We start from the raw sequence: 288,358 nt of genomic DNA on the forward strand, positions 1-288,358 counted from the left end.
TGCAAACAAAATTCAAATTTGGCGCCTAACTCTCTGGTGAACAAATGAACACTGACTGGGCTGGGACGCAACAACAAACCACAATCACACTGTGTTTTGGTGAGGTGAAAAGTATTTTACTACGTTGTTTGTGGAAAATACTTATTATAGTTACGTGTGCATCACAACACCTCAGCATGATGTGGAGAATGGAAGTGCTTGCCACACGAAAATGTAAGTAGAAACGAATATAGGTGCGAAAACATCGCGACAAACTAAATTACATTCTAGAAGATAGGTTAACTCCCAGCAAAAAACTTTCTCATCAACATCCTTTGGTTGCAGATGACAAGCTACCAGTAGTAATTAACACACAATTGATCCAGAAAATTCATGCACGCCAAATGTAAGGATATTTACAAAAAAACGATCTGTTGTTTGAACTAAAGATGCACATAATTTTATAATCATTTAACAAAAATGTTCGCATTGCAGAATAAATGAAAACGAAAAAACCACTGATGAGGGCACAGTGGTGCCGAAACATGTTTGGGTACTGAGGAAAAACGGTGTTTGCATAACTGGCGGACCTCACATCCAACAACGGTCAATACTGTACCGCGCTTTGCATGAGAGATCATAGCAACAACCCTAAAAGGTGCAGCTGCTTCAGGCATTAAAGCCTACAAACAAACCTCAGCGCAAACAGCTGGTGCCAAGGCAAATGTGGTGCACCACGGGCCACAGCTGACAGAGGTGAATGATGGCTGCAGAGATGTGTACGGGCGAGTAGATGTGCAGCTGTTGAGCAATTGACCACCCAGACGAGCCAATAACCTACCAACAGCGTCTCCTCAATGACCATTCAGAGAACGTTGCTGCATATGGGCGTCCACATGGGCACCTGGTTCATACTCCTCGCTAGGCAAGACTGACCGAAACAATGACTTTTTGGGAAAGATTTGTTTCTCCGATGAGGCAATGTTTCATATATCTGGCAAACTCATTCATTACAATGCTCTTATATGTCGTTCACAGCATCCTTATGTTACAAGTGAAGAAAAAAATTGGAAATTTGTGGTAAGGTCTTATGGGATCAAACTACTGAGGTCATCGGTCCCTAAGCTTACACACTACTCAATCTAACTTAGGCTAATTTACGCTAAGGACAACACACACCCATGCCCGAGGCAGGACTCGAACCTCCGACGGGGGGGAGCTGTGCGGACTGTAACACGGCGCCTCAGACCACTCGCCAAACCTCGCGGCCAAGTGAAGACCCGAGGTCAGTATTTGGTGTGGGCTGGTGCACACTTGCGCCACTGATCCATTCTTTTTCATCGAGTCTGCAATCACAGGCGGTGTTTACCTGGAAATATGCAAGAGTTCACTGCGACATAACTGGAACACCTGCAACTTGACGTCATATTCCACCAGAATGGGGCGCCACCCCACTTGTCCCTAAATGTCTGTCAGTTTCTAGCTGAAAAGTTTCCAGATAGATGGATTGGACGAGTCGGTCCAGTTCAATGGCCACCACGATTCTCTGACCTCACGCCACTAGACTTCTACCTGTGTGGTTTTGTGGAGAATCTGGTGTACCAGACCGAGGTTAGAGACCTACAGGAAGATACGCATTTGCAATACATCTGAACAAGTCACCGTGAAGATATTGGATCATTCTTTGAGAGAAATCGAATTGCAAGTAGACATTTAGCGTGCCACTAAGGTTGCACACGTTTTTATGTGTGAATGAGGAAACATAACTTTATGAGTTATCATGTCACATGTTGAAAACCATTTGTTAATACTGAGTATAGTTTTAAAGGTACTGAATTTTGAACTGTAAAGATAATTTATGGACACCCTGTATGTTATTTGTAGCCAGTGATAGTGCTTGGTGGTGGAAGTGCGTGCTACATTGGTTTAGGTAAGGATACGATGAATAAGGATTTTATGTGTGTGGATGATAGTCATGGGATGTAATTCCTATGAAAGCTGTGATGTTGCAGGTGGAGGGGGGATAAATGTAATTAAAAATCACTACAAGGAAAACTAAATGAATGTTGCTAGCAAGATGGAAAGCGTTAACGTTTCTGACCTGGGGGAGGTGAGCGTCAGCGCCGGCGCTCTCGAGGAATAGCGTGAAAAACTTGTGCTGCTCCCTGGCGGAGAAGCCGCGCAGCTGGAAGGCGAGAACGCGCGCAGCCTCCTCGATCGGCCGGCAGGTGGCAGGGCGGGTGCTGGCCCACACCTTGCGCACGCGCGTCTTGTCCAGCAGCGCCCGCAGCGCCGCCGCGCCCTTCTCCAGCTTGTCGAACTGCTCCTCGTAGTGGGAGATCTCGTCGAATCCGTCGAGCACCACGACCGCTTCCCCAGTGACGTCCAGGCAGAAATCGAAAATGGCGCCGTCCAGACCGTCGTTGGCGGCGTCGTCAATTTTGGCTGCCAACTTCAGCAACTTCTTCACACTTCCAGCATCCAGGAAAGGGCTCTCGAGCAGCTCGCGACTGTACCTACCGACAGGAGCAGGCAGAGTCGCCAGCTGTTACCCCCTCATAGGTGTGGGTCCTGCACCCCCCCCCCCTCCCCATCTGCCGCCGTGTCACCTGTATAGTGCTGTTATAAGTGAGTGTTCAGTGCTGTGCATCCCCTGTCAGTGTTGCGAACAGCCGCCATACTGTCTCTAGTTGTGTTTTTTATCTGGTGCGAACAGAAACCAGACTGTTGCCGTGTTTTTTAATTGTGCCTGCCTACTTTCTTCATCCGCATCGTCACCGCTGTGTTTTTATATTTTAAATTACACAACTTATCGCCATTTTAGTTTTTTACAATGACACCATTTTATCACCTGTTTTTCTTGTTTGTTTCTGTTCTCATTATGTTTTTTAACTTTTCTGTAGGCTGTAGAGCAGCATATTACGCTGCTGCCAGCCCGCTCCCCCTCTCTGGCGGGTGGGGGTGGGGGGGGGGGGACTGAAATGCAATAAAGAAGAAAAAAACCTAGCTGTTACTTCCCAGTTGCATGTACCATCTGTAGCAAATGGTTTGATACCAACAGAATATTGCTAAGTCAGTCCCATTCACAGGATATGAGCGATGGGGACAGGCGTGGGAACCCATCATTGTCATGTACATCAACATTAATCATTAATGATCGGCGAGCCACCTTAAGGAGTCTTGTGGAGGGTGATCATGGTACAGCACCACTATCATTTCCCCTCTTCTCTTTTCTACTCGCGAATGGGAATGGTGTATGGAAAGAGAGAGAGAGAGAGAGAGAGAGAGAGAGAGAGAGAGAGAGAGAGAGACAGACAGAGAGAGAGAGATAGAGAGAGAGGGAGAGAGAGAGAGAGAGAGGTGGGAGGAAGCAATATATTGCCGATTCTTCTTCGGATATACATTCTCAGAATTTCAACCTCTCTTGTAGTGACTGCTGTGGAGTTTGCCAAGTATTTCTGTAATGCTCTCACACTTGCTAAATGATACCGCGACATTATGAAGTGCTATATGTTGGATCTTTATGACATGGCAGACTGAAAAAGAGCTCCGAGGTAAGTCGTTTTGGTCAGAGCACACAGCCACTCTGACGTTTGATGGGAACTTGGTGTGTATGGCACATCAGTGTGGTGGCAGTGGCAAGACCCACGTTCTTATGTCAAGTTTCCCAGCATCCAGTTGAAAAATCATGAACATCATTAACAGTTCGCACAAAGATGCACAGCGGTACACATTTACGCGCATCATGTGTAAACCACTATACGCACAGCGAAGGAGAATCTGCCAAATCAAATAGCTCAACCAGATGATTATTTTAATTATATATTGACCATAGAACTGAATCATTTAATTAGTTAATGAGTGGAGAAGGAATCTGCAACGACGTTTTACAACCTCAACCTCCCAGCCTAATACCTCCGAATACTTCTGAGTAGTTGCAAACCTCCCTGTTGAGTCACCGGGGATTTCTTAGCTCATGAGAGAATTCCTGCTCAATCAGAGCCTGTGCATCCACATTCTTACCTTGTCTGAAATGCTGGGCTCCCACCAGTTTCCAGGTATGTTCCTACAGGAAAGTCCAGCTGTTGTATCGTCTTTCTCGAGCACGAGGGAAAAGTAAAGCGGACCGCACGTCTCTGTGCCAAAATTTGCAAGACAACACGGTCTCCATCCTCGAGAGGTTGCACTGTGCATTAACTTTTACAAATAATTGTGGCAAACCAAATTAAGTCAATTTCGAAAACTCGCCATTCCTTTTTATTATAAACAAAAGACAAGAAATTCGACACTGACACATCACACACACTATTTCAGATGGCGAGTGCTACTCACAGTGTGGATTCTAAGACGTCTGGGAGAGTGAATAGCAGTGAACGAGAATTCTTTCGGTGGGCGTGCAACTGTGCTACATTTTTGTTTTGTTCGGTGGTGTTCCGCTGGTTGTCGGTCTTTAAAGGAATTTCTCGTCCCTAGAAGAACAGAATGCTTTCGCCTATTATCTTTTCTAATTCTGCCGTTGTTGACGTGAGTTGCGTGAACGATGGAGAATTCATTATGTGGCTGATAGAAATATATAGATACCATGAGAAAAGAAATAGAAAATTATCAGAGGCTCAACTGGAGGAGTGAGACAGGCGAGATGCTTCCATTTGGTGCTGATAAGAACAAACTTAGTATTAAAGAAGAAAAATCACATCAACTTTCCTACAAAGTACTCAAGTGTGAATATACTCTATATTTGTTATGCTGATTAAAGATAGACAAAAGACTTGATCAGTCTTATATTCTTGATAGTTGTAACTGTGAGGCTAATGCATCACTGGTATGTTAGTGATTTCTTGATGATAAATAAAAATTATCATGCTATCTGCCATATAATAAACTATATGAAAGATTTGCTTATGAAGTAGCGTATGTGACAAGTCCTATGCATATTTCACATTCCATTTTGTCAACATTATCTTCCTTATACATAAAATCCTTAAAGTGCTGCATCAGGGACTATCTGAAATATAACAGCTATTGAAATGAAGTAAGTAAAGCCAGGTAATAACAGAGTGTAGATGCTAGTGCGCTGCTTTTAAATTGTAATGTGAAGTATCAAAAGATATTTGTTCAAGGTATTACACACTATTGCAAAGGGAACCTGGAGACGTAATTCAGTGTTAATGCACTTTATCCACATATTTCACGTCTATGTACAAATCCAGACACCTAAATTCCTCCTTGCTACACCACTTTGCCAAAAGCAGTGCGCAAAATATTCTAGTAAACTTTCGCATCAGGTACTAACTACACTCCTGGAAATTGAAATAAGAACACCGTGAATTCATTGTCCCAGGAAGGGGAAACTTTATTGACACATTCCTGGGGTCAGATACATCACATGATCACACTGACAGAACCACAGGCACATAGACACAGGCAACAGAGCATGCACAATGTCGGCACTAGTACAGTGTATATCCACCTTTCGCAGCAATGCAGGCTGCTATTCTCCCATGGAGACGATCGTAGAGATGCTGGATGTAGTCCTGTGGAAGGGCTTGCCATGCCATTTCCACCTGGCGCCTCAGTTGGACCAGCGTTCGTGCTGGACGTGCAGACCGCGTGAGACGACGCTTCATCCAGTCCCAAACATGCTCAATGGGGGACAGATCCGGAGATCTTGCTGGCCAGGGTAGTTGACTTACACCTTCTAGAGCACGTTGGGTGGCACGGGATACATGCGGACGTGCATTGTCCTGTTGGAACAGCAAGTTCCCTTGCCGGTCTAGGAATGGTAGAACGATGGGTTCGATGACGGTTTGCATGTACCGTGCACTATTCAGTGTCCCCTCGACGATCACCAGTGGTGTACGGCCAGTGTAGGAGATCGCTCCCCACACCATGATGCCGGGTGTTGGCCCTGTGTGCCTCGGTCGTATGCAGTCCTGATTGTGGCGCTCACCTGCACGGCGCCAAACACGCATACGACCATCATTGGCACCAAGGCAGAAGCGACTCTCATCGCTGAAGACGACACGTCTCCATTCGTCCCTCCATTCACGCCTGTCGCGACACCACTGGAGGCGGGCTGCACGATGTTGGGGCGTGAGCGGAAGACGGCCTAACGGTGTGCGGGACCGTAGCTCAGCTTCATGGAGACGGTTGCGAATGGTCCTCGCCGATACCCCAGGAGCAACAGTGTCCCTAATTTGCTGGGAAGTGGCGGTGCGGTCCCCTACGGCACTGCGTAGGATCCTACGGTCTTGGCGTGCATCCGTGCGTCGCTGCGGTCCGGTGCCAGGTCGACGGGCACGTGCACCTTCCGCCGACCACTGGCGACAACATCGATGTACTGTGGAGACCTCATGCCCCACGTGTTGAGCAATTCGGCGGTACGTCCACCCGGCCTCCCGCATGCCCACTATACGCCCTCGCTCAAAGTCCGTCAACTGCACATACGGTTCACGTCCACGCTGTCGCGGCATGCTACCAGTGTTAAAGACTGTGATGGAGCTCCGTATGCCACGGCAAACTGGCTGACACTGACGGCAGCGGTGCACAAATGCTGCGCAGCTAGCGCCATTTGACGGCCAACACCGCGGTTCCTGGTGTGTCCGCTGTGCCGTGCGTGTGATCATTGCTTGTACAGCCCTCTCGCAGTGTCCGGAGCAAGTATGGTGGGTCTGACACACCGGTGTCAATGTGTTCTTTTTTCCATTTCCAGGAGTGTATATAATGTGATGAATATTCATGTCAAAGAAACAGTAACACGGCACACACAAGTAATGCCCGTCTTCTCTTTTGTTCCCTCCAGTACAAAGGCATGTAGAAGAAGTACCAAGTACGGTGGTGAATTAACTGCTCAGTTGCAGAAAATTCCATCAGTTGAAACACACACCACATAACTGCAGCACCTGTGAATTTACCACACGGTGACGTCTTCAGATTGTGTCCAGCTAGGTGCTGTTTTACCGTAGGAGGCCGTGGGTAATTGGTGCCGAACTGCAGTGATGTCTTAAGAGGCATGGTGACTTGCATTATTATGCACTTATTAAAAGAATGAGACATGTTTTTACTGAAAAAATTGTGCCAGAGAGATGGGAAGTTTGGCTTATCTGTTCCCTGTTGCAGAGACTGAACACGCACAACTGAGATCTGGTTTCTTGAATATGTCGGAACTTGAATTCTTTAAATATCTTTCTCCTAGCAAGTGTGGAAGTATAAAATGATGCATGCATCAACAAGGCACGAATTATTGCGCGTTTGCCTGTTTGAACACTTCTTTTCCACGTGAGAAAATAATGAGCATATGCAGGCTCTGATTCAGCAAGAACTCACAAACGAGATACGAAATTTTGGTGAATTCCCTCTCCACAACTTGCTGACTCAGGGGGAAGGCTTGGGTATAAAAGCTGCAAGACTCGCTAACAAGTGATGCCAGAGACATCACCATCATCATCGTAGTCACTGTACAACTTATGCTACATATTGATGTCCGCCCCACTAGCTGAATGGTCAGCTTGACGGACTGCCGTCCTAAGGGGCCCGGGTTCGATTCCCAGCTGGGTCGGGGATTTTCTCCGCTCAGCGACTGGGTGTTTTGTTGTCTTCATCATTTCATCCCCATCCGGCGCGCAGGTCGCTCAATGTGGTGTCGAATGTAATAAGACCTGCACCAAGACGGCCGGACCTTCCCCGTAAGGGGCCTCCCGGCCAGTTACGCCAAACGCTCATTTCCATTTCATTTTCACTACATATTGATAACAGAATCGACATATTTTGCTTAGATTTACTTGTTCTCACTCAGAAAGGAGGGATTCCATGTTACAGAACCTGAAGAATCTGGATGAAGGTGGGAGTGCAATACGTACTATAAGGCCGTCGGCGCTGGTGAACTGGTGGCGTCATCTGATACTGAGTGTGTTATATCCTAGCCAGTAATGCCAACCGAGCCCGCTGCCAAAAAGGTTGGCAGCATCAAGTCCGGACGCCGTCCGCATAAGCAGCGCCAGCGATACAGGAAATCGCCGCAAGTCTGCGCGCGCCACCGCTGGCTTCTGGCTTCTTAAGCGCTGGAGTCGCGAGCGCTAGGACAGTTCTGGATTCGCCGCTCAGTTGTATACTCGCCACCGAATTGTGTACCTGCTAGTCAGTTGTGTGTTCATCGCAGCAGAGTTGTTGTTTGTCGTCAGCCGACGCTGACCAAGCCGCTCCGACTCGAACTAGACAGATTTCTGTAGACCATGTTCACCACTGTGTTCTGTATCGTCGTTAATAAAGATAAGTACCGACTTTCATTTAATCCGAGTGTTTGGGTTTTCATCTTTCTCTTCACTGTTCCAGCGGACCGGTCGGCCCGCTATTAAAAGTGTGTCGGTGACTTCGTAGGCCGTTTCTACAGCGAAGTGTTGTCGCTACGAAGGCCGTCACAAAACTGGCGACGAGGACTTCCGAACTCGTGTGCAGGGCTGGTTCAACTTGTTTCTTGAGATAGAATTTTGGGGGCTGGTTTAATTTGTGTTCACTATGTCTGCCGAATTACAACAGTTGATCTTGTTACAGAGTCAGCAAATACAAAGTCTGGTGGAAGCAATCGCCAAACAAGCGGCTAATCCACCACCACACAAGGAACAAGCACAGGCAGCACCGCCTTTTCGTGCTTTTGAGGCATCACGAGAAGAATGGCAAGAATATTTCGCGCAGTTGCAGGCGCACATGTCAGTCTACAAAATCACAGGTAATGAGCGGCAGCTTTATTTAATTTCCACTGCAGGCGTGGAAGTCTATAGACTACTTTGTAAGTTGTTCCCGGAATCCAAGCCAGAAGCTTTAGACTATGACGTTGTTGTTAACAAGCTTGCTGAGTATTTCGAGTCGCGAGTTCATGTGGCAGCAGCCAGATTCAAGTTCTTCAGATTAAAGAAACTGCCACATCAATCTAATAAACAGTGGTTAACAGATTTACGGGGCCTCACCCGTCAGTGCCGATTTAATTGTGTGTGTGGAGCTTCCTACAGTGATGTCATGTTACGAGACGCTATTACTCAAAACATTGCAGATTCTCGTATTCGTGCTGCTATCTTAAAGTTGCCTGACCCGTCATTAGAGACTGTGATGAACATTATTGAAGCCCAAGATACTTTTGACTATGCTGAGTGTGAGTTAGATCAGCCGTGTATTTCTCAAATTGCCTGTGCTAAGCAAGTTATGTCACGCCCGCGGCCCCACAGGCAGAGTCAGACTGTAAACACTAGCCGGCCGCGTCATGTTAAACACATTCGTCAGCCGCGTGTGCAAAATGATAGACTTAAGTCTTGCCCTAAGTGTGTTCTTGCTCATCCTCGTGAACGTTGCCCGTTAAGAAACGCGGTTTGTCACTTTTGTCAAAGGAAAGGACACATCCAGACTGTTTGTTTGCGTAAACGCAAGACCAATTCTAGTGCTGCCCAGCCCATGGATATTCATGTTCTTCAAAGCCAGCCCGCCCAGAAGGTCGCGTTTAAAGACTCTTCCACGGTTCGTGTGGGTAATAAACTTGTTCGCAATAAGCCACCCACCCGGCCCTCTGCTAGGCGACCCACGCGTAATTCAAACGCTGTAACACATAATGTACAGACTGCAAGTGAAGCGGGAGTTGTTGTTCCACCCGCCCAACCCACGACTTGTCGTAAGCAGCGAACACGCGCTAAACGCGCTGATTTTGTGTCTTCCGCCTCCACTGCACCGATCCAGAGACAGTGTAATAAACTCTTTGTGAAGCTACGCATCCAGGATAAGACCTTCAATTTTCAATTAGACACTGGTGCGTCTGTGACTCTCATAAATAGTGCTACGTATGCGGCTATCGGCCGCCCTAAACTTTCAGCGGCAAAACATTCTTTGGCTACTTATAGTGGCGAACACATTCCTGTGTTAGGTGTATGTAGCGTGCCAGCCACATTCCGGGGCAATACAAAAACAGTTTCATTCACAGTGCTCCGCGCTACAGACAGTGTAAACATTTTCGGATTAGACTGTTTTGACTTGTTTGGCCTGTCTATCCAAGACAATGTGTTGCAACTTAATTCTGTTGTTGTTCCTCAAGACAGCATAACCGATTTGTGTAAACGATACAGTGACATATTTAAAGACGAACTCGGTTGTGCTGCGAACTTTGCCGCTCATATTACGTTAAAAGATAATGCTCAGCCTCGATTTTTTCGTGCTCGTCCAGTGCCTCACGCCCTCCGGGCACCTGTAGAAGATGAAATTCGTCGTTGGCAAAACAACGGTGTTATTCAACCCGTTTCAGCGAGCCAGTGGGCTTCTCTCTTAGTTATTATAAAGAAACCGTCTGGCAAGTTACGTTTGTGTGCTGATTTTAAGTCGACAGTTAATCCTCAGACTGTCATTGATTCTTTTCCTTTATCTAGACCGGACGAGCTGATGGATAAGTTAGGGGAAGCTCGTTTCTTTTCCAAAATTGATCTCCGTGAAGCATATTTGCAATTGCCCCTCGACGAGCAATCACAACAGTATTTTGTCATAAACACGTCGTTGGGGTTGTTCCGTTTTCTGCGTTTGCCTTTTGGTTGTGCGTCAGCTCCAGCTGTTTTTCAGCGTTTTTTGTCACAACTTTTGGCTAATGTGCCATCGTGTTGCAACTATTTAGACGATATTGTTGTGTCCGGTTGGACGCCTGCTGAACATTTCCGTAATTTGGAGTGTTTGTTTACAGTGTTGTCTCAGGCAGGCCTACGTTGCAACATCGATAAATGTTCATTTTTCCTTACGGAGTTGGAGTATCTGGGACACGTTATTAATGCTCAAGGCGTTCATCCCTCCCAGTCACATTTAGCAGCTATTCGTGATTTGCCCGCCCCTCGCAATCTGCATGAATTGCAAGCAGTTCTTGGCAAATTGACATATTATATTAGGTTTATACCTAATGCATCACAGATTGCTGCACCGTTGCATCGTCTCCGCCGTAAGAATGTTCCGTTTGTGTGGTCAGCTGATTGCCAATCAGCCTTTCAGCAGCTTAAAGAGGCTTTATTGAATGATCGTTGTCTGGTCCATTACGACCCTAACAAGCCTCTGGTGTTAGCTTGTGATGCTTCTTCTTTCGGCCTCGGTGCTGTGTTGTCTCACCGAGTCGGTAACACCAAACGTCCTATTGCGTTCGCATCTAAATTGTTAAACAAAGCTCAGTGTAATTATAGCCAATTAGACAAGGAAGCGTTGGCTATTGTCTTCGGTGTCACAAAATTCCATCACTACCTCTATGGTAGACCATTCTATTTAGTAACAGATCACAAGCCCCTGACGTCGCTGTTTCATCCGTCTAAACCAGTTCCTCAGCGGACAGCTCAGAGACTACAACGTTGGGCTCTTTTGTTATCACAATACCAGTATGAGATACTGTATCGCCCTACAGCTCAGCATGCAAACGCTGACGCGCTTTCTAGATTGCCGATTGCCGCGGATGATGTCTTCGATGCCTCTGACGACTCTTGCCATCAGATTGACGCCGATGAGCATCAATCCCTCCGGGATTTTCCGATTGATTATCGTCAGGTGGCACGTGAGACAGCTACGGATCCTCATCTGAGTTTACTATTACGCTTTGTACGCACATTCAAGGATCATGTGGACCGCCTTCGTGCTACGCACTCTCGTCAGCAGGCCCTCATCACGTTCCTGTCGTCGTACCGGACCACGCCACGCGACGGCCCTTCGCCTGCGGAGCTTCTCCACGGCCGTCGTCATCGCACCCTACTACGGTTGTTGCATCCCCCGGATCGACCCGCCGCTTCTGAGAATCGCACGCGTTTTCAGCGCAACGACGCCGTTTTTTTCAGAGTTTATCACGGTCGCCGTCGTTAGGAACGTGGTACCGTGATAAGTGTCCAGGGTCGCGGTTTTTATACTGTTCAAGGTGCTACTGGGGTGCACAGGAGGCATCAGAACCAGTTGCGCCGCGCTGGCCGCCCGGATTCTGCCGCTCGTTCTTTGTCCACAGATTTGGTCCGCGGCGGGTTCCAGCCGCGCCTTCCGACTTCGCTGCCGCCCCCAGGGCAGCAGCAGCAGCCGTCGCCGCTACCACGCCGACAGCCCGTCCCGTTGATGCCTCCCGCGCAGCTTCATGCGGGAGCGCCCCGGGTGGTCGCTCCGGCGCCTGCGGTCCCTCTTCAGTCGCCACCGCCTTCGGAGCTGATGGACGTCGACCCCTCAGCCGGGCCGCCTTCCCAAGCGGTGGCTGTGCAGCCTGTACTGCAGCCGCTTTCCTTGGGCACCCCCAAGGAGTCTGACACCGCAGCGCCTTGTCCGGCGCCCACTCAGCAGCCGTCGACGCAGCGTCAGGTGATGCTGCCTCTCTTCGTGGGTCCTGACGCCCCGTAGCGTCCAGTACCAGAAGCTGCGCCCGTGGTCACAGGCGTGCACCCTGACCTCGGTTTTCAGTCGGTGTTTCCCGAGGCCCCGCGCAGCCAATGCTGGGGTGCGGACCGGGGACTGCCACCGACAACAGTCTCCGCCCCGGTCTCTTCTGCTACGTCTGCGGCCAGACCCCTCCCCCGCCGTCGACGCTCGCCACGTCATTATTCAACGACGGTGCGGCGATTTGGGGGGGAGGAGTGTTATATCCTAGCCAGCAATGCCAACCGAGCTGGAGTCGCGAGCGCTAGGACAGTTCTGGATTCGCCGCTCAGTTGTATACTCGCCACCGAATTGTGTACCTGCTAGTCAGTTGTGTGTTCATCGCAGCAGAGTTGTTGTTTGTCGTCAGCCGACGCTGACCAAGCCGCTCCGACTCGAACTAGACAGATTTCTGTAGACCATGTTCACCACTGTGTTCTGTATCGTCGTTAATAAAGATAAGTACCGACTTTCATTTAATCCGAGTGTTTGGGTTTTCATCTTTCTCTTCACTGTTCCAGCGGACCGGTCGGCCCGCTATTAAAAGTGTGTCGGTGACTTCGTAGGCCGTTTCTACAGCGAAGTGTTGTCGCTACGAAGGCCGTCACAAAAGAGTGCAAGGTGTGTCAACAGCATACCTGGAGCAGCAATGCTGTTTCATGTAAAAGAGTGCAGCATATATCTGCAAGCAATATTCTCTAGCATGAGTCCTGCTGAATTTGAGTTTCCCAACAGAAGGGGTGCGTGCAAGATACATTGCGAAAGAATGAATAATATGTACACAGTTGAGTCGAAGAGATTGGTATGTAATTTTTTGTGCCTACTGTGTATATAAAAGTGGAAGTTTATATTCGCAAGGTATCACATACTGTATCTATAAGAGACATTAATATTTGATCTCTAAAAGAAGACTTTTATGGTGTTTAGTTCCCAAATATAAAGTTACTGGCGATTTATGTGATTTTTCAGAAGTGAATGAGAAAATAATACACCGGCTTCAGATGAAGTGGTTACAGATTATGGACACTGTTGTTTTTGACGTGTAGGTTAGCTATAAACAAAGGAACACTGTTTGAACAGGACTTGAAGGCCCAACGGTACCAACTAGCCGCCGTGTCATCCTCAGCCCTTAGGCGTCACCGGATGTGGATACGGAGGGGCTTGAGGTCAGCACACCGCTCTCCTGGCTGTTGTCGTTTTTCGTGACCGGTGTCACTACTCCTCAGTTGGGTAGCTCCTTTCGCGACAAGGCTGTTGGCGTGCGATAGCTATGGATGTATTCATTGTATTGAATCATTTCTGTATCAGTATAACAAACTGCTTGACTATTACATTAAGGATATATTGTTCAAATTGTGTACTGTTGGCCATAAAATGCGTTTCAGCGCCATTTCGATTTCATGAAGGCAGATACAGCAGACAAGACTAGGTTGTCTATTGGAGTTGTCTCTAATATTTACTCAAATTGTAAACTCCTGATGCTTCAAATAGATGATGTTCTAAAAAGTGCTGAAGATGAAGTGGAATGTGCGTCAAATTCGTATGTTTCCACTGTGTGTGACAGCATAAAAGACAAAATTCACCATAATTACTTTATACTTTCCTCTTATTCCTTCCGTAATAAATTACAATGACCAGATGTGGATATATTTTGTGCCTACACTTACGTGAGATGAAATGTAAATGACAAGAGAGTACGGTATTCACAGAGGTGGTACATTATGCAAAGTGTGTTTGTGTGTGTGTGTACATGCAATTCAGAGACACACATCTTTCACTTCCATTTTTATGCGTCATAGTAATAATATTATGCGAGTTAAATACAACTACGCAGGTGTATGCAAATGTCTTTTATCTTCTCGAACATAATTCAGGATATAGTGCAACCTGAAACCGTTTCTAAGCGTTATAATGATATTATCCTGATGAAATGCAGAGGATTGCATGTGTAAGCAAATATCTTTGACTTTCATGCATATATTGTGTATCTTGGATATTCCGACAAAGCTTCTGTAATTTTATACAGCTTATTTTTGAATTTGGCACCACTTTTATGCATTATTTTAATTTTTCCACTGAGACTAGCTATAGAGGGGGTGGGAGTACAAAGCCAAACTGGGCTTGCTGGATTTTTTAATCCATTTTACTTATTTGCTTATTGAAACTAAATTCTAACTGGCTGCCTCATTCTAATACTAAACTGTCATTGGCTGGAGGGGGGATAGTTTTTTTGGTTCCCATTAGGAAATCTGGGTTTTACCTGCCATCTTGCATTTTGATTGGCTGCTTTATTTTAATATTAGCCTGTGATTAGCTAAAGAGGGGCATAGGGAGAGGGTCTAGATTGTTGTCATCACTGACAAGGATGAACATCACTGATATGGCAGCGCCATCTTGGTGACGTAATTCATTCAAGGTCAATGCCCCTGCCCCTTCGTGTAGGGAACCCATACTGACACTTGCACTGTTCAAGGTCATTTATGTGCAAAGTGGGCTCGGCTCACCATAGGTGTCCTATTATAATTGGGTAGCGTACTATGAACAGCATAATGAACACATTATCATATCCAAGGCAGACATGAAGCCTACACACGTCACTATAGTACAAGATTATATGCCAACTTGTTTGACGGCTCATTCAGAAACTGAAAGAATGTATCACGAGATAAATGGAATTATTTAGGTAGCTACAGGAGATAAAATTTAGTTGTGACAGATGACTTGAATTCGATAGTAGCAAAAGGAAGAGGAGAAGAATTTTAGGAGGACATGGGCCAGAGAAAAGGAAATAAAGAGAAATCTACCTGCAAGAATTTTGTGCAGAACGTAATTTAATCATCACTAACACTTGGTTTAAGAATCATGAAAGAATGTATACGTGGAACAGACCTACGGACATTGGGAGGTTTCAGATTGGTTGTATAGTGGTAAGACAGAGATTTTGACTCTAGGTTATAAACTGAATATATTTTCAGGGGCAGAGGTGGGCTCTGGTCATAATTTATTGGCTACAGACTGCATAACACAATTGAATAAATTGCAAAAAGGTAGGAAATTAAGAAGATATGGCGTCGATTAGTTGAAAGAAACAAAGGTAGTTGAGAGTTTCAAAAGGAGTATATGGCGTCGTTGGACTGAAGCAGGGGAAACGAACGCAACACAAGACCAATGGCCAGATTTAAGAGATCAAATAGTGAAAATGGTAAAGGATCACGTAGGTAGAAAGACAAGATCTAGTAGAAATCTTTGGATTACACATGAGATGCTGAATTCAAAATGGTTCAAATGGCTCTGAGCACTATGGGACTTAACTGCTGAGGTCATCAGTCCCCTGGAACTTAGAACTACTTAAACCTAACTAACCTAAGGGCATCACACACATCCATGCCCGAGGCAGGATTCGAACCTGCGACCGTAGCGGTCGCGCGGTTCCAGACTGTAGCGCCTAGAACCGCTCGGCCACTCCGGCCGGCCATGCTGAATTCATTTGACGGGAGGGGAAAATATAAGATACAACAAATGAAGCAGGCAAAAGGTAATAGGGACTTCTGAAAAATGAGACTGACATAAAATGCAAACTGCCTGAGCAAGATGAAAATTAAAGAGACATTTGGAAAAAAAGTTAAGCGGTTGCATAAATATCAAGGACACATATAGCAACCCAGTAGTAAAACAAGAAAGAAAATCTAAAAAGTCGAAGGAATACATGGAGGGACTTTAAGAGAAACAAACGTGAGAACAATATTATAGAAAGAAAAGAGGAAGTAGGTGAATGTGAGATGCGAGATATAATACAGTGAGAAGAATTCCACAGAGCAATGAAAGATGTAAGTACTAGAAACAAGGCTCCTGGTGTATATGATGTTCCATGGATCTGCTGAGATCCTTGGGCTAGCCAGGCATTACAGAAATATTACACCAGGCATGCAAGAAATATGATGCAAAAAATACCCTCAGAGTTGAGAAAGGAGAGTAATAATTGCAATTGCAAACAAAGTAGGTGCCGGCAGCTATGAATACTTCTGAACCATAGATTAATCAGTTGTTGTTGTAAAATAGTGACATGAATTACACTGTCTGACAAAAAAAAAGTGAATCACTCAGAATATGGATACGGTTTTTGTTGCAGTTCTCTCTCTTAGGCACAATGGCCGCCAGAGTGCATCAGCGTTTTTCTTGTTTAGTGTTGTTACCAGAACTGGTAACGACACTAAATTATAACGAGTGTGCACAGCCCCATATGTTGAGAGATCACTGTAAAGGAAACAGAGAGGCCGTGTACTTGTGTGAGACAGCGTTATTAGCACTTGACAGCGTTTCAAAGGTGCCTCATTGTGGGTCTCCATTTGGCTGGCGGGTCTAATCACGCAATAATCGGATTTGTGGGGCACTCGGATGGGACAGCGCCCTGATGCTGGAATTCATGGCAACGTGAGACGAGCCATAGTCATCATTAAGGTTCCAGTCGACCACACCTGACCAACAAAATGGAGGATCACAGTACTCTGCACCAACCACTTCGTACACCCTCGACACGTTCCTAAGACATTTGAGAACAGGTGATGGACACCCTGTAACATTCTGTCTCACCACACATCACTGAGTAGGGAGTTAGCATCCACAGCGTACGCTGCTGTTAACACCGCAATGCAAATGGCTGCCTCTGGAGTGGTGAGATGACTGGGAAGCGTGAACTGCTGCTGAATGGCGTCGCATTATCTTCGGTGATGAACCTCGGTTCTGCGCTGCCCTGAATGGCTACCATCAGCGACCTTAGGAAAGATCTCTCATTCTTCCAATCTTTTGGAGAGTCAGCTGTGTTACTCCTGGCGTCATGGAGTGAGGCGCCATCGGGTATGACTTCAGATCATGACTCGTAGTGTTGAGGGAACTCTGACAGCACAATGGTATCCCATTCCAAATAGGCAAATATACCTTAATACACTGAAGCGCCAATGAAACTGTGTAGGCATGCATATTCAAATACAGAGATATGCAAACAGGCAGAATATGGCGCTCCGGTCGGCAACGCCTATATAAGACAACAAGAGTCTGGCGCAGTTCTTAAATCAGTTAATGCTGCTACAATGGCAGGTAATCAAGATTTAAGTGAGTTTGAACGTGGTGTTGTAGTCGGCGCACCACCAATGGGACACAGCATCTCTGAGGGAGCGATGAAGTAGGGATTTTCCTACACGATCATATTACGAGTGTACTGTGAATATCAGCAATGTGGTAAGGCATCAACTCTGTGACGTCACTGCGGCTGGAAAAAGATCCTGTAACAACAGGACCAACGACGACTGAAGAGAATCGTTCAACATAACAGAAGTGCAACCCTTCCGCAAATTGCTGCGGATTTCAATGTCAGTGTGCAAACCATTCAACAAAACATCATCGATAATGACTTATGGAGCCAGAGGTCCACTTGTTTACCCCTGATGACTGCATGACACAAAGCTTTACCCTTCGCCTGGGCCCTCAACACCGACGTTGGACTACTGATGACTGGAAACATGTTGCCTGGTCAGACGAGTCTTGTTTCAAATTGCATCAAGCAGATGGACATGCACGGGCATGGAGACAACCTCATGAAGCCATGTGCATGTCAGCAGGAGAGTCTTCAAGCTGGTGGAGGCTCTGTAGATGTGTGGGGCGTGTGCAGTTGGAGTGATATGGAACCTCTGATACGTCTAGATACGACTCTGACAGCTGACATATACATAAGCATCCTGTCCGATCACCTGCCTCCATTAATGTCCACTGTGAATTTCGACGGACTTCAGCAATTCCAAGAGGACAATGCGACACCCCACACGTCCAGAATTGCTAAAGAGTGGCTCCAGGAGCCTCTTCTGAGTTTAAACACTTCCGCTGGCCACCAAACTCTCCAGACATGAACATTATTGAGCATATCTGGGATGCATTGGAACGAGGTGCTCAGAAGAGATCTCCACCCCCTCCTCCTCTTACGGAATTATGGACAGGCCTGCAGGAGTCATAGTGTCAGTTCCCTCCAGCACTACTTGTAACGCCGGAAATGCATATCCTCCTATTTCCATCTGTCGTACTGTAAGTTTTTTCCTTAATTTGTTACCTGAATATATGACATTTCTGTGCCTTTATATATTGTAATTGTTTTACTATTTGTATATATATATATGTATGCATTTATGTCGGTGTATAATTGGTTTGTTTCGTAAATATTATTTGTATTTTTACGCTGGGTCTTGCCTAGGGAAAACTGCTATCGATCGATTACATCGATAGGTCGTGTGAAGAATCAAAGTGTGTAGGATCTTTGGTAGTGTTAACTCTGCCTCGTGGAGCGCGGGCAGGCCAGTTGGAGTCTGGCTGGAGTAGCGAGTGGAGCAGGTGTGTGGTGTGACGCTCCCGCGAGTTGCCGCGCTTTCGGGGTTTAGCAGCATGTAATTGCGCTCGACTTGCAATGATAGTTTCTGACATGGTGTCGCGGACGGGAAGCATTAGCGGGCGCACATCAAGAGCCCGTTTCATCTGGTGACCGTGTTGAGAAGAACGCGCGCCAACATCCAGCTTCTGCAACAGCGACGGCCGACAATGAGTGACCGTCGCCACCTCCTCGATCGACGGCTTCAAACCTTCAATCAACTAACAAGGAAGACTAAAAGCACGTAAAGTTTCAGAACTGTATGGCAGACCTCAGCTTTTCAAATTGTTCCATTTGCCTCGCAAAATTACAGCAACTTAGCATGAACCTTTGTTGCTCATTGTCCCAATTGCATTACCAAGCAGGATCCCTTCCTTTTTCCGAAATGAAACCGAGTGTCGTTGAAATTCAGACGCCAGCATTAAAGTACTATCATTGCATTTCATTACTTTAGTTTCAAAGTGCAGTTAAAGCATAGCTGGCTACAATAGTTAGATTACACAAGCACAAATTAAGAGTGCGAGTTTTGTTAGCATATTTTAGCTTACCTGTGACTGCAGCTCAGCTTGGTACGTACTAAATTTTACTATTGTTAATTATTCAGAATCATTTAATTCAAGTTCAAAGGTAAATCTCTTGTTTCTAAATTGCGTAAAGTCAAGTTGCTTTTGAAATGATTGTTGAGGTAGTCCAAGGCTAACCGTATTCTGCTGGATTTCGATGTGCTTCAGAAAGAAAGCTCACTATTAACTTCAGTCACTAAATTAACTTTCGATTTTCCGGATTTATTAATTCTTTTGCTAAATTAAGTCAGAGTGTAGCGAAATTTATTACTTCTGACAAACTTTCAGTTTTCACACTACACGTGTCAACCTTCAGTTGCCACGCTTCTAGTGCTAATTATATGTGTAATAACCTTTCTTTTCCAGTTACTATAGTAATTGTCCTTAGGACAGGCGACCGTGATTTCCCCCAAATCTCAAATATCTAATTACCGCTAGTTAATTGTTGACGTAACGGCCGCACATTTACTTTCTTTATTAACTTTACCCCTTTTCAAAATTAATTTCCACCAGTTTCATTTGCATTTTTCCTTTCATTTAGATGTAACCCTTTCCTCCCTCTTTACCGACAGATTAACTTCGGTGACGATTGCTTTTCCAAAAATTCCCATTAGGTACACGCGGTTTAATTTTTCACTGTCATTAAGGTCGATAAGTGAGGGGGAGGTTACATACTGCAGACATTAGTCGAGTCCACGCCACGTCGTGTTGCGACACTTCCCTGTGCTCGCAGGGGCCCTGCTTGATATTAGGCAGGTGTGCCAGTTTCTTTGGTTCTTCGATGTAGTATTTGTAGATTTAGAGAAAGCTTTCCTTCAATGTTGACTGGACTACAGCTTTGCATTTTCGAAGTTAGTATAAAATACACTGAGGGAACAAAAGTCGTTGGATACCTCCTAATATCATGTCAGATCTCCTTTTCCCCGGTATACTGCAGCAACTCGACATGGCATGGAAATAACAGGTCGTTGGAAGTCCCCTGCAGAAAAATTGTGCCATGATGCCGCTATAGACGTCCATAATTGTGGAAGCGTCTCTTGTGCAGTATTTTATGCACGAACTGACATCTCGCTTACGTACCATAGATGTTCGATGGGATTCATGTCGGACGCTCTTGATGGCCAAATCATTCACTCACATTGTCCCGAACATTCTACAAACCAATCCCGAGCAACTGTGGCCTGGTGACAAGGTGGACTGTCTCTATAAAAATTCCATCGATGTTTGGGAACATGGAGTCCGTGAGTGACTGCTAATGGTCTCCAAGTAAACGAACATAACCATTTCTGATCAATGGTCGGTTGAGCTGGACAAGAGGACCCAGTCAATAATCCATGTAAACTGAGCCCCCACCATTATGGAGCCACCACCAGCTTGGACAATACCTCGTTGACAGCTTGGGTTAATGGCTTCCTGGGGTCGAACCCTACCATCAGTTCTCACCAACTGAAATCGCCATGCCTCGGTTTTCCAGTCTAGGGTACAACCGATGTGGTCACAAGCACAGAAAAGACGCTGCAGGCGATCTCGAGCCTGTTAGCAAAGGCACTCGCGTCGGTTGTCTGCTGCCGCAGCCCATTAACGCCAAATTTCGCCGCACTATCCTAACGGATTCGTTCGTCGTGCGTCGCACATCGGTTTCTGCGGTTATTTCACGCAGTGTTGCTATCCTAGTAAGTGAAGTGGAACAGGCCATACGTTAAATGAAGGAAGGGAAAGCAGCTGGGCCAGATGGCATACAAGCAGAATTCCTCAGACTACTCAATAAAGAAAAAGTGAAAATGATCGCAGAAATATTCAACATTTACTCAACGGGCAAAATCCCTCCAAAATGGTTTACAACAGAGTTCATTGCTCCACCTAAGAAAACGAATGCGAAAGTATATGAGGACTACCGTACCATCAGCCAATGAGCCAACTGCTAAAACTGTTTCTTAAAATGATCCACAAGCGGATATACAAGATTTGTAAAGACTAAATAGCGCCCAACCAGTTCGGGTTTCTACATGCAGTTGGCACAAGAGAAGCAGTATTTAGTGTACAAGTATTGTTCCAAAGATGTAGGGACATCAATTGTAATGTATTTGCTTGCCTCATTGATTATCAGGAGGCATTTGATCGTGTGAAGCATGAACAAATGATGGAAGTACTAAAGAAAACAGGAACTGGTGGGAAAGATCTAAGAATAATAGCCAATTTATACCGGAACCAGTCTGCAGTCATTAGAATAGATCAAGACCAATTAGAACAAGTGAGAATACGACGTGGCGTCAGGCAGGGCTGTATAATATCACCGATACTCTTTAACCCGTATTCAGAACACACATTCAAAGAAGCCTTACTTGACGTTGTAATGGTTCTTTATTTACGTGACCATTACGGCACTCCAACCATAGTTCTCGATACCAGTAATATCGTACTACTTTTCTGCGAAGTAACAGACATTGTTTGTGACAATATTCACATTTGGTTTTATTAATGTATAGGTACTCCGATGTATCGATATAGTACAGTGATATGGTTCTTGTGTGTATTCATTTCTGTGAGACTGTCATAATCTTTGACTTACTTGTGACCGTTTTGGCGCGAATCCGCACAGAGCAGTCTTTGTTTCACTTTGCAAAAGTTGTTACTTCGCTTTGTAAAAGAACAGTCAAGTCTTGTGTCTGGTTAAAATGGAAATTAAATATATGAAGACTGATACAAAACTGTTTTCTTGATGATGTGACGATTAAGAAGAATTATATGTGAATTTACAAGAAGTTTAATAAAAATGTGGATCGTGAATACCAAGTCAAAAATTATTTCTACCATACCATTGTTCTGATCTGGGATTGTTCGATTATTAAGAATTTCCTGAAAAACGCGTTTGTTAGGTCTTCAAATATTGCTAAAATACAGATCTGGACCTTCTAGCAGTCAAAGTGGAATCATCCTAGAATCAACAAGATGAGCCATAACAACTTCGACGAAATCTGCGTGGGAATCCTTTCAAGATAAGTGCCAAAATTAATGACTTTTTTGCAGTGACTTCATTATTTCCGTTCTGACGATACCGTCCACAGTCAATAACTTTGTTGTTGCCCGATAAAGCGAACATATGCTGCGTGAGCAACATTATTAATCTGATTACTAACCTACTTTGCAAGTGGTGGTATTAGAACGTGGAAGAAGGAATCTCAGTGAATGGGGTCACACTCAACAATTTTGTTATGCAGAAGTCACCGTGGTGTTTGCGGATACAATGGAAGGGCTGCAGAAGCTGATAAACAAAATTTCTGAGACAAGCAAGAAATATGGCTTGGACATCAACACAAACAAAACAAAATTTATGATCATCAGTAGGAAGAACATTCGAGGTGTGAATGTGTACATCAGTGGCACAAGTATAGAGTGAGTTTCACAGTACCCGTATCTGGGCACCATCATTAACGAAGCGTGGGACAACTTGCAGGAGATGAAGTGTCGTATCGGAAAGGCGAGAAGTGTTTTCCAACTCTATGAGCTCAGCGTTCAAGAGTCACGATCTTACCATGAACACAAAAATGCGTCTACTCAGTTGCTATGTGTTCTCAGTTCTCTTACACGGTGTGGAAACATGGACCCTTACAAAGGCAACCATTGTCATACTCCAAGCCTTTGAACTCTGGCTATACAGAAGAATGTTGAGAATATCTTGGACTCAAAAAGTGACAAACGTGAGGTTCTACGTCTAGTTAACAAAAGCCCAGAGTTGATCAACATAATCAAGTGTGGCAAACTACAATACCTTGGTCACTTCATGAGGAATCAAGAAAGATATGAGCTGCTTCAACGTATCCTACAAGGAAAAATCGAGGGAAAGAGAACTCCTGGACGAAGAAGAATTTCCTGGCTCAACAACCTTAGATCTTCAATAAAAATAATACCAATCGCCGTTGTGTAGGTTTATTTCTAGGCAACCAGTTTCTACGTTACTCCAGTAGCCTTCGTGTTACAAATATAGCAGTGCCTTTAACTGGTCTCTTAATAGCTACTGTAGTTGCTAATTGTTGTCCAGCGAGCACGTATGCCCGTAATAGCTATTACGAGACCAATTAAAGGCACTGCTATATTAGTTTGTAACACGAAGGTTAGTGGATTGGAGCAGTTTAGACCTGAAGATTGCGTAGTGTAACGTCGAAACTGGTTGCCTAGAAATTGTTATTACTTTTATTGAACATTGAACAGCCGTAGTCCCATACTCCACTAGAAGATGGAGTTACATACCTTAGATCTTGGTTTAATATTAGCCCTGAAGAACTGTTTCGCATTGCAACTGATAAAGACAGAATAGCCGTGATAATCGCCAACGTCCGAAACGGACAGGCACGCTAAGAAGAAGAAGTTACTTCTCTGTTAGCACTGACAACTCCATGCAAACACCGCTGCTCGCTGTCGTCTAGTGAAGGCTGTCCGCCATTGTGTTGTTCGTGGTGTCAGACAATGCCCAAAGTGTGGTATTCTCGGGACGCTCTTGACGGTGTGGATCTCGGAATATTGAATTCCCCAACGATTTCCGAAATGGACTGTCCCATGCGTCTAGCTCCAACTACCATTCGGCGTTCTAACTCTTTTAATTCCCGTCATGCCGTCATAATAACGTCGGAAACCTTTTCGCATGAATCGCCTGAGTACAAATGACAGCTCCGCCAATGCACTGACCTTTTATACGTCGTGTACGCGATAGCAGCACCATCTGTGTACGTGCATACAGCTATCCCATGACTTTGGCCGTCTCAGTATACAGGGATACGATTATTACTGACAACTTATGCAGAAACCAAACTGCAGTTGTAACGGTTGAAGGACATGAGAGGGAAACAGTAATTGAGGAAGGAGTGATTTAAATTTCACAGAGGATAAATGAAAAGTTTGCGTTTTGCCACTGACATTGTAATTCTGCCAGCGGCGGCAAACGACTTGGAGGATCATTTGAACGAAATGGATTGTGTTCTGAAAATGACTGTAAGATGTCTAGTACCTTCCGCCGAGGAAGTCGGACACGCGCCAGAAAAAATGGACGTGGTCAGCCCATAGAGGGCTCCGCCTCCGCAGTGGCTATTCCGTGCAGCGGCTCTCGCGCAGCGAGGGCGCCACCGCTACGCGACATGCAGACAGCGGCCAATAGCCGCTCCCTCCGGTTTCGTATATAGGGACCCGCTCTGCCCTAGTCCAGTCAGTCTGGTACTCGCTCTGGATTTCGTTTCTATCTCGGCGGCACTGCGTTCTGGTCATTGCTCATTGTTGACATTTGCCTAGCTCTGGTTCCGAGTGGATTTACGTTTGGTGTTTGGTGTTGTGGTTTCCACAAGCCTCCATTGTTTATCTCTTCCTTGTTGTGTCGCTCATAGTCGGTCGTGGTCGGTTGTTGTCAGTTGTCGTTGGTCTGTCGTCCGACTCGTCCTGTGTTTACCTGGTGGCGCGTGCTCCACCGCCGGCGGCTTCCCCGCCTGGCGGCTCCGATCTGCAGCCCAAGGCGTTCCCGCAGTTGGTTTTGGTTACTACAAGATGAACACCAAGAAAAGTAAGACAAGGGTAATGAACTGTAGACGAATTAAGTTAGGCAATGTTGTGAGAATTATATTAGGAAATGAGATACTGAAAGTAGTACTGAAACACGTAGGATAAGTGCTTCAGACAAGAAGGGAAAAGAATCTTTTGAAATGTTGTGCAACAGAAGAGTGCTGAAATTAGGTGGTTGGACCACTACTGTATAGGTACTAAACTAAACTGAGGAAAAAATACATTAATGGTTCAATTTGCCAAAAGATGGGATCGATTAATAGGGCAAACCCTGAGGGATCAAGGAATCGTCAGTTTGGTGCTGGGGTAAAGTGTGTGATAGGAGTTCTTGAGGGAGACCAAACTGTGATTACAGTAAGGGGACCCAGAAAGATGTAAGTTGCAGCTGTTATGCAGAGATGAAGAGTCTTGCACAGAGCAGACTAGCTTAGAGAGCGGCATCAAACCAGTCCTCAGACTGAAGACAACAACAAAAGCATCCTTCCTACACCATAGGTTCGGGGTCCCCGTTAGACAGTAGGTCAATCTACAACAGGCTGGGTAGGGCAGTTGAAAGGTTAGAGGGAAGCAAAGACGTAGCACCTCCGAATCGACCATTCGTACTAAAGCACTGTGGTCACTATTACTGTCGCTTTCAAATCAACTTTGGGGTTGACGAGAACTTTACTTTAACTAATTAACAAAAGTATTCCACAGAAGAAGATGGCAGCTAAAATTTACGAAGGGCCATCCACGCACTGTGTTCGTTCGTGAAATGGAGCTAAGGTTAGTAATAATGAATATCTGCGTCGAGTTGGAGCCAACCAACGACAGGATAGTATGTGGTAACTAATGAATAGCTCTTTAGGAGACACGTCTTTATGTCGATTTTTTCGCACTTTCTGTGTTGAAATACTAGTAATGATTTCCCCTCTAAGGCGGAATCTATGTTGTGGTGACAGACAGTGTAGCCAAAGTTATAAGTTAGGCTGGACTCTGTCAATATGGTCGTGTGTTTTTGCAGCCAACAAACGTGGAAGTGAAATCTATATTGATCTGCAGCACATGCTGGAAGATTTGAGATGACGAAGGAAACAAATTTGAAAATGAAATCTTGTTTGAGGTGACTGTCTGATCTGTAGGTTATCGCCAGGTCTGGGTTAGGCTGAAAGATGACAGTTTGGTTTTGAGTTGGCGAAGTGAAGATTAAGTTGTGGAACAGATTGAGCTGTAGCGTAACCCAAGATCTAGCGTGTGGTAAAAATGAAAATGAGCGTTTGGCGTCATTGGCCGGTAGGCCCCTTACGGGGCAGGTCCGGCCGTCTTAGTACAGGTCTTCTTACATTCGACGCCACACATTGATGATGAAGACAACACAACTCAGTCCCTGAGCGGAGAAAATCCCCGACCCAGCCGGGAATCGAACCTGGGCCCGTAGGACAGCAATCCGTCTCGCTGACCACTCAGTTATAGGGGCGGACTAGGGTATTGTGCAAGGTGTCAAGTGTTGTTTGTTAGTTGACGAAGCCAACCAAGGTAAATGTGAAATCTTCATTGATGTGACTCCTTGATTTGCTGCGCAGAAGGAAGTGTATGTGAACCTAGAAGATGATCGTTTCGTTTTTCGTTACTTTCTGTTTAATTGCGTGTTTAGTTCTGCGGTGTATACATCAGTAACAGAAACTCCAAGGTGCGACAAAATCAGAAAGTGAAAAATTAGTGTTAAATTGTTTATTATTCATTTGTATGTGTATTTTCCTCTGAAAACAAAGTGTTTTTCTCCAAAAATTCAGTTTCACTGTACTATTTCACCTGGTATGTTAAAGTTACTATAACGTTAAATACTGAATACTTCTCCTACGATCAAAAACGAAAACATCTTTACGTCATTGGCTATGCAAATTAGTTGTTTCGCCGTCATAACTTCCCATAATTGCTTTATAAGGATACGTTACCGACATGCAACTCGAGGCTACAGTGCGGACAGTCCCTCGTAAAATTTTGCCGAAGATAACAATCAACCTACATCATATAACACCTCAAATATCGAGAGGTTTCCCTTAAATAGTAGTAACACAAAAACTAAACTCCGCCAGAACAGGCCTAAAGGCCCAAAGGTACCGACCGGCCGTCGTGTCGTCCTCAGCCCACAGGTGTCACTGGATGCAGATATGGAGGTGCATGTGGTCAGCACACCGCTCTCCAGCCGTATGTTGGTTTACGAGACCTGAGCCGCTACTTCTCAATCAAGTAGCTTCTCAGTTTGCCTCACAAAGGCTGAATGCATGCAGTTTGCCAACAGTGCTCGGCAGACTGTTTGGTCACCCATCCAAGTGCTAGCCTAGCTCGACAGTGCTGGACCTTGGTGATCTGACGGGAACCGGTGTTACCACTACGGCAAGGCCGTAATAGTACCATTTAATTAATAATTAAATGGTAATAGTAATACAATTTAAATTTTGATATGCTAAAAAGTTTCGATTCAAGGAAACTTTATGCCTGAAATTCTCATGTTTAATGTTGTTGGAGTGAGCAAGTGGAGCAATCAGCCCCAGGTTCAGAAGTTACTGTGTCCAAAATTACAGCTTGATGGTATTAGCTGTTAATTCATTAATTGAAATCCAAAGATGGCGGCTAGTGATGTGGAGGTTACTTCTTTAAGACTTCCCATCGCCCGCACACAGTGGCTGCCGATCGGATGCAGATCCAATGGTACCTTAGGGGATGTTTGTGGGAGCTAGCGCCAATATTTTGGTGTAGGCGAAACGTCCTGTATGGGACAAACAAGGTGGACTGCTAGCAGAAGAGCGAGTAGACTGGGGCGTTATTCCCTGTCTACCTCACAATACAGACTGACGTGCATGTTTAGCAAGTTTTGGCAAGCACAGACTGTCAAACATTCTGTTGCACATCAAAAGATCGCTAACCACGTCGCGGCGTTATTAGTAACTCACCTCTTCGAATGCAAGATGGCGACTTATACTCTGCCTACTTCATATACAGAACCAGGTAATGGAACGTACATTGGGATTTCTCCATATGAATTATCACTCTTCCTATGTTTATCCACTTATCGGAACCTCCACCTTGGGAATTAGACGTCCTGTGTGTTCACTGGTGTACCTTATGTCAGAGGTAGACTGGCCAAACACGTTTGTTGTTGCGGTAACCATCTTTCTACACAAATCAAAAAAATTTTTGCATCACCATACAGCGAGACCTTCAGTGGTGGTGGTCCAGATTGCTGTGCACACCGGTTCCTCTAATACCCAGTAGCACGTCCTCTTGCGTTGATGCATGCCTGTATTCGTCGTGGCATACTATCCACAAGTTCATCAAGGCACTGTTGGTCCAGATTGTCCCACTCCTCAACAGCGATTCGGCGTAGATCCCTCAGAGTGGTTGGTGGGTCACGTCGTCCATAAACAGTCTTTTTCAATCTATCCTAGGCATGTTCGATAGGGTTCATGACTGGAGAACATGCTGGCCACTCTAGTCCAGCGATATCGTTTTCCTGGAGGAAGTCATTCACAAGATGTGCACGATGGGGGCGCGAATTGTCTTCCATGAAGACGAATGCCTCGCCAATATGCTGCGGATATGGTTGCACTTTCGGTCGGAGGATGGCATTCACGTATCGTACAGCCATTACGGCTGCTTTCTTGACCCCAGCGGCGTACATCGGTCCGCCATTATGCCACCCCAAAACAGGAGGGAACCTCCAGCTTGCTGCACTCGCTGGACAGTGTGTCTAAAGCGTTCAGCCTGACTGGGTTGCATCCTAACACGTCTCCGACGTTTGTCTGGTTGAAAGCATATGCGACACTCATCTGTGAAGAGAATGTGATGCCAATCCTGAGCGTTCCATTTGGCATGTTGCTGGGACCATCTGTACCGCACTGCATAGTTTTGTGGTTGCAAAGGTGGACCTCGCTATGGACGTCGGGCGTGAAATGGCTCAAATGGCTCTGAGCACTATGGGACTCAACTGCTGAGGTCATTAGTCCCCTAGAACTTAGAACTAGTTAAACCTAACTAACCTAAGGACATCACAAACATCCATGCCCGAGGCAGGATTCGAACCTGCGACCGTAGCGGTCTTGCGGTTCCAGACTGCAGCGCCTTTAACCGCACGGTCACTTCAGCCGGCTCGGGCGTGAAGTTGCGCATCATGCTGCCTATTGCACACAGTTTGAATCATAATAAGACGTCCTGTAGCTTCACGAAAAGCACTATTCAACATGGTGGCGTTGCTGTCAGGGTTCCTCCTAGCCATAATCCGTAGGTAGCGGTCATCCACTGCAGTAGTAGCCCTTGGGCGGCCTGAGCGAGGCATGTCATAGGCAGTTCCTGTCTCTCTGTATCGCCTCCATGTCCGAAGAACATTGCTTTGGTTCACTCCGAGATGCCTGGACACTTCCTTTGTTGAGAGCCCTTCCTAGCACAAAGTAACGATGCGGACGCGATCGAACAGCGGTATTGACCGTCTAGGCTGGTTGAACTACAGACAACACGAGCCGTGTACCTCCTTCCTGGTGGAATGACAGGAAGTGATCGGCTGTCAGACCCCCTCCGTCTAACAGGCGCTGCTCATCCATGGTTGTTTATATCTTTAGGCGCGTTTAGTGACATTCTGAACAGTCAAAGGGACTGTGTCTGTGGTAAAATATCCACAGCCAACGTCTATCTTCAGGAGTTCTGAGAGCCGGGGTGATGCAAATTTTTTTTTTTTTCGATGTGTGCAGTAATACCGACAGACCTTACTTTAAATTCACAATTAAAATTTGTGATAAGAATTTGCACGAATTATGATGATACAGTAGCCATACCTGTTTTGAACAGAAAACGGTACAATATTTAGTCTGTGTTTTCATTTCTGGATCGATCTCTTTATTTATTAAGGAACAGAACCGTGTTATTTCCGACATCTCTGGGTACTTATTATGTTAGTTTGTTGGACCAGCTATCCACGCCTCCCTTCTTTTCTAGTAAGAGTTTATGCTAGCCACAGTCATATATTAATTGATTTATGTCTGTGCAACTTCAATAAATTCAGCAAAAAGAGTGTTTATAATCTCAACGTCACTGCATATGATCCCGAATATGTATAGCCGAAGACACATTCGTGAAACATTTTCGAATGACGAAAGCTGACTTGGAGTACTTGTACAGGCGTGATTTGAGCTGCATTAAAAATTTCGACACTGACATAAAAGATGCAGCTCTGGCTCGAGTGAAACTAGAAGTGACGCTGCGATCTTTGGCGTCTGGCTGTCACATCTTGCCGATATTTGGGCCTGTAGCAGTTTCCGAAAAGCAGAATTTCTATGGTTTTGTGTGATATATCGGATGCTATTTACGATGCCCTAAAGACTAATTTAAAAGCTAATATTTTCACTCTCGGACTCCACGAAATATTAAATTTTACACCGAATTTCTGATATATGCTTCGAGCAACTGCGCTGAAAGACATTGTAATGTAGTTGATTTTCTTTACTTACAGTTACTCTCAATCTGAAATAATAGTGCCACAAGAAGCCTGGAATTTCCTTTCTCAAATCGACTGAGCAAGTGTTTAAAGAGTACTGAAGTTTCCAGCATGGGAATCTAATTATCTGAGTATACTGTTGAGTTGAGTGTGCCGCTATGAAACCACAAATGTACTTTTCATTAGTTCAATAGTACTTGCTTATCAAGAAGCAAATTTTATCCATGAGTCATACAATAGAAAAATCATCTATTTTCAGCACAGAAATTAACCATTATGTGCTCATAAGCACATTGGCAAAACCTTGATGTCGCACTTCCTACCTCTGTAGCATAACAAACTGTTGTCGGAACGACGAGTTTTTGGGAGATCCTTAACCCTGTGTATGATTGAAACTACATGTACACAGGTCCAAATATGGAAAACATCAAATACGGCATGTTGGCTTTAGAATTGGCGGTCCCTTCTGACGCTAACTGGCAGTGGCAGAAGAAAAGTGTAGTCACAAAGTTGGAGCGTATTTAGCTTGTATGGCACGGCATGTTTCCTTTCATCTCATGTATTCGTAAAACTTCTCTGGTAATTGCTGTAACTGAAGACAGAGTGTACAGTACTCGCCATGTTCTTTTCGAAACAGATATGTCTCATTCATATGCATTCGGCATCCTTTTAATAGCAAATGCCACACTGCAGCACTCGTGTCCAAGCACAGAGGCGTCGTGGTATCCATCCCGCACTTGGAGGTTAAAATCTAACCTACCTGACACATATAATAGATTAACCTACTTCATATACAGTATACACTGCTTAGAAAAAAATTATTACACCCGAAAGGACGATGTTTTGATCCAATGACGGCCTGTGCCAACTAGGGGACAGTAGACGTGCTGAAAATTGTTTCAGCGTCGTCCGCTACCACAGAGCGTAATGGCACAGCTACGTGTGTCCTCCCTGCAATAGTGAATACACAGAGACAGTAGGCTCATTGCGATGCAAACGTGTGAAGCAAGCAGGCAGCCATGCCACAGAGACGCACTACAGTCAACTGAGCCAGTTTGAAAGGGGACAAACTGTGGTCTTCCAAGTGGCAGGATTGTCGTATCGGAGAACTGCCACACAAGTTGGACGTGCTGCATCAGTCGTGCAATGATGCTGGTATCAGTTGTCATGTGAACATCCTCACACAGGTAGACAAAGCCCTAGACATAGATGCGCGCCAGGATCGTCGTATTGTAAGGGCACCAGCGTGGGATTGTACAGCTACGATACCACGGATATGAGGGCTTCTGAGCCCAGATGTGACAACACGAAGTGTCACGAGCTGGTTATTAGCAGTGGGACTAAGGACACGCACACCTCTAGCCCGTCCTCCACTGACGCCACAGCATCGACGTGCACGGCTCGAATGGTGCCATCAGAGGATCACCTGTAAGATGGAATGGCGCGCGGTGGTCTTCAGCAGAGATTCTGCCTGCGCGCAAGTGACGGTCATTTGTGTGTACGATGTAGATGTGGTGAGCGCTGTCTGGTAGGGTGCTTTCGTCCAAGACACACTGGCCCCACCCCAGCTCTTTTGGTCTGCTGTGTGATAAACTACAACTGTCGTTTCACCAGCATACGGTGCACGCAGACCCATACTTTCCCTGTTCTTGCTACAAGGAGGTGATGTGTTGTTCCAACAGGATAATGCTCGCCCACAGACTACGTGTGAACCTCAATGTGTACTGCAAGATGTGCAGCACCTTCCCCGGCCAGCACAATCTCCGGACTCCAATTGAGCACGTTTGGGATGTGGTGCAACAATAAGTGACTCGTGCAATCCTTCATCTGACAGCTCTTACATGAACACATCGAGCAGGGGTGGCATAACGTATCCCAGAACAGTATTCGCCATCTGTACAGTCGACTACATGCTGGAGTCAGTGCCTACATTGCTGCCCGTGGATGCTACAGGCTGTACTAGTATGGGTATTTCAGCATAGGTCGATACCTGGTACCTCAGAAGCGCTTGTTCTATTGTAAGTGTAATCATTTCATGTACTCCCCATACACTGTTGCAACAATAAATCTTGAGTGGATTAGAAATCTCTAAAAGGGTAAGTAATTTCTTTTACATCAGTTTAGAATAGATTCTAACATTATCTAGCCCAATTAAGCTAACCTATGGTAAGCTAACCTCCTTGACCCCGCCAGAAACTGACAAAGTAGATAGGACGCACTGTAACCAAGCTGTCGGCCGACATTATCAGGCGGTGGTGTCTGACAATCTTTGTCAGTGCTACTGTAAACGCAGTGTAAGGTCATAGCTTCCACAGGTGCCATCTGACCAACCGCATACATTAATTCAATTGTATTTCGACAGTCACTGGATAACGCATATGGACGAAACAAAATCAAAATGCCTGTCGCGGAGCAGTGAATTCGCCTGCCCTCTTGGCTCCTGCTCGTAGGCTACGGTAGGCAGCGGCGGGCTACGGTAGGCTGCTGCGAGCTGCGGTAGGCTGCGGCGATCTACGGTAGGTGGGGTTGCCTACCTGCCCAGCTCGACGACCACCACGAGCGCGTGCGGCAGGCGGCGCTTGGCGGCGGCGGCGAGGTGCGCCAGCAGCGTGCTCTTGCCGATGCCGGGCGGCCCCTCCAGCACGACGGCGCGCTCCCCCGGCGCCGCCCCCAGCGCGTCCCGCGCCCACTCGGCGCGCCAGCCGCCGCCCGCCAGGTGTCCGCGCAGCGCCCACGTGTCGCCCACGCTGCGCTCCCACCGCCACGTGCCGCCGTCCTGCCAGGACAGCCAGTGCAGCGACAGGCCGGCGCTGCCCCACTTCTCGCACAGCTGATCGAACTGGGCGTCCGGTCCGTCCCTCCCCTGTGGGACACAAAATGACGGCGCCGCTTACCGATTTGGTGATGTGTTGTTTTTGATTGTACATCGATGTTTCTGGTAACCAATAAAACCACCCCCCATTCTCTACAGAATCGAACTCCCGTTCTTAAAAAAGCTTGAAGAGTCCAATCAGTTAATGTGTTAAGCACACGACGTTAAGCGTGTAAAACTTTTATGGTTAAAGTTAGTTTATGTTTACAGTTTGTTGGAAGTCCTTAAGTGCTCTTTTTATCAAACAATGGATGAGTGTAGTGTCGGTAATTTTTGCTCCATTTTAACAAAAGATTCCTTTCCCATGTCTGAATGTTTGTGACATCGCATCTCCCAGACAATGTATCGCAAACTATCATTATTCTGTTGGTACATTAGTGTTGCCTCTGGATACTGAATGCAAAATGTGTTGAGAAGAGAGTCAACAGTAAAGACCACTAAACTGAGACGTGCCTGACACTGGAGTTTCACTGTACGAACAGCGAAAATGTAGTAAGCGACAAGCCCTTTTCCCCCCATAATTTTTTGGCGGTGTCACCAAGAAAACATGAAATGATGTGTAAAGATGATTGTATATCTCTAAGCGGTCTGATTGTCAAATACTGGATGGATGTAGTCTGGGTAATATGTGCCACACGAGTCACACTGCCTCCAGACATACAGCATGTTTCAGCTCCCCCTACTGATGTTTTATGCAACCCGCAGTCTAATGTCTGCCCTTAAAAGCTACGCAGGAGAATTTAATATTCTCTCACTCACTACAGGCAAACTATTAGTTCTATGAAAAAATGAACAGCAACCTTTTTGTAGGAAATTTAGTGTACTTAAATCTCGCACAGGAATGAGATTTCGACAGAGGCCTAGTTTTCGAGTTATTCGAGAAAAACGTACAAAAGTGACCTTCAAACGCAACACCATTTCCACACTCAGTACCTACGGGCCAGCATTTCTAGTTTTGTGCATGGCACCCCTACCTACTACTGTACAAATATTTGCAACCGCACGAATTATTTTTCACATGTAATCTTCCTTGGTCTTCAGTGGGTGCTGAAACAGCAGGTCCTGTGGGCTTTCCTGAGCCCATGTGAGGCAAATTGAGGAGCCACTTGACTGAGTGAGAAGTAGCGACTCTGGTCACGAAAACTGGTAATGGCTGGGAGAGGAGTGTGCTGACCACATGCCCCTCCACATCGGCAATCTGTGACACCTATCGGCTGAGGATGACACGGCGGTGGGTCAGTACCATTGGACCTTTCGAGGCCTGTTCAGGCGAAGCTTCGTTTGACTTTTATTATACTGTCTTGGAAAGTAGGTATCATGTGCCACGTGTATGTACAGGTATGAACATAACTGGCAGTAAGGTGGATGCATATCAGAATTATTTTCATTTGACGCTGGAGACAAACAGAAACGTTTGTCCCGACAGAAAACCCAAAGAGATTCTGGTCATACATAAAGCACGCCAGTGGCAAGACGCAGTCAATACCTTCACTGCGCGATAACAACAGTGAAGTCAATGGTGACAGTGCCACTAAAGCAGAGTTATTAAACACGGTTTTCCGAAACTCCTTCACCAAACAAGTCAAAGTAAATATTCCTGAATTCCAATCAAGAACAACTGCCAAGATGAGAAACATAGACGTAGATATCCTCGGTGTAACAAAGCAGCTTGAATCACTTAATAAAGGCAAGGCCTCTGGTCCAGATTGTATACCAGTCAGGTTCCTCTCAGAGTATGCTGATAAAATAGCTCCATATTTAGCATTTAAATACAACCACTCGCTCACAGAAAGATCGTACCTAAAGACTGGAAAATTGCTCAAGTCACATCAATACCCAAAAAGGGAAGTAGGAGTAATCCGCTGAATTACAGGCCTATATCACTAACGTCGATTTGCATTAGGGTTTTAAAACATATACTGTATTCGAACATTATGAAGTACCTCGCAGAAAACGATTTATTGACATACAGTCAGCACAGATTCAGAGAATATCGTTCTTGTGAAACACAAATAGCTGTTTATACTCATGAAGTAGTAAGTGCTATCGACAGGGGATGTCAGATTGATTCCATATTTTTAGATTTCCAGAAGGCTTTCGACACCGTTCCTCATAAGCGTCTTCTAACCAAACTGAGTGCCTACAGAGTATCGCCTCAGTTGTGCGACTGGATTCGTGATTTCCTGTCAGAAAGGTCACAGTTCGTAATACTAGGTGGAAAGTCTTCGAGTAAAACAGAAGTAATATCCGGCGTTCCCCGAGGAAGTGTTATAGGCCCTCTATTGTTCCTGATCTATATTAACGACATAGGAAACAATCTGAGTAGCCGTCTTAGATTGTTTGCAGATGATGCTGTAATTTACCGTCTTGTAAAGTCATCAGATGATCAAAACGACTTGCAAAATGATTTAGATAAGATATCGGCATGGTGCGAAAAGTGGCAATTGACCCTGAATGAAGAAAAATGTGAAGTTATTCACATGAGTACTAAAAGAAATCAGCTAAATTTCGATTACGCGATAAGTCACACAAATCTGAGGGCTGTAAATTCAACTAAATACTTAGGGATTACAATTACAAATAACAGTGTCACAGACATGATACGTGAATTGGAGTGGCAATCATTAAAACGAAGGCGTTTTTCGTTGCAACGGGATCTTCTCATGAAATTTCAATCACCAGTTTTCTCCTCCGATTGCGAAAACATTCTGTTGGCACCGACCTACATAGGGAGAAATGATCATCACGATAAAATAAGAGAAATCAGGGCTCGCACAGAAAAATTTAAGAGCTCGTTAATCCCGCGTGCCGTTCGAGAGTGGAACGGTAGAGAGACAGCATGAACGTGGTTCACTGAACCTTCTGCCAGGCACTTTATTGTGAATAGCAAAGTAATCACGTAGATGTAGTTGTAGATGTAGAGAAGGCCAGCCGCTCCCAATATCAAAAAACGGTCAGAAAGTGTGGGGCACATCCGATCACTGCGAATTGCAGACAGAGGCCCGTCCTATGGCTGGCGGCTTTCTATTTTGATATCGAATCTCACGGGCCAGGGTGATAGACGCCCACTATTTTTACAGGAGGCAGTTTCCCCACGAAAGCTTCATGTTTTGGGCAGGAACGTGACAGCTCGGCACAACAGCTGTGCTATTGTGTGGGACGTTTCGGAGAAATGGTCTACAAGCTCAACGGGATAGCCAACAGAACGCCACCACACATAGCACTCCAGTTATCATTTTCTGTCGGCGTCTGTCGCTGGAAAACTTCCTGGGCAATGCCCTGGTGGAGGAGGCTGTGACTGATTGCTCGTCTGTTACGTCAGCACACGTTTGCAGTCACCGTAGGGAATCGACAGGAAGCAATGGTACTGGAGCTAAGTTGAAAAAGTATGGTAGTGCGAGCCTTGACGAAATTGTTGTAAGTCGAAGCTGGCTAAAGTTTTGTTAATCAGCCACGACTGTCCGATGTCTGGCTCAGTGGAGCGGAAGAGAATTTGAGTTGGCGTTAGTTCTTGACTGTCGCAGGGGTCGCGCAGTTTGCCGCCCTTCACGAATAATAATTTCATTCTGAGTTTAACTTGTCCGGCCACCAGGACAAACAATTAGGAGCATTTTTCGCTCTTCGATCGGTTTCCAGCCATGCAGTGCAGCCGACCACGTGTGGCAGCCGTCATCAGCACGCCATACCGTCTGTCGGTAATACACGCGGCTCCTGCCTGCAGGGTTTCAGTTGACTTTTCAGCCTCCCAAAATTCGAACTGAAGTTTCTCAACGGTTGCGTCCGTAAAACACTTTGCGTCCTTAGGTACTGCATCTGATTACCCACGTGTTTATCGATATTATACATCTCACCTGTTCTCTTTGCTCCCCCTTTTTGAAGCAGAGTAGCACACTAGATCTCCGTCAGTGCTGTTTGTACTAGGTTCTTGCAAACACCACTATCAGGTGAGGACTATGTACAAGTTTGGTTCATGTTCGTATACATGATTGTTCCTTGCATAAGCCGGCCGCGGTGGTCTCGCGGTTCTAGGCGCGCCGTCCGGAACCGTGCGACTGCTACGGTCGCAGGTTCGAATCCTGCCTCGGGCATGGATGTTTGTGATGTCCTTAGGTTAGTTAGGTTTAAGTAGTTCTAAGTTCTAGGGGACTAATGACCACAGCAGTTGAGTCCCATAGTGCTCAGAGCCATTTGAACCATTTGAATCCTTGCATAAATTCATAATCAATTTTGTGTTTCGTTTATAGAAAATAAATGTGATTCTAATTTTTAGGACTGTTTTTAACTTTTAAGCAGTCACCCTCACCAGAATTCTTTCCCAACATCGTTTTTGGAGGGGAATTTTGATCAGTTACCGCAATGAATAAATTATATGAGAGGCTAGATACCCCACGTAGGACTTATACCATGGCCATATAATATTGCATTACACTCTTCAATATAAACCCACTTGGGTGCGATTTGCATAGTATCACGATTCTACCTCCAAGTTGTATATCAGTTAAGGGTTGGACGACAGAAAACTCGTGGTTAGTTCCCAGCTGGCCTCATTATACCACCAGCTCAGTAGAGCAGTTACAGATTGTAAAATTGATTCTTGTGTAAATTTCACCTAACAATTTTATGAATTTCAAGAGCATGAAATATATAATTGCATCATTGTATTCGTGATGCCTTCTGACCCAAATCTACCGTGCTTCTAAGGGTTAAGTTTGGACTGAACTGTCAGAGCAATTAGTTTTAGCGTAAAGTTTACGAAAGTGGGACACGTTAAAATTAATAATGTCAATGAAGTAGCTGGCTATGCTCGGGGTCCAATATCTTGAATAGTTCGTGTAGTCAGACATTCTTGTACAATGATAGGACGGAGTGAAGTTATGACTGTTGAGAGATGATTGTGGGGTTGGAGGAGCGTTTGGTGGTTACTTTTGTACGTTTTTCTTGAATAACTCGGAAACTATGATCTCTAGCGAGAATGTACGCCAGTACAAATTTTATGTACATTAAATTTACTACAAAAAAGTCCTGTTAATTGTTTTTGTAGGGCTAATAGTTTGCGCATGTGGTTTCTAAACTACAGACATGGAATTGCAGGTTGCATAAAACGGCGTCAATAGGGGCAGCGGAACGGCCCTGCGTACACAGTGCGACCTGTGTTTCTCCCGGACTGTAAGATGTTCGGGTACCTTATTGGAATGCACCTGCGAGACATCGTCGAAAGACACCAATATTTCCACAGGTGAAAGGCAAAGCTGCAGCGAGTGAGCGCTGCGCTAGGGAATTTAAAACCTCCGTCTGCCGCGTCGGATTAGCTGAGTGGTCTAGGGCGCTGCAGTCGTGGACTGTGTGGCTGGTCCCGGCGGAGGTTGGAGTCCTCCCTCAGGCATGGGTGTGTGTGTTTGTCCTTAGGATGATTTAGGTTAAGTAGTGTTTAAGCTTAGGGACTGATGAGCTTAGCAGTTGAGTCCCATACGATTTCACACACATTTAATTTAATTTTTAAGAACCTCGGTCTGGAGAGCAATTTCAGAAAGACAACAAACGCACACACTGAAAACACTACAGCCAGCACACAACCAAATGTGTCCAACAGCAAAGGTTATCGATAGTGTGTATTAATAATCAACAGATGAGGTAGCAGTAACTCTGTCCCTCTGTGTTTTGACAACAGAGAGATCAGGGTTGCGAGCAGAGCTTAAAAAAAACCTCCATCTCTATTTATAAGGTCATTCAGTGATTCAGTTTCAACTAGCCCAGTAGCTGGAAGTGCATGTCAGAATCTCCGTGTTGTTATATTCCATGGGACGACAAGTGCTTCAACTCATTACCAGAATTCATCAACCACGGTGTTTGGCACCTGGTGACATGGGAGTATCTTGGAAACCCACAAGAATATGTTTCCAGTGGATGACAGGTCTTGAGAATGTGTTGGTGAGGATAACACTCAAACATGTTCTGTATCTAGGTACGTAAGAACAGTATTGGCAAGATGCAGTCTTGCACTATCTTGTTGAAAGGTAATGTGACCAACACTCAAAGAGAGGGCAGAGCCACCAGACTTAACGCATCAGAAATGTAATGGATACTGTGCAAAGTACCACCTATACGAGCCAGAGGTGATTGTATTGTGTAACCAGCAACAAACAGTACCACCACACTTGGTGCTGGGCCCATATGACGGTGAAGAAAGCAATCTTGAAACGTTACTTCTCTTCAGAGCCTCCACACACGGCCACATCCATTGCTATACTGTACACAAAATGGATTCGTACGAGAAGACTACGAGATACCACTCGTGTGCCCAACACCACTGTCGCTGCACTTTCCTCTACTCCCGTACTCAGGGAAGACGCAGCAATAGTTGCCACGCCCACATTCCTCGCTGCTCCAGAGGTTCTCTCACAGTGTCCACGTAGATACCTACCTTGCTGCAGACAGGCAGTCATGTCGCGTGGGTGTGCAATCCTCTCGGCAGAGGGAACAATTTTTTCGTCCTCTCGGGCGCTAGTAGCATGGGATCGTCCTGTATGGCGCTGAGTACAAACTCCTGAAGACATTGATTCTGTGTCGCCACGACAGTTGCGGGATCCCGACCGACGCGAGATGCAGTACTGTAAAAACTTATATTGCAGTCTTGGCAGGGTACAATCCAGACGCTGTCGAATTCCGACAGGTGCTGATACTTATAGACGTTTGTTCTTCTTGCCCGAGGCATAATGCGCTCGTCTCACAAACAACCAAGATCCAAATGCTATTTAAGAATGACACACCCACGGCATAAGCTTTCCTTGTATATGGAATGTAAACGGCGTTAGTCCCCAGTGCTTCGTGCAGCTACTCTGAAATCGTACCTTAAACCAGGGTGTGTTTGTGCAGCCCAGTTGACTTTGTGCCATCTGCACTTTATTTCGAAGGACTGCGTCCTGGCGGTTTGGAATGTCCCGACCAGAAAGCTCAAGTGCCTGAAACTTTAATGGATAGTGCTGCCACCCCCAGATGTTTCCTTATTTAGGTCCTAATTGCTACTGTGCCACGAAACTATCTGCAGCAATCTGTTTCCCCTGTTTGTCGGAAACTTTCCGTTATGTGCCATGGAAGGAATAGTATTAGCAAACTAGTATAAAGTTTTGCTGCATTATTTATTAGTTTGGTGCTACCGCATGAATGTTAAAAGCTGAAGAATGCGGGGATGACTTTGTGCTACGACTTTGTTAAGGGTCTGGGTGACTTTTCAATTACATACTGTGCCACTATTCGTAATACTAATTTTCTGTAGGCGATACTGTTGTAGAAGATGTCAAGGATGTATTGTCATCCTTTCACCAACTAGACTGACGATCTGTGGGAGAATGCGCTTGAAGAAATTCGTGAGAGGAAATCTCAGTTCGTGCAGCAGCTAAGAAATATGGTATTCACTGGAGTACCCTCATGAAGAAACTGCATGGGACACATCATGCACCAGTGAGTGCACAAACTATATTTAGCAAAGAAGAGGAGGATGTGTTTGCTGCACATGCTGTGAAAATATGTGATTATGGTTTCCCATTTTCATTGCTGGATTTGCTAGCCACTGTAAAAGCGTGTCTTGATTGACGTGGGCACAGAGTGTCATCCTTCTTTTGTATTCCTGAGTTTAAAAATGTGGGACCAGTACGTTTGTAAAGTCCTGAAAATTTTTTAATAATACGTTAAATACTCAGTAAAATACAATTATTTAGAGCTTTTACTTTTTGTTGTTACAAAGTTTCATTGTATGTGGTAGGCATTATGTCAGTAACTGTTTAGGATTGAAGAATTCAATCACAAGACAATGGTACGAAGTCACCCAGTGACTTTGTGCCAAGGTTCTGACAATATGGGTGATAGAAAGGTGTGCTCCGGGAAATAAGTACTAAGCTTATTCGATGAGGCATGTGTTCAACTTATATACACACTGAGAATTTACCATTAACGTTTCTCTAGAAAAGAGTATTGGTGACGTCAAGTTCAGAGAGTGGCGCAAGTGGCTTTCACCTTTTGACTGGCCAGTGCAGAGATACTGCACAGCAGAGTGGTACCACGAGGTGCGAAAGGGAGGCTACGATGAAGCCGTGTTCCCCGTAGTTCTGAGCTCCACCGCCGCGCCTCTGCCCTGAAACGGCGCCGCCAGAGGCCAGCAGGGCAATTCTGTTCGACTTCCAGGAAGCTCCTGTCGCAGTGACGTCGTCGCGCTGCCTACTCTTCGTGACACAGCCCGTGTCAACCGTTGGGGAGTGAAGAGACTTCCGTCTCCAGTGAACCGTGCCCACGTGCCAATGCTGCGAGAACTGTGTCAACAAGTGTCTACCAACTTGTGTTTCCTAGTGACTGTAGTGATGCCACAGTGTGGTCATTCTGAACTCTAAGCAATTTGCCACTCAGTAATCGTGGCTCATATACTGTGTTCTCAACTGCAAGTCCACACCTACAGTTTCATAGCTACTGCCGAGCCTGGCGAGCAAAGATATGTTTTTTGTAATAAATAAAGTATTGCTTATTCAGAGTGGCCAAATTAAGTGGAGTGTTACCAGCCACCTCAGTGTCCAAGAATTCGGAGACAACAGAAGTATTTTGAAGAAAATCTTCAAAAGTGGTATAAAGTCACCACAGTTTGTGGTAATCATTTACATATCCAACCGTATACTACAGCTCGAGCAGGATACGGTGGGGGATGCACACTGGCCAGTTTTCGTCCAAAGCGATGGACGAGTTCATTCGTTTGTTTTTCACCTTTTGTGTGTGAAATCTTATGGGACTTAACTGCTAAGGTCATCAGTCCCTAAGCTTACACACTACTTAACCTAAACTATCCTAAGGACAAACACACACACCCATGCCCGAGGGAGGACTCGAACCTCCGCACGGGATCAGCCGCACAGTCCATTGACTGCAGCGTCTCAGACCGCTCGACTAATCCTGCGCGGCTTTCACCTTTTGACTGGCCAACAATGACAGAATCGAAGCGCGCACCCTGAAATCTTTCTCAATCGATTTTGCAGGAACTATTCGGTAGAGAATTTTCATTTTTGCTTTACTTATAGCTTTATATTTCAGAGTCATGATGGTTTGCCCATTACTTTGTTAATGGTCACAGTTGTTGTGATATTTACGTGAAAGTAAGACACTGCTCGAGAGTCGGAAAATTGTGCATTGAGAAATAGAAGTCGCTACGATTTTGCGTTTGGTGCATAGTACGTAATATGTTGTCGCGTATGAAATTTAGCTGACATATGGATTTTTTCTTTAGACATGGGTAGAGGTGGCAATCTGTCACCAATCTTGAGAAAACTGGCCGATGTAGCACATTCGTTCGCGATCGCACCATGCCAGCGACAAAGTCAGAGTGAAATATCCACATTCCTCATATTTCATAAATGGTGTCAGATATTGAAATGAGATTTTGGCAAATGATAGTACGCAAAGAGGAGAGTATTTTACCATATCGTTATAATTTAAAACTTCATTATTTACTGCGTTATTCCAATAGCTACAGACTTTTGCGGTAAAAGAATGTAATTTTTAAGGGCTATTAATAGCTGGTGAAACGAGGATGTTATGGGTTTTGGAACAACATATGTGAAGATACACTCCTGGAAATTGAAATAAGAACACCGTGAATTCATTGTCCCAGGAAGGGGAAACTTTATTGACACATTCCTGGGGTCAGATACATCACATGATCACACTGACAGAACCACAGGCACATAGACACAGGCAACAGAGCATGCACAATGTCGGCACTAGTACAGTGTATATCCACCTTTCGCAGCAATGCAGGCTGCTATTCTCCCATGGAGACGATCGTAGAGATGCTGGATGTAGTCCTGTGGAACGGCTTGCCATGCCATTTCCACCTGGCGCCTCAGTTGGACCAGCGTTCGTGCTGACGTGCAGACCGCGTGAGACGACGCTTCATCCAGTCCCAAACATGCTCAATGGGGGACAGATCCGGAGATCTTGCTGGCCAGGGTAGTTGACTTACACCTTCTAGAGCACGTTGGGTGGCACGGGATACATGCGGAGGTGCATTGTCCTGTCGGAACAGCAAGTTCCCTTGCCGGTCTAGGAATGGTAGAACGATGGGTTCGATGACGGTTTGGATGTACCGTGCACTATTCAGTGTCCCCTCGACGATCACCAGTGGTGTACAGCCAGTGTAGGAGATCGCTCCCCACACCATGATGCCGGGTGTTGGCCCTGTGTGCCTCGGTCGTATGCAGTCCTGATTGTGGCGCTCACCTGCACGGCGCCAAACACGCATACGACCATCATTGGCACCAAGGCAGAAGCGACTCTCATCGCTGAAGACGACACGTCTCCATTCGTCCCTCCATTCACGCCTGTCGCGACACCACTGGAGGCGGGCTGCACGATGTTGGGGCGTGAGCGGAAGACGGCCTAACGGTGTGCGGGACCATAGCCCAGCTTCATGGAGACGGTTGCGAATGGTCCTCGCCGATACCCCAGGAGCAACAGTGTCCCTAATTTGCTGGGAAGTGGCGGTGTGGTCCCCTACGGCACTGCGTAGGATCCTACGGTCTTGGCGTGCATCCGTGCGTCGCTGCGGTCCGGTCCCAGGTCGACGGGCACGTGCACCTTCCGCCGACCACTGGCGACAACATCGATGTACTGTGGAGACCTCACGCCCCACGTGTTGAGCAATTCGGCGGTACGTCCACCCGGCCTCCCGCATGCCCACTATACGCCCTCGCTCAAAGTCCGTCAACTGCACATACGGTTCACGTCCACGCTGTCGTGGCATGCTACCAGTGTTAAAGACTGCGATGGAGCTCCGTATGCCACGGCAAACTGGCTGACACTGACGGCGGCGGTGCACAAGTGCTGCGCAGCTAGCGCCATTCGACGGCCAACACCGCGGTTCCTGGTGTGTCCGCTGTGCCGTGCGTGTGATCATTGCTTGTACAGCCCTCTCGCAGTGTCCGGAGCAAGTATGGTGGGTCTGACACACCGGTGTCAATGTGTTCTTTTTTCCATTTCCAGGAGTGTATTACACGTTTATTGTACTGAGCATGTGCTTTTTCATAAGTCACTGAGTTTAGGTTTCCTCAGTTCCTCACCCAATAAACATAATAAACCACTGTTTCAGGATTCCTCTAGCAATTGTATCTGCACGAAATGTTAGTGAGGTGAGACAGTGTAAACTCCGGTGTGTTTTGGCAAAAGAAGAAAATTTTGATTTGGCAACCAGAGAAATGTATAGGTTTTAATCAAAATTCGCCACTCGTGACGCTTTTCTGAAAGTTACAAATTGTTAAGAAGCCAGGCGGAAATCAGTCGCTGCCTTTTCGGCGGATTTCTCTTTAGGTACTAATGAAACCATAGCTGACAGTAGATCTTTCTGAATAGTCACCGTGCAAGTGTGGGTGTGGTGCGGCCCCACTTAGTATTTACAGGAAATGAGAGCATAGGCTTCAGCTTAGAACGGCACTCTCCCCACGCTTCCCCAGCGACTGCACATCTAGCGGCCACGGCATTTTGCGCGCTCTATACTTTCGCACCTATTTATAGTTTATATGAAGATAGTAACTGTTCTCGAAAGAACGGATACCATTGATGACCTTGCAGCTTCTCAAGAATAAATGATAACTAACCCTCAGCTGCTGACAGGTGTTGTTGACATACCTTCATTATCATTTATTCTAGAGAAGCTGCACGGTCATCAATGGTATCTGTTCTTTCGAGAACAGTTACTACCTTCATATATAGTTAAATGGCTATCCGGCCATCGACCTTCGTCTGTGCGAGTGCGCATAGGTTGTCCGAAGTCTTAGGGGAATCGTCAACTTAAGAGGGCGCGAGTAACGAGTGGATGGGCAAAGTATCTAGTAGGAACGTTACGTACGTAGAGAGTGGACGGTTGGGAATGTGGGTCTCACGGGAAGCGTCCAAGGGATAAGTCCCTGGAGTCGCGCTATTCATCTGTGTCATCAGTGGCTCAGATGGATAGAGCCCTGCCATGTAAGCAGGAGATCCACGGGTACGTGTCCCGGTCGGGACACACATTTTCAGCTTTCCCCATCGAGGTATGTCAACAACACCTGTCGGCAGCTGAGGGTTACAATTAATTATCATTTATTTATAGTTTGTTGCGTGCTAAATGCGTGACGTAGCACTTGTACAGCGCAGTCTTGTATTGCGATTCGAGTTGTATGCGTTTTGTAGGCTACCTGCAGCAGGACGACGGGCGGCGGGCTGTCGCCGCCGCTCTTCATGGCGTCGCGGAAGAAGCTGGCGCCGGCGGCGAGCGCCTGGCCGCGGCGCTGGGCGGGCAGCCCGCCGAGCACGAGCACGGCGCCTGGGGGCGGCGCCAGCACCGCATCATCCCGCAGCTCGCGGCGCCGCTCTAGCGGCCGCTCCACGAAGTAGCGCGGCGCGTCGCGCAGGGCGGCGCCCACCGCCGGCGGGCCGCCGCTCAGCAGGCGCAGCACCTGCAGCCCGCCCAGCAGCTGCGCCGCGCGCCGCAGCCGCTCCGGCCCGTCGCCCTGGTCACAGAGGCACGCAGTCGGTACGAGCAGGAAGTCCAGGCACAGCAGTGGCCAGGTGCAGATCCACAAGGGAAGGGGGAGGAGGGGGCGGGGGGTGTTCAAATGGTTCAAATGGCTCTGAGCACTATGGGACTTAACATCTGAGGTCATCAGTCCCCTAGAACTTAGAACTACTTAAACCTAACTAACCTAAGGACACCACACAATGCCTGAGGCAGGATTCGAAACTGCGACCGTAGCAGTCGCGCGGTTCCAGACTGAAGCGCCTAGAACCGCTCGGCCACCGCGGCCGGCGCAGAATCCTTCGATTTGTGAGATTGTCTCCATAACCATACATGTGCATCTGCTCCATACAATTTTAAACGAGACTCGTCTGACCAGGCAACATGTTTCCAGTAATCAACAGTCCAAAGTCGGTGTTGGTGGGCCCAGGTTAGGCACAAAGCTTTGTGTTGTCTAGTCATGAAGCCTTTGCTCCAAAGCCCACCCATACGATGATGTTTCATTGAATGGTTCACACGCTGACACTTTTTGATGGCCCAGCACAGAAATCTGCAGCAATTTGCAGAAGGGTTGCACTTCCGTCCAGCTGTACGATTCTCTTCTATCATTGTTGGTGCTGTTCTTGCAGGATCTTCTTCCAGCTGTAGTTATGTTTGAGCTTTGATGTTTTACCAGATTCCTGATATTCATGATGCACTCGTGAAATAGTCGTGTGGGAAAGTCCCCACTTCATCACTACCTTGGAGATGCTGCGTCCCATCACACATGCACTGAGTATAACACCACATTCAAACTCATTTGAAATCTTGATAACCTGCCACTGTTAGCAGTAGCCAATCTAACAAGTGCACCAGACAATTGTTGTCTTATACAGATGTTGCCAACAACAGCAGCATATTCTACCTGTTTACATATCTCTGTATTTTAATATCCATGCCTACTCTCTTTCCATCGGCACTAAAGTATATAGCTTTCAAGCTGTGTTGTCACACAGAATCGTGTTGCCACACTGATGCTGGCAACGCAAATCGATGTGTCAGGCATTAGTGAGGGCTCGCTGCAGTCCACAGCAAAGCATGGGAGCCGCCCCTGAAGACCACACATCCTCTATCAGCTCTGCAGTGCCTTCATACTGAGTTAGTACAGGATGATTTTTTCCACCATACACAAACTAGCGATTGATCGATGAGAGTATACAGAACAAAAAAGGTCTAATGAACTTATGTCTAGAAACGCATGGTTCTCATGCTAGAGGCCATTTAATCAATCATACAGTGTTACACAGACTGCAGTCTAATACACACTGTACCATGCAGCCATAGTTACATGATGTGTTGAAAATAGTTTCGATGTGCCTCAACACATGTTGAGTTTCACACGTTTGCAATGGCCAGGCTGCATCTGAACACTATTAAAGGCAGCATGAATATGCTGTTCCAGTGTCTCCACATCAGGAATGGGCTCTCCATACATAGTATTCGTGAGATGGCTCCATAACCAGAAATCGCACGAGTTGAGATCCAGTGAAGAAGCAGACCAAGCAAATGTACATCCTTGTCCGATCTATTGACCAGGGAAGACACATCTGAGATGTGTCCGAACGTCAACGGCGATGTGGTCCGGAGCACCATCATGTAGCATCCACATAACCCTTCGAATTATTAGTGGTATTTCTTCCAACAGGGGAGGCAAAGTCGCCTGCAAGAAACTCCAATAGTTCTGACCTGTTAGGCGTCGAAGAAGAAAGACTGATCCCAAAATATGGTCGTCAACTATCCCGCTCCATGCATTCTGGTTGCACCAATGCTGATGATTTGCTGTCACCATACCATGGAGGTTCTGCATACTCCCCCACAGATGACTTATGAAATTTGAAGGTACCAATCTGCGTAAAAGTGGCCTCATCTGTGAATAGGATGGATGACACAAATCCCAGAACTGTGGTTGCCTGGTGAAGAAACCAGTGGCAAACCGGTTCCCAATGTGAAAAGTCTGTCACTAGTAACCCTTGCACACGCTGTAAGTGATAAGTGTAGTAACAGTTATCATGGAGAATGTCCTACGTGGTTGTCTGGCTCACCCTCTACTGGTGGGCCAACTGCCTGGTACTGAAACTGTGGTCGAGTCTCGGTCGGGCACACAGTTTTAATCTGCCAGGAAGTTTCATATCAGCGCACACTCCACTGCAGAGTGAAAATCTAATTCTGGAAACATCCCGCAGGCTGTGGCTAAGCCATGTCTCTGCAATACCCTTTCTTTCAGGAGTGCTGGTTCTGCAAGGTTCGCAGGAGAGCTTCTGTAAAGTTTGGAAGGTAGGAGACGAAATACTGGCAGGACTGTGAGGACTGGGCGTGAGTCATGCTTCGGTAGCTCAGATGGTAGAGCACTTGCCCCCGAAAGGCAGAGGTCCCGAGTTCGAGTCTCGGTCGGGCACACAGTTTTAATCTGCCAGGAAGTTTCAACGAGATATGCTTTTTGTTTATGGACTAGCCGATGGTAATGCGCATGAACCTCGACGGTTGTATGAGGAACGGTACCCAGCAAGACACCCCCCCCCCCACCTGAAAACGTTTACAGCAAATCACCTGCGACTTTGCTAAACAGGCTCGTTAGCGGGATGTCATGGTGATGCTGGAAGACCTCAGACACGATGAGATGCTGCATTTGAAGAGACTGTTCTCGAGCGGCTCGAGGAAGCACCTACGACAAGTACTCGAGTGGTTGGCTTGACATGGGGGTCGCTCATCGGTTCGTCTGGGTTGATTTTGAGCGATGACGGCCAGCATCCATTTAGTTTCCTCCTTGTCCAAGACCTAAATCCTGTGGCGGACTATGAACACAGGCCAGAGTTTTGTCAGTGGTTTCTGCGACGTGTTGCACGAGATCCCGAATTCCCCACCATTGTGTTGTTTACCGACGAGTGCACCTTCTATCGGTATGGTCTTTACAACAGTCGAAACGTTCATTACTGGACAAGGGGAAACCCTCTCATCACGTACGTCTACGGGCACCGGGAACGATTTTCGCTCAACATTTGGGCAGGCATTGTGGGAGAGCATCTGACTGAGTCGATCCGTCTACCTCCTTGACTCACCGGGGAAAATTACCTTCACTTTTTGAAAGAAACTCTACCTGACCTGCTGGAAGATGTTCCCCTGGACATACAGCTGCGCATTTGGTTGCAGCATGACGAGGCTCCTGCGCACAACTCATACTGCGAGCGGATATTTAAATGAACTCTATGACGGCGCGTAATTGGCAGAGGTGCTCGAAGGACATGGCCCCACGGTCGCCAGACCTCATGCCACCAGACTTTTTCCTGTGGGCATTCTTCAAGGTTCTACTTCACCCACCTGGAAGCGAACCACCTAGAAACAAAGAGGAATTAATGGATCGCATTCAACATGCCGCCAATCACATGAGGACAATGCAGGAATCTTTGAAAGAGTTCGGCAAAACATCGTCCGACTTTACTAAGCTTGTGTCGCGTTAGAGGGTCGCCAGTTTGAGCACCTGCTTCAAGTAAACAATGTCCTTGCTACAAAAAAAGGCCCGTTTCAGGGCTGACACTATTTGAAAAAAACTTTCTGTACGCGAACTAACAGCTGTTGATGGGTTTGTTCCTGGTACGTCACGAAACTACATTGGATGTGTCGGGACCCCGACGGATTCGCCCCTAGGCCCCAGACTGGAAGGCTGGCTCGCTACCACTGAGAGTGCGGGCCGCCTTGGATACATTGCGATCTCTGACGGGCAACGCATTCGTGGTCGTGGCTTGTCCAGAGCATCTGGCAACAGGGCAATCCCATGGGCAATCTGAGCACATGGGCCGAGTGTCCGTAGTTTAAAAACTGTGCGTTGTTGACCTACACAACATTAGTAATTTATGTTCTACTGGCACCAGCTATCCAGGTTTAAAATTACGAGACAATTTTTCTCCACCCTATATATATATATATATATATATATATATATATATATATATATATATATATATATATATATATACACACACACTGAAGCGCCAAAGAATCTGGTATATGGAAACAGAGATATGTAAAATGGCAGCATACGGCACTGTGGTCGCCAACACCTAAATAAGACGACAAGTGTCTGGCGCAGTTGTTGGTTATCAAGATTTAACTGAGTCTGAATGTGGTGTTACAGTCGGCACACGAGCGATGGGACACAGCATCTCTGAGGTAGTGATGAAGTGGGGATTTTCCTGTACGACCATTTCACGGCTGTATCGTGAATATCAGGAATCCGGTAAAACATCGAATGCCCAACATCTGTGAACCAGAAAAAGTTCCTTCAAGAATGGGACAAACGACGACTGAAGAGAATCGTTGAACGTGACCATAGTGCAACGCTTCCGCAAATTGCAGCACATTTCAGTGTTGGGCCCTCAACAAGTGTCAGAGTGCGAACCATTCAACGAAACATCACCGATATGGGCTTTCGGAGCCACAGGCCCACTCGTATATCCTCAATGACAGCTCAAGACAAAGCTTTACGCCTCACCTGGGCCCATCAACACACAGACATTGGACTGTTGATGACTGGAAACATGTTGCCTGATCGGACGAGTCTCGTTTCAAATTGTATCGAGCGGATGGACGTGTATAAGTGTGGAGACAACCTTATGAATCCAAGGACCCTGCATGTCAGCAGAGGACTGTTCAAGATGGTGGAGGCTCTGTAATGGTGTGGGGCATAATACGTTTAGATACGACTTTGACTGGTGACACATATGAAAGAATCCTGTCTGATCACCTTCATCCATTCATGTTCATCGTGCATTCTGACGGACTTGGGCAATTCCAGCAGAACAATTCGACAGCCCACACGTCCACATTTTCTATAGACTGACTCCAGAAACACTCTTCTAAGTTTAAACACTTGCACCGGCCACCAAACTGCCCAAACATGAACATTATTGAACATATCTTGGATTCCTTGCAACATGCTATTCAAAAGAGATCTCCCCCCCCCCCTCCCCCCGTAGTCTTCCGGACTTATAGACAACCCTGCAGGATTCATGGTGTCAATTCCACCCAGGACTACTACAGACATTAGTCGAGTCCAGGCCACGTGTTGTGGCACGTCTGCATGCTCACAGGGGCCCTATATGAGACTGGCTCTTGTCTGGAATATGAAGTTGTGTTACTCCTGCTTCCATCATGTTCATTTTTAATTGCAGCGATCCATTCTTTTGTTTCAAATTCTACGAGGGCTGTTTGTTTTTCAACCTCCGATAGGCTATAAAAAAAGACAAGTTCATAGAAAACTATTATTTATTACCGAAAGTTTTGTACACTTATGGTTCCTTCTCAACATAATCACCGAAAAGATTGAGACATTTATCGTACCTGTGGACAAGCTTTGCAATACCTTCTTCAAAAAATGTTGTCGCCATTGATTGCAAATGAGCATTGACGCAGTTTTGAAGATCTTCTTTGGTTTGAAAGTGCTCCCCTCACAGCCACGTCTTCAGTTGAGGGAAAAGGTGAAAGTCGCTGGGTGCCAAGTCAGGACTGTACGGCGGATGATCGAAAATGTCCCATTGAAATTGTTCGAGGAGCCGTTGGGTTGTGCCAGCGGTGTGTGGACAAGCATTGTCACGGGTCAACACAATTCCTGAAGACAGTATTCCTCTTCATTTGTTTTGAATGGCTTCCTGTAAACGTCGTGAAGTTTCACAGTAAGCAGCTGCACTGGTGTGGTTGCGGGCTGCCGCCCACTGGGACGGCGATAAGCGAAGTAAGCTGGTGACGACGGTGGTCGGAGTGCAGAGCAGAAGAAGTCTCGCAATAGTCCAGTTGCTGGCAGAGTCGGAGTCCAGTTGAGGACAATGCCAGTGTCGTGACGTCGCGGTAGCGCTATCCAGGGCGGGAGTGCACGAGGGTGGTCCGCGTCATCTTGTTGGGAAGCCATGGAGGAGGTGTAGCCATTGATGGTACTACAAATTTTATCCCGTTTTCTTACATAACCGAATAAATAATCGTAAACTTTCAGTTTCTTATTGTTACTCTGTGTGTTCCTTCTTCAGCATAATTTGGTCCTAAAATTTTCCTGGTTACTTCTAGTTCTCTCTATTGGATTTCTTCAGTATCCCTCTTTCTGTTTAAAATTACTGTTTCACCTCCATAGAAAAACTCTGGTTCGGTGACTGCGTTGCAACGATTCACTTTAGTATATTTTCAGATGCAATTTTTTTTAATTAAAGATGTGTACTGTAAGCTTAAAGTCTGTTTCCATTTTGTGAGAAATAATTTCGCAACAAATCTTTTCCAGGGCCGTTTCCTGAATGGTTTCGCCTAAATATTCGGACTGAGACACTCTTTCGCTTTTCCCGTGTTCAGTTACTGCAATTTTGGCCGACACGTTGTTTCTAGGCACGTATTTAGTTTTTTCAAATGATTTTGGAGTCCGTCTGTTTTTTCTGTTTCTTCACCAATTTCTGTTGAATTTTGCTCTATTTTAGTGTCCTGTCATATTAATACCAGGTCATCTGCAAAGGCTAGGCAATCCATCTTAATAGTGGTTGATGCGTCCGTCAATTTTAAGCTCTGATTTCGTTTTCGTCACTATTGTATTGCTTTTCCCAACATACAGTTGAAAAGTAATACAGAGAGGTTCTTCACCTTGTCTCACTCCTGTTTAAATTTCAAAATTTTCCGTAATTTCTTCCTTGAATTTTATCTTAGATTTTGTACCATTTAGTGTCTGAGTAATAATTAATTGCTGCAGGTCTGACGTTCTCTCAGAATTTGGAACGCCGATTTACAGTCCACTGAATCATAAGCTTTTTTTAAAAAAAATCTTTCGGAACTGAGTTTTTTTTGGGAAAGTTCTATTTGCTCTGAAATCAGCTTGATATCCACCAGTTTATATATAGCAAAACCTACTCAAAATGGCTCATTGAAACAGGAGATGATACTGAAAAAATGGAAATTACGGAAGATAACATAACCAGTCGAGAACAGTCAGAAACGTAATAAATTAACATACACTTGAAGAAAACATATGGAAAAGTTAACAGAAATAAACGTTCGGAAGAATGCAAGGGAGAACACAGGGATTATATGAAGAGAATTTCGGAAGAACGAAAGAACAAGAAAAAGTCATAGCTACTCAAGTTTAAACGGTTTCTGAAAACATGTATCTGTGAGGGTTACCGAATTCTACTGTGATCCAATGAATCGTACTGAAAATCGGCAGTCAGTTTTATTGTGAACTGTACAAATGACATTTGATTCGTAAGACACGTCGTAATTCCGATACCGGATTTTGTTCGTGCCCTAAGAATGACGTCACCAGCAGCCATAATTAAAGAAGCCGTCTCAGCAGCAGACGACCAGCTGCAGCCATTTCCGGAGAGTTGTAGGGAGTTACGCCGTCACTACGTACTAATGGGGGCAACCGTTTAAGATAATTCCATTCTAATGGATTCTGGAATCACTGACTACATGCTGAATTATAGCAATATACTTTTAATTTGTGTTCAATTATAATAAACAAACATTAAGCAGTTTTTTTGTTTGCCTTTCAACCATTTCAAATCAACTGAGTCATAGCCGTGGACTTATACCGGTGGGCGTAACAAGTCAAGATCGGAATAAATATGTCCACGAATATATCCACGAATCTGTTAATGGGGGATTCGCCTGTTGCGGCAAAACAAAGAAAGACAGGTAGATCTCAGGTTGTTTACTATTTCAGATTTTACCTTTTATGATTTAATTACGTTTAATCGCTGGCAACATACTTCAGTGATACGTAACGTGAATGGAAGCGATGAATACACGCACATCGATCCAGCGGACGTAGAAGAGCGACGGGAGGTGCGTAGCGCCACGGCAGTAGATACAGTTGTTCAAACCGAAGGGGCAGTGTGTTACCTGGACAATGTCCCCCACAGTCGTGTCCAGCCCCTGGAAGATGACGGTCTTCTGCAGCAGCCACTCCTGCGACGCGGTGTCCAGCTGGAGCAGCGAGAACTGGTCGTCGTGTCGGATCCACCCCTCTGTCGCATCAGGAGGCACTCCGTCTGCCTCTGGATGAACATCAGACGCTAATATTTACAGCTGAGGCAGAAAGGCTTGATTACACAGAAAAAAATCGGTTAGGTTACTGGAGGGTACAAGGCGGCGAATCAAGTGAAAATTCTGTGAGTACAGTTTGTTACAATGAAATGAATACCCCTGGCTGCATACAGGCGTTGATGTAAGTCAACGGCGACAGTTGAAAATGTGTGCCCCGACCGGGACTCGAACCCAGGATCTCCTGCTTACATGGCAGACGCTCTATCCATTTTTTGTTTGTTTTTTTTGTTTGGTATAGTTCGTTGCGTTAGGTCTGGGCGGACGTCACAAGACATCCGCTCAAGGTGATCGTTGATTCCTTGACTCAGTTTTTTTTTTTTAATTCCAGAGAGCACGCAGCGCTCTGACCGAACACGCTGAGCTACCGTGCCGGCATCCATCTGAGCCACCGAGGACACAGAGGATAGTCGACTGGAGGGACTTGTCTCTGACACGCCTCACATGAGACCCAAATTCTGAACTTACTGTCCCGCACTATATTCATAGTGCCCCTGCCCATTACACTCGTTACTAGCGGCTTTACTGCCGATTGCCGTAAGATTTCGGGCACTGTTTGTGCATCTGCACAGAAGAAGGTGGTCAAATGGCCGGTGAGTCTTAACTATATATATGTGAAGAGGGTATCAGTTCTTTCGGACATGTCGACATGACTCAGATGGATATAGCGTCTGCCATGCAAGCAGGAGAACCGGGGTTAGAGTCCCGGTCGGGGCCACACTTTTTTTTTATGCGACTTAACTTCTGAGGTCATCAGTCGCCTAGAACTAATTAAACTTAACCAACCTAAGGACATCACACACATCCATGCCCGAGGCAGGATTCGAACCTGCGACCGTAGCGGTCGCTCGGTTCCAGACTGTAGCGCCTAGAACCGCACGGCCATACCGGCCGGCGGCACACATTTTCAACTGTCCCCGTTGACTTATATCAACGCCTGTATGCAGCCAGGGGTATTCATTTCATTTTAATTTCATTCTAACGAGCTCCATGGTCACCGATGGTATCTGTTCTTTAGGACATGTCTGAAAGAACAGATACAATCTTCATATATGTACAGTTTGTTAACTAGAATAATATACTTGCTGTTCAGAAACTAACTATGCAGTGCCATGTTGTGGTGTGTTTAGTAATGACTGATATGATTGTCAATTATTAATACTACGTTTTCATTGTTTAGCACATTTAAACCATATTTGACCAGGTATTTGTATTTGTTCGCAGGTCCGGTTTGATTGGAGACCAACGTCTTATATGACATCATTGTGATCCAGGTCATCATGCTGACGACTGAACAAAGAGTGTTTCTTGTGGAGCATGTGTTTCGCAATGGAGACAAGTTTACCTCAGCAGTGGAAGCTGCATATGCAGCAAAGTTTCCAGGAGTGAAGATAGCTAACTGCAATGCTGTACGGAACCTCATCACCAAGTTTCGAAAGACTGGAAGCGTTCATAATGCTCAAAATCAGGCAGGCCATCCACATCCACTTCGGAAGAGAAGATGGCGTCGGTGCAAGACGTGATGCTGCGACCTAACCTAACCTAACCTAACCTAACCTAAAAGTCCAAAGAAATCGGTTGGACGACTAGCTCAGCAGGCCCACGTGTCGGCGTGTTCCACGAACAAGATTCTCTGATTCTCCGCACGTCACTGTCCATGTATCCGTGCGAAATGTCGATCGTGCATGAACTGAGAGACACCGATCGCCCGGCGCGTGTGAACTTCTGAAAATGGTTTCTGTCCTTCAGGCAGGACAATGGTGAGGGGATTCTTGACACGACGTTTTTCAGGGATGAGCCATGGTTTCACCTCTCCGGTTGCGTGAATAGCCAGCAAAGTTGTGTGTGGACTACGGAGAATCCGCATGAATGTAAGGTGTCCCCTCTGCATGATCAAAGGGTTGGTGTTTGGTGCTCCGTGAATCGTAAACGCATCATTGGGCCGATCTCCTTTTAGGACACCATAAATGCAGAACAGTACTGCATCTGCATTGTGGAGCCCTTCCTAGGTGAACTAATAATGTCGTGTGACTAGAACCTCCCGTCGGGTAGACCGTTCGCCGGATGCAAGTCTTTAGAATTGACGCCACTTCGGCGACTTGCGCGTCGATGGGGATGAAATGATGGTGATTAGGACAACACAACACCCAGTCCCTGAGCGGAAAAAATCTCCAACCCAGCCAGGAATCGAAGCCGGGCCCTTAGGATTGACATTCTGTCGCGCGGACCACTTTTTTGTTACACTGGCATGTAGGTAAAGAATGCAAAAGAGTGAGAGACTGGGAGCGGTGGGAAGTTTCAACTACTTCGAGAGTATGACAAAGCAGATAAGTGAATGTGCAAGTGGAGTTGATAGCTCAAGAGACGTGTGAGAGGAATGACATGGAACAAAGAAAATCCCGAGACAAGTAGTGAGGTAATACAGTAAATGTATTATGTACCAACTACACCGTGCTTGCAGAAACGTAGAGTGTGAAGGAATAGGGACATAGTAGTCCAGAAAGTCAACTGTAGTTTCTGATAAGTCTGATAGCTGTAACGAAAAAGGATATGTAAGAAATGAAAGCGTTAGGGAGATAACACGCAAACAACGCCTGCAAGAGAAAGTTGTGAAAAAAAGACTAAAACGGTATGGACATATGAAGCGAATGGATGATAAGATGACGCCTTGGAAGATGCACGAGATGAAGATGGAGGGTAAGAGATGCAGAAGAAGGCCAAGCGAGAAGAGGGTAAAAAGAGTGGAAGAAAGCGTTCGGAAGAGCGACAGAGTTATGGGGGAAACTGGGCGTGTACATCTACTTTTATACATATACACTCTGCAAGCCACTGTGCGGTGATGGTAGGCATGAGAAATGAGGAAGGCTAATTGGATTTTGCAATATATTTCAGCTTTAATAGCAAATACACTGTTCAAAACTCATAAAACGAGAAGACTTGAAAAAAGCCTAGACACACACAAAGATTATAGCTAGATTACATCACGGTCATACAGAGAATTTCAAATAAATATTGGATTGCAGGGTGTACCCAGGAGCCAGACAGGATTAGATCCCAATTTAGTACTGATGAAGAGTAGACCGAAGTTCAAGAGATCTGTCTAGTAGACTCAGTATCGAAAGAAATGGGCCACTGAACTGACGTACAATTCTGAAATGTGTTTGAAGTTCTCTAAGGCTGTAGATACTATGATAATGAATACCACAATTGGCAGTTCAGTTGAAGAGGAACGGAATGTCTAAAAATGGTAATTACAGAAATAGGGCAGACAAATATAGGTACAAAGAAAGCAAGGTCTAAGAAATCTTGGGTAACAGAAGGAATATTTGAACTGATGGGCGAAAGAAGGTAGTACACAAATGAAACTTCCTGGCAGATGAAAACTGTGTGCCGGACCGAGACTCGACCTCGGGACCTTTGCCTTTCGCGGGCAAGTGCTCTACCATCTGAGCTGCCAGGAGGTTTCATATCAGGTGACACTCCGCTGCAGAGTGTAAATCTCATTCTGGAAACATCCCCCGGGCTGTGGCTAAGCCATGTCTCCGCAATATCCTTTCTTTCAGGAGTGCTAGTTCTGCAAGGCTTGCAGGAGAGCTTCTGTAAAGTTTGGAAGGTAGGAGACGAGGTACTGGCAGAAGTAAAGCTGTGAGGACGGGCTGTGAGTCGTGCTTTGGTAGCTCAGGTGGTAGAGCACTTGCCCGCGAAAGGCAAAGGTCCCGAGGTCGAGTCTCGGTCCGGCACACAGTTTTAATCTGACAGGAAGTTTCATATCAGCGCACTCTCCGCTGCAGAGTGAAAATCTCATTCTAGTACACAAATGTTCAGAGAAAGAGAGGAATACAACATTATAACTCACATAGGAAGGAAATACATGGGAAATGCTGGGAAGTTAAGTTGAAATGACCTTATGGAAGGTGTGAGGAAATCGAAAAACAATTGTCCGTCGGAAGAGCAGATTCATCATTTAAAAAAGTCAAAACAACCTTTGGCGAAATTAAAGCAAGAGTGGCAACATTACAGGCGCAGTAGGAAAGAAGATGATCGAAGCATTTGACATGTGGTGCTATACAGGGATGGTGAAAATTAGGTGGCCTGATGAGGTAAAGAAGAAAGGAACATATGGAAAACACTGCAGAAACAAGGGACAGGATGGCAGGACATGGGTTAAAACCTCAGGAAATAATTTTTATTGTACAAGAGGGAGCTACAGAGGATAAAAACTGCAGAGAAAGGCAGAGACTGGAATACATCCAGTAAATACTTGAAAGCGTTGGGTCCAAGTGCTGCTCTGAGATTAAGGGGTTGGCACAGGAGAGGAAGTGGTGGTGGACTGCATCAAAACAGCCAGAAGACTAAGTAGAGAGGGAGGGAGGGAGGGAGGGGAGGAGGAAGACAGAAGAGAGAAGAGAGAGAGAGAGATATGTTGGGAAGGGGAGGACAGATGGACAGGCTCGCATTCCAAGCAGAGCTGGGTAGCGATGGAAAATGTACAAAATGATGATGATGATGATGATGTTTAGGCATCCTCGAAGCGAGAAGGTGAAATCCTTGACTCTTGTAGGAGGCTGATCATGGAGATAGACCGAAAGGCACTAACAAGAGTCATACTCAAGCACCCGACTGTACAGGTCTTTCTAACAACTTGCAGTGCGTAAAAAAGGGGTCAGCTAAGGATGTACCAATATAACAGCTATGAGTCATACCTCACAGTGGTGCATCAGGCCAATCACCTGTAACGTCGAAAGGCCCGAGCTGGCCCCTGCAGCTGCGCTAGCCTACCTGTGACGAGGACGAGCGTCTTGGGGTGGCGCCGCAGCTCGTCCAGCAGGCGGCTCCGGGCGGCGGCGGACAGTGGGTCTGCAGTGTGCGGCTGGAGCAGCAGCAGCCAGCGGCAGGCGCGGCTGGCCAGCGCGGCCGCCACCTCGGGCAGGCGGCGCTCCGCCGCCTCGGCGGTCACGGCCAGCACCCTGTCCGGCTGCAGGGCCTGGAGCGCCTTCCCCGCCGACAGCAGGCCGCAACCTCGCTCGCACACCACCACCACCGGCCGGCCTGTCCACACGTGACACTTAAGCACCCGACTGTACAGGTATTTCTAACAACTTGCAGTGCGTAAAAAAGGGGTCAGCTAAGGACGTACCAATATAACAGCTATGAATAAGTACAGATTAATTTTTTTCGATACTTGTGGTGTCGGCGTCAGCAAGGTAAGTATATGGAAATGCAGACTTTCTCGGCGAATTTCATTGATGAAATATTCTAAGGTTATCAGCCAACCTGTGGCATCGTGCTGTCGCAACGTTTCGACGAGTTTCCTACTCGTCATCTTCAAGCGGAGTGTCGGGTTTATGTTCCATTCGTTCCTTTATAGCCATTGGACTGCAGTTCCTCTGTTGAGGGCCTAATCGATGGACTAGTAGGGTACTTGTGGAACAGACCACTGGGTGCGACACTTCTTTCGGAGACACACGATTGGCTCACTCTTCGAGCCATCGACCGAGGAATCCAGTGACTATAAAGGAACGAAGGGGACGTGAACCTGGGGTAAGACAGTAGGTGAGGTTGGACCCATCATACAAACAGTCACCTCCGTGGTCACTGCATAGACGCTAGAAGCTGTGGAGGTGATCCTGGAAGAGGAGAGGCATGTCACAGCTGCCCGTCCACAGAGGGCCCTGTGGGCATGCAGCAGGCTGCTCCCAAAGCCATCTCCATCCAGGGGTCAGTGACGTCACCGGCGGCCACTCGCAGAGCTGCCCACTCGTTGTCGCTTCCCAGAGATCGAGTTGCAGTGTCACCACCTACCTGCCTCCCTCTTTCAGACGACGCCACTGGATAAGATAGCTAAGTCTCTACAGGACAGAACCTGTCCCCATCTCCTCAATCGTTACCCTTTCACACCTCACTACCAATCTAGACCTCCCCTCCCCCATCAGCCCTGTCCTCTCACCCCTGAACAGCTAGAGCAGCTGCTCAGATTCCTTTCCCTACAGGCTATTACGACAGTCAACACCAGGGCCATCTTCATCCCGATGCAGAGGGAACACATTATCAGTGTGTAAGCGTATTGTCATATCGCTGGCTTAGTTGTGGAGTATCTTTGCGGGCAGCCGCGTCTGTCGAGTCGAGCGCGGGACACGGAACTGTTACGTTGTGTAGTGTGTAGCTCTGCATGTGAGAGGCATTGTTAGCATGGAAGTTGAAGTGTTGCTACAAGTGTTATTACAGTAAACTGATAAAATAAGTAAATGATTCAGAGGAAAGTGCGTCAAGAAATAATTTAAAAATGAGCAGTGCTGCTGATAACGTATTTGTGTGCCCTCTCGTTGCGTGTCGTACCGTACAGTATCAATCACCCGCGCCGTGTTCGGTCTCTCAGAATGAACTAATGCGAATCAGAAAAAATTAGTTACCACAAAAGAGTGCAGTCAAGTGCCAGTGTCTTGTAGCGAGCGTGAGGACGTGCGTTCGATCATCGCGTTTCCGCATTATCAACAATCAGCCGCGCCGCTACGGTTACGCACACGCTCGTACAACTGAGAACTGTGAACTGTAAATTTAACTTCGTGAACAGTGTTAAAATATCATTACTAGTTTCAAGGAGGACTGGTATCAGATATCTGTGTATGCGTGACGAGCGTAAGAACTTTCGTGCGATCATTCGGCTTTCGCATCATCAACGATCACCCGCGTCGTGTCGGTTACGCGTTTGCTCGTCCGAATGATATTGTGGACTGTTAATCATCCATTGGGATAACACTTCTGAATTAGAATATAGACAGTGCAACCCACGACTTTCTTTCATCGCCTCAAAAATATAGTTGTTCATACCAGACATAGGACAGTGTTGTGTTTTAACGTTGAGTGGCTCCCCTAAACCCGCTTGCATAATTCGATAGATAATTTGAGGCAAGCCAGCAGCAGTGTGGAGCAGAACAGTACGACCGCCGCGGGATTACCAGGTACGTGGCGTGGAGAGGGCGCACGGTCAAGAAAAGCAGAAGCACATTCATTTTATAGGGACCCCACCCTTTCGTACTTCCGGGCATGTTACAAGTGTTGTGGATGTGACCTTCTGTGAAGAACAAGATATTCTCCACGATACCAACTCAGAAGATGAAGATGCCATCGCCACAGATGAACCTTCTGAGCAGCCCTTCAGAAGGTCGTCTAAGAAGGACAAGAAGTGGAGAACACAGGACAGGTGCCAAACCACCTCCCTAGCTTCCCCTTCCCGACAGACATCCGTCACATCAACAACCATCATCACATCATCATCGATCCCTAACGTGCCTAGCAAGAAACGAGACTTTTCTATTTCAGAAGTACCACAAGCCAATACTACAAGAGAGGCCAAGAAATCATCAACCCAGAGAGGATTTGCAGGAATGACACTCCAGTGTGTACCCTGCACAGCAACAGGCAGGGATGAGCCTGTAAGATCAAGTGTAAAGCGTCAAGAAGCCGACACTTCGCATTAAGAAACGCTACGACAATACGGCGCCACCAGTCGGCTGACAACCAGAGAAGATTTCATTGTCGATAAAAAGTATTCCATAATTTCATGCTATCGAAAAAAATGTGAAGGCATCCTGTTCGAAAGTACTGAGTGATATTGCTGGACATAAGAAACTTGCACTACTAATCTAAATTAATTAAAATCTACGCAGTATCTGCGTAGCATACAGTGAACACAATTACCGTAGTTAGCAGTATAAAAGCTCACTGGATAATAAACTCCTGGAAATTGAAATAAGAACACCGTGAATTCATTGTCCCAGGAAGGGGAAACTTTATTGACACATTCCTGGGGTCAGATACATCACATGATCACACTGACAGAACCACAGGCACATAGACACAGGCAACAGAGCATGCACAATGTCGGCACTAGTACAGTGTATATCCACCTTTCGCAGCAATGCAGGCTGCTATTCTCCCATGGAGACGATCGTAGAGATGCTGGATGTAGTCCTGTGGAACGGCTTGCCATGCCATTTCCACCTGGCGCCTCAGTTGGACCAGCGTTCGTGCTGGACGTGCAGACCGCGTGAGACGACGCTTCATCCAGTCCCAAACATGCTCAATGGGGGACAGATCCGGAGATCTTGCTGGCCAGGGTAGTTGACTTACACCTTCTAGAGCACGTTGGGTGGCACGGGATACATGCGGACGTGCATTGTCCTGTTGGAACAGCAAGTTCCCTTGCCGGTCTAGGAATGGTAGAACGATGGGTTCGATGACGGTTTGGATGTACCGTGCACTATTCAGTGTCCCCTCGACGATCACCAGTGGTGTACGGCCAGTGTAGGAGATCGCTCCCCACACCATGATGCCGAGTGTTGGCCCTCTGTGCCTCGGTCGTATGCAGTCCTGATTGTGGCGCTCACCTGCACGGCGCCAAACACGCATACGACCATCATTGGCACCAAGGCAGAAGCGACTCTCATCGCTGAAGACGACACGTCTCCATTCGTCCCTCCATTCACGCCTGTCGCGACACCACTGGAGGCGGGCTGCACGATGTTGGGGCGTGAGCGGAAGACGGCCTAACGGTGTGCGGGACCGTAGCCCAGCTTCATGGAGACGGTTGCGAATGGTCCTCGCCGATACCCCAGGAGCAACAGTGTCCCTAATTTGCTGGGAAGTGGCGGTGCGGTCCCCTACGGCACTGCGTAGGATCCTACGGTCTTGGCGTGCATCCGTGCGTCGCTGCGGTCCGGTCCCAGGTCGACGGGCACGTGCACCTTCCGCCGACCACTGGCGACAACATCGATGTACTGTGGAGACCTCACGCCCCACGTGTTGAGCAATTCGGCGGTACGTCCACCCGGCCTCCCGCATGCCCACTATACGCCCTCGCTCAAACTCCGTCAACTGCACATACGGTTCACGTCCACGCTGTCGCGGCATGCTACCAGTGTTAAAGACTGCGATGGAGCTCCGTATGCCACGGCAAACTGGCTGACACTGACGGCGGCGGTGCACAAATGCTGCGCAGCTAGCGCCATTCGACGGCCAACACCGCGGTTCCTGGTGTGTCCGCTGTGCCGTGCGTGTGATCATTGCTTGTACAGCCCTCTCGCAGTGTCCGGAGCAAGTATGGTTGGTCTGACACACCGGTGTCAATGTGTTCTTTTTTCCATTTCCAGGAGTGTATATTAGACGGTCACTTAAAAGAGCTGACTGGTCGCTTTTGAACGCTTGAGACTGAGCACAGTTGGTACCACAGCATATCACCCTCCATCGAAGTGCGACCTTTATCAAGGCTAGGCAGGCCGGCCGGTGTGGCCGAGCGGTTCTAGGCGCTTCAGTCTGGAACCGCGCGACCGCCACGGTCACAGGTTCGAATCCTGCCTCGGGCATCGATGTGTGTGATGTCCTTAGGTTAGTTAGGTTTAAGTAGTTCTAAGTTCTAGGGGACTGATGACCTCAGATGTTTACTCCCATAGTGCTCAGAGCCATTTGAACCAAGACTAGGCATGTTGTCACAAGGCGTTAGACTGCTGTCTCTTCAGAATGACTAACGTTTGTTCAGAGTTCATAAACGCACATTAGTAAAATACAGTACATACCCACAATCCCAGAAAAGTGGTTATAGTATTGATTTTATATTCTAGCGTTTTCTTCCCAACTTAGCGCAGTTTACACTGTATTCTAAAAGAATGCTGTTATATAAAAGAAAAGCTTGTAATAACGGCACATATGGATAAGATGAAAGTTATGTCACGACTCGTATCTTGCTTGAGGGTGGAATATTGTGTTTCTATTACACTCGTCTTACTGCTATTATTTTCCTTACCATTACCTGTGATTACAGCACATTTATATATACACGTGGCTCTTCATCGCTACTTGCTCGAGTGCGAGCCAAAACTGGAGCAATATCTAGTTTAAATTGTTTTATTCAGAATTAAAGTCATGCTATTTACCTGAAATTTTCTCACCGATTGATTACTGTCATCAAAATTCCTCATACGATCTTTCACTGAGGGCTTCACCCTCTCCACTTTATCATCATAATTCAAGAAATCACTAATACTTTCCCTAGAGGCAGGTACAGTCAATTCTCTAACTTTCTGAGGCAACTTAGTTTCTAAACCCATAATTATTGATTCACTACCTAGCACTTTGTCCAGATATTTCAGTTTGTTTATCCAAAGCTCACAGAAATCTTTCACAGTACCCTTCCTACAGTCAAATCTCTCTCCTCCCCAAAATTCATTCAAAATTCTCTGCTGCTTCTCTTTGGACTAATATTCACCTAAAAATGCTTTCTCAAAGCTTTGCCCCAAAGTATAGCTATCAGCTACCTGAGCTGTCCATCCATAAGCATTCCCTTTCAAAAAACCTCTCACAAATGACATTTTCTTTCTGTCATTCCATGTTGCAGGCAAATCATTAAATTCTCTAATGAAATCAGTGGATGCACTTCCCCATATGGTTCAAAATTATTAAATTTCTTACAACTAACAAATGAAGGACTGTTTGGGACACTACATACTCTATGCTTTAGGTTTCGTACCTCTTCCTTCTTTCTCTTCATTTCAGCCAACTTGGAACCTACATTTTTGATTACCTTTAGCAGTTTTTCCTATACCACTACTGCACACTTGGTTTCTATCTCTGTTTCTAAATCATTTTTAATTTGATGGATTTGGTTCTCAAGTTTAACCGTGTTTTCAGCACAAAATTCCCTTGCAGCTTTGACTTCATCTTTACACTGTTTTTCGGAAGCCCCCACCCTCCTACTGTAGTCATCACAAAGCTTCTCTCTTCTACACATTTACTGCTCATTAATATTAATTTCTCATTAGTGTTATACAGTACTTTCTTTATCTTTGCATCACAATCTTTAGCAAACGCCTCAACCTTGTTATTTAATTCTGAAAGATTAGAGCTGACGACCTGAATTTCATTTTTAATTTCTTTCTTCAGTTCATCCTTTAAGCTAACCATGTCAGTTCTAAAGCTATCAGTTTTCTTTTCCATCCTATTAATGTCTTCTCTCACACTATTTTCCACACTACTAATGTCTTCATTCGTGCACATAGTATGCAGACAACTAAAACTACTCATAATTTGCCTTAACATCACTTCCAAATTTTCGTCTGCCATAAACTTTTGCCCTTGCTGACTTTCACTATTAGGTTCCTCCCTCTTGACCTTAATGATTTCCTCCACTTCAGTACTGTTTTCGTCCATTTCCCTCACATCACCATACAATGTATACGATGCTTTTATCATTCCATCTGCAATAGGACTTTCGTCCCATCATTCAAAGTTACATTCATGTTTGATTTATAATCACTATCATCTACAGCACCAGTCCCACTTACATCCTTCTGTTTATTTAACAACTTCACCTCTACAGCTTCGTTCTCAGCCACACTGTCTTGTTCGTTAAAGCCACTCATAATGTATCACTTGTGAGGTAACGGGCGAGTTGTAGCGCACTGAAATTATTCTAAGTTCGGAGTTGGCGTGGCCGCACGGGCCGCTAGGCAAGCCGGGACTCGTCAACAAACGCGTGGTGCCGAACATTAGCTGGAGCAGGAGGGGTAGACCCAGTGCGTGGTCCAGGCTGACCTTGTGGCTGGGAATTCCATGTTGACGCTGTGTTGAGGACTGTGCTTTGTGTCGATGAATGAGATTTGTATGCTGGGAGTGCCAAAGATGGCGGACTTTATGAAACCATAATGGCAGACATTTCACAGTACATGTAGAAATTAATAATAGACGGAGGAATCATGATACCTTAAAAAGAAACATGTACATTACCATTATTTGCATGGCGATTCAGATTTTCAATATCTTTATTAATTTAAAGTTTAGTATCTGACTGTAAATTACACAAGTAACACCCAGCAACGAATTTCCAAAATCTAAACGGTTCATCCGATTTTGTCGATCGATGTGTCATTAGAAAGCTATTAGTGTAAACCTAAATTGGTATGAGTTACAGGCTTGTAACTTGAATAGTACATGAGTTCTTGGAGATAAAAGTGGCCGATTACTATTGATCACGTCAGGCCATAAGTAGTCCACAGCTACATGAAAAAACGGCAGCAGCATTCTTATAAATATATTTATTCATCTATGTCTTTGTTTATATCCGATATATACTGTTGTTGTTGTTGTTGCTGTGGTCTTCAGTCCTGAGACTGGTTTGATGCAGCTCTCCAGTAAAGCTGCATGTCCTCGGGAAAAATTACGGCTGTAGTTTCCCCTTGCTTTCAGCCGTTCGCAGTACCAGCACAGCAAGGCCGTTTTGGTTAATGTTACAAGGCCAGATCAGTCAATCATCCAGACTGTTGCCCCTGCAACTACTGAAAAGGCTGCTGCCCCTCTTCAGGAACCACATGTTTGTCTGGCCTCTCAACAGATACCCCTCCGTTGTGGTTGCACCTACGGTACGGCCATCTGTATCGCTGAGGCACGCAAGCCTCCCCACCAACGGCAAGGTCCATGGTTCATGGGGGAAGCGATATATACTATTCATGAAGAAATCGGTCAAATATTTACTGTGTTTTAGAAACCACGGAGGCATTAGGCTACTGGCCTACTTTTGTTTCTATTCCTTTTGTGTATGTTTATTTGATCTGTTTATGTATTTAAGTATGTGTGTTAGAGCGTGTTTATGGTCCAGCCATAGGAATATTTATTTAATTTCAAGTTATTTAAACGCAAATCCAGTATTTCGTATGTGTTTCAATATGTTTGTGTGCGTTGGCTTGGAGATATGGCGGGAATGCTCTAGCCAATGACAGATCTCGTTACTATGGTAAGCAAATACCGAAGTCAATGGAGAGACTGTATGGAAGAGTCAGAGACGAATCTGGTGGGACAGGACATGGGGGAGTTCTGGACAGGAAGGCATCACAGACAGTCGCGGGAGTACTTGGAGTGTTGCTCAGTTTGTGCGTGGTCGCGGGAGATAGAAATATTTCGTAGTGCCGACTTGTGCACTCGTGAGATTTCCGAGACTTCTGCAGTGAATACGTAGTATACTTTTAGAAGTGAATATCTCTCGAGCTATGTTGTTGTTCATAATTACGTGAAGTATGAATCTATTGTTTCCCTGTTATTCAACTTATATTTCATTTAATTGCTGGACCATCGACACCAATAAGTGTTATGCAGTAATAAACGGCGTTCTTAAAGGTACTTCTGCTATCGTACTTATCATTTAAAGTCGTTAATAATAGTACCTACAGATTTTATGTAATTGGAATCTCTCATTTAAAAATTTTTATGTTACATTTAAGATTCGTAATTGTCGAGTGATAGGAACCTTCGACCATTTGATTCATGTGTATATTCATTTTGTATACTGTACACTTAGCAGTATTGGGCTTGTAATGCGGCAACTACGTAACCCAGCCCCTAGACAATGAAACCAGCCAAAACTTCTGATATTTCAACTCCGAGTCTGAGGGTACGTAGTTGAGGATCACATTTTTATAAGAAAGCCCGCGGACTTTAAACAACTTTTACTGTGAAATTACCTTATTCTCATTCACTCTTTTTCTGCTGTTGTGGGGTTGCCACCTCGATCTTTGTGACTGCGGCAAGTTGCAATTATCTCGGCGAGGCTTCTTATTTAAATCCAGTCAGCTGTGTCCACCTGTGGCGCTGATTGGCTGCTCCTGTACTCAGTGGCTTCTTCCATAGTACCCACTCGCTGATTGGTTGCTGTTATACTGTGGCCATGAAACCCATCGAGTTGATTAGCTGTTGCACCACTGCTATGTAAACCGCTGCTGAGTTCCCTGTTCAAAGTTCGCGAGTTCTATTTTATTGTGGCTACGTACAATATCCCTCACACAGGCTACCAAATGCGGCTGTTTGCCTGCTTTGTTTCGTCGTTGATTGTCCTCGGTGTCGACGTACTGCATTGCTATACTGGCTGAAAAATGGGCTGTGGAAGTTCAGCACTGACTACTTTAAATGACCTAGCCAACAGGTGCACATTTCCGTTTCGCAGTACTTTACTTTCACTGTTCACAACCCCCCCAATAATACACAGTTATATGGCCAGTGCACTATTGTTTAACTTTCCATAAGCATCATTAATAGATTGCACGCGAACATCCACATACTGCTACAATAGTTTCCTGTTGAACATTTACGAGCAGTAAAAGCTTAACCACATAGTTCACATTTGTTGAAGAATAAAAAGGTACATATGGAACTGACACTGTCATTGTTTTAACACATGGCCTAATTGTGTTACACTTATTTGACAGATGTATTGTTGTTGATCTAACCAATACAGGATCCTCGTCTGAAACTCTACTGCGGACTGACTGTCTCAGTTCTTATATATCCTCGCAATAATAGGTACTGAAACTACACATTGTTAGTTAAATTTACAGAAATTACAATGATAACGTAACTCATTAAATAAACTGGAGACATCGAAAAACTGGTTCTTTTTAACAGTTTCTTCTACTACAGGGGTTAAGTCGAATAATTTGTTTAAATCATGACATTAACAAATACCCTTACACAAACAATACTTTTGACAAAGCTGTTAATTACTTTGGAATTAATTAAGTACTGGCTTTGCTAACATGTTTTCGAATAGATCCAAATAGATCCTTTTGAGAAAACCATTAGTTATATATATATGAAAGGAATAGAAACAAAGGTGGGCCAGTAGCCTAATGCCTCTGTGCTGTCTAAAACACAGTAAATATTTGACCAATTTCTTCATGAATAGTATATATCGGATATAAACAAAGACATAGACAAATAAATATATTTGTAAGCATACTGCTACCGTTTTTTCGTGTAACTGTGGACTATTTATGGCCTGACATGATAAATAACAATGGGCCACTTTGACCTCCAATAACTCATGCACCATTCAAGTTACATGCCTGTAATTCACACCAACTTAGGTTTACACTAATAGCTTTCTAAAGACACGTCGATCGATAAAATCGGATGAACCGTTTAGATTTTGGAAATTCGTGGCTGGGTGTTACTTGTATAATTTACAGTCAGATACTAAACTTAAACTAATAAAGATATTGAAAATCTGATTACACCATCAGAATCGCCGTTCAAATAATGGTAACGTACATGTTTCTTTTTGAGGTATCATAATTCCTCTGGCTATTATTAATTTCTACATGAACTGTGAAATGGCTGCCATTATATTTTCACAAAGTCCACCATCTTTGACACTACCGGCTTACATATCTCCTTCATCGACACAAAGCACAGTACTCGTCACAGTGTCAACATGGAATTCCCAGCCACAAGGTCAGCCTGGACCACGCGCTGGGTCTACCCCTCCTGCTCCAGCTAATGTTCGGCACCACGCGTTTGTTGACGAGTCCCGGCTTGCCTAGCGGCCCGTGCGGCCACGCCAACTCCGAACTTAGAATAATTTCAGTGCGCTACAACTCGTCCGTTACCTCACAAGTGATACATAATGAGTGGCTTTAACGAACAAGACAGGGTGACTGAGAACAAAGCTGTAGAGGTGAAGTTGTTAAATGAACACAAGGATGTAAGTGGGACTGGTTCTGTAGGCGATAGCGATTATAAATCAAACATGAATGTAACTTTGAATGGTGTGACGAAATTCCTATTGTAGATGGAATGATAAAAGCGTCATATACATTGTATGGTGATGTGAGGGAAATGGACGAAGACCAGTACTGAAGTGGATGAAATCATTAAGGTTAAGAGGGAGGAACCTAGTAGTGAAAGTCAGCAAGAACAAAAGTTTATGGCAGCCAAAAATTTGGAAGCAATGTTAAGGCAAATTATGAGTAGTTCGAGTTGTCTGCTTAGTATGTGTAGGAACGAAAACATCAGTAGGGTGGAAAATAGTGTGAAAGAAGACATTAATAGGGTGGAAAAGAAAACTGATAGTATTAGAACTGACATGGTTAGCTTAAAGGATGAACTGAAGAAAGAAATTAAAAAAGAGATTCAGGCCCTCAGCTCTAATCTTTCAGAATTAAATAACAACGTTAAGGCAGTAGCTAAAGATTGTGATGAAAAGGTAAAGAAAGTAATATATAACACTAATGAGAAATTAACATTAATGAGTAGTAAATGTGTAGAAGAGAGAAAGAAGCTTTGTGATGACTATAGTATGAGGTAGGAGGCTTCTGAAAAACAGTGTAAAGATGAAGTCAAAGCTGCAAGGTAATTTTGTGCTGAAAACAGGGTTAAACTTGAAAACCAAATCGATCAGAATAAAAATGATTTAGAAACAGAGGCACAAACCAAGTGTGCAGTAGTGGTAGAGGAAAAACTGGTAAAAATGTAGATTCCAAATTGGCTTAAATGGAGAAAAAATGGAAGAGGTACAAAATTTAAAGCATAGAGTATGTAGTGTCCCAAACAGTCCTTCATTTGTTGGTTGTAAGAAATTTAATAATTATGAACTACATGGGGAAGTGCATCCATTGGATTTTAATAAGGAGTGGGTATAGGGTACAACACACACAGTTGGTCCATTTCCACCAAGTTAGAGTTTTAATATGTCACTATGATTGACTGGAGATATGGGGGAGAGGGACTTCTAATTTCCCATTAACACAGTTTTGCTATTTCCATCGTCTTGTAGGTTTCCACACTCTCATTGGCTACAGATAAGGAGTACTGTATTATCTGATTGGTTGGAAATAGGGGAATAGAGTTTTTTTAATTTTCTATTTATAGAGTTGGACTATTTCAACCATCTTGGATTTTAAGTGCTGTGCTATGATTGGCTGGAGAAAAGGAGGGGGCATGACCTCCCATCCATAAGGATGATGATGTTGTTAATATCATCATCAGCTCAAGGTCCTCAATGAGATCGTGTAGAATCTTGAACAAAATGCCAGTGACAAAGTTTAAAGAACGGTAGTGTGTCTGGCGGGATTCTAGGTGGATCAGAGTGGCTATACTTATACTGCTTACAGGGTTGTACCTTTTATCTTGATGGCCACATACAACTTTTGGTCCTGATTCAAAATCAGACAAATGTATCAAAAAAACGATATTTAGGTAACAAGGGGACATTAACCAGGATGTTCACCTTTCTTGTAACTTTCTTCCTTTAAGACATGAACACCAGTAAGTCCTTTCTAGGAAGGACCCTCCATTTTTCTATATCTTGTAATCCACTTCCTCTCCTCAAGATCTACTCTTGAAGGTTTCACAGAGTACAATTTGTAATAGAATAAACACCACCAGTGCCAGGGACAGAGATCAGGGACTCGAGCCTTGACCACCATCGTTCAACACCTCAGCCAGTCCAGAAACTCAGCAGAAGGGATCACTTTTATGTAATCAGGCTTCTACATACCAAGGGCCCCGGACGTCAGGAAGCTTCTGCAGTTCAACACACTTCTGCGTGACAACAAGCAGACGTCGGTCACTGCAAAAGATCTGCAACAGGTTCAGTATGGTGTGTGGAAGCCTCGTAGAAGTGATTGCTTCTGTTGAGTTGTTGGACTGGCTGGAGTGTCGAATGGTGGTCGTCAAGGCTCGAGTTCCAGTACTGTGTCCCTGGCACTGGGGGTGTATATTCGACAAGCAAATGAACACCGTGAAACGTTTCTGAATGGGTCGTGAGGAGAGGAAGTGGAGTATCGAATAACAAACGTAGGGTGCTATTTAAAAGATGTACTGTTGTTCATATCTTCGTAACGAACAGGGTTATAAGAAAGGCTGTCTGGCTGTCGTGATGATTAATGTCCCACTGCTAATTAAGCAACATTTGCATGATACATTCTTCATTTTGCTTAAGGACAAAGAGATACTTGGAATGGCCGAATAGATATATGCACTACATACTGCATCAAAAAACAGACGGATTTTTGAGTACAAAGTGAAACGTCAGAAATGGATGACATGTACGATAGTACGTGACAATTTAGAACGAAAAACTTTTGTGAATACTTCTATGATGCGCTAGATCTCACTCACGCTCAAAGGAAAAACCGAAATACGCGTAAAACGTATAAATGACTAGAGAAATACACTAACTCGCAACCACTTTTCCTGTGACACCATATACGCTTGTTTGTCAGAGACAAATGCTATAAATATAGTGAGAGTGATTTCAGGTGTGCCGCAGGGGAGTGTCGTAGGACCGTTGCTTTCACATTATACATAAATGACCTTATGGCTAACGTCGGAAGTTCACTGAGGCTTTTTGCGGATGAGAGGTTGTAACAATGGAAAATTGTACTGAAATGCAGGAGGATCTGCAACGAATTGACGCGTGGTGCTGGGAATCGCAATTGAATCTCAATGTAGACAAGTGTAATGTGCTACGAATACATAGAAAGAAAGATCCCTTATCATTTAGCTACAATATAGCAGGTCAGCAACTGGAAGCAGTTAATTCCATAAATTATCTAGGAGTAGGCATTAGGAGTGATTTAAAATGGAATGACGATAATAAAGTTGATCGTCGGTAAAGCAGATGCCAGACTGAGATTCATTGGAAGAATCCTAAGGAAATGCAGTCCGAAAACAAAGGAAGTAGGTTACAGTACACTTGTTCACCCACTGCTCGAATATTGCTCACCGGTGTGGGATCCGTACCAGATAGGGTTGATAGAAGAGACAGAGAAGATCCGACGGAGAGCAGCGCACTTCGTTACAGGATCATTTAGTAATCGCGAAAGCGTTACGGAGATGACAGATAAACTCCAGTGAAAGACTCTGCAAGAGAGACGCTCAGTAGCTCGGTACGGGCTTTTGTTGAAGTTTCGAGAACATACCTTCACCGAGGAGTCTAGCAGTACATTTCTCCCTCCTACGTACAGGGTGTTATAAAAAGGTACGGCCAAACTTTCAGGAAACATTCCTCACACACAAAGAAAGAAAATATGTTATGTGGACATGTGTCCGGAAACGCTTACTTTCCATGTTAGAGCTCATTTTATTACTTCTCTTCAAATCACATTAATCATGGAATGAAAACACGCAGCAACAGAGCGTACCAGCGCGACTTCAAACACTTTGTTACAGGAGTTCAAAATGTCGTCCGTTAGCGAGGATACATGCATGCACCCTCCGTCGCATGGAATCCCTGATGCGCTGATGCAGCCCTGGAGAATGGCGTATTGTATCACAGCCGTCCACAATACGAGCACGAAGAGTCTCTACATTTGGCACCGGGGTTGCGTAGACAAGAGCTTTCAAATGCCCCCATAAATGAGAGTCAAGAGGGTTGAGGTCAGGAGAGCGTGGAGACCATGGAATTGGTCCGCCTCTACCAATCCATCGGTCACCGAATCTGTTGTTGAGAAGCGTACGAACACTTCGACTGAAATGTGCAGGAGCTGATGTGCTTGATGCTAGTACTGTAGAGCAATGAGTCGCATGTCAACACAAGCACCGAAGTCAACATTACCTTCCCTCAATTGGGCCATTTGGCGGTGAATCGAGGAAGAACAGTACATACTAACGAAACTAAAATGAGCTCTAACATGGAAATTAAGCGTTTCCGGACACATGTCCACATAACATCTTTTCTTTATTTGTGTGTGAGGAATGTTTCCTGAAAGTTTGGCCGTACCTTTTTGTAACACCCTGTATATCTCGCGAAGAGACCACGAGGATAAAAATCGGAGAAATTAGAGCCGACACAGAGGCATACCGACAATCTTTCTTTCCACGAACAATACGAGACTGGAATAGAAGGGGGAACCGATAGAGGTACTCAAAGTACCCTCCGCCACACACCGTCAGGTGGTTGGTTGTTTCGGGGAAGGAGACCAGACAGCGAGGTCATCGGTCTAATCGGATTAGAGAAGGATGGGGAAGGAAGTCGGCCGTGCCCTTTCAAAGGAACCATCCCGGCATTTGCCTGGAGCGATTTAGGGAAATCACGGAAAACCTAAATCAGGATGGCCGGTCGCGGGATTGAACCGTCGTCCTCCCGAATGCGAGTCCAGTGTCTAACCACTGCGCCACTTCGCTCGGTACCGTCAGGTGGCTTGCGGAGTATGGATGTAGATGTAGAAATATGGTTTATCTCGTTTAAAATAAAAATCCAACAACGAGGGGTACATCTGAAGCATGTTTATCTGGCGAGGCGCTGGCCGCAGCGTAGCTACCTGGCGCTGTGGAGCAGACTCGGCTGAAGGCGTCGGTCGCTTCTGCCGTGAACGTGAGGCCGAGCGCGCGCACGGCGGCGCTGAGCGGGGCCCCGAGGTCCGCCAGCTGGGAGAGGACGATGTCGGTCCAGAGGGCGCTGTCGGCGGTGAGGTAGGGCGCCGCCTTCTTGGCCGTCCACCACGCCTTGACGCCCGCGAGCAGCGCCGCGTAGGCGCCGTCCGTAGACTCCCCGGGACCCGTGCCCAGGGCCGCCATCAGCTCGTCCTTTATCAGCTGCTGCAGCTTCTCCAGGCTCGCCTGCGAACGAGAAAAAGAGAACTACGCTTACATTCTGTGAAAGGAAAAATGGCTCTGAGCACTATGGGACTTAACATCTATGGTCATCAGTCCCCTAGAACTTAGAACTACTTAAACCTAACCAACCTAAGGACATCACACACATCCATGCCCGAGGCAGGATTCGAACCTGCAACCGTAGCGGTCACGCGGTTCCAGACTGTAGCGCCTAGAACCGCACGGCCACACCGGCCGGCTGTGAAAAGAAAAATGCAAAGATCCGAAGTGTCACTACTTTTGTAGCATAGTCTGCAGAAGCCTAAGAGACAACAAAAGGGAAACAAAGCCCAAAATCTGTAGGGGAGAGCGAGGCATGTTGAGCCAAATTTCACATTTTAATTTTTACATTTTTTGTTTTAATTTTGTTTTAATTGGGAAAATTATGATATTATACTACAATTAGTTGTGCACTTTTCTATGGTATTGACGCTTTGATCAACCACATATATCTCCCAAAATTAAAATATTTGTTTAATGCTGCAAAGTGTATCAATGTTCCCCACACGGGGGAAAGTTGATACTAGCGAGAGGCAAGTTGATACAAATGTATAAATAATAAGCTAATTGACATTAAGGTAGCAAATAATCACTCAATAGATAATCGCAAACATTTATTAAGCAGAATATAGTACAAAGGTAACTTAAGACATATTATTAACTTATTTTAAACACACAGATCATGAGATTGTGTCCATAACCTACTCATAATCACTGATTACGAAGTCAGATGTACAATGAATACAAGTGTACATCTTACAGTCTTTACTACATTCTATATGGGCCCATTATTTGCAATAAATGCACTGTATCCAGTCCTGACCTGGCTTGGATTCGGAGAATGGCTCCAAACATATGAGACACAAGGCGTCTTCCTCAGACTCTGATGCAACCTTCATTTTATTCTTTGGAACGCATTTCTTTTTCTTCACCTTGTTCTTCTCCTTAGTCTGACTCTCTACCATTTTAAAAAGCCTTTTTTGGCGTTTTCTGACTTGGCTACCATTTTAGTTTCCTTTTCTTTGGCCTCCTCTTCCAGTATCTCCTTTACTGGTGTGCTAGTAAGGATAGCGGATTTTAACGGTTTCTTCCCTTTTTTGATATTTTTTCGCTCTCCAGCTTTAAGGTAGAGACGGATGTCTTGAGGGCTTACAGTGAATACACCCAGAGAAACATCATTACTTGTAGATGGGACTGCAGTTTCTAACAACCCTACCACAACAAAGGTCAGCATTTAATAACGATTGTGGTGTTGCTCACGCTGCTAAATACTGCATCTTCGGGCAACAACAGTCATATTATGTGGCAGGTGTCATAAGAGCACAGTTAATAAAGTCATTTCATGTAATAATCAAAAAAACTAGGCACTCATCTTTTTGTGTTTCCCACGCTGGTCTCGTCGTAAAATCATGGCTCAATCATTGAAAATCTAGGTGGTTATGATTCCAAGCTCGGATGCAAAGAGGCCTAGGTTTTATCCTGCTATATTCAAAAGTTTTGTAGATGTGCTTCACAAACCATTCTTGGAGATTAAACCTTTCAAAGTTAGCACAATAGTGATGTACAAAAAAATAATCAGCACTCCGAATTCAAGTTACACTTCCTTTTAATTGCTTTTATTGCAATATCACGTAACACACAAAACATCACTTCACAATACAAAACATACTTGAAAACATCTTCCTCACATTTTATAAGCCAACTACAATATGCATCTTTCCAACATGACTTCCAACACTTGACTTTCTCAACGTCCGACTCTCTAACAACTCAACAACTAACTAACTATCGCTTAAGCGCCCAAAAATCAGAGTTACAAGTACGTCAAAGATCACAGTGACAAAAGAAAGAATACACATAAGAATAATATCATTGCAATATAAACATATCGATGTATCACAAATGAAATCAAATCTGAATGTTGTCTCAGAAATATGTTAAGTAGTTAACAGAAAAACAGTAGAATATTACTGGTATCGAGAGGTTCAGGTGAGGTACCATAATGGTAACGTAATTCAAGTACCATTACAAGTTGGAGTCTCAGTTCGGTTCACTTTGAACTGTAGACCACCAGCGTTGCTTGTCCCAGCCTGAGAAGTCTTGACAGTGCTGTCTTGTGAAGTCATCTCTCTATCCGTGACTGCGTTGGACAAGAAGTCATCATCAGTAACCACTTCTCTGTTGTATGGCGCGATTCCTGTTGCTTGAAATACAGATATAATATTTGTAGCATTTATTGCTCTATGTAGTGCCATCTTTACTATGCCAGGAATGTCGTAGATTTTTACAGTTTTCCCTGGATTGTTGACCATCCAGTCGTCGGCTGAAGCGAAGTAAAATTTCTTGAAAGGCCCATAAACTGACCTGTCAAGCGGTTGCAGGCAGTGGGAAGTGTCCGGGGGAAACGACAACATGACGATACCATTTTCTTTGCAGAAGTTGAGCACTTCAATAGATAAATGTGATTCATGGTTATCCAAAACCAACAAGCAGGGATTGGCCTTGGTAGATCTTACGTGGCCGTGAAAATGTTTAATGAACTTCAAAAACAATTCAGATGTGATCCATCCTGATGGGTAGGAAGTTCCAATACACCCTGGTGGTCCGTTAATTATGAAGTGATCCTTGAAGAACACTCTTGGAAATACACTCCTGGAAATGGAAAAAAGAACACATTGACACCGGTGTGTCAGACCCACCATACTTGCTCCGGACACTGCGAGAGGGCTGTACAAGCAATGATCACACGCACGGCACAGCGGACACACCAGGAACCGCGGTGTTGGCCGTCGAATGGCGCTAGCTGCGCAGCATTTGTGCACCGCCGCCGTCAGTGTCAGCCAGTTTGCCGTGGCATACGGAGCTCCATCGCAGTCTTTAACACTGGTAGCATGCCGCGACAGCGTGGACGTGAACCGTATGTGCAGTTGACGGACTTTGAGCGAGGGCGTATAGTGGGCATGCGGGAGGCCGGGTGGACGTACCGCCGAATTGCTCAACACGTGGGGCGTGAGGTCTCCACAGTACATCGATGTTGTCGCCAGTGGTCGGCGGAAGGTGCACGTGCCCGTCGACCTGGGACAGGACCGCAGCGACGCACGGATGCACGCCAAGACCGTAGGATCCTACGCAGTGCCGTAGGGGACCGCACCGCCACTTCCCAGCAAATTAGGGACACTGTTGCTCCTGGGGTATCGGCGAGGACCATTCGTAACCGTCTCCATGAAGCTGGGCTACGGTCCCGCACACCGTTAGGCCGTCTTCCGCTCACGCCCCAACATCGTGCAGCCCGCCTCCAGTGGTATCGCGACAGGCGTGAATGGAGGGACGAATGGAGACGTGTCGTCTTCAGCGATGAGAGTCGCTTCTGCCTTGGTGCCAATGATGGTCGTATGCGTGTTTGGCGCCGTGCAGGTGAGCGCCACAATCAGGACTGCATACGACCGAGGCACACAGGGCCAACACCCGGCATCATGGTGTGGGGAGCGATCTCCTACACTGGCCGTACACCACTGGTGATCGTCGAGGGGACACTGAATAGTGCACGGTACATCCAAACCGTCATCGAACCCATCGTTCTACCATTCCTAGACCGGCAAGGGAACTTGCTGTTCCAACAGGACAATGCACGTCCGCATGTATCCCGTGCCACCCAACGTGCTCTAGAAGGTGTAAGTCAACTACCCTGGCCAGCAAGATCTCCGGATCTGTCCCCCATTGAGCATGTTTGGGACTGGATGAAGCGTCGTCTCACGCGGTCTGCACGTCCATCACGAACGCTGGTCCAACTGAGGCGCCAGGTGGAATTGGCATGGCAAGCCGTTCCACAGGACTACATCCAGCATCTCTACGATCGTCTCCATGGGAGAATAGCAGCCTGCATTGCTGCGAAAGGTGGATATACACTGTACTAGTGCCGACATTGTGCATGCTCTGTTGCCTGTGTCTATGTGCCTGTGGTTCTGTCAGTGTGATCATGTGATGTATCTGACCCCAGGAATGTGTCAATAAAGTTTCCCCTTCCTGGGACAATGAATTCACGGTGTTATTATTTCAATTTCCAGGAGTGTATGAACATCGGAGGAACTGAGTTGCCGATGGTACTGACAGCCAATACCATAGTGACATCTGCCCCCTTTCCGCTGACGTAGCTTTCCCTACCTGGCGTACTCCTTTCTGAGCAACGATTTTGTTTGGTCTCTGAACTGTTTGCACACCGGTCTCGTCGACATTCCAAATATCCTTAGGTTCAAATTTGTATTTATCTAAAGTACTCTTCAAATTGTCAAAAAATAGGTCAACATTGGCTTTATTAAAACTGGTAGCGCGACTAAGGCTCGTAGCCTCAGGCTCCCTGATTGATAGTCGAGGGTGTCTTTTCATAAATAAGCTAAACCAGTCATTTGTAGCCATTTTATGGTTAACCCATGAATCAGGCAATGTAATGATATCCCTATTAGCCACAGCAAGTTCGTAAGCTAAAACTTTGATGTTTTGTGGTGTAAGTAAGTAGTAGATTTTATAAGAGTGTATTATATACTCTTCGAGTTGAGATTCTAATTGGACTGGAAAAATTTGCCTTGGTTTGGCATACCCCATTGTAACCGTTTGACCTTGCGATTCATCTTTTTTCTTATAAATCTAAACAATGTCATTTTGTCGATCTCGAAGGCTACAGCTGCTTCCCGTAAAGACATGGTTTTGGTCTTGACGGCTTCATAGGCTTTTTCAAAGCTCTCATTCGGGACTTTCCCTCGATCTGTCTTCCTGGTATAATTCTGCACCATGTTTCTGTAAGAAAAGACAAAACTCTAATTTTTACAATATTTGGGTACGTTGATACACTGTATCAATTTGCCCCAGCTACGCGTATCAACTTGCCCCATTGAATAAGTGTCTCTTAAGTCAAACTTAAGTCTCTAAAATATAAAGTCTAGAAAGATGAAACTATCATGAAATTCTTACCAAGAAACAGGCGTTTGACTGTGCCAACAGTGGACTTCCTGAAGAATATCCTCTTGCTGGTACGCCAACTCAAACACATCAGTCAACAATTACTTTCTACTCATGAAAACACAATTTCAACAACAAAAGCGCCTAGACTGCTCTGTTGACAGCTGGACGCCGTGTGGCACTGTGTCGCGGCAAACAACAGCCTCTACTCACTCATGTCCACCCTACGCATGCGTGTTAGCTCACAGTCCCATCTGTATCAACTTGCCCACGTATCAACTTGCCCCACTCTCCCCTAAGGTCATTGTATTGCCAACATTCCTTTACGGATGCGTGCATGTGAATGTCGGACACCAACATAGCAGTACTCAGTTGTACAAAATTGTTAAGGCTTTCGTGGCCACTTGTTGACAAACTGCCTGTTGGCTTCCGTCTCGGGTTATTCGGCCGACGTCCGTCTGATGATTTTTCTGACGTTTCGCCGGCACAAGTGGCTGGCATTGTCAAAGTTTCACCCTCCATTGCTGGTGGTGGACTGGAGGCGAGCTCGCGGCCGCAAACTACATTCCTGGAAATTGAAATAAGAACACCGTGAATTCATTGTCCCAGGAAGGGGAAACTTTATTGACACATTCCTGGGGTCAGATACATCACATGATCACACTGACAGAACCACAGGCATATAGACACAGGCAACAGAGCATGCACAATGTCGGCACTAGTACAGTGTATATCCACCTTTCGCAGCAATGCAGGCTGCTATTCTCCCATGGAGACGATCGTAGAGATGCTGGATGTAGTCCTGTGGAACGGCTTGCCATGCCATTTCCACCTGGCGCCTCAGTTGGACCAGCGTTCGTACTGGACGTGCAGACCGCGTGAGACGACGCTTCATCCAGTCCCAAACATGCTCAATGGGGGACAGATCCGGAGATCTTGCTGGTCAGGGTAGTTGACTTACACCTTCTAGAGCACGTTGGGTGGCACGGGATACATGCGGACGTGCATTGTCCTGTTGGAACAGCAAGTTCCCTTGCCAGTCTAGGAATGGTAGAACGATGGGTTCGATGACGGTTTGGATGTACCGTGCAATATTCAGTGTCCCCTCGACGATCACCAGTGGTGTACGGCCAGTGTAGGAGATCGCTCCCCACACCATGATGCCGGGTGTTGGCCCTGTGTGCCTCGGTCGTATGCAGTCCTGATTGTGGCGCTCACCTGCACGGCGCCAAACACGCATACGACCATCATTGGCACCAAGGCAGAAGCGACTCTCATCGCTGAAGACGACACGTCTCCATTCGTCCCTCCATTCACGCCTGTCGCGACACCACTGGAGGCGGGCTGCACGATGTTGGGGCGTGAGTGGAAGACGGCCTAACGGTGTGCGGGACCGTAGCCCAGCTTCATGGAGACGGTTGCGAATGGTCCTCGCCGATACCCCAGGAGCAACAGTGTCCCTAATTTGCTGGGAAGTGGCGGTGCGGTCCCCTACGGCACTGCGTAGGCTCCTACGGTCTTGGCGTGCATCCGTGCGTCGCTGCGGTCCGGTCCCAGGTCGACGGGCACGTGCACCTTCCGCCGACCACTGGCGACAACATCGATGTACTGTGGAGACCTCACGCCCCACGTGTTGAGCAATTCGGCGGTACGTCCACCCGGCCTCCCGCATGCCCACTATACGCCCTCGCTCAAAGTCCGTCAACTGCACATACGGTTCACGTCCACGCTGTCGCGGCATGCTACCAGTGTTAAAGACTGCGATGGAGCTCCGTATGCCACGGCAAACTGGCTGACACTGACGGCGGCGGTGCACAAATGCTGCGCAGCTAGCGCCATTCGACGGCCAACACCGCGGTTCCTGGTGTGTCCGCTGTGCCGTGCGTGTGATCATTGCTTGTACAGCCCTCTCGCAGTGTCCGGAGCAAGTATGGTGGGTCTGACACACCGGTGTCAATGTGTTCTTTTTTCCATTTCCAGGAGTGTATATGTACCTGGCGCGGAAACGTCCGAGGGCTTTTGCGCTGTCATTTCCAGTGCTGCTTCTTGCTACCTGCGACAGTCTTTCGCTGCAGCAGAGGAAGCCAGGATCCGTTTACCTCGAGGCTTTCCTCTTTCTTGTTGAAACTGTTCTCGTGTTTCTCGGGACGATAGCGAAGCCGACTGACGAGGCGAGTCCCGGCCCGTCACGCACAGTGGTCAACCTCACTGAACGACAACTCGTCGAAGAGGAAGAGTCCGTCCTTCAAAAAGGAGGGAATTTCGCTGTCATCCCGAGAACTATGTAGCACCATAGTGGTCGAGCCAGAAAAGTCTGCTGTGGCTGAACACTGTCTTGACACGGGAGACAGCACGAAATACGGAGAGACAAAGATCCTTTCGTCCGCTCCCACGTACTGGGAGTCCATCATTAAAGAAGCAGTCGAAATCCGTATAACTGACGACCTTATCGATAGAGACACGGGATTTCAACTCGGCAAGGCATGGGAACCAGCACTGGTGGCACTAAGGCATCGTCGGCCGCAGGCGAACGAATCCGAGTCAACACAGACAGAGAAAGTCTGCACCTTTAAACTGGGCGCCAACACACTGCTCCCGCGCGCGCTGGACCGCTATTTGCGGCCGCGCCTTTCCCGCGTCGCGAATGAGAAGACCGTGGCCCGTTTGTACAGCAGGTGGCGCTGGATGTCGTCGTGCGCTAATATTCGTCTACGATGACGTTATAGCCTCAATCCTTTGCACTTGCGCTTTTTTAGCGAGTCAGCGTATTACTAGCGAGCCATTGCAGCAACACGTCAGTAATCACCTGAAGATGAGAAACAGCTGCCTCGTCGAACTATTGTGCAGCTTCCACAATATTACCCGACGCCGCGCCCATATGGGTTATAGTCCAATGGGAGAAAGGGCAGCCAGTCAGTGTACAAAACACCGTAACAATTAAGCTAAATGACAATGTTTTGTCCGCAGCTCGTGGTCGTGTGGTAGCGTTCTCGCTTCCCGCGCCCGGGTTCCCGGGTTCGATTCCCGGCGGGGTCAGGGATTTTCTCTGCCTCGTGATGACTGGGTGTTGTGTGATGTCCTTAGGTTAGTTAGGTTTAAGTAGTTCTAAGTTCTAGGGGACTGATGACCATAGATGTTAAGTCCCATAGTGCTCAGAGCCATTTTTGACAATGTTTTGGCTGATAATACAGAAGCTGCAAGCACTTTTAACAGTCACATTCTAAATGAGCAGCAAAAATGGGAATAAATGGTTCAATTGAAGAAGCGAATGAATATATTAAAATTGTCGTCTACAAAACTAAAAGCAAGTGTTGAAATTGTCGTCTACAAAACTTAAAGCAAGTTTTGAAGTACGGGTAACTCCAACATCCTCTACTGAAAATAATTAAAATTAAAAAAGAAGCTCATATGGTATTACAGAATTTTACAAAGAACTCTGAAAAGTTGTTACAACTTGAGCAATGTCCATAATGATATACATACTGTGGCATTGCCACAGGGAATTTTCCCGCTCTGGTTAAAATGTGTAATTGTTAAACCTTTTCATAATAAAGGTGTCAAGAAGAACTTAAACAATTATCATCCAATTCCCTTTCTTCTTTTTTCAAAATATTCAAAAAGTAACGTACTGAAGAGCAGTCTACACTTAAGTGGAAACAGTTTATCTAGCATTTCACAGGTTTGGATTCCAGAAGGATTGCTCAACTGAGAATAGTTGGCTCTGAGCACTATGAGACTTAACTGTTGAGGTCATCAGTCAACTTAGAATAGTATTTATACATTCTATTATCAAATCCATAATGAGTATGAACAGGAATATGAATAATGCTGCAACATGGCAAGTTGGTATTTTTTTTTTTTGTTTTTCCAAGGCATTTAATTGTGTACAGCATGTTATTCTCTTAAAGAAACTAAAGTTTTATGGAATCGGTAGCTTTACACACAGATGGTTTCAATCATACTTAACAAACAGAATGTAAAATATTGTGCTGAATATGTCAACATGTAAGGGTAGAAAATTGTAGTGACTGGAGAGAAATCAAAATGGGTGTCCCATCGGGTTCAATAATTGCTAATCTTGGAAATAAACGAATTAACCTCCAGACGTATTTTCCACATAGCCACTCAAAAATTTCTTATGGAAAAATTTTCTGGGGCAAGTCACAACTGCCGGCCGAAGTGGCCGTGCGGTTAAAGGCGTTGCAGTCTGGAACCGCAAGACCGCTACGGTCGCAGGTTCGAATCCTGCCTCGGGCATGGATGTTTGTGACGTCCTTAGGTTAGTTAGGTTTAACTAGTTCTAAGTTCTAGGGGACTAATGACCTCAGCAGTTGAGTCCCATAGTGCTCAGAGCCATTTGAAGCCAAGTCACAACTTAGAACGTATTGATTGTACAAAAGCGAGCAGTAAGGATAATGTGGGATGTTCGCCCACGGGCATAATGTCGGCACCTCTTCAAGGAGCTGGGCATTTCAACCGTGCCGTCACAATACATATATCTGCTGGTGGAATTCTTCGTAAATAATCCATAAGAACAGTGTGGTCCATCCCTGCAACACTAGACTGAAGAATGTCTTTATTACTCATTATTAAAGCTGTCAGTGGTTCAAACAGGAGTTAAGTACGCAGCAACAAAAATCTTTGTTCACTTGCCCAGTAACATAAAATGCCTGAGAGGTAGCGAAGTAAGTTTTAAATCTAACGTTAAATCATTTCACCTGGACAACTCTTTCTATTCGATTGGAGAAAATCTGGTAACCGTAGAAAAAATTGTTCTTAAGTGTAGATGCACGAGTAAGATTACAAAATAACGTGTTCGTTAATGCTAACACTAACCATGTATACATATCCATAAACTGACTCGTTCCACATCATTCGTTAAAAGGAAACGTTCAAATTATATATGGAACATGTAACTAACCGAGCTAGAAGAGATGGCTGGACCTGAAATTTCAAGGACGTGACAAATCAGAAATTTTTGCTGCTGCTGGGGACGATCACGAAGGAGATTATTTTGTATAGTGCTTCCAGCTAGCATGTGTGTAAATGCACACACTTTAAAATTTCTCTTGCAGCGTATTGGCTTGGTTATTACGCTGAAGAGCCAAAGAAACTGGTACGCCTGGCTAATATCGTGTAGGGCCACAGGGAGCACACAAAATTGCCGCAACACGACGTGCCATGGACTCGACTAATCTTTGAAGTAATGCTGGAGGGAACTGACGCCATGAATCCTACGGGGCTGTCCATAAATCTGTTAAGAGTACGAGTGGCTGAAGATCTCTTCTGAACAGCACGTTACAAGGCATCCAAGATATGCTCACTAACGTTGATGCCGGCGTAAGTGTTTAAACTCAAAAGAGTGTTTCTGGAGCCACTCTGTAGAAATTCTGGACCTGTGGCGTACCGCATTGTCCTGCTGGAATTGCCCAAGACCATTGGAATGTATAATGGACATGAATGCATACAAGTGAACAGACAGGATGCTTACGTACGTGTCGCCTTTCAGAGTCGTATCTACACGTATCAGGGATCCCACATCACTCCATCTGCACACGACCGACACCATTACAGACCCTCCACCAGCTCGAACAGTCCCCTGCTGACATGCAGGGTCCATGGATTCATAAGGTTCTCTCCATACCCGTACACGTCCGTCCGCTCGATATAATTTGAAGCGAGACTCGTCTGACCAGACAAAAAATGGCTCTGAGCACTACGGGACTTAACATCTATGGTCATCAGTCCCCTAGAACTTAGAACTACTTAAACCTAACTGACCTAAGGACATCACACAACACCCAGTCTGACCAGACAACATGTTTCCAGTCATCAAGAATCCAATGTCGGTGTTGACGGGCCCAGGCGAGACGTAAAGCTTTGTGTCGTGCAGTCATCAAGGGTAGACGAGTAGGCCTTCAGCTCCGAAAGCCCCATATCGATGATGTTTCGTTGAATGGTTCACACGCTGGCACTTGTTGATGGTCCAGGACTGAAATCTGCAGCAATTTGCGGAGGGGATGCACTTCTATCACTTGATCAGTCGACGTTGGTACCGTTGTTGCAGGATCCGGCCGCAGCAGTGTCGGAGATTTGATGTTTTATCGGATTCCTGATATTCACGATACACTCGTGAAATGGTCGAACGGGAAAATCCCCACTTCATCGCTGTCTCGGAGATGCTGTGTCCCATCGCTCATGCGGCAACTGTAATACCACGTTCAAACTCACTTAAATCCTGATAACTTGCCATTGTAGCAGCAGTAACCGATCTAACAACTGCGGCAAACACTTGTTGTCTTATATAGGCGTTGCCGACCGCAGCGCCGTATTCTACGTGTTTACGTATCTCCGTATCTGAATACGCGTGCCTATACCAGTTTCTTTGGTGCTTCAATGTACATGTCTGTAGCACTGGTATACATTGAAATCCCCTTGCCATAGTGCTGCAGCACGACTCCAGATGAACTGAAAGAAAATGCGCAGCCCCTTGAAAAAGTGGAGTACCGTGCCGTATTTCGTTTTCCGCATCTGAAGGGAAATGCAGGTGTTATAATCCGCGCTGAGTTGGTGCGGGTGTAAGGCAACTGTGCGCCACCATGTGACAGAGAGTTTATTTGGCGCAGAGTGGCAGTCCATTTGCCTGTGAAGAAACGGCGACATCAAGGGAAGTGGAGGCTGTGGTGCCTGAAGACCGGCTAACCGCAGTCGAAGCGATAATGGTAAAAGTGAAAAACATTCACGGGACAATCTTCATCATCTCGCACGACACACTGAACACGACGAAGAACGCCGCCCGCTGGCTTCCACGACTGCTGGTGCTCATTCAAAAAGCCGTCAAACTAAGCCAGCAGCGGAAGTACACTACTGGCCATTAAAATTGCTACACCACAAAGATGGCGTGCTACAGACGCGAAATTTAACCGTCAGGAATAAGATGCTGTGATATGCAAATGATTAGCTTTTCAGCATTCACTAAAGGTTGGCGCCGGTGGCGACACCTACAACGTGCTGACATGAGGAAAGTTTCCAACCGATTTCTGATACACAAACGGCAGTTGGCCGGCGTTGCCTGGTGAAACGTTGTTGTGATGCCGCGTGTAAGGAGGAGAAATGCGTACCATCACGTTTCCGACTTTGATAAAGGCCGGATTGTAGCGTATCGCGATTGCGGTTTATCGCATCGCGACATTGCTGCTCGCGTCGGTCGACATCCAAAGACTGTTACCAGAATATGGAATCGGTGGGTTCAGGAGGGTAATACGGAACGCCGTGCTGGATCCCAACGGCCTCGTATCACTAGCAGTCGAGATGACAGGCATCTTATCCGCATGGCTGTAACGTAACGGATCGTGCAGCCACGTCTCGATCCCTGAGTCAACAGATGGGGACGTTTGCAAGACAACAACCATCTGCACGAACAGTTCGACGACGTTTGCAGCAGCACGGAATATCAGCTCGGTGACCATGGCTGCGGGTACCCTTGACGCTGCATCACAGACAGGAGCGCCTGCGATGGTGTACTCGACGAAGAACCTGGGTGCACGAATGGCAAAACGTCATTTTTTCGGATGAATCCAGGTTCTGCTTACAGCATCATGATGGTCGCATCCGTGTTTGCCGACATCGCGGTGAACGCACATTGGAAGCGTGTATTCGTGTTCGCCATACTGGCGTATCACCCGGCAGGATGGTATGGGGTGCCATTTGTTACACGTCTCGGTCACCTGTTGTTCGCATTGACGGCACTTTGAACAGTGGACGTTACATTTAAGATTTGTTACGACCCGTGGTTCTACCCTTCATTCGATACCTGCGAAACCCTACTGCATGTTGCAGGAACTGTACGGGCCTTTCTGGATACAGAAAATGTTCGACTGCTGCCCTGGCCAGCATATTCTCCAGATCTGTCACCAATTGAAAACGTCTGGTCAATGGTGGCCGAGCAACTGGCTCGTCGCAATACGCCAGTCACTACTCTTAATGAACTGTGGTATCGTGTTGAAGCTGCATGGGCTGTACCTGTACGCGCCATCCAAGCTCTGTTTGACTCAATGCCCAGGCGTATTTCGGCCAGAGGTGGTCGTTCTGGGTACTGATTTCTCAGGACCTATGCACCCAAATTGCGTGAAAATGTAATCACATGTCAGTTTTAGTATAATATATTTGTCCAATGAATACCCGTTTATCATCTGCGTTTCTTCTTGGTGTAGAAATTTTAATGGCCAATGGTGTATTATGATTGTGTGAACCAGTCCGGATTTACTTGCTGAAAGTAGCAGACCAAGCAGTCCAAATATGTGGACCGACCACAGCGAAAATGGCGAAGACCCAGCCATCAGTGAGCTAGCTGATGATTTGTGATTTTCGGGACTGGTATGGAGCGGCGGTGAAATATTAAACTTGTAGGAAGTAAATCGTCAAAGAAACTTGATCCCGAAATCACCTGAGGTGGTTTCTGGATGCTGGAGGCCGAAGCGTCACGAGAAGCTCCCTAAGTCGACGTGTCGTTACCGTAAGAATTGTACCAGCCGGAAGTGGAACTGGTTCTAACATGTGAAGTATCTGTCTCTTTATGATCTTTGCGTACGCTAAGAAATAAACAGCCAAATGTTTGTAGCAATGAATGATATGAATTTTATTGCACCTCTTTTCACTTGCAGCAATATAAACTGTCGTCTTCGGTTCCTGCCTAGGCACACACTCGGAAATCGCCACATATTTGGAAATAAACAGCCAAATATTTATTTCAGCGTTCGTTGCATGGTTTGACGGAAATGTAAATAACCCCGAATATTGTAGAACATATTTATATTATGTGTAAGAAAGTCCCAGAATGTGTTGAAAACGCTAACATGTAAAATAAAAGATTGGCGTCTGGTGGGACGTGTACATACTTGCTTCGACTCTGTAATCCACTTCCTTATCCTCTACACTACGCAGAAGACACGCGATTTTCATCTTTTGTGTAAGTTATCACAGTATCTCTTGAAGGCTTATATTGCTGATGCGTCATTAAGTGACATATTTGTGCTATATTTTCAATACGCCGTTGTGTTGAAACGGCATACAACAAGTTATAATACAAAACATCTATATACGCCAAAATCAATGTGGCGTCTGCCGCATCGCGTGACGTGTCATTTTGATCTCACTTCCGTTGGTATAATTCTGTCGTTAACGTATATAAGAAGGGGGCATTTTTGCTCCTTGACAGTGCCCCAGCTAACTGCGTGTGGAGTAGTGACACAGGCTGTTTCTTTGGGCTATCAAAGTTCGCCCGACCCCCGTCTTCTCTTGAACTGGCTCTTAGAGACTTCTCCCCCTTAACACAGTTTAGCGACGAGGTGATTTTCAAGAAGTACCGTTTCCTCCTCACTCAAAATTCAGACTTGTACAACCAAGGTTTCGGGCAAGTCATTCATAATTGGGAGAAGGAGTGTCTCGGTGAATGGCTGACACGTAGACAAGCAGGACAACCGTCTCTGATTTTCACCACTGCAGCTGAAAGTTTTCGAGGTAATAATTACAATTTTACGTCCATCTCACGTAGCGGAGGCGTGAAGTGGTGTGGCGAAACAAGCGCTGTATCACTGTGAGGGATACACAGGTAAGCGAGGGTGGCGCGACACACCCCACGTCACAGCTACCAGCGCCGCGCCATCATAACGCGTCTGTGCGTGGCACACACAGTATTGCGTCGTAATCTAACAATGAAATTAAAAACTGAAGTAGCTTTCCAAACTTTGTAAGTATATAGAATAGTTAAAATTATTAAATCTCATAATGATAATCTGAATAAGTTATCCTAACGTTATTTTAAGAAAAAAATAAGTGGCGCTAAATAATGCAGCTAGAAAGCTAAAAGCTGTTCAGAATGGGCAAATGTATGTCACAGTCAAATGTTACAAGTCTCAACTTTATCGGAGCAATATTTTGGTCAAAACTGTCGTTTTTACGAAAATTTGAAGGAGCTAAATATTGGACTCAGAAAGATGAAAATCCATATGTAGCCTCAGTTTGATATAGAAACATTAACTATGTGACTCCATTAAGCTACCTCTAATAGTTTTCAAGTAATTTACTATAAACTTAATTTGGAACAGAGACGTCCTTATTCATAATAGATTAAGTATCATTGTATCATTTGTAATTGTTACAGGAAGTTCTAATTATAGCACTCGATTACATTAAGGAAATAATACATCTGCAGCAAGTTTCAAGACTTTACTGTAAAAACCGATCAATACAATGGTTGAATAAAACGTTCTCGGTTTTCAAGCCGCGTCAATTCGAATAAAATCCTAGCGCTTTCGATGACCATCTCCGCCATCGTCGTCAGGAGTTCACTGACTGCGAGGCCGTCATGTATGCCGTCGCGAAAGACTCCGAGGACAAATACAAGGACTCTTAAAGAGGTAGTTCAGAGGTCACGTCCTACTGTCTGTTCCGTTCTAAAAATTACAGCCAGGGAAGTGTATGCAGTCAAGCTGAAACTTTTTCAGTAAGTAAAGCCTACTTCTATAAAAAATTACGAAGATTGTAAATTGTTTCGCGGCAAACTTATTAAATAATACGAGTCCGAGAAAACAGCCATTTAAATTCTGCTACCTGTGTTACAGCGGTAGATAGCAGATGCTCAGTTTAGCGAATGGCTGCGCCCATTTATAAATATGGCTAGGCCGTGAGTAGGACACATTTCGCACCGAGCCCTCAGTGTGTCCACGTCAGTGAAACGCCAGCTTACGCTGTGCCTCGGATGAAGTCAGATGTAGGCACCTACCAAATCCATGTTTTCGGTAAAAGTAGGAAGTGAACAGGCGAGCACTGTACAGCGTTTTGGGTCGCTTAGATTACACGGAAGTGACTGTTTGTGTGCTGCCGGTAATGTCGACAAAAAGCGCGTGGCAAGTGGTGAGATTATTTTCCACTTTTGCGGCGAGCAATTAACTTTGGTGAATAGAAGTTAGGGCGATAGACCATTTTACTTGGACCTTACCGTCGAGGTCGCCTCTGAACTGATAATAGCACTATTTACAATAGGGGCATTATTCTTATTACTGTCAACAATATTATTATGTTTGTGCGTGTGAAGTTTTACTGAATATATTAGTCAGTTAAAACTCAAAACTTTTATTTACAGTCATAGTTCCTTATCCCGCTGAGTAAATAGCTCGTAGGAACATTTTCTTCCCGTGACCACAAGAAGTTATGTGGACTTTCAGAGTAGAAATTATGGTCAGTATGTCCTCCATCGCCTACTGGCTGACGGCGACCAGGGCGGACGTAGCAAGCACATCGACGCTACGACAGATTCCGACGCCCACGTCTTCGCGACCGCCGGCGCACGGGCGCGGACGGCGAAGAGAACGGCCCGCGGGGGGAGGGGATTTAAATCGGCCGCCCGCCCTCAGGAGCTCAGTTCGTCAGCGCACCTGACGATGGCGACATGTCTGATCGCCGAAATATTGTGCCCGTTGGACACTGTGAACCGGCAGTATACCCGTGGACTGTTCGAGCAACAATAACATTGCTTACTCCAGTATGTTGTAGAGTTATGGAGCAAGTTGTATGGTCACGCATTGTGACATTTCCGGAGAAGAAAATTCTCCTCTATAAGAATTAACATGGTTCCGAAAACAGAGATACTACGAAACTCAACTCGATCTGTTCATCCATGGGATCGAGAGCACCGAAAACAAAGAGGCCTAGGCTGATGCCGCGTTCGTTGAATTCCGCAAAGCATTAGATCATTCCCATACTGTCGTTCAGTGAACGAAATGGCGCTTACCGATTCTCGGGCTAGATTTCATGTTGTATTTAGGACCTTCTTGCAGAAAGAACCTAAGCTGTAGTTCTTAACGGAACGAAGTCCCAGACGGACAGGTAATTTCGGGAGTATCCGAAGGGAGTGTTATAGGACTTTTACTGTTTACAATTTATGTTACTTATATTCGTACGCCGTCCACACGCATTAATGCGAACGCTACCTGTGTTCGACGTCAGCGCGAAATAACCATTCACGGACGGCATATAGCAGCAGTAGCAGTGGAGGGCATATAAAGAGTGTTAGGGGGCGCGAGGAACAATGCAGTCGTTGTCCGAATGCTGTAACGGAGCTACACTCCTGGAAATTGAAATAAGAACACCGTGAATTCCTTGTCCCAGGAAGGGGAAACTTTATTGACACATTCCTGGGGTCAGATACATCACATGATCACACTGACAGAACCACAGGCACATAGACACAGGCAACAGAGCATGCACAATGTCGGCACTAGTACAGTGTATATCCACCTTTCGCAGCAATGCAGGCTGCTATTCTCCCATGGAGACGATCGTAGAGATGCTGGATGTAGTCCTGTGGAACGGCTTGCCATGCCATTTCCACCTGGCGCCTCAGTTGGACCAGCGTTCGTGCTGGACGTGCAGACCGCGTGAGACGACGCTTCAGTGTAGGAGATCGCTCCCCACACCATGATGCCGGGTGTTGGCCCCGTGTGCCTCGGTCGTATGCAGTCCTGATTGTGGCGCTCACCTGCACGGCGCCAAACACGCATACGACCATCATTGGCACCAAGGCAGAAGCGACTCTCATCGCTGAAGACGACACGTCTCCATTCGTCCCTCCATTCACGCCTGTCGCGACACCACTGGAGGCGGGCTGCACGATGTTGGGGCGTGAGCGGAAGACGGCCTAACGGTGTGCGGGACCGTAGCCCAGCTTCATGGAGACGGTTGCGAATGGTCCTCGCCGATACCCCAGGAGCAACAGTGTCCCTAATTTGCTGGGAAGTGGCGGTGCGGTCCCCTACGGCACTGCGTAGGATCCTACGGTCTTGGCGTGCATCCGTGCGTCGCTGCGGTCCGGTCCCAGGTCGACGGGCACGTGCACCTTCCGCCGACCACTGGCGACAACATCGATGTACTGTGGAGACCTCACGCCCCACGTGTTGAGCAATTCGGCGGTACGTCCACCCGGTCTCCCGCATGCCCACTATACGCCCTCGCTCAAAGTCCGTCAACTGCACATACGGTTCACGTCCACGCTGTCGCGGCATGCTACCAGTGTTAAAGACTGCGATGGAGCTCCGTATGCCACGGCAAACTGGCTGACACTGACGGCGGCGGTGCACAAATGCTGCGCAGCTAGCGCCATTCGACGGCCAACACCGCGGTTCCTGGTGTGTCCGCTGTGCCGTGCGTGTGATCATTGCTTGTACAGCCCTCTCGCAGTGTCCGGAGCAAGTGTGGTGGGTCTGACACACCGGTGTGAATGTGTTCTTTTTTCCATTTCCAGGAGTGTAGCTCGTAGGAACATTTTCTTCCCGTGACCACAAGAAGTTATGTGGACTTTCAGAGTAGAAATTATGGTCAGTATGTCCTCCATCGCCTACTGGCTGACGGCGACCAGGGCGGACGTAGCAAGCACATCGACGCTACGACAGATTCCGACGCCCACGTCTTCGCGACCGCCGCCGCGGGCGCGTACGGCGAAGAGAGCGGCCCGCGGGGGGAGGGGATTTAAATCGGCCGCCCGCCCTCAGGAGCTCAGTTCGTCAGCGCACCTGACGATGGCGACATGTCTGACCGCCGAAATATTGTGCCCGTTGGACACTGTGAACCGGCAGTATACCCGTGGACTGTTCGAGCAACAATAACATTGCTTACTCCAGTATGTTGTAGAGTTATGGAGCAAGTTGTATGGTCACGCATTGTGACAATTCCGGAGAAGAAAATTCTCCTCTATAAGAGTTAACACGGTTCCGAAAACAGAAATACTACGAAACTCAACTCGACCTGTTCATCCATGGGATCGAGAGCACCGAAAACATAGAGGCCTAGGCTGATGCCGCGTTCGTTGAATTCCGCAGAGCATTACACCATTCCCACACTGTCGTTCAGTGAACGAAATGGGCGCTTACCGATTCTCGGGCTAGATTTCATGTTGTATTTAGGACCTTCTTGCAGAAAGAACCTAATCTGTAGTTCTTAACGGAACGAAGTCCCAGAGGGACAGGTAATTTCGGGAGTATCCGAAGGGAGTGTTATAGGACTTTTACTGTTTACAATTTATGTTACTTATATTCGTACGTCGTCCACTCACATTAATGCGAACGCTACCTGTGTTCGACGTCAGCGCGAAATAACCATTCACGGACGGCATATAGGTCAGTAGCAGTGGAGGGCATATAAAGAGTGTTAGGGGGCGCGAGGAACAATGCAGTCGTTGTCGTAATGCTGTAACGGAGCTATTTATATGACGTCCAAAAGGGGATGCTCTTTGGCTTTCGTGTCAAGGGTGGAAGCATCTCCGAAAGGACTATAAATAGCTCGCGAGCCGCCGTGGTTAAAGTATACCGCGCATAGCAAAACAGCACTATCGAAAAAGAATGGAAATGTCGTGTGGTTAGGTCGTCCCGTCGGGTAGACCAGTGGCCAGGTGCAAGTCTTTTGAGTTGACGCCACTTCGCCGACGTGCATGTCAATAGGGTGAGATGATGATGATGACAACATCCACTCCCTGAGCAGAGAAAAACCCCCGACCCAACCGGGCATCGAACTCATGCCCCTTGGCATGGCAGTCTGCCGCGCTTACAACTTTTTTTTTCATTTTTGTTCGTTGTTGATCGTTGGGTTGGGTCGTTGGGGACGTCACGTGACATCCGTTAAAGTTCGTTTGTTGATCCTTCCACTCAGTTTTTTATTACAGAGGCCAACCAGCTCTCTGACCGAACACACTGAGCTACCGTGCTGGCTACCACTCAGCTACTAAGGGGCACAGCACTACCGTAAACCGGCGCCGAGCCAACTGTGGTGCCGCAACTGGACGTTCGTTGAGTTCCGGTAGGTGGCCTTTCCACATGCATCACATTTTATGGGGTCGTTGTGGTCTGATGAATGTTTTCGTGCCATTTCCTGTCTGATCCCACCATTCTCGGAGGCACAATGGATCGACACATGTATTAATCTATCCTTGGGGACCATGTCCATCCCTAAATTGCTGTATGGTGTGGCAGGTGGCAGTTGACGCTAAATAGCGAAAAGTGTGAGGTGATCCACATGAGTTCCAAAAGAAATCCGTTGGAATTCGATTACTCGATAAATAGTACAATTCTCAAGGTTGTCAATTCAACTAAGTACCTGGGTGTAAAAATTACGAACAACTCCAGTTGGAAAGACCACATAGACAATATTGTGGGGAAGGCGAGCCAAAGGCTGCGTTTCATTGGCAGGACACTTAGAAGATGCAACAAGTCCACTAAAGAGACAGCTTACACTACACTCGTTCGTCCTCTGTTAGAGTATTGCTGCGCGGTGTGGGATCCTTACCAGGTGGGATTCACGGAGGACATCGAAAGGGTGCAAAAATAGGGCAGCTCGTTTTGTATCATCACGTAATAGGGGAGAGAGTGTGGCAGATATGATACGCGAGTTGGGATGGAAGTCATTAAAGCAAAGACGTATTTCGTCGCGGCGAGATATATTTACGAAATTCCAGTCACCAACTTTCTCTTCCGAATGCGAAAATATTTTGTTGAGCCCAACCTACATAAGTAGGAATGATCATCAAAATAAAATAAGAGAAATCAGAGCTCGAACAGAAAGGTTTAGGTGTTCGTTTTTCCCGCGCGCTGTTCGGGAGTGGAATGGTAGGGAGACAGTATGATTGTGGTTCGATGAACCCTCCGCCAAGCACTTAAATGTGAATTGCAGAGTAGTCATGTAGATGTAGATGTAAATGCTGTTTGTTTTTCCTCGCCACGATGACATCTACCAGCAGGACAACGCAACGTGTCACACAGCTCGGAGTGCGTGTGCGTGGTTCGAAGAGCACCGGGAAGAGCTTACCGAACTCCCCTGGCCACCAAACTCGCCGGACTGAAACTCGGTCGCAAATCAGAGGGACCACCTCGACTGGGCTGTTCGCGCCACGGATCCTCAACAGAGAAACCTGTCGCAGCTGGCCACAGCGCTGGAGTCGGCATGGCTCCACGTGCCTGCCGGCACCTTCCACAACCTCACTGACTCTCTTCCTCCACGTCTTGCAGCGGTCCGCACTGCAAAATCTGGTTATTCTGGCTTTTGACGGGTGGTCACATTATTTTCACTGGACCGCGTATAAGGTTGGAGGCTCCGTGAGGTTCTTCGTGGACAATCACGTTTTCCGTAGGAAGGTTTCAGCACCAGAAGTCTGTAGCGAAATGCTGGTAGACCTTCTGAGGAATGGCGATTAGTGTAGGCACTAGACGTTGACCGTGGGCGTAAGTACATGTAACGTACTGTGCATAATAAGGCGAAGAGCCCCACTACGGTTGGATGACACTATTAGCGGCAAATGGCCGCAAACAGTACCAACCACTAAATACGTAGGAGTAATCATCCAGAGTGACCCTAAGTGCAATAACTAATACTAAGAAAAAAAAAGCAGATGCCAGGCTCCGATTCTTTGAGGAAATCTTAAGGAAACGTAATACATCCGCGAAAGATGTGGCTTACGAAACACTTGTCCGACCGATTCTTGAAAATTATTCATCAGTCTGGGACTCTCACCAAGTAGGATTAATAGAGGAGATGAGAAGATCCAAGCAAGAGCGGCGCTTTTTGTCACGGAATCGTTTAGGCAGCGCCACCTGGATTAACAAGGCCTGTTCGTTGCCTGCTAACAGCATGTTCGGTATGGCAAGAGTAATCATAACAGCAGCAAATAACTTACGTTACATAGCACTGTGCTGAGCTTGGGCAGACGTGTATGCTACACATTGTGACCGTTTTACAATGTTCATGTTATTTATCCGATGCACAGTTCCTATCTGTCTTAGGGACAAACAAAATGCCTTAGCCATGTGTGACTGGATATAAAGGAAATTATATGACAGGATCGCAAGTGCATGTTTTTTTTTTTTCATTTTCAGAGGAAGAACAGCTATCAGAAAAATGGAAATGGGCTATTCGAAGGAAAAATTTTAGTATCAGCAAAACAAAAAATGTATGTCGTTTAACTGCATTTAACTGCAGTATGAAGCTAATAATGTGAAGCATAAACTTAAAATTAAACGTGATTCTGTGGTGTCACCGCCAGACCGCCACACGGCAGGTCTAGTCTAGAGAGACTCCCCTAGCACTCGCCCCAGTTGTACAGCCGACTTTGCTAGCGATGGTTCACTGGCTGCATACGCTCTCATTTGCAGAGACGACAGTTTAGCATAGCCTTCAGCTAAGTCATTTGCTACGACCTAGCAAGGCGCCATATTGAGTTACTGAATGTATTCTGAACAGATAATATTGTGAATCATACCGTCAAGAGCGACTTTCATCATTAATGGATTAAAGTTAAGTATTAAACTAATTACGTCCGCTTTCTGAATTCTAATTCCCTGTCATGTTCCAGACCTCACGTCAGTATAATCCTTCCCTCCTCACGCCAGCCTGCGTGAGCTAAAACGCGTGCATTTCGGCCTCCATTCGTAACACGGTGTTGGCTCTTCAGCCAACACAACATATTCAACACTAGCTTTGTTGCTGTTTTGGCAGTATTATTATTATTATTGTTATTATTATTATTATCCTCATTAAAACGTATCTTAAATTTTGTAATGGGAGATTAAAACTGAGCACCGAGCGCGAAGCGTGTCTACTGCTCTAGATAAACTCCATATAATTATTTAATCCCTGCGGTCGCAATTTTGATTTTCCACGAATATTTTCGCTGAATTCACATGAGATCAGGTAACTGAACGCCAATTCTCTTTGTTACGTTATTCGTGTAACACTTGCCTGCGAATTTTTTCGTGCAGCTTGCTGCTATTTGTGTTACAACTTAGTTGTTTGCTTGCTGTGAAATTGAAGCCTCATGCGGAATAAGGTGGAGCGGAGCAGTGTATCACCTCGAACTTCAGGTAACATGTTCAGCGAGATGCTTTTTTTTACAGGTTTAGAGCAGTACATACCCGGGGTTATTAATTGTCAACCGAGGTACCTACATAAAATCAACAAGCAGCTGCGTTTGGAGGTGCTGGATTAGTGGTTCAGCAGATTAATCATTTGAGGCAAAGGCAGAAAGAGTAGAGGTTCTCGTCTTGTCGCCAAGCGATGATAAAAGGGAACCTATTTTGGTGTTTTATTTTTTGGCCATTTCAGAGCAAAAATGCTGCTTTATGAATAATGTGACTTGGAACACAACTGGTAGTCTAATATCAATGGCCAGACATCAATGTCGATATGATGACTTAACTAATACTTCATAACTACCTACCAGAAATGGTTATGAAATGTAGTATTCAGAATTTACAAATTGAAAGTTTCTAAAAAAAGCTATTTGAGACTCGTCCTCCACTATTATTAGTTCCTCATTATTAAGCTCACGATAATCGATCTTGCGTAGCTGTCATGTGAATTACTGGATGTAAGTGTGTGAACAACAGTTTCACCCTCACGAAATATAAGAACGTATAAGGTTATCAATATGTCACTAAAAATATACGAGGTGTGTTTTTTAAGTAAGGTCCGTTTTGTTGTAGACACTAGTAGTTCGTGGGCATACCGCAACGAGCGCGTGCGTCGTGTACCGGCATGCCTCGGGAACAACTGTGCTCAGTTTCAGCTCTGAAGCTAACATGTACGGTTCTGTTCTGTGCTTTTAAAATGTTTAAGACTATCAGCTCGCCCGCCGCGTGTGAGGTTCGCTCAGTGATACGGTTTTTGTCGGAAAAGAACCTGTCTGCTGCAGAAATTCATCGACAGATTTGCAAAGTGTACAGTGATACTGTTATGAGTGAAAGCAAAGTACGTAAGTGGGTACGAGAACTCAAAGATGGCCGTGGCAACGTCCATGATGAGGACCGCTCCGGTCGCTCTTCTTTGACTACAGACGGTTTGGTGGCTTCAGTTGAAGCGAGGATTCGTGAGAACAGGCGCTTCACAATAACAGGTCTCTCAAACGAAATTACTTGACTTGTCGAGACCAGTGCTTTACAACATTGTTTCTGAACACCTAAAGTTTAGTAAACTGTGCTCCCGCTGGGTCCCAAAACTCCTAACAGAGGACCACAAAAACCAAAGATTTGAGTGTCTTATGAAGTTCTTGACTCGTTATCACGCAGAAGGTGATGGCTTCTTGAGTCAGATCGTAAGTGGAGAGAAAACATGGGTTTCGCATATCACGCCCGAATCGCAGCAACAGAGCATGGAATAGAGACACACACACTCGCCTGTAAAGGTGAAGGCCCCACAGACTCTGTCCCAAAGCAAAATCATGGCGTCGGTGTTTTGGGATAGGCATGGTGTTTTGTTGGTCGACTTCATGCAACGAGGAACCACTATCACTGCAGAAGCATACTGCCAAACCCTTAGAAAGCTACGCAGAGAGATTCAAAATAAAAGACGTGGCATGCTGGGAAAGGGAATTGTTCTTCTCCATGACAATGCAAGACCTCACACTGCAGGTCAGACCCGCCATTTATTGGACAGTTTTGGCTGGGAAGTTTTAGACCACCCACCCTACAGTTCTGATCTTGCGCCGAGCGATTACCATCTGCTCCTCCACCTCAAACAACACCTCAGTGGCAGCTGTTACAATGATGAGGACAAAGTGAAAACGGCAGCGAACCCTTGGTTATCGGAGCAGGCGGCAAGTTTTTATGAAGAGGGTATTTTAAAATTGGTTGAGAGGTATGATACGTGTTTCAACAAACTTGGCAACTACACTCTTGGAAATGGAAAAAAGAACACATTGACACCGGTGTGTCAGACCCACCATACTTGCTCCGGACACTGCGAGAGGGCTGTACAAGCAATGATCACACGCACGGCACAGCGGACACACCAGGAACCGCGGTGTTGGCCGTCGAATGGCGCTAGCTGCGCAGCATTTGTGCACCGCCGCCGTCAGTGTCAGCCAGTTTGCCGTGGCATACGGAGCTCCATCGCAGTCTTTAACACTGGTAGCATGCCGCGACAGCGTGGACGTGAACCGTATGTGCAGTTGACGGACTTTGAGCGAGGGCGTATAGTGGGCATGCGGGAGGCCGGGTGGACGTACCGCCGAATTGCTCAACACGTGGGGCGTGAGGTCTCCACAGTACATCGATGTTGTCACCAGTGGTCGGCGGAAGGTGCACGTGCCCGTCGACCTGGGACCGGACCGCAGCGACGCACGGATGCACGCCAAGACCGTAGGATCCTACGCAGTGCCGTAGGGGACCGCACCGCCACTTCCCAGCAAATTAGGGACACTGTTGCTCCTGGGGTATCGGCGAGGACCATTCGCAACCGTCTCCATGAAGCTGGGCTACGGTCCCGCCACCGTTAGGCCGTCTTCCGCTCACGCCCCAACATCGTGCAGCCCGCCTCCAGTGGTGTCGCGACAGGCGTGAATGGAGGGACGAATGGAGACGTGTCGTCTTCAGCGATGAGAGTCGCTTCTGCCTTGGTGCCAATGATGGTCGTATGCGTGTTTGGCGCCGTGCAGGTGAGCGCCACAATCAGGACTGCATACGACCGAGGCACACAGGGCCAACACCCGGCATCATGGTGTGGGGAGCGATCTCCTACACTGGCCGTACACCACTGGTGATCGTCGAGGGGACACTGAATAGTGCACGGTACATCCAAACCGTCATCGAACCCATCGTTCTACCATTCCTAGACCGGCAAGGGAACTTGCTGTTCCAACAGGACAATGCACGTCCGCATGTATCCCGTGCCACCCAACGTGCTCTAGAAGGTGTAAGTCAACTACCCTGGCCAGCAAGATCTCCGGATCTGTCCCCCATTGAGCATGTTTGGGACTGGATGAAGCGTCGTCTCACGCGGTCTGCACGTCCGGCACGAACGCTGGTCCAACTGAGGCGCCAGGTGGAAATGGCATGGCAAGCCGTTCCACATGAATACATCCAGCATCTCTACGATCGTCTCCATGGGAGAATAGCAGCCTGCATTGCTGCGAAAGGTGGATATACACTGTACTAATGCCGACATTGTGCATGCTCTGTTGCCTGTGTCTATGTGCCTGTGGTTCTGTCAGTGTGATCATGTGATGTATCTGACCCCAGGAATGTGTCAATAAAGTTTCCCCTTCCTGGGCCAATGAATTCACGGTGTTCTTATTTCAATTTCCAGGAGTGTATGTCGAAAAATAGAGTGAAGTATGTACTTTCTGAAAATAATTTTACTTTTTTGAAATAACCTTTCGTTGTGTACCTGTGTTCAAACGGACCTTACTTAAAAAACACGCCTCGTAGTATACAGGATGTTACAAAAAGGTACAGGTGAACTTTCAGGAAACTTTCCTCACACACAAAGAAAGAAAATATGTTATGTGGACTTGTGTCCGGAAACACTTACTTTCCATGTTAGAGCTCATTTTATTACTTCATTTGAAATCACTTTAATCATGGAATGGAAACACACAGCAACAGAACGTACCAGCGTGACTTTGTTACACGAAATGTTCAAAATGTCCTCCGTTAGCGAGGATACGTGCATCCACCCTCCGTCGCACGGAACCCCTGATGCGCTGATGCAGCCCTGGAGAATGGCGTATTGTATCACAGCCGTCCACAATACGAGCACGAAGAGTCTCTACATTTGGTACCGGGGTTGCGTAGACAAGAGCTTTCAAATGCCCCCATAAATGAAAGTCAAGAGAGTTGAGGTCAGGAGAGCGTGGAGGCCATGGAATTGGTCCGCCTCTACCAATCCATCGGTCACCGAATCTGTTGTTGAGAAGCGTACGAACACTTCGACTGAAATGTGCAGGAGCTCCATCGTGCATGAACCACATGTTGTGTCGTACTTGTAAAGGCACATGTTCTAGCAGCACAGGTAGAGTATCCCGTATGAAATCATGATAACGTGCACCATTGAGCGTAGGTGGAAGAACATGGGGCCCAATCAAGACATCACCAACAATGCCTGCCCAAACGTTCACAGAGAATCTGTGTTGATGACGTGATTGCACAATTGCGTGCGGGTTCTCGTCAGCCCACACGTGTTGATTGTGAAAATTTAAAATTTGATCACGTTGGAATGAAGCCTCATCCGTAAAGAGAACATTTGCACTGAAATGAGGATTGACACATTGTTGGATGAACCATTCGCAGAAGTGTACCCGTGGAGGCCAATCAGCTGCTGATAATGCCAGCACACGCTGTACATGGTACAGAAACAACTGGTTCTCCCGTAGCACTCCCCATACAGTGACGTGGTCAACGTTACCTTGTACAGCAGCAACTTCTCTGACGCTGACATTAGGGTTATCGTCAACTGCACGAAGAATTGCCTCGTCCATTGCAGGTGTCCTCGTCGTTCTAGGTCTTCCCCAGTCGCGAGTCATAGGCTGGAATGTTCCGTGCTCCCTAAGACGCCGATAAATTGCTTCGAACGTCATCCTGTCGGGACACCTTCGTTCTGGAAACCTGTCTGGCGTGAGGTCAGTCACTTGACGGCGCGTGTCGGCGCGGGCCTGCCCGTTGCCGGCGCGCCGTAAGGCACGGAAGCTCGCACTGGGGCGTATCGCTTTCCAGTCGGGTGTGCCGTGGCAGTCCTCACAGGGGAAGTGATGCGTCTCTCATAGCCTCTCCTTCCCAAGTGGCTCTTTCCGCCTTCCCGTGGTGCCAGATGTTAAGCTTGGCATTCTGCCTCGCGACAAAAGGGAGAGCTGCGACCCAACCCGATGCGAAAGCGAAGGGTGCGTGGCACAGGGGGAGCTGTGTCGAGGGACCGAACACCAGTCCCTTTCTGTTCGCAGGGCACAGACCAGCAGGTGCTCTGCATGCCGGCGACCTCGTTTGTCGGCGTGGGATCACGGCGCGAGTCGGCAAGGGTGCTTCGCCGCGCCCCTGGGTAACCGGGGCGTGTTCTGCCAAACCCAGGAGGTGGTGACATCGCCTGGGCTAGGTTAGATGGGCCCAGACCGCTGAACGACTGAGGGACCGACCCACCACCTGAGTAGCAGTGGGTCCTTGGCCTTCTGGTGGAAACTCGGGCAAGTAGGCGGCGAAGGGCGAGGGGTGCATCCGCCTCTCCGGAGTGCGGGGTGCAGTTGCCGAGGAGCGTCGTGTGAAATCGTCGACGACGGGGCCATCGATGGGGACCAGTGTGCTGGCGACGGCGCGCTGAACCCGGCAGCTCTGGAGTGCCCTTGACCTAGGGGCGAGGTCGGTGGGCGAGCTGCAGAAGTCCCCCCCCCATGCCAGAGGAGCCGGTCCGGGGCAAGAGACGGGCTCCCACCTTTTTTCTTTCACTCGTCAAATATGGCTGAATCTGAGACGAGTGACTCTAGTGCGACCTCGAGGGCGTCGATAGCGACTGTTCCTGCCTCACAGGAGGAAACGGAACAGAATGTGCAAACCACACTTGAGAGACACACCAAAATTAGTCAAATTCTAGACTCAAGTGTAAAAAATGGTAAAATCAGCCAGGCTGCTGTCCTGGCAATTAAAAACGAGCTCGCCGCTTGGGCCATTGCAAGTGCAAGGCTTGAGGGGAGACTCGAAGAGTTAGAAAAAGAAAATAACAGACTCAGACAGCAACCAACCAAGACATGGGCAGCAGTAGCTGCACAAGCAGCCACAAAAACTCAAACCACCAAAGAAGCAATAGCTAAGGTCACAAAAAGACCGGACACGGCGGTCTTTCTAAGACCCCTGCCCGGACAAACGGTAAAAAAAGTACAAGAAATTTTCACTACAATAATTGACCCTGCCAAAGACAAAATCAAAATAAATAAAGTTAAGGCAACTAAAAATGTGGTAGTAGTAGATGTAGCTACAGAAGTAGACAAAGATAAAATACTTAAAAACACCAAATTGAACGCAGCAGTCAAGTGTGAACCACCAAAAAAAGAGAAATCCGCTGGTGATTCTCTATGATGTACCAGTAGCTTTAACGGAATCAGACATTTACGAAACATTATACAATCAGAATTTCGATGACACGGAATGGGAGACATTCAGACAAGACTTCAAATTGCGCTTCAAAACAGGGCCCCGGGACCGTGATGTTGTACATCACGTCGCCGAGGTCTCTGGAAAGATGTGGCGGAAAATCACCACTATGGGCAAAATCTATTTAGGTTTCCACGCCATAAACGTACGGGACTATCTTGTAGTTCCCAGATGCCACAACTGTGGCGATCTAGACCATATACACAAACACTGCGAAAGGAGGCCGGCCTGCTCCAGGTGTGGGGCCGAAGATCACGCGAGAAAAAATTGCAACAAAGTAGGGATCTGTATACCCTGCACAAAGAGAGGAAAAAAGCCATGCAATACCACTGGCAGAAACTGCCCTACCTACAGGATGCTCGAGCAGAGACTTATAGGCAGAATTGATTATGGCTGAGCCCCCAAATGGGAACAAGAAGCCTAAAAGAAAGTCTCCAAGCAAGAGGTTGAGGGATGCAATAAGGGCCAGTAAGTTTAAAGAATTTATACAAAAGATCACCAGGCCACAACACTTCATTATCATGAAAGATGTCTGTATTCAAACAGATCCCTGTGACGAGAATAATGCACCCTCCCCTCCGAATTGGGGACAAAGGTCGCCTAAAGATCAAGAACGACCACCTGGGCGTCCTGTGGTAGGGAGATTATCAATGCGGGAAGAGTTAGTGCAAGAAAACAAAATAAGTAGCACCAGTGTACCGATAAACAGTGGTACACCAACAAGCCCACACACTGAACGAGAGCCAGGAATAGATCCTGCTAGGATTTACCCCAACCTGGAGCTCGCCTTGCAGCTGTCAAGGCTGGAAGAGCCGGCCACTCTCACAACAGCCTTGAGGCACGTGGTGCGTGTCGGCCACAAATACGGTAGAGACATTACCTTTCCAGTGATGGAGGCTGTAGACAGAATACAGCTCAAGACAATGAATCTCCCCACAGACTTCGGAGCCCTGCGAGACCTGGTCATGAAAGTGTTTGAAAGGCGAAACGAAAAATTTAACCTTGATGAGTTATACAACCAATCTGTCATCACAAACGGCAGAATAGCTCACGACTGGCGCAAAAACTGGCCAGAATCTCACATACACACATACTTTCCACGTGAGCCAATTAAGAGTGGGACAGATAAACACTCATAATAGCAGATTGGTCCTGCAGGAACTCCGAAGGGTGGTGGAGGAGAAGAGTCTGGACGTACTCTGCATGCAGGAGCCGTACTCCCTGGCTGGCCGGATCCCGTTCACTGCAGTCAATTGGCAGCAAATCCATAGCGGAGCGGAACCAAGAGCCGCGGTTATGATTATAAATAAAGCGTTAAGAGCCACCACATTAGCACAATTTTCAGATGACCACTGCAACGTCGTGGAGCTTCACTCACCCACTGGATTATTATACCTAGTCAATATGTACTTCCAGTATGGAAGACAAATTGATGAATTTCTGGATAAGCTTGTCCTAATAACCACGGCGTTGCGGGGACAAAAAATTCTCGTGACTGCGGACATCAATGCAAAATCCCCCCTATGGTTCAGTGGCACCCAGGATGAAAGAGGTGAAAAAGCTGTTGATACCATTATGTCATTACAATTAATAGTCGCTAACAAACAAGGAAACCCTCCCACCTACACAGGAGGGGGGGGGGGGGGAAACGGCACAAACATTGACGTTACCTTGGTAACATCAAATCTGGTGACAAAATTATCGAACTGGACAGTCTGGGACCAGATCACTACCAGCGACCATAACATGATAACATTCAACATAGGAGACAGCGAGTGCCACTGGGACATGGGGTGGGAAACGCAGTTCAACTACAATAAAACTGACTGGGACCGCCTGGTGAGGGAGTGCGACATTCCTGCGTTGCTGGAGGGTGATGTCGATATGGAACAATATGCCAAAGATTTTACAAATGCGATAATCAGGGCAGTAAAGGCAGCTGTACCAACCAGGAGGAGGGCTGTCGCGGCCTCCCCTTCACCATGGTCAGCCGAACTGGGGCAAATGCGCCAGGCAGTACGGAGGGCGAGGAGGTATTACCAGCGGTGTGTCGTCTGGCACGAAAAGCAGCGCTGGCAGCAGATATACAGAGAAGCCAAAGAACAGTTCCAACTGGAACTCAAGGCTGTCAGGATGAGAAGCTGGGAGAAATATGTGCAAAGCCAATTGGCTACGGACCCCTGGGGACTTCCCTACAAAATAGTCAGGGAAAAAATAAAATCACCTATGGTGTTATCTACCGTCAGGGATGGGAACCGGATGACGGAGACCTGGCAGGAAACTGCGGAGGCCCTACTCCGTGCCCTGTTACCTGACGATAGAGAGGAAGATGATTCGGAAGAACAGCAAAGAATACGACTAGAGAACCAGCGGGTCTATGAAAACAATCGCGTGGTGTACCCCTTCTCTGAAGAAGAGGTAAGCTCTCAAATAAAAGATCTCAAAAAAGGAAAGGCTCCCGGCCCGGATGGCATCATTGCGGAGGTGATACAATACCTCGCCCCCCAACTGGTAGCACCTCTCACTCAGCTATACAATGAATGTTTACGACTTCAGACATTCCCCTCAATATGGAAAAAGGCGAATGTGGTCATAATTAAAAAAGGCCCAGACAAAGATCCCAAAGAAGCTAAATCCTACAGACCTATATGTCTACTGGACGTGTTGGGCAAGCTCTTTGAGAGGTTGCTGGCAGACAGGCTGGCTGCACACCGGGTCCTGTGTGGGATGAGTGACAGACAGTTCGGTTTTCGGGCGGGGCGATCCGCGTCTGACGCAATCGCCCTGGCCGCGGATGTCTGTGGCTCTGCCCCGCACAGGTACATAGTTGGCATCATGGTGGACATCAGTGGCGCCTTTGACAACCTGTGGTGGCCTTCGCTCTTCTCCTGCTTGCGGGAGAAAGATTGCCCAGGGCCGCTATATGGCTGTCTGAGGAGCTATTGTGAAGACAGGGAGGTCTGGCTATCGGCCCCTGGTCAGTAAGAAAATCACCAAGGGGTGTCCTCAGGGATCTGTCCTGGGGCCACTCTTCTGGGACATAAATATGGAACCACTCTTGGAAGAACTAAAGAGTAGTGAAGATGTACTAGAGGTCATAGCCTACACAGATGACCTCCTCCTGCTGGTAGGCGGCCATAGCCGCGAAGAATTGGAGCCAAAGGTAGAAAGAGCCATCACAATACTGACCACATGGTGTCATAAAACAAAGATGTCAATAGCACCTAACAAGTCTACCTACTTGCTGCTTAAGGGTCAACTTATAAGAAACCCTACCGTTAGAATAAATGGCCTACCAATCCTCAGGCGTAGAGAAGCTCGGTACCTTGGTGTGATCATCGACGAGAGGTGGAACTATGCATCGCATATAGACACAATAACACAACGTTCACTCACAGTACTACACAACTTAATTGGAATAGGGCACAAAAGATTTCACCTCTCACCTGATCTTATTAAATTATATCATAATAGTATTCTCACATCCATTGTAGGCTACGGATCAGCGGTCTGGGCACACAGGCTCACGAGGGTCATGCCTGCCGTGGCCGTAAGAAGAGTGCAGCGAAATATGCTCCTACGGTCAGTAGGTGCATATAGAACAACACCAGGAGGGGCACTTTCAGTGCTGATGGGGATATGTCCGCTGGACATAAAAATTAGGGAACAGGCCACTTGGTACTGGGTCAAGAAAAATAGAAGGGAAAAGATAGAAGAAATCATGGGGGTATATGTAGGGGATAAGCCAAGCATTAAAAGAAGGGGAATGGAATTGTGGCAGGAACTCTGGGACAGCGAGGAAACTGGCCGAAGAACGCATGAGCTGTTTCCAAGCATACAGGAACGTCTTGAACTCACCTATATCAAACCATCAAGGGGGCTGCTGCATTTTCTTACTGGCCACGGACCTTACCCGACATATCTCTGTCGGTTTGGGAAAAGGGCGGCACCAGCGTGTGACTGTGGAGCAGTGCAGGGCACACCAGACCATGTGGTGTATGAGTGTCCCTCTTCGACGATGTAGCACACCAACTTAGGGAACAACTGCCAAATAATGACACGTACCACTTGCTCAGGCATCAAAACACCTTCGATACACTGAATAAACTGACTAATAACATCTCAACTAAAGTCCTCAAAGAATATCTACGTAACAATCATTAATTAAACACCAGATTTGTCGCGTACGCCCCCCTGTTCCGCCGGAACATGGAATAGGCCAGTCGCTTCACGGCTGGAATCCGCCAAGTCTTCGGAATAGGTTGGGGGGCAGTACATCATTACCGGATTTGACAAGCACCGATTATGACATTAGAATAAGGTTAGTTATAAGATTAATAATTAGGATAAGAAAAATAGAATAAAACTGCAGCGACCAAGTTACCGGCCAGCCCAGTGTCAGGGGCACTCCCACTGGGATTAGCTCAGTGGGAATGGCCAACAAAATAGGTTTGTATTATACTCTGACACATTGTAACGCTGCAGGTAGAGTAGTAATAATAAGTAACCATCTTAGATCACAGTAGCAAAATATTCCCATAGTGGTGATGGAACGTAGTAAACCCTCAGTGTTAACATAAAAAATAGCTGCAGTTAGAAATTTAGAAATAGTTTAATAATAGGACCTACTAATGTACTTAGGTAGTAGGTTATTTTGTATCACAATAATGATGTAATGATGAAATACAGAATTTTTTTTTTAAAAAAAGATATATAAAAAAAAAGAACTGTCTCGATACAAACGTACCGCGCCACGGCTATTGCCCCGTGCTAATCCATACATCAAATGGGCATCTGCCAACTCCGCATTTGTAAACATTGCACTGACTGCAAAACCACGTTCGTGATGAACACTAACCTGTTGATGCTACGTACTGATGTGCTTGATGCTAGTACTGTAGAGCAATGAGTCGCATGTCAACACAAGCACCGAAGTCAACATTACCTTCCTTCAATTGGGCCAACTGGCGGTGAATCGAGGAAGTACAGTACATACTGACGAAACTAAAATGAGCTCTAACATGGAAATTAAGCGCTTCCGGACACAAGTCCACATAACATATTTTCTTTATTTGTGTGTGAGGAATGTTTCCTGAAAGTTTGGCCGCACCTTTTTGTAACACCCTGTATAGTCAGAAAAGAAAACGTTTCAAGAAGTGCCTACGACCAGAAACTGCTCTTGTGCGGACAAGACGTGTACGTGGGCTACTCAGCGCAGAGGCCCTCTTGATCCAGATGGCGCTGGTCTAGTGTGCTCGAGAGCGCCGCTGGGATGTTCCATAATGTCCAGTAGCAGACGCTGGAAGGAAAGAGCTGCGCATGACGGCGAAATTTAGTGTCAAAATTTCGAGAGCGTGCATTCCAAAATTAGTCGAGCAACGTGTTACTCCCTCCCTCACACAGTCGCGAAATGATCACGGCGGGGAAAATGAGGTGAAACTGGAGGTCTTACGACAGTAGTTGTTCCCGTGTACCGCTAACGAACGGAACAGGAAAGGCGGGAAAAGTTCGTGTCATCAGAAGTACTCTCCGCCACACACCGTAAGGTGACTTGCAGGGCTGCAGACGTGCACGTGGCAGGCTCCAGCAGGGGGCGGGCAGGCAGGCAGGTATCTGTGTGAACCTAGACGGCGCCTCCGCTGGCGTGTGTGGGTGTGGCGTGCTGCCGCCCCCGCACTCACCTGGTTGCAGAAGAGCCGGAACCTGGACAGGAACTCGCCGGCGTCGCTCGGGTCTTCGCAGGTCGAGAAGCAGCAGCCGACGTCCTCCTCCTCCAGCGAGAAGGTGACCTCCGTGATTCTGGAAATCTCCTTGGCGCCTCTCACAGCGCCAGTGTCCACGATGTCGGGCGCGGTGCTCACGTCGCGTATGTCCATCTTCTTCACGCCGGTGTTCGTGAATATGCCGACCGTCACCTACATCAGAAGCAGACGTTACTACCAGACCTCCTTAACTGAAGAGGCTAGAGGGCACCCTATCACCAGATAGTTATACGCTAACAACAGAATCGTCCAATCCAACGTATCGAAATCTACCCTGAAATTTTTCATACAGGAAGAATACACCGGTAGAAATGCACTATCCAAAATTTTATCTACTAAGGCGCACAGCAAGTATTTTTAAAAATAGGTTGAAAACTGCCAAATTCGTAGCTGGCCAGGCTGCTGGAGAAGTGTACAAGCCTGCCCTAGCTGTAGCAAGACGGCGCGTGCGCACGACGACGGGCACGTACACTCGATTGACGGCAATCGGATAGCAGATAACGCGGCACAACGCAATCGTAATTTGTAAAGCGAATTTCAGTTACATCGATAGTTTCAGTTTGACAATTGCTCTTCAGCCGTATTTGCAAGTCATTAATAACCATAATACACTACTGGCCATTAAGATTGCTACACCACGAAGATGACGTGCTACAGACGCGAAATTTAACAGACAGGAAGAAGATGCTGTGATATGCAAATGATAAGCTTTTCAGAGCATTCACACAAGGTTGGCGCCAGTGGCGACACCTACAACATGTTGACATGAGGAAAGTTTCCAACCTATTTCTCATGCACAAACAGCAGTTGACCGGCGTTGCCTGGTCAAACGTTGTTATGATGCCTCGTGTGAGGAGGAGAAATGCGTACCATCACGTTTCCGACTTTGATGAAGGACCGATTGCAGCCTATCGCGATTGCGGTTTATCGTATTGTGACATTGCGGCTCGCGTTGGTCGAGATCCAATGACTGTTAGTAGAAGATGGAATCGGTGGGTTCAGGACAGGATAACACGGAACGCCGTACTGGATCCCAACGGTCTCGTATCGCTAGTAGTTGAGTACACAGGCATCTTATCCTCATGGCTGTAATGGATCGTGCAGCCACGTCTCGATCCCTGAGTCAACAGATGGGGACGTTTGCGAGACAACAACCATCTGCACGAACAGTTCGACGAAGTTTGCAGCAGCATGGACTATCAGCTCGGAGACCATGGCTGCGGTTACCCTTGACGCTGCATCAGACAGGAGCGCCTGCGATGGTGTACTCAACGACGAACCTGGGTGCACGAACAGCAAAACGCCATTTTTTCGGATGAAACCAGGTTCTGTTTACAGCATCATGATCGTTGCATCCGGTTTTGGCGACATCGCGGTGAACGCACATTGGAAGCGTGTATTCGTCATCGCCATACTGGCGTATCACCCTGCGTGATGGTACGGGATGCCATTGGTTACACGTCTCGGTCACCTCTTTTCGCATTGACGGCACGTTGAACAGTGGACGTTACATTTCAGATGTGTTTCGACCCATGGCTCTACCCTTCATTCGATCCCTGCGAAACCCTACATTTCAGCAGGATAATGCACGACCGGATGTTGCAGGTCCTGTACCGGCCTTTCTGGATACGGAAAATGTTCGACTGCTGCCCTGGCCAGCACATTCTCCAGATCTCTCACCAATTGAAAACGTCTGGTCAATGGCGGCCGAGCAACTGGCTCGTCGCAATACGCGTCACTACTCTTGATGAACTGTGGTATCGTGTTGAAGCTGTATGGACAACGGTACCTGTACACTCCATCGAAGCACTGTTTGACTCAATGCCCAGGCGTATGAAGGCCGTTATTACGGCCAGAGGTGGTTGTTCTTGATACTGATTTCTCAGGATCTGTGCACCCCAATTGCGTGAAAATGTAATCACATGTCAGTTCTAGAGTAATATATTTGTCCAATGAATACCTGTTTATCATCCTGCATTTGTTCTTGGTGTAGCAACATTAATGGGCAGTAGTGTAATTATCAGTTGCCCTTGCGGTAACGCTAGTGTTAAAACTGAATTGATTTTCCTTGTATTTCTTCACACATGCTTGCTAAGAGCTCATCTCTTTGTGGAGGTTGCAGAGTTTCACAGTATGCATTCCCTTTTAAGATTATCAGTAGGGCCCGAAAACATCCTAGGCGTCTTTGATATAGGCTGTAGAAACACCCCTGATAGAGGGGTGTGAAGGATTCTTCCTTGTATGCAACGGTCGCGCGACACACGGAAAACTAAACAAAAAATTTCACAAAGAGGCATACTTCCTGCAGAAAAGCAAACTGTCATATAGCAGAAATCTGACATGGACTGAAACGAAAAAAGAAAACATTAACTATGAATCAATACACTCAATATTTGTACTGTAGAATCAGAATCTAGAATTTGTACTCTAGAATCAAATAAAATGATGTTGGATATGTCTCACGCGGATCTCTACTGTTAATTAATACTGCGTAAGTTGCAACTCAGATGTCATTTAATAATGCGGCTCACTGAAATAAATTATAACTTCACGGCTTCATCAGTGATAACAAAGCAATAGAACACATCATCTGCAGCTTAGAAGGGGATATTAAACGCGGATAATTATGAAACTTGGAAGTTTTCACGGAACTGACATCAACAAATCTGATACACTGATTTCGCCTTAGTTAGCAATCAGGCGCGGAGCACCAGACTGTACTGTAGGATGAACTCACACGTAGCCAAGATTTCTATTTAGCATATTAAAAGTATACTTCTACTAATCCAAACGTTTTTGCGGAAAATTTTTTAAAAGCCAGTCTGAAAAATTCAGAAACCATGGAAGTAGTAGAACTTGGTAGTCAGTAAAGTATCAATAGCACCAGATCTAAACCTGAATGGATAGAATCGGAAACAAATCACCTACTTCCATTATCTACACTGCACAGCGAAATTAAAGGATCGCTCTTTCGAAACCTCATAACTGTCTCTCATTCCAACACATAAGTTTGAAATTTGTCTCAAAGGTGCCCTCACCTCCTTCTGCACTGGTGCAAAAGCATGGCGCTCTGCAGCCTCACCCTAGGGATCGGCTTCGCTTCAGACAGCGAGGTGACGAAAAAAAAATCCACAGTCTAGAAATTCGTATGAGCTGTAAGGTTGGTTAATCATGTCACATTGGCGCCAAAATTTACCACAATTCAGCCCAGTTCCACTGGAGACGTTGCAATAAAACTGATTATGGTGAGATAAATATACTAATCGATCTTCGATCATATGAAGTCAACGATACCGCACCGAAGACATAAAAACCAAAACTCCACTACTACATAGCAATGCGAGAATGTTTAAAAGTCAAAGTTTGTAAATACTTAACGTAATTGCGATGATTATGGACTTCTCAAAATAAGACAATTAATTTTATTTTATTTATGAAATGTATGTTCCAAAGATTGTTTTGCCTAAATAGATCGAAAAATGATAGTAATTTCTTTGCGTTGTTAGAGGTAAACCTTTGTTCTTTGTGCGGTTGGTTGTACGAGTTTGAAGTGCGAGGATGGAGAACGAGTTATGTGTGTTTTATTGATTTGTATTGTGAAATGAAATGACTGAATATATAAGTGTAATTCTGCAGAAATTCCACCATAATTCATATTATTGTTGAAACATCAACCTGATAAGCCTCTAGACGATTATAGAAAGATAAACTACAGAAAGGAAATGTACAACGAGCCACCAATACACACCAAAGAAGAGCAACAGAAAAAGATGAGTATTTTTGGTATTAACAGAACTGGTCATTTAAATTCGACTGTCCCTGTCACTCGCTACAGTGTGTCACTATCTCACTGTGGCAACTGCTGTGAAAATGTGATCATTGATCAACCAACTTTCGGCAAAAAGAGGGTGGGGATTGTCAGAACGTATCAGACGACAGGAAGTGAGGCGTGGCGCCTTTATATCGCTGCTGCCTGGAGCCCATGTGTCGGGAGAATGACTCATGCGTGCACAGTGACAGATGGTCTGAAGCGGATTCAGTCGAGTACGTAGTTCTAATTTTCATCCACCAGAGGACAGTAGCGGACAGAGACACTCAAGAAACAGGTCAAGAGAATGTTTTTGTGAATTGTTCTGTTTATTTCTTTAAAGTTTTTTTGTTTCTTTATGTTTTTCCACTTTTATATATCTTTTTAGTAGTGTGAATGATGCGTGAATGTGGTCTTAAGTAAATATGTAGATCATTGTTATATTGACAAACGCTGTACGAACTAGCGTGAGGAATTTTTAAGACAGAGTGATTGCAGACGACGGGGAATTTTGTATTATAATATGTTAAGTAAGGTTATGGTAAAAGGAAAGCTAGTTCGAGTGCAAATTAAAATAGTTAATAACGTAAAGTATATATAAAACAGCAGAATATTTAATATTTATTTCGGGAAAAAGTACAATTCGAAAGTGTGTTACTTGTTGTTTGGTTAGTCATGAAAAGCGAGGACTAACACGAGAGAATGTTTTTCTATTGGCCTTAAAGGAAACCTACCAATCCGAACGGAGTATTCTTCGCGCATCTTTTGTCTCTTGGAGATACAGAATGCTTACAGCAGTGTAAACGAGTCGGAGCCCAGCCTTTCAATGGTACCGTCGTATGTAGTATGAGCTCCAAAGGAAATTGTTGTTTGCCGGTTTGAGTTGTGCTACATGTTTCAAAAGTGCTTTAAAGTGAAGGCCTATTTATCCCGCTGTGTTTTTTTAGAGGATAATATTATGGAAATGGAAGAGGATGTAGATGAAGATGAAATGGGAGATATAATACTGCGTAAAGAGTTTGACAGAGCACTGAAAGACTTGAGTCGAAACAAGGTCCCTGGAGTAGACAACATTCCATTAGAACTACTGACGGCCTTGGAAGACCAGTCCTGACAAAACTCTACCATCTGGTGAGCAAGATGTATGAGATAGGCGAAATTCCCTCAGACTTCAAGCAGAATATAATAATTTCAATCCCAAAGAAAGCTGGTGTTGACAGATGTGAAAATTACCGAACTATCAGCTTAATAGGTCATAGCTGCAAAATACTAACGCGAATTCTTTACAGACGAATGGAAAAACTGATAGAAGCCGACCTCGGGGAAGATCAGTTTGGATTCCGTAGAAATGTTGGAACACGAGAGGCAATACTGACCCTACGACTTACCTTAGAAGAAAGACTAAGGAAAGGCTAACCTAGCATTTGTAGACTTAGAGAAAGCTTTTGACAATGTTGGCTGGAATACTCTCTTTCAAATTCTGAAGGTGGCAGGGGTAAAATACAGGGAGCGAAAGGCTATTTACAATTTGTACAGAAAGCAGATGGCAGTTATAAGAGTCGAGGGGTATGAAAGGCAAGCAGTGGTTGGGAAATGAATGAGACAGGGTTGTAGCCTATCCCAGATGTTATTCAATCTGTATATTGAGCAAGCAATAAAGGAAACACAAAAAAAGTTCGGAGTAGGTATTTAAATCCTTGGAGAAGAAATAAAAGCTTTGAGGTTCGCCGATGACATTGTAATTCTGTCAGAGACAGCAAAGGACTTGGAAGAGCAGTTGAACGGAATGGACAGTGTCTTGAAAGGAGGGTATAAGATGAACATCAACAAAAGCAAAACGAGGATAATGGAATGTAGTCGAATTAAGTCGGGTAATGCTGAGGGAATTAAATTAGGAAATGAGACACTTAAAGTAGTAAAGGAGTTTTGCTATTTGGGGAGGAAAATAACTGATGATGGTCGAAGTAGAGAGGATATAACATGTAGACTGGCAATGGCAAGGAAAGCGTTTCTGAAGAAGAGGAATTTGTTAACATCGAGTATAGATTGAAGTGTCAGATATAAGTATTTGTATGGAGTGTAGCCATGTATGGAAGTGAAACATGGACGATAAATAGTTTAGACAAGAAGAGAATAGCAGCTTTCGAAATGTGGTACTACAGAAGAATGCTGAAGATTAGATGGGTAGATCACATAATTAATGAGGAGGTATTGAATAGAATTGGGGAGAAGAGGAGCTTGTGGCACAATTTGACTAGAAGAAGGGATCGGTTGGTAGGACATGTTCTGAGACATCGAGGGATCACCAATTTAGTATTGGAGGGCAGGGTGGAGCGTAAAAATTGTATAGGGAGACCTAGAGATGAATACACTAAGCAGATTCAGAAGGATGTAGGCTGCAGTAGGTACTGGGAGATGAAGAAGCTTGCACAGGACAGAGTAGCATGGAGATCTGCATCGAACCAGTCTCAGGACTGAAGACCACAACAACAACAACGGATTTTTAAGTAATTTTGTGTGTGAGGAAAGAGTAATTCCGCGTGGCATATTGAGCAGATCGATGACTAAAAACCTGAGTGCTTTAGACACTGATAAACTTAATAGTATGGCGAGCAGTTTAATTAGAGGACAATACGTGTTTAGTAGCTGTTCTTATCTCGAGAATTACGTTACCATAAACTTGCTAGCGTGAATAAAAGGGTTTGTGCATGACTGTGTTAGGATTGGCATGGGCTTGGCAGTGAACGTGTAATTCTGAACTTCAGAATATACCGACGTTTTGCCAGTTTTTCCGCTTTCTCCCAATTTTTAGAATAGTTACGCTGTATGCAGCCTGGTGTGAGTCGCAGTACGGTAGGTTTCTGCTCGGCTTTCCTACCGGCGATCTGCTGCCACGAGTTCACAGGTAGGTGCTGGTAAAAGGGACAGAAAGGAACCGCGCCGCCGCAGAAGGTCGTCACAGCCCCTCTTACCCAAAATCCACCCATTCTTTCGACGCCTCTGCGATGAAGGTCAGAACCGCGACACCCGGCGCCGAAATCACGGTGTTTTCTTACGGGTGGCCGAAGAAACAGATGCACGTTGTGAAGAAAACCGTCCTGTCGCTCGGGGTACTGTGAACTGTCGTTTTCGACATCGAAAAGTATGGCAGTCAGTGCCTGAAGAGAAGGGATGGTTTCATTGACACTCATTACGCCACCCACTACGGCCTTTTCATGATGTTTCTGAGCGGCGCCGAGTCTGAAATGTTTTCCTCGGCCACCCGTAAGAAAGTAATGTGATTTCTAACGCTGGGTTCGCTGTTCTGACTCCATCGCGGAGGCGTCAGAGGAAGGGGTGAAAAGTGGATAAGAGTAGCCGTGACGACCTCCAATCGTGTGACCCGTCCATGGTGGCATTGGTCAGAATTTTGGTGAAATTTGGTGCCAATGGGACGTCACTAACCCACCATACACGTCACATGAACATCTGAGCTCTGGTATTTTCTTACACGTGTCGACACCTTGTTGTCTGAAGAGTCACCGAGCCCATGTACGGCGACGGACCATGCTTTTGCACCATTACAGAGAATGGTTTTAGGCACCTTTGAGCCAAATTTCGAACTTATGCGACGGAATGGGAGGCAATTAAGGGAAACTGATCCTTTAAATTTGTTGCGCAATGTAAATTGAAGAATAACCGAGGAAGAGATATTCCGCTTCGATATTACGTTCAAAATTGCAAAAACTAAAACAGCTTTGAACAGGAAGGAAGAGCTAACATAAAGCAATACCAGTTTACACAATATTAAATAATTCTTTAAAAAAGTTGTGTGGGTCGTTGCCTTTAATTGGACAGATACATTGGCAGTAGGAGAGCCATAACCAAAATGGCTGCCGCCCTTAGAGACCACAGGTTGGAGTGGAATTTTAATTAGGTCATGAACAGGTAGAATGACCACTGTGAAACACGTCAGTGAAACACGTCTGTCACGATGACAGAAAATATCGGTTTGGGGCACTGCCAGGACACAGAGACCAAGGCAGGTTAACCTGTATATATGTATACTGTCCTTCCAGAGTTAAAATAATAGAAAAAAATTATGTCAAGAAGTAATGTATGACAAATTCCAAGGTTCGAGTGCACAATTAGGATAAAAAAGCTACAAAATTAACTACGAGGGTGAGTCAAATGAAAACCTTGAATATTTTTCAAAATATTATTTATTGTGCAGAAGTGGTACAAAGCTGTATCATGTTTCAACATAATCTCCCCCACGTTCAATGCAATTACTCTAGCGCTTACAAAGTGCATAAATTCCTTTAGAAAAAAAATTCTTTTGGTAGTCCGCGCAACCACTCATGCACCGCGTGGCGTACCTCTTCATCAGAACGGAACTTCTTTCCTCCCATTGCATCTTCGACTGGTCCAAACATGTGGAAATCATTGGGGCAAGGTCTGTTGAGTATGGTGAATGAGGAAGGCACTCAAAATGCAGGTCTTTGATTATTGCAACTGTTGTACGGGCAGTGTGGGGCCTTGCATTGTCATGTTGCAAAAGGACACCTGCTGACAGCAATCCACGTCGCTTTGATTTGATTGCAGGCCGCAGATGATTTTTTAGGAGATCTGGGTGTGATTCACTTGTGACAGTGGTCCCTCTAGGCATGTAATGCTCCAAAGTGACGCATTTTTCGTCCCAAAAGAGAGTGAGCATAACCTTCCCTGCTGATGATTCTGTTCGAAACTCTTTGGTTTTGGTGATGAGGAATGGCGCCATTCATTGCTATCTCTCTTCGTTTCTGGTTCGTGGAAGTGAACCCAGGTTTCGTCCCCAGTAACGATTCTTGCAAGGAAGCCATCACCTTCTCGTTCAAAGCGCCGAAGAAGTTCTTCACAGGAGTCAGCTGCCGTGGCACCCATCTTGCGGACACTTTGTGAAACTTGAGCACATCATGCACAATGTGGTGTGCTGACCCATGACTAATCTGTAAACATGCTGCATTGTCATTCAGTGTCACTCGGCGGTTTTCCTTCACTACGGCTTCAACTGCTGCAGTGTCCTATGGAGTCACAACTCGTTGTGCCTGACCTGGACGAGGAGCATCTTCCACTGAAGTCACACCATTTGCGAACTTTCTACTCAATTCGTAGACTTGCTGCTGTGAGAAACATGCGTCACCGTACTGAACCTTCATTCGTCGATGAATTTCAGTAGGTTTCACACCTTCACTACGCAAAAACCGAATAACAGAACGGTGTTCATCCCTGGTGTAAGTCGCAAGTGGGGCGGCCATCTTTATATTGATACTGCGACGGTATGTGTGCATCTGCACTATGCTGCCACCTACATGCCATTCTGCCATTCTGCAGGCTGTTTGTAGCACGCTTAGAACTGACAGGATAACGGCACGAAATTTAATTTGGTATTACAAATTTAAGGTTTTCATTTGACTCACCCTCGTACCTACTGTTAACTGAAGAGACTTGTGGAAAATCGGAAGAAAAAGAGTACGAGATATATTGATGGCCAACAAACTGACTGAGAAAACATGCAAAGAGGGGGAAGCATACTGTGACAGATAATTAGGAGTACTAAGTTGATCACAAGCTAGGCCATAGCTGAATGTGAACACGAAAGCTAGCCCAGCCCAAATTACCCAACAGTACCCTGACCTTTCTCATATATGGAGCATCTGCTACTAAATTCACCTACAATTTTAACTCCCCGCCCCCCTTCCTCTCTTTCCCCCATAACCAAACTGACATTTCCTTGATACCTCAGGATGTTTCCCCATCAACCGGTACCACCACCACATGTAGACAGTTTCTATTCACTTCTCATGTGTACTGTTTATCGTCTATGTTTCATTTCCGCAATAGGCTACACTTCAGATAAATTCCTTCAAAAGAGACTTCCTAACACTTAACTGTATATTCGATGGTAAAGTATTTTTCATTTTCAGAAACGCTTTCCCTGCTATTGCCAGTCTGTGTTTTCACTGATCAGCCAGAAGATTATGACCACCTACCTAATAGGCGGTACGCCCATCTGTAGCACGAATAACAGCGGCGACGCGTCGTGGCATGGAAGCAGTGAGGCCTTGCTACGTCGCTGGTGAGAGCTGGCACCACATCTGCACACAAACAAGTCAGCTAATCGCTGTAAATTCCAGGGAGGGGGACGCTGAGCTCTGACGCCACGTTTTATCACTTCCCAGGTGAGTTCTACTGGGGTCAGATCTGGCGAGTTGGAGTGGCCAACACATCAACTGGAATTCGCCACTGTGTCCCTCGAACCACTATCACACTCCTAGTCTTGTGACATCGAGCATTATCTTGTTGAAAAAGCCGGTTGTTGTGGCCGAGCGGTTCTAGGCGCTTCAGCCCGGAACCGCGCTGTTGACACGGTCGCAGGTTCGAATCCTGCCTCGGGCATGGATGTGTGTGATGTCCTCAGGTTAGTTAGCTTTAAGTAGTTCTAGGGGACTGATGACCACAGCTGTTTAGTCCCATGGTGCTCAGAGCCATTTGAACCATTTGGTTGAAAAATGCCACTGACGTCGGGAAACGTGACCGCCATGAAGAGGTGTACTTGGTCTGCAGCCAGTGTACGATACACCTTGGCCGTCATGGTGCCTTGCACGAGCTAGACTGGATTTATCGATGCCCATGTGAATAATCCTCACAGCATAATGGAGCCACCGCCAGCTTCTCTTTGTCCCGCAGTACAGCTGTCAAGGAGCTGTTCCCCTGGAAGATGACGGATTCGCACCTTCCCATCGGCGTGACGTCCGCCCCCAGTAGCTGAATGGTCAGCGTGACGGATTGTCAATCCTCTGGGCCTGGGTTCGATTCCCGGTTGGGTCGGGCATTTTCTCCACCCAGGCACTGGGTGTTGTGCTGTCATCATGATCCTATCATCCTCATCGACTGCAAGTCGCCGAAGTGGCGCCAAATTGAAAGACCGGCACCAGGCGAATGGTCTGCCCGATGGGGGGCCCTAGCCATACGATTAAATAAATAAATAAATCGGCGTGATCAAGAAGGTGTCGGGATTCATCAGACCATGCAACGCTCTGGCACTTTGACAAAGTCCAGTGCCGATGGTCACGTGCCCATTTAAGTCGTAGTTGCTGATGTCGTGACATTAACATTGGCACATGCTTGGGTCATCGGCTGTCGAGGCCCATCGTTAGGCATGTTTGGTGCACTGTGTGTTCAGATACACTTTTACTCTGGCCAGCATTAAAGCCTGATGTTAGTTGCGCCGCAGTTCGCCGCCTGTCCTGTTTTACCAGACTGCCCAGCCTACGACGTCCGACATCTGGTAGGAGGGGTGGTCGCCCAAACCCACGACGTTTGGATGTTGTTTCACCTCGATTTTGCCACCTGTTGAAGACATTCATCACACCCGACAAGTCGTGCAGTTTCCTAAATGCTTGTACCGAGCCCAGGACCATTACAATGAAACTCAGATAGCTCGTACATTCCCCATTCTACACACGGACAGCACACTGACTAATAAATACTATATGCACCGTGCGTGTGGCTGACAAGCATTCATTCCTCGTTAAGTGACGCTGCTATCACCTGGACAGCTTCATATCGATAGTGGGTCGGTGGTCATAATGTTCTGGCTGATCAGTGTATGTCCTCTCTGCTTCGGCCGTCCCTTTCCATAACTTTCTTCATGTTTGTTTCATTCGTGTAGTTCTCCTTTTTATTCCTTCTACCATCTCATCTTTGCATAGTATCTGAGCTCTTGAGATTATATTGCTCTATTTCTGCAAATACATCGCTAGTGGCGCCTTACGCACTAAAGCGCAACTCATGTCTTTCGAAGAAAGTGGAAGAAACAACAAAGTCTTTATGTTGAACTTCAACAAAGTATTAGGAAAAGCAATCGTCGTCATGAGTCGGGCGTGCCGTTCACAATGGTGCAAGAACGTTCAGGTGACGGCGCTGGCGTCCACGCCTCATCACAGATGTGGGTGTCGGAGACTTCCCTCTCTCTAAAATAGAACAGGCGGTGGTCTGTGGCAGATCTGCAGACAGAGTACAATGCTGGGGGGCAGGCACAAGTGCTAAGGAGGACACCGTGTTCAACGTGGGATCACCGCAGCAGGCGACCCTCACCTGTTCCCAAGTTGACCTGAGGACATCGTCAATTACGACTCCAGTGAGTACAAGGTCACCGATATTGGACCACTGGTCAATAGAAACGTATCCAAGGTCAGATGAATCACGTTTCTTTTTACAACCTCTCAATGGTCGTGTCCATACACACCGTTATTCAATGAACAGCTGCTCGAAACATGGACATGCCACAGACGCAGGCCCGTGGCGGTAGGACGGCAGTAATTTAAGGCACCATGGCAGCTGAAGACTGCGAGCAAATTATTAGTGACCACCTGCAATCCCTTAAGTGTGATGTCGTCCACATCGGCAGTGGCATCTTCCAGCAGGATAATTATCCATGCCGCAAGGCCAGAAACGTGTTATGGTGGTTTGAGGCGAATGATAGTGCACTCATGTTGCTGTGCCGGCCACCAAATTCGCCTGGTCTGAGCCCGATGGAGCACGTCTGAGATGGTATCGGGTGAAGCTCCGCACTCTTCAACCAGTGGCCCACAAGTTGACTGACCTGTGTCTAGATATCTTGAACCACATACCTTAGAGGAACCTATCAGAAGGTCTTATCGTAACCATGCCACGCAGAATCGCCGCTGTTTTGCATTTCAAACTTGGACCAACACATATTAAGCAGGTGATGTTTTGTTTACCGGTGCATCATTTCTATTCCTAATGCATTAAACCTTACTACACTCCTGGAAATGGAAAAAAGAACACATTGACACCGGTGTGTCAGACCCACCATACTTGCTCCGGACACTGCGAGAGGGCTGTACAAGTAATGATCACACGCACGGCACAGCGGACACACCAGGAACCGCGGTGTTGGCCGTCGAATGGCGCTAGCTGCGCAGCATTTGTGCACCGCCGCCGTCAGTGTCAGCCAGTTTGCCGTGGCATACGGAGCTCCATCGCAGTCTTTAAGACTGGTAGCATGCCGCGACAGCGTGGACGTGAACCGTATGTGCAGTTGACGGACTTTGAGCGAGGGCGTATAGTGGGCATGCGGGAGGCCGGGTGGACGTACCGCCGAATTGCTCAACACGTGGGGCGTGAGGTCTACACAGTACATCGATGTTGTCGCCAGTGGTCGGCGGAAGGTGCACGTGCCCGTCCACCTGGGACCGGACCGCAGCGACGCACGGATGCACGCCAAGACCGTAGGATCCTACGCAGTGCCGTAGGGGACCGCACCGCCACTTGCCAGCAAATTAGGGACACTGTTGCTCCTGGGGTATCGGCGAGGACCATTCGCAACCGTCTCCATGAAGCTGGGCTACGGTCCCGCACACCGTTAGGCCGTCTTCCGCTCACGCCCCAACATCGTGCAGCCCGCCTCCAGTGGTGTCGCGACAGGCGTGAATGGAGGGACGAATGGAGACGTGTCGTCTTCAGCGATGAGAGTCGCTTCTGCCTTGGTGCCAATGATGGTCGTATGCGTGTTTGGCGCCGTGCAGGTGAGCGCCACAATCAGGACTGCATACGACCGAGGCACACAGGGCCAACACCCGGCATCATGGTGTGGGGAGCGATCTCCTACACTGGCCGTACACCACTGGTGATCGTCGAGGGGACACTGAATAGTGCACGGTACATCCAAACCGTCATCGAACCCATCGTTCTACCATTCCTAGACCGGCAAGGGAACTTGCTGTTCCAACAGGACAATGCACGTCCGCATGTATCCCGTGCCACCCAACGTGCTCTAGAAGGTGTAAGTCAACTACCCTGGCCAGCAAGATCTCCGGATCTGTCCCCCATTGAGCATGTTTGGGACTGGATGAAGCGTCGTCTCACGCGGTCTGCACGTCCAGCACGAACGCTGGTCCAACTGAGGCGCCAGGTGGAAATGGCATGGCAAGCCGTTCCACAGGACTACATCCAGCATCTCTACGATCGTCTCCATGGGAGAATAGCAGCCTGCATTGCTGCGAAAGGTGGATATACACTGTACTAGTGCCGACATTGTGCATGCTCTGTTGCCTGTGTCTATGTGCCTGTGGTTCTGTCAGTGTGATCATGTGATGTATCTGACCCCAGGAATGTGTCAATAAAGTTTCCCGTTCCTGGGACAATGAATTCACGGTGTTCTTATTTCAATTTCCAGGAGTGTAGTTAATCATCTGATTGTGCAACTGGAATTTTGTTTAGTTTTGTTCACAAGACGAAAGATTACTTCTGCTTCACATCTACAACACAAGCTACGGCTCACTGGTAGTGTATTTGTTGATAGGCACTGAAGAATGGTCCGTAAATACGGCAGTGGTGGTGATCTTGTTGAGTCGCAACGTTTCTGCCTCTTTGGCTGCTACTTCTGCGAGCTCGTTGTTATCGATTATGATCGGTCGCAGCTTGCAATACAATGAAACAGCGCAACAAACTAAACTGTTTTATAAGTTACATAGTGTCGTACAGGGTGTGGAAAAAGGGGAAGTGTCCTATCATGTATAAACCATGTCCGCTGTATTTCTGGAAGCCTGACTTGCTCTAATAGCACAGGTAATTTGTCTAGCAGAAGCTGGTGTTAAACAGCACTTGTCATTTTGCCATTAAATGTATAGAGCTACAAGTCTGTCACGAACAATTTCTGGCCACGCATGACACTAAAGCCAACGTGAAGCCTTGCTAGCATGATCCATAGAGGATTTGCATCTGTCCACATGTACATATTGTGGTAATTTATAGTGCAAGTCTGCGTGAATCGCGCCTCACCCGTAAATGAATTACGTGCACGTCCGGTCTTACAATCCGTTGGCAGAACTCTAACCTCACAAGGTAATCTTCTGATCTGAGCTTGGAAACGGCGCAGGACCGACGACGCAAATGCACGGTTTGTGCGTTCAGTACCTGCAGGTCTTCGCACATTTGTTTCAAGGTCATCTTTCACCCATCGCAGCTCTCACCCCTCTTCATCCGGCTGCCGCGCGGGATTAGCCGAGCGGTCTTAGGCGCTGCAGTCATGGACTGTGTGGCTGGTCCCGGCGGAGGTTCGGGTCCTCCCTCGGGCATGGGTGTGTGTGTTTGTCCTTAGGATAATTTAGGTTAAGTACTGTGTAAGCTTAGGGACTGATGACCTTAGCAGTTGAGTCCCATAAGATTTCACACACATTTGAACATTTTCGAACTCCTGGCTGATGTGCAGTGCGGTGGGCAACAGGTTGGTCTCCCACTGTTGTCCAGGGCGTCTACAGACACGTCTTCGGCCTGAAGTTTCATTGACTGGCGTAGCATTGTCCTCAGTGACGAGTCCTGCTTCGAACTGAGCTCCGATAACCAGCGAAGAGGTGTCTGGAAACGTCCTGTGCAGTGGTTGGATACCGACCTGACTGTCGCCTACGAAACAGCCAAAGAACCAGGAGTCATGGGCTGTGGTGCCATTTCTTTTCACAGCAGGACCCCTTTGGTTGTTATCCCCGGCATCCCTACAGCACAGCGGTACATCGACGATATTCTACAAACAGTTTTGTTGCCGTTCTTGGCAAGCCATTTGGGGTTACCTTTCAGCAAGTTAGTGCCCGCCCACAAACGGCGAGAGTTTCGACTGTGTCCTCGTGCCTGCGAACCCCAACGTTGGCCAGCAAAGTCACCAGATGTCTCCCAAATTGAGAACGTTTCCAGTTTTATCGGCAGGACCCTCCAGCCATCTCGAGATTTTGACGATCGAACGCGCCAATTGGACGGAATGCGACACGATATCCCCCAGCAGCACATCCAGCAACTCTATCAATCAAAGCCAGGCTGAAAAGCTGCTTGCGGAAGGGCCAGAGGTGAACCAAGGCATTAGTGTCTTGCTCCATTTCTCTTGAGTACATCGTCAAGTTTCTCTGAAACTGTAATCATCTGTTCGTCTGTACACATAATTCACATCTCCCAGTTTCCATCGCATTCATATAATTCCTTGGTGGTGCATCGTTTTTATGTTCAAATGGCTCTGAGCACTATGGGAATCAACTTCTGAGGTCATCAGTCCCCTAGAACTTAGAACTACATAAACCTAACCAACCTAAAGACATCACACACAACCATGCCAAAGGCAGGATTCGAACCTGTGACCGTAGCGGTCTCGCGGTTCCAGACTGTAGCGCCTAGAACCGCTCGGCCACCCCAGCCGGCCGTTTTTATGTCTTAGAGTGTGTCTGGTGACACAGAACAGCAAAATAACTACAAAGCCTGACCAGTTAGCCAGCTTCCGCTACAGTGAGTTGGTGATGATGATGATGATGATGATGATGATGATGATGTTTGGTATGTGGGGCGCTCCACTGCGCGGTTACCAGCGCCCGTGCAAATTCCCAACCTTTGCTCAGTCCAGACTCACCACTTGCGTGAATGAGGATGAAATGTTGAGGACAACACAAACACCCAGTCATCTCGAGGCAAGTGAAAACCCCTGTCCCCGCCGGGAATCGAACCCGGAACGCCGTGCTCGGGAAGCGAGAACGCGACCGCTAGACCGCCAGCTGTGGACCTACTTTGAGTTGGGTTTACAACCACGCCGTACCGACCTGCTCGAGCGGGACGTCTCCGATCTTGCTGACCATCTGCTGCCACGCGGGCCGCACCTTCCGGCAGTAGGAGTCGTAGTAGTCGACCAGGCTGAAGTTGGCCTGCGGCGTCTTCCTGCCCTGGCCCTTGGCCTTCTTCTGGTCCTGCGGCGCCGGCAGGAACACCTTGCGGCCCAGCGCCTCCGCCTGCTTGTGCTTCAGCTGCAGCAGCATCCCGCGCCACGCCGCTGCACCGCCGCCGCCCACCTGCAGGCAAACGGGACCCACTGTCAAGGCGTTCATTCGTCGCCACCGTCACAACACTGCCGTAAACGCACACGCTTATTTCCTGTTCCGTGGGCTGCGTAGTGGGTTGGGGGTTTCGTTACACTAGATGTTGAGCGTTAGTGACAGAGGGGAGCGTAGGTCATTATTTTCTACATCTACATCTACATACATACTCCGCAACGCACCATACGGTCTGTGGCGAAGGGTACCTCGTACCACAACTAGCATCATCTCTCCCTGTTCCACTCCCAAACACAACGAGGGAAAAATGACTGCCTATATGCCTCTGTACGAGCCCTAATTTCTCTTATCTTTGTGGTCTTTCCGCGAAATGTAAGTTGGTGGCAGTAAAATTGTACTGCAGACAGCCTCAAATGCTGGTTCTCTAAATTTCCTCAGTAGCGATTCACGAAAGGAACGCCTCCTTTCCTCTACAGACTCCCACCCGAGTTCCTGAAGCATTTCCGTAACACTCGCGTGATGATCAAACCTACCAGTAACAAATCAAGCAGCCCGCCTCTGAATTCCTTCTATGTCCTCCCTCAATCCGACCTGATAGGGATCCCAAACGCTCGAGCAGTACTCAAGAACAGGTCGTATTAGTGTTTTATAAGCGGTCTCCTTTACAGATGAACCACATCTTCCCAAAATTCTACCAATGAACCGAAGACGACTATCCGCCTTCCCCCCAAATACCATTACATGCTTGTCCCACTTCATATCGCTCTGCAATATTACGCCCAAATATTTAATCGACGTGACTGTGTCAAGCGCTACACTACTAATGGAGTATTCAATCATTACGGGATTCTTTTTCCTATTCATCAGCATTAATTTACATTTATCTATATTTAGAGTTAGCTGCCATTCTTTACACCAATCACAAATCCTGTCCATCTTGTACCCTCCTACAGTCACTCAACGACGACACCCTCCCGTACACTACAGCATCATCAGCAAACAGCCGCACATTGATATCCACCCTATCCAAAAGATCATTTATGTAGATAGAAAACAACAGCGGACCTACCACACTTCCCTGGGGCACTCCAGATGATACCCTCACCTCCGATGAACACTCACCATCGAGGACAACGTACTGGATTCTATTACTTAAGAAGTCTTCGAGCCACTCACATACTTGGGAACCAATCCCATATGCTCGTACCTTCGTTACGAGTCTGCAGTGGGGAACCGAATCAAACGATTTCCGGAAGTCAAGGAATATGGCATCCGTCTGATACCCTTCATCCATGGTTTGTCAGGAATGGCGTGAGGGAAAGCGACACTTTGGGGCGGTGGAATACGTTCTGTCCTTGGTTCAATGGGTGAGGTGTGAGTGAAACATCGGTGAGTCCATTATGTCGTGTATTGATACATACGACCCTTGAACCAACTGAGTAACACATTGTGTTTTAACCCGCTAAATTGCTCGCGGCACGGAGTCATAGCGTGCATATTCCAGTGGCCGCTGTTGCGGCGACGGCTCGCATTGCAGGTGAAACGTCCTCTTTGAAAAATTATGACTGTGCTGGTAAACCCCTTACGTTATTTGATTTTCAAACAGCTGAGCAAAACTGAACGTACTCAGACATTTCTCTTTACTTATTCTGATCATCACTAAACTGACACACAATATTTTTTCTTAGCGCAACGCAATCTGACTTTCAATAATCCCTACAAAAGAATGGCCCTGACTAACAATAACCTATACCTTTCATGAATCACTTACCTCACAAAAATCTTCGTTACTCGAACTACTGCAATACAGCGAGCGCCAATACTGCCAGCTAAATGAAAGATTCTAACTACTGAAGGCACTAACTACTGATAGGCATAGTTAGCAAATGAAAGATTTTCATAGAGAACAAACGATGTATTTAACAGTGTTCAAAAGTCATAATATATATATATCAGTTCATGACATCCAGTCTTACAAATTTCCTTTTTCTGACGGACACACGTCCAGATCGTCCGCACTCAAAACTCTGCCACCTCTCTCCCCACATCCACCACTGCTGGCGGCTCACCTCCAACTACGCAACGTTACGCGCTGTTCACATCCAACTGCCCGACACTACAATAGTGAATATTCCAACAATGGCAACCAGCCACAGACTGCACACAGCACAGTCAGTGATTTTCATACAGAGCGCTACGTGGCGTTACCAACATAAAAACAGTGCCCAATACATATTTGTTAATTTTTTTATATTAACGCTAACAAATATATCAAATGCACACAATTATTGATACACTGTTTGTCAAAAGCAAAAATTGTCGACTGTCCATAAAGACAGTCCTGATCATGCATCACAGTAGTAATTACATTGCACAAAGTCTGAGCAGTAAAAGAAAATGCACACAGAAGTAGTGGATTTCCATGCAGTCTTGAAGAACTAGTATTGTCCTTCCAACGGAAAGACAATGCTAACTCTTGACATGCTGACAGGTAATGGGCCACAACAGAGGAAACCCACAGCACAATCAGTCGAAGTTTTGAAGAATATTGGTAGGTAGGTCATCACAGAGCAGACCCACTGTAGTCCTGGTAGAGATTATGGTATTGGTGGGCCACCAGACGTGCAGACGCACTGCAGTCCTTGTAGAGAGAATGGTATTGGTGGGCCATCAAAGGTGCAGACCCACTGCAGTCCTCGTAGAGATTATAGTATTGGTGGGCCACCACATGTGCAGACGCACTACAGTCCTTGTAGAAATAATGGTAATCGTTGGCCATCTCCCTCCCCACCTCCACCACTGCTGGCGGCTCACTTCCAACTGCGCAATGCTACGCGCTGTTCCCATCCAACTTCCCAACACTACAATAGTGAATATTCCAACAATGCCACCCAGCCACAGACTGCCCACAGCACAGTCAGTAATTTTCATACAAACTGCTATGTGGCGTTACAAACATAAAAACCTAAACAGGCTACTTACAGAGGGAGCGCCAGGCAGCTTATTCTTCCACTCAGCACTGTACCCATGACCCACTGCGGCGGCGCAATCTTCTCCTTGTGAAGTCGCTCGTTGCATTATTAACAAGCGGCTATGGCGTGGCGTGGCGTCCCGGAATCGAACCAGCGAACCTAAGCTTCGGCGTCTTCTGGTGGAGTTCATCAGCCTCTAGGTTCACAGGTGACCCATTTGGTGACGCCGCAGCCCCTTCGTCCTCACCAGCCAACTGGGTAAGTACCACACCAACATCTTTCCGGTAACTTCTGGGATGCCATCTTCTGCACTGACCTACTGGCGCGGTACCGACGTATTCTTCTGTCGAGCAGCGTTGCAGCTAAGTCGTTGCAATGAAGTGTGTCTTCCGCTAACTAACCATCGGTTTGTCCATCCAGGCGACGTTTCTTCGTCTCTTCTTTCTCCCCTCAAAGCACTGCCTCATGCCCGTTTACCGGAGGTGTTTATGCGTTGTTTTCGCCAATGTCGTGAAGTTTCTAGGACGGCGACTGACTCCTTGGTCGTTGATCTATGCTTCTCACGTTGGATAAACACGTGGCCAATGTCGACACACGTGACGGATTTCCTTGTTTCACCTCTATGCGGGCGTTGCCCTGTCGTCATTCTCCGCATCGCCAGATACGTCACGCACGTGAGTTGAGTCTCCCGACAGCTCCTGGAGCATTGACGGCTGACGTGCAAACTGCACTGGACGTTGTCCTCCTTGACAGCAATGCCAGCCTGCTTTGTCGTTGATCTCTCCAAGTGCCATCTGCTACTGCGCAAGCTCCGCTGGTAATCGGCCTCCTTTATCGACTGATGCCGCTTGCGAATACTATGGCTTAGCGTGTCAAAGTCTCTAAAATGTTCAGTTGTTGTTGTTGTTGTGGTCTTCAGTCCTGAGACTGGTTTGATGCAGCTCTCCATGCTACTCTATCCTGTGCAAGCTTCTTCATCTCCCAGTACCTACTGCAATCTACATCCTTCTGAATCTGTATAGTGTAATCATCTCTTGGTCTCCCTCTACGATTTTTACCCTCCACGCTGCCCTCCAATACTAAATTGGTGATCCCTTGATGTCTCAGAACATGTCCTACCAACCGGTCCCTCCTTCTAGTCAAGTTGTGCCTCAAGCTCCCATCCTCCCCAATTCTATTCAATACCTCCTCATTAGTTATGTGATCTACCCATCTAATCTTCAGCATTCTTCTGTAGCACCACATTTCGAAAACTTCTATTCTCTTCTTGTCCAAACTAGTTATCGTCCATATTTCACTTCCATACATGGTTACGCTCCATACAAATACTTTCAGAAACGACTTCCTGACACTTAAATCAATACTCGATGTTAACAAATTTCTCTTCTTCAGAAACGCTTTCTTGCCATTGCCAGTCTACATTTGATATCCTCCCTACTTCGACCATCACCAGTTATTTTGCTCCCCAAATAGCAAAACTCCTTTACTACTTTAAGTGTCTCATTTCCAAATCTAATTCCCTCAGCATCACCCGACTTAATTCGACTACATTCCATCATCCTCGTTTTGCTTTTGTTGATGTTCATCTTATACCCTCCTTTCATGACACTGTCCATTCCGTTCAACTGCGCTTCCAAGTCCTTTGCTGTCTCCGACAGAATTACAATGTCATCAGCGAACCTCAAAGTTTTTATTTCTTCTCCATGGATTTTAATACCTACTCCGAATTTTTCTGTTGTTTCCTTCACTGCTTCCTCAATATACAGATTGAATAACATCGGGGATAGGCTACAACCCTGTCTCACTCCCTTCCCAACCACTGCTTCCCTTTCATGTCCCTCGACTCTTATAACTGCCATCTGGTTTCTGTACAAATTGTAAATAGCCTTTCGCTCCCTGTATTTTACCCCTGCCACCTTCAGAATTTGAAAGAGAGTATTCCAGTCAACATTGTCAAAAGCTTTCTCTAAGTCTACAAATGCTAGAAACGTAGGTTTGCCTTTTCTTAATCTAGCTTCTAAGATAAGTCGTAAGGTCAGAATTGCCTCACGTGTTCCAATATTTCTACGGAATCCAAACTGATCGTCCCCGAGGTCAGCTTCTACCAGTTTTACCATTCGTCTGTAGAGAATACGCGTTAGTATTTTGCATCCGTGACTTATTAAACTGATTGTTCGGTAATTTTCACATCTGTCAGCACCTGCTTTCTTTGGGATCGGAATTATTATATTCTTCTTGAAGTCTGAGGGTATTTCGCCTGTCTCATACATCTTGCTCACCAGATGGTAGAGGTTTGTCAGGACTGGCTCTTCCAAGGCCGTCAGTAGTTGTAATGGAATGTTGTCTACTCCCAGGGCCTTGTTTCGACTCAGGTCTTTCAGTGCTCTGTCAAGCTCTTCACGCAGTATCGTATCTCCCATTTCATCTTCATCTACATCCTCTTCCATTTCCATAATATTGTCCTCAAGTACATTGCTCTTGTATAGGCCCTCTATATACTCCCTCCACCTTTATGCTTTCCCTTCTTTGCTTAGAACTGGGTTTCCATACGAGCTCTTGATATTCATGCAAGTGGTTCTCTTTTCTCCAAAGGTCTCTTTAATTTTCCTGTAGGCAGTATCTAACTTACCACTAGTGAGATAATCGTCTACATCGCTACATTTGTCCTCTAGCCATCCCTGCTTAGCCATTTTGCACTTCCTGTCGATCTCGTTTTTGAGACGTTTGTATTCCTTTTTGCCTGCTTCATTTACTGCATTTTTATATTTTCTCCTTTCATCAATTAAATTCAGTATTTCTTCTGTTACCCAAGGATTTCTACTAGCCCTCGTCTTTTTACTTACTAGGTCCTCTGCTGCCTTCACTACTTCATCTCGTTCAGTTAACCTGTACTAAGTCTTTACGTATTTTTCTGCCAGATGTCTGCTTTGAACAACGATAAATAACACAGAATTATTATACACCCTGTGAGAACGGCCTTGCCGCGGTGGTAACACCGGTTCCCGTCAGATCACCGAAGTTAAGTGCTGTCGGGCTGGGCTAGCGCTTGGATGGGTGACCATCTGATCTGCTGAGCGCTGTTGGCAAGCGAACTGAGGAGCTACTTGATTGAGAAGTAGCGGCTCCGGTCTCGGAAACTGACGTACGGCCAGGAGAGCGGTGTGCTGACCACATGCCCCTCTGTATGCGCATCCAGTGACGCCAGTGGTCTGAGGATGACACGGCAGTCGGTCGGTGCCTTTGTGCCTTCATGGCCTGTTCGGGAGGAGATTATACACCCTACAGCTGTTCTTGTAGTCACTATGTGCTGCACACAATGTCCAGCCTACAAATCACCATGGTGGATAGCCCTTGTTACACCTTCTGTCGCAGTGAAGGGGCTAGCAATGATAAACAACTAAAAATTCTCGTTTGTCAAATTGTCATGTACATAAAACACAGGAAACACAGATTTTTATCAGAGAGTAAGGTATCATGGTTGAAATATCCACGTTATAACAAGCTCGTTAGATGCAGACTGATATTTATAATAGGTAAATAACGTTTCTTTTTAATTTTTAATGCCCTTTGTAGATGGAAGGACATTACAGTCGCCCAAAATAGGTAATGGTTTCACACTCAGTGATTCTTAAATGGGTCTGGATGCTAGATTTCTCTTCAGAAATCGAACATTGGTTTTACATGGTTGTTAATCCTGCGCTGGATCACGAAACTTGGTTGGCTTGATTTATACTGAAAAATATCAAATGGCTCTGAGCACTATGGGAATTAACTTCTGAGGTCATCAGTCCCCTAGAACTTAGAACTACTTAAACCTAACTAACCTAAGAACATCACACAAATCCATGCCAGAGGCAGGATTCGAACCTGCGACCGTAGCGGTCGCGCGGTTCCAGACTGTAGCGCCTAGAACCGCTCGGCCACCCCGGCCGGCTATTTATACTGAGATGGGTAGTCTAATTATATATGGAAAATGAGCCTGCAATGAGTAATATTCTGTTTCTTATTGAAAATTATGTCGAAATAATATACTCGCTTAGAAACAGCGAAAAATTGTCTATTTCGCTGACATACAATAACTGATCGCTATGAATCGATGACAAAAATAAAGACAATAAAAAATAAGAACCACAAAAATTACATGCTCTGCCCTGTATAGACAGCCAAACAAAAAAAGTGAAGTACCCATCTGGAGAAGAGCAAACGAAATGAAACGTCACGTATTGAGAGTCCGCGATGTTACTGCAATGGCTTCCAAATCGGGTCAGTTTATCAAGGTTCAAATGGCTCTAATCACTATGGGACTTAAGATCTGAGGTCATCAGTCCTCTAGACTTAGAACTACTTAAACCTAACTAACCTAAGGACATCACACACATCCATGCCCGAGGCAGCATTCGAACCTGCGACTGTAGGAGCAGCGCGGTTCCGGACTGAAGCGCCTAGAACCATTCGGCGACAGCAGCCGGCGTTTATCAAGGAACTTGGCAGAATGAACCTAGTTATCACAATGGCGTTACACCCCCTCTGGCAGGAAAACACGCAATAACTCGCTTGGGGATGGTGTCATAAAGCCTTTGTAGTCTTTTTATTATGGAAAGTACGTCCACCACTCATGTACGTAATCCTTGGTTTTCTGAATACTCGCACTGGGATGGAACTGATGTTCGAGATGATGCAAGACTTGTTGTGTCAGCGACAAATCTGTGGATTTCAGAGGTCACAGAAGTATCTCAATATCAGTCAGGCAGCTCACAGAGGTACGTCCCATGTGCGGACGAGCACTGTCCTGTTCAAAAATAGAAGTTACCGTCACGCAAGCGGTGACACATGCGGATGGAAGATGTTTGTGACATTCCAGTGTGCTATCAGAGTCAGCACCAGCTGCGACCTGACGTATTCGACGGCTCCTCACACTGTGATGCCAGGAGTAACACCACTGTTTCTCCCCAAAACAATGGAAGAATGGGACGTCTCTCACGTCACAGCCCTGTTCGCCGACAATAGTCATCAGGGACATTGCAGCACTAGGATCCGTCGCTGGAGAAAATTCAGCACTGTTTAGCAGCAGTTCATGCTTCCCAGTCAAGCTATCGCTCGAGAAGCAGCCGTTTCCGTACGACGGTGCTTCAGAAGTCTGGCTGCTCCTAGTCTCCAATCAATGGTGAAGGACTATTGTAGGCAGTCCATTCCTCGTTTTTGGACGGCAGCTGCAGATGTGAAGGGGGTTACAACGTGTGGTGTTGCACAGTTGTGGCCGGCCAGTGTGGCCGTGCGGTTCTAGGCGCTTCAGTCTGGAACCGCGGGACCACTACGGTCGCAGGTTCGAATCCTGCCTCGGGCATGGGTGTTTGTGAAGTCCTTAGGTTGGTTAGGGTTACGTAGTTCTACGTTCTAGGGGACTGATGACCTCAGATGTTAAGTCCCATAGCGCTCAGAGCAATTTGAACTTTTTTTTTTTTTTTTTTTTTTTTTCATTTGGCTGTTGTCAGATCCGAATGCCCCACTAACCTGGATTACTGCACGACTCGACCAACTAGAGACCGAAATGTGGCCTCTTTATAACTCTAAGAGGTGCTGATAACGCTTTCTCATAGGAGCGTTCAGTATCTCCATGGCCTTCACAGTGATCAGTCAACATCTGACACTACTCGCGCCCTTTACGTACCGTACAAGGCCCCATAACAAAACTAAACAAGAAAAACCCTAAGCTCTCCTGTGGCTGTTCTATCTACTCTAATTATCGAAACACCTACTGGCCGTGTATAGATGTACACAGCTACAGCTACATCTGACCATGTCTTCTCGGTGCTTCATTTTTTTATCAGGACCATGAGCCTTATTTATCTTCATATACATATTTTCATAGTCACATCTGAGATGACAAATGCTTCTGTAAACGAGAGCTTTCCCAATCACATTACCAAATATTGACGACAATGCAGCCTCTCATTGCCTCAGATATGAAAAACATAGTTTGAATCGAAGTCCTTCACATTATTCATTTGTTCATGTCTACATAGGTACTGCAGTGACAGTGGTGATGGACTGATACGTTAGTTGGTGAGGTGTACTGAGATGACATTATTCACGATCCTGGGTGGGCTGTAGTGGTGTGGTGGCAGGTGGCAGCCAGTGGACAGTCATGGCTACAACACTGGTTGAATAAGTCCTCTTTTTGTTTTTGATGACAATTAAAGGAACAAATGTGGAGTGGGAGAGTGGTCAGTGCCCCCCCCCCCTCCCCCTAACATACGCGGCCATGGCTGGTGACGTGTGCTGCTATCAACAGCACTGCATGATCCCTCACGCTATCGTGGCAGCTGGCAAAGTGGTGATACCAGCACGGCGGCAGCAAATCCGTCTCAGGAACAGCGCCAGGTGGTGCGTGACAGGCGGACAACATGTGGCGTTAGGCATCTAGCCTGCCCACGTTGCTCAGCATTATGTGTACAAGGGGAGAAGTGAGATCAAACCGCGACCCCCAGGATGAATGATGGCGGTGGTGTGGGCCTGCACTGGGTGATGGTGGACAGCGTGTGCTTGCTTGGTACAAAGAACAGCAACAGCATTCACTCTGGTCACGCAATGATGGTTGGGCAGAAGACGACCGGCAGTAGGCGCCAGTCATTCAGCAGCTGACCTGTTGAGGGATAAGCGCCAATCTGGCAGAGTCCCAGCTCAGCACAGGCAGCGATCTGCAGCTACTGACAGCACAGTCTGGCGGTGGCAGCATGCTGGGTCATCTTGGATGGCGAAAAGCTGTGTACCTCTCCTCGTGAGTAGCGGCTGATGCTGACTACAAGCTGAGACTGAGTCTAAATTGGGTGGTATATGTACGAGCTGGGCCAACCAGTGTTTCTGTCATGACAGCTGGTGATGCTGGGTGCAATCGTTGCGAAAACATAAAATCATTTTCCGTAGCTTTATTGTCATGTCAGGATCTTCAAAAGCCCTGTTTGGGCTGTAATGTCTATTAACGTCTTTCAAGGGGGCTGGGTGGCGTCTTCTGGAACGTCAGCTTACTGAATACATGTTCTTGCTTTCTGTATGTGTGGCAGAACGCCTAGTGACTGAGGTGTTTTGTGATATCATCCTCATGACACCGTTTTGCTGAGCCAGTCACAAGGGCCATTCGCCATGCTGGACAGAACTGTTGCACAACACTATCTCTGCATCAAACACGCGTAGATCTCCATGAGACCCAGTCCCAACAGCATAAATAAGAAGCCACAAGAACTGCCATGCACCATCGATACTTTGCTTGTGGAAACACTGAGACTGCGTACAGTCTGTTGATTTGGTGTTGTCTCTCCGTCATCTGCTAGAGTAGCGCAGGCAACAGCCTACCATGTAGCCAGACCTCATGATTTCACACTGCCAAATGGCATACCAAATGTGACAGCGGTTGTCACCTGACAACCGAAATAAGATTTTTATACACAAAGAAGAGAACATCTGCAGAAACAGTCGAAGCGCTGGCTGTATGTTTTATTGTTGCGAAATGACGTGGCGTAATACGCAGAATAATTCTATTCAGATTGAAGTAGATATAGAAGCCTACTAACTCTTACTAGTTTTGGATATGTAAGGACATGTTCGAAGAGAATTTCTAGTACACACATGGGTTAGGTGGAATAAAAACAACCAAATAAATGAAAAACTTAATGTAATAAAGTATTATGAAAAGCTCGGTTTAAACAAAAATCTACTCTTCCTCTTTTGAAAACACCATTCAGTAATCGCACCAAAACGATAATGGTTAGACTGTATACTTCTAGCAAATTTCTCTCAGTCACATCTTTTGCAATAGCACGCTTTGTCATAGGTGATATACAAGGAAATCCGTCGTGGTGGTGCAGCTTGTGTTGCTGACAGTGTCATTCAGACAACGCAAAACAATGGACGCAACCTTCAGATTCGAGGGACTTTTCAAATGGGGTAACATGCAAATGTGTCCCATAATGCACCACTTTTATTGTTATTAGTTACCTTGCAGTACATAATATTTTCGATGCATTTCAATGTATTTAATCAGCTTCTATTTTCCATTGATAAGACATTATATCTTGTTTCAACTGCAGTTATCTTCCAAGCCATCGACAACCACTGTACATCTTTTTCAGAATTGTTTTCTACAGGGATAGGCTGTGCAAAGGTACATCTCCAGCCTAGTGCTGTCTCCTCTTTTGCACTGTCGTGTCCTTCACCTCACATTCTTTGTGAGGATGTTAAAAAAGTACTCTAGCACCTCCCACAGAAACAAGTGATCACACCTGTCTGGCCTAGTTCGTGAGCGTCCCCTTTGGTACTGGTAAACAAAGTGAACGGCTCCATCCACTGTGAAGAAACAGTTGATTCGCACGTGGTGATTGACAACTGTTTGATTCCTCATCCGTTTTTGCAGAATAAGAAGGCGGTGAACGGTACTCTAAAATCTTGCGACTACCTTCCGTCCAGACTCCAGACGAATACTTATTTTGAACAGCCTATTTGGCCTCTACCAATACTAAAGACCTCCTTTTGGCATTTCTGGCGTCACTGGCATTTTCCAAATGTACTTCGAACAACTGATATGAGATAATGTGTCATGCTGTAGTTATCTCTATGTAATCGTCGCTTGTAACACCCATGAGCATCTCGAGGAGCTCACTTTTTCCGCCCTTCAGAAAGCCAGTCTGAAATGCAATCTCAGGAACTCTCATGTTTTTCAACAACTGACTCGTGAGCTTAATTATAAGGAAAGTGGGATATTTCCAGCCAAATACCAAGCGGAGACATGTCTCCACCCTCGAATTTAAAATAACTACGATCTTTGATGGGCAAGATGAACTACTGTAGGAAGTTTAAGGCGAATATAGTGCAGATTAAACCGTTCCTTAGTGCCCTCTGAAACAATGTGCTCCGCACTCTTAAAGTGCCCATCGAAATGGGCCTTGTTTAGTGGTATACACCCCTGAAAAATCTTTGATTCTTGCAATAGATGCTTCCCAGCATGGAATTGGCGCGTCCTTTCAAATCGGAAAGTGGATGAGTCAGAACACCTGATGACTTTTCATTTTCAAATAAAGCTCATCAAAACTGTGCACAGATCGAGAGAGAGGCCCTTCCAGTCATCTATGCAGTTTACAAATTTTACACATAGTTCTAAGCTGTAAAAATCCAGCTAGTCACAGCTCACTTCACTCTCCTCTCACTCATTGTTGCCTGACATACGAGCACAACGCTAACAGCGGTGGGCTCTCTTTTTATCTGCATACCAGTGTTTCACCGCTCACAAACCAGTGTGACAGCATGTGAATGCAGATGATTTTTCCTCTGTCCTGGATAGCCCCAATGCAGAATTTGACCAACAGGAGGTCGTATGTTTCCACATCGAGTCAAAGGCCCTTTTCACTTTAGACGATGTTTCAGTCAAGGCATCGAAAATTACGGCAGGATCGCACAAGGACCTCATGATACATTAATTTTTAAGTGGACGAAACCAGGCTGATCGGATCACTTCTTTGCGAGATTGGACCGAACATAACAGTGCTACATTTCTGTGAAACATTGGCTGTGAGCTCAGGACGGGGTCTTCACACCCACTACAGAAGAATTGTCCCACCACCCTCCAGGTGTTCATACCACCCTCACTGTGTACTTCAGTCCTTGCTCAACATCACACTGATCTCTAGGGTGTTATGCAGATGAAGAAATTGGTCCACTGCCTTGATTACTGGCCAGCCATCAACACCGACATTGAGGCGCTAGCCCTGACATGTGTGCCGAAGGCATCACCTCCCAAAGTTTTTTGATCGTGGCCCCAGCCTGCTGCTTCTTGGGACAGTTCACGTGGACTTTGTGGGTCCTTTTCTCAACTCAATGAGGCTAACTGTACAGACTCTTTCTCAAAGTGTCCTCCTGTCACCAGACTGTATTCCACAATGGCACAACTGACTATAAAAGTACCCACACAGGCGTTCGTAATCGAAGGCCTCCCACAGACCACAATTACTGGTAATGGTCTCTAGCTGACCCTTTATGGAGTTTTGCGCTCAACATGGCGTATAGCATGTCTTCACTGCTCCTTTTCATCATCAGTGAAATGGAGATGTGAGTAGATGGTTTGCATTATTAAGGTAAGGATGAAGGCATTGATTCGGCCTTCTTCTAGTGAAGACTCTAATGGTGTTTTTAAGTACTACAGGTCCACGCCCATCACAGACAAGAGCCCACTGGAAATTCTACATAGCAGAAAACTTTTAACTACGAGGTGTGGCTAGAAAAAAACCGGACTAGTACTGGTGAAACAATAAAACGAATGCGATAAGGCTGAAAGTCGCGTGGCCTGTCACGTGACTCTCGCTCCGCCTACTGCTCGAGTTTCATCTGCCTCCTGCACTCAGTCTGCCCGTGGCGTCTGTTTTAAGTAGTTGACGTTTTGTCTGTGCGTCGGAAAATGTTGAGTGTACAGAAAGAACAGCGTGTTAACATCAAATTTTGTTTCAAACTAGGAAAATCTGCAAGTGAAACGTTTGTAATGTTACAACGCCAATCGATGCATTGGAAAACTCCTGGTTCTCCACGACAAAAAAAAGCACGAATGTCAAAATCGAAATTCAAGGCAATGATGATTGTTTTTTTTTTGACATCAAAGGGATTGTGCACATTGATTGGGTACCAGAGGGACAAACAGTGAATCAGCATTACTACATTAGCGTCCTGGCTACCCTACGTGAGCGAGTACGGAGAAAACGGAACGATTTGTGGAGAAAAAAGTCATGGATCCTTCACCAAGACAATGCCCCAGCTCACAGTGCGTTGTCAGTGAAGACGTTTTTGGCAAAACACAACATTCCCATCTTAGATCATCCACCCTACTCACCTGATTTGGCCCCCTGTGACTTTTTTCTTTTCCCTAAAGTCACGTCAGCTTTGAAAGGAACTAGATTTGAGACTGTTGAAGCAGTAAAAGAAAAAGCGACGGAAGTAATGTATGGACTTACCGAAAATGCTCTGCAGCATTGCTATGAACAGTGGAAAATTCGTATGGAGCGGTGTAGAGACCGAGGAGGAGAGTACATTGAAGGAGATAACATGAAATTGTAAATAATTGTAAATAAATGTTTTTTCCAGCATCAGTCCGGTTTTTCTCTAGCCGCACCTCGTATCATCCACCTCCTCCAGCTGTGGCAACAGTACCAACATCTTTCATAACAATGCAGCTTCGACAAGGCAGAGTGGGTACGTGTGTGGATGATATCCAAGATGGGCCCCCACTACCGTCATAGTTGTAGAGGGCTACTATCTTTACTACGTGGACACCGGTGGACTCCACTGGTGGTGTCAAGAAAACATCTGTGGCGACAACCTTCTTCCATGGCTACCATCCCTGCACCTGCAGCTGAGACCGCGCAGCCAGGAGCTGCGTTCTGCACGTCCTCCCACACTCCCTCCCCCTTCTGATACAGCAGCAGCCTTAGTAGGTCGACCAAAGTCACTGCTACCGTTCTGCAGGGCTTTGAAGTGGTGCCTCGCTCCTTCTCTTGACACAGCTAGTCCCAGACCCCGCTACGCCTGATGGACTACGGCACAAATGGCAATCTCACGTGAGCCGATCACACAGACCCATCCTGATCTCTTCTTCCCACCCTGACGACAGTCCAGGACATCGAGTTCTGTCAGAAGTGCTTCCCTCCCTCCTCGCTGTTGACACGTATAGGAATGCTTTAGACCCAATATGGTATCTCAAATGGGGAACAGGGGACGGGGAGGGGGTAGTGGGGAGGGGGAATGGGCGAGCGAGGAGGGGGCAGAGGTAAGGACTCTGCAGACAGCGGCTTGGAGAGGGAGACTATTTCCTCCCGGCCACAATTGGCGGCGCCACATGCTTGTAGCGGACAGCGAGGACACAGGAATGAGACGTCCTCCTTCAGCGCAAAACGCCACACTTCGTGACCCCATGGATAAAGCTGCTCACACAGTGATAGCAAGCCAGTGTTGTATTCAGTCTACGAGGGACGTTCAATAAATAATGCAACATATTATTTTTCTTGGCCAATTTCGGTGGTAAAATGCATAATTTGTTGTGTTACATCATGGAATAATGCCGCTTCAGATCCTGTAGTTTAATGAAGTTCCGATAGCTGGTGTTGCTATATGTTTTCTTCAAAGTGGTGTCTGTAACAGAGGTACATTCCAAGCAGAAAGTTTCCATAGACTTTCTTTTGACGGAAAACCAGAGCTTTGAAGGTATTCACAGGCCACAGCAGAATGTCTACGGAGATGTGGCAGTGAACAACAGTACGCTGAGTCATTAGACGAGGCATCTATAGACAGCCGCGCAAACCTGTCCAATCTTCCGCATGCCGGCCGGCTGCACACAGCTGTGACTCTAGCAATCATGAAAAGTGCGGACACTGTCATTCGAGATAATCGATGGATCACAAACACCTTGCTCCTCAACTGGAAATCTCTGTTTGTAGAGCTGACACACTCGCTCACTTGTTGCGGCATCCAGAGGTGTGTGCCTGGTGGGCTCCTTGCCACCTACCAGAAGGCCATGAAGAGCAACAAAGGATGATAGGTGCGGAATTTCTTCTGGGACTTTGAAGGGGTTATTCTCTTTGATGACCTGCCACTTGGTGCTCCGATCGATTCTGAAGTGCACTGTGCAAGCCTGAGGAAACTGAAGAAACAAGTTCAGCGTGTTTGTCGCCACAGAAATGGAAACGAACTTCTCCATGACAGCCCAATGCCTCGCGCAAGTATGTGCACCTGAGAGGAACTCATAAAACTTCATTGGACTGTTCTTCCTCATCCACTCTAGAGGCTAGGTCTCGCACCTTCTGTCTTCCATCTGTTTGCCAAACGAAGGATACACTGTGTGGCAATCAGTACATGTATGGTGGGGAGGTTGTAAACATAGAACTGTATCGTTGACTATCGATAGTCGCCTCTGCCGGGCGCAGACTAACAGTGGGGAGTCGTGGTGCACCTTTCGTGGAGCGTGGGCGGAGTGTTGCGTTGATGCCGTAGCTGCAGCGCGCATCTTACAAGTTATGGTGAAGTAATTGGAAATGTTGCCCACCCAAGTTTTGCGTTTAATTTCAATAATCAAGACGCAGTATCGATGTTTATCCAAAAGGTGATGTTTTTCGGTTTCGTGTGTCGCGTCGGGAGAACAACAATCAACTGCGTCGCGACAGTTACGCAAAAATAGTGTGAACTGATATGATCCTAATTACAGGTTCTAAGTGAAAGAAACACATATTGTTTTGACTGGCTGAATATCATGAGCGCAGGTACTTTCTCGTCCGTATATCGTACCCGAAATTTTATGGAACATCCGCTTCGCGATTCGGTCATGCGCACGCTTTTGTTATAAGCTATTGAATTGTTTAGTACTGATGAAAGAACTGAGCCAATTGTGGACTGATAAAAGATCAGTTGAACAGTGATTATTTTGTGTTCTATGTGTCGTGTTTTGCATTGGATGCCATCATTTAGACAGCAACCTTATACGTCACAGCAGAGACGTACTTGGGTTACAAATATTGATCACGTCCATTGTGGAATAATGTCAATTGTGAACAGTGTAACCCCACCCTGTGCGAGTGTTTAACAGAATACAGTGAATTGCCGGGTTGGGTGGCCGAGCGGTTCTAGGGGCTACAGTCTGGAACCGCGCGACCGCTACGGTCGCCAGTTCGAATCCTGCCTCGGCCATGGATGTGTGTGATGGCCTTAGGTTAGTTAGGTTTAAGTAGTTCTAAGTTCTAGGGGACTGATGACCTGAGAAGTTAAGTCCCATACTGCTCAGAGCCATTTGAACCATTTTTGAATGCAGTGAATTCTACCAGATCAAGTTGGTAATGGTGTGAGTGGGTCCTCTCCGTGCTAGGCAATAGTTATTACAAAAAAAGGCAGTGTAGAGAGCAGCAGATCAACTGCCGCGGGAAGGACAAGGTACATGGGTTTAGCCACACGGTCGTTAAATATCCAGCCCCGTTCCTGTGTTTAGGGAGTGCTGTACAGTATCGAGTGCTAAAGGCTTGGTTTTATTAGTGCAGCATATCTAAGGCCCTTTCCTCCCGGGCTTGTTAGAAGGTTACTGATGCGGCAAGACGTTGGCTTCGACGTCTACCAGTAGCGTGGCAGCACGCGGGCATATACGCCTAGCAGTAAGGTGGCGTAAGACTGTCGAACTGAACAGATATTATGTTGAAAAGTAGGGTTTTGTAGATAATGGGGAATGAAACCAGCCTACCATCAGAAAAAAATGTGTTAAATTACTTATTTAACGTCTCTTGTGTACCTTGTATATGCCTACAACGCATGTCAGATTCTCTTGTAGGTTGGACTATGTTGGATTTTTCATAGCAGTTTGATGGACTTGGATTTCATTGGCGGACTTGATTCATTGACGGACTTGCATTATTCCACATCGTCCATCCTTTGTGTAATCACAGACAGCCTGAAGTTTTTGTTGTACACCCTGAGCTATCAACATGTAGTGAACTTGTAACTAATGTTTGCGGGGGGGGGGGGGGGGGTTGTTTGGGGAAGGAGACCAGACAGCGAGGTCATCGGCTTCATCGGATTAGGGAAGGATCGGGAAGGAAATCGGAAGGAAATCGGCCGTGCCCTTTCAGAGGAACCATCCCTGGCATTTGCCTGGAGTGATTGAGGGAAAGCACAGAAAACCTAAATCAGGACGGCCGGACACGGGATTGAACCTCGTCCTCCCGAATGCGAGTCCGGTTCAAATGGAGGGAGCAGGAGCAGCATTCGCACAGTTTCCACAGTGCCAGCAGCGACCTACCTCCTGCCGCCAGAAGAGCACTATGTCGTCGAAGCTGCCGGCCTGGCTGTGGTTGCTGGCCAGGTAGAAGCCACGCGGGCAGTGGGTGACGGCCCGCACCACCAGCAGGGCGCACAGCTGCAGCTCGTAGTCCTCGCCCGCCATGTCCGCCGCGTCGGCCCGCTTCTCGTACGTCAGCTCCCGTCTGTCGACGAAAACGCGTTGCCATACCTCACTTCATACATTTAAACGTTTATAAGGTATGCATGCAAAGAAGGATCTTTCCTTATTGGACCCGAAAGTAAGGTACAGAGTCGAGAGGGCGCCGGCAGATGTGTGGAGACTCACTGAGCACATCAGTTCTCGGATATTCCAATGCGGAAAACAAAAGTACACTCCTGGAAATTGAAATAAGAACACCGTGAATTCATTGTCCCAGGAAGGGGAAACTGTATTGACACATTCCTGGGGTCAGATACATCACATGATCACACTGACAGAACCACAGGCACATAGACACAGGCAACAGAGCATGCACAATGTCGGCACTAGTACAGTGTATATCCACCTTTCGCAGCAATGCAGGCTGCTATTCTCCCATGGAGACGATCGTAGAGATGCTGGATGTAGTCCTGTGGAACGGCTTGCCATGCCATTTCCACCTGGCGCCTCAGTTGGACCAGCGTTCATGCTGGACGTGCAGACCACGTGAGACGATGCTTCATCCAGTCCCAAACATGCTCAATGGGGGACAGATCCGGAGATCTTGCTGGCCAGGGTAGTTGACTTACACCTTCTAGAGCACGTTGGGTGGCACGGGATACATGCGGACGTGCATTGTCCTGTTGGGACAGCAAGTTCCCTTGCCGGTCTAGGAATGGTAGAACGATGGGTTCGATGACGGGTTGGATGTACCGTGCACTATTCAGTGTCCCCTCGACGATCACCAATGGTGTACGGCCAGTGTAGGAGATCGCTCCCCACACCATGATGCCGGGTGTTGGCCCTGTGTGCCTCGGTCGTATGCAGTCCTGATTGTGGCGCTCACCTGCACGGCGCCAAACACGCATACGACCATCATTGGCACCAAAGCAGAAGCGACTCTCATCGCTGAAGACGACACGTCTCCATTCGTCCCTCCATTCACGCCTGTCGCGACACCACTGGAGGCGGGCTGCACGATGTTGGGGCGTGAGCGGAAGACGGCCTAACGGTGTGCGGGACCGTAGCCCAGCTTCATGGAGACGGTTGCGAATGGTCCTCGCCGATACCCCAGGAGCAACAGTGTCCCTAATTTGCTGGGAAGTGGCGTTGCGGTCCCCTACGGCACTGCGTAGGATCCTACGGACTTGGCGTGCATCCGTGCGTCGCTGCGGTCCGGTCCCAGGTCGACGGGCACGTGCACCTTCCGCCGACCACTGGCGACAACATCGATGTACTGTGGAGACCTCACGCCCCACGTGTTGAGCAATTCGGCGGTACGTCCACCCGGCCTCCCGCATGCCCACTATACGCCCTCGCTCAAAGTCCGTCAACTGCACATACGGTTGACGTCCACGCTGTCGCGGCATGCTACCAGTGTTAAAGACTGCGATGGAGCTCCGTATGCCACGGCAAACTGGCTGACACTGACGGCGGCGGTGCACAAATGCTGCGCAGCTAGCGCCATTCGACGGCCAACACCGCGGTTCCTGGTGTGTCCGCTGTGCCGTGCGTGTGATCATTGCTTGTACAGCCCTCTCGCAGTGTCCGGAGCAAGTATGGTGGGTCTGACACACCGGTGTCAATGTGTTCTTTTTTCCATTTCCAGGAGTGTATTCCATCTTGTTTTCTTTTACTGACAGTTTCATTCCCTCCATATGGGACAGAGAGGAAATGGTGAGGACGAGACTGGTTGGAACCACATAGCTGTTCTTGAGTCTGACAACACGAAAAATACAAATGTAAGTTAATGAAGTAATAAGTTTGGGATCCAATACAGTATATCTGTTGAACACGTAGTTTGTAAAACAGACGATGACATGGATGGTGCTGCGAACTATAGCCTAATTGACAGTCTTGCTGGTGGTCCGTAAGCGATCGATATTATTGTGTCAAACGTTCAGTCCCGAGTAAGGGTGCTAACCGTGGGACAGAAGTGTGGATGGATCTGCAACATTACAGATGATACGTTCCTAAAGGGTGTAAATTATTAACTATATCAAGAAAACGTGAGTCAGTTACAAACTACGGTGTGCACACACTTTATTCAACATGTAAACGTCACTACAGACATTCGGATTTAGGTTATGACGTAGTCCATATGCCTGCCACCATTGGCGATGATGTGGCGCAGTCGAATAGCGAAATTCTGCGCGACCCGCTGAAGTGCCGGAAGATCGATGCTGTTGGTGAACTGAATGGCTGTTTCGAGGTCAGCAGGGGTTCTGCGGTTTCTGCTGTACACCTTGTCTTTAATATAGACCCACAAAAAGGAGTTGTATGTGTTCAGATCCGAAGAATATGGCGGCCGATCGATGCCCATACCCGTGGCCTCTGGGTACCCCAAAGCCAGAATGCGATCCTCAAAGTTCCCTATAGGAGATCAAACACTCTCCCACTTCGGTGGGTTTGATCTCCATCTTGCATGAACCACACATTTTGGAAATCAGGGTCACTTTGGATAGTGGGCATTTAATCATCTTCCAGAACCTTCACATTGAAACACCCCCGTTTAAATTCCTTCATTGAGTCTTGTGTAATTTATCGAATCCGCCAAACAAGTGTTATGATTATATAACCGTGTGCTTAATGGATGACAGGCCATCGGTTTTTCTGCTGTGGTTTCAGGGGCGTTTCAACCGAGTGCGGCTGTTCTGAGACTGAATAGGGGAATGATTGAAAGTTTGCCTATTATTAAGGACCATAAAGGTTGCGATGTACAAACTGATATATATTTCCTACTAACACACGAATTCTGAGGCAGTTGCTACCTTTGCCTTAAACGTCTAATTACAGTTATATCTTTTTATTGGTTGCTGATTTTCAGTACTTCGTCACACGCAATGCTGATGGTTAACATTCACAACAATCCTCACTGCAATCCATGGTTGTTGCTGGCCGACGCGGTTGAGGCGAGACACGTAATTCGGCACTTGTCACTTTCTGTTTCATACCACTCGCGAATCGGTATTAGTGAGGGTCAACCCCACGACGATCAGGGGGACGTGCTCACTCGTCATACTCCGGTGAATATTACCGTTTACAACTCACTCGACCACCATTCTTGCCCGTCTTTCCAACACCACCGCTCGCTCGACTCTCTCCAGTACCACTCCGCACTCGACACTCGTCTCACTGCCTTCTGCAGCGATCGACAATCGATTCCTGTCTGCTATCGACCTGGGCATCGGATACTAGCATCTATGTTCGTAAGGGATCACGGATGCCTTACATCCCCGCCCCAGAAACCTTCTTTGTAGCCACAGGCGAAAAAGAACAATAGCAAAAAATTATAATATAGTTTATAAATGAAAGTGAGGAACATTAGATTCTGGTTCACATACTGAAAGTTACATTATATCACAAACAATACCCTATAGACTCCGGTAGCAAACTGCCCCTACAGAAACATTATACAGCATCAATCTATCTTAATTAACATAGCATGATAAATATTTTTATAAACATTGCCTTACATTTAATTACAAAAATCTTGACTTTGAAAGGTTTGTACGAGCCATTAACTACATATTTGTTATAACTTGCTACAGCAAAGACAAGAAAAAATATTTGAATGCCAGCTACCCCTTTGGTATGCCGTCCTTCCAGCAGGGTTCCTGCCGCCCATACTACTATCACACTAAGTTATAACTCACTTGGTCAACACACATGAGACTTAAGGAAGAAATTCACAACTTATTCGTTTGAGTCTTTAACACAAGCAAAATTGAAAATAAGAACAATATAAACCATTTGTACCTTGGGTTTTGCAATTATTTTACAATTCCTCATACCTCTACAAACTCAATAATATTAAATGCTCCATTATACCACTAAACATGTCTTACATAACTATTTGCATCTCCATAACTAATGTGGTCACCCAATGAAAATTTTAAATTACTGATCATTTCATTTTGTCAAACCTTTACACTGCCATCTGTGAATTATCACTAATGCTCAGATGAGACATTAATCCAAATCTGCTATATGGATATTTATTATTCATTACACAGTGCCAGAATTCTGCTTCTAAAGCTTGACCTACGTATAACCATAATTGACTGTAATTCGGTACATGAATTACTAATTATTCATTAGTTAGACTTTGTGCATACTCCAGATCAACATGTATACCTACAAATAACTTGCAAACAGATGTTGCTCATGTGCTAAATGACATACTTCAATACTTCAAACATCTCATACTCAATACACTTCATTACACATAACTCCCTCAACTTAACAGCAACTTCAACTGCAAATAAATATACATCTTCAAACTACATCAACCCTCTATATTCGCTGCAATAACTACATAAAAAATACTACTATTTTCTCATGTATTTGTTTCTTTATATGCCATCCTAATTACAAGCTGATACATTACTTCAATTTTCTTACAACAGTTTGACCTTTTCATGCCTCACAAAACAGCTCTATAGGATTACACAAATTCTTTTTTGACCGATTAGCTTCCCACCACATTTTATAAACATTAGCTTTCTGATCTGGTTCTCATTTTCTTACTTCTGGCACTATTAATTTTGTAATGTACTGACACTAAACTGATTTTTAACTTATTGATTCTTTGACATCTCACACTCCACATCAACAGTAACTACTTATCCTTATTTTAAGTCAACTATAAATCTGCTAGATGGTTCCTGACTGAATTACTTGGATGACCACTACCAATCCTAACTACTACACTAACTTTCTTAACCTACAGATAGAGAAAGATGGCAGAGGAGTGAAACTTGAAATAAGAAATAAAGTTTCACCCAGTTGGGAGTGTACCAGTCGCCACTTGGTATACCAGCAAAAGAGTTGCTGGCTCCCTACACCTTAAACTGATTTTATTCCATTATCTGGGTTGCCCTTATCCTTACGTGGATAGTATCTTTTTATATTCTCAATATGTTCCTTACCATGAGCTCTTTTTGTTTGCACATATTCCGGTTCAACTGTGTTTGGGTGGTCAATTCTTGTGATCCTATATGGTCCTTTACAAACATGGTTAAATTTATGTATCTCATAATTTATTTTCTTCGATTTGGCATGCACTTTTACTAGCGCCGGATCCTCCACTCGATATGTTATTGGCTTTACCAGTTTATCATGTCTCTCCTGTCTCCTCTTTGCTTTCTCTTTCATGCTCAATTCCACTAATTCTAATTTCTTCTCCCATGTTACATCATTTCCAGGTGCATAATCCAATAGCTCACGAAATACTATATCAGGTTCATGGTTAAGTAAGATCTCGCACAGTGCAAATCCCATCAAGTCATATGAGAGATGATTGCTGATACGTTCAAATTCTCCCAGGTACTTCTTCCATGACCCCTGCTTCCTGTGACAGTATGTCCTACACAAACAATTTAATTCCTTCATCGATCGTTCGGTTGGTCTATATCTTGGGATTGCAATTAGTTCTATCTGATGCTTATCCAGCATTTCTTTGGTTTCTTCCTTGATTTCTTCATTTTCTTTAGATATCTCTTCTATATGCTTGTTGATTTCTTTATTTCCTTTGGACATCTCTTCTCAACGTTTCTTGATTTCTGTATTTCCTTTGGACATCTCTTCTAAACGCTTGATGATTTCTTTATTTCCTTTCTTGATTTCATCATTTCCTTTGGACATCTCTTCTAAATGCTTGATGATTTCTTTATTTCCTTTCTTGATTTCATCGTTTCCTTTGGACATGTCTTCTAAACGCTTGTTGATTCCTTGGAGCATCTTAATTATTACTGACTGCAATTCTCCATCCTCTAGACTCAGTTCCTTTCTAATTGGTTTTACCGGTTGAATGACTCAATGGGCTGTCCATTGACATTCTACTACTACCAATTCCTGACTCATCGTTGTCCTCCTGCCCTATCACCATTTTTCTAACTACCTCCTCCACAACCTTTTCCTTCAGTTCAGGATCCATTCTCAATTATTCACTATGCACTGACAAGAAAAATAAAATAATCTCCTAGTAACCTAAACACTCACTAATTAGCTAATAACGAAATAATCCTTCACTGTATTAGGTTAACCCAGACTGGCAAAATAGACCTCTCCATTGAACAGCATAAATTACAGAAGCCTACCCAGATCAAACATCAATGACTGCATTTCAACACAAAATCTCGAAGTAACATACACACAACTTAAAAGACATATAAACATGTAGTTTACAATAACTAATGCAAATGAAATACTATTTTAGGTTGTACGGCATGAAAACACACGCATATTAGCATACCATGCTTCAGAGCAAATTCGCAAAGAAATGTTAAAAAATATTGTTTTTATAATTTCTGCAAACTGTCAAATGTAATTTGAAGTTACTTCCGTGCTCTGAAGATAGTGCAATATTAATTAGTCTCGCACCAGCAAATCATCCTCACTGACCGCTCAATGCTCGTCGAAGTCGCGATGTTTTGACGCTTGAAGTCGCGCTACTACTAGTCGTGTTGGCGTTGGCTCCTCCGGCGCGGCGACTGTCAGGCGATGCGTTGCTGTAGCTGGTGTGTGGTGCCGTGTGCAAAGCGAAGCTCGCGGCGAATTGCGCTGACGCAGTCTCGTAGTTTGGTGGTTTGCGACAGGATGGAGCTGATGACACGTATTTCGTTGATCGGCGGGTAGGTGGCGCAGACGTCGTATACCTCGAGGGTTCGCCACTAGATGTCGAACTCTGCGTTGTCGTTGTTTCTACTTCAGCCACTTCGCTCCATTGTAGTCACCGGTCAGTGTGGTACATCTCCGCTATCCAAATCCTTGCTGTCGCGGCGTGTGGACCTTCTTCACTGCTTCACATGATTTGGCTAGCCGCTCACAGAGAGTATGTGACGTCATCCAACAATTACGCCAGTCAACACTCGCAAATGCGGTAACAGTTTATGGGTCCACATCAAATTGAGCTATTTACACTGTTCAAAAGATAATTTCGGATACGAAGTCACTTGAAAACATACTCCTGATACTTTCGTAACGGAATCTTGGCTGGTTCACTCGCGATTATGCACAAACGCGCCTTTTCTTAGAATATGAATTTTACAGAAATTCACGCAGCTTCTCGTGTCCATACCTCAATATATTGTTTATTAACACTGCTTTCGTCACTTGAACTCATAAAAACAAATTGTTTACTGTTTCTTAGTCACTTTTGCACTTAATTGTCTAAATAATGTGCTTCTTTCCCACGATTTCTAATTTCACCATACATGTTATATTAGACTGTTTCTAGTTGGAATACTGTAATTTTAGTCACGGTAACGACAATACCAAATTATTTTTGCACTAAAATCGTCCGATAAATGCCAATGTCTTTCCACTGAAACCAAAAATAGTGCATAATAAACCATTGTTCGGATCCGAAGATTGCAACTGTCCTTTTCACGGGAGCCAAGATGAAACACCCCCGTTTAAATTCCTTCATTGAGTCTTGCGTAATGTATCGAAGCCGCCAAACAGTTAATTGTTATGATTATATACCCATGTGCCGTGGTTTCGGGGGCATTTCAACTGAGTGCGGCTGTTCTGAGACTGAATAGGGGAATGATTGAAAGTTTGCCTATTATTAAGGACCATAAAGGTTACGATGTACAAACTGATATACACTCCTGGAAATGGAAAAAAGAACACATTGACACCGGTGTGTCAGACCCACCATACTTGCTCCGGACACTGCGAGAGGGCTGTACAAGCAATGATCACACGCACGGCACAGCGGACACACCAGGAACCGCGGTGTTGGCCGTCGAATGGCGCTAGCTGCGCAGCATTTGTGCACCGCCGCCGTCAGTGTCAGCCAGTTTGCCGTGGCATACGGAGCTCCATCGCAGTCTTTAACACTGGTAGCATGCCGCGACAGCGTGGACGTGAACCGTATGTGCAGTAGACGGACTTTGAGTGAGGGCGTATAGTGAGCATGCGGGAGGCCGGGTGGACGTACCGCCGAATTGCTCAACACGTGGGGCGTGAGGTCTCCACAGTACATCGATGTTGTCGCCAGTGGTCGGCGGAAGGTGCACGTGCCCGTCGACCTGGGACCGGACCGCAGCGACGCACGGATGCACGCCAAGACCGTAGGATCCTACGCAGTGCCGTAGGGGACCGCACCGCCACTTCCCAGCAAATTAGGGACACTGTTGCTCCCGGGGTATCGGCGAGGACCATTCGCAACCGTCTCCATGAAGCTGGGCTACGGTCCCGCACACCGTTAGGCCGTCTTCCGCTCACGCCCCAACATCGTGCAGCCCGCCTCCAGTGGTGTCGCCACAGGCGTGAATGGAGGGACGAATGGAGACGTGTCGTCTTCAGCGATGAGAGTCGCTTCTGCCTTGGTGCCAATGATGGTCGTATGCGTGTTTGGCGCCGTGCAGGTGAGCGCCACAATCAGGACTGCATACGACCGAGGCACACAGGGCCAACATCCGGCATCATGGTGTGGGGAGCGATCTCCTACACTGGCCGTACACCACTGGTGATCGTCGAGGGGACACTGAATAGTGCACGGTACATCCAAACCGTCATCGAACCCATCGTTCTACCATTCCTAGACCGGCAAGGGAACTTGCTGTTCTAACAGGACAGTGCACGTCCGCATGTATCCCGTGCCACCCAACGTGCTCTAGAAAGTGTAAGTCAACTACCCTGGCCAGCAAGATCTCTGGATCTGTCCCCCATTGAGCATGTTTGGGACTGGATGAAGCGTCGTCTCACGCGGTCTGCACGTCCAGCACGAACGCTGGTCCAACTGAGGCGCCAAGTGGAAATGGCATGGCAAGCCGTTCCACAGGACTACATCCAGCATCTCTACGATCGTCTCCATGGGAGAATAGCAGCCTGCATTGCTGCGAAAGGTGGATATACACTGTACTAGTGCCGACATTGTGCATGCCCTGTTGCCTGTGTCTATGTGCCTGTGGTTCTGTCAGTGTGATCATGTGATGTATCTGACCCCAGGAATGTGTCAATAAAGTTTCCCCTTCCTGGGACAATGAATTCACGGTGTTCTTATTTCAATTTCCAGGAGTGTATAATAACGCAATACAATTTGAGTTTGCAGGTTGTGTAGGATTTATAGGAATGTGGAAGGAATTTAGAGTCAAAAAGGAATTTGATCTGCTAATAGAGCATTCGTTTGAGAAACTGAAGACGGATATGGAAGGCAAAGGCGGATCACGTGGCTTTCGACGGCCTGTGAGCATCGATAAAATTTAGGAGACGCAGATATACATGCGCAGCGGCGGAGGGTGGACATTCGTGAGATATTACACTGCTGGCTGTTTAGACTGCAACACCAGGAGGGATAGCAAATTAGGAAACTTGACGTACTGTACGAATACAGTATGAAGAATAGAGGATTAGAGTTGTAGGTGATTCGGAGGTACGCAGTACGCGAAGTTGCCACCTGTGGCGTCAGCAATGGCGCTAACCAGGCCGAGTACCGAGTCGAACTGAGCTTGGATGACACAAATGGATCTGTCGTTGTGTGTTTACTTCACTATTATGCGAAAGTTCGTCTGTCGAAATGACTGGTGCGTAGTGACGTGCCAGTCTCCTGGCAGCCCTTGACCAGATGTTTTCAGTGCGTGAGAGATCGAGGGACTGTGCCTCCCATGGGACAGCCCAACACGCGCCCTATCGAGCTAGGCCAGGACATTAGGACAGCATACAACTATTACACTGTCTCGTTGCAAGGCGACACCTTAGAGATTTCGAAGACAGGGCTAAACCACAAGAATGACAGAAGGGCAACAAACACTGAAATGGACAAAATCGGACGAGAAAACCACAGATAGACGCAAGAAACATGTAGAAGAGATTACCATGGCTGGCTGACCATGAGAATAAAATGGAGAAGCCTGCCACTCTGCGTCACATTAAAACATCCACCCTAAAAACACTGGGGTGGAGGACACAGAGGGACAAAGGACATGCGCTAAAACTTAGATCAAATATAAAGCCCACCCTCACGAATAAAGCGTAAAACTAAAGCTGCTGTTGAGGCACTGTCGCTCAATACCGAAGGTAGGGTGCTGGGAAACTTAAAAGTCCGCCGCAGAACGGCTAAAAGTGGGCAGTCCAGCAAGAGGTGGACGAACGTCATTTGTGAGCCACAGCGACTCTGAGATGGGTTCTCGCGACGAAGGAGGTAACCACGCATTAGCCACGTACGGCCAATTCGGAGCCGGCAGAGGACAACTGATTCCCTTCGAGAGGACTGCATGGAAGACTTTCACACATTCGTAGTCTCCTTAATGACACGGAGTTTGTTGTGCGTGCTGTTATGCCATTCCTTCTCCCAAAGCCGAAAACCCTGTCGTTTAAGAGACAACGCAGGTCAGTTTCGGAGATGCCCATTTCCAGCAGCGGTTTCCGCGTGGCCTGTTTGGCCAGCCTGTCAGCAAGTTCGTTGCCTGGGATTCCGACGTGTCCTGGGGTCTACACTAACACCACGTTCCAGGCCATAGATGGACTCCTGAATGGACTCTACCAAAGGATGGCGAGGGTAGCACTGGTCGATAGCTTGTAGGCTGCTCAAGGAGTCAGTACACACGAGAAATGACTCGCCAGGGCATGAGCGGATGTGCTCAAGAGCACGAGATATGGCCGCCAGCTCTGCAGTGAAAACACTGCAGTCATCTGGCAAGGGGCGCTGTTCAATATATCCTCTATGAACATACGCAAAGCCTACGTGATCATCAGCCATCGAGCCATCAGTGTAAACCACTTCAGGCCCCGGTACATGTCGAGAATCGAGAGGAAATGATAGCGGAGTGCCGCAGGGTTAATGGAATCCTCAGGGCCATGCGGAAGGTCCAGAAGAATCTGTGGCCTAGGTGTACACCATGGAGGCGTACGTGAATGGACCTCGAGGAGAGGTGGAAACGGGAAGGACTCCATTTCAGACAGAAAAGACCGGACGCGAACCGCAATCGTAAGCCCTGGCATGGCCCGATGCGGGAGATGAACCGTCGTGGTTGGGAAAAGGAGACGGTAATTTGGATGCGCAGGAGAGCTGCAAATGTGTACAATGTAACTGGCGAGGAGTTGTGCACGCCTAACGTTCAATGGAGGGACTCCGGCCTCCACCAGGACACTGGTCACCGGACTCGTTCTGAAAGCTTCCGTCGCTAGGCAAAGGCCACAGTGGTGCACTGGGTCGAGTAAACGCAACGTTGAGGGCGTCGCCGAACCGTAAACCAGACTCCCGTAGTCAAGGCGGGATTTAACAAGGGCTCTGTAGAGCTGCAGCAGCGTAGAGCGATCTGTACCCCATTTGGTGTTGTTCAGGCAGCGGAGAGCATTGAGGTGAAGCCAGCACTTCCACTTCGGCTGGCGAAGGTGAGGTAGCCAAGTCAATCGGGCGTCGAAAACCAGTCCTAAGAATCGATATGTCTCCACTACAGTGGGTGAATCATCATTAAGGTAAAGCTCTGGTTCTGGATGAACGGTGCGACGCCGACAGAAATGCATGACACACGACTTCGCGGCTGAAAACTGGACGCCGTGAGCTAGAGCCCATGACTGCGCTTTGTGGATGACTCCCTGTACGCGCCGCTCAGCAACACCAGTACTGGAGGAGCAGTACAAAATGCAGAAGTCATCTGCATACAGAGAAAGTGAGGCCGACGGCCCTACAGTTGCTGCTACACCGTTAATAGCCAGTAAAAATAGAGACACACTCAATATGGAGCCCTGTGGAACACCATTCTCCTGAATACAGGTGCTCTATGGGAGGCACCGACTCGGACACGGAAAGTACGGAGCGACAGGAAGTGTTGGATAAAAATTGGGAGCAGGCCCCGGAGACCCCACTCATACAATGTGCCAAGGATATAGTGTCGCCAGGTCGTGTTGTATGCTTTACGAGGTGCGGCTAGAAAAAAAACCGGACTAGTACTGGTGAAAGAATAAAACGAATGCAATAAGGCTGAAAGTCGCGTGGCCTGTCACGTGACTCTCGCTCCGCCTACTGCTCGAGTTTCATCTGCCTCCTGCACTCAGTCTGCCCGTGGCGTCTGTTTTAAGTAGTTGACGTTTTGTCTGTGCGTCGGAAAATGTTGAGTGTACAGAAAGAACAGCGTGTTAACATCAAATTTTGTTTCAAACTAGGAAAATGTGCAAGTGAAACGTTTGTAATGTTACAACAAGTGTACGGCGATGATTGTTTATCGCGAACACAAGTGTTTGAGTGGTTTAAACGATTTAAAGATGGCCGCGAAGACACCAGTGATGACACTCGCACTGGCAGACCATTGTCAGCAAAAACTGATGCAAACATTGAAAAAATCGGTAAACTTGTTCGACAAGATCGCCGTTTAACAATCAGAGCAGTGTCTGAGTTAACAGGAGTTGACAAGGAAAGTGTCGAACAAGGCAGATGAAACTCGAGCAGTAGGCGGAGCGAGAGTCACGTGACAGGCCACGCGACTTTCAGCCTTATTGCATTCGTTTTATTGTTTCACCAGTACTAGTCCGGTTTTTTTCTAGCCACACGTCGTATATGTCAAAAAAGACAGCAACCAGATGTTGGCGTCTGGAAAAGGCTGTTCGGATGGCAGACTCGAGGGACACAAGTTTATCAATGGTAGAACGACCCTGGCGGAAGCCACCCTGACATGGAGCCAGTAGGCAACGTGACTCCAGGACGCAACCCTACCGCCGACACACCATATGTTCCAGCAGCTTACAAAGAAAGTTGGTGAGGCTCATGGGCTGGTAGCTATACACATCAAGCGGGTTTTGACCGGGTTTGAGCAGTTAAATGATAGTGCTCTCCCGGCATTGCAATGGAAAGACTCCATTGCACCAGGTTCGGCTGAAGATGACGAGGAGATATCGCTTGTAGATATTTAATCATCTGACTGTGGATCAGATCCGGCCCAGGACCTGTGTCGGGGCAATGTGCAAGGGCACTGAGGAGCTCCCACTCTGTAAAGAGTTATAATACACTCCTGGAAATGGAAAAAAGAACACATTGACACCGGTGTGTCAGACCCACCATACTTGCTCCGGACACTGCGAGAGGGCTGTACAAGCAATGATCACACGCACGGCACAGCGGACACACCAGGAACCGCGGTGTTGGCCGTCGAATGGCGCTAGCTGCGCAGCATTTGTGCACCGCCGCCGTCAGTGTCAGCCAGTTTGCCGTGGCATACGGAGCTCCATCGCAGTCTTTAACACTGGTAGCATGCCGCGACAGCGTGGACGTGAACCGTATGTGCAGTTGACGGACTTTGAGCGAGGGCGTATAGTGGGCATGCGGGAGGCCGGGTGGACGTACCGCCGAATTGCTCAACACGTGGGGCGTGAGGTCTCCACAGTACATCGATGTTGTCGCCAGTGGTCGGCGGAAGGTGCACGTGCCCGTCGACCTGGGACCGGACCGCAGCGACGCACGGATGCACGCCAAGACCGTAGGATCCTACGCAGTGCCGTAGGGGACCGCACCGCCACTTCCCAGCAAATTAGGGACACTGTTGCTCCTGGGGTATCGGCGAGGACCATTCGCAACCGTCTCCATGAAGCTGGGTTACGGTCCCGCACACCGTTAGGCCGTCTTCCGCTCACGCCCCAACATCGTGCAGCCCGCCTCCAGTGGTGTCGCGACAGGCGTGAATGGAGGGACGAATGGAGACGTGTCGTCTTCAGCGATGAGAGTCGCTTCTGCCTTGGTGCCAATGATGGTCGTATGCGTGTTTGGCGCCGTGCAGGTGAGCGCCACAATCAGGACTGCATACGACCGAGGCACACAGGGCCAACACCCGGCATCATGGTGTGGGGAGCGATCTCCTACACTGGCCGTACACCACTGGTGATCGTCGAGGGGACACTGAATAGTGCACGGTACATCCAAACCGTCATCGAACCCATCGTTCTACCATTCCTAGACCGGCAAGGGAACTTGCTGTTCCAACAGGACAATGCACGTCCGCATGTATCCCGTGCCACCCAACGTGCTCTAGAAGGTGTAAGTCAACTACCCTGGCCAGCAAGATCTCCGGATCTGTCCCCCATTGAGCATGTTTGGGACTGGATGAAGCGTCGTCTCACGCGGTCTGCACGTCCAGCACGAACGCTGGTCCAACTGAGGCGCCAGGTGGAAATGGCATGGCAAGCCGTTCCACAGGACTACATCCAGCATCTCTACGATCGTCTCCATGGGAGAATAGCAGCCTGCATTGCTGCGAAAGGTGGATATACACTGTACTAGTGCCGACATTGTGCATGCTCTGTTGCCTGTGTCTATGTGCCTGTGGTTCTGTCAGTGTGATCATGTGATGTATCTGACCCCAGGAATGTGTCAATAAAGTTTCCCCTTCCTGGGACAATGAATTCACGGTGTTCTTATTTCAATTTCCAGGAGTGTAAGTTGCGGCTATTTTCACAAATGCTGTCAATAACCATCACAAAAGTGATTTGCATCACAGAGCATTTCGAGACTTCCTGTCAGTTTACTTAGTAATTATAAGTTTAGTTGTAGTATGTGAAGAATTATTGAGTGAAGAAGGAGGCATCGTTTATCATTACGATTCAATTGATCATGCAAATGCTAATTATAAATTTCCAATAAATCAGATTCCATGCTAGTTCCCCGCACTTCTTATTCGCTTTATATGACTTTCTAACTGCGAAGAAAGTTTGATAAGATGAAAGGAAACTAAAGTGCACAAAATACATCTTGCACCAGCCTTATGATTTGTACAATTTGTGTTTTTAAGCAGAAAGCTCTCCCTCACTGCACTTCTGACTGCAGGAAATCACCATGTCGAAGCCAACTGTGTAAGTGAGGTGAAAGTAAAATCTCCCTTTCCACTGCAGTGCAGAAGAGCGCGACAACATAGCAAGCATACGAGCTTCAGTGTGGCAGCGTCCCTAGAAGAGTCTTTTCAAACTTAGACCGTCCACGCAGTGTCACTTTGCAGCAAGAACGGCTGTCAGCAAGGGAATTTTCCCAACCAACTGGTGTCCACGAAATCGACAGCTTGCCAGTATTAAACCGCAATCAAGCAAACAAAGCAATAAAGATCTGACACTTAAGGGTCGCCTACCGTCAAATACACCGTCTTATAACCGCGGCGTGTCAGCTGCGCTTTGTCGGTAACGACAGATTAAAATGCAATACCAACACAACGCTGCATTTTGGGAAACAATTACTTAGGCTGTGCAGAACCAGAAACTACATAAGAATTCCCACACTACAAATGTGGCCTCTACACGTCAGTTATAAAAAGCAACAACAAACAGTAGGCTGCTGTTTTGACACTATCAGTCTAGCCTCTAGGCATCCAGTATGAACAACACTAAAAGACAGTACGCAGCCATCTCCAATCAGTTGGGCCTCTAGGTGTACATTACAAACAACAGTACAAGAAAGAATACAGCAATCACCAAACTAACAGTCTAACTTCTAGGTCTCCATTACGAGCCAGAGTACGATAAAGTATGCAGCCATCTCCACACTATCAGTCTAGCATCCAATTGTCCATTATGAACAACACTACAAGAAAGTGAGCAGCCATCTCCACAATAACAGTCAGGCCTCAGGGAGTCCATTACAAACAACAGCACAAGAAAGTGTGCAGCCATCTCCGCACTATAAGTGTGGTCTCTGGGTGTCCATTATGAACAACAGTACAAGAAAGTATGCAGCCATCTCCACAATATCAGTCTGGTCTCTAGGCATACATTACGAACATCAGTACAAGAAATTAAGCACTCACCTCGACTGTAACTGTGGGGCCTCTAGACATCCATTATGAACAACAGTACAAGAAAGTATGTAGCCATCACCACACTAACAGCCTGACCTCTAGGCGTCCACAACGAGCAAGAGTACAAGAAAGTAGCATCTAGGCACCTGTTATGAACAACAGTACAAGAAAGTACGCAGACATCTCCACAGTATCAGTCGGACCTCTAGGCATCCATTACAAACAACAGTACAAGAAAGTGTGCAGCCATCACCACAATAACAGTCCGGCCTCAGGGTGTCCATTTCGAACAACAGTACAAGAAAGTGTGCAGCCATTTCCACACCATCAGTCTAGTCTCCAGGTGTCCATTATGAACATCAGTACAAGAAATTATGCACCCATCTCCGAAGTATCAGAGTGGCCTCCAAGCGTCCATTATAAACAACAGTACAAGAAAGTATGCAGTCATCTCCACACTATCAGTCTGGTCTCTAGGTGTCCATTAGGAATAACAGTACAAGATATTATGCATCCATCTTCAGAACATCAGGCTGGACTCTACGCGTCCATTGAGAAGATCAGTATAACAAACTGTGCAACCATCTCCACATAATCAGTCTGATCTATAGGTGTCCTTTACCAACAACAGTGCAAGAAAGTATACAGGCATCTCCACACTATCAGTCTGCCCTCTAAGCATGCATTATGTAAAACAGTATAAGAAACCATGAACCCATCTCCACACTATCAGTCTCGTCTCCAGGCGTCCATTAGGAAAATCAGTACAAGAAACCTGGCATCAATATCCACAGTATAGGTGTGTGACCTCTAGGGCACCATTACGCACAACACTACAAGAAAGCGTGGTCTCCAGGCATCCATTACAAACAGGAGTACAAGAAATTATGCACCCATCTCCACAGTATCAGTGTGGCCTCTAGGCGTCCATTACCAACAAAAGTAGAAGAAACTATGCAGTCATCTCATTATCAGCCTGGTCTCTAGGCAGCCATTACGAAAATCAGTACAAGGAGCCCTGCAACCAGTTCTACACTATCAGTCTGGCCTATATGCGTCCATTACGAACAACAGTACAAGAAAGTATGCAGCCATTTCCACTGCAGCAGTCTGGCCTCTAGGCATGCATTATAAACAACAGTACAAGAAACCGTGAAACCATCTCCACACTCTCAGTCTTGTCTCTAGGCGTCCATTACGAACATCCATACAAGAAATTATGCACCGATCTCCACAGTATCAGTGTGGCCTGTAGGCGTCCATTAAGAACTATTGTACAATAAATTATGCACTCATCCCCACACTATCAGTCTGGTCTCTCGGCGTGCATTACAGACAACAGTACAAGAAGTTATGCACCCATCTCCACAGTATCAGTGTGGCCTCTAGGCATCCCAAGTATGCAGCCATCTCCACACTATCAGACTGGTCTCTAGGAGTACATTATGAACTTCTTACACAGTATCAATGTGGTCTCTAAGCGTTCATTATGAACATCAGTACAAGAAATTATGCACTGATCTCCACAGTATCAGTGTGGTCTCTAGGTGTGCATTATTAACAACAGTACAAGAAAGTATGCAATGATCTCCACACTATCAGTCTGGCCTATAGGTGTCCATTACGAACAATACTACAAGAAAGTATGTAGCCATCTCCACACTATCGGTCTGGACTCTAGGCATCCATTGTGAACATCAGTACAAGAAACTGTGGAAACATCTGCACATTATCAGTCTAGGAATCCATTACGAACAATACTACATGAAAGTACAGGGTGTTTCAAAAATGACCGGTATATTTGAAACGGCAATAAAAACTAAACGAGCAGCGATAGAAATACACCGTTTGTTGCAATATGCTTGGGACAACAGTACATTTTCAGGCGGACAAACTTTCGAAATTACAGTAGTTACAATTTTCAACAACAGATGGCGCTGCAAGTGATGTGAAAGATATAGAAGACAACGCAGTATGTGGGTGCGCCATTCTGTACGTCGTCTTTCTGCTGTAAGCGTGTGCTGTTCACAACGTGCAAGTGTGCTGTAGACAACATGGTTTATTCCTTAGAACAGAGGATTTTTCTGGTGTTGGAATTCCACCGCCTAGAACACAGTGTTGTTGCAACAAGACGAAGTTTTCAATGGAGGTTTAATGTAACCAAAGGACCGAAAAGCGATACAATAAAGGATCTGTTTGAAAAATTTCAGCAGACTGGGAACGTGACGGATGAACGTGCTGGAAAGGTAGGGCGACCGCATACGGCAACCGCAGAGGGCAACGCGCAGCTAGTGCAGCAGGTGATCCAACAGCGGCCTCGGGTTTCCGTTCGCCGTGTTGCAGCTGCGGTCCAAATGACGCCAACGTCCACGTATCGTCTCATGCGCCAGAGTTTACACCTCTATCCATACAAAATTCAAACACGGCAACCCCTCAGCACCGCTACCATTGCTGCACGAGAGACATTCGCTAACGATATAGTGCACAGGATTGATGACGGCGATATGCATGTGGGCAGCATTTGGCTTACTGACGAAGCTTATTTTTACCTGGACAGCTTCGTCAATAAACAGAACTGGCGCATATGGGGAACCGAAAAGCCCCATGTTGCAGTCCCATCGTCCCTGCATCCTCAGAAAGTACTGGTCTGGGCCGCCATTTCTTCCAAAGGAATCATTGGCCCATTTTTCAGATCCGAAACGATTACTGCATCACGCTATCTGGACATTCTTCGTGAATTTGTGGCGGTACAAACTGCCTTAGACGACACTGCGAACACCTCGCGGTTTATGCAAGATGGTGCCCGGCCACATCGCACGGCCGACGTCTTTAATTTCCTGAATGAATATTTCGATGATGGTGTGATTGCTTTGGGCTATCCGAAACAGACAGGAGGCGGCGTGGATTGGCCTCCCTATTCGCCAGACATGAACCCCTGTGACGTCTTTCTGTGGGGACACTTGAAAGACCAGGTGTACCGCCAGAATCCAGAAACAATTGAACAGCTGAAGCAGTACATCTCATCTGCATGTGAAGCCATTCCGCCAGACACGTTGTCAAAGGTTTCGGGTAATTTCATTCAGAGACTACGCCATATTATTGCTACGCATGGTGGATATGTGGAAAATATCGTACTATAGAGTTTCCCAGACCGCAGCGCCATCTGTTGTTGAAAATTGTAACTACTGTAATTTCGAAAGTTTGTCTGCCTGAAAATGTACTGTTGTCCCAAGCATATTGCAACAAACGGTGTGTTTCTATCGCTGTTCGTTTAGTTTTTATTGCCGTTTCAAATATACCGGTCATTTTTGAAACACCCTGTATGTAGCCATCTCCACACTATCAGTCTGGACTCTAGGCGTCCATTATGAACATGATTACAAGAAGCTGTGCAAGCATCTCCACACTGTCTGGCCTATAGGTGTCCATTATGAACAAGAGTACAAGAAATTATGCAGTCATCTCCACACTATCAATGTGTCCTCTGGGCAGATAGGAGGCGTCTAGGGAACACTCATAGGAGGCACTATCAGTGTTGCTTCCATACATCCATTATGAACAACATTGCATTCATTGTGTGCATGAAGGGAGTGGTTATGCAACTAACGGGAATGGAAGGTCGATTAGCGGTGTTGGATCCTTCTCGCTGGTGGGTGCCAGTTCTGTCTGATACGTGGACATGATCATAGAAAAGATTCAGCATGGCCAGGTCCAATGTACTTCTCAGGCCTACGGTGCCACAAATGAGCAGGTTGGCTGGGAAGTCTTGTTTTGGATTACTGTCAGGTACAGGTGTTGAATGCTATATAGGGTAGTAGCCTGCGAGCTGTGCAGTACCAGGACAGGATCCTCTGTTCTGTTGTCCAGCTTTGCAGTCAACATTTCAGCGAGGGGTCCGTTTTTCACGCACTTCGTGATAACCTTTCTTCAGGAGGCAATGCAATATCCTGTGGTATCTCCTGACCTGGACCCCACTGAGCACGCCTACAACCTGTTGGAACTTCCTGTACATTATCGCAGGAACATTCTTTATTCACTGTACACCGACAAAGAGTGTGACTAGGGTTGAGGACAAACGAAAGGGCTGTCTTATACGAAGCACACCAAGGAGGATCAAACTATGTCACAATACATTGGGATGGAGCAACGTGTTTTGAGATTCGCCCAGAAAAAGATTTCCACATTCTTACATACTGTCTTTATTTGTTATTGTTTTGTTTTTATTTCACAGTGATGTCAATTTCTTGGTTTCAAAAGGTTTTTTTATCACACTGTGTTCCCCTTGAATCTACACTCGTCTATAGAAAGGGAGGTGGTGCTAAACTTTTTTATGCAGTAAATTAGTATTAAGCACAATGATAATAACAATGATAATGATAATAATAATAATAATAATATTTGAGAAATTCCACTGGGGGGAGAATACTTACTCTTCTTCCGCCATTGTAGATTAAAACAGGTTTCTTCTTGGAAGTGTAGACCCGCAGGTAACCGTTACCAAACTGGAAATAAAAGAGAAATACTATAAATGATTTGAATATGAAACAGCACCAAACAAATATTTTTCTTAGCTGTATTTTCTGCTAAACACGCAGGTAACCGTTACCAATCATGAGCACAGCAGTGTATATTCAACCGTGTTAGACGTATTCAAAATAATTTCGACTGTATTTTGTTTCCTAACAATTTTTCGATCTTAACATTAATTATAGATCTGTAACTAAATTTTTAACAGATGTAAAACCTGTTAGTTACCGTAGCGGTTACCGTTTCGGAAATGTTCACAGAAACTCGGAGGGCTAGAGGCTATAGCTTGAAAGGCAATAAGCACTTAGAATCTCTTTCTAGAAAACTAGACAGTCGTGATTTGAAGGTAAACCTCTTTCAATAGTGGCATTCCCACACATCATAATCCGCTTCATTTAAAACAGCTAAACTCACAGTTTAAACACTTCGTTAAAGTACGTATATCACTATTTGTTGGAAGTATATGTATGTGGCGTTTCCCTCGAGCATCAAATGCAGTACCTTATCTTTTCCCTATCCTGGGGTAGGGCAGAGTCCTTTTGAGATCTGATCGAATGTAGAAGCTTGATAATTTTCTGCCAAATGTCGTTGAGGTGCGCTTAGGTCAACACAGATCCTAACTGGGATATTAGAGACGGGATCATCAGTTCTGACAGCTGTCTCACAATCAAGTGAAGCTTCCCAAAAAACTTGGTTGGAACTAGCGTATTTATTTCGTTTCTGGGCCTAAGCAGCGTGTATGAGTAGTATATTTATGCAAATTCTGGCTCAAAGAGCATTTCAATTAAAAAGTCCAGGTTAAAAACCGAGATTCCATTTTCACAGTATCCACTGAGCCAAAAATTTATCTATACACAGAAAACGAAATTCTCATTTAAAATTTACAAATCTAAAAATTTTTATTCTTTATAAATAAGAGCCAACAAACATCTGCCTATACCGAAAAAACCAAATTCTCACTTCCTCATTTAAAAATTTACGAACCTAAAATTTTATTCTGTATAAATAAGACACACCAAACCTCATTTGCCTATACTGAAAAAAACAAAATCCGATTTATTAAAGAAAACCTAATAAACATTTCTCTTTATAAATAATATCTCAAATCTTGCCTATTTATTCCATCGACTGAAATTTAAATTAAAAATCTCGAAGGTACATTTAACCATAAACGTTTTAATTTTGAAATTTCAAATTTCTCTCTATATAAATACAACCAAAACAAAATGAACACCAAAGCTGAGCTATTTTAAAACTTAGAAAATTACAGTAAAGGAAAATATGGATTGAGTAATAAAGATTTAGGAAATTACTGCAAAGAAAATGGTTACTCAAATGTAACTAGACAAGATCTAATGGAATTTATTGATTACTTCAACAAGAAACAAAGAAAAAAAGGAAGAAGAGAGAACTACGATATGAAACTATAAAAGAACTTTGATCAATTTCTAAAACCGAGAATTTGAAGAATTATTCCAAACTTAATACACAAAAAGGTTTTGCGAGATAATTTCATCGCCATTATCCAAAGTGACTCTGATTTCAACAAGATGTGGTTCATGCAAGACGGAGCTCGACCCCATCCAAGCAGGAGAGTGTTTGATGTCCTGGAGAAGAACTTTGGGGTCCGTATTCCGCCTCTGGGGTAGCCAGGGGCCAGTGACATTGGCCTCGATTGGCAGACATATTCTCGGGATATGAACACATGCGACTCCTTTTTGTGGGGCTGTATTGAATACAAGGTGTTCAGCAATAATCCCAACACCACTGCTGAGCTGAAAACAGCCGTTCAGGAGGTCGCCGACGGCGCCAATGTTCCGACACTCCAGCGGGTCACGCAGGATTTCGCGATTCGTGTCCGCCACATCACCGCCAATGATGGCAGGCATATCGAACATATCTTAACCTAAATCCGAATATCTTTAGTGACGTTTACATGCTGAACAAAAGTGTGTGCACCCCTAGTTTGTGTAACTAATTTATGTTTTTATCATATAGTTCAATAACTGTCACCCTGTATGTTGGCGGCAATAGAATCGTTGGCAGTCAGCTTTAAATGTCGGTTTTGTCATCAGCGTCCCTCGAAATGAACGTCGCCTTTCCTCCAGAGATTCCCATTCGAGTCGCGCAGCACCTCCGTAACACTTACGTGTCGTTCGAATCTACCGGTAACAGATCTATCAGCCTGCCTCTGAATTGCTTCGATGTCTTCCTTCAATCCCACCTGGTACAGATCCCGAACACTCGAGCAGCACTCAAGAACAGATCACGCTAGCGTCCTATATGCGGTCTCCTTTACACCACGTTTTCCTTAAGTTCTCTCAATGAACCGAAGTCGACAATTCGCGTTCCCTACTATATTCCTCACATGCTCATTCCATTTCGTATCATTTTGAAACGTCACGCCCAGATATTTAAACGATTTGTCTGTCTCAAGTAGGACTCTACTAACGCTGAGTGTATTAACTTACACTTTCTACACTTAGAACTAGCTGCCATTCATGAAACGAATTAGACATCTTGTCTAAGTCATTTTGTGTCCTCCTAAAATCACTCAATTCCGACACCTTACCCTACACCACAGCGTCATAAAAAAAAACCGCAGACTGCCGCCCACCCCGTCAGCCAAATCATTTACGTTCTCGGATGAGAGATGTATATGTGAAGGGGCTACGATGTCCTTGGTGTGTGTGATAGGACGTGGTCTAGCGGAGCCTCGCGGACAAGTATGCCTGCCCTTAAGCTCCCATGCAGTCCAACATCAGCCCACCGTCACCTCCGAATACCCCACAGATGTGGACATGCAACGTATTCTGGCTTCTTTACTTTTTTGTCCGTGTGATTGTCAATACTGTGCGGAAATACAAAATTTTAAATCACTAGATGAAAAATGTGCCCAACTTACACTCCTGGAAATGGAAAAAAGAGCACATTGACACCGGTGTGTCAGACCCACCATACTTGCTCCGGACACTGCGAGAGGGCTGTACAAGCAATGATCACACGCACGGCACAGCGGACACACCAGGAACCGCGGTGTTGGCCGTCGAATGGGGCTAGCTGCGCAGCATTTGTGCACCGCCGCCGTCAGTGTCAGCCAGGTTGCCGTGGCATACGGAGCTCCATCACAGTCTTTAACACTGGTAGCATGCCGCGACAGCGTGGACGTGAACCGTATGTGCAGTTGACGGTCTTTGAGCGAGGGCGTATAGTGGGCATGCGGGAGGCCGGGTGGACGTACCGCCGAATTGCTCAATACGTGGGGCGTGAGGTGTCCACAGTACATCGATGTTGTCGCCAGTGGTCGGCGGAAGGTGCACGTGCCCGTCGACCTGGGACCGGACCGCAGCGACACACGGATGCACGCCAAGACCGTAGGATCCTACGCAGTGCCGTAGGGGACCGCACCGCCACTTCCCAGCAAATTAGGGACACGGTTGCTCCTGGGGTATCGGCGAGGACCATTCGCAACCGTCTCCATGAAGCTGGGCTACGGTCCCGCACACCGTTAGGCCGTCTTCCGCTCACGCCCCAACATCGTGCAGCCCGCCTCCAGTGGTGTCGCGACAGGCGTGAATGGAGGGACGAATGGAGACGTGTCGTCTTCAGCGATGAGAGTCGCTTCTGCCTTGGTGCCAATGATGGTCGTATGCGTGTTTGGCGCCGTGCAGGTGAGCGCCACAATCAGGACTGCATACGACCGAGGCACACAGGGCCAACACCCGGCATCATGGTGTGGGGAGCGATCTCCTACACTGGCCGTACACCACTGGTGATCGTCGAGGGGACACTGAATAGTGCACGGTACATCCAAACCGTCATCGAACCCATCGTTCTACCATTCCTAGACCGGCAAGGGAACTTGCTGTTCCAACAGGACAATGCACGTCCGCATGTATCCCGTGCCACCCAACGTGCTCTAGAAGGTGTAAGTCAACTACCCTGGCCAGCAAGATCTCCGGATCTGTCCCCCATTGAGCATGTTTGGGACTGGATGAAGCGTCGTCTCACGCGGTCTGCACGTCCAGCACGAACGCTGGTCCAACTGAGGCGCCAGGTGGAAGTGGGATGGCAAGCCGTTCCACAGGACTACATCCAGCATCTCTACGATCGTCTCCATGGGAGAATAGCAGCCTGCATTGCTGCGAAAGGTGGATATACACTGTACTAGTGCCGACATTGTGCATGCTCTGTTGCCTGTGTCTATGTGCCTGTGGTTCTGTCAGTGTGATCATGTGATGTATCTGACCCCAGGAATGTGTCAATAAAGTTTCCCCTTCCTGGGACAATGAATTCACGGTGTTCTTATTTCAATTTCCAGGAGTGTATATTACTGATTAATCAGTCAGTTCATTGGGTATGTACGAGGGTTGCCCAAAAACAACGCTACGAATGCGAAACGTTACGTAAGTGTTACCTGAAGTCTCCTGTGTGAGCGCGCCAAGTTTCCTTCACTTCCGACAGATAGCGCAGCTGCAGCACAGTTCCAAAATGGCGTCTGTAGGTTATGTATGTTACAAGCAACGTGCCGTCATTGATTTCTCGCTGCAGAGAAAGAAACTGTGGGGAATATTCACAAACGCTTGTGCAAAGTCTATGGAGCATCTGCTGTCGACAGAAGTACAGTTAGTCTCTGGGCTCGGGGGGTGAGGTCATGAGATGGCGGTTCGGCGGAGCTCCACGATTTGCAGCGGTCGGGGAGACCATCCACGGCTGTCACACCTGACCTAGCCCTCTCGGACTTACGCTTGTTTGGGCCATTCGAGGATATCATTCGTGAAAGACAGTGTAGCACAGTGTAGCACTGGCTCCGCCACCAAGACAAGGATTGGTACCGACAGGGCAGACACCCCCTTGTTTCGCACTGCAGGAAGGCCACAGAACGGGATGGCGATTACGTGGAAAAATAGGATGTGCAGATAAAACAACGTTATTTGTGCGTGTAATTCTCATTATGTTCAATAAACAATTGTTGAAAAACATGCGGTGCATTACTTTCTGGTCCACCCTCGTACTAACATTCTCAAATCTTGGAAGAATGGCATGTCGTCCGATGATATTTACATAGCAACTGTTGTTTAGTTTACCACTGCAAACAGCATTTTTGTCTCTGAGTGTTATTTCTTTTATAAATGATTGTTTCCTCTGATTTATCTGAGTGTTATTTCTTTTTTAAATGTGTTGTTTACCCTGATTTATCCCTGTGCGAAATCTATTTTCAGACCCAACGTTTAGGTTTCGTCTTCCTTGTATTTAGCTCTTGTGACAGCTCTAAGGCCATAATGTGCACTAAAACATTCATACTCGACCAAATGATTTCAATTGACGCCATATTGAAAGCTGTGCAACTACAAAGAATTTGTGGCTTTCTGTGTGAACAGTGGCCTGCGATGCCACTTCAGCAATCCACAAGCTGTGGCGTCACATTATATGCGTGTGTGAACCCGGCTTAATGTTGCAAAGGCTTGACACCGTCCATGACACCGTCAGACTCGGCGACAGTTGAAATAACAACGAGTCCCACTTGGAAGTCTTAGGGGGACTCTTTGTCCTTTTATTCACGCAAATGTTAATGTTGCGACCCTCCTCTCCCACTCCCCACCCCCACCCCACAGGGGGTCGTGGAAACTTCGACACACTTTCAACCACGTGGCTGCCCTGGGGCCTGAAGACAACCAAGTCCCACCTAAGGGATGTCGAAGGGGTTGCCTAACCCTCTGGCGCGACAGCAGCAGCGAGGCTGAATGTGTGTCGAACTTTCTGACAGGTTCACCATCTGTAACGTGCTCGACAAACCTGTGTGGGTGGCAACAAGGGTTTGGCTGATCTGCGGATGGGGGCTTTAGAGCAACTCTTTGCCATTTTAATCACACACGTGTTGATGTCGTGACACCGCATGATCACGCCAAAGGGGGGCGCGGAACAGGAGGGCTACGGACGCAGAAACAGCCCTTTCTGTTTCAAATCACGTTCAAATTTCGTCGAATGGTTTTGAAAAGTTCACAGTGGTTGCGTCCTGTATATCAGAACAAAACTTGGGGTCGCCCTACGCTCCAAAGGCGTCAGATAGCTCTCAGTCGGGTTGCAGCCCTGCAGTAACCTTAGAGTAGGTTGTGAACACCCAAGGGGCGGAAGCAGGGTCGAACATCGTTGCTCTTCCCACTGTGAAGTGTTCTTTTGAACCGCGAAATGTGCGGAAACCAACGTCCGAACGGAAGGGTTGGTTTCATTGACACTCTTGACGCCATACCACGAGGCGTTTTCGTGTCAATTCTGAGCGCCGGTGTGTGTGACATGTTTTCGGGTGCCACCCACAAAAGAATCTGCGTGATTTCGACGCTGGGTGTCGCGGTTCTGACCTCCACCGCACAGACATTAAAAGAAGGGTTGAAATGTGGGTCGGAGGAGATATGACGACCTGACCGTCACGTGACGCGTGTTGTTGAGTAGAACTGTAGTAAAAGTTGCTGCCAATGTGACTCGATTAACCAACTTATAGCTCACATGAACTTCTGAGTTGTGGCCTCTGTTTTCTTTGGTCGGCACCTTACTGTTTGAAGCTTCTCCGAGCCAGACGGTGACGCCACAATGCGCCACGCTTTTGCACCATTACAGAAGAATATTTTAGGCATCTTTAAGTCAAATGTCAAACTAAATGGTATACAATTACAGTGTTTCGGAAAAGTGGTCGTTTAATTTTTTTGCAAAGTGTAATTGCTACGTGGCATTACTTAAATGCGAGACTTTTCTTAGTGGCTGCTACTGCGCTACTTTACACATTATTGTTGGTCGCTAATGTTGTTGGACTTTGAGACCTGCGTCAGACCAGTCTTCGGACTGAGACCACAGCAGCTGCAAGATTAGTAGGTGCGAAATACTAAGTATTCTGAATTTTGTTAATTCACAACGAGGGAGGTAAGCGTTATTCATACCGTGGTAACATGAAAATAGATCTGGTTTTGTAACTCAGTGCGAACATCTACGTTTCCTCGCCTTCTGATATTTTAGAAAATGTGAATATCCAGTGTTTATTCCACATCGGAGTTTCCATATGAAGCAAGCAATGGATTATTTTAGCGTCCTACTTTGCCAATTTTCTAAGCTACCTTGGTTTTAGATAGCTTGACGCCTTGCGTCATGGAGTATAGGCAGTCTTCTAATTGTCATAACTTTTGTTTGGTCCTCGGTGAAAAAGCTTTCGACTGCCAGTCACTAACGCCTGACGCTGATGGTGATGCAATTACACGAAATCTTCAATTTATCAGCCCAGCCAAGGCATCGTTCTGCGGCACCTTTTCAACACGTTCCCTACCTGTCATCTTCGCTTGAAGATCACAAGTAGGAAACTTGTTGAAACGTTACAACAGAACGACGCATTGACTCGGCTGATAAACCGAGAAGACTTCACCATCGAGAATCGCCGAGAAAATCTAAATTCGCATATAGCACAGAAGTCGTCAACTGTCCGCCTGAATCGGTAGGGATTGATGATGAGGTCCCTTACTCCGAGGGGCGTAGGGAACGATGCGGGAGAACCGCATTGCCGGCCGCGGTGGCCGTGCAGTTCTGGCGCTGCAGTCCGGAACCGCGGGACTGCTGCGGTCGCAGGTTCGAATCCTGCCTCGGGCATGGGTGTGTGTGATGTCCTTAGGTTGGTAAGGTTTAAGCAGTTCTAAGTTCTAGGGGACTTATGACCTAAGATGTTGAGTCCCATAGTGCTCAGAGCCATTTAAACCATTTTTAAAGACCCGCATTGCCGACTAGGCAAGGTCGTAGCGGAGGTGGTTTGCCATTGCCTTCTGATGGGGATTAGTACTGAAAAAGAAATGATCATGCAGTCCGCCGCGAATACTATAGGTCACCAAAGTAGGAGTTACATGACGTCGGAGGGTTACAACGAAAGCGCTACACATCTTTGCAATAATCAAACACCAAACAAAAAAAATACATGAACGCACGCTGTAAGTAGGCTGTTTAGGTTTTTTATTGGTAACGCCACCTCTGTATGAAAATCACTGGCTGTGCTGTGTGCAGCCTGTGGCTGTTTTGCATTGTTGTAATACTCGCCATTGTAGTGTTAGGCAGCTGGCTGTGAACAGCGCGTAGCGTTGCCCAGTTGGAGGTGAGCCGCCAGCAGTGGTGGATGTGGGGAGAGAGATGGCGGAGTTTTGTAATTTGTCATGAACTGCTATATATATGATGATATCAAGGTAAATACATTCTTTGTTCTCTATTAATATCTTTCATTTGCTAACTATCCCTATCAGTAGTTAGTGCCTTCCATAGTTTGAATCTTTTATTTAGCTGGCAGTAGTGGCGCTCGCTGTATTGCAGTAGCTTGAGCAGCGAAGATTTTTGTGAGGTAAGTGATTTGTGAAAGGTATAGTTTAATGTTAGTCAGGGCCATTCTTTTGTAGGGAATTTTGAAATGTTCATATTTTTGCGGACCCATTGTGATACTATGAGAGCTTTGAATGATATATTTGGTATGGGATCATAATTTTTAAAGTACGTTTGAGGTTGATGACACTATTGAAATGAGCAGAGAATTTTTTTAGGTCTTGAAACTATTGGAGGAAGCTACGACGATTTTGAGAATTGACTGAGGTGTTATGATGTTATTATTACGATGACTATGTGTATTATGCTGTTGCGGTATGTTTATGATCAGTAAGCTGATGCTATATGAGTTATTTGATTATGCTACGTATTTATTATCAGGAAATATTGAAGAAGCGTCGACGACTTTGTATATGTGTAATAAGGTAAGGAGTAATGAATTAGGGACTCTGACTTGTAAAAAAGGATGTTGGAAACCAAGAATCGTACTTTAAGAGGTAGGAAATGTGTGTAAATGCGTGAATGTATCACAATGCCGGCGAAAATTTTTTGGACACTGTTATATTCATAAGATATTGTTTCTACACATTTGTAACCAAATTCTCAACCTGTGAATTTTTTTATATGAGACTGTCACTGTAGCGAAAACTGCTGTCGTCAATATTTCGGTATGGAAGGTAAGTGACCGTGACGTAAATCGTTGTGAGCGGCCAGGTGTGCCAGCCGCCTTGAGAAAAAGCCATTAGGTGGTAGAAAAAAAAAGGGGAGGCCATTATCCTCGCTATTGACATTCCTTTGTAGAAAGCATCGTAAATACGACACGCTAATAATAACTTGGAAACATTTTTACATCTGCACACCTGATTATGACAAGCGTCTTTCTACGAGAGTTGAGAGATTTTCTGTACTACCTTATGAAATGCCCTATGGCTAATGAATGATGTTTCATGCCTTCCTTTGTACATATTTACTCATTTTGTTTAATATCTAGTTTCTAGCTGCACTGCAGCATTGGTTAAAATAAAATTTAATATATGTACTAATATAGTTATTTGATGCCTACTGATCGAGTCAATAAGAAATTTATGATCTACTTCCAAGAAAACGAGGGCACATAAATAGACATTTCCCTTCACAGGAATTGCATAAATACACTCCTGGAAATGGAAAAAAGAACACATTGACACCGGTGTGTCAGACCCACCATACTTGTTCCGGACACTGCGAGAGGGCTGTACAAGCAATGATCACACACACGGCACAGCGGACACACCAGGAACCGCGGTGTTGGCCGTCGAATGGCGCTAGCTGCGCAGCATTTGTGCACCGCCGCCGTCAGTGTCAGCCAGTTTGCCGTGGCATACGGAGCTCCATCGCAGTCTTTAACACTGGTAGCATGCCGCGACAGCGTGGACGTGAACCGTATGTGCAGTTGACGGACTTTGAGCGAGGGCGTATAGTGGGCATGCGGGAGGCCGGGTGGACGTACCGCCGAATTGCTCAACACGTGGGGCGTGAGGTCTCCACAGTACATCGATGTTGTCACCAGTGGTCAGCGGAAGGTGCACGTGCCCGTCGACCTGGGACCGGACCGCAGCGACGCACGGATGCACGCCAAGACCGTAGGATCCTACGCAGTGCCGTAGGGGACCGCACCGCCACTTCCCAGCAAATTAGGGACACTGTTGCTCCTGGGGTATCGGCGAGGACCATTCGCAACCGTCTCCATGAAGCTGGGCTACGGTCCCGCACACCGTTAGGCCGTCTTCCGCTCACGCCCCAACATCGTGCAGCCCGCCTCCAGTGGTGTCGCGACAGGCGTGAATGGAGGGACGAATGGAGACGTGTCGTCTTCAGCGATGAGAGTCGCTTCTGCCTTGGTGCCAATGATGGTCGTATGCGTGTTTGGCGCCGTGCAGGTGAGCGCCACAATCAGGACTGCATACGACCGAGGCACACAGGGCCAACACCCGGCATCATGGTGTGGGGAGCGATCTCCTACACTGGCCGTACACCACTGGTGATCGTCGAGGGGACACTGAATAGTGCACGGTACATCCAAACCGTCATCGAACCCATCGTTCTACCATTCCTAGACCGGCAAGGGAACTTGCTGTTCGAACAGGACAATGCACGTCCGCATGTATCCCGTGCCACCCAACGTGCTCTAGAAGGTGTAAGTCAACTACCCCGGCCAGCACGATCTCCGGATCTGTCCCCCATTGAGCATGTTTGGGACTGGATGAAGCGTCGTCTCACGCGGTCTGCACGTCCAGCACGAACGCTGGTCCAACTGAGGCGCCAGGTGGAAATGGCATGGCAAGCCGTTCCACAGGACTACATCCAGCATCTCTACGATCGTCTCCATGGGAGAATAGCAGCCTGCATTGCTGCGAAAGGTGGATATACACTGTACTAGTGCCGACATTGTGCATGCTCTGTTGCCTGTGTCTATGTGCCTGTGGTTCTGTCAGTGTGATCATGTGATGTATCTGACCCCAGGAATGTGTCAATAAAGTTTCCCCTTCCTGGGACAATGAATTCACGGTGTTCTTATTTCAATTTCCAGGAGTGTAATTTCTTTACGATTTGGTAACTTATCTGCTAGTGTAAGTTCTCGTGATGCATCACTCTAGTGTTAAGATGTGACATAGGTATTAGACATGGCCATTTTTAGTGTAATACTTTTTCTGCTTGAACTTTGTCATGTTTAGGTATAAGTTATGCTGTTTGCCAGGCATAGTGCTACTGAATTTTAATTTGTGTTACTCTGCTAAGCCAGATTTATTTTTCTTGTTTGCTGCACATTGCCTTACATTAGTTGTAATATTGCAATTGCTTCGCTAATTTCTAAAATGCTGCTTCCTTTGCAAATCTGCACTTTTTTGTCATTGCTGTTTGCGTTAATTGTTTTATGTGCTGCAGCATTGCCTTGTCCCTTAGTTTAGCATCTGAGCTCAGTAGATTTAAGTTAGCTTAAGAGGGGGTAGACTATATAAGAAACTAGTTGTGATGAATGGAAAGAAATGCATTGAAGGTATATGAAAACGTTTTGGGCCAAAATGAGTATTGTACAATGATCCGTAATTATTTTGAAAGAAATATGGTTAGAATACAAAAAGGAGGTATAGATTGGACTTTTTGGGAATAATGATGAACGAAGGGAGATCTCCAAGAACAAAAAAAGTTTTGTTCGCAAGATACTGCAGTAAAACAAACCCTGTCCTTTCCCTTTCTGTTATTCCGCTATGTGTTTGTGTACTCTTGTACATTTGTGTTCTTCCTGTCTTTATGTGTTTATCTGATGAGAGTTGTAGAATTTTTTCTGATAATATGTTATTTACCTTGTAAAGATGCTTAGACATTACTTATTCTGTTTTGTTTTAATGCTTATGTGTGAAGTTGATGTTCCAAAAGTTATTCTGATATTTTATGTATTTACTTATGTCATAATTCCTGTAACATTGATGTATATGTTTATTTCTGTTCTGTTGTAAAACCTGTACTACAAATGTTATCTGTATTGTTATGTTCTTTAATAATGTATTTTGTACCTTTGTAATTGTATTCTCATGTTATAATATTGTAATTGACACCAGTTCTTCAAATTAAGTATCATTTCACTGCACACGTTTCTGTTGGTCATAGTATATGGACAATATGTGAGAAGTAGGGACTGATAGTGTTTGCACGTGTGTTAATAATTCAGCAAGGGACTGGATAACAGCATTGCTGGTTCTAAGGACAATTCCAAAAACTTTGTGAGTGCACAAGTGGTTGTTATGGACTTGCTATATTTTCCGCAAGACTCTTCGATGGTGATTGTGCACCTGCACAGTCACAACAGATGGCTGCTGGCCGTCTCTACAAGGACTACAGTGGGTCTGCATCTTTGATGGCCCACCAGTACCATTATCTCTACAAGGACTACAGTGGGTCTGCATCTTTGCTGACTCACCAGTACCATTATCTCTACAAGGACTACAGTGGGTCTGCGCCTCTGGTGGCCCACCAATACCGTAATCTCTACCAGGACTGCAGTGGGTCTGCTCTGTGATGACCTACCAAACGATATTCTTCAAAACTTCGATTGACTCCGCTGTGGGTTTGCTCTGTTGTGGCCCATGACCTGTCAGCATGTCAAGTGTCAGCACTGTCTTTCCGTTGGAAGGACAACACTACTTCTTCAAGACTGCATGGAAATCCACTACGTCTGTGTGCATTGTCTTTTACTACTCAGTCTTTGAGAAAAACACTGCAATTCAACGATCAGGACTGTCTTTATGGACTGTGAGAAAATTTTAGCTTTTGACCAACATTGTATCAATAAGTGTGTGCATTTGATTTCTTTGTTATTGTAATTATGAAAAATTTTTTCAAATCTGTATTGGGCACTGCCCAAACCAATTTGTAAAATTTTTTGTGGGGCTGTTTAGGTTTTTTATTGGTAACGCCACCTCTGTATGAAAATCACTGGCTGTGCTGTGTGCAGCCTGTGGCTGTTTTGCATTGTTGTAATACTCGCCATTGTAGTGTTAGGCAGCTGGCTGTGAACAGCGCGTAGCGTTGCCCAGTTGGAGGTGAGCCGCCAGCAGTGGTGGATGTGGGGAGAGAGATGGCGGAGTTTTGTAATTTGTCATGAACTGCTATATATATGATGATATCAAGGTAAATACATTCTTTGTTCTCTATTAATATCTTTCATTTGCTAACTATCCCTATCAGTAGTTAGTGCCTTCCATAGTTTGAATCTTTTATTTAGCTGGCAGTAGTGGCGCTCGCTGTATTGCAGTAGCTTGAGCAGCGAAGATTTTTGTGAGGTAAGTGATTTGTGAAAAGTATAGTTTAATGTTAGTCAGGGCCATTCTTTTGTAGGGAATTTTGAAAGTCAGATTGCGTTGCGCTAAAAATATTGTGTGTCAGGTTAAGCACAGTCTTGTATATAAATGTTCAAAGGGGACGTTTCAACGCATATACTTATAAGGAATAAAGTTGCTACATTGTATTTAAAATTAAATTCGTTTCGTAGCCATTCGCAGTCTAAGACGTTTATATATTGAAAATCAGTTCGAGAATAAATTTGGAAACATTGGGAGCTGCAACAAAGCAAGGTGAATACGTGAAAGTGTAATCTGCAGGCGGTCACATATCTCAATAAAATATTTTTCGCGACTCCAGTTATCTTATCAACACTTACTTTTTCCCTCTGTTCTCACGACGCAGCAACACACAACCAGAGATAGATCTAGAGTGTGCTAACGAACAGCCTTCAGAAGAAGCCTGAGACTAAATAAATCATTTGTTTGGTAGCAGTGTACTTCAGTATAAAGAAAGGTGGCAGATAAGTGCTCTATAAACAGGTAACCGATTCACGAAACCGTCGTTAGTTTTGTTTTGGAAAAGCAGCAGTTGTTCGGTCATTTGTTAGTTCCAGATTTCACTTGCTCCGTCCAGTTACTATCGGGAAAAATGTACTAGTGTGATTCATCGCGTATTCGTATATGCGGTTTTGAGATCTTCTCCATGCTTCCAGTAAGTTACATAAATACGAAGCATGTGTTGAAACGAGATTTACTGGATCTACTTGTAGCGGATTCCCTATTTTGTGAGTGAAACATCCTTCAGAAGTGTAAAAGGAATCACGGATTCCTTACACAAAGAAGAAGCTACGCTAAACACAGGCGATGGAGTGCGCATTGTATAGCCACGATTATCGTAGAGGTTAACATGATGGGTTCAGTTCTTTCAGTTCTACTCTGGCATTACAAAGTTATTGAAATCTTGCACGACAAGTCCTTTTTATTCGACCAGTTACCCGTTTTCAAACGAGTGATCTTTTGCGGTTTTAGCCGGCCGCGGTGACCGAGCGGTTCTAGACGCTTCAGTCTGGAACCGCGCGACTGCTACGGTCGCAGGTTCGAATCCTGCCTCGGGCATGGATGTGTGTGATGTCTTTCGGTTAGTTAGGTTTAAGTAGTTCTAAGTTATAGGAGACTGATGACTTGAGATGTTAAGTCCCATAGTGATCAGAGCCATTTGAACCATTTTTGCGGTTTTATTGTTAGCTTATCTTACTGCTTCCATGAAGTGGAAGAACTATTCACATTGGGTGCAAAATTTTTTACTCTCAAAGAAGTCCATCCACATACAGAACGCTACAGAATACATGGCTGTCTCTCAAATCATATCCTTTTAACTTACTGAAATGACATTTTATACATTAATAACCAAACCTGAAGCATAACTCGCATCTGTTTCACGAATCGCATCTTTCAGTTGAGAGTTTATCGTTTCATTTTGCCCCATGTGAAAATGTGGCGGCACTATGTAAATTGATTCTGTATTGAAAAATAATTATCGTGTCTTATGGAACCACGTTCACTGTTGGATTTTGGTTTTTAAATATTTGAGAGACATTTTTAGCTAAATTTGATTTAGTTTTTATGCATGCTTTTTTTTGTCCTTCCATGACGTATTTCCAAAATTTGTATTATTCTAAAATTATTGCCACTGACTTATTGCTTGTTGGATGGAAAGCTGCTTTTCCTTCACTCGTTGATTAGCGTGGTGGCAAAAATGAAGACAATGGAGGGAAAGCGTATAATTGGAATTCAACGTTCAAAACAGCATTCACTCAGCAAGTTCGAAGTTGAACTGCTGCACCAACTTCCTACTGAATAACGCAGATCTACGCATTCTTGGAGTTCAAAACCAACTGAAACTGCTGGAAACTAAGGAGGCGATGGGCCCTAAGTGAATTTTTGTTAGGTTTAATAATGAGTACCATGCGTAAACACCTCCGTTTCAGATTATATTTACCATGAGTCACACTCCGAGAGGGACTATTTCAAAAAAAATGGTTCAAATGGCTCTGAGCACTATGGGACTTATCAACATCAGAGGTCATCAGTTCCCTAGAACTTAGAACTACTTAAACCTAACCAACCTAAAGACATCACACAGATCCATGCCCGAGGCAGGATTCGAACCTGCGACCGTAGCAGTCGCGCGATTCCGGACTGTAGCGCCTAGAACCACTCGTCCACCGCGGCCGACGGGACTATTTCCACGGAGGGAAAAGCCATAGGTTAGTACTGTTTGTAAAACGTGTAAAATAACGTCTGTGCAAAATCCTTGGCTGATATGACGACCTCTGTGTGTCTCAGTGCAACAGGTCGGCACGTGTCGTTACTGGGCAGGATATTACCGTGTATGCGACCTACTGTTGCCTTAGGCTCGCCACTATTATTTCGGACTACTGCGAGTATTGTACGCCAGGTCACACGTCTGGTTAGGACAAACTGCAGGAGGAGACTCACGTAAAACTGCGTCCCTCCGTAATAGTGCTCCTAACGTGTCGCCTTTTTCCAGTCGGAATAGTACAGATGAGATCAGTTGTGGTAAAATGGACCACTGCACTCGTCATGAATATGCTACGTTGCAGTCAAGACGTTCATTGCTAACAACAAACTATTGAAAACTGGAAGAAGACGGACCTTGAATGTTTGGTACTGAACGTAGTGGAAGTGCGAGCATAATGTGTGAGAGCAGTTCCTTCACAAATCGAAATGGAGCATTGATTCAAAATCAAGTGTTCAAGACATTCTGCAGACTATTCTGGAAAGAGAAAAATGTGTGAAAAGCCTGTCCCACACACCCTGACTCCAGTATAAACACATCGACGCTTGGTCACCTGTTGTGACTTCATTGAAACGCAAAGTGCCGACGATTCTTTTCTGGAAAAAATCGTCATGAGTGACAACAGTTGGTATTATTAATACGAAACTACCACTAAACGACGAAGTGTAGAAATGAAACTGATATGAAGGGCCGTCGCTTTGACAATGTAACCGACTTTCAAAGCAAGGTGACGGTCGAGTTGAAAAACAACCGACAGGACATACCTCAGCCGCCATTGGGCACTGAGTTGAATTCAGTGACGACAAGCGAAAATTTGTGCCGGACCGGGTCTCGAACCCGGTTTTCCGCTTTACGCGAGCAGTCACCAAAGGCCCTTCGGCTATCCGGACACGCTTCCCTTCCAACCTAAATTCTCTGCCTGTTGAAATTACACATGTAGCGACCACTGTCCATTATCCTCATTACTCGCAGCTTTACTTGACTCCCGCAAGACTTTGTACGTGGTGTGCATCCGCACCAATGTTGTCGTTACCGTGAAGGCGCATGTGTGTTATTGTTTGTGTGGCGTCCGTCCCGCGTAAAGCCGGCAATCCGGCTCAAATTTTCACTTGTCGCTATTGAATGTAATTCAGTCCCAAGTAAGATCTGCATTTCTCTTAAAGTCAAGGACTTTTCTGACAGTTCCACATGGTTGTATGAATGTTCCGTGCCTTGTACTCATATGAAGAGAGACTGTAAAACACATGAAGCATTAAGATAACCATCTTAAGTTTTGTGTATTTTTTATTACTACTCTTTCGAAACGTTTTGGACTGATGTGATCCAATACACCTTGGCAACAGCAGGAACATTGAAGTAAAAACAAAAGAAGTCATTTATTTAGCACAGAGATTCTACCTATTAGAACCAAATACTAAACAATAAAGGTACTACTGACATAAGAAGGAAATACGACAAGTGGGTACTAGGCCTTAGGCTAGAACTGAACGTTAATGACTGCGAATAGCTCCTTGGAGCACTACCATAGATTATGTCATATACGAGGGTCGCTCAATAAGTAATGTCCAGCATTTTTTTAAAAAGCTATTAATATACATAGACAAAAGTCCTTGTTGGTGCTTCACCGAGCGAGGTGGCGCAGTGGTTAGCACACTGGACTCGCATTCGGGAGGACGACGGTTCAATCCCGTCTCCGGCCATCCTGATTTAGGTTTTCCGTGATTTCCCTAAATCGTTTCAGGCAAATGCCGGGATGGTTCCTTTGAAAGGGCACGGCCGATTTCCTTCCCAATCCTTCCCTAACCCGAGCTTGCGCTCCGTCTCTAATGACCTCGTTGTCGACGGGACGTTAAACACTAACCACCACCACCACCATTGTTGGTGCTTCACACTTGGTGTTTGTTCTGTTCGCCGGTGAAGTTTAGAACCGTTCTGGCAGATGGCAGAGCCGTAGTACAGCGTCAAAATGGCGTCTACACACGACTCACGTTACAAGCAACGTGCTGTTATTGAATTCTTGTGTGCAGAAAAAGAAACCTTGTCGAACATCCATAAACGTTTGTGTGCAGTGTATGGCGATGCTGTAGTTGATAGGAGTATATTTGGGAGATGGGTAAAGAAAGTTACAGCCTCAGGAAATGCAGAAACAGAGCTCCGTGATCAGCCACGCTCGGGACGTCCTGTCACAGCCACTGCTCCAGACGTGCTGGATCGTGCGGATGCCATTATTCGTGCCGACCGGCGCATCGCAAATGGACTGCTGGCTCTATAGTTGTTGGTCAGCGTTGGAAGTGCGTCTGCAATGATTGGGAACACGTCGCCAAATTGGATTGGACATCACTGCCTCATCCACCCTACAGTCCAGACCTGGTACCCTCGGACTTCCATCTCTTTGGGCCGCTTAAAGATTCTCTACTGGGAACACACTTTGAAGATGACGAGAGTGTCAGTCATGCAGTGAAAACATGGCTACGCCCACAGGACAAGAGCTTTTACCAGCCGGCAATACATGCTCTTCCGCAACATTGGCGCACACCCACAGAACGTGATGGAGACTACGTAGAAAAATAGGACATGGACAAGGCTTCTTGATGTATGTTGTCATCACATTCTGACTTTTAACAATAAATATGTTCTGAGGAAAAAAAAGTGGAGCATTACTTACTGAACGACCTTCGTACAATTATGTATCCAGAATTTTGCAATAAGGTCACGAGTGGGAATCATTTTAGAATCACATCATTAGGACCGGCTGTGTTTAGCATCAAAATGAATCTAAGTGAGTGGCAGGAATTAACGGACTAAAGCTTTCTGGCTAATAGGCACTAGTGCGTCTTTGTCACCTTCGGTCATTGTGAACGTCGGTGCCGTCACGTTGTTCTCCATTGGTGGAAACATCTAGACACCTTTCTTTTGTTCAGCGATTTTACCCGTTTTTCTGCTCTGCGGTCACTTGCGTCAGTGTCGTCATTTCAGCGTTTGATGCGGTAGCGTTCTCGTTTCCCGCGCCCGGGTTCCCGGGTTCGATTCCCGGCGGGGTCAGGGATTTTCTCTGCCTCGTGATGACAGGGTGTTGTGTGACGTCCTTAGGTTAGTTAGGTTTAAGTAGTTCTACGTTATGGGGGACTGATGACCATAGCTGTTAAGTCCCATAGTGCTCAGAGCCACTTGAACCAGCCAGCGTTTGATTTGAATAAATTTCTGGAAGGCCGCTGTCAACATTTTGGCCTTTTGTCTGCCATCTTCTGTTTCTGTCCCACTCAGAGCACCCATCTCGCTAACGCACGCTTATGACGTGCCGCTCTACATCTACATTTTACTCCGCAACCCACATAAAGGTGTGTGGCAGCGGGAACTTTTGGTACCACTACCTGATCCCCTCGTCTCCGTTCCCCTCGCGAATGCCGCGTGGGAAGAATCAGTAAGCCTCCGTGTTGGATCTAATTTCTCGAATTTTCTCATCGTTATAATTGTACGACTGTCATTGTCGATGCCCGTCTCTTCTCTAAAAGCGCTCTCCCGAAATACCAGCACTAAGTCTCACCGCGATGCACAACGCCTCTCTTGTAGCGTTTGCCACTGGAGTTTGTTGAGCATCTCTGTAACGCTGCCGCCCGGACTAGACCATCTTTTTTGCGAAACGCGCCGCTCTCCGTTGGACCTTTTCTATCAGTCTTAGCTGGTAAGCATCCCAGATTGGTGAACAACACTCAAGAAGCGGTTGAGCAAGCGCCTTTTAAGCCACTTCCTTCGTAGGTGAGTTAAATTTCCATAACAGTCTCCCCCTGTATCTCATTGTAGCGTCTGCTGCTCGGCGGCCGGTTCCATTCTCGGTGGAGGATGAAAATCTCACCGTCCGTGTTTGGCCGGCAAAGAGAGAAGAGATGTTGACGTACAGTTCCTAATCTCTAGAGTTTGCTCCACTGCACCTGTTTAAATTCCAGAAGCCTCCGCGGTGTCCCAGGCTGTTAGGGCTTTTGACGCTGCTGACGGTGATTAAAAAAAAAAAAAAGTTCAAATGGCTCTGAGCACTATGAGACTTAACTTCTGAGGTCATCAGACCCCTAGAACTTACAACTACTTAAACCTAACTAACCTAAGGACATCACACACATCCATGCCCGAGGCAGTATTCGAACCTGCGATCGTAGCGGTCGCTCGGTTCCAGACTGTAGCGCCTAGAACCGCTAGGCCACTCCGGCTGGCCCTTTTGCTAGGGAGGACGTAACATGTTATATTGGATAGAGAGTCATCGTCAGAGTAGTTTTCTTTGTAGTTTTTTCGTTTGATGCTTATTTCGTGAGATATTTGGCCGGGTCACGACCAATGGACCACCCTGTATATGCCACGCGGGGTAGCCGTCTTGTCACGGTCCGCGCGGCTGCCTCAGTCGGAGGTTCGAGTCCTCTCTTGGGCATGGGTGTGTGTATTGTCCTTAGCGTATGTTTAAGTTAGATTAAGTAGTGAGTAAGTTTTGGGACCTATGACCTCAGCAGTTTGGTCCCATAAGACCTTACCACAGATTTCCAAAACACACACACACACATTAAAGTTACCTACACTCAACTGATACACATAAGACCCATCTCTCACACACCCTGAGTAGAGGGGGCCATTCCGATTAAGCGACTGAGGCTGCCTGCTGCGTCTTCCAGCCTACAATGCCATATGACTCTCTCTCTCTCTCTCTCTCTCTCTCTCTCTCTTTTGCTGAACGACTGAAAAGATGAGTTGTCTGTTTGCTGTCTCAACGTTACGCAAGAAACTTTATACGGTGGCGCTGGATTTAGGGAAAACTTACTCCGTCAGTCACTGGCTATGTGCAGGAAAACGGAAAAACATAGTGTCACGGCTATCAGATTTGACTCCTGTTAAATATAAGAGAACGCACGTTACTGACATTAGGAAAGCCTCCCACGTGTACATATTAGACAGGACTGAATGAAAGTAGTTCAAACGAGCAAATGTAGTGGTTTCAGCACGCGAAGGCGAATGTATTGCGCCCACGGCCTCCGCAAGAATGTCATTGCAATACGATTAAATGTCTCCAGGTAACGATGGATGGGCAGGTGGATCAAACACGTACATGATAACAAGGGGCCGGCCGAAGTGGCCGCGCGGTTCTGGCGCTGCAGTCTGGAACCGCGAGACCGCTACGGTCGCAGGTTCGAATCCTGCCTCGGGCATGGATGTGTGTGATGTCCTTAGGTTAGTTAGGTTTAACTAGTTCTAAGTTCTAGGGGACTAATGCCCTCAGCAGTTGAGTCCCATAGTGCTCAGAGCCATTTGATAACAAGGGCACACGTACTTGAAAATCACTCCAGTTGGGACTGAACGTTGTCAGATATTAGAAACACTCTAAAGGAAAATTAAGCTATGACACAAGACATAATGTACACATGAAACTAACAGCCATTGGTTTCATATGGGGCCATCACAAGTGTAGCAGTAGTATGGGAGACGTTGAAATACAGTGTCAGTCGGTGCTAGAAGGCGTACCTGATGCGTACCGCTGATCTGCTTGGCTAATGATTCGCATCAGCGGTACTTGCAGCAATGGCTGCGCCACTATCGGGTGCATGAGGTCGCGAGAACGTGGTTGCACATACGTCAGGTAATAGAAAAACAATAGCGGTCTTCACCTGTGTGGATATGTATGTGTTTCAGTAAAGAGACAGGAAGACACGTACCATAGTACTCTCTGAAAAAGCTGAGTAATAAAGGGAACAGACGATCTGTCAATTGTAGCTAGGTATATTACCACAGCTCAAAGCATATTGAAATTCTTGAAGAAGTTGCGGAAAAAGTAGGGCTATAAATATCATTGGAAAAAACGGAATATATGACATGCAACAAACAAGCACCAAAGTTTTTGAATACAAAATATGGAAAAATAACAAGAATTTCTCAGTTTAAATACTTGGGGGAAATCATCCAAGAAAACGGTCTGGAAAAAGCTGCAAACGAAGTTCGCAGTCACAAAATGCAACTGCATTCAGATTAACACAAAATATTTATAATAAAAAATCACTTTCTAAATTCAGTATACTTGGGAATTACAGCACTGTTATCAAACCTGAATGTGTATATGGAACAAAAATTTTAATTTTATACAGAAAGAGGGATACTGAAGAAATTCAAAAGAAGGAAAGGAAGATTATTAGGAAAATTTAGGTCCCAAAATTATTAATGTCGAAACTTATTAGGTGAGATGTTAAAAGGAAATAGGAAAATATACAGACATACACGGTGACATGAGAAAACGAATACTTAAATTTTATTGGCACATTAAAAGCATGGCACTCACTAGGTTGAGAAAACAAATAGTAGGATTCTAGGAAAACAGAAGTAAGACCAAAACTGAACCAATTAAATACGTCCCTGCGATTAAGGACGATCTTAAAGTAGCCGGTATAAATCAGGTGACGTTAAAAATAGAAAAACATTCAGACAAAAGATATTTGATTGGAAAGTTGGTCAGAGGGAAATTAGAAAATGGATTGGAACAGCGTGGTCTGATGAAAGAAACAGACTTCATTCTGAAAGGACGAAACAAATTTGGACACGATAGAAGGCCAAACATCGAAACCGAAATTGATTAAATGAACCTCACCAGCACTCGTCTCTGGTGGCTAGCAACCAATATGGTTAGGTTAATTGGAACACATTTCTGTAATGCAGCTGTCTATTGAAGAAACTAGACCAGCAAGCCATAAGGCTAAAGCTACTGTAGGAAACTTCCCACAGTAAGGAATATAGTGTGAAATAATTGAAGACATATTTAAAGGAAACCTGCTTGAAATTTTAACGTTACGCATATGTAGGTGAGTTAACGGGCCACCCAGTTCTGGTACGAGGTAACATCAAATTGTTGTACGGGTGAACGCCAGCGGACACACTGCCCAGGGCGCGCCGCGGCGGTTCCAGCTGGGTGGAATGCACTGGAGAGTCCAGCCACAAAGGCGACCAGCGTCGCCAGACATGGGTGAACTCCAAAGCTGGGAATTTGGGCGGCTGTTGCTGGCATGGTCTTTGTGCAGGAGATGCAACAAAAATGGCGGAGTGTCAGACAGGCTGAAAGATGGCTTCTTACAGCCTTTTGAAAATCTACAATAATTTACAGACGGGTATTAAGGCAAAGCTAGATACGAAACTTCCTGGCAGATTAAAACTGTGTGCCGGACCGAGACTCGAACTCGGGACCTTTGCCTTTCACGGGCAAGTGCTCTACCAACTGAGCTACCCAAGCACGACTCACGCCCCGTCCTCACAGCTTTACTTCTGCCAGTACCTCGTCTCCTACCTTCCAAACTCCACAGAAGCTCTCCTGCGAACCTTGCAGAACTAGCACTCCTGAAAGAAAGGATATTGCGGAGACGTGGCTTAGCCACAGCCTGGGGGATGTTCCTAGAATGAGATTTTCACTCTGCAGCGGAGTGTGCGCTGATATGAAACATCCTGGCGGATTAAAACTGTGTGCGCTGCAGAGTGAAAATCTTATTCTGAAATCATGCCCCAGGCTGTAGCTAAGCCATGTCTGCGCAATATCATTTCTTCCAGGAGTGCTAGTTCTGCAAGGTATGCAGAACAGCTTCTGTGAAGTTTGGAAGGTGGGAGACGAGGTACTGGCAGAACTGAAGCTGTTAGGACGGGTCGCGAGTCGTGCTTCGGTAGCTCAGTGTGCCCGCGAAAGTTAACAGGTCCCGAGTTCGAGTCTCGGTCGGGCACACAGTTTTAATTCGCCAGGAAGTTTCATGTCAGCGCTCACTCCGCTGCAGAGTGAAAACCTCATTCTCAAAGCTGGATACATTTGCGATCTCAGAAAAATGAGTCACATCCTATGGTACAACAATATTTTCAATATCTTTATGACTACCGAAGTTAGCATTTCACAATAAACATTTTCACAATGAGCTGTTGAATTAACAACTTTTAAACGCTTCATGCGATTTCAAGAAACGACATCTCAGATGATAGCACTGCATGACAATTACCATCCCAGAAAACCACTCACGTGTGTCTGTTTTATATGTTGACTCAGGACTTTTTTACACCTTTTTTATCAAGCAAATGTTTGTCATAACGTCGTGGTCTCGACAGTTACATGGTATATGAATGTAGCACGAATACCTCATGTGTTAAAATAGTTGTGTAGTTATTTAACTAATTTATTTTGCCAATAACTTTATTTAAATGTTGATTGTAAGTTGAAATAGGACATCCTTTTCAAAGATAAACTTTTGTATACAAATAACCGATACTATTTATACTATCGATTCTTGTATAGTAAATATTATCTCAGGGTTTTAACTAAAAGAATTTCATAGGATTTTGTATACAATGTATTATATTTCATGCTAAAATGTATAAAAAGAAATTAATTTTTTAGTACTTTGTACGTACAGTTAAAATTACTCTTCTTTTGAAAATATTTGAAATTACGAAATATCTGGCATATTTAAAATTCATATTATTAGTTGCACAATCTAACGCTAAATTATTAAATTTATTTCCGGATTCATTTATAAAATAATGATATAACTTGGTGATGATTCATATTTTGTCAAGAAAGTTTGTAAACTCTTTTGCTTTGTAAACTCTTTGGAATATTGTGAGTACCGCAGAAAGTAAGGAGTAAAGGGCATGCCTCTGATGGAGACAGACGTATTTATATGATCGACACTAACTATGTAATTTGGAATAGTAAGTGGAAATTGTGAAAACGGTATGATATTGAAAAATGTAACAAAGAATAAAATTCAAGAGTAGTATAGACAAATCTTCATCAGTTATTTAGTCATCAGTAACCCACAACGTTAAATCGAAATTTCAGTGGCAAGAATGTACCCCTAGACGCAAAAACTGGAGCCAACAACAAGAAGAGAAAATGAAGATCGGTAAGAAGTTTTTCCTTTGTAAATCTTACGCTTCTCAAAGCTTTTGAAGCTAATGAAGACACTGATAAAAATTTAATAGCGATGTGTGGGAGGGTAAGATTACGAAATCCTATTTAAAAACTGTACTAATTTAAAAGTGGTCAACCACATGTGATATTGGAACCACAATTGAAAGGAGAACTAAAAGATGCTTCTGTCCAGATGGCATAAACAATTGTTTAAATAATATTTAACGATCATTCTTTGTTATTTAATGTGAGCGCGCTTGTGCAAGAATACTAACTTTTTATTTATGAACAAATCTTTATTTGTAATTATCGTGAATGGCGTGAGCATGACAATATTTATAAAATTTCTTTATTTAAATATCAATGTAATATAATAATTAAATCTGGGAAGTAGCTAAGTTAAGTCAAATCATGTCTGTAGAAATTAAGAACGTATTTTTGGTGGGGGCGGCCTTCAGCCAATGGAAAAACAGACAGTAGCTTCTCAAATGAAGAGCTCAGGGGAGCGATTGTGGATATTTGGACGCTTGTTTTGGAAGAACGCAGACCTGATTGTGGTATTGCCTGATATTTGATTGAGTGGGTGATAGATTCGTGGCAGTGAGCGGCCAGTAATAAGACTTCAACTTTTGAGGAGAGATACTTATTTTACACGGAGATGTGGTGGAAGACAGATCTGCCTGAGGTATTCGGTCGTGATGGTGACAGACTCTGGTGGTAAAGTGCTGCTGCAACACAAGCTTTTGAAGGTACTTAATGTGTTGAGAGGTCTGCACGTGCTCCAGAGTAGGAGAGTAGGACTAACTCTTTCCGCTTCTATTACGTAACTGAGGATAGGCAGGGTATGGGTTTCTGTTCGTGCTCTCATGCGCGTCAGTATGTAAAACATGATGTTGAACTTGGAACTGTTTTGAGCTGGTGAATATTTCGCATATTGTGATTACAAAATGAAATTAGTTGTTGCGTGACTTTGATGATTATTTAGTTAGAGGATTTTGGTGCCACTCTCGTAATGCTTCCAAAATAACTTTACTGCATTTGATATATTTCCTGTCCTGTTTTAACTGCGTACAGTAGGACCATTTCCTGTCTGTTGAAAAAACATTATTCAGCATAAATCTTCGTCGTCCACATCAATTACAAATTTCAGAATAGAAACCTTGTTATTAAATTATTCACTTAACTTTTATTTTGTATTTCTGTGTATATTATTAACTCGCAATTCTATCAGATGCGTAGACTATTTGCTTGCACGATCACAGATACAGGTTATTACTGTAGCAAATTAGCTGCAGGGTATGGAAGCAGATGTGGACAGCTCGACCCTATGGCTGCATTCTTTTTAAACAGAGCTGTTGAAAAGACCAAGTACCTAAAGTACGAACAAACTGTAAGTGAAGACGGAGTTGGTTTGCTTATATGGGATGCTGTTTGGAATAGCAATAGTAATCGTTAGGTGTCGTTGCAGAATCCAGAATCCTTGCTAGTATGCGAACAACCCTCTCCACTTCGCTCACCTGTCGTAAATAACTAAAGAAAGCATCTACTTGCTCTTACTTATTACCACGTTACAAGGAGCCACACCGCAATTTATTGTCTCTCGAGTTCTGTCCGCAGCTAACAGGGGCGCGTCAAGAGTAAAGGGCAACAACAGAATTCTGGTAAATGGCCTGAGATTGAATGCGTCGACGGACCTAGAGAGAGAGAGAGAGAGAGAGAGAGAGAGAGAGAGAGAGAGAGAGAGAGATGGTTCAAATGGCTCTGAGCACTATGGGACTTAACATCTTAGGTCAGAGAGAGAGAGAATCTTGCCCCAAAAAATAATCGGTGATTTTCAAAGTGCGCTCGATGTGAGAGACCCCTTAGGCTTTTCGCACTCGATGTCTCGGAAATAGTGGGCACAGGCGAACGTTCAAAGCCCGTTGCCCTTGATGTCCAAACTTTGCTCCATCACGTACCTAACTGGAGACTGATAGCAGAGACAACTATTCTCGGTAATTTGTGATTGGCTACTAGAACGCAGCACGTTACCTTGAACAGCGATTGTTCATCAGAAGTAAAGGCAACGTCTGTAGTAGCCCTTAGAAAGCATACATCACAGCTATTGTCAGTTTATAAAAACAGCCCATCGCAGAGTCATCTGCATGTCCAAGAATACACTGTGTTGCTTGTTTACTTATTTGTTTGCAGGACCATATCATTATGGAGTAGGTGTAAGGACATTCACAACGAGTTGCGGAAAATACCTGTTTAGGGTGATGAATGCCAGCATACACTAAATGTGGATGAATGCACATAAGTAGCAGGAAACCTGCACACTTTTTGAATAGGGCGTTACTGGTTTGCTTTTGGACTGGGTCACGTCGATTACTCATTCAAGCACACAGCGATTCAAACAGCGGAGGTAACATGAAGTAAATAGCATTTGAGGCATTTCTGGGAAAATATCAGCAGAGTTCTCGTTCTACTAATAACTCAGCTTCTAGGGAATCTCTACAAGAAGGGTTAACATGGAAAATCAGAGCCGCGCGGGATTAGCCGAGCGGTCAGGGGCGCTGCAGTCATGGACTGTGCGGCTGGTGCCGGCAGAGGTTCGACTCCTCCCTCGGGCATGTGTGTGTGTTTGTCCTTAGGATAATTTAGGTTAAGTAGTGTGTAAGCTTAGGGACTGATGACCTTAGCAGTTAAGTCCCATAAGATTTCACACACATTTGAACATTTTTTTTGGAAAATCAGACGAATTCAAATGTGTGCTGCTACAACTCGTAACCGGGCAGTTCCGCCAGTGAAGAGTGCATTCCGATGTTAAGGTACCTCAAGAAGAAGTCTTTCAGGTAAAGGCGACGTTCTTGTCGCAAAGTACTTTAGAGCGGATTTAAAGCAACAACCATCGAGACAGGCCGTAAAATGATAAACAAACTCCATTATAAATGATATAAAGAATACCTCTACAAATTTTTGGGACGGATTCCTCACACCAATACTAGAAAAAGTTGGCGATAAACATGCCCTGGAATACTTCTGTTGTTTACATAGTTCTGCGTAGTTAGCGCGTACACAACTTTCCCACTAGAGCACGCCCCGCTAAGCACAACAGCGCAGGCACAGCGCTCGTCCGTCTCCGCATTACGAGATGGCGCTGTCTTAGATACGGACCAGATTCTGCTTCTGCCGATCCGCGTATTAATATGTAACGCAGCCAGTGAGATTGCTGCTAACGTAGAACCTTTTCTCCTTGCGGATCACACTCGCGCAGTGATACCTGAACGCTCGAAGTATTATAACGAGTGTACAGACCTCCGATTAGACAGTCTGCATTAGCCTGCATTAGTCTGTAGTCAAGTTTCAGTCTGCGCCTAATAAGATTACCATATTCCTGTACATAGCCATGAAGAGAAACGTATAGACACTTTGTCAAGTATCAGAGATTAACGTACCAAGACCAAAGGAACTTCAGATCGTCAGTTGTAAACACCATCCAGAATCAAGTTACGTAATGTCTATATTATTTATTATTTCAATAAATGTGTGTGAAAATTAATCAAGTTCTATTTAAAGTTGGTCACCGTCAATCTGCTACTCTAAGCGTGCAAGTGGCATTTCTATCGTCTGACCTAACGGCAGAAGATAAACACGCCACGATAAGACCACGAGACATATTGCTAACACTCGCCTACTTCGTTAGAGCGACAAGTCAAATAATCTGATGGTGTGTGTATCGAAGGTCTTACAGTACGCACACCACAACTTCATTTTTGAGTTTTAATAAGACAACATTAAAAAATTCAAAAATCAGAAATTTACAATAAGTATTACAAATACCATCAGCTTGCTTGTGCTCACGCATACATACATATCACATTCGTGAGTGCGTGAAAATCTCCGCAGTGCAATACTCAGACTAGACTCCAGCAGCAATTTTAGATTGATCTATGTAATGTAATTGTAGGTATTGCCCATTCAGTTCATACTTTTTCCTAACAAGGGAACATCCCCATCGCACCCCCCTCAGATTTAGTTATAAGTTGGCACAGTGGATAGGCCTTGAAATACTGAACACAGATCAATCGAGAAAACAGGAAGAAGTTCTGTGGAACTACGAAAAAATAAACAAAATATACAAACTGAGTAATTCATGCTCAAGATAAGCAATATTAAGGACAGTGTGAACGCAGGAGCGCCGTGGTCCCGTGGTTAGCGTGAGCAGCTGCGGAACGAGAGGTCTTTGGTTCAAATTTTCCCTCGACTGAAAATTTTACTTTCTTTATTTTCGCAAAGTTATGATCTGTCCGTTCGTTCATTGACGTCGCTGTTCACTGTAATAAGTTTAGTGTCTGGGTTTTGCGACCGCACTGCAAAACCGTGCGATTAGTTGACGAAAGGACGTGCCTCTCCAATGGGAACCGAAAACATTTGATCGCAAGGTCATAGGTCAACCGATTCCTCCACAGGAAAACACGTCTGATATATTCTATACGACACTGGTGACGGCATGTGCGTCACATGACAGTAATATGTTGTCGACCAACCTAACTAGTACACTTGGCGAATGGGTAAAAAGATTCTTCTACCTTGCCCGATTTAGGTTTTCTTGTGGAAGTGATAATCACTCCAAAAAAAGTGATGAAAACATAAGAGTCTGTCACATAAACTGAAAACAAAAAGTTAAACTTGTCACTCGAGGGAAGACTCGAACCAAGGACCTCTCATTCCGCAGCTCGTCACGCTAACCACGGGACCACGGCGCTCTTGAGCTCGCACAGTCCTCGATATTGCTTATCTTGCGCATGGACTACTCAGTTTGTATATTTTGCTTATTTTTTCGTAGTTCCACAGAACTTCTTCCTGTTTTCTCGATCGATCAGTGTTCAGTTTTTCAAGGCCTATCCACTGTGCCAACTTATAACTAAATCTGAGGGGGGTGCGATGGGGAGGTTCCCTTGTAAGTAATTTATTCGCGACATTCTTCCAGACTTGAAGCAATACTTTCTCTGTCGGGTGTCCCTGCAAATAAGAGGATCTACTGTGAGGGTACCGTCATCAATTCCCTTACCAACGATCTTGCTCCGCTACACGGTATAATTAAAGGATCACTTTTTCGAAACCCCGTAATTGTCTCGCGCTGCAACGCAAAAGATTGACATTTGGTGCAAAAGCGTGGCGCACTGCGATGTCACCATCGATCAAGGCGATGCTTCAAGCAATAAAGTGTCGCACAGGCGAGAAAAGGTCAAAGCACAAAAGTTCATGTGATCCGTAAGCTAGGTTAATGACGCCGCATTGTCACCAAATTCCACCGCGATTCTGTCCAACCTCACCGTGGGCGTGTGATACCATGGAGAGGTCGTCGCAGCCCCTCTCCCCCACATTTCACCCCCTCTTTTGACGCCTCTGCGATTGGCTGTCAGAACAGCCCAGCCCAGCGTTGAAAACACGCAGTTTTCTTATGAGTGGCCGAGGAAAACACTTCAGAGACACCGACGCTCAGAATCGACTCGAAAATTTCTCAGGGAGTGGAATGAAGGGCGTCAGTGAAACCACCCCTATTTGATAAACTATGTGCACGATTCGCGATGTGCACACTCAGCTAGAAGTTTACGTCAGTGCCGCCACGTGGTCGCACACTGCGTCACATTTTTATCCTCGATCGCACGGCATAAGTCCAGCTAGACGACATCACACTCCTCAGGTATGCTAATTTACTCAGTATGTACTGTAGTAAAATTAGATCTGACGTCAGTATATGTTAAAGTTGTACTGACAGTAAACCTATGTTGTGGCTTTCTGAATGAGCTACAGTACTGTAAGTTATGAATTTTATCACACAGGAATCCATTTAAAGCGCTGACGAGGGAAAGTCCCCATGGCACCTCCTCAGATTTAATGGTAAGAGAGCTCAGTGGACAGCCCGTCAAAAACTGAAAACAGATAAAGCACGAAAACAGGAAGAAGGTGTACTGAATTGTGGGGAAAAAAGCAAAATAGAAGCAGTAAACGGTCTAAGGACAAGAAGTGCAGTGTAGTAGAACAGTGGTGGCGTCGTGGGTAAGTTGTTGCGGTGTTGGACTGCCACGCGGGCGAGCCGTGGATGGAACTCTGCCGTTACAATTTTTTTTTTCGTTGTGTCTGGTGTCGTGGTGTAACGACCGTATGCAACAGCGAGGTGTAAGGAAGGGACCGTAATGACAGTTGATTCTGCACAACTACTCAATTAGCAAGTGGCTTTTAATTGGGAACCGCAAACGGGTGATGACAAGGCGACAAGTCAACAGAATCCTACACTGGAAAACATGTCCGGTGTGTCATATACAGCATTAGTGACAGTACGTGTGTCATATGATAAGAATCGCTGCTGGCCCGTCTGGGCGAGCGGTTCTAGGCGCTTCAGTCTGGAACCGAGCGACCGCTACGGTCGCAGGTTCGAATCCTGCCTCGGACATGGATGTGTGTGATGTCCTTAGGTTAGTTAGGTTTAAGTAGTTCTAAGTTCTAGGGGACTGACAACATCAAATGTTAAGTCCGATAGTGCTCAGAGCCATTTGAACCAACCAAGAATCGCTAATCGACGCAACTAATTTGTAGCTTGGCAAGAGTGAGAGATACGAGGTGCGATAATAAATTAATAAGACTGATGTGAAAAAAAAATGTTGCTCACCGTTTTAGACAAGTTTAGTGCTGTCTCCTTCAAAGTAGTTCCCTTCTGATTGCACGCTCTTTTTCCAGCGCTACTGCCGTTGACGGTAACATTTCTGGAACTCATCTTCTGCAATATCCTCCAAGACCCTCCTCACAGCTTTTGGGACATCTTGTATCGTTTGAAAATGGTGTCCCTTGTCTGCCGTTTTGACTCTTGGAAGTAGAAAAAAGTCGCACGAAGCGGTATCTGGTGAATAAGGTGGCTGTGGTAGTACTAAAATTTGTTTTGAGGTTAAAAATTACTGTACTGACAGAGCAGCATGGGATGGCGCATTATCGTGATGCAGAATCCAATTATCTGCAATGTTGGCACGAAGAACTCTTTTATGAAGTCTTTCTAAAATTTCTGTGTAGTAATGTTGGTTAACTGTTTGTCTAGGAGGGACCCACTCTTTATGAACAATTCCCTTGGAATCAAAGAAGCACACAAGCATGCATGTCACTTTTGACTTGGACAAGCGAGCTTTTTTTGGTCTGGGTGATCCCTTTGATCACCATTGCGAACTTTGGCGTTTTGTCTCTGGATCGTACTGAAAAAACCAGCTTTCATGACCAGTGATAACACAGTTCAACAATTCTGCATTGATTTCCGTTCGCTCTAACAGATCGGCTGCCACATTTTTCCGAGTTTCTCGCTGTTGGGGTGTGAGATTTTTGGGGACCATTTTCGCACAAATCTTTCTCATACCAAGATCTTCAGTTATTATTAGACGAACCGTTTCTCGATTGATGTTCAGTTCTTTTGCAATCATTTTCACGGATAATCTTCGATCAGACCGTACGAGTTCACGCACCCTGGCCAAGTTGACATCCGTCCGTGAGGTTGATGGACGTCCACTGCGGTCTTCATCTTCAACATTCGTTCTGCCTTCACTAAACACTTTATACCAACGAAAAACTTGAGCTCTTGGCATAACCTCCTCTCCAAAAGCCTTCTGAAGCTTACCCTAAGTTGCTGTCGCGTTTTCACCCAATTTAACGCAAAAAGAAATGGCATACCGTTGTGCAATATTATGCGGTTCCATTTCCGTGACGAGAGACACAAACACGTGTTAACTTATTACAGCACAACTCACAACTGAGCAGTTGCATCGATGTGCCACTTGGACTAGAAGCAGCTTACAGACCAAGGTCAAAGATATTGTGCCTACGCAAGCCTCCAGGGTTACCACATCTTGCAAAGAAAATCAGTCTCATTACTTTATTGTCGCACCTTGTATGCCTCGTTGCCTGATTTAGGTGCTCGTATGACTGTGAATGTGATCACTTCCAAGGAAATGATGAAAACATAATAGTTTGTCACATAAGTTGCAACAAATGAACAAAACAGTTTCACAATCACACAAGTTCTCTGTGCTCTGTCAAAACATATGTTTATAATGTTTTTGAAATTGCGTTCGTTTTGGAAGTTTTGACGCTTGAACTCCTTTGTTGTAACATTGTTCACAGATGTTTAATTTTTGTTTTCTGTGAGACGTCTATGTGGTATCTCGCCTGCTCTCACAATTCATCACGTTTACTTGCGACGGCAACGTCTTCTTGCCACGTGACTCATATTCCATAATCAATGCATAGCAGGATAGATGCCAAGACTACAGGAAGACAACAAACATTTTGATGACCGGACGGAGAGTTCACAATGTTGTGAAAAAATTATGAAAGTATGTGTCACGAGGAAATTTTGAACACTGCTCGCTCGCAAAGCAATCTGTCACCGTGACCACGTAACCACTTTCGCTCAATATTGCCTTGTGAAACTTAGACCGGTCGCTGTTTCTACTTTGCTTGTTTTTCCACAGTTCAGTACAACTTCTTCCTGATTTCATGCTTGACCTGTGTTCGTTTTTTGACGGGCTACACACTGGGTAATCGTAGCACTAAATCTGACGGGGGTGTGACAGGGAGTTTCCCTTGTGAGAATCATAAGGGCCTGAAGCACATCACCGTCGATTGTGAGACTGTAGCATTTATTCATGCTTCTGAAATCCGTTGATCGTACGGTGAGTAAAGTTTATCTGTGCTGTGGGCCCACACTGCATGTAAGATAATTCACGAAAAGCTGTATCACTGGTTCCTCTGACATTCACCGAAATGTGGGATCTACATCGGTGTGCTTTGTGCCCTTACGGATCTCAGCACCTCATTTGTATTCCAGTCAAGTGACCATGTTCGTTGGAATTACTACTTGAGTTTAATCATGTCCACAAACGGCACTTTGTGGTTGGAGTTTGTTGTTTACTGTGCGGGAATCGGCTTTCGTGTGCAGTGTAAACATGAACTAAGTAGAATCTATTTTAAATGCTAACCGAAAAGTAAAGCTGTGAGGAGTTGGCTAGCCTGGGTAGCTCACATGACAGGGAATTTTCCCGCTAAAGGTAAAGGTCCCAGGTTCGAGTCTCGGTCCAGCACGCAGCTTTACTCTGCTAGGAAGCTTCGTATCAGCGTACACTGCGCCGCAGAGTGAAAATCTCAGACTGGGAACAGAAACGCAAATTACCAGGAAAAGGTAGCCGCAAAGTAGCTAGTGTCTCCGAGAACAGATCCTTTGATTGACAGAGTGACGAAATCAAATAGGCGTGACTACAAGCGAACGTTTAACAAGGAAAGTGTACAGTTAGCACAAGTTGCTGTCTGGGTGCAGTGTAAGAGTATCTGATTTTGCAGGCTGAAAGTAAATTCATGAACTAATACATCTCTTAGGGATCTTGTAGATTTGTATTCAAAAAATGGATAAGCACGAAAACTCCCACTTACACAAAAATGCGAAATGAGGAGTGGCCAAAGCTTCAACATTATTTCGTTATTGGCCTAAACGGTACTTAATTACGTACAAACAACAAAATTCCTTATAAACAATTCTTTCTTTTATCATAAAAGTTATGTGTTTAATTATTATTATTAATGTTATCGTTACCGGCAGTGGCTGCAGTTGTATAAATTTGGTGGTAAGCATAACTCTAACACAGCAGATACTATTAATTTCACACGCTCAGATTTATCTGAATCTAAAAATCTGTGAACATCCAAAATGTATAATCACTAGCCACCACTGTGTAACAGTGATAAATTAAAAACTTAACAACAGGTGAGGGGCTCGGGAGTAAAACGTGGCTAGTGACATTTTGGGCAAGACTGACCTATGCAACACATAATGCAGTATGTTTCATTCAGAGTTAAATGCATGATTTAATTGTCAAAAATCTGTACAGATGGCAGAAGAATACAGCTTTTTCTTTCCTAGTAACTAGGAATTGGTGCATGTATAACATGGTATGTGTGACAAAACGGCTTCTGGGATGAAGTTGGAGTCTGGAGGCAACATGGATGTGAAAAATACTGCAACGTTATAACAGCTATCAAAGAGTGATTATGTATGAGTTTCCTGACTTTGATAAAGACCCAAATTACTCAGACAGCATTAGTAACGAATAAAATGAGAAAAGAAGTGTCACTAACCTCAAATTTGCTTCTGCTTGTACACAGTGGTGTTTAACGTGTCATACGTGCCAGGCAGACGTCCTCGACCCAACTGAGTGACGTTCTGTTTTGCTTCCACCACGTACCAGAAGCTCGTCATGTTTATTGCGTGGCTTTAAAAGTAGCTGAGAAATTCATAGCTAATGATGAGACCAGTGAAAGTGAAAAAAAAACAGACATTAGTGTTTTGTCTCAAACTTAGTAAATGTAGTTACATTACATTCTCTCACTATTATGTTGCCTTAAACTATTATCCACGAATTTTTGGCGTCGAAATTTGCTGTGGCAAGCGAACATTTTTATTAATATGAATAATGGGGTGTCTACATTTTAGGACCATGAGTAACGTGGTATGTACCATACAATTTGTGTCAATTTAAAAAATTATTTCCATTTTGTAATATTTAATAAAAAACAAGAAGAAACAATGGAACATTGAACATCTATAATTACATTTTTATAAATCTGTATACCTAAAAACTTAAGAACACTGTTTTACACCCAAGACCCTCAATTCATCCATACTAAACAATAAAAATACAAAGTAGCTGGTCTGCTGGGTGTGTCTACATAATATACGCTTATATGCTTGTAGCCCCTGAAAACGGAAAAGTTAGCACGAAGAACAAATAAAATGGCTCTGAGCACTATGGGACTTAACATCTACGGTCATCAGTCCCCTAGGACTTACAGCTACTTAAACCTAACTAACCTAAGGTCATCACACAACACCCAGTCATCACGAGGCAGAGAAAATCTCTGACCCCGCCGGGAATCGAACCCGGAAACCCTGGCGCGGGAAGCGAGAACGCTACCACACGACCACGAGCTGCGGACGCACGAAGAGCAGAGGTCTTCTACCTGTTTTCACCCTTTATCACTGAGTATTCGTAATGCCCAAACAGCAGTATGATTTTTGAGCAGTGTTTCAAAAAAAGAAAAAAAAATTAAAGTCAATAGGAGAATACTGGTGATTTTTTTGTACCATTCGGCACATTTCGAGAAAAGCAGCAAACGATGGACGGACTAAGTTTTCTTTTATTTATCTATTCAGTTCAATATTTTGATTTGATGTATCTTGAAGTCCGCAGCTCGTGGTCTCGCGGTAGCGTTCTCGCTTCCCGAGCACCGGGTCCCGGGTTCGATTCCCGGCAGCGTCACGGTTTTTCCTGCCTCGAGATTGGGTGTTGTTGTGTCGTCTTCATCATCATCGTTCATCCATCCACTTTACGGTCGGAGGAAGGCAATGGCAAACCACCTCCATTAGTACCTTGCCTAGTACGGCGGTGAGGGTCTCCCGCATCGTTCCCCTACGTTCTGTAAAGAAGTATGGAGTTTCATCTCATTATGTATCTTGAAACCGACAGAGAGAAAAATTTTCTACCTTTGTTCGATTTCTACGTTTGTCACAGGAAATACTAGGAATAAAAAGCAGAAAGTCGGTTATTTCAGAAACCGACTATTGTGAGACGTTTTAATACTCATGTTGAACTGGCGCGGAAAAAAACCCGATATAACCGAAAACGTTTGAGCGATAGCCGTCATCGGTATGTCACAGACTACGAAAAAAGTTGTCGGAAGACGCCCGCTGGCGATCGAATTACGTACCATAAGTGAATATTAATATATTTTATGGAATTGTCGTAGGAGTTTGAGGCCTTAAGCCTAATGTTTCTTATGCAGCTTAATCTATCCAACGCAATATGATACGCAGCTTTGGGAAAATCCGTTATTTAGCGGCATGCTTTGAAATCAACGAAAAAAAAATTGTTTCATTGAGTTGAATGATTTTCGAGATTTGACGTGATGAAACGGAAGCTGTTTTCCGCACGCGAAAATTTCAGCTGTTTCAAAATATTTCACTTAACTCTGTCTCTAATTGAAATTAAGAGGAGATTTTTAACACGCTTAGAGGCACTATAGAAATCTACATCACACGCGAATTCCAAATCTCTTTTACTTGAGTTTTGTGTGAGATGTGGGCTATAAAGTGATTTTGTCTGGCCTTTGAGAGTAGTAGCATTGTTGTGGATGCCCGCAGACAGCACTTGTCGCTCCATAGTCGCAAGTTTGGACGTTGAAAAGTCAGATGTAAGCTAATTTTAGTCAGACTACAGTGAAAAAGCGACTGTGCAGTGATTTGTCTCTGATTAAAAACGCGCGATGTGGAAGAGCCGGGCCGGCCGGTGTGGCCGAGCGGTTCTAGGCGCTTCAGCCTGGAACCGCGCGACCGCTACGGTCGCAGGTTAGAATCCTGCCTGGGGCATGGATGTGTGTGAAGTCCGTAGGTTTAAGTAGTTCTAAGTTCTAGGGGACTGATGACCTCAGATGTTAAGTCCCATAGTGCTCAGAGACATTTGAACCATTTTGCTCACTTATTGTTAGTTGGACCAGCTGGCTGGCCAGTGCTGTCCAAGTTAAATGCGCCGGTAAAGCTGTTGTCATGCATTATCGCTCAGTCTATGTGCGTGGAACACAGCGTAAAACGTATCTTTACTATCGTACTTGTCTATACTGGACACAGCTCGGCTTCCGCCCCACGTGAAACGAAATCGGGTGAGATTCAAACAAATGCGGATGGTGTAACGTTTACGTCAAGTTCATACTTATGATGAACACGGAATAGTCAATGTGTAGGGAGAGAATCACACCAGCGATACGTTCCCTGGAACTAGTTCTGTGTAACAACCAGGTGCACGCCAGCTGACACAAATAGGTGAATGAAGCGGAGTGTGGCTCACCATTCAACGCAGACTCCGGGCGGTCACGGTGCAGCAGACAGTAGTCAGCCGGCGGCTCACACAGGTTCCTGCTCGCTGCGCGGGCGTGGCTATCTTCTGCTTGCCGATCACGTGACGGGCTACGCTGCTGACGTCACTTCGCGGAAAACGTTGGCCTCGGCGGAAAAACGTCCGCACGCCGCGCTTCCTCTTCGCGGTCGCTGCGGCGCCCGCTACGCTCGCCACACGCTGCCCGACTGTTATGGTCGCGGAGCGGCCCATGTCCCGCTTAAGTTTCTGGCGGGACCGAGAAGGTTAGAATCTATTCTCTAGAGGAGCGTAACGTGGCGAGTACTGTACGCTCTGTCCTCAGTTTTTGGAATAACCAAACAAGTTTTACGAATATACGAAAAGAGGGGAGAAACGTTCTCTTACATTCAAGTCACGGCTCCAAAATACTAACACGAATTCTTTACAGACGAATGGAAAAACTGCTAGAAGCCGACTTCAGGGAAGATCAGTTTGGATTCTGTATAAATATTGGAACACGTGAGGCGAAACTGACCCTACGACTTATCTTATAAAATGGATTAAGAAAAGGCAAACCTACGTTTCTAGCATTTGTAGACTTAAAGAAGCTTTTGACAACGTTGACTGGAATACGCTTATACAAATTCTGAAGGTGGCAGGCATAAAATACAGGGAGCGAAAGAGTATTTGCAATTTGTACAGACACTAGGTGGCAGTTATAAGAGTCGAGGGGCATGAAAGGGAAGCAGTGGTTGGGAAGGGATTGAGGCAGGGTTGTAGCCTCTACCCGGTGTTATTCAAACCGTATATTGAGCAAGCAGTAAAGGAAATAAAAGAAAAATTCGGAGTAGGTATTAAAACCCACGGAAATGGCTCAAATGGCTATGAGCACTATGGGACTTAACATCTTAGGTCATCAGTTCCCTAGAACTTAGAACTACTTAAACCTAACTAACATAAGGACATCACACACATCCCTGCCCGAGGGAGGATTCGAACCTGCGACCGTAGCAGTCCCGCGGTTCCGGACTGCAGCGCCTAGAACCGCACGACCACCACGGCCGGCAAATCCACGGAGAAAAAATAAAAACTTTGAGGTTCACCGATGACATTGTAATTCTGTCAGAGACGGCAAAGGACCTGGAAGAGCAGCTGAACGGAATGGACAGCGTCTTGGAAGGAGGATATAAGATGAATATCAACAAAAGCAAAACGAGGATAATGGAATGTAGTCGAATTAAGTCGGGTGATGCTGAGGGAATTAGTTTAGGAAATGAGACACTTAAAGTAGTAAAGAAGTTTTGCTATTTGGGGAGCAAAATAACTGATGATGGTCGAAATAGAGAGGATATAAAATATACACTGGCAATGCCAAGGAAAGCATTTCTGAAGAAGAGAAATTTGTTAACATCGAGTATAGATTTAAGTGTCAGGAAGTCGTTTCTGAAAGTATTTGTATGGAGTGTAGCCATGTATGGAAGTGAAACGTGAACGATAAATAGTTTAGACAAAAAGAGAATAGAAGCTTTCGAAATGTGGCGCTACAGAAGAATGCTGAAGATTAGATGGGTAGATAACATAACTAATGAGGAGGTGCTGAATAGAATTGGAGAGAAGAGAAATTTGTGGCACAACTTGACTAGAAGAAGGGATCGGTTGGTAGGACATATTCTGACACATCAAGGGATCACCAATTTAGTATTGGAGGGCAGCGCGGGGGGTAAAAATCGTAGAGGGAGACCAAGAGATGAATACACTAAACAGATTCAGAACGATGTAGGTTGCAGTAGGTACTGGGAGATGAAGAAGGTTGCAGAGGATAGAGTAGCATGGAGAGCTGCATCAAACGAGTCTCTGAGCTGAAGACCACAACAACAACAGCACGAAATGAGGAGAGAAACGTTTTCTTACATTCACAAGATGATCCTTGCTGATATTGAAAAAATTACAAGCACTACACACAAAATGAAAGAAATTCAGCAAAACAGATACACAGGGTGAAGAACAATGCGGCCACTCGGACTTCGCAGCGCGGTTCCTCACCCACTAGCAATACAAAAATGTCTGTCACAACATTTCGTCCTGTGCATGTTTCGGGGAGTAAATTGATGATAAATATTGGTAATCTGGCAACATTGCAATCACGTGAACGCTATCTATATGTCAGGAAACGGCAGTAGTGCTGTGCTGTGGATAGCGTTTTGGGTTAGGATGCAGGAGGTCGAGGGTTCGATTCTGGGTTAAGGCTTATTTGCTTTTAGTTGCTAAAAGTAGTCTGCGTGGTACGGTGTCTGGTGACTTAATCGTTATATACTGATTACAGTGGGTCGTCTACAAAAATATTGTAGTTACGTACAACGAACACAGAAATGGAAACACAATCGTTTTCATTGTCAGGCTTTTAAAAAAATCTTTCTTCTTTGTTTAGTGAGTACCCTTCGCAAATGGTCTCATCGATTAATACGAAGTATTATTCTAGCTATGTTGAGGCCCATTACATTTCTTTAGGTCCACGTCACCAGTTGGACTAGCAACGTGACCTGCAAATAATTTCGATGGGCCCATTCGGCGAGTGTACACAGAAAACAGGTTTGGAATCCATTAGATGCAGTGCCGCGAAATAATCCGCGTCCAAGACGTGCAAAAGGTTTCTTTAAAAGCTGACCAGTGAAAACGATTGTACTTCGATTTGTGTGTTTGCAGTAAGTAACTGCAAATATTTTGTAAAAGACCCGCTGTAATACCTCTATGACGATTAAGACGCCAGATATCGTACCACGCAATTACAATTAACAAATAAAAAAAAGTAAGTCTCCACTCAGAACCGAATGCTCAACCTCCTGCATGCTAACCCAAAACGCAATTCATTGCACTAACCGCACAGCACTCATCTGTTTGCTGACAGAGGTAGTTACCGTTCATGTAATTACAGTGTCAGACTGCCAATCTTTAACGTCCATTTACAGCCAGAAATATGCAGAGGACGAAATTTTGTGACAGACATTTTTGTACTGCAAGTATGTGAGGAATCGCACTGCCAAGTCAGAGTGCGGGAATTTTGTCACCCTGTGTATGTCAATTAGCCTTCACTGACTCATTCAGTATATGTGTGAAACACAAATACACATTTTAGAGTAAGGTACCTTGATCACCTAAAGCACTGAAAACCGGAAACACACGCATCACATTTGCAAACCATATCAGAGAATCACAATTCCACTGGCATGAAAACACCAGAAAGTAGTAATCATAACTGGTAGATAGCTACTGCTCACTTTTCACAACCCGAAAAAGATCTACTACAGAAAGTTTAAGTATCAAAATTGACACACGAAACCTTTCTAACTTGAACACATAATTTTTTTTGAATCTGTAACCTTTGCCTCATATTTCTGATACACATTTTCCATGTTTGACATTTTGCATGTTAGGTACAAACATGAAACTGAAATGGCTAGATAGCCACAGAGCATGCATAATGTATACAGTCCAGTCACATTAGCCTGACCACAGCCCAAGTTTGACTTGAACGTGCAATAGCCACTTGCTGCTCGTAGGTGGCAGCACCAGCAGTGGAGGGTATATAAACAAAACGTGTCGGCGAACGGGGAAAACATTGCAGTCGTCGTAATGCGGAATCGGAGCGACATATCTGACGTCCAAGAGGGAATGACCATTGGCCTTCGGGCCAAGCGTGGAAGCATTTCTTTAAACAGCAATGTTTGCATGGCGCCATGTCTAAAAGAATACCGTGCATGGCAAAATAGTGCTGTTCAAAGCTATGCAAAACCGGCGTCGAGGCAGCTGCGGCACACAACGGGACATAGAAGACAGGAGTAAACGACGGCTGCGGAGAATGTGCGGGCGAACAGATACGCAACTATTAGACAACTGACCGCCCAGGTGAACCAAGGGGTTACCAGCTGTGACTCCAGAACGATCGTTCAGAGAATACTGGGACGTAAGGGCTTCTACAGTAGGTGCCCAGTTCACGCACGCGTGGTGACTGCTTCCATCAGCGACGAAGGCTGGAATTTGCACGCTAAAGTACAAAAACGTTCACGGAACTTCAGGAATACTGAAATACAGGTGTCTGAGGAATCAAATACACGGGCAGTGCAGGGAAGCGAAGACGAAAAGGCTGCACCAAAAATGTGAAGAACTCGAAAGAGAAATGATTGTCGGAAGGACTGACACAGCGTACAGGAAAGTCAGAACAACTTTCGGTCAAATTAAAAACAATGGTGGTAACTCTAAGATTGCAACGGGGATTCCACTGTGAAATGCAGAGGAGAGAAGGGATAGGTGGAAAGAGTACATTTAAGGCCTCTACGACGGGGAAGATTTGTCTGATATGATAGAAGAAGAAACAGGCGTCGATTTAGAAGAGATAGGGGATACAGTATCAGTATGGGGACAAGGGCGACATCACAACACTTTGCTTTGTTGCCAGATGTATCTAAGATGGTGGCGATGACGTCATCCAAGATGGCTTCTTGTAGACTTGGCAACAGTGCATGACGTCATTCAAGATGGCGGATTTGGGCGGGAAGAAGGACAAGTGGGATACCTCTACTAACATAGCTCTCCAGAAACAATGGCGGGAATTTCAAATTCCAGTAGGATAATGGCGGGAAAAAAGGACTTTTTATTATTTAACCAATTTCAAGCAGGTAAGTAAAGGGGTTCACTATACTTTCAACTACCTAGTTTCAACTACTTTTCAAGGTCCAGACTGCCACCTCTTCCTAGGAACCGGCGCCGAGTTTGAATTCTGGCAGTAAAGAAAGGGTACTTCCGCTTTCGCTACCAACCTAAGAAAATTGTTGCAAACGAAGCTCACCACCACTAACCTAAGCCTCCAGGGCGCAACCTGTTCCTAGGGGTTGCTGGTAAAAGGACTCAGCCTGCGCTAGGATGATGGAGAGAGGAAGGAGTGTACTTTATTTATTTGGGGGCATTTTTTTTTAGGGATGGAGTATATGCATTTGTGGTGGTATGTAGCTAAGCACAGTGAAACATCGGTCAAACGTCACTTATGGTCCGTTAGAATCGCTAAGGGGAAAGCAGGTTCTGCTATTGTGGAAGGGAATTCTGCAGCGTCTTCGCCAGACCGCAGTTAGATTGAGGGTAGCAAGGAATGCCCCATGCAAGCGGTTCTGCTTGGAGTCCACGCTATGTAAATAAGCCCCCACCCCTGTCCCGTTGCGTCATCAACGTTGGCTACATACAACTTTCGCCTGCTTTCGGGGGCAGCTCGTGGCTGCACTCCCGCCCGATCACGTCAGCACGTGTATCTAGGTGAATGTGTATTTGGATAGGAATTTCTCAGAAATGAAGTATGAATGAGGTGCGGCTGCTTGCGAGACACAGGTGGGGCCTGTGCGTGGTTTGACAGTTGACGGCCGCGTAGACCGTACGTGCAATGGGGTCATCATCGGTGTCTAGCGGATAGGAATTTCTCATGTGTCACGTATGACTGGGGGTGCCGCCACCTCATGCATGGAGAAGCTGAGGAGGGGCTGTGCGCGGTTTGACATCTGACTGATGCGTCACTTATCGCTACCTTCTGTGTACTCTACTGGATAGGGGCAGTGGACTGTGCTTATGCGCGTTGATTGCATTATTTATGGAGCGGCTCTGTAGCTCCTGCTATGTGCTATTTGGACAGTTTACGACTACTGAGCGTACACATCAGTGTGAAGAATTATTTAGGAACAGTTTGCTATTGTGTACTGAAATTACGAGTTGGTTGCGTGTCTGTGGGCGGTGCATCATGACCCCAGGCACACCAGGGTCGATGTTTTGTATCAGTGTGATAGATACAATCTATCCTTAAAAAAGTTGTTTGAAAATAAATAGAGTGCACTCGATCCTTACTCTCCCCAGCAGCCCAAAGCAGGCTGAGTCGTTTACCCACCATTTTCCCTCTCCATCTTCGTTTACGTCATGAAAAGGATGGCGAATGTCTTTCACTAGCCATTGCAGTTCCCAGCAAGTGCTGAAATGTGGCATTTGATTCTGTGGTGACGGGAGACAACTGAAGTCGTCCCCGGGGACGATATGATGATAGTGTCCCTTGAATAAGGGAGCCACCTCCTCCACATAAAACCTTACATGGTCTCTTGTCTTGTCCGTACCAGAGAGAATGTACACATTCACGATTATGAAGCCCTGATAAGTGATAGCAAGCCCTTTTGCTTATGGGAGGTAAGTTACATCATCGATCATGAAATCGCAAATCTTTCCTTCACAAGGATGCCCATTCAGCTGCTGTTATCTGGACATAGCGCATGATAAACGTCATATCCGTAAATAGACGGGAGCTAGTCGATGTACATTTCCTGTAGGAGTGTGATGTCGAGATCCGCCGCCCAAAACACGTCGCGAAAAATCTGCAGCTTGACCTTAGAACTGATGGTGTTGAGGCTGATGGTGTGAATTCAGTAGGCCTGGCACAAGGAGGTAGTATTTTTGGCTTCCATTGGGAGAGGTGGAAAACCTGAACATGGGCCCACTGTCGACAGTATATCGCCTCCTATATCCATCAGCATCTAAACGTCGTAATGTGAACTACAACCACTTTAGCTACGGCAGCCGATGTAACGCCCTCGACATCGTCGCTCGATTCAGTTAAGCTTGTGCGGTGATCAACCCAGAATTAATGAGGTGGGTGGAGGTTGCAGCATGCCTCTAATGGGGCAGAGACCGAATCCATCCTCTGTTCATCAGCCAGAAGCATGACGCTGTAAGAGGTCTCCTGTGAATCCACTGCGAAACTGATGATCGTATCTCCCTTCTGGGGATGGTGGCCACCATCAGAATCATTGTATCTTGTAGACATTGTCCTGAACGTCTAGGACAAAGCCAGTGGAAGTTTCGTCCATCGCTTCAGAGCTGATTGTTTATGGACATAAGGGTCTTTGCCATCGAGGATGAAAGCATTGGTTCTCACCACCAAGTCTGCAGTGGCAAAACTCACTTGTCAGGTCACTCTCCTTTACATTGGAAGACTGTTGCCAGGGGCGCTCTGGCAGTGTGGACAGTCCATCTGTAGTGCTCCGCCACAACATTGGGGGGCTGCTCAGGGACGACAGGAGACGATGCTTCTGTCAACAGTCGATGATTAGAAGGTACAGACTGAACTGCCTTCACATAATCAAAGGGAGAACCGTCAGATCGGTCGACACCCTCTCCTCCCCTGGAAGGAGTTGCACGATGGAACGTTACATACAGCTAGATACGACATGTCCCTCTTGACTGGGTCTTTGGCTGACCGCCATAAATTACGATGGTATGGCATAGCATGAGACGCACCCAATTAAGATCTGGATACATGGTAATGTGTGCCCATTTTTCCACCGTATGGCTTATCACAGTGCCATATGATCTCAATGCCGCGACCTCCTGCTCTGCTGGCATCTGTAACAATAGGTCGAAGACACGGACTGTCCTCTGGTCCAGACCTACGTGTTCCACTATCAAGGGTTCAACGTCAGAATTGAAGGCAGCTTGTATTATTGAGGATCCTTTCACAAGCCACATCGTCCATCAGTTTCACATAGACCAACTTCACTCCCAATGGAGATGTGATTGCCTGTTAGTTCATGATAATCGATGTGAACGTCACCTTATAAAAGCTGTTCAGTTTCCAACGCTTTTGGTGGCATGTACTCGCTCATAAAACTGAACATCAATGTTGATTTTCGTTATGGAAATGTCATGGTCGTCAAAGGAAGTAAGCTGCATGGAGACATCTGTAAACCACAAACACACTGTGCATAGACTATTAGGGCAGGGACGTAAGCAAGATGTCTGCGTCACTCCACTGCTGAAGGCAGACAGAAAGCCACTTAGGGTACATGAGCATGCCTCCAGGACCGACTCAAACTTCCATATGTCACTGTGTGTTTACGACCTGTACTTGTACAAATATATTGAAAAATCCGCCTCAATTGCGAAAATTTTCTGGTCTTTACCCAGGTTTCGACTAGAATAATCTAGCCATCTTTAGAAGTATAAAAGTACTATAACATGACTGAGTAAGGCACAGTCAGCACTAAAAATTAAAATGTTATAGTACCGTGGTATCATGTCGAATTAAAACTACTTAACTGAAGTCCAGCCCCGGCATCACTTCACCACGCGGTCGGTTGGCAGCGGCAACTACGTTGGCAGTTAAGTAGTTTTAATTTGACATGGTACCACGGTACTATAGATTTTAATTTTTAGTGCTGACTGTGCCATATTCTGGCATGTTATAGTAATTTTATGCTTCTGAAGAAGGCTAGATTATTCTAGTCGAAACCTGGGTAAACACCAGAAAATTTTCGCAACTGAGGCGGATTTTTCAATATATTAGTCTATCAGAGTTGCTGACGGGGCTGCAATATGCTGAAAAATTCTTGTACAGTTTCTGTCATTCCATTATCATTGCTGTGGATTTCTCCAGGCATGAAATACTGTTTGCAGTGTCTGTGTTATACACTGTACTATGCATTATCCTTGAGACATGAATGCATGTCCGAAGGAACAGATACTGCGGCAGTTGACAACCATATGAAATGAATTGTGTATATTCACAATTGTGAATTAGTGGCAATGAAAATTTGTGCTAGACAGGGAGAAGAGCCTCGATTTTCCAGTAATTGCGAGGAGTCGCCTTAACTTCTTAGGATACCAGAGTATATATACAGGACTGACCCGAACTTTCATACGTCACAGTGTGCCTGTGTGCTGTACTCACACAGCTACTGTGATTCCTGCACTGGGAGACAGTTTCATTATTATAGTTGCAGCCTTGTCTAGTCATGAAATATAAGGGGCTTCAAAAGTTAATGCAACACAGTTTTTTTGAAAACAGATTGGTTTTATTCAGGATTCCAATAAACTTTGTTATTCCCCACTTTTTTGGCAACAAAACCCTATTTTTCAATATAAGCTGCATTCAATGCTATCACCTTATGCTCCCTTACTGGGAGGAGCTGTATGCCCACATGATACCACTCTACTGGTCGACATTGGAGCCAACGTCTTTCTCCAGGCGGTTCTGAGTGGAGACTTACTTTTTTTTATTTGTTAATTGTAATTGCGTGGTACGATATCTGGCGTCTTAATCGTCATAGAGGTATTAAAGCGGGTCTTTTACAAAATATATGCAGGTACTTACTGCAAACACACAAATGGAAGTACAATCGTTTTCACTGGTCAGCTTTTAAAGAAACCTTTTGCACGTCTTGGACGCGGATTATAACCACCCCACCGTCCCTGCACTGCACCCTATGGAGCGCATCGTTCATTTGGCCAAACAGATGGAAGTCGGAAGGTATCACCCAAGCTATAAGATGGATGAAGATCAGTCCAATGAAGTTTTGTGAGCTCCTCATGTACGTCTAGAGTTGTGTGAGGTCTTGTGTTGCCCTGGAGAAGCAGGAGTTCATACGCCTTTTAGTGGTGACAAACACGCTGAAGTCGTTTCATCAGTTTCCTGAGAACAGCACAGTACTCTTCAGAGTTGATCGTTGCATCATGAGGGAGGACATCAAACAGAATAAACCCTTCAGAGTCCCAGAAGACCGGCAGCATGGCTGTACGAGCTGAGGGTGCAGCGTTGAACTTTTTCTTCGGAAGAGATGGAGTCGCACCACTGCATGGATTGTCGTTTTGTTTCCAGTTCGAAGTGACGAACCCATGTTTTATCACCTGTGACGATTTTTGACAAAAAATTGTCACAATCAGCCTCTTAACGCACAACAATAGCGCACAGTTTGTCCTTCGTTGCTCTTTATTTTCTTCTGTTAGGCGCCGAGGGTCCCAATGACCATACATCTTTGAATAACCCAATTGGTGGACGAGTGTTTCGGCACTACCACTAGAGATGCCCCGTTGAGGAACGAGGTGTTTCACTGTGATCCGTCGATCATCTCGAATGAGAGCGTCCGCACGTGCTAACATTGCAGGAATCATAGCTGTGTGTGGCCGAAGGGCATGTGAGAGATAGGGCTGGTATGCGAAACCTTATTGCGATGATGACAGACGCCTAACGCAACGGCTCACCGTGCTTTTGTTCACTACTAGGTCTCAGTAGACATTCTGCAAGCGCCTATGAATATCAGCGATGCTCTGGTTTTCTGTCAAAAGACACTCAATGACAGCTCTCTGCTTGTAACGAACCTCCGTCACAGACACAATTTTGAAAGCTACTTCTACATCTACATCTACATCTACATGATTACTCTGCAATCCACATTTAAGTGCTTGGCAGAGGGTTCATCGAACCACAATCATACTATCTCCCTCCCTTTCCACTCCCGAACAGGGCGCGGGAAAAACGAACACCTAAACCTTTCTGTTCGAGCTCTGATTTCTCTTATTTTATTTTGATGATCATTTCTACCTATGTAGGTTGGGCGCAACAAAATATTTTCGCATTCGGAAGAGAAAGTCGGTGACTGAAATTTCGTAAATAGATCTCGCCGCGACGGAAAACGTCTTTGCTTTAATGACTTCCATCCCAACTCGCGTATCATATCTGCCACACTCTCTCCCCTATTACATGATAATACAAAACAAGCTGCCCTTTTTTGCACCCTTTCGATGTCCTCCGTCAATCCCACCTGGTAAGGATCCCACACCCCGCAGCAATATTCTAACACAGGACGAACGAGTGTAGTGTAAGCTGTCTCTTTAGTGGACTTGTTGCATCTTCTAAGTGTCCTGCCAATGAAACGCAACCTTTGGCTCGCCTTCCCCACAATATCATCTATGTGGTCTTTCCAACAGAAGTTGTTCGTAATTTTTACACCCAGGTACTTAGTTGAATTGACAGCCCTGAGAACTGTACTATTTATTGAGTAATCGAATTCCAACGGATTTCTTTTGGAACTCCTGTGGATCACCTCACACTTTTCGTTATTTAGCGTCAACTGCCACCTGCCACACCATACAGCAATCTTTTCTAAATCACTTTGCAACTGATACTGGTCTTCGGTTGACCTTGCTAGACGGCAAATTACAGCATCATCTGCGAACAACCTAAGAGAACTGCTCACATTGTCACCCAGGTCATGTATATAGATCAGGAACAGCAGAGGTCCCAGGACGCTTCCCTGGGGAACACCTGATATCACTTCAGTTTTACTCGATGATTTGCCGTCTATTACTACGAACTGCGACCTTCCTGACAGGAAATCACGAATCCAGTCACACAACTGAGACGATACCCCATAGGCCCGCAGCTTGATTAGAAGTCGCTTGTGATGAACGGTGTCAAAAGCTTTCCGGAAATCTAGAAATACGGAATCAACTTGAGATCCCCTGTCGATAGCGGCCATTACTTCGTGCGAATAAAGAGCTAGCTGCGTTGCACAAGAACGATGTTTTCTGAAACCATGCTGATTACGTATCAATAGATCGTTCCCTTCGAGGTGATTCATAATGTTTGAATACAGTATATGCTAGAAACCCTACTGCAAACCGACGTCAATGATATAGGTCTGTAGTTCGATGGATTACTCCTACTACCCTTCTTAAGCACTGGTGCGACCTGCGCAATTTTCCAATCTGCATGTACAGACCTATCGGTGAGCGAGCGGTTGTATATGATTGCTAAGTAGGGAGCTATTGTATCAGCGTAATCTGAAATGAACCTAATCGGTATACAATCTGGACCTGAAGACTTGCCCGTAACAAGCGATTTGAGTTGCTTCGCAACCCCTAAGGTATCTACTTCTAAGAAACTCATGCTAGCAGCTGTTCGTGTTCCAAATTCTGGAATATTCCATTCGTCTTCCCTGGTGAAGGAATTTCGGAAAACTGCGTTCAATAACTCCGCTTTAGCAGCATAGTCGTCAGTACCATCGGCACTGCGCAGCGAAGGTATTGACTGCGTCTTGCCGCTTGTGTACTTTACATACGACCAGAATTTCTTCGGATTTTCTACCAAATTTCTAGACAATGCTTCGTTGTGGAACCTATTAAAGGCATCTCGCATTGAAGTCCGTGTCAAATTTCGCGCGTCTCTAAATTTTAGCCAATCTTCGGGATTTCGCGTTCTTCTGAACTTTACATGCATTTTGCGTTGCCTCTGCAACAGCGTTCGGACCTGTTTTGTGTACCATGGGGGATCAGTTCCATCTCTTACCAATTTATGAGGTATGAGTCTCTCAATTGCTGTTGTTACTATATCTTTGAATTTGAGCCACATCTCGTCTACATATAGCGCCACCACCTATCGAAGGTAATGGAATTATAGGGGCTGAAGCGGGAATATTGCACGAGGTCCCACAGTAAATTCTGCACTTTTTCAATCTAAACTGGCCGAGGGTGGAGAGGAGGTGATCTACAAAATAGTCGTTCTACCTATACTTGAGTATTGCTCATCAGTGTGGGATCCGTACCAGGTCGGGTTGACAGAGGAGATAGACAAGACCCAAAGAAGAGCGGCGCGTTTCGTCACAGGGTTATTTGGTAAGCGTGATAGCGTTACGGAGATGTTTAGCAAACTCAGGTGGCAGACTCTGGAAGAGAGGCGGTCTGCATCGCGGTGTAGCTTGCTGTCCAGGTTTCGAGAGGGTGCGTTTCTGGATGAGGTATCGAATATATTGCTTCCCCTACTTATACCTCCCGAGGAGATCACGAATGTAAAATTAGAGAGATTCGAGCGCGCACGGAGGCTTTCCGGCAGTCGTTCTTCCCGCGAACCATAAGCGACTGAAACAGGAAATGGAGGTAATGACAGTGGCACGTAAAGTGCCCTCCGCCACACACCGTTGGGTGGCTTGCGGAGTATAAATGTAGATGTAGGGTAAAAGTATTTTCAGTGTCTGCTCCTCACGATGCATGCATTTCTGAATGAACATACACTGCGGCGAACGACAGCTATATGAAACAAATTAAATGTATTTTCAATTACGAATACAATTAGACTTCAGCTGCACAATGGATTATTGACAACACAAATTATTGCCAGAGCAGGACTGGATCCCGGATTTTTCACATATTGCTACTGATCACCTTAACCACTGACGCTACCTGAACACACATTCCAGCACCGAATCGAACTTCCATATGACACTGTACTACATGCTGCACTTACACAGTTGCTATGATTCCCACACGGAGAGAAACTTTCATTATTGCTATCACCGCCTTGTGTAGGCGTGAAATAGTATTTGCAGGATCTGTGTTATATGATGCAGGTATATCTGAAGGAACAAACTCAGCAGAGAATGACAGGCGGATGAAATAAATTAAATTTATCTGCAATAGAAAATACGATTAGGCTTCAGCTACACAGTGGATTAGTGACAATGAATAAATGAGCCAGACTGGGACTAGAGGCCACATTTCCCAGTTATCGTGAGCAGTCGCCTTAACCATTTAGGCTGCCTGAACACACATCCAGGACAGATTCAAACTTCCGTATGTCACTGTGTGCCTATGTTCTGTACTCACAGTTGCCGTGGTTCCCACATAAGGGAGACTTTCATTATTATCGTCACGGACTTGTCTAAGTATGAAATAGCATTAGTAGCGTCTGTGTTGCATATGTCTGCAGAGAATGACAGCCGGATGAAATGAATTACATGCATTATCAGTTGCGAATACAATTAGAGTTCTGCTGCAGAATGAATTAGTGCCAATGAAAATTTTTGATGGATTGAGATTGTAACCCGTGGAGGGGGGGGGGGGGGGAGGTTGGCAGGCCCCATGACTCACCGATTACATCATGGGTGACACACTTTGGATCAGAACTTCTCCTACAATAACTAGTAACACCTAACACCGTAACATCACGGAAACGATAGTCAACTTGGGAGAACGTAAATACTTTTCGACAGTGGATTTTAGAAGTGGTTATCATCAACTAGAAGTATTTCCAGAAGACAAGCCTAAAACAGCATTCACAGCACCTTCAGCTATTATCAATACTGCATGATGCCATTTGGATTAAAAACGCTCCTGCTTACAAGGGAACCTCCCCATCGCACCCCCCTCAGATTTAGTTATAAGTTGGCACAGTGGATAGGCCTTGAAAAACTGAACACAGATCAATCGAGAAAACAGGAAGAACTTGTGTAGAACTATGAAAAAATAAGCAAAATATACAAACAGTAGTCGATGCGCAAGATAGGCAACATCAAGGATAATGTAAGCTCAGGTGCGTCGTGGTCTCGTGGTTAGCGTGAGCAGCTGCGGAACGAAAGATCCTTGGTTCAAGTCTTCCCTCGAGTGATAATTTTATTTTCTTTATTTTCGTAAAGTTATGATCTGTCCGTTCGTTCATTGACGTCTCTGTTCACTGTAATAAGTTTAGTGTCTGTGTTTTGCGACCGCACCGCCAAACGGTGCGATTAGTCGACGAAAGGACGTGCCTCTTCAATGGGAACCGAAAACATCTGATCGCAAAGTCATAGGTCAACCGATTGCTCCACAGGAAAACACGTCTGATATATTCTATACGGAACTGGTGACGGCATGTGCGCCACATGACAGGAATATGTTGTCGACCCACCTAACTTGTACACTTGGCGATGGGTAAAAAGATTCTTCTACCTTTCCCTATTTAGGTTTTCTTGTGGATGTGATAATCACTCCCAAAAAAGTGATGAAAACATAAGAGTTTGTGACATAAACTGAAAACAAAAAATTAAAATTTCCGCCCGAGGGAAGAGTTGAACCAAGGACCTGTCGTTGAGTAGTTGCTCACGCTAACCGCAGGACCACGACGCTCCGAAGCTCACATTGTCTTTGATGTTGCTTATGTTCCACATGGACTACTCAGTTTGTACAGTTTGCTTATTTTTTCATAGTTACACACAACTTCTTCCTGTTTTCTCGATTGATCTGTGTTCAGTTTTTCAAGGTCTATCCACGGTGCCAACTTAGATTTAAATCTGAGGGGGGGTGCGATGGGGAGGTTCCCTTGTTAGTCCCAGTGCATGATAGACGGAGTACTTTACGCGTTGAAATCAAACATATGTATGGTGTATCTTGACAACGCAATAGTTTATTCAAGAAATGTAGAAGAGCACGTTAACTGCTTGAATGAAGCGTTCAGCAGACTGAAATTAGCGCGTCCTACACTTAGCATACCTAAGTGTCATTTTGCTCAAATAAAAGTTAATTACCTCAGGCGCATTACCAGTCAGAGTAAGTGAGGACAGATCGTCATATCATGTCAGCTGTGCGTGACTGCAACACCACAGACAATGAAACAGTTACAGTAGTTCCTTGGGTTCTGTAACGATTACCATCAAATTGTAACGGAATTTGTTCAAAATGCACAACAGTTAACTCGGTTACTTGAGAATGGAGTTCCAACAGACAGCAGGTGTCAGGAAACTTTTCAGAAACTGAAGAAAATACTTATATTAGATCCTTTGTTAGTACTCCCTGATTTCGAGAAGCAAATCATACTTTCCTATGATAGTAACAGTGCATTAGGCTGTGTTCTGAAGCAGATCTACAATTCTAAGGAACCCCCTTGTGTCATACACATCTAAATAGTTGAGCAAGGCTGAACGAAATTACTCAACAACGAAAAATACGTGTTGGAAGTAATATACGGCATTTCGTATTTTCGTTTTGGTTTGTATGTTCGGAAATTAAAAGTGCTAACAGAAAATGCATCCTTGAAGTAGCTGCAACTTTACCTAGGGGTCTTCCACTGAGTAGCTGCTCTCTAACCAGCATGCCATACTAGCAAAGCAACTGAGACTTTACCTGCACTTGCTAGTAGTTTAGGTACTTGGGCAATGTATGGCTTTATTCAAAAAGGATACTTCGATAATGTCGTAAAGTCGTGCTTCATACGTCTGCTTTCACGTCCAGCAGCGAACTGCCTGCAAGTACTAACATGTAGCCGTGATCCTGCAGTGGAATTGGATAGAATTGCGAATTAATTGGATAAACAGATATATTTAATGTGGATAAATGAACAATTAATAAAAATAGTTTCCAGAATGAGATTTTCACTCTGCAGCGGAGTGTGCGCTGATATGAAACTTCCTGACAGATTAAAACTGTGTGCCGGACCGAGACTCGAAGTCGGGACCCTTCCCTTGCGCGGGCAAGTGATCTACCAACTGAGATACCCAAGCACGACTCACGCCCCCTCCTCACAACTTTACTTCTGCCAGTATTTTAATAAAAAATAGTGGTACTCTAACGTTTCTAATTGATGCGGACAATAGAGGATTATGTTGAATAAAGTTTATTCAGTCAAGTACATCTGAAGTAAACGGAAAGTGGTACTGCAATGTGGACACTGCGAGACGTGGAGGAAGAGTGTTAGTGAAGTTTTAGAAGGTACCGTAAATTATGTGGAGCCACGCTGATTGCAGTGCTGTTGCCAGCTGCGCTAGGTTTCGCGGTTGAAGAGACACGGCATGAACAGCCTGATCGAGATGGTCCTACAGATTCTCGACTGGGTTTAAATCCAGGGAGTTTGGTGGCCAGAGGAGTACGGTAAACTCGTCATGGTCCTCTTCAAACTATGCATGTACCCTGTGAGCTGTACGACACGTTGCGTTGTCCTGCTGGTAGACGCCATCGTGCTGAGGAAAAACAAACTACGTGGTCCCCAAGGATAGATGCATACTTGTGTTGATCCAGTGTGTCTTCCAGAATGACGAGATTACCCAGGGAATACCAGTAAAATATTCCTTGTAAGGACATTATGTGTACATTAAGCCAAAACTCTGCTTTATATAGCAGTTGTTATTATAGTGACTTTATTTTGATTGGCTATAGGCCTATTTCGGCTCAAAGGCCATTTTCAAGCACTATGCAACATGTAATACGGTGTATAGATCATATTTCTGTGAGTTTTCGTAATAAATAATTATTTTATACATTTGGCGTAAGACATACTTCCATATTACGTCGTTGACGCTCTTGCTCTCAGATATCTTACGTGGTGCGTTTTTAAGCAAAGCACAGGCGAAATTATAAATTACTCGCTAAGTAATGTCTCGGCAGTGGAAGTTTTTCTTTGTTGGCCAACATCGTTAAGATCTTGTTAACATTTTGTAAGTTTGACAGCTTCGAGTTATGTAAGCGATGTTACATGGTTACAAATTTGTTTTTATAAATTTATGGAGTTGTATGATAGTAAAATCTTTGCAGCTGTATACTGGTATTCGTTTTATGAAATTATCCGTGGTCAATAATTTCAATATAATTATCAAGATAGTTTTTATATTTTAAGTCGGTTTGTTCGTTTAAAATTTTTTCTGGATATTTGCGGGTGTGTATATAGGTTTCTATCTCTTCCAGATTCAATATTGGGCCATTTGGTGTTATGTGGAGAATTTGCATCGAATATTCGAAGGCCCAATATTGAACTTTCTGGAAGAGATAGAAACCTATATACACACCCGCAAATATCCAGAAAAAATTTTAAACGAACAAACCGACTTAAAATATAAAAACTATCTTGATAATTATATTGAAATTATTGACCACGGTTAATTTCATGAAACGAATACCAGTATACAGCTGCAAAGATTTTACTATCACACAACTCCATAGATTTATAAAAACAAATTTGTAACCATGTAACATCGCTGACATAACTCCAAGCTGTCAAACTTACAAAATGTTAACAAGATCTTAACGATATTGGCCAACAAAGAAAAAATTTCCCTGCCGAGACATTACTTAGCGAGTAATTTATAATTTCGCCTGTGCTTCGCTTAAAAACGCACCACGTAAGATATATGAGAGCAAGAGCGTCAACGACGTAATATGGAAGTAAGTCTTACGCCAAATGTACAAATTAATTATTTATTACGAAAACTCACAGATATAGTTTTGTATCCCGGCGGGAAGGCGGCGCGTGGGTATGCTCCTGAAAACTAAAGGGTAGGCCGAATGTAGGAAGTGAGTAGGAGCAGGAAAAGATGAAATGCTTCGGTACTGCGTTTAAAATTTAAATCATCTTTACTACAGGAAAAATTAGGATTAGATTAGCCTTGGCTGAGATGAGCACGTAGCCTTGGCTGAGATGAGCACGTAGGTGCGTAGCCGGACATCAAGTTACAAAGGCAAAATCTGTAGTGGATCGCCCACTATGAAATAGAAAACAATGTTGCTTGGTCGTCTGCTCGGCATCAAAATGGCTGAATCTGGAGCGGCGCTCGTAGAGCTGCACAGCGCCGGCTAGAGAGCGCTGTCGTCTGTGTCGGTGTCGTAGTGCCGACCTACGAACTTGCACCTACGCCGTGGCATCGTAGCTATCGATACCACATATATGATCTAAATACCGTATTACATGTTGCAGAGTGCTTGAAAATGGCCTTTGAGCCGAAATAGGCCAATAGCCAATGAAAATAAAGTCACAATAATAACAACTGCTACATAAAGCAGCGTTTCGGCTTAATGTACACTGTCCTCACAAGACATATATAACGCTGCAGGCCCATAAGAATTTAAAAGTAAAATATTCCCCAGACCAAAACGCTCCCCCCTCCAGCCTGGACTTTTTCGGCGAATGTTGCAGGATGTTTGCTATCAGCCGTTTCACGGCGATGAAGCATAAAAGGTAATTCATTAGAAATGGCCACCATTCGCCACCCAGTGGACGTCGAGTTGTGCTGCTGTCGTTCAGATTACAGCCTTCATGGCTCATGAACAGCAGTCAGCATGGGTTCATGGACCAGGCATCTGCTCTGGAGGCCCATACGCAGCGACGTTCGCTAAAAGGACTCGTTGAGGAGCCACTTGGTTCATCTGGCTGGTCAGTCGCTCAACTCTTGCGCTGTTCCCGTGTCCCCCAGACATGAGACCCAGAAAATATTAGATACAGGCTTCGATGCCATTTTGCTTGACCTCCGCAGTGCGTTCGATACATTTCCGCACTGTCGCCTGATAAACAAAGTAAGAGCCTACGGAATATCAGACCAGCTGTGTGGCTGGATTTAAGAGTTTTTAACAAACAAAACACAGCATGTTGTTCTCATTGGAGAGACGTCTACACACGTTAAAGTAATCTGGCATGCCACAGGGGAGTGTTATGGGGCCATTGCTTTTCACAATATACACTCCTGGAAATTGAAATAAGAACACCGTGAATTCGTTGTCCAAGGAAGGGGAAACTTTATTGACACATTCCTGGGGTCAGATACATCACATGATCACACTGACAGAACCACAGGCACATAGACACAGGCAACAGAGCATGCACAATGTCGGCACTAGTACAGTGTATATCCACCTTTCGCAGCAATGCAGGCTGCTATTCTCCCATGGAGACGATCGTAGAGATGCTGGATGTAGTCCTGTGGAACGGCTTGCCATGCCATTTCCACCTGGCGCCTCAGTTGGACCAGCGTTCGTGCCGGACGTGCAGACCGCGTGAGACGACGCTTCATCCAGTCCCAAACATGCTCAATGGGGGACAGATCCGGAGATCTTGCTGGCCAGGGTAGTTGACTTACACCTTCTAGAGCACGTTGGGTGGCACGGGATGCATGCGGACGTGCATGGTCCTGTTGGAACAGCAAGTTCCCTTGCCGGTCTAGGAATGGTAGAACGATGCGTTCGATGACGGTTTGGATGTACCGTGCACTATTCAGTGTCCCCTCGACGATCACCAGTGGTGTACGGCCAGTGTAGGAGATCGCTCCCCACACCATGATGCCGGGTGTTGGCCCTGTGTGCCTCGGTCGTATGCAGTCCTGATTGTGGCGCTCACCTGCACGGCGTCAAACACGCATACGACCATCATTGGCACCAAGGCAGAAGCGACTCTCATCGCTGAAGACGACACGTCTCCATTCGTCCCTCCATTCACGCCTGTCGCGACACCACTGGAGGCGGGCTGCACGATGTTGGGGCGTGAGCGGAAGACGGCCTAACGGTGTGCGGGACCGTAGCCCAGCTTCATGGAGACGGTTGCGAATGGTCCTCGCCGATACCCCAGGAGCAACAGTGTCCCTAATTTGCTGGGAAGTGGCGGTGCGGTCCCCTACGGCACTGCGTAGGATCCTACGGTCTTGGCGTGCATCCGTGCGTCGCTGCGGTCCGGTCCCAGGTCGACGGGCACGTGCACCTTCCGCCGACCACTGGCGACAACATCGATGTACTGTGGAGACCTCACGCCCCACGTGTTGAGCAACTCGGCGGTACGTCCACCCGGCCTCCCGCATGCCCACTATACGCCCTCGCTCAAAGTCCGTCAACTGCACATACGGTTCACGTCCACGCTGTCGCGGCATGCTACCAGTGTTAAAGACTGCGATGGAGCTCCGTATGCCACGGCAAACTGGCTGACACTGACGGCGGCGGTGCACAAATGCTGCGCAGCTAGCGCCATTCGACGGCCAACACCGCGGTTCCTGGTGTGTCCGCTGTGCCGTGCGTGTGATCATTGCTTGTACAGCCCTCTCGCAGTGTCCGGAGCAAGTATGGTGGGTCTGACACACCGGTGTCAATGTGTTCTTTTTTCCATGTCCAGGAGTGTATATAAATGACCTAGTAGATAGTGTCGGAAGTTCCATGCGGCTTTTCGCGGATGATGCTGTAGTACACAGAGAAGTTGCAGCATTAGAAAATTGCAGCGAAATGCAAGAAGATCTGCAGCGGATAGGCACTTGGTGCAGGGAGTGCCAACTGACCCTTAACATAGACAAATGTAATGTATTGCGAATACATAGAAAAAAGGATCCTTTATTGTATGATTATACGATAGCGGTACAAACACTGGTAGCAGTTACTTCTGTAAAATATCTGGGAGTATGCGTACGGAACGATTCGAAGTGGAATGATCATATAAAATTAATTGTTGGTAAGGCGGGTGCCAGGTTGAGATTCATTGGGAGAGTCCTTAGAAAATCATCAACAAAGGAGGTGGCTTACAAAACACTGGTTCGGGCTATACTTGAGTATTGCTCATCAGTGTGGGATCCGCACCTGGTCGGGTTTACGGAGGAGATAGACAAGATCCAAAGAAGAGCGGCGCGTTTCGTCACAGGGTTATTTGGTAAGCGTGATAGCGTTACGGAGATGTTTAGCAAACTCAAGTGGCAGACTCTGCAAGAGAGGCGCTCTGCATCGCGGTGTAACTTGCTGTCCAGGTTTTGAGAGGGTGCGTTTCTGGATGAGGTATCAAATATAGCCGGCCGGGGTGGCCGAGCGGTTCTAGGCGCTACAGTCTGGAACCGCGCGACCGCTAAGGTCGCAGGTTCGAATTCTGCCTCGGGCATGGATGTTTCTGATGTCCTTAGGTTAGTTAGGTTTGAGTATTAAGTTCTAAGGGACTGATGACCTCGGAAGTTAAGTCCCATAGTGCTCAGAGCCATTTGAACCATTCGTATCGAATATATTGCTTTTCCCTACTTATACCTCCCCAGGAGATCATGAATGTAAAATTAGAGAGATTCGAGCGCGCACGGAGGCTTTCCGACAGTCGTTCTTCCCGAGAACCATACGCGACTGGAACAAGAAAGGGAGGCAATGACAGTGGCACGAAAAGTGCCCTCGGTCACACACCGTTGGGTGACTTGCGGAGTATAAATGAAGATGTAGGCACGTTTAAATACCCTCCAATGCCAGCGCTGCCAACTGCCGTCTGTGGGTGGTTATTGCATGTTGTCGTCGAACATAGGCCGTGGTCACGTTAATGTGACTGGACCATGTAGAATACACTGCATTTAAAGTTTTTATAATTGCCACACACTTCTCACATAGTACCGCTGATCATTACCTCACTACTTGCATTGATTCGCTGACGAATTCGAGCATGTTGTGCATCTGCACAGAGCGGATTATAGGGCTGGCCACCTCAGTTATGTATAGGAGGTGTCTGTTCTTTCGAGTATATATGTATATAACTATGGGAGTGGTATGTGTAGACTGTGGTATGGAATTTCACTGGGGTGATTGCAGTGGGGTATTGAATGGGGAACACCGTGAGGCTCTTCCATGTAACTGTAGGCTCTGTAAGAAAGGCAAGAGAATAGCTGAACAGGAGGCAAAGATTTTTGCCCTTCAGGCTGAATTAGATGACGCGAAATTGGAACTAGATAAATTGAAGGGGTAAAAAGGTCATGGGAACAGGGTAAAGGTATCAAGCACTGGGCGAAAGGGAAACAGCTCATCAGCTTTTTCTACTTTTGAGCTATCAATATCGAATAAATTTGCCTTGCACCTGAGGTAGGAGCCTCATACAGCTTTATGTTACAGTAGGGTGTAGCGGGCTTCTAGCCAGGAAACTCAGTGTAGTTCGCTACGAAAAGAGAATAGGAGGAAAGGAGTCTCGCTGCTGGGCAGTAGCCATGGGAGGGGTGTGGGCCAGATGGTGCAGGAAAGGTTAGGAGCGGGGTACCAGTCACAAGTATTGTGAAGCCAGGTGACAGAGGACGTAGGAAAATTGTGCAAAGGTTTTGGCAAAGAGGATCTGGTCATTATAGTAGGCGGAGCAGGAAATAGCCTGGCTAAGAACATAGGTTGGAAACTTCAAAATTCGTAGGTGTCCATATTGACGATAATTTAAATTGAAAAAAAAAACAACACAGTCTGGAACTTCTAAAACAACTTAGTTCGGCCACATTTGCACTTTGAATCATAGCGAATTTTAGGGAGAGAGCAATCGCTGATTAGACATTTTCTGCTTATTTTCATACAGTAATGTCATATGGAATAATGTTCTGGGGTAACTCATCCTTAAGAAAGAAGGTCTTCATAGCCCAAAAACGTGAGGTAGGAATACTAAATGGTGCTCACCTGCGATCATCTTGTAGCCATCTGATTAAGGAGTTGGGCATTCTAACTACTGCTTCACAGTATATTTATTCCCTCATGACGTTTGTTGTAAATAATCCACTACAGGTCAAAAGGAAGAATGGGGTACATAATTACAATACTAGAAGAAAAGATCACCTTCATTACTCAACATTAAGGTTGTCTTTAGCACAGAAAGGGGTGGACAACGCTGCAACTAAAATTTTTGACCGCTTACCCAGTGATATAAAATGTCTTTCTCCTTGACAACTCCTTCTACTCTGTAGAAGAATTTCTATGTTTTTAGTGTGTTTAAAGGTGATGGTATAACACAAAGTTGCAAGTTTGCGCCAAGTATAACGCAATGCTCACAAATTAGTGTTACCCTCTGGGAGGAATTTTGAAGTTTGTTTGACCATGTCTTTACCTAATGGGCAGAGGGTATCGAACATTTATTTCGTATAAGTGGCAATTAATAAAAAGACTATCAGATTTTACTCTGATGACAATTAAAGTAGTGAAGTTCCCGTGAATGAAATAACAAAACGATCGCCAGCCAACTAGGTATAATAATATGAAACATTAGATTCAAAGAATTTAAATATAATTCTGCAAAAGTGATTTTCATTAATTGAATAGTGCACTGGATACTCACGACTACAGGACGAACTAAGTAGTGGAGAGGAGTAGTTATCATTTGCAAAAATCGGTAATCACAGGAAGACAAAGTTACTTTACACCTAATAATACTACTTACTGTAGCAATCATTAATCAACTCTGCCCTGAGATGTTACCACAGTACACACTGGACTAAAGTTGGGTATGAAAAGAGTCCTGATTTAGCTACCATATACATACTACAAATGAAATTAAATAATCATACGTATACACTTTTTATACTCTCATTATCAGAATGTCACAGATTTCTTTTAATAGCAATTAAATTCCCAATTATCTTTTAATTTGAGAAAAGAGTTTTGTGGTGATCCATAAACTGTTACTTTTTCTACAGGCAAACACTGTGATTATATTATAAACAAATTGCAATTTACTCAAACACTAAGCTTAATTAACTGTAGAAAATGGTTCATGGTAATAATCAGTGCAAAATTACGTTTCATATAAGTTCAAATTATGTGCCTTTTTCATCACCTGTGGAGCAGGTATTTTTTCATTAACACTTACACACTCTGGCACTGATCTTTTGCACAGTTACCAAAACCAAATTCTCATTTAGTTAGAAACAGGACTGCACACATGGGCTAGGATCCTGCATCGGTTCATGACTAGGATAATGTCAGGGTTCATACACAGGTTTATAGCACTTCGATTATTATTGAGATAAACGCTATTATACATACCTGTGGCCGGCCGCGGTGGCCGAGCGGTTCTAGGCGCTTCAGTCCGGAACCGCGCTGGTGCTACGGTCGCAGGTTCGAATCCTGCCTCGGGCATGGATGTGTGTGATGTCCTTAGGTTAGTTAGGTTTAAGTAGTTCTAAGTTCTAGGCGACTGATGACCTGAGATGTTAAGTCCCATAGTGCTCAGAGCCATTTGAACCATTTGAACATACCTGTGTTCCTGTAGTTGGCTGAGCAGTAGCGCAATAGCGGTGCCAAGCAATGTGGCGGCTAACTCGTCCCACGCTCTTGAGGTTGAATGCTCTTCACCAATTCTTCATGGCGACGTAATTTTCTCATTTTAGAGCCATTCCATAATGTCAAGAGCACCATCCGACAGCCGAATCCACACCCGAGGCAAGTTGTAATATAAATTGGCTTCCAAATGCCTCACTTGCACCTTCGATGTCAATCGTACAACGGCTAGCCACTGACTGCGTAGCGTTCTCACCCAGTAGCCGCCCAGATCGACCGCTAAAATCACCTTTTACCGCGCGCCAAGTCACTTCCGTAGCGGAGGGGGTTCCCTACATCTTTTATACTACACAATACATATCCCCTAAACACGAACCGGCATTCAAAGTACAATTTCTCTTTTATGAGCAGACATATATTATAAAATTCCATTATTTTTAAATATTCTTTCGTTTTTTTCAATAAAAATATAGTACAAACTTCAACTTTCTCTCTGACAGTTCAATGACCTTCATTGGTAAAGAACAACCACTTCATAGTTACATACATGCAGTTTCATAGTATAGCCTACGTACAATCGATATTATTGTTACAGTGGGTAGGATCTGCTACCCCAATCTTTATATCTTGTTTTCATTTCGGGGGAAAATAATAATATGAAATAAAATTATATGGTGATGTTTAGAGTACAAATAGATGTAGAAATTAATTTGGAATACGAATGTAAAATGACTCGTTCCACATCGTGACGATTTATCGTGCAAAATGTTCCGTGAAACATGAAAGTGGCTAACTAACTACCTAAGGCAAGGTGTCCCTATGATGCTTTCGTGCAGATGCACGACAAGCTCGAACTGTTACGGCGATCAGCAAATCACTCCGAATAGTGAGAGTAATGGGTGGTGCCACTAGGTCAGTAGTGTGTGGATAAGTTGGAAATTTTAATCAGTCATGGTGCCACTAGGTCAGTAGTGTGTGGATAAGTTGGAAATTTTAATCAGTCATGGTGCCACTAGGTCAGTAGTGTGTGGATAAGTTGGAAATTTTAATCAGTCATGGTGCCACTAGGTCAGTAGTGTGTGGATAAGTTGGAAATTTTGATCAGTCATGGTGCCACTAGGTCAGTAGTGTGTGGATAAGTTGGAAATTTTAATCAGTCATGGTGCCACTAGGTCAGTAGTGTGTGGATAAGTTGGAAATTTTAATCAGTCATGGTGCCACTAGGTCAGTAGTGTGTGGATAAGTTGGAAATTTTAATCAGTCATGGTGCCACTAGTTCAGTAGTGTGTGGATAAATTGGAAATTTTAATCAGTCATGGTGCCACTAGGTCAGTAGTGTGTGGATAAGTTGGAAATTTTAATCAGTCATGGTACCACTAGGTCAGTAGTGTGTGGATAAGTTGGAAATTTTAATCAGTCATAGTGCCACTAGGTCAGTAGTGTGTGGATAAGTTGGAAATTTTAAATAGTCATGGTGCCACTAGGTCAGTAGTGTGTGGATAAGTTGGAAATTTTAATCAGTCATGGTGCCACTGGGTCAGTAGTGTGTGGATAAGTTGGAAATTTTAATCAGTCATGGTGCCACTAGGTCAGTAGTGTGTGGATAAGTTGGAAATTTTAATCAGTCATGGTGCCACTAGGTCAGTAGTGTGTGGATAAGTTGGAAATTTTAATCAGTCATAGTGCCACTAGGTCAGTAGTGTGTGGATAAGTTGGAAATTTTAATCAGTCATGGTGCCACTAGGTCAGTAGTGTGTGGATAAGTTGGAAATTTTAATCAGTCATGGATCGTGTCCGGATGGCCGAGGCAGTGAAGGTGACCGTTCGTGAGAAACGGAAAACTCCGGGTTCGAGTCCCAGTCTGGCGCTAATTTTCAACCTTCCCCACTGATGTATTCCAATGCTCAGTGACTGTTAACGTCTTCTTTTTCCTTGTATCATGTTCATATATGGCTGCATCACAAAAAATTGTACCTTTTTACTCACACACGTTCGAAAGAACAGACGCAGCGTGTATATTCATAGTAAGCATTTGAACTTTTCCACAAGAAGTATTTTTTACAGCTGCACGACCTAAGTAAACCATATCGCCTTCACATAGAAGAGTTTGAAGTAACATATGCTGTCGTTTACCAACCTGGACAAAGGAAAATCCCGTTATTGTTAACAATTTCTTCATGTTGTTCTTCCTTCTCGTCATACCTGAAGACACATTTAAAGTTCAGTTATCGTGTTTTTGGTTTGACATTTTTTGGATTGATAAACATTTCATTTTATCTGTTATTACTTTTAAGCCGTAATTTCATGTTCTGACACGTTCCATGACCTTGGAGATTTGCTCCTCAATTTGGTCCTACGGAACTAGACGCGTAAATAAATAAATAAACAGTACCTAAGGAACGATGTGGATCAGGAAGGCCATCAGGATCACAATGAACCAATGGTTTTTGTGCAGAAATTCGAGAAAAGGTTTCTCGGAGATCATCCCCACCTATGTCTGTTTCCACTTCCGATGAAGCTCTCGATACAACAAATCAAAGCGAGTCTCAGCCTATGTCCAGCCTGCCATTGGCATTTGTTACTAAACGAATCCTGATTTAGTTTCTTTTGTGATACCCTCACTGCCAACCGATTTCAGTTTTCAACAACACAGAAATAACTCTGTCAACGCTCGAGAACAGATCGTATTAAATAAAATTATTAATTTATTCTGCTATGAAGCAACATTTTCTATACTTTTTTAAATGATGTTATTTCGCTTATAGCTGTTAATGTTTTTGTTTCATTATCACTGTTTTTCCATTTGTTCCACTTTAAACAATTTTACTTACTTATATATTTATATTGGCGACACAAACAGCAACCGGTCCTTACCCTCATTCAGTCCAGTCTTTCATACCTTCCTGTCAGCTGCATTTTCATCCCCCAGACCCAGTACCTGCATCTCTCCCTGGTATTATCCTTCCATCTCGTTCTCGGCCGTCCCCGTCCTAGTGGGCTCCTTCCTTCGGCTTCTCCATCCATTATTGCCTTTATTAACGTGTTCTCACCTCTACTCCTCATATGTCCGTACCACCTGAGTCTTTTAGTTTTCACACTCGCTACGATGTCAGGTAGTGTATATAACTGCATGAGTTCTATGTTTTCCGTTATTCTCCACTGTTCATTTCCTTTAACTGGTCCATATATTTTTCTCAGTAATTTACTTTCAACAGTGATGAGATTTTTATTTCCTGGGTCCTCGCTTGCATAGCGCTCTATTGGTTTGATCGTGTCTGATATTTTTGAAAATTTGTGGCAAGGTCCTATGGGACCAAACTGCAGAGGTCATCGGTACCTAAGCGTACACGCTATTTAGTATAACTTACACTAACTTACGCTAAGCTCGACACACACACCCATGCCCGAGGGAGGACTGGAACCTCGGACGGGGGGAGCCGCGCGAACCGTGGCAAGGCGCCTCAGACTGCGCGGGTCTGAGCTGTTCTTATTTTTTCCTGCCTGGATAGTAACTTAGATCTTATGACGTTATGCGTAGCACCTAGACACCTTCCCCCAGCTTGAATTCTCGTTACGATCTCTTGTTCTATAAGGTTTTGTTGGTTGATACTGACACTACAGTCTGTCTTCTGTGTTGTTAGGCTCCTGACTGTTGGACGGTTTGATCCTGACTGAGCTCTTCTTCCTATTACTTTGTTTTACTTTCATTTATACTTAGATCTACTTTCTCAGCTTCTTCCATCTTTACAGTTCCAATTTTTTCCAGGTTTTCCATGCTCTTTCCTATCACCACTATTATCATCTTTGAAGGCCAGAACATTTATCTTTTTCCCTATGGTGACTCCTGCGCATTCTTGTTTTACTCTCCTCAGGGAGTTGTTGAGTGCCAAATTGAACAGGGTTGGTAAATTAATACCTGCCTGTCTCACTCCTGTTTTCACCCAAGATGTTTCTAAGAGCTCCCCCAGTATGTTCACGCTACACTTTGATTTCATCACACACATTTTAGTTAGCTTCATCAGGTTTTCCCACACTCTGCCATTATCCTCCACGTCTCCTCTCTCACTGTGCTGTCATATGCTTTGTTGAAGTCTATAAATATGCAGAAGGTATCCTGATTGCGCTCCCACATCTAGCTATTATTTGTCTCCCTTTTTGTATGTGGAACATGCAGTAGCTGTTTTCTATCCCTCCGGCATTACTTTTTTCCTCCACACCTTTTTTATCAGTTTGGCTAACCATTTATACCTCTTTTCTTCCCCATCTTTGATGAGCTCTGCTGATATCGTGTTTATGTCTAGCATCTTCTCATTTTTCAGACTTTTTATCGCCTCCTACACCTCCATCAGAGTTGGTTCTTTGACTAACGGTAATACGTTCTGGTCGTTTTCTGCTCTTTTTTCATTGTAGTAGGTGACTACTAGGTTGGTCAGCAGTTCTTTGAAGTAGTTCCTCCAGTTCTCTAGATTACCTTCATTTGTAATGATCAGTTTCCCATTCTCATCCTTCATTATCACAGATCACACGCTTAGCTCTGTACTCTTTTCTATAGCTTCTCATAGTCTGTAAAACTGTTTACTATTGTTCTGGCTCTAGTCTTCCTCTGTCTTCTCTAACTGTTTATTTATGAACGATCTTTTCACTCGCCTGATTGCTCTCTTCACTTTTCTCATGGCTTTCCTGTATTTTATTTGGATTTCATATTTGTTATTGATCATCATTGCTTGTCTGGCTGTCTTCCTGTCCAGAACTGCTAGTCTACATGTTTCACTGAACCGTGGTTTGCGCTTTATATTTTTATTATTGTTATCTCTTAGTAGTTCCTGTGTTGTCTCCTTGTTGTTGTTGTGGTCTTCAGTCCTGAGACTGGTTTGATGCAGCTCTCCATGCTACTCTATCCTGTGCAAGCTTCTTCATCTCCCAGTACCTACTGCAACCTACATCCTTCTGAATTTGCTTAGTGTATGCATCTCTTGGTCTCCCCCTACGATTTTTACCCTCCACGCTGCCCTCCAATACTAAATTGGTGATCCCTTGATGCCTCAGAACATGTCCTACCAACCGATCCCTTCTTCTGGTCAAGTTGTGCCACAAACTCCTCTTCTCCCCAATCCTGTTCAGTACCTCCTCATTAGTTATGTGATCTACCCATCTAATCTTCAGCATTCTTCTGTAGCACCACATTTCGAAAGCTTCTATTCTCTTCTTGTCCAAACTATTTATCGTCCATGTTTCACTTCCATACATGGCTACACTCCATACAAATACTTTCAGAAAAGACTTCCTGACACTTAAATCTATACTCGATGTTAACAAATTTCTCTTCTTCAGAAACGCTTTCCTTGCCATTGCCAGTCTACATTTTATATCCTCTCTACTTCGACCATCATCAGTTATTTTGCTCCCCAAATAGCAAAACTCCTTTACTACTTTAAGTGTCTCATTTCCTAATCTAATACCCTCAACATCACCCGACTTAATTCGACTACATTCCATTATCCTCGTTTTGCTTTTGTTGATGTTCATCTTATATCCTCCCTTCAAGACACCATCCATTCCATTCAACTGCTCTTCCAAGTCCTTTGCTGTCTCTGACAGAATTACAATGTCATCGGCGAACCTCAAAGTTTTTATTTGTTCTCCATGGATTTTAATACCTACTCCGAATTTTTCTTTTGTTTCCTTTACTGCTTGCTCAATATACAGATTGAATAACATCGGGGAGAGGCTACAACCCTGTCTTACTCCCTTCCCAACCACTGCTTCCCTTTCCTGTCCCTCGACTCTTATAACTGCCATCTGGTTTCTGTACAAATTGTAAATAGCCTTTCGCTCCCTGTATTTTACCCCTGCCACCTTTAGAATTTGAAAGAGAGTATTCCAGTCAACATTGTCAAAAGCTTTCTCTAAGTCTACAAATGCTAGAAACGTAGGTTTGCCTTTCCTTAATCTTTCTTCTAAGATAAGTCGTAAGGTCAGTATTGCCTCACGTGTCCCAGTATTTCTACGGAATCCAAACTGATCTTCCCCGAGGTCGGCTTCTACCGGTTTTTCCATTCGTCTGTAAAGAATTCGTGTTAGTATTTTGCAGCTGTGGCTTATTAAACTGATTGTTCGGTAATTCTCACATCTGTCAACACCTGCTTTCTTTGGGATTGGAATTATTATATTCTTCTTGAAGTCTGAGGGTATTTCGCCTGTTTCATACATCTTGCTCACCAGATGGTAGAGTTTTGTCAGGACTGGCTCTCCCAAGGCCGTCAGTAGTTCCAATGGAATGTTGTCTACTCCGGGGGCCTTGTTTCGACTCAGGTCTTTCAGTGCTCTGTCAAACTCTTCACGCAGTATCGTATCTCCCATTTCATCTTCATCTACATCCTCTTCCATTTCCATAATATTGTCCTCAGGTACATCGCCCTTGTATAGACCCTCTACATACTCCTTCCACCTTTCTGCTTTCCCTTCTTTGCTTAGAACTGGGTTTCCATCTGAGCTCTTTATATTCATACAAGTCGTTCTCTTATCTCCAAAGGTCTCTTTAATTTTCCTGTAGGCAGTATCTATCTTACCCCTAGTAAGATAAGCCTCTACATCCTTACATTTGTCCTCTAGCCATCCCTGCTTAGCCATTTTGCACTTCCTGTCGATCTCATTTTTGAGACGTTTGTATTCCTTTTTGCCTGCTTCATTTACTGCATTTTTATATTTTCTCCTTTCATCAATTAAATTCAATATTTCTTCTGTTACCCAAGGATTTCTACTAGCCCTCGTCTTTTTACCTACTTGATCCTCTGCTGCCTTCACTACTTCATCCCTCAAAGCTACCCATTCTTCTTCTACTGTATTTCTTTCCCCCATTCCTGTCAATTGTTCCCTTATGCTCTCCCTGAAACTCTGTACAACCTCTGGTTCTTTCAGTTTATCCAGGTCCCATCTCCTTAAATTCCCACCTTTTTGCAGTTTCTTCAGTTTTAATCTACAGGCCATAACCAATAGATTGTGGTCAGAGTCCACATCTGCCCCTGGAAATGTCTTACAATTTAAAACCTGGTTCCTAAATCTCTGTCTTACCATTATATAATCAATCTGATACCTTTTAGTATCTCCAGGGTTCTTCCATGTATACAACCTTCTATCATGATTCTTAAACCAAGTGTTAGCTATGATTAAATTGTGCTCTGTGCAAAATTCTACCAGGCGGCTTCCTCTTTCATTTCTTAGCCCCAATCCATATTCACCTACTACGTTTCCTTCTCTCCCTTAATAACTGTTATTGTCTTGTTCGGTTTTGTATTGATATCTTCACCTTCTTCTCTATTGCTTTCGTTCTCTAATTCTGTCAATCTATTTCTAATCTTAATCTTAAACTGTTTATCCACTTCTTTTAGCCTACTCACATTTACTCTTTGGGTTCTTTTGCCACTGTTTTTCTTACTTGGTTATTTGGTAATGTCCGCGCAGAGTGGCCGCGCGGTTTTAGGCGCCACGTCACGGATTGCGCGGTCCCTCCCGCCGGAGGTTCGAGTCCTCCCTCGGACGTGGGTATGTTGTTGTTCTTAGCACAAGTTAGTTTAAGTAGTGTGTAACTCTAGGGACCTATGACCTCAGCAGTTTGGTCCCTTTGGAATTCACATACATTATGAACATTTGGTAATGATTGATTCATCTTTATTAGCACAAGAAAATGGTCTGATCTTACCTGAGGCCCTCTCATTCTCCTAAGATCTATCACAACATTTTTTTGTTTTTTTTTCCCTATCGAGGTATAGTCTATTTGGTTCCTAGTTAGCCCATCCGGTAATGTCCATGTTGCTATATGTGTATCTTTATGAGGAAATGATGTACTGACTACTTTCATGTTTATAGCTGTGGAGAAGTTGATGTGCCTTATACCATTATCATTTGATTCAGTGTGCAAGCTGCACTTGTCATTGGTGTTCTTCTCCTATTTTGTCATTTAAGCCTCCCAGCACAATTTTGATGTGGTACTGTGGTAATGGAGAACATCTGATCTAAGGCATCGTAGAATTAGTGTCTTATGTTTTCCACCTTGTCCTGCGTTGGAGCATCAACACTAATAAGATGTTTCTGTATTTACCTTTGATTCCGATGTAACATATCCTTTCATTGACATTTTCTAGTGTCATCACGTTGACCATTATTTTATTATACGTATATCGCAAATCCTGTCCCAAATTTATTGTGACCATGGTTGTTTCCGCTGTATATGATTCTAAAGTTTTTATCTATGTGTACCTGGCCCAGTCCATCTTACCTCCTTATTTTCAACCATCTACAAACGATAATATCAGGCAATGAGAAAACCATAATACGAGATCAACAGTGTGGACAACCAAGTTTTGCAGTTTGTTAATATTGATATCCGTACAAGATCTGTTGTTATGCCATAGCAGTGGGTTAAAAATGAAGTTATTATAGTACTGTGTTACATTTGACGGTAATATTGTAATTGGTTGTTATTAATGACATTAATAGGTATGTTATTGATGGCCATCGGCAGGAATGACAACTATAAATAAAATTAGTTTGCATGCAGGCACGGTAAATTTAGGAGACGATAAGATTCACTACAAATTGTACGTTCTAGATTGCATGTTGTTAGAAGAAAGACACAATGCGGTAAACTTTTCAGACTGGGTAAAGTGTGTTGCGACCATATATAATTTCAAGTTTAATATCGCTGTCATAATAACGGACAATACTTCAACCATGAAGTGCAGTTGTGCAATGCTATTGAACCTTCCACGTCCTATGTTTTGCACATTCTCTACCCCCGAATGTGCAAGTAACAATACAAAAGTAAATACAGAAAGTTGATGAGGTCAAAAGACCTGTTATGTTTTTCTGTAAGTTTCTTTTTGACTTGAGAAAACATGGTGATATATATGGCAATTAAAATATAGACCAGTGACAAACAAATTATCACGATAAAGGGTGGGAACTGTTCTATCTGGGGACGTCGATGATACCATCCGTCAGCTCCAAGGAAGCCACGACCCAGAATAGATCGTCAAACTAGACATATATTGTTACATTGGTTGTAAATGACAACTGTAGATAATTTCAGGAAGGGGAGACTTAATTTCTATTACCTTTACATTAAATTCTGTTTTCAATAAAACTATGAAAAAGTATCAAGAATAACATATTTTTATAATGTTGCAAATCCTCATTCATAATTTAGTTGTAATATTTTTAATTTTTACTGGAGAAGAAATGTAGGACTTTTAAGAAATCTTAAAACTACAAGGGACATAACGAAAAATTGTTAGCCCTCTTCCAATAAATTTTCAGAAAAGAAGAAATGCAAATACAGTGACCTTGATTAAAAAGGAAAGATACGTTCCTTACATTTATTTTGGTAAGTGAATGGTGATTGGTGAGTCATGAAAAAGAGCTAGATGAATCCAGTGAGTGAGCAGTTCTGATCCGATCCTTGAAAAGAATGGTTTTGCCCATCTCAAATTTGCTCTGGATTATTTGTTGCTAAGAAGCCAAGTATGTTTCCATATCAATTTACAATTCCAGTTTGCTCCTGAACTAAAGGGAGATCTGGTGCCACCTAGATGTCATTTCACACGAGACTTACACAGTCCTTATTCCATTCCTTCGGCCAAAAGACCCGCAGCTAATTGACAGATACTTGCCGTGGCAGTTTGTATATACAGGGGTTTGGCAATTACAGATGTAAACTAAAGGTGTGCGTAGAGGACAAGCAAATAATCCTAATAGACAGAGACATGTATCTAACATGCTGCCACGCCAGCTACACTGAAGAGCCAAAGAAACACCCGCCTAATATCGTGTAGGGCCCCCGCAAGTGCCGCAACACGACGTGCCATGGACTCGACTAATGTCTGAAGCAGTGCTGGAGACAACTGACACCATGAATCCTGCAAGGCTGTCCATAAATCCGTAAGAGTACGAGGGGGTGGAGATCTCTTCTGAACAGCACGTTGCAAGGCATCCCAGATTTGCTCAATAATGTTCATGTCTGGGGAGTTTGGGGGACTGCGGAAGTGTTCCTGGAACCATTCTGTGGACATTCTGGAAGTGTGTGGTGTCGCATTGTCCTGCTGGAACAGCCGAAGTCTGTCGGAATGCACAGTGGACATGAATGGATGCAGGTGATCAGACAGGATGCTTACGCACGTGTCACCTGTCAGAGTCGTGTCTGGACGTATCATGGGTCCCATATCACTCCAGCTGTACACGCCCCACACCATTACAGAGCCTCCACCAGCTTGAACAATCCCCTGCTGACATGCAGACTCCTGGATTCATGAGTTTATCTCAATAACTGTCTATACCCATCCGCTCGATACAATTAGAAACGGGACTCGTCCAACGAGGCAACATGTTTCCAGTCATCAAGAGTCCATTGTCGGTATTGAGAGGTGCAGGTGAGGCGTAAAGCCTTGTGTGATGCAGTCATCAATGGTACAAGAGTGGGCCTTCGGCTTCGAAAGCCCATATGAATGATATTTCGTTGAATGGTTCGCGCGTTGACACTTGCTGATGGCAAGCATTGAAATCTGCAGCAATTTTCGGAAGGGCTGCACTTCTGTCACGTTGAACGATTCTCTTCAGTCGTCGTTGGTCCCGTTCTTGCTGGATCTTTTGCCGGCCGCAGCGATGTCGGAGATTTGACGTTTTACCGGATTCCTGATATTCACGGTACACTCGTGAAATGGTCGTACCGGAAAATGCCCACTTCATCGCTACCTCGTAGATGCTGTCTCTCACCGCTCGTGCGCCGACTATATCACCACGTTCAAACTCACTGAAATCTTGATAACCTGCCATTGTAGCAGCAGTAGCCTAACAACTGCGCCAGACACTTGTTGTCTTATACAGGGCTATTACAAATGATTGAAGCGATTTGATAAATTCACTGTAGCTGCATTCATTGACATATGGTCACGACACACTACAGATATGTAGAAAAACTCATAAAGTTTTGTTCGGCTGAAGCCGCACTTCAGGTTTCTGCCGCCAGAGCGCTCGAGAGCGCAGTGAGACAAAATGGCGACAGGAGCCGAGAAAGCGTATGTCGTGCCTGAAATGCAGTCACATCAGTCAGTCATAAGAGTGCAACGACACTTCAGGACGAAGTTCAACAAAGATCCACCAACTGCTAACTCCATTCGGCGATGGTATGCGTAGTTTAAAGCTTCTGGATGCCTCTGTAAGGGGAAATCAACGGGTCGGCCTGCAGTGAGCGAAGAAACGGTTGAACGCGTGCGGGCAAGTTTCACGCGTAGCCCGCGGAAGTCGACGAATAAACCAAGCACGGAGCTAAACGTACCACAGCCGACGGTTTGGAAAATCTTACGGAAAAGGCTAAAGCAGAAGCCTTACCATTTACAATTGCTACAAGCCCTGACACCCGATGACAAAGTAAAACGCTTTGAATTTTCGGCGCGGTTGCAACAGCTCATGGAAGAGGATGCGTTCAGTGCGAAACTTGTTTTCAGTGATGAAGCAACATTTTTTCTTAATGGTGAAGTGAACAGACACAATGTGCGAATCTGGGCGGTATAGAATCCTCACGCATTCGTGCAGCAAATTCGCAATTCACCAAAAGTTAACGTGTTTTGTGCAAACTCACGGTTTAAAGTTTACGGCCCCTTTTTCTTGTGCGAAAAAAACGTTACAGGACACGTGTATCTGGACATGCTGGAAAATTGGCTCGTGCCACAACTGAAGACCGACAGCGCCGACTTCATCTTTCAACAGGATGGTGCTCCACCGCACTTCCATCATGATGTTCGGCATTTCTTAAACAGGAGATTGGAAAACCGATGGATCGGTCGTGGTGGAGATCATGATCAGCAATTCGTGTCATGGCCTCCACGCTCTCCCGACTTAACCCCATGCGATTTCTTTCTGTGGGGTTATGTGAAAGATTCAGTGTTTAAACCTCCTCTACCAAGAAACGTGCCAGAACTGCGAGCTCGCATCAACGATGATTTCGAACTCATTGATGGGGACATGCTGCGCCGAGTGTGGGAGGAACTTGATTATCGGCTTGATGTCTGCCGAATCACTAAAGGGGCACATATCGAACATTTGTGAATGCCTAAAAAAACTTTTTGAGTTTTTGTATGTGTGTGCAAAGCATTGTGAAAATATCTGAAATAATAAAGTTATTGTAGAGCTGTGAAATCGCTTCAATCATTTGTAATAACCCTGTATAGGCGTTGCCGATCGCAGCGCGGTATTCTGCCTGTTTACATATCTCTGTATTTCAATACGCATGCCTATACCAGTTTCTTTGGCGCTTCAGCGTGTACAGCGGTGGACTGAGAAAGTGGCGGCGGTATTATCTGTGTAGCTGGAGTTCCGCTTTAGGCTGGATGCAGGTCACTACCGGCCTCCTACAGTGAGCAAACCCGTGCTCGGAGACTGGGTCGGCAATTCGTATCTTTTTGTTGCAGCCTGCAGTACGCTGACTCTCGAATATAAACATTACCTCGCTTTTCTTGGCCTAGACTTCGATATATACCACTGTTTCATTCTGTGTTGCTCCGTGAGACAAATCTGGCTTTGGTCATCAATACTGATTTGGGCTCGCGGCAAAGCCGTTAATATGACATCTTCAGCCATCAACTTAGCTTCTATTTTGCTTCCCACATGTTTGTGGTTTTGCGACAGCGGGCTTGCCTAGTTATTTATACGCGACGACACAGAACTGCCTAATCGTTTAGCAACGAATGTATTTTTCTTTTTTTTTAAGTTTCAGGTGGAGTTCATATGTTGCCCAGTGACGCGGCTTAGATCTGTCTGCAGTTATTTGGCCCAGTGTCCCTGATAGCAGCGAGCTGAAATCGGCCGGTGATAAGATAACGCGCGTCGCGGTAGCCTACATTATTGAGACATATGGCGGCATGCTTCAGATTACGCACTAGCGCGTAATTCCTCTGATCCAGCTCCCGGTTTTCTCTAAAAGCAGAAGAAGACGATGCTTTTTATACTGATTTCCAATAAAAAAAACTTGTCGTGCTGGGAAAAACTGCGAAATGAATTTAATTTAAAATAAAATGAATTACCTTTATTTTTATTTATTTATTATTATTATTATTATTATTATTATTATTATTACTATTATTATTATTATTTTGATGGCCTGGCATGGATGTAGTAACTTGATGCGATCTCTTTAATCACTGGAACAATGTGGAGGTCTTGAGTTTGTCACGAAACCGGCTCTGAAGACATTCGATTATCAACTTTTGACCGTTAATATGACTAAATACTAGCCTCGGAAACGTGACGAAGTAAAGCCTAATAATTTTAATGATTCTAGACTCAAAAGAGCTCGCTTTACTACCATGGAGTTACTTTACTGTAAATATCACGTTCGAATTTAGAGAACGAAACTCCAAAGGAATATAAATTACATAAACTACCTGAATACGTCTGAAAAAAAGTCAAATAAATTGTAATATCAATAAATTATATCTATAAAAGCAAGTAAGCTCAATCATGGCTTTAAGAATCCTGCGGTATGACGAGATCTAGAATGTAAACGTATGTTCCTTTAGTCGTAGAGCCGTCAAATTCAGTTCCCATTGTGGTTATACTCCACACCAATGAAAAATGACCTGCCTTATTCTGACTGGTCGGAGCCTGTAAGCTAATGGCCGACGCTGCAGATCACACATTTTACCAAAGACAACATTTAAATACAGTGCGTCGAATTATCTAGAAAAATCACTGCACACACTTGTTTCGAAGCACATCCTCAAAATATATGTAATGATGCATACAACACCTACCAAAATTAAGAACCAACAATAATGATTGAGAAATAATAAAAAAAGGAAACAATTACAATAGGAAATTTTGAATCCACGCACTATGAAATTACATTTATTCAAAGAAAACAAAAATTGGATAAAGTTTCTCACAAAAACAAACAGAATTAAATTTAAAATGAATAAAAATGCTTTCCGAGACTATATTGAGAGAAAGAGAGACAGAGAGATAGATAGAGAGAACTTAGTGTCGATGCGTGTGCGTGAGAGGGAATGTACGATTCCATCAGCATCTCGGCCGTGATGGTGGTGGAATCATAGTGATACGTCATAAGTAAATGCAACTGTACGTTCTCTTGCTAAGTGCGTGATCGTGTTCCACTTGACGGTACTATTGTTCCTCCGTCGTTCTACTATGGGTTCCGACACAAACCCGATTCGCTATTCACTACATCCACGTGCGAACTCCCAGCGATACTGTCACTGTTCCACTTTCACTCGCAAACATCAAACTGACTCTCGTTTTAACTGTTCACAAAGCAGTTCTCTTTTACACATTATATTTATCAAAGTTATCACAAAATTATCACAGAATTAAAATTATTACGTACCACAAACTGTGGTGGGAATTCATATCATAGCATAATAAAAGTAATGCATAGCTAAACTTTTCACTGCCAAACAATTTCTCTGAATCAGCAAATATTTGTATAAAATGAAAATGAAAGAGAACAGAAGAACCACTCACAATTAGCAATGTCTTAACAAATTCTAGATTTCAGTTATCATTACTTAGTTGATTTGTGACTTATCGTCGCACAGTTCACCGCAGCGTCACTTTGGATGAAAAGAGAGCTTTCCAGGAATCCCATCGCCATCATAAAAAATTCCTCGTCGAAAATAAAACAAATGTTACTAGCATGATGGGACTGCCTACGTTATACGGCACAAAAAGTCTACAACATCTTCTGTGAATGTTGTGGATGATACTGTGGTGGAAATTACTGAGCACACATTCCAGACCAACACCAATATTTGAGCCGAAAATCTAGGGCACATAAAAATGAGAGAGCTGACTAAATCTGTCGTGGCGGAACACAGTTTAAAAACTGACAGAAGTGAACTTAAGAGCAAGGTCCGTTTCACATTGAGACTCTGTTGCAAAAGAAGCATTATACATTTACGTCAGATGCAGCAGCATCACAACTCAAAGAAGACTGAAAGGGTCCGCCATCTACTGGAAGAGAGCTTGTTTTCCTCCTGTTACTTGTCTTTAAGCCGATTACTGCTGTGTCTTTTCGTGTAACTCTAGTGTTTCCGTTTCATGAGTAAGTTGAAAGGTGGCTACACTGAGCCACAGCGCCAGAGATCGCGCTAGAGAGTATTGTTCCGCCACCTCCACTGGCAGTGATTATTGAGAACTCGTAGTGGGCAGTGCTTGGGGAGAGCTCGTGGTAGTCAGTGCTTGTTACGAACTCGTAGCAGAGAGTGTTTGTTGAGATGTGCTAGTAGGGAGTGCTTGCTGAGATGTGATACTGAAAAGTTCTTGTTGAGATGTGATAGTAGCGAGTCGGTGTGGAGATATTGTAATGTCTAGAGTGCTTTTCATCAATATAAATTAAGGTAACAAACTACTTTTCTTTTCTTTCTCATTATTTCAATGTCCTGAATAATGCGTCATTACAGGTTCAGTCAACAAAGCATCTGGCTTGTGTTCTTGTATTAGAGTGTAATTCTGGTTTTCTTGAGTAATTATGGTATTTCTATTTTCTTTAATTAATTCAGTATAAATGATATTTAAAATTTCTTGTGTTGTTGAAGAAGAACCGTGCCAGATGCGTACGTTAAGTCATACTTCCACACACAGAACAGTTACACTTGTGCTTTGGTTTCGTAGGTTTTATAGTTGCTGGGGACTTAATTAATTAATTGTGTTAATGAAAATTTCCATTTCATTCTTTGTTGTTGTTCTTTGCAGTCAGATAGCGTAATAATACTAGTCAGGGCCAACCGTTACGAGACTTCGTAACCGAACAGACAGCTACAGAATCAAAAAATTAAAATTATTTGCATTTGATATTAATTAAGCCCCCATGCAATGTGCGTTATTTCAAATGTTAATCGAAAAGTTGTCACATTACTACTGAAGCCGGAGAGACCCATTAATTAAACACATAATGACAATCCGGCGGAATATGGATCCATTAACTGCAACACAACGCACCAAGTTGCAACGTGGGTGGGCTGACGTTATCACTTCCCTGACACGATACCTGCAGGCCGTAATCTTGCTTGTGCTGGTGTCCTCATGTTTAAATTGACAGTCTCTACCTTGTGTACATAGGGAAACTGACTCAAATTTCGTTCTTAGCCTTGACTATATACATCTACAAAGATATTCCGCAAGCCACGTTACGGTGCGTGGTGGAGGATACCTTGTAATACTACTTGTCGTTTCCCCTCCTCTTCCGTTCTCAAACAGAGCGAGGGTAAAACGACTATCTGTACGCCTCCACATGAGCCCTAATTTTTCGTATCTTATCTTCGTGATCCTTACGCGCAACGTATGTCGGCGGCAGTAGAATCGTTCGGCAACAAGCTTCAAATGCAAGTACTCTAAATAAGCATCTCCGCAACACTTTACCGAGCGAGGTGGCGCAGTGGTTCGACACTGGACTCGCGTTCGGGAGGACGACGGTTCAATCCCGCGTCCGGCCATCCTGATTTAGGTTTTCCGTGATTTCCCTAAATCATTCCAGGCAAATGCCGCGATGGTTCCTTTGAAAGGGCACGGCCGATTTCCATACCCATCCTTCCTTAATCTGATGAGACCGATGACCTCGCTGTCTGGTCTCCTTCCCCAAACAAGCCAACCCAACCCCGCAACACTTACATGTTGTTCTGCCCCACCGGTAACAAATCTAGCAGCCCGCTTCTGATTAATTGCACTCAGATGCTTAAGGAAACGCTTGAACACTAAAATTTCAAATATTTTTGAAAAAAGCTGGGAAAAGTCAAATTGTTCGATAGTTTGACATTCACTCTTTATCCCCCTCCTTGTGAAGAGCCTTAACTTCAGCATATTTTATCCAGCCTGGAAGTGTTCTACTCATAAGAGATTGATTAAACAAATAAGACAGAACTCAATTCACATCAGCACTCTTTGATTAACTTTGTTGATATGCTACTGCAACCACTAGAATACTTTGGTTTTAGGGATTTTATGATGAATAGTGCTTCTTTGAGAGATGTGAGTGTCATTTCCATTTCACTGAGGTTATTTGAAGAGTCTGGTCTCAAATATTCCACTGCATTTACTGAATTTGATGAGTCCAAGCTATCAGTAACAGAAACAAAGTACCTATTTAAGAGGTTTGCAATACTACAAGCACTTGTTATCAATGTCTCACTTATTTTTAGTGTTACCTGTTTCTCTTCCTTTCTGGCCCCACTTGTCTCTGTCTTCACTATATCCTATATTGTTTTTATTTTGTTGTCTGATGTAATTATCTTTTTCTCATAATAAAGCTGCTTAAATTTCTGGAGTATTTGCTTCAATATTTTGCAGTATTCTTTGTAATGCATTACAATATTAACATCATAGCTGTTCCTAGGTAGTAGATAATGTCTCCTTTGTGTCCCACATGATGTCTTTATTCCTTATGTAATCTAGGATTTATTTTTAGACTTGTGTTTGATTCGAGCTACTTTTAGAGGAAAACCATTTCCAAATGAGGAAGTAACATTATTCATGAATGATCTGTATTTTCCATTTGATTCAAAAGTACTCGTATTGTATACATTTCACATCATTGAGCAGTTTCCTAAAATTGTCAAGTTTTAACTGGTTTGTCACCCACTTGCACTCAGATTTAATAGATTTTATATCCTGACAAGTTTCAACATTTAACACATGATTCTGGATGTCATGATCAGATAGCCCATTTACTATTGGTTTTGTGATATGACAGTTTTCTCTACACTTGACTACAAGAATATCATCAATAGCAGTCTCAGAGTATTTACATACCCTAGTTTCAAAGTTCATAACAGGAATTAAATTGAATGAGACTGTTAATGACTGCAATAATAGTTCACTGACAGAGATTTTCAATAAATCCGCAATAAAATCATCAGCAAACCTTATTTTCTTGTTTTTTTTTATTATGAGACGGAACAACAGAGCTTTCAGATTTTTTATGAAGAGGTAAGATGTTTAATTTTCCTAAAAGTGCTCTGAATACTGAATTTACGTACTATTATAAAGGACTTATCATGAAATATTACTTCTATTGCACAAGGTTCTAAGTGTTGCTCTCAGCAAACTTTATTAATATCAATATTCTTGAAGATGAAACGGTTTCTGAAAAATGTGGCAACTCCTCTTTTCTCCATATTTTCTCTAGAGAAGTAAGAGGCTAACTTGATTCCTGTAACATTTAATGTGCCTATACCAGTGGTCACATGATGCTCAGAGCGGCAGATTACATCAACTGCTTTGCTCAACTCTAGGATTTTGAGATTTTCCATGCACACTCTTTTGTAGAATTTCTGGATATGTTAAACACCGAAATATTCCCCACATTATGACTTCATAAAACTGGAAGAAAACACAGTGTGAATAAATATGAGGAAATACAGAACAATGGAGGTATGGCCCTGTGCAAACTTGTTAATTACTATTCTTATCACACATCGGAATGGAAGTGAAACGTTATATTCAGAAATTCAAATTTCAATACCGTGTAGTAAATGAAGATCCAATAAAAAATTTCACAATTTTGGTCACTTTCGTGTACGTCCCCTCTTAATGATACAACGTTAAAGACCTAATCAGAAGAAGCGCATGTACGTCATTTGCTACTGTACACCTGTTGTGGAGATCGTAGGCGGATGTTTCTAGCAGCCAGCTAGAAGCCACGTATGAACTTTTATCGGTGTATGTTTTCCAATCCGGTTGTCGGACCTCAGAATCTTTCTGAAAGCAGTTAGACAGCAGCAGAGATCTTAATTACTGCTTTAGGACCGTGGGAAGTTTAACGCTGCCTCTAAGCTGTATTTGAACTGATCTTACAGGTGTCACAGTGCAAATAATTAATCCGATTAAATCAGCGGAGGAATGCTTTGCGTAATTTGTCGCGAGCACCAATGGTCCCCAAGACTGCGTCGTTCCACACCACTGCCGTGATTACTACTTGGTGCGACACGACGGATGAAAGGAGTCTTTCAAATCCTCATGAACTAACCTCTGGTTGCTTTCGTTTCCAACAGGCATCCAGACAGAAATCACTAGGTTAGGATGTTTATGGCCCAGTTTCATTTTTAGGGTTTCGTAACTCAATCGGTAGAAACGGAACCCTTAACAGGATCACTTTGTTGTCTGTACGTCCACATGTGTGTCAGCCTGTCCCACTATTAAAAATCCTTTTTCTCAGGAACGGGTATACGTATCAAGTTGAAATTTATTCCACATACTAAGGTCTATAATCGCTTGGTGGCGTATAAAACTTAAGCTTCCGAGTCAATGAGATCAAAAAATACGGCTATTAATGTCACATAGTTTGGTACTCTGAAATTCATCATTAAAACCTGTAGGGTACTTCCCGTTGCTCTAGAGTCATGAAATATGGCGAGCAGCAATGTCTCACAGTAGAAGGAAAAAATCCGAAAATTGTTAATTTTTATTTATATTACACAGCAGAATTGTCGTTCTGTCGTTTGATATCCGGCTTCAAACCTAAAACTTTCTCGAAAGTCTTGGAAGTCCCAGGACCAATATCTTTGCCAGTAGCAATGTCGATAGCAGCCAGAAATCGTCGAAATTCTACATTCCCGGAATCAATAAACTGTCTATATACGTGGTTCAGTTTATAGGGAACCATCAAAGTGCGTGTCCTATTCTAATCTGGCGAATTTTATTTGTATTGTATTGGCTGCTAAATTTGCATTTGTCCTGCAAAGATGGTTTTAATATGGGTCATAGTGCAGAGAATACACATGCTGCACCATTATTTATTCCGTGCAACAGATAGTACCCTCTTCTCATCCATTCCTTACCCAAGAACAATCTCGTCAAATACGAATGGTTCAAAATGGCTCTGAGCACTATGGGACTTAACATCTGTGGTCATCAGTCCCCTAGAACTTAGAACTACTTAAACCTAACTAACCTAATGACATCAAACACATCCATGCCCGAGGCAGGATTCGAACCTGCGACCGCAGCGGTCACGCGGTTCCAGACTGAAGCGCCTAGAACCGCACGGCCACACCGGCCGGCTCAAATACGAATGTATGTAATGTATGTGGGCAACCTGCCGGTGAGGGGAGCAGAGACTTTCTTGTAATGTAATGCCAACTTTGTTAAAACGTCTCCAGAGAGAGCCGGCAAAGTGCTTATATGCTACTGAAAGTGTTCCCATTTGATCCTCTCAGAACTGTTGGCAATGACAGTCACCCCCACTCCCCTAAAAAAAAAATAGTGGCCTTAACGCAAACGCGATTGGATGGTCTATTTATTCGGTGGCAAAGTTGCTTCTTTGCGCAAAAAAAAAAAAAAAAACCGCTACCTGGTGTTTTGGAACTTCTCTCTGGCTCGCCGGCCGCTGGTGGCCGAGCGGTTCTGGCGCTACAGTCTGGAACCGCGCGACCGCTACGGTCGCAGGTTCGAATCCTGCCTCGGGCATGGATGTGTGTGTTGTCCTTAGGTTAGTTAGGTTTAAGTAGTTCTAAGTTCTAGGGGACTTATGACCTCAGCAGTTGAGTCCCATAGTGCTCAGAGCCATTTTTTTCTCTCTGGCTCAGACCACCAAAGTGGTAAGCATTAACATTTCTTGGAACGCGCTTTGGTACATTTACTGGTTCCGTTAGTGAGTGTACGTACTTGCCTTTTCTTAGAAGCTTCATTTCGCTAGATGCTCTGAAGTATTTCTCATTTCGAATCTTGAAATTTTTCAATTAATTATCGCAAGTGATGTTTGAATTTCAGTTCTCGCTTTGTTCATATCAGTACTGACACATTTTCCAGCACTGACGTTTCTTCAGTTGACAGTCACTTCACATTTGTTTAGAAGCAGTGCTTTCCTCATTTTGCGAGCATAACAGTATTGATACAAAGTGATTTCTTGGAATAAGCTGTTTGATGATTTCGAGTGATGAGCCTTGTGTAAACGTAAGGCAAACTTTACCACTGTTCAGTCGAAGTTATCGCCTTCAGTGATTATCTCGTAATCTTGAAGTGTTTTCATCACAGGATTTGAAGTTGTTTTTCTGCTTCTGACGCACGGTTATTTGTGTGGCTCTCCCGCAACATGTGCACAAAGGAAAGAAATCACTTGCAGATGCTTTCGTAATGAGTGGGATGGATGTTTCTGTACAGAATAAACCCCAGTTTGCATCACGATTTTTAAACGTAAAGGCAGTTATAGAATTTATTAGTATTAGTGGGAAGCCTTTGACATTAACGTAAGTCATTCTGCGGGGCCCTTGCTTAGGTGATTCACTAGTGGTGGAAAGGCAGAATTTCTTTTTGCTGCTGTACTGCATGCGTCTCGTCTAGTGTCAATGCACGATTAGCCTCCACGGTAGCATGGACTACCTAATTTTCGTGTCCTCGCCTGTCAGGTCATTCACGCTGGCGTCCACCTGTTACTTTATCTAAGCTTGACACTCATATCACTAAGCGATTGCATAATTTTAATGTCAGTTTCACGTTAGGCCATGTTTAATTTTTTATTTTTTATTTTACACGTCTAGTTCCGTAGGACCAAACTGAGGAGCAAATCACCAAGGAACGTGTCAGTACATGAAGTAATAACATAAAATAAAATGTTTATGAACCCAAAAAAAAGACATGCCATAAGTTTATGTAAACGCAATCAACAATATAACACGGGAATCGGCTAAATTTTTTAAGGAAATCCTCGACAGAATAGAAGGGGTGACACATGAGGGAACTCTTCAGTTTCCATTTGAAACCTTGTGGATTACTGCTAAGATTTTTGAATGTTTGTGGTAGGTTACTGAAAATGGATGCAGGAGTACACTGCACACCTTTCTGCACAAGAGTGAGGGAAGTGCGATGCAAATGCAGATTGGATTTTTGCCTAGTATTAACTGAGTGAAAGCCGATAATTCTTGGGAATAAGCTGATATTGTTAACAAGAAACGACAATAAAGAACTTTTACATTGAGAGGCCATGTAAGAATACCTGGGCTAGTGAACAGGGCTTGACAAGAGTTTCGTGAACTTACACCACGTATTGAAACCGCCCGTTTCTGAGCCAAAAATATCCTTTGAGAATGGGAAGAGTTACCCCAAAATACAATACCACATGTCATAAGCGAATGAAAATAAGGAAAGTAGATACCAGTCAAATAGTAAAAATTGCAGCATTAAGTCTTTGAGCAAGATCGTGAATGTGGGCTTTCAGCGACAGTTTTCTATCTATCTGAACACCTAGAAATTTGAACTGTTCCGTTTCACTAATTATATGCCCATTCTGCGAAATTAAAACGTCGGTTTTTGTTGATCTGTGTGTTAGAAACTGTAAAAGCTGAGCCTTACTGTGCTTTAGCGTTACTTCATTTTCTGCAAGGCATGAACTTATGTGTCGAACTGCACTGTTTGAAACAGTGCCTACGTTGCCCACAACATCCTTCATTACCAAGCTAGTGTCATCAGCAAACAGAAATATTTTAGAATCACCTGTAATACTGGAAGCCATATCATTTATATAAATAAGGAACAGGAGTAGTCCCAGCACTGATCCCTGGGGACCACGTGAGTTACTGATCATTGTAACAAATTATCAGTCTTAATCCAGAATTACATTTAATCAGATTTTTTGCTCGTAATGGGTGTTTATATGATGGGCACTACGTCATCTTATAGTCGAACCACATTATGGGGACCTAATAATATCGCATTAAACTATCAGCCCTTGTTAAAATTTATAAATAGTCCAAAATTGTGGATATTGCACGTATGGAGGCCAAGAGAAAGGTGAAGTTTGTGTTTCCTTCCTTCATTACTTCAGGGCAAGCATCAAAGTCCGTAGTACGTGGCTTGCATTACTACTCAAGAATAATAGGAGGCAGGCATTCGGCATTAACCACCTCATTTAGAGGGAGGTCAGAGTTAAACAGAAATAATAGTAAGCTTGCATTTTATTTTTCTTTCACGATACAAACAGAACAGTGCATTTGCGCTTGCAAATTCTAACCAAAACTCATCAGTAACCTTGTTGCAATAGTCGACTCTCACCAATATTTAAGTAAAAGTATTTAGTAGCGTTAGTATGCATGCAGTATTAGTGCTTGAGCCTAGATACACTGAAAGTAAAAAAAAAAACAAAAAAAAAAAACTAAAGAGCGACGCCTCGCGAAGGAATTATGGAAATGGGGCGGAAATAGTAAGTGTACATGCGCAGAAAAACAAGTAATTATAGTTCCAGAAAAATTTGGTGATTATTCAAGAAAAAGAGCTTCACAAATGGAGCAAGTCAACAACGCGTTGGTCCATCTACGGACCTTATGCAAGTAATTCTTCAGCTTGACATTGATTGGCAAAGTTCCTCGTCCTGAGGGATATCGTACTAAATTCAGTCCACTTGGAGCCATAGATCGTCAAAATCCTGAGCTGCTTAGAGGGGCCTGCCCATAGTACTCCGGACGTTCACAGTTCGGGAGAGCTGTGGCGACATTGCTGGCCAAGGTCGCCGAAGACAAGCACGAATACAAGCAGCAGAAACTCTCGCCGGCTGAATTGTAAGCCCAGGATGGCTTGCCACGAAGGGCAACATAACGGGGCGTAGAATGTGGCCGACGTACCTCTGTGCTGTGAGGGTGCGGGCGATGACATCCAGAGCGGTCTTGCTGTGAAAAGAAATGGCACCATAGATCATCATTCCGGGGTGCCGAGCGGTTTAACTGGCAACAGTCAGGTTGGTATCTCTTTTATTTTTATTTATTTATTTTTGTCTTCGAGTGTATTTTCTTCTCTGTTTGGAGTCTTGACTCAAGACGCAGTTCTAATGTCAGTAAGCTTCATCCAGTAAGCTTGATAACAGCACACATTCCACTGCAAAATGAAAGATCTGGTCTGTAGACGCAGGTGAAGTGTTTGATACCATTTAGACAAACCACATTTCCCACTTCTTAGTGGCAAAACGAAAGATGATCGTGGCAGAATAACATTAAGCAGGGAGTAAGTCATGGAACATATAATGCGCGCGCGTGTTTGTTTTTGTATATGCAGACGTTAAACGAGACGTGTGGAATACGAAAAAACGGCAAGGTGTGACGACAAGCAGACGGCTTCACCTGCTGTGGGCGGTGCCTTCCACGTCTTAGCGCCGCGGCTTGGAGGTGGCTTCACCGTCAAGAAGCGACCGTACTCTCCAAGAATGAAAACAAAACACAAGATGGTTTTGAGATAAATAAAACACATATTGTAATCTTGGATGTCACGTCGAGCCTTCGAGGCGTATGTCGTATGGAAAGATGTGTTCTACTCTAATTCACGAGTCACGTTAATGATCCATACACCCATTCAGTGAAATATATATTTCCAAAAGGGAAGTAGTGCACGTGCTTTTTCGTGCTATGAGTAGAAGTTATTTTCTTTTTCTCTAATAACAGACGCAGAACGTGAAGAAGTCAAGCCTTTCCCTCGCCACACACTGGATTTCAGACTAACTTATTAACATTTAAGGACATCAACTACGACGACCGGATTAAAAAAAATAAAAGGTAAATATGTTGGATATTACATAGGGGCCCGCAGCTCGTGGTCGTGCGGTAGCGTTCTCGCTTCCCACACCCGGGTTCCCGGGTTCGATTTCCGGCGGGGTCAGGGATTTTCTCTGCCTCGTGATGGCTGGGTGTTGTGTGATGTCCTTAGGTTAGTTAGGTTTAAGTAGTTCTACGTTCTAGGGGACTGATGACCATAGATGTTAAGTCCCATAGTGCTCAGAGCCATTTCAACCATTTATTACATTTATTACATAGGGTGACAGATCTCGTGGCGTGTTCTACCTCAACTCCAAGTACAAAGAGAGAGCCAGCAGCTACATAAGGCCCCAAACCAACAAGAAATACACTTCACTTGGCGACCATGACAGGACGAGGAGCATTGGAGCAAAAGGAAGAAAATAAAGAACTATAAATTTACAAAACCTTTAAATTCAACGAGTGGTAAATTACGGCGTTACTAAAAACAACAAAGATTAAACAGAAGGAGAAACTGAGTGAATGGCCAGAACTAAATTGTCTAAACTCAGTAACAATCCGTTAAGAAGGAAGTTGAAGGAAATACCGGAACAGTTCACGAAATCTGAAGACAAGCCGTACTTATTCAGCTGTGGTACAAGTATTGCGGCAACTTCAGTTAAGGGTTGGGTTGATTTGCGGGAGGGGACCAAACAGCGAGGTTATCGGTCTCATCGGATTAGGGAAGGATGGGGAAGGAAGTCGGCCGTGCCCTGTCAAATGAATCATCCCCGCATTTGCCTGGAGCGATTTAGGGAAACCACGGAAAACCTAAATCAAGATGGCCGGACGTGGGATTGAACCGTCGTCCTCCTGAGTGCGAGTCCAGTGTGCTAACCACTGCGCCACCTCGCTCGGTCAACTTCAGTTAAATTAACGTGTCAAGTAAACAACACCGACGCGTGAATACAGAAAAGTTTCAACTGGGACGGAGTAATTTCTCGATAGGTTTGGAGGAGAAGAATGTTTCGGTGGGTTCGGAGGCGATGAGTTCGAATCGTGACATCGGCAGGGACGCAGCAGCAGCATCTGAGCAACGTTGCAGGGTTGATGCCGTAGGACAGTGCAGCCCACGTATCGCTGTGTCCGAGACATCGGCTGCGCCGGGCGGTGCAAATCGTCGCGGTGCATCGCCACGTACACGTAGGTGAACCGGCTACACAACGAGAGAGTGCAGTTCATCGGAAAGGGCGCGCCGCTCAGAAAATACAGAAATCCACTATGAAAACCTTGTTTTCGTGTACACAGTGACATAGTGTTTCAGTATTACCACATTTAAGAAAACTGTGCGATAACCGTTTGTTAGCATAACAGAAGGTACATAGTAGAGAATATTTACGTTATATGCCCGTCATTACTGGAAAAATGGCTGCAGAGGCTCCAGAATGGTTTAATGGTTTATTACAACAAATGTCTGGTGAAATAAATTCCAATTTTAAGAAATTATCTGACAAAGCAGACTCAATAAGTAGAAAAACTGTCTGACTCTAGGAATGAATTATCTGACACTGGGAAGGAATTATCTGACAAAGTAGAATGTAATATTTAGGAACTACCTGACGATGTCGGGTCTAAAAGCAATGAACCGTCCGTCAAAGTAGAAAACACGAAAGCAGAACTAAAACTGGAGATAAAAGAACAAGTCAACCAGAAATGGAACCTAAATTAACTAACTTCCTAGAGGATCAAAACTCTGTGCCGGACCGGGACTCGAACTCGGGACCTTTGCCATTCACGGGCAAGTGCTCTACCGACTGAGCTACCCAAGCACGACTACCTGTCCTCACAGCTCACAGCTCACAGCTCACAGCTCTAATTCGCCAGTATCTCGCCTCCTACCTTCCAAACTTCACAGAAGATCTCGTGCTAAGCCATGTCTCCGCAATATCCTTTCTTCCAGGAGTGCTAGTTCTGCCAGGTTTGCAGGAGAGCTTCTGTGAAGTTTGGAAGGTAGGAGGCGAGGTACTGGCGTAATTTGAGCTGTGAGGACAGGTCGTGAATCGTGCTTGGGTAGCTCAGTTGGTAGAGCACTTACCCGCGAAAGGCAAAGGTCCCGAGTTCGAGTCTCGGTCCGGCACACAGTTTTGATCCTGCAGGAAGTTTCATATCAGCGCACACTCCGCTGTAGAGTGAAAATTTCATTCTAAATTGCAAATACTTCGACCCAGTTGCCTCAGAAGTTGAAGGATAGGATCAATAACCAATTTGATTTAGTCCGCGAGGAAGGAAAATGGCTCTGAGCACTATGGGACTTAACGTCTAAGGTCATCATTCCCCTAGAACTTAGAACTACTTACCGTAACTAACTTAAGGACATCACACACATCCATGCCCGAGGCAGGATTCGAACCTGCGACCGTAGCGGTCGTGCGGTTCTAGACTGTAGCGCCTAGAACCGCTCGGCCACCCTGGCCGGCGAGGAAGGAAAAGAGCAATTCAAAGAAGTAGATGACAGAGTTAACGAAATAGGCCAGTCTGCCGTTAGAGAGTTGAACCACGTTAAAGAACAAATCTCAGAGGCGAAAGAGCACGTAACTGTTTCAGAACAATGCAAAGAATTTAGAGAAATAGTGAACACACCTGAAACGCTATCTATTTTGGAGGAACGATTACACGAATTTGTAAATCCTACCACATAAGAGAAACTAAAATTGCTTAGTACTAACACTCTTTGTACTGAAGGTGCTGAAGAACACAAAAAAGAATTAACAATTCCAAAATGTTTACACGATTTAATGGCAGCTGACTTCTTTGGCCAGTTACCCTTTGGTAGGTGAGGAGTAAATTATATATTGGTGTTAGTCGACTATGATCAGAGTACGAGGATACAGCCACATGTATAATGGATTAGAGGTTTGACACAGTGACTGCACTTAGAAACAGTGTAAGTGTAGTGAATGTAGATGTATGAAGTTGTATGATAACTAGTGGTCACGATATGAAAGTTTCCTCCAAACTAGTAATATAATCGAATAGACTTACCTGACAGTAGAGACAAGAGTGATTGGAGCAGGAATGTTGCACGATTGTTGACTATAGCCTGTGCTGAGATTTGACTCTATAGACCGAATAGTAGGCATATACCCGACAAGAAACTCGTTAGGTAATAATACTGTGAGAAAGAGTAGAAGGTAACTAACTATGATGTACAAATACAGGTTGTAAACAAGGAACTCTCGAGTATAAATTAATTAGAGTATAAAGGTAGTTGGTTGCATGTTCCATTGATCAATTGCACGGTACGGTAGCGGATGTGATGTGGAATGTCTCAAGAAATGCATATATATATATATATATATATATATATATATATATATATATATATATAAGAATTCATCTATGGTATAGAAGGAGTTGTCAAGGAGATATGATTTAAATTTATTTTTGAAGCTATTACTGCTGTCTGTCAGACATTTTATTTCATCTGGTAATTTGTCAAAAACTTTTATAGCAGCATATTTTAACCCTTTCTGTGCCAATGATAGGTTGAGTAAAGGATAGTGAGGTCTTCCTTTTTTCTGGTATTGTAATCATGAAACTGACTGTTGTTTTTAAACTGTCCCAAGTTGTTCAGAACAAATTTCATTAGTGAGTAAATGTACTGTGAGGTTGTTGTAAGAATTCCCAATCTTTTAAAAAGATGCCTACAAGGTGTGCGACTATGAACCCCACACATTATTCTAACCACTTTCTTTTGAGCAGTGAATACTTTTTGTCTAAGTGTTGAGTTACCCCAAAATATTATACCATATGACATCAGAGAGTGAAAGTATGCAAAGTATGTTAGCTTACTAATTTCTGTATCCTCAAAATTGGAAATTATTCTGATTTCAAAAGTTGCTGAACCTAGTCGCTTTAGAAGATCCAAATATGAATTTTCCAATTAAGATTCTCATATATATGTATACCCAAAAACTTAGTATGCTCTACCCTGTCTACTGACTTCTGTTGATGTGTTATATTTATAGTAGGAACTGTACTTTCTACAGCAGAAAATTGGATGCACTGTGTTTTTTCAAAGTTTAAAGCAAGCCCATATGTTGAAAATCAATTAATGACTTTTCCAAAGACCTGATTTGTATCATTTTCAATTGGAGTTTCTTTTACTGGATTAATAACGATGCTTGTATCATCAGCAAAAAGTGTCAGTTCAGCTCCTTGTTTCAGATAAGAAGGGAGGTCGTTCACATATATCAAGAACAGAAGAGGACCCATGATTGAACTCTGTGGAACACCTAATGTGATTTCACCCCAGTTAGACGAAGTGGAAAACTTATTTAAATCATTTGACCCATATAAAGAAACTTTTGTAGGTGTGTCTCAAACCAGTCATATACTATTCCATTTATACCATAGAATTGTAATTTCTGTAACATAATTTCATGGTTCACTCAGTCAAATGCTTTGGACAAGTCACAGAAAATTCCTACTGGTGACATTTTACTATTTAAAGACTATTATGTGGACAGTGAAATTCTACATTGCTGTCTCAGTGGAACAGCATTTTTGAAATCTGAACTGGGATTTACTAAGTATCCCATTACTGTTGAGATGGCTTAATCACTCTTGAGTACATTACTTTCTCAAAGATTTTTGAGAATGCTGTAAGCACGGATACTGGCCGATAATTATTGACATCTGTGGTGTCCCCCTTTTTGTAGAGAGGCCTGGCAATGGCATATTTTAACTGCCTGGGAAAATACTTTGAGTTCAGTGATGCATTACATATGTGATTCAGAACATCAGCTGTAATTGCTCCACATTGTTTCAGTATCTTATTATAGGTGTCATCACTGCAAGAGAACACTTATTTTTCAAAGATTTAATAAGTTTACTTGTTTCAAAAGAGGTTATTAAGTGAAACTTAATCTGACTAAAATTTTTCAAAACTGTCTCTTCTGTGTACTGCCTGGCTTTTTCTTTTGAACTATTCTCACCAATTTTTTCTCCTACACTTAATAAATGGTTGTGAAATACATTAGCTACTTGTGTACTGTTGGTTAGGATGGTCTCATTCTCTTTAATAGTAGAGTGGAGTATAAATTAATAAAATGAAGTACAGTGAAAGGCGACCAGATTGAAAAAAAGTAAATAAGTCAGATATTACGTCCCCCTTCAGCTACAAGGAGCGAACCAGCAGTCACATAAAACCCTAAATAAACAAGGCACCCTGTGTGACCGACCAAAGTTGTTTCATCAGTCAGCCGGACTCCTTCCGGTCACGGCGCACCTCTCTGGCTCGCAGTCTAGCACTCTACCTGTTCCCCAGACCAACACGTCAAAGTCCTGCAAAAGCAACAAGGTCAGCTATCGTTAACTGAGACGATGACAGTAGATGTACTTATAATCTTTTCTGAGAGGGTTATCACGTCGTTTGCGTATCTGCCTGGAAACTGCGGGTAAAATTAATTATCTCGGTCGAAAATACAGTGCTGGAAGACGGCGTATCTGCTGCGACGATTAATCATGCTTAGGAAGCTGTCAAGCTGATCAGTGCATTTTTCACTTAGCACTCTGCCTCGGTTCCCTTTTGTTTGCAGTGAGATAGCTAAGATTGGCATTGACAGATAAATGAATTTACTTAAACATCAAATATCTGATACTAAGTCAGTTTGCGAATACGTATTTATAACTTTGACAGTACGGAATTTGTTATGCGGGTGCGGAAGAATGTTGATGTAAGACACCCTTTCAGGGACATCAGAGATGGAACGTTGGATCATCTGGTGATTGTAGGAGCGGGGTGTGGAAAGGGAGCCGCGTCAGCGTCAATCGTCATTGTTTCAGGGATACCAACGCGTGGAACCAAAACATTTCAGCCGCTAGGATGTAGATGAAGATGAAATGGGAGATAAGATACTGCGTGAAGAGTTTGACAGAGCACTGAAAGACCTGAGTCGAAACAAGGCCCCGGGAGTAGACAACATTCCATTAGAACTACTGATGGCCTTGGGAGAGCCAGTCATGACAAAACTCTACCATCTGGTGAGCAAGATGTATGAGACAGGCGAAATACCCTCAGACTTCAAGAAGAATATAATAATTCCAATCCCAAAGAAAGCAGGTGTTGACAGATGTGAAAATTACCGAACTATCAGTTTAATAAGTCACAGCTACAAAATACTAACGCGAATTCTTTACAGACGAATGGAAAAACTGGTAGAAGCGGACCTCGGGGAAGATCAGTTTGGATTCCGTAGAAATATTGGAACACGTGAGGCAATACTAACCTTACGACTTATCATAGAAGAAAGATTAAGAAAAGGCAAACCTACGTTTCTAGCATTTGTAGACTTAGAGAAAGCTTTTGACAATGTTGACTGGAATACTCTCTTTCAAATTCTGAAGGTGGCAGGGGTAAAATACAAGGAGCGAAAGGCTACTTACAATTTGTACAGAAACCAGATGGCAGTTATAAGAGTCGAGGGACATGAAAGGGAAGCAGTGGTTGGGAAAGGAGTGAGACAGGGTTGTAGCCTCTCCCCGATGTTATTAAATCTGTATATTGAGGAAGCAGTAAAGGAAACAAAAGAAAAATTCGGAGTAGGTATTAAAATTCATGGAGAAGAAGTAAAAACATTGAGGTTCGCCGATGACAATGTAATTCTGTCAGAGACAGCAAAGGACTTGGAAGTGCAGTTGAACGGAATGGACACTGTCTTGAAAGGAGGATATAAGATGAACATCAACAAAAGCAAAACGAGGATAATGGAATGTAGTCAAATTAAATCGGGTGATGCTGAGGGGATTAGATTAGGAAATGAGACACTTAAAGTAGTAAAGGAGTTTTGCTATTTAGGGAGTAAAATAACTGATGATGGTCGAAGTAGAGAGGATATAAAATGTGGACAGGCAATGGCAAGGAAATCGTTTCTGAAGAAGAGAAATTTGTTAACATCTAGTATAGATTTAAGTGTCAGGAAGTCGTTTCTGAAAGTATTTGTATGGAGTGTAGCCATATATGGAAGTGAAACATGGACGATAACCAGTTTGGACAAGAAGAGAATAGAAGTTTTCGAAATGTGGTGCTACAGAAGAATGCTGAAGATTAGATGGGTAGATCACATAACTAATGAGGAGGTACTGAATAGGATTGGGGAGAAGAGGAGTTTGTGGCACAACTTGACTAGAAGAAGGGATCGGTTGGTAGGACATGTTTTGTGGCATCAAGGGATCACAAATTTAGCATTGGAGGGCAGCGTGGAGGGTAAAAATCGTAGAGGGAGACCAAGAGATGAATACACTAAGCAGATTCAGAAGGATGTAGGTTGCAGTAGGTACTGGGAGATGAAGAAGCTTGCACAGGATAGAGTAGCATGGAGAGCTGCATCAAACCAGTCTCAGGACTGAAGACCACAACAACAACAACATCCCCTCCTGAGGCAAGCTGGCCCGCGACTATCGGAAGTAGTGCTTGATATCCCAGATGTTGGCAGTGGGAATATGTTGATGTCCGAGCTGGTCCCAGACGTTCTGTGGAGGACAGAATAGTGTACCTTATTGCCCGTGGGAGTACCTCCACTCTGACTTTTCATAGAGACATCTTTCACGTATGGACGAGCGTTGTCCTCGAGCCCCGTCGACTCGTTCTGTGTTGTAACATCTTTGCCTACTGGCGCGATCCGTGTCTGTCTAGCCCTGGGTGGCGCCTTGGTCGCTTGTTAGTTGAGTCTTTGGTTGTAGTTTCTTGGAGCAGGTTGTTGACCACATCGTCAGGTAGCAGGTCGCTGTCAGTGAGAGAGAGAGAGAGAGAGAGAGAGAGAGAGAGCGACAGGAGGCACGTGTGACGTACGGTGTTCACGGATCTTACAACGCACATTTGTCTAAGCGGCCGGGGATCGGTAGAGTTGCGTTGGCAATACTTGGAGCTACTGTCGACGCAGCCGGTTTACCCCGGATTAAGAAGGCGCAGCTGCTGATGCGAGAGTTGGACTGCTGTTCATTTTCTGATGCTCTCTGCTCTGCCCTTTTGGGGGTAAGGTGCTCGTTACTTGACATATGTGCACCAGTGTTGAAGTTGCTCCCGCTATGCTGGATTGCCTGTGGTTCTCCGTCACTGTGTCTCAAGTATTAAATTAACTTTTGTGACTCTGTCTGAAATTATCAGAGTGCCATATTTGATGTGTTTTAAAATTTCTTTTAATTTCAACTTGCTCAGTGTCTGGTGATCTTGTCATTTGGACCTGAGATTAATTAAGTCATATGTTCTAGGCCGCCACGTGTATAGTGACCACTGACGTCGAAATTAAGTCTCATTTGTATTGGAAGTTGTTGCTTCCCTAATTGAGGTAACGACCATAAAACTGCCTACAGCCGTGGTAAGCAAAGCTAGCGGCGTGAATCTTGGCTCATTTTGGTAATTACGTTTCATAACTCTGGTGAGATTTTGCCCCTTTCAAGAAAATTAGCATTTGTTGTTCTAGATACAATTGATTTTGTAGTTGTTTGAGTGTTTGTGCTCTAGATTTGCATGTTAGCTTTTAGGTCACTTAAGTTAATGTTTTTGTGCAGCCCTGTGATTTCTTGGTTATTACATTAACTTTCCATTATATTTTGTTGTAAGATTAACCGGTTAATCCTCTTAGAAATTCTTATTGCCATACTCTTGTGTAATACGTAAGATTTGGTTGGGGGCTTGGGGTCACGCTCACACTGAATTTCTTTTCTTGAGCATTTTCGTATGTCCTGTGACTATTGTGCATGAATTATATGTCTGCTCGTTTGCTCTCGGTTTTCCGAGCTGTTCGTAGCGTTTGTGGGCGCTGCCCCGGAGCGTTACCTGTTATCCACCGGCACATCGGGCGTAGCCTGTCCGCGTCGGCTGTGCACGTGCGCCGCTTCCCGTTTCACCGTAGTCTCTGAGACGTTGCGGCCTCCTCGCTTGCTACAGCGTCCCTCAGAAGTTCTGTTCCTATCTCGCAGCAATCGGACGTTAATTTAACCTGAAGTGCCCGTTACTTTAAACCATCTTACTCAGCTGGCCGGCCGTACCTGCCCCTGCCATGTTTTCCCTGTTTGGTTTTAACGCCAATGGTTTAAATATTGGTGTAATGCTCAATTGTTAAATGGTATTTCATTACTTTCCACGTCAGTATCTTGATTATGCCCAGAGGGCTTCTGTGTTTGATCAAATATTGGGTGTTTGCCTTGGGAACGTTTCCTGTAGTCGTTGCATAAAATATTAGTTCTTAACGGGCCTCACCTCGTCTGATACCACACTTGTGTAATTTTACGTTACTACACTTCTTAGAAGTTATCTTCAATAATGTAAAGGACCCCCTTTGACCAGCCAGATGTTGGAATTGTAATCTTTAGCATCATTGCTGTCAATGGTTCCCCAGCGCTAAGCGCATATTTAAGTTATATTTGATAGTACTATTTGTCCTTCTTAAATATTGCATTTTATTCGTTTAACTTAACTAATTAATGATAAACTCGCTTAACTGAAGAAATTTTGCAGTAACTGTCTGAATCATTTGTATTTTATTACTGGTTTTTGTGACATTTGTGCAACAAAAGATTGTTGGACTCTTGCAAAGTAACAATAGACTTGCAAAGTAACAAAAAAATGTTCAAATGTATGTGAAGTCTTATGGGACTTAACTCCTAAGGTCATCAGTCCCTAAGCTTACACCCTACTTAACTTAATCATCCTAAGGACAAACACACACACCCACGCACGAGGGAGGACGCAAACCTTCTCCAGGACCAGCCGCACAGTCTATGAGTGCAGCGCCTTAGACCGCTCAGCTGCGAAGTAACAATAGACTTGCGAAGTAACAATAGACTTGCGAAGTAACAATAGACTTGCGAAATAACAATAGACTTGCGAAGTAACAATAGACTTGCGAAGTAACAATAGACTTGCGAAGTAACAATAGACTTGCGAAGTAACAATAGACTTGTGATAAATGGCTTGCACATTTGCCACACCCGTTTACTTGTTTCTTAATCCTGCAGTGGCCACTGACATTTCAGTCCTCTTGATAAAGGGTATCACGCTGCAGACGCATAAGAGTTAACAGCTGTGGATGCACGATATCCGTGCTGTACCACTGTGCTCCCTCAGTCACTGTCAGTCGTGGCCTGAAGTCGTACTTAATGGCTCACCACACCACGACGCCAGGAGTAACACAGCGATGTCTCTCCAAAACACTGGAAGAATGGGACCTCTCCCAAAGTCACCGCCACACTCACTGACTATGGTCATCCAGGGTAATCCAGAACCACTATTCGTAACTCAACTCAATGGGACGACATTCATCAGTAGTCCACACTTTCCAGTCACGGCGCTACTTTAAGTATAGTCGTTTGTGTTCTGTCGTTGACTGCAGCCTAGGCTTGGTGTACTGGTGTAAGATGTTACCAGCACACCGGTCGACAAAGATGTAACAAAAAGATCGATAGTAGGCGCTGGATCAAACACGCCCGTCAGGAGAGAGGCCAGAGACAGACTCGCAAGCAGCACTCCACCAACGCCCTTTCGACAGCAGGTATTTAGATGGCCGCCACTGACCGGAGGGTTCAGTCTCAATCTGTGATTAGCTCAGTCTCAGCCTCTCAGCCAAATGGACAGTTACAGTGAAGCTTCTTTCAGACTTCGTGAGGTGCTGATATCTCTGTCTCACACTATTACGCTCAGTTTCCGTGTCATTCACAGTGATCAGCATACATTCGGCGCTGTTCGTATCCCTTATATGTGGAGACAACACTAAACAGGTTAACACCCAGTCACCCGGAACTGCATAACCATTTAGTTGCATATCCGCCGATGGAGACAGTAGATGCAGAAAATTACGTTGACATCAGACCAGGTCTTCTGTGCGCTTCAATTCATTTGTCAGGCAATACATTATATCATTGCAACACTTTCATGTAACATACGGTGCGAAATGTTACGCATGATACGCTTTTCATACAAAGGAAGTGATATTATAGCACTGTCTATAAGAATTGCAACATTGAAATAAGCACGGTAATGACACTTAACCAAGAGGATAGTCAAAGTGTAGAGCAGCCTATAACTGATCAGAGCTAAAGTGGGAGAGTGAGCTGGCGGCCGTACGTGGCAAGGCTGTGTTTTGGAAACGGCTATAAAAAAATTGTCTGGATTACTCCTACAAGTTCTGCACTGTGAATCGGAGAATTTTTCTTCTTTTAGACACTCTGGAGACTATTATAGACAACGGTTAAGCCGTTGTAAAGAGTGGTCTGAAGAGTTATGTGGCTGGTAAGTGGATAAAGGATGGAAGAGACCCACCTTGCTTTAATAACGACAATTCGGAAGATGGTGAGGAAGCTCGATTCATAAGAGAGCGCACAAATGACGATAAGCAAAGATTAGTAGAGATTTGTGCGTCAGTGGAAAGACCTATGCGAGAAACACACAACAGCTACGACCGTCACACCCTAGCAAAAAAGCTGGCCGAGAATCCGAGAAAATTCTGGTCCTACGTAAAGTCGCTAAGCGGTTCTGAGGCTTCCATTCAGTCCCTTGTTGACCAGTGTGGCAGTTGAAGATAGCAAAACGCAAGCGGAAGTCTTAAATTTCACGTTCAAGAAATCGTTCGCACAGGAGCATCGTAAAACATATCGTCATTTGACCATCAGCCAGACTCCGGTATGGACGATATAATAATAACCATCATTGGCGTAGAGAAACTACGGAGAGATTTGAAAGGAAATAAATCATCAGATCCGGATGGAATCCCAGATCGGCTTTACAAAGAGTGCACTACGGCACTGGCCCCTTGCCTAGCTTTCATTTATCGTGAATCTCTCGTCCAGTACAGAGTCCCAACCGAGTGGAAGAAAGCTCAAGTGAGTCCTGTGCATAAGAAGGTTCAGAGAAGGACCCGAAAAATTACAGACCAATATCCTTAAATTCTATTTGTTGCAGAATCCTTGAACATATTCTCAGTTCGAATGTAATAAAATGTAATAAACTTCCTTTGGACTGAGAAGGTTTTTTTCCACGAATCAGCATGGATTTAGAAAGCATCGGTCGTGCGAAACTCAACTTGCCCTTTTCTCACATGATGTTTTACGAACTGTGGACGAAGATCAGCAGACAAATCACATATCCGTAAATTTCCGGAAGACGTTTGACACAGTGCCCCATTGCAGACTGTTAACGAAAGTACGAGCGTATGGAATAAGTTCACAGATATGTAAGTGGTTTGAAGACTTCATAAATGATAGAAACCAGCATGTTGTCCTTGACGGCGAGTGTTCATCAGAGACAAGAGTATCGTCTGGAGGGCCCCAGGGAAGTCTGGTAGGACGCCTGTTGTTCTCTGTATGTATATACACTCCTGGAAATGGAAAAAAGAAGACATTGACACCGGTGTGTCAGACCCACCATACTTGCTCCGGACACTGCGAGAGGGCTGTACAAGCAATGATCACACACACGGCACAGCGGACACACCAGGAACCGCGGTGTTGGCCGTCGAATGGCGCTAGCTGCGCAGCATTTGTGCACCGCCGCCGTCAGTGTCAGCCAGTTTGCCGTGGCATACGGAGCTCCATCGCAGTCTTTAACACTGGTAGCATGCCGCGACAGCGTGGACGTGAACCGTATGTGCAGTTGACGGACTTTGAGCGAGGGCGTATAGTGGGCATGCGGGAGGCCGGGTGGACGTACCGCCGAATTGCTCAACACGTGGGGCGTGAGGTCTCCACAGTACATCGATGTTGTCGCCAGTGGTCGGCGGAAGGTGCACGTGCCCGTCGACCTGGGACCGGACCGCAGCGACGCACGGATGCACGCCAAGACCGTAGGATCCTACGCAGTGCCGTAGGGGACCGCACCGCCACTTCCCAGCAAATTAGGGACACTGTTGCTCCTGGGGTATCGGCGAGGACCATTCGCAACCGTCTCCATGAAGCTGGGCTACGGTCCCGCACACCGTTAGGCCGTCTTCCGCTCACGCCCCAACATCGTGCAGCCCGCCTCCAGTGGTGTCGCGACAGGCGTGAATGGAGGGACCAATGGAGACGTGTCGTCTTCAGCGATGAGAGTCGCTTCTGCCTTGGTGCCAATGATGGTCGTATGCGTGTTTGGCGCCGTGCAGGTGAGCGCCACAATCAGGGCTGCATACGACCGAGGCACACAGGGCCAACACCCGGCATCATGGTGTGGAGAGCGATCTCCTACACTGGCCGTACACCACTGGTGATCGTCGAGGGGACACTGAATAGTGCACGGTACATCCAAACCGTCATCGAACCCATCGTTCTACCATTCCTAGACCGGCAAGGGAACGTGCTGTTCCAACAGGACAATGCCCGTCCGCATGTATCCCGTGCCACGCAACGTGCTCTAGAAGGTGTAAGTCAACTACCCTGGCCAGCAAGATCTCCGGATCTGTCCCCCATTGAGCATGTTTGGGACTGGATGAAGCGTCGTCTCACGCGGTCTGCACGTCCAGCACGAACGCTGGTCCAACTGAGGCGCCAGGTGGAAATGGCATGGCAAGCCGTTCCACAGGACTACATCCAGCATCTCTACGATCGTCTCCATGGGAGAATAGCAGCCTGCATTGCTGCGAAAGGTGGATATACACTGTACTAGTGCCGACATTGTGCATGCTCTGTTGCCTGTGTCTATGTGCCTGTGGTTCTGTCACTGTGATCATGTGATGTATCTGACCTCAGGAATGTGTCAATAAAGTTTCCCCTTCCTGGGACAATGAATTCACGGTGTTCTTATTTCAATTTCCAGGAGTGTAAATGACTGGAGGACAGGGTGGGCACCAATCTGGGGTTGTTTGCTGATGATGCCGTGGTGTACGGTAAGGTGTCGAAGTTGAGTGGCTGAAGGATGATACAACACGAGTTAGACAAAATTTCCAGCTGGTCTGATGAATGACAGCTAGCCTTAAATGTGGCAAAATGTAGTTAATGCAGATGAATAGGAAGAACCAACCTTTAATGTTCGCATACAACATTACTATCGTACGTAACGTTGTAAAGCGATATGACGTGCAACGAGCACGTGGGAACTGCGTTACGGAAAGCGAATGGCCGACTTCAGTTTATTGGGAGAATTTTAAGAAAAAGTGGTTCACCTGTAAAGGAGAGCGGTTTTAGGACGGTGGTCTGGCCTATTCTTGAGTACCGTTCCAGTGTTCCGGATCAGTCCCAGGTCGGATTGAAGGAAGACATCGAAACAAATCAGAGGCGGGCTGCTGATAGATTTGTTACCGGTAGGTTCGAACAACACCAAGTGTCACGTAGATGCTTCGGGAACTCAGATGGGAATCCCTGGAAGGAGAGCGACGTTCTTTTGGAGAAACACTATTGAGAAAATTTCCAGAATCGGCATTTCAAGCTGACTGCAGAACGAGACTGCACCGCAAACGGAAATTACACGTAAGGAGCACACAGATAAGATACGAGATATTAGGGCTCTTACGGAGGCATATAGATAGTCGTTCTTCTCTCGCTCTATTTGCGAGTGTGACAAGGAAGAAAATGATTGGTAGTGGAACAGAGTATCCTCCGCCACGCTCCGCGCGGTGGCTTGCGGACTGGTTATGTAGATTTAGACGCAAATATCCAAGAATGTTATAGCATATTGGATGAATGCGTCGAAATAGATGTGGAGTACTGTTACTACTCTGGCTGTTAACGAATGCCAGTGCATTCAACAGCAAGTTCTACTTGGAGGCAATTGCAAAGACAGAAGTGGCAAGTGCGCCCATACGAGAGTTTATGCGGGGGAAGGAGGGGATGGAAGACCCGGGGGATGGAGTGTTTTTAATATTTTGCAAGACGGATGGCGACTTATAAGCAGAACCAGTTCCTACTCTGGTAACTTCCTGCGTTAATACCAACTTTTCAGTCGTTTTATTGAAAGAAAACAACTGATTACACTATATTTTTTTCATTTTTATGAGAGCTATGGGGCTTTTCTTGAACCGGGGGAGGAGCGTCCTTGGAGAATGACAATCCTACACAGTGCAGTTCTGGAGTCATGTTTAAAACTAAGGAAGCACGAACATATAATTCATGGAATTTTCGGAAGACTAGATAACAGACAGTATATCTTCGATGACATAGCTCTCAACGGGCATGTCAGATTTCGTACCCAGCGAGGTGGCGCAGTGGTTAGCACACTGGACTCGCATTCGGTAGGACGACGGTTCAAACCCGTGTGCCATCCTGATTTAGGTTTTCCATGATTTCCCTAAATCGTTTCAGGCTGATGCCGGGATGGTTTCTTTGACAGGTCACGGCTGATTTTCTTCCCCATCCCTCCCTAATCCGAGCTTGTGCTCCGTCTCTAATGACCTCGTTGTCGACGGAACGTTAAACAATCTCCTCCTCCTCCTCCTCCTCCTCCTCCTCCTCCTCCTCCTCCTGACATTTCGTGGTTGGGTATGCTGCAAAAGTCTGCCCATCCAGTACTGCAGCTACATTTTCCACTGTGATAGAGGCTAGCTGGAAAATATTACTTTCGAACATATGGCCTAGATACTTAGGTAGCAATTCTCCCTATAATTTGTAATCGTTTGTCAAACATCAACTAGGCTGCAACTTCAAATTTAAAAAAAAATAAGTTTGCGAAATATGCCATAATCAAGAAGTAGAGATAAATAGTTCTCAATCGTTTCCTTCTACAATTATACCTCTTCAAACTATTACCTAATTACGCTACGAAAAACTGATCAATGTAATTAACCAAGTCGACTTTTACATTAGCTGGAAACAGCGTTTATAGAGCTACAGTTACGGATTATTGAAAAAGTATCGTGAAACAGTCAAAGTTGGTTTTTCACACATCACCTCGGTTCGAGAGTTCCGGAACCTGTACAGAAAATTATGACCGAGATCAACAGAAACATCATTTGCTCCCATTTTATTGCTCATGAAAACCACACAATGCATGCTGTATGTACCACCATAGAGCGAGACCTTCAGAGTGGTGGTCCAGATTGCTGTACGCACCGTTACCTCTAATACGCAGTAGCACGTCCGCTTACATTGAAGCATGCCTGTATTCGTCGTGGCATACTATCCACAAGTTCATCAAGGCACTGTTGGTCCAGATTGTCCCACTCCTCAACGGCGATTCTGTGTAGACCCCTCAGAGTGTTTGGTGGGTCACGTCGTCCATAAAGAGCCCTTTTCAGTCTATCCCAGGCATGTTCGATAGGGCTCGTGTGTGCAGAACATGCTGGTCACTCTAGTCGAGCGATGTCGTTATCCTGGAAGAAGTCGTTCACAAGATGTGCACAATGGGGGCGCGAATTGTCGTCCATGCAGACGAATGCCTCGCCAATATGCTGCCAATATGGTTGCACTGTCAGTCCGAGGATGGCGTTCACGTATCGTACAGCCGTTACGGCGCCTTCCTTGACCACCAGCGGGGTACGTCGGCCACCCCAAAACAGCAGGGAACCTCCACCTTGCGGCACTCGCTGGACAGTGTGTCTAAGGCGTTCAGCCTAACCGGGTTGCCTCCAAACACGTCTCCGACGATTGTCTGGTTGAAGGCACATGCGACACTCATCGGTGAAGAGTACGTGATGCCAATCCTGAGCGGTCCATTCGGCATGTTGTTGGGTCCATCTGTACTGCGCTGCATGGTGTCGTGGTTGCAAAGACGGACCTGGCCATATATGTCGGGAGTGAACTTGGGCATCATGTAGCGTATTGCGCACAATTTGAGTCTTAACACGACGTCCTGTGGCTGCACGAAAAGCTTTATTGAACATGGTGGCGTTGCTGTCACGGTTCCTACGAGCTCTAATCCGTAGTTAGCGGTCGTCGACTGCAGTAGTAGCCCTTGGGCGGCCTGAGCGAGGCATGTCATCTACAGTTCCTGTCTCTCTGTATCTCCTCCATGTCGGCACAACATCTCTTTGGTTCATTGCGAGACGCCTGGACATTTGCCTTACTGAGAGCCCTTCCTGGCACAAAGTAACAATGAGGACGGGATCGAACCGCGGTATTGACCGTCTAGGCATGGTTGAACTACAGACAACACGAGCCGTGTACCTCCTGCCTGGTGCAGTGACTGGAATTGACCGGCTGTCGGACGCTCTCCGTCTAATAGGCGCTGCTAATGGATGGTTGTTTACATCTTTGGGAGGGTTTAATGACATCTCTGAACAGTCAAAGGGACTGTGTCATTGATACAATATATACAGTCAACATCTATCTTCAGGAGTTCTGGGAACCAGGGTGATGCAAATGTGTGTTTTTTTTTTTTTTTTTTTTTTTTTTTAATGTTTGCATTTACACACTGCTGGCTTCTGAAACTGCAGCGGCAGGAAGGATACCAAATGACAGAACTTTATTTATTTTGTGTATACGGTATAACACACTATCCAATCGCATTAATGTGACCACCCATCAAATAGCCGAATAAACACTTTTTGCAGTGCAGATCGGTGCGAGTTGTACTGGAAGAGAGTCAGTGATTTTCTGGAAGGTACGAACAGGGATGTCGAGCCATGCCGACTCCAGTACCATGATGAACTGCGTTAAGTTTCTTTGTTGAGGTTCGAGGTGGTCCCACAGATTCTCATTTTCGTGTAAATATGGATAGTTTGGTGGCTAGGGTAGTACAGTAAACTTATCCTGATGCTGTTTGAACTGCGCATGCACGTACACTACTAACTGTGTGACACGTTGAATTGTCCTGCTGGAAGGTGTCATCGTGCCGAGGAAAAACAAACTTCATGTAGGGGTGGGCATGATACCCAAGGACAGATGCATATTTGTGTTGATCCAGTGTGCCTTCCAGAATGACGAGATCACCCTGGCAAGATTTCCCAGGCCATAACGCTCCCTCCTCCAGCCTGGAACCTTCTAAAGGTTAATGCAGGGCGTTTGCTTTCAGTCATTTCATGCCGTAGACGCCAACTGTTACAGATTGTGCCGGCGGATTGTCGGGAATCTTTATGTCTGCTACCGATTTCGCAAGCTGTTTCTCTATTTCGTGAGACAATCGGGAAATTGTGAGTTTCGCGGTGTCTATATAATCTTCGCATTTAAGAACATCTTCTTCGTATTCGCCATCGTCTAACAACTCGTGAATATCCTCATCTAATTTAACGAGGCGGTCCAGAACGCTTCCCAATCTGTCATTGTAATATTTATAATCCGCGATTTCCGATGTGTCGGGCAACCTTGCAACTTCCGCCACGAGTCGCGTAATGTTTGCTCTTTCTCTCATACGTTTTCTCTTTAGAGAGTGTAATTGCGCTTCTGGTTTGTGGTCTGGCACGTCCATTTCGTCCGATTACTCGAAAGTTTAAAGCAGTGTCGGCTAGTGATCAGCTGGTCCTAGTAAGGCGTTATCTTTGGATCGCTAGTCGAAGTAGTTCAATTGATGGTCGCTAGATGGCAGCACTAGTCATAAACAATCTACAGGCGTAGCGTAGTATCTGATAATTCGTTAAAGCGCTAATCGAACAGCTACAATAGCAGTACACAGCGGCAATAATGTAATCAGTTGCCTTTACAAATGGCACTACAAAACATGTTGCGTGATAATTCAATTGAACTTAGCTGTGTATGATGGCGGTTGTCGTCGAAGAGCTTATTGCGTGGTGTAACAAATCGCTGCAGTAAACCCCGTCGTAGTATTGCCGCGTGACGTGCGTCCAGAATTCGGTTCACTACGACAATCGTGGAGTTGTCTCGGGCAAAGTCTGTCCCGGGTTTCGGCACCAAAAACTCTTGTGTCGTGAGTCACAGTAGAGCAGCGATTAGCAGTCTAACAACACTTTATTACATAGTCACAGAACATACAATATAACAAGTCAAAGATACATTGTCCTAAGAGTAAACAAACAGTCTCTCACTTGCGAGAAGTACATCACTCTGTGACACCAACGGTCATCTGTCCGATTGAGCATAAAACATGATTCATCTGAAGCAGGGCCATCTGTCACCACTCAGCTGAGGTCCAGCTCCGGTACTGACGTGCAAATTCTGTTCCTCATCCCCGATGAACAACAATGAAACGGGTGGATGGACCACGCCCCTTCTGTGGAGGCCTATAAGCAGCAATGTTCGCTGAACGCTCGTTGACTCTGCTGGTAACCCCTTGCTTCATCTGGGCTGTCAGTTGCTCAACAGCTGCGTGTCTGTTCGCCCGCACATCACTCCACAGCTGTCGTTCACTCCTCTCTGTCGTCCATGGCCCATGGTGCACCACAGTTGATTCGACCCCAGTTTGGGACAGCGCCATCTTGCCCTGCACGGTATGCAGGGCTATTCAAAAAGATGGAACAGATTTCAAACATTTACTGCTTCCAAACTACAACAGGTAGAAACACGATTCCAACGTTCCTGGAAAGAGAAAAGTTCAAATATTTATGTATTCAATGTCTTACGTTACAGCGTTACGTCAGCGCCGGGAACGACAGATGAGAGAAGACAGTGAGAAGAGGTCAGCCAATCGCACGCCGACCGACCCCCTTCCAGGACGACAACGCGACAGCAGTGGCCCTAGCTGAAGAGGACATAAGCGCCACGCCCGACTGGTGGCGGCCCAGTTGAATAGCATTTTCCAGATTACCCACTTGGATGGCAGCGTCAACGCTAGGCACTTCGGTAGCAGCGTCAACGTTACACACTTCGTTAGGAATATCTATGTAGCACAGACTTGTGTTTGACTATTCTGAAGAAGATTGGTTATTTTGCATGTCACCCTTTACGATACACTTCTGTGTAATTGCCAAAGTTAAGTATTGTAATTATCTTATTCTAATTGAACTCATTAATACGACTTCTTCGATTGTTTGTCTAACTAACCGAATGGGCAGGATTGCTACGTACAATATGTTACACGACAAATATCAAAACGGTGGCTCAATTTCTCCCACATACGAAGTAGCTGGTCTCAACAATGCGACGTAGCAAACTTTCTAGTGAGTTAGGGGTGGGGAAGGGTGGATAGGAACGCGGTCTTCCTCTAAGCACGTCCAACATTACCCGAATCACACCATTCCAGGACGTTGACTGGAAGAAGAGGAGCAGATGATGAACTTTATCGCCAGTGGCCTCCCAGGTCTCCAGACCTCACACCTTGTGACTTTTATCTGGGGGGGGGGGGTTTACATAAAAGCCTGTCCTTTTATCTCCCTTATGCCAGACACTCTTGAAAGTCTGCGACATCGCATTGTTGAAGCTCTGAATTCGATGACGAGAGATCAGCTGCTTGGTGTGTGGTAGGAAATGAGCCACAGTTTTGATATTTATCGTGGAACACATGGTGATTACATTGAATGCATAAAAATTTGAACCTTTCTCTTTCCACGAAGGTTGCAATTATGTTTCTGTCTTTTGTAGTTTGGAAGCAATAAACGACTGAAATCTGTTTCTTTTTTAAATAGCCCTGCACTTTAATCACGGCGGCACGCGAACAGTTTACGAGATTAGCACTTTCAGAAACGCTTCCATTCTTGGTATGAAAGCCAGTGATTGTATCCTCTCTGCGATGTCTGGGTACAGCTTTATAGAGACGCAACCAGGGGGGAGGATACAACATCCGTACTGTTTCCCGCATCTCCCCCGACACGCTTTATATACCCTCCACTACTAGTGCTCCACCTGCCCTCTGTGAGGGGTTGTTACACGTAGAAGCCGCATAGAGGCGAATCCGTCTAGGAAGAAACCCTGATTAAAGTAGTAGATGACCTGGAGGTACACAGATATGCGAAATTTAGTACATAGTGACGTCACCTCTGGCTGAAACAATGGCTCTAACTCGGCTGGGCGTCTAGTCTTAAGCCGTCCGCTGTGACCGAGCGGTTCTAGGCGCTTCAATCCGGAACCGCGCGACTGCTACGGTCGCAGGTTCGAATCCTGCCTCGGGCATGAATGTGTGTGATGTCCTTAGGTTAGTTAGGTTTAAGTAGTTCTAAGTTCTAGGGGACTGATGACCTCGGAGGTTAAGTCCCATAGTGCTCAGAGCCATTTGAACCATTCGTCTAGTCTTAACTCAGCTTGGTGACAGGGGCGAGTACGTAATCCCACGTTGCTTCAACTATACGTCAGAGTCCGTCAGTCGGAAGTCGATGACGATTGGTGGCCTGGCAGTCTCTCGGAAACTCATGAGCAGGTGCTCCGAGTGGGTGAGAAACACTCAGAACGAACGGCGGGGACAACAGACAACAGTCGAAGCACCCTCTGTAGATCAGCACACCAAGGCCAGTAGGCGCTGTCATGTGGAGAGTTAATGACACGGAGACTTTTGCTCAAGGTCACCGCCATGTGGAACTGTGAGTGCAGTCCCAAAGCCGAGATGCAGTCTTTCGAGATAAGCATTCTGTTCGGCGAATTTCGCATTTTGGGGTGGATACGTTTCATGTCGGCTCTAAAAGAACGATACAGTTCGTTAAGAATCATTATTTACTGCGTAAGTCTTTTCGAATATCGTTCGAGCCACTGTTTTGTATCAGTTGTTGCAGCTCTCGGACTTCAGATTAGTGTATTTCCAGAGCTATATCATATTTATATTAATCTACAACGGCATGCTGAGAAGCAAAGCCTCCGAATTTTTTATGTGAAAACTGTTAAATTTAGAAGAGGAGGCATTGCCTGAAGGAAGAGCGAATGTTAAAACTAAGTTTTTGAAAACAGCCACAAGTTGCACTTAGTATTTACGTTTCGCTCGCCAAATAAACGAGACTATGACCAAAACATAGAGTTTAAAGTTGGCTGGTATCACTAAAGAATGCGTTTGAAATTGGCTGACGACATTAAATTTAGTTTTTGGCGCTGTCAATGTAATCATTGACTACTGTACATTAAAAGTACTTTAAACGTAACTTGAAGTAGTATAGTGCAGCCAATTTAATCTTTAGTGCTCTCAGCCAACTTTAAACTGTTTATCTGATTACGTTCTTGTTCATTTGAAGAGCGAACTCTATAAATAAAAAACTTGTGGGTGTTTTCACAAACTTCAGACTCTTAAAGCTCTTTATATCAAATAAATGTTACTAACTTCCTACATCTTTATTTTTCACGTCTACATATTTTCAGCCCTCGGCCGCTAGCGGGTTTGAACAGCAGCGTCTAACACGACCCTGTGTTACATTAACTCTGCTGGTGCGTAAGAAACAGCGTCCTGTAACAGAGTTTCGAATGCGAAGACTTCGTCCACACATGGTGCACCCGCTTCTTCAGCATGACCACACACGAGTGGTGCCACACCAGTAACAATTGGACGCGTTGGGTTCACCGTTTTCGGTCATCCTCTGTACCGTGTCGACTTGGCCCCATCCGCTTTTCACGTTTCCAAAACACCTTCGCGGACATCGCTTTGATAGTGTTGAAGGGGTGCAAGCAAAAGTGGCTCCGTCAACAAAGTCAATCATTCTATACTAACGGTATCAACAAACTCGTCTCTCTTTAGGAGAAATGTCTTTGTCGCCAGGGTGACAGTGTTGAGAAATAAACATGGAGACTTGAAGGATAAAAATTTAGAGCGTTGATAAGGTTTATTTCACGTGAAAAGCTTTAAGTGTTTTCACATAAAAAATTCGGAGGCATTTCATCATGTCATCGTAATTACAGCAAAACCGCGATAATCTCTGCTGCTGATTATCCGGGTATATTTCTACGATCATTGAAAAAATAAAAAATGAAGAAAAAATGAAGTGTTATACATAATTAGAACGAATAAATATACTGTTACGAATGTGACACACTGCAGCACCGGACGGCCTGAAATATTTTTCCATCGTTCATTATTTCATCGTCGGACAAATGCGAGCATTCCTCCCCTATAACATGTCTGTGACCGATTCCCTGTCTATATGTCTGCTTATCTCTTACCCTAGGATTGAATGTTGATAATTTACAACGCACTTAAGGTCAATGGTAAAAGAAAATGATACAGATTTTCTTCTGCGGCGTTTTCCGTCGGAATTCTTGTTCTGTGTTGATAACAACTGAGAGCACACCGTAAAATATCGCCAGGCGGAATGTATTGTTGAGCGCATTCCTCTAGACGCCGACAGATCCGAGCGATACTCTAGCTTCTGAAGTGAATCGTTGACAATGTGTGTTAATCTTACCATACTTCTTCTTTTCCTGAAGTTATGGATGGTTTACACGTGCTAGCAAAATGACAGATAATGGCAAACGTTTTGTTCTAACGACCGAAAAGAAGTTAGGAGTTACAGCTATAATAAAAAGGGTGAATCTACATTAACACTTTCTCAGTATTGTGGGTTAGACATGTAAACAGTGATAGGTAAATAAAACTAACGATCTGCTGTCACACTTCTGGCAGTTTAGCCGACTCGTCGCAGCGTAAATGTCAGAAGACTTACGCGGCCTGGATGAAGCACTGGACTTATGGTTCCAGCAGGAGCTTTATCAGGATGGATATTGAAAGAAAAAGCACGACAGTTGCGCGAAACACTTAAACTAGACGCTATCTAGTCTTTGTTATGACTTGAGTGATTTTACACGGGAAATTGAGAAAATATCTCTCTAAACAATTAATGGAAAGCAGGATTAACTACCTTATTATGAACTTCCCTTACTACATTTAATAGTGGAAATGGCACTTCAAATATATCAATTCCGTAAAGTGAAAATATCGTGACGTCGTTGTTGTTGTTGTTGTGGTCTTTAGTCCTGAGACTGGTTTGATGCAGCTCTCCATACTACTCTATCCTGTGCAAGCTTCTTCATCTCCCAGTACCTACTGCAACCTACATCCTTCTGAATCTGCTTAGTGTATTCATCTCTTGGTCTCCCTCTACGATTTTTACCCTCCACGCTACCCTCCAATGCTGAATTTGTGATCCCTTGATGCCTCAGGACATGTCCTACCAACCGATCCCTTCTTCTAGTCAAGTTGTACCACAAACTTCTCTTCTCCCCAATCCTATTCAGTACCTCCTCATTAGTTACGTGATCTACCCACCTTATCTTCAGGATTCTTCTGTAGCACCACATTTCGAAAGCTTCTATTCTCTTCTTGTCCAAACTAGTTATCGTCCATGTTTCACTTCCATACATGGCTACACTCCATACAAATACTTTCAGAAACGACTTCCTGACACTTAAATCTATACTCGATGTTAACAAATTTCTCTTCTTCAGAAACGATTTCCTTGCCATTGCCAGTCTACATTTTATATCCTCTCTACTTCGACCATCATCAGTTATTTTACTCCCTAAATAGCAAAACTCCTTTACTATTCCGAGATCACAGATGTATTTTACAGCTACAAAAAATTATCTTTAGTAGTATATGAATGAGAGTTCTAGCTCACAGACCACTTTTTTCTAAAATGTCTCGATTTAAAATCAAGATTTTAGTTTTGTTGTTCCCCCAATTAAAAAATTTATATATCTCCAAACGAAATTATCATTTATTTAAAAAATAAAATTCTAATAAATTTTTCTGATTATAAATATGATCTATCAAACTTTATCTATCTATATCATCACTTGAAATTTTCAAAGGTACATTTCAACCATAAACGTTTATAAAAATTAAAAATCTAAATTTTTTTCTACATAAATAAAAAGCAAAAAAACAAAACTTATTCCAACGCTAAGCTATTTCAGAACCTAGAAAATTATTGTACACAAAATCGTGGATTGTTGGGTTATAAAGATTTGGAAAATTATTGTAAAGAGAAAGATTATCCAACTGTTACTAGACAAGTTGTAAGTAGGCTGTTTAGGTTTTTTATTGGTAACGCCACGTAGCACTCTGTATGAAAATCACTGGCTGTGCTGCGTGCAATCTGTGGCTAGGTGGCATTGTTGGAATAGTCGCTATTGTAGTGTTGGGCAGTTGGCTGTTAACAGCACATAGCATTGCGCAGTTGGAGGTGAGCTGCCAGCAGTGGTGGATGTGGCGAGAGAAATGGCAGAATTTTGAGAGTGGACGATCTGGACGTGTGTCCATCAGAAAGAGTAAATTTGTAATATTGGATATCATGAACTGATATATATATGATGACTTTGGAACATTATTAAGGTAAATATATTGTTTGTTCTCTATCAAAATCTTTCATTTGCTGACTATGCCCATCAGTAGTTAGTGCCTTCAGTAGTTAGAATCCTTTCCCCCCAGTGGGGTCCACAACTGTTTTGTGGATACGTGCGTGGCGAGCACGGGGCCCCAAGCTATTGCAGCCTTCTTTCTCTCCAGGGCTGCATTTCCTTCCCCTTCCCCTCCTTTCCCCTCCTTGCACCTTTCCCGTCGCCCTCTCCTCTCCCTTTCTTGGTATCCTTGCTTATGTTGGCCCCCGCTATCCTCCGTGTTCTGTTGATTTTATAATTCGGCTTTGTTGCGTAATCATCTCCTCCTTTTGGCATTCCCTGGCCCCCCCTCTGGCGTTTGACCTCCATTACAAAATTTCTCCTCCGTAGTGCGAGCCATTTGGGGAAGAGCGTCTTACCTACTGTCTCCAACGTGCACCCTCCTAGTACATTCCGCCTTTTCTTTCACGTCATTATCTGATGCTAGGGTGCATAGCCAGCACGGTAGCCAGCCCGTGTGGTGGGGTTGCTGTGTACCCTTTTGGTCTAGCCCCCTGAAGAAACAGGGATCACACTTCTGATACCTGAGCTGTGACCTCCTCATGCATGCCTTGGAGTGGTTGCTCGTCATCCTGGAGCATCGGAACTCCCGGCAATGGCTGCTGTGCCAGACGGACCTTGCTGTGGCTGGGTGGCGCCCGTGAGGAGAGCCCCTGATCGGAGTGGGTGGTATCAGGGCAGACGCTATGCAAATGAAACGCATACGGGTCCAGAACTCTGGACGTTCTTCTGCGGCCATCTCTCTGCATGGAACTGATTCTTCAAGTGCTGCTTCTCTTGCCCCTTCGGCCTTCCCTTCCATGGCTACCCCCTGGGAAGAGGGTCAGGCCCCTTTGGCTAGGGGCGAAACCTTTCCCCCGTTATCTAGTTTGCACCAGGACTGATAGAGATATTTTCACCAATACCAAACCTTTATTATTTGTGGAACACATTGAAGACAAGTTTGGCGAAGTGGACTCCCTGAGCAAGATGCGGTCGTGTTCGTTGCTGATCAAAACTGCTTCAGCTGCCCAATCTGCGGCCCTTCGTGCCTGTACCCATTTTGGCACAATTCCTGTGTCCATTACCCTCCACCAGTCTCTAAATATGGTACAAGGTGTGATTTTTCACAGGGACCTCATCCTTCAAACTGATGAGGAACTTCGGGACAATCTCGGACGGTGTGTTCAGAAGGGTCCTAAAGACAATCGCATTGATACTGGTGCCTTTATCCTGGCCTTTGAAGGGGATACCCTCCCTGAGAAAGTTAAGATTATGGTTTATCGATGTGATGTGATGTGAAGCCGTACATCCCACCTCCTATGAGGTGTTTTAAGTGCTTGCATTTTGGACACATATCTTCCCGCTGTTCACAGGTGCCTCTCTGTGGTGACTATGGATGTCCACTCCATGAGGGGAGTCCCTGTGTTCCCCCTCCTGTGTGTAAATTGTCATGGCAGTCATTCTCCACATTCAACAGATTGCCCAGTATATAAAAAGGAAAAGAAGATACAGGAGTATAAGTCCTTCGATCGTTTAACCTACACAGAGGCCCGTAAGAAGTATACATGTATTCACCCTGTGTCCATGACATCTAGTTACGCTTTGGTTACATCTTCACCCCTTCTTCCCCCTTCCTTACCCCCATCCTGGACCCCTCTCCTCACCCCCTCCCCTGCAGCTCCCACACCTTCTCTTCTGGGCGCTGCTCCCCCTCCCCAGCCGGAGAAGTCTCCCACTCCTTCGGCGTCTGCTGGTCAAGGGTGCCTCTCCTGGGATGCCGATCTTCCAGGCCAAAGGTCTGCTGCTGCGTAGCGACCGTGAGAGCTGCGGTCTGTCGGCCCCCAGGTCGCCCGGTCTCTTTCTGTTCCTGATCTTGCTGCAGCTGGCTCCTTTATGCCACGCAGCCCTCCTCGATCTCAGCCTGAAAAGAAGAAGAAACGTAAGTCCCGGGACCGGGTTCTGACATGTCGTCCATGGATGTCGCCCCCTCCTTGTCGGTGACAGGTGGGGACCCGTCGGTCTGACTGGCTTTAGTGTGTTCAGCCCCCATTTAAATCATTGTTCTGTGGTTCTCCAATGGAATTGTAATGGATACTATCGTCACCTTCCGGAATTGAAATCCCTTCTTTCGTCTTACTCTGCATCTTGTGTGGTTCTCCAGGAATCTCATTTTACTGATGCTCACTCATCGACCCTCTGTGGGTTTCGTGTTTTCTGTCGAAATCGGGTCGGACCCCTGCGGGCTTCTGGTGGCGTTTGTATGTTGGTCCGTACAGACATTGCTAGCACGTGGATTCCTCTTCAAACTACATTGGAAGCGGTTGCTGTTAGGGTCCACCTAGACTCTGCGGTCACGGTTTGCAATCTTTATTTCCCTCCAACAGGACTCTTACACCTGCTGCCTTAACTGCCCTTCTTCAGCAACTTCTTCCTCCCTTACTCCTCCTTGGGGATTTCAATGCTCATCATCCCTTGTAGAGCAGTGCCTTTCCATCTAGACGAGGTCTTCTCATAGACCAGTTTATTGCAGACCACGACTTGTGCCTTCTTAATGATGGCTCCCCTACTCATTTCAGTGCCAGTCATGGTACCTTTTCTGCCATTGATCTTTCTCTTTCTTCTCCCTCCATGCTCCCTTCATTACACTGGTCGCCACACGACGACCTTTGTGATAGCAACCATTTCCCGTTGATTATCTCGCTCCCTTCCCGCTCCCCGATGGACAGGTTACCTCGTTGGTCTTTCCAACGCGCCTATTGGCCTCTATACACTGCACAGGTCGTGTTTTCTCCCTCTTTGTCGGGTTGTACTGATGACGTCCTACGTGACGTGTCTGAAGCAATTGTTCGCGCTGCTAGCCTTGCTGTCCCGCGCTCATCTGGACCATTTCGTCGCCGGCAAATCCCATGGTGGAGTATGGCCATTGCCATTGCCATCCATGATCGCCATCGAGCTTTCCAACACTTTAAGAGGCACCCATCCGTAGCCAGCCTTACTACCTTTAAACGCCTCCGCACTAAAGCCCGTTATTTAATCAAACAGAGCAAGCGGATATGTTGGGAACGATTCGTTTCTTCCCTCGGTTCTACTGTCCCTCTGTCACGGGTATGGGCTACACTTCGCTCTCTCCAAGGTTGCCATCGGCAGTCCACCCTCCCAGGCCTTCACCTCCCAGATAGCCTTTGTACGGACCCATTAGTTCTTGCAGAACATTTTGCGACCAATTTTGCAGTGGCATCAGCATCAGCCTCCTATCCAGCTGCTTTCCTTCACCAGAAACAGTGGGCTGAAGCTTCCACCTTATGTATTACCCCTTATGAGTCAGAATCTTACAACGAACCTTTTACTGAATGGGAATTTCTTTCTGCTCAATCTTCTTCTCCTGATACGGCCCCTGGCCCAGATTCCATTCATAACCAACTGCTTCAACATCTCAGTGCTCCACAACGGCAACATCTTCTTCGGGTGTTTAACCGTATCTGGCTCCAGGGTGACTTCCGTTCTCAGTGGAGGCACAGCATCGTGGTTCCTGTCCTTAAGCCTGGTAAGAACCCCCTATCTGTTGACAGATATCGGCCAATTAGTTTGACCAGTGTTGTTTGTAAGTTACTTGAACGGATAGTAGCCCGTCGGCTCAATTGGGTCCTCGAATCTCGGGATCTATTGTCCCCTTACCAGTGTGGCTTTCGAGAGGGACGGTCTCCAATCGATCATTTACTTCGCTTGGAATCCGCAGTTCGGCAGGCTTTTTCCCAGCGCCGCCATTTGGTTGCAGTGTTTTTTGACCTTCGCAAGGCCTATGACACGGCCTGGCGCCATCACATCTTACTCACCCTTCATCGTGGGGTCTTCGGGGCCCACTCTCGATTTTTATCCGCCAGTTCCTGTTCCATCGGTCATTCAGAGTTCGAGTTGGTTCTGTTTTTAGTTCTCCATGGACCCAGGAGACGGGCATCCCACAGGGTCCTGTCTTGAGTGTCCTTCTTTTCCTCATTGCTATCGATGGACTTGTGGCCTCTGTCGGTCCTTTGGTCGCCCCTGCTCTGTATGTGCATGATTTCTGCATTTGGGTTAGTTCCCCATCGATGGCATCTGCAGAACGGCAGCTCCAGGGAGCTATACGGCGTGCCTCTGCATGGACCCTATCACACGGGTTTCAATTCTCTCCTTCAAAATCGCTGGTGCTTTACTTCTGTCGCTGTACTACGATCCACCCTGATCCAGAGCTCTATCTCGATGCACAACGATTGCCTGTGGTCCCACAGTTTCGTTTCCTGGGTCTTCTTTTCGACAACAAGCTCACTCGACTGCCACATATCAGACTTCTGAAGGTAGGATGTTTCCGTAAACTCAATGTCCTTCGCTTCCTTGCCCACTCCTCTTGGGGTGCGGACCGTTCCCTCCTTCTCCGTCTTTATCGTGCTCTAGTTCTGTCTCGCTTGGACTATGGTTGTCAAGTTTATGGTTCAGCTGCTCCTTCCACACTGTACATCCTGGCGTCTCTTTGCTGTGATTTTCAGCTTCCTTCTTTGTCCTGTCTTCCCCACTCCCTCCCCTCCACCCCACCCCCCTTCGTTAGTTCCTTGGCCTCGAATTCGGATGGATCTCCGCCGAGGTCCGAAAGATTCCATCCCCCCGATGGTGTTCCGTTCCTTTTGCCGCCAAATTTTATGGGAGTTTCTGGATGCTGTTGTTTTTTACACAGATGGCTCTAAATCTGCTGATCATGTGGGGTATGCCTTCACGTCCTCTGTTCGAACGGAAAATCATCTGCTGCCATCTACAAGTGGGGTGTTTACTGCAGAATTGATGGCAATTTCCCAGGCCCTTACCTTTATTAAACAGTCCCAACACAACTGCGTTTCGTTATGTACGGACTCGATGAGTGGCCTTCTTGCTATTGGCCGGTGTTTTTCGCGCCATCCCTTGGTCTCTGCCACCCATGACCATCTCATTGATATTCACCGTGCTTCTTGTTCCATTGCCTTCCTTTGGGTCCCTGGCCATGTGGGTATCCCGGGTAATGAGCTCGCTGATCGTTTGGCTGGGGGAGCAGTCACTTACCCCCCGTTTTCTGTAACCCCTCCTGCAGTGGATTTACGGCTTTACATCAAATCCCACTTCGCACAGTCATGGGCCAATTCTTGGGAGGCCACTCCCCTGTCTAATAAACTTCGTGCGATTAAGGTGACACCATGCCCGTGGCGTTCTTCCTTTCACCTCTCCCGAAAGGACTCGACCACACTGTGTCGTCTCCGCATTGGCCATACCAGGCTGACCCATGGTTTTCTTTTGCGTGATGAGCCACCCCCACTTTGTGGTTGTGAAGCCTTCCAGCCTGTCGCCCACATTTTGGTTGACTGCCCCCTTCTTTTGGTTCTGTGTGCTAAGTACAGACTCCCCCACACTTTACCTTTGATGTTGGCTGATGATTCCCGGATGGTCTCTCTGGTTCTCGGTTTCCTCCGGGAAAGTGGTTTTTATTCTCAGTTTTAAGGTTTTTAAATCTCTCTCTGGTGTTGGGGCAGGGCGGTGAGTGTTTGGGTGTCTCCCACTGTAAGCCGTGTTTGGAGATTCCCGACTCACCTCCCTGACCGAGATCCTCTTTTCTTCCCCCTTTACTCTGTTTTTACCCCTTTTCTTAAGGATTGGTTAGTCTCCTTTTCCCATACGTACTTCATTCTAGCGGTTGCACCTTTTAAGTCACAGGTGGTCTTGCCTATGCTGATTCAGCATAGCGTTGGGTTCATTCTCTTGCTGACTTCCTTCATTTTGTTTTTACCATTGACAACATGACTGCCCTTTTACGTTTTTAGCCTTTTCCCTTTTATTGTTCTGACTTTCCTGAGATGTCACATTAGCGGAATGGACCACATTTGAAACAAGGGACTGATGACCTTGCTGTTTGGTACCTTAAACCCCAAATAACCAACCAACCAGTTAGAATCTTTTATTTAACTGGCGGTATTGGCGCTCGCTGTATTGCAGTAGTTCGAGTAATGAAGATTTTTGTGAGGTAAGTGATTCATGAAAGTTATAGGTTATTGTTAGTCAGGGACATTCTTTTGTAGGGATTGTTGAAAGTCAGATTGCGTTGCGCTAACAATATTGTGTTTTAGATTAGTGTTGATCAGAATAAGTAAAGAGAGAAATGTCTGAGTACGTTCAGTTCTGCTCAGCTGTTTGAAAATCAAATAATGTAAGAGGTTTATCAGGACAGTCATTCATAAATTTTTCTAAGGGGACGTTTCAGAGTTCTAGGGGAGTTTATTGGTCATTTTAATATGAAACAAAGAAAAAGAGAGAATTAAGATATAAAAGTGTAAAACAGCTTCGATCAGTTTGTAAAATAAAAAGTTTAAAAAATTATTCAGAACTTAATAAAGAAAAATTAATCAATCTTATCCTAAACCGTACAGTACTAATAATAACGATAACGAATTGAATAAAAAATATTAAAAGAAATTTCATAAAATCTGTAAACTAAAGAATTTAATGAATTGAGAGGTTTGGCGCAAGAAGGAGGCAGCTCCACTTTTTGGCTCTATTGAGTTGAACATTCTATCACATACCAAAAAAAGCCCCTTCGTTTGGTGCAAGAAAGAGACAGCTCCACGCACTAGTTTCAGAGAAATCTAACAGATGGAGTTGCTTGTACTCTGAGTTTGCATGAAAACAGAGGCAGCTCCGGCAGCTGCCTCGTTCTTCCCCCAAACAATAGCAGGAAGGAGGTTGTGTTACGTATTGTTCAGCAGACCAGTGTGAACATAGCGCGTTCTCTGTGAGGGATATTTTTTATCAGGTTTATGATCTGCTTTGTGACTTCATTGTCATTTGATTTTATGGTTTCTGTCAGTATTAGTGAATTAGAAGAGGAAGGAGCATTTAATTGTGACTCTTCAGATAACTACAAGCGTGGTGGAGATGAGACTTCTACTGATTCAGAAGTAGATTCAAGAAGCAGAGAAGCAGTTGTTGAACCACTGGAGAGGGAAAAAGGATCGCACAAGGAACAATGGGAACGGAATGTAAGTAAACAGCAGAAGGTTGACGGAAAGAAGTACAGGAGCACGTGTGGAAAAAACATGCTGCACTGGACTACAGGTAATGATTGCAGTTGCAAATACAAGTGTTTTACTAAATTTGACGTTGAAGAAAGGCATCGTATTATTAATGCTTTTAATGGACTAACGACTAAGCATACCCAAGATGTGTATTTGGCTGGTCGCATTAAAGTTTTACCTGTTAAAAGAAATAGGCCAAAAAATCGAACAGGAGAGCCCAGGGCGTTTTCAAATTTTTATACTGTTCGAGACAGAGTAATGCAAGAGTCTGTAAAAAACATTTGCATCACTGCATGGTGTGTCCAGAAAGCAACTTTCTTTTGACAGATCTATCACACCAAAACCAGATGGTAGGGGAAAGTATAATACAAGACCCAACAAAATTCCAGATGAAACTGTGCAAAAGTTCCATTGTCACACTGAAAGTTTTCCTAGGGGAGAATCGCATTACAGTCAGCGAGACAATGGCAACAGACAATACTTGCCTGCCAACCTCACTATCAAAGCAATGCACCGTTTGTACGTGGAGAAGCACCCTGAATCTCCAGTAGAATATGATTTTTTCTTTCGGTACTTCAAGGCACATTTTAATATCCAATTCGAGCACCCAAGATCAGACACGTGTCAAAAGTGTGACAACATGCAAAAGGAAGTCAGTGCCTCTTCTATCTCAGATGAGAGACGTAAGGAGCTCCAGTATGCCAAGCTACTTCATCAAAGTCGGGCGGATTCATTTTATCAAGATATTAAAGACAAGATGTAATAATGACACTGAGATGTGCTTCGACTACCAACAAAACATGCCCCTCCCCAAAGTTCCTTCTGGGGACGCATTTTATAAACGCCAGTTGTGGATATATAAAAATGTGATTTCGTCTGGTAAGACTGGAAAACATCATTTTTATCTGTATGATGAAACCGTCGGAAAAAAGACTCCCAATGAGCCAATAAGTTGTATACATCATTACATCAATCACATTCTAACAGATGATATCAAAATCCTTGACCTATTTCCGATATCTGTGTCTCACAAAGTAAAAATCATTTATTAACACAGTACCTGTTTTACCTTGTGCAAAGTGGCCACTTAACGAAGATCCCAAAACGATGCCACAGCCTTATGCCATGCGACAGAGTGTTCGGTAATATAGAAAAGTGTTTGAGGAAGATGGAAAGGGTTTTTCTTCCAGTGGATTACGCTCTCATTATCAGAAGAACCAGCCCCAAATTTCATGTCTCTGAAGTGGACCAGAGATTTATTTTCCATTTTGTTGAAGAAATTTTTTGTAAGGAACCCTTATGTATCATTATTGAACAATAATAGAGGAAAATATTTGATCATTAAGTACAAAATATTCCTCTATGAACAGCCATACATCGGTAAAGGGATTATTCAATGCAGTGCGACCATAGGGATGACTGTCTTCGATAATGCGCAAATTTGCAACCAGGGACCTGCGAGTGTCGTAACAATGGACCACCTTCATCAAGCTTATGATTGTCTCCTCCTACTTAAAGGCCAAAAGTTTAAGGATGTCAATGAGCTGCCAGAAAGTATGGTGGGTGAAACGAAATGTGGGTTTACGAGCAGTTGACGTTAGATGCTTCAAACGATCCTGAGGTGACTGGAGTGGAGCTAGAAGACTGAAGAAGAACTGTAGAATTAATGTATTATGCCAATAATGTTGTACTTTCTTTATTAATAAATGTTTTTAAACTGAAATATGGTTAATTATGAAGAAAATGCTACTATAAATAGTTTTTCATTCACTTTGGAGCAAAATGGAGGCAACTCCAAAATTCAAATCTCTATTGCATGTACCTGAGTGCATGGATTTCTGTGTATTTTCGTAATTAGTATTAGATACCCAATAGCTTAAACAAGGCAGATAATTTTTTTGTGAAAACTGAATTTTTAAAACATTTTTTAATTTGCCACAAACTGGAAAAAGTGGAGCTGCCTCTTTCTTACACCAAACCCTCCAATTATTCCAAACCTGATAACCAACAATTAATCAACCTTATAAAAATAATGTGAAGACAATGTAAGTAATAATGATAGCGAACTGATTAAAAATGTGTAAGAGAACTTCATCAAATTTTAAAAATTCTAGGCTTGATAATCAACAGTTAATCAGTTTTATCAATAGATCTGAGGGTAATATTAATAATATCGACGGGAGAAATGTCCTCAAAAACTTCTAGTACAAAAATAGCATGAAATTAAACAAAAAATTAGAAAAATTCGCCAGATTTCAGTTTTCTAGACAATAACGATTTTTTAAATTACCTACACGATTTTACAGAAAAGCTAATACTTTTGAATCAACGATAATAACTTACAGAATTAATAAAAATGGTAATGTTGTTTAACCACAAGAATGTTTAAATCAAATTAAAGAAGCAACCACAAAATTACAAAATATTTTAATATAACCAACAATGATTAAAGCTGATATGAAATTTTATTGCAATTTTAAAAATAAAGACAAAACACAAGATCTGAATTTTAAAACAATTAATGAAGTTTCATTAAGAACGACTAATTTAGAGGATTATTATCAAATATCAACAGATGAAATATTAACTGAAATGAAAGAAATGGAAAGAAAATATCTGGTGGGAATTTACTTTATATAACTAATTTACATTTAAATGTTAAGAGACAAAATCCTATTTTTGGTTGTTCTTACATCGATTTACAAAAAGAAATTAAAAGTAAAAACTGTAATTAATGTAAAAGATACCAATCAAAAATTTTTTCATTAATCAATAAAATCGGCATTACATCCAAAAGATCGTGATGGAGAAAGATTTAGATGAAATTTTTGAAAGATATGAAATTAATTTTCCTGTTCAGTTAACAGGTATTCCAAAATTTGTAAAGATGTCAAATATCTCAAATAATATTTATGTATATGAAGAAAACTTTATCGAATATTCTCTTTACCATACAAAAATAAAAAAGACGACATATTAAGCTTCCTTTAATTCGAGATAAAATAATTCTCATTATTGTTCAATAAAAAGTCTATATACATTAATTAGCTCACAAACAAGCGAACACAATGGAAGAATATATCCTTGTGACAGAAGAAAAGTTTTCAATTCACAACAAATTTAAACAAACACGAGATTGATTGTAAAGAACATATGGAAGTAAGATAGATATACCTATAAAAGGTGAAAAAATTGAATTTGGAGAATATTATCACTCATCATGTGTACCTTTTTGTAATTTATACAGACTTTGAATGTTCATTACAAGATATTAACACTTCACAACAAATCCTTCAAAAGCTTACATTAATAAATATCAAAAACATTTAAATTCATTTAGATATTAGGCAAGTATTTAAAGGTCATTATAAAAATCTATTATGGACACAGGTATAGATGCAAGTAAAGAATTCATTGAAGTGTTAAAAGAAGAATACAGGTAAATTGCTAAAATATATAAATGAAATATTACAATTTTAATGACAAATGAACAGAAAATGATTTTTAAAAATTAAAATACATGTTTTATTTGTGGAAAACAATACAGTAAAGGAAAAAAAATAATAGATCATTGTCATTTAAATGCGAAATATCAAGGGGCTGCACATGAAGATTGCAATTTAATTATCAAATTCCTAAATTTGTTCCAGTTTATATTATAATATAACCAATTATGATATTCTTTTGTTTCTCAAAGAATTAGCAGTATTTAATCAACATACTAATGCAATTCCAAATAAGAAAAGAAATATTTTTCTTATAGTACATATGATCAAGACAGATTAATGTTAAGATTTACAGTTACATTTAAATTTATGGCCCCATATATTGACAAATTACCTTCTTATCTTACGAAATAACAAATTAGGGAAACAGAAAGATATTGTGAAGGAGAATAATTGATTTAATAATTAACAAATGGTTTATCCTAATGAATATATGGATCCAGAAGAAAAGTTACAAGAAAGAAATTAGACAAAAAAGGATGTTTTTTTTTCGAGATTTAACAAAGATAATATTTCTGATGAAGACTGTAATGGAATAAAAGCAGTTTAAAAAAATTCAGTTCAAAAATTTAGATGAATATGCAAGAACATATAATCAATTTCACGTTTTAATGCTAGCACATATTTTTGAAAATTTTGGAGGTACATGTATTAAATCTTATAAACTTGATCAACCTTGGTTTTTTACAGCTACTGATTTATTTTTGGAAACGATGTTAAAAATGACATAAACTAAATTTGATTTATTAAACGATTGCCATATCAAATAATTTCTTGAAAAAGATATTTGACAATGAATTTCTCAAAGTATTAAAAGATATGAAAATCAAATAAAAATATATGAAAAATTTTGAGCCACAAAAAGAATCAAATTATATTGCATGTTTAGACATAAACAATGTATGTGTTAGGCAATGTCTGAACTTTTATTTAGAGATTTCAGTTGCTTGGACCCAAAATTTTTTAATTTTAAAAATGCTTAGAATACCATATGATAATAAGTATGATTATAATTAAGAAATCGATCTACAATGTCAAACATAGTTACATGATTTACATAAACATTTACCGTTAGCACCAGAAGGAGAAAATTAATTATTAATAACATAAAAAATAAAGAAAAACTTGTTTTATGTTAGAGAAATCTTAAACCGTTTTTAAATCTTGGTTTGAAATTAAACAAAAATTCATTTAATCTTGTCATATGCACATTCAGATTGGTTGAATATATATATTGATTTTGTACAAGAATGATTTGGAAAAAGATCTGTATAAATTGATGTATAATTCAGCATTTGAAAATTACGGAAAATTTTAGAAATAAAAAATTAGTAAAATAGTCACAGAGACAGGAAAATATATGAAATATATTACGAAAATAAAATATGTACATAAAACCATATTTTCAGAAAATCGAGTTGCAGTTCATATTGAAAAAATAGAAATACTTAATAAATCAGTTTATATTGGAATGCTTATCCCAGATACTTTGAAAAAAATTTTAGTTTTCATAATAATCTTATGAAACCACAATATGATGAAAATAATGATTCATGATACTTTGATAGAGTTTTCTTTATTTACGATTTAACAACTGTAGAATTTTTTTAAAGATATGAAATCTATGATAAATAAATTTGTCACATGTGGATAATCAAAAGATAATATTTATGGAATTCCACAAAGTAATAAGAAAGTTATAGGAAAAATTAAAGAAGAAACGTGTGGAAAAATTATTTTAGGGCATGTGAGTATAACATCGAAAATGTGTGCTTGTAAATTTGGTGATAAAGAAGAAAAAAGGTGTTAAAAATCAGTTGTAAAAAACGAAATTAGTTTTTATGATAGTAAAAATTGTTTAGACAAGAAAGTAAAACAATTTAGGAAATATATTTAATTAGATCATTTAAAAACGAATTGCATGCAGTTGAATGTAATAATATTGTTACAAGTTCTGATGAGAAAAAGGTGTTATATAGCAATATGGAATTAATCCATTACCATATGGATCTTATAAATTAAACTCAAATAAAATAAGGGATGATAACAATGATTTCTTACTGTAAATAAACAGCTGCATATTAGATAACCGTAAAACAAGTAAAAAAACCAAAAAATTAATCAGTTTTCATTTTTTTCATCATATGTTAATTTTTGCTGTGTTATCAGATACATTTTACTAACAAATTACCCGGAAAGACATTCAATTTTTGATAATATCTTTATTTATATTTTTGATAATTGAAAGCTATTTTCTGTTTTCTTGATTGATTATGATCACAGTTATGAATGTATTTTAAGAATTTTTAATTTCTTTTTTATAATTTTCACAGTTAAATGTTGTTTTTATTCCAGAATATCTTTCGCTATATTCTTTTTGTTATTTTTTTATACAATTAATACAACCCACATTTGAAAGTGTATACTGCATTGTTATTTTCATTTCCTTATGACTTACTTTTTTTGATTGCACAATGGACACATCATTCCACATTAACATACTACTTTTATAGAAAATATTTATTAGAAGCTAAAAAAATAAAAATTAATAAACTTTATTAATTTATTAATGAAGTCTTTTAGATCTAAACAATAACAAAATTATATATCATGTAAAAGGTATTAATAATTATTAATTATGAAATTACACATGGTTTAATGTAAAAGATAGTTGTGATATTTTGGAATTTGTCAATTAGAGATACACTTGGAAAGACAATGTTAATCATAAAAAATATAAAGAATTAAGGCATAGTTCACTGCTACACTTACATTCAAATACAAATTTTATAAACGAACT

At 44.8% G+C, this 288,358-nt stretch overlaps 1 protein-coding gene and 1 non-coding gene across 2 annotated transcripts; both read right to left on the reverse strand.

Moving 5' to 3' along the window:
* Nucleotides 1–32,876: 32,876 nt before the first annotated feature.
* Nucleotides 32,877–201,156, reverse strand: LOC126260761 (uncharacterized). Its single transcript, XM_049958099.1, has 11 exons — nt 201,088–201,156; nt 198,326–198,486; nt 163,692–163,763; nt 143,360–143,543; nt 125,354–125,599; nt 108,845–109,078; nt 73,929–74,226; nt 58,627–58,896; nt 53,647–53,801; nt 45,422–45,736; nt 32,877–33,209 (listed from the first exon to the last, which is right to left on the reverse strand). The coding sequence occupies exons 3-11, from the start codon at nt 163,703–163,705 to the stop codon at nt 32,877–32,879; spliced, it is 2,049 nt and encodes a 682-aa protein (XP_049814056.1). The 5' UTR covers nt 163,706–163,763; nt 198,326–198,486; nt 201,088–201,156.
* Trnas-uga (transfer RNA serine (anticodon UGA)) lies at nt 186,444–186,518 on the reverse strand. The gene has a single exon. It is a non-coding gene; the product is annotated as a tRNA-Ser (tRNA).
* Nucleotides 201,157–288,358: the final 87,202 nt, after the last annotated feature.

Source organism: Schistocerca nitens, chromosome 5 (assembly GCF_023898315.1).
Source record: "Schistocerca nitens isolate TAMUIC-IGC-003100 chromosome 5, iqSchNite1.1, whole genome shotgun sequence".
Classification (NCBI taxonomy): Eukaryota; Metazoa; Arthropoda; class Insecta; order Orthoptera; family Acrididae; genus Schistocerca; species Schistocerca nitens.

Excerpts from the sequence above, each read along its gene's own strand:
- LOC126260761 (XM_049958099.1), bottom strand. Across the intron at positions 53,802-58,626 it reads GACGCTCGTCCTCGTCACAG|AGGCAGACGGAGTGCCTCCT; the intron begins GTAGGCTAGCGC and ends ATGTTCATCCAG. Across the intron at positions 45,737-53,646 it reads CTGTGGGGGACATTGTCCAG|GGCGACGGGCCGGAGCGGCT; the intron begins GTAACACACTGC and ends CTCTGTGACCAG.